The sequence below is a fragment of the Histomonas meleagridis genome (genome assembly GCF_020186115.1).
Source record: "Histomonas meleagridis strain 2922-C6/04-10x chromosome Unknown contig_59, whole genome shotgun sequence".
NCBI lineage: Eukaryota > Parabasalia > Tritrichomonadida > Dientamoebidae > Histomonas > Histomonas meleagridis.
In genome coordinates this window covers 1-264,657 of record NW_027150901.1, presented here as the reverse complement: position 1 = coordinate 264,657, position 264,657 = coordinate 1, and the positions used below count along the sequence as shown (strand labels likewise).

The window sequence follows — 264,657 nt, the reverse complement described above, 5'->3', positions numbered from 1 at the left end:
TATGCTGAAATGAAAATATATTCTTAGGCCAGTTATATTTTAACAATAATTTCATAATTTCGAAAAAAATTCGAAATTTTGTATTAGAACTTGTGTCTTAACTAATATTTGCAAAGTTAGAAAAATTAAGTCTAAACCTACGTCATGTTATTACCCCCGTGTCAGCAGATTTATCACTTTTCCGGCAATTTTTGAAACTTCAACTTTAAGAATGAAAATTTCGTGATATCTGCAATTGTTATTAAGGTAATTCCTTATTTAATATAAATTTCATTGGTTGCATCATCGTTTAGAAACGAAATAAATCATTTTCCATTTTAAAAAAGTCACATGCAAAAACAAATGATTTGGGCTTAAGAGAAGCTAATGATTACTTACCGAGTGTAATCTCATTACGTCATTCTCAATATGAAGTAAACAAAATCCGAAAATAAATTTTCTTCGAACGAATTTTTATTAACAAACTCAAATCGTTAAACATTTTTGACTCATTTAAATAATTCATTCTGTATTTAATATATATATCAAAGTAAATCGTCGTCAATTTCATTTTGTTCACTCTCTAATTTCTCATTTGTACTCACAGCTTTTTTCCTTCTTACCAAAACAATTGTTACTGTGACCGCCACAGCAATTACCACTACAACAACAACGACAATCACCACAGGGATCACCCAATCGTTTGATTCGTCTTCCGCATTATCTAAATCAAACGAAGCAGTGAACATATTCGAATTCGAATAAGTGTTCGATTGCGAATATGTATTTGATTGTGAATAAGTATTTGATTGTGAATATGTGTTCGATTGCGTAAATGTATTCGTTTGCGTAAATGTTTGCGTTATAACTTGTTGGCATTCCCCTATAGTATCTTTGGAGACATTTAAGTTTCCAAATTTTATGCTTTTGTATGCAGTTGTTACCATAACAGAATCTGCAACGATTCCATTAAAAGAGTTTTCATATATTAATGGTTCAGTTTCTCCATAAAATGAAATGCATTTAAGTGACGAACATTTTCCGAATGCATTTATTCCAATTGTTTGTACACTTTTACCGATAATAATTGTTTCCAAATTATCACAACTTTGAAATGAATAATTTCCAATATTAATTGTTGTTGACGGAATTGTTATATTATTTAAGTTGGAACAATAAAAAAATGCACTTACGCCAATATCTATTAAATTTTCATTTAATTCAACAGACATTAAATTTTGACAGTAACTAAATGTTTCCTCTAAAATATAATTAATTTTATTTGGTAATTTAATTTTTGATATTTTCTCACAATTTTCAAATGCTGAATCACCAATATATATTATATTATCACTTAAATATACATCTAATAATTCTTCACATCTACGAAATGATGATGATCCAATATAAGTTAATTTATCTGTTAATGTTATATTTATGATCGAAGTACAACCATAAAATCCTTCGTTTTCTATAATGGAAATATTATCACTTAAAAATGATATTAACTTTGAACATCCATAAAATGCTCTATCTCCAATTAAATATACTGAATCAGAATTAGTTATATTAACCAATTTTTTACATGAATAAAATGCATATGAATAAATTATTGTAACATTTAATGTGAAATTAACTGTTTCGATTGAAGGGTGATAATAAAATGAATTATCACCAATAGCAATTACTGTAGAAGGAACATCAAAAGTTTTTTCTATTTTACCATATGGATATATACATAAAATTGTTAAATTTTTACTATAAACAATTCCATCATCATTATAATTAGAATAATATAAATTATCTTTTGATATATTAATAATATTTAAATTAGAACAATAATAAAACGCATTTGCATCAATCGATATTATTGTATCAGGTATCGAAACATTAGTTAAACTTCGGCAATTACCAAATGAATACATTGGAATTGTGTTTAAACCATTTCCGAAATCAATAATTTCCAATTTATTGCATGTATAAAATGAATTTTGTCCAATTGATTTAATTGCGTTTGGAAATGTTATACTTATAAATCCACATGAATGGAAGGCATATGTTCCGATAATTTCAAGACTGTTACCGAAATCAATTGATATCAAATTGGAACAAGATTGAAATGCATATTCGCAAATAGTTTTCATGGAATTCTTTAAAGTTATATTTATCAAATTATAACATTCCGAAAATGCATTTATTCCAATTGTTTGAAGATTTTCAGATAAATTAATTTCTTTTAATTGACACTTACTAAATGTATAATCTGAAGTACTAATAATAGTCGAAGGAAATTCATATGTTGTTAATGGATAATTTTTTGGATATATAATAATGGATGTGATATTCTTATTATATAAAATGCCATCATCATTTAAGTTGGAAAAATATTTATTCTCTTTGGAAACATTAATATATACTAATGGCGTAGATGAAAATGGATTCATACCAATGTTTTCAATGGATTCCTGTATCGTGAAATTTGTGATTTTTTCTAAATATGAAAATGAAAAATTCCCGATCGATTTCAAATTCGTTCCAAGGACAATGTGCTCAAGATTGGAGCAATACTGAAAACAATAATCGCCAATTATTAAAAGTGAATCGGGTAGTGTCAGATTTTGTAATGATTTACAAGAGCCAAATGCTTGTTCACCAATTGATTCAATTTTACTCCCAAAATGAATTTGTGTCAATGATGAACATTGATAAAATCCATTTTTTTCAATTCGAATGACTGATTCTGACAGAGTAAGATTCGTTGCGAGATCACATGATTCAAACGCTGATTCGTGTATTACCTCTATACCTTCGCTTATAGTAATTGTTAATAAGCCAGTAGAATAAAATGACTCTTCGCCAATATATGTAAGGGATTTTGGAAATATAATATTTTTCAACGCAGAACATAATGAAAATGCACTTTCGTTTATCGTTCTTACATTTTTCCCTAGTGAAACATTTTCTAATGAAAAACAGACATAGAATGATCTATTCCCAATTGAAATGATTGAATCACCGATTGTGGCGGAGATTATATCCCATGTGTAAAATGAATTCGAAGGAATTGAATCTATATCACCATTTATGATAACATGTTCTGCTGAAGAGCGGTATTCTTGTGAAAATTCATTTGAGTTTGTGATTGTAAGTGTTTTGGTTACATCGTCATATACTTGAAATGCTTGAATGCACAAAGTAATAAAAAAAAACATCGATGTTCCACTCATGAAGTCGAACTGAATAACCTCAAAATGTCATGATAATTGAACACAATTGGCAGTTTACAACTCCCATTTTTTAAGTACTTTATATTGACACAATTAATAATGAATTAAATTTTTACTCAAATTTGAGACGCGTAAAATGACAAAAAGTGAAGAACGATTAAATTTATATCAAAAAGTCGTGATGTAACGATTGATACTCTGAGTATAAACTATTGAAAATTGAATAAGAGGATTGCACATAAAATACACACCATCCTGGAATAAATTTTAAGGATTTCCCACCACTAAAATAAAACTCATTTTAATCAAAATTAAGGCGCTTAATTGAGCCCAATACCAAAAAATTGGGGTACGGATATCACGAAATTTGCGTAACGAGTTTAATATATATTATGAAAAGTATATACATTTACTCAACATTAAAATTTAGAAAGTCTACAACGATTAAAATTTTATAATGATGCAAAAGTTTGGTATTATAACGCATTTTTTATTTTTTTTAGGTGTTTCTTTGTGATAATGCGGTTTTTGAATTGACTTTTTGTGAGCAAATATTTGAAATCGAAAAATGAAAACATCCAAAAAATAGACGAATGAATTCACTCAAATATATGTGCATAGGGTTCCATCTATATGTTTATTAATATTTTCTAGTTATATGCAAATACCATTGTGGAATTTGTTGCTTTCACTTCTTTGTAAAAAACATCGATATTAGTACACATCAGAATAAAATGACTTTTTCAATATTTCGTTTTCAAAAATGCCAAAAAACCTCTTTACCAAGGTATTGCTTAAGCAAACGTTTATTTTTCGTGATAGATTTTCCTCATTCAATATTGTGAGCATATTAATCTGTTGCAATAGTCAAATTCAACTTTTTGAAGCAAATGACCAAAACCATCGTTTCATGGGCCGATAGTTGAACCGTTGTAAAATAGCTTTTAGAATGCATTTATTTTTCTCTTTATTTGATATATTAAGATTATTATTGAATGCTTAGATGAGAAATATCATATTGATTATAATCTGATGATATTTTATAATTAATAACTTCGTAATCCTGGAATTGACCCATTTTTGTATTGAATACGTTACTTCGACTCTTTTGAAGACCTCACTTCAATGAAATTTGGGAAACAGCTTCGTTTTGTTGCTGTTAAGCAATGGTATGACAGATACATTCCATATAAAGATTTAAAAAAGATGATTAAACAATTTATCTCCTTAATTGAAGAAACAACTGATATCTCACCTACCGATGTTGAAAATCTTAAAAATACATGCAATGAAAAGTTCATTTCAGCTCTTCGAGAAAGCATAAGCCAAATCGCTACATTTTATTCACAACAATATGAAGAAATTGAGAAATCTATTGATGAAATTCGTGCTGATTTAGATGATCAACTTGAAAGTGATGAAAGGTCAGAAGAAGCTGAAAAATCATTTCATAAGAGAATTTATGGTGAAATGCTTACAGTTTATGAATTACGTACTTTTTTAGAAGTCAACAAAACTGGTGGAGAAAAGATCGTGAAGAAGTTTGCACGGCTTTTAAGCCAACCAGAATTCCGAGAAGAATATTTATCCATTGAAAATGAAATATTTGGATCACTTTCTGATATTTCAATTTTAATTTCACAACTCGAAGATTTATTTGTCACAATGAAACGACGTGTATCTCCCAATACTGACCATTCTTCACGTTCTGATATTGTTGTACAACTTCATTCACAAGTTGAAAATGCTCTTCTTTGGAAACAATCCACAGTACTATCTAAATTTGAAGCCATGACGTTTCGTCATAATGAACTTTTATTAGCTCCCGCAAGTATCAAAGCGATTCCATTAGTTATTTCACTCGCGGTATTATTAGCCTTTCAATTTTTTCAATTCACTCTGAAATTTGAGATGTCTGCACAACGTTGTTTAGGGATTGTATTTTTTGCCGCAATATTATGGGCAACAGGTGCAGTTCCTTTATGGCTAACATCGTTAAGTATACCATTTTTAGGTGTAGTTTGTGGCGTTTTACCTGATTCTTGGGAAACTGTTGGGAAAGTAATTCATCAATCAACAATGTCATCCACTGTTTTTCTTACAATTGGTGGCTTCACTATAGCGGCAGGTTTACGTGAGACTGAATTAGATAAACGAATTGCGATGATTATCTTACAAAAAGCTTCATGTAACAAACGCTTATTTTTATTAGTTTTGATAATACTTAATGCCTTTATTGCTATGTGGATTTCGAACATTACAAGTACAATGATAGTTGTAGCCTTAGTTGTTCCAACACTTAAACAAATACCACGAAATTCTGAATATATCAAAGCGATGTTATTTGCAATTGCAGTTGGTGGAAACTTAGGAGGAATGATGACGCCATTATCATCACCACAAAACGCAGTTACAGTTGAAGCAGTAGCACAAGCAGCGACAGCAAATGACTTAGATGTTTCTGTTGACTTTGTTGAATTCTTTGCTACTGCATTACCATATGCAATTGTTTGTTGTCTCATTGCATGGGTAATGTTACAAATAAAATATAAAATGGATATTGATCAAGTTCCACCAGTACCAAATTCGAAGACAGAGTTTGGTTGGATGCAATGGTTTGTTGGCATTATATCATTAGGAACAATAGCTATATGGATATCATTACCATTTGGTGGTAACAAAGCATTTTCCGATTATGGTGTTGTTGGATTAATACCCGTTCTAATGTTTTATGGAATCGGAATATTAAATCCATCGAAAATCACTGAGTTACCATGGAACATCATATTTATGTTAATGGGAGGTAACGCATTATGTAAAATAGTTACAGATTCAGGGCTAATGGAAGTCGCGAAGAATTTACTCGAAAGTTTATTGGGAGGAACAAGTTTATGGGTGTCGATACTTATTGTGAACGCTTGCGTACTCGTGATAGATATATTATTAACACATACTGTGTCATCAATGATCACTTTGCCTTTGGTTTGTACTTTCGCTGCGAATTCAGGTCATTTGGCACTGTACGCAATGTGCGCATGTATGACAACTACAGCATCGCAGGTGCTGCCGGTGTCGTCTTTCCCAAACATTTGCACTGTTTCGTTGCAGGATGATACGGGTAAAAACTATTTGACATCAAAGGAAATGATAATTTGGGGAATAATTGTAACAATCGCATGTTTGATCGCGTGTGTGAGTGTGTACTATGGAATTGGACTCGCTTATGGAATGTAAATAAATAGAAAATTCCAATTAACTTATTATGTTTTGTAAATTTTATGCCTTTTATTTATATGTTTCTGGTGAATATAATTGTTCAATTATCAATGATAAGTTAAAGATAGATCATTAAGCTTTAATAGCTAATGACATCCAATCAAAACCAACAAAAAGTAGTGATGAATTTTCACTTACAAAGTTTGCAGAATGTCTCACATAAGTTACAGATCTCCAACTTCCATCATTTCATTGTTCACATGCATTTACTGGATCTTATTCAAAAGATATTGACAAAAAGTCAAATTTCCCGTTTTGAAGGTCAGCCAGTTATATACAAAAAACATTTTTGCAACTGCTCAAAAATTATAAGTGATATAACTATTTAAAGCCTTACCATAAAGCAGTTACAAAAAATTCAATACTTTTCCCTGTTGCCAAAAACATGTGCATCTGTGGGAAGAGAACTACCCAAGATAAAAAAATTCGTATATTTAGTTTATTTAATTCAAATCATATTAGAGGCTTTTAGGAAAAACTTTTTATTTTGGAAAAGGTAAGGAATTTTACCATCAATGTAAAATAATTTGAAAGAAAAATTCGATCACAAAAGTTATATTTTTATTATTTATTTTTTGCAATTATTTACCCTAAATCTTTGTGTATATTTCTCCTTTATCAAGAATGAGCTTTTTATAACATAAAATATTAAACACTCAAATTTTTATTATCAAACAATCATATCTAAAAAACGTATTAATAATTATTAGAATGAAGCAATTAATCGCCACTTTTGCATAAACATTAATTTGTTGCTTTACACAATTTTGGCATGAGAAAATCAGGGAAATAATAATGTACTGTTTCATCCTTAACTGCAAATATCCGTTTGGCTCTCTCTATGATTTTGTTGATTCCATCAGCGTGATGATGTAAGAAAACTATTTCATTTAAAGGCCCATGAAACTTTCCGCAATGGTTTAGATTTGCTGGATATTCTGTTTTTGGACATGGACTTAAGTCATGGAAATCATTTTTATCGATTCTTTCTAAGTCATCTTTAGTGAATGGATGACCCAAAAATTTAAATGACGTTGCATTTACGATTGTAATACCCAACTTAAATATGAATTCGTCATGACAAATGTCTTCTGCGCTTTTACATGTATGAATAACATGTTCATACATCGGAAGCATTAACTCTACTGCTCTTCGTGAGTAAAGATACCCAACGCCACCTTGAAGAAATCCTGGTGAATATGATTTCTTGATACAACAGCCAAGGATTACTGGTTGGTTAATTGGATCATATTTTGCTTCTAATGATTCATAGTATGCCTCTAAAAGATCTAAATTAACTGCATTATCATCAGTGCCGCGATGAAGCCATCGATAATTTGTCTCATGATAATAATAGGAAAGGCCAAAATACGTTTTCCGGAAAATGTCAATGCTCTTTGGTGAATATTCACCATATGTTTGGACATTGGCAACAACTTTTGAATAGAAGTCGGGGACTTTTAGGTTTAAAACATCTTCTTTGTTGACTTGCTCTGTCTTGTTGACGTTTTTCCATTCGAGATATATTGCTTTATATCCAGGCATTTGATTTAATTCATTAACAAAATAACGTGACATATTTACAGGCCTTATACTATTTGGCATTGTTATGATAAGAAATAGCATCTTTGATCCTTTGGTACTAAAGATTTTAATTCTAATTTTTTGAGATACATTATCGATTTTTTGAAATGCGACGAAAAATATAAGTGCAAAAGCAACTAATGGCACAAATTTAAAAATGCTGTATCCGTTTGTTTCATATGCTTCCATTTTTGCAGAGCCCAGAAATGGCTAAACGCTAATACGATCAAAATCAACTCAAACAATTGTGAAGTAAATATTATTGTTCTGGGTCATTGAAAATTGAATTGGTTGTGATCCATGGTTTGTGTGCAGTCAATTTCTTTCAATTATTTTTGTTTTCTGAAGAAATGACTTTTGGGAAAACAACTTTAGCTTCAAGACTAGAAAATAAAACCAGGAAAATGCTACTGATAGTATATAAAAATTTTATGAAATTTTCGAAAGAAACTGCTACTAATCACTGATGAAAAACAATACAAAAAATAATATCTATTCTCGTTTACGATTTTGTTATTACAAATTTAAAGCTGAAACGATAATCATACTTCGAAAGGAAATCAATGCATCAAAAAAAGAAGAAATCATTATGTAAAAATAAAAAAAGATTTTATAATTTTCAAGGAAACTTAGATGCATATAAATGTAAAAAATTCTCCAATCCTAATTAGCTTAGTTAAATTTGGATTTTTCTTTTTTTCTAATATATGCTTTTGAAAAATGTTAAGTAAGAATAATTTTTGTAAATTGGCAATTACATTAAATCATTTTGGTATTTTAATAATTTAAAGTTGTAATTTTTAATTCGTGGAAAGAACAAGATATAAGGTGTTTTGCTTGAAGGAGCTTCTAGGTAAAATAACGCCAATCAATTGAAAAATTTCTCAATTTTCTGAAAAACGGCAATGAAAAAGCCCGTAGAAAAACTTCAGAATTGAGCAAAAAGCAACCGATGCAGCCCAAGTGAAGAGAAAAACTGACGCTTTAAACAAAAAATTCAAATTTCTCTGGATATTTTCCATAAAATTCTAAATAAAATATGAAAATAAGAATACATTGGAAGTTAATTTAAAATATTATGTATCATAAAAATATATCAATTTATTTTAATTGTTATTCTATTTTTTAATATGGCTTGAACATTGTTCCATGTAAAGTTTTGTATCTTAAACAGTATTCTATGCATGATTATTATTTTGTATCAAGCATTTTTATTTTAAGAAATACTCCTCCTGTAATTCTTATTATTTTATTTCGAATTCGAAGAATATCTTGTAATTGGTTGTATAATTAAAATAAAGAAATTCAGTTTCAATATATGATAATGAGTTATTGGTATATAATTAAAATGATTTTAGTAAAATTATTTTATTTATTATGTTGTTGATAATGAAATTGTAAGAAAAAGATAAAACTGAATCATGTGGAAGTGATTGAAATTTTACACTATGTAAAGAAATTTCTTAAAACAAAAGCATTGATATTTATTGAAAGATATATGTTTTAATCATATAAGAAATCATTCTGAATCACTTTCCTTATTCTGTGTTCTAAACGAACTAACATCAAAGTCATTCGCAAGTGATCTCCTTGGAACTTTCTTTAGAATGGACTCATCAACTTCGCAATCGACATTAACTGATTTAACTTTTGAAAAAATCCGATCAATTGATTTTCTTCTCTGTGGACTTCTCTTGAAACCAGTTCTCTTTGTGTCCTTCATTTCAAGAGCAACCAATGATTTTGCTGTTGGATCTGTTTCGCCAATGTTTAAATCAAGCATTTGAACTTTAACATTGCTATTAGGATCATCATTTTCATCATCACTTTCAGAGTGGAAATTACGTATCTGTTTGATATCGTTATCAGCTAAAGATCTTCGAGGTATATTTGATAACTTGGATTTTTCAACATTATTGATATGAACATCATCAAATTTTTCAAAAATTTTATCAATCGATTTCCTTCTTTTGTTTCGCTTCTTGAACCCAATTTTATGTGTGTCTTGCATTTCAAGAGCTACTAAAGAATTTGTCATGGGATTTTGTTCTCCTATTTTTAAATCTAACATTTTTACAGATTTGCTATCTTTTTCTTCTTCTTCATCGCTTTCATTACCATTTCTAAATGATGTAAGATCAAGATCATTTGCAAGAGATCTACGAGGTAGACCACGTAATATACTTCTATCAACTTCTGAAACATCACATTTGTCAATTTTACTAAAAATTTTATCTATTGATTTACGCTTTTGGTTTCTTCTACGGAAACCAATCTTTTGAGTATCTTGCATTTCCATTGATACAAGTGAATTTGTTGTTGGGTCCTTTTCTCCTATATTTAAAGACATTACTCGAACGGGGCTTTTTTCATTTACTTTAGGAATATTTTTATCTTTAGGGCTTTCCATTTGTAAAAATGTTAAACGTAAAATGATCTGTTTTTGGGATACCCTAATTTTATTTTGAGCTACTGTAAAATTAACGTTTCTCATGCAAAATGACACTTTTTGCCGCACTCAATAATCGTTCTTAAGATGTTCCCAATTATCTTCCTTATTTTTTTATTAAAAAAAGAGTATGCTGTTGAGTACTTTGTTACAGAAGATGGCCTCTTTGAATATTGTTATCATGATTCTCCAGATTATGTTAATCTCACCAAAATTCGTAAAGATTCAGAAGATTTAACACTTCCATCAACAATTCAACACTCAAACAAAGAATACCCTGTTACCTATCTAGTTCTTCATGGAAGTCATTCTGGAACATTAAATGGTTCTCTTACTATTCCAGACACTGTAACTTATATTGGTGATGAATATTTTATGTTTCAAGAAATCAGCTCTATTGAATTCGGCAGCAGTGTAAAGTCAATTGGGATTTCTTGTTTTTCATCATGTAAAAAACTTACAGATGTTGTCTTTCCTTCTTCATTAGAAACGATCGGCGACTATTGCTTTCTTTCATCAGGCGTTACTTCTGTATCATTTCCTTATGATTCGGAGCTAAAAATAATCGGATCAACAGCATTTAAGTTTCTACAAATTACAGAAATTTCGTTTCCTTCTTCATTAATAGAAATTGGTGATCATTGTTTTTCTAATACCGCCCTCACTTTCATTGATTTTGGATATGATTCGAAACTTAAAACCATTCAACAATATGCATTTGAGAGCACACAACTTTCAGGTCAAATAGAATTTCCTGAATCGCTTGAAGTAATTGGCGCAAGTGCTTTTCAAAATACCAAAATAACTTCAATCGATTTCCATGATTTATCAAATTTAACAACAATTGAAAGCGATGCATTTCTTGGAACAAGTTTACGTGGCGAAATTTATTTCCCTCCTAAAATCTCTTTGATAGGCAATAATTGTTTCCAAGGAACAAAAATTACAGCGATTTATTTTCAATCGACGTTATTATATGAAGAAACAAATCAACTTTCTATAGGCGAATATGCATTTGAAGGAACTTCTTTAAAGAACGAAATTAATTTCCCAAATAATTTAACTTATATTGGCCAATATTGTTTTGCAAATACAAACATCACTAATATTGAATTTTATTTAGATTCTTCAGTAACACTTTGTACAAAATGTTTTTATCAATGTAAAAACCTTATAATGAATTTCGATAAAATAAATGCGCGAGTAATACAAAGTGAAGCATTTTCTGGTTGTTCAAGTTTGAAAAGTATTGTTATATATGAGAATGAAGAAATTGAATTTCATTCATTTTATCAATGTTCATCATTAGAAGAAATTACAATTTATCAAAATGAAAATGGTAATGTTAAAACAGAAGCAATTTCTAATTGTAATGCTCTTGAAGTATTAATAATTAAAACGCCAAAAATAGAAAACAATTTTATATATAATTGTAATAATTTAACAACATTTGATTTTTATGGAATTAATAAAGAAATTTATATATCATTACGAAATTTACCACAACTTGTAGAAGTTATTTTTAATGATGGAATTTATACATTTGAAGATTCATTTGTAGATTTTAATTCATTAAAAATTGTCAATTTCTATAATTCAAATATCACTTTTAAAGGATATTCATTTAATAATTGTCCATCACTTAATTCTATAACAAATGATAAAAATTCGTATATCATTAATATTCAATCATATGCATTTTATAAATGTCCTTTATTAGAGTTTGAATGCACGAATGTTTTATCAATGGAATCACATTCATTTTTAGAATCATGTGATCAAAGTTTTACATTTACGTCACCAATTATACCTTCATATTCTATTAAAGGATCAACATCATTAAAATATATTCGAATTAGTTCAACTGTAACAAAAATCAGTTCTCATTTTATTGAAAAATGTCCTGAATTTAATTCATTAGAATTTCTTGATCCAGAATTAAAAGGAAATAAATTAATTATCGAAGATGAAGCATTTTGGAAGATGGATACATTTGAAATAACATCGCGATTACCAGAACGACTTATAACCATTGGAAATGAATCATTTTCAGGTTGTAGTAAAATGACAGGTTCATTATTTATGCCATCAGAACTTATATCAATTGGCTCTAATGCATTTGCAGGTTGTACTGGGCTAAATGGGATTTTAGATTTTTCGAATAGTAATAAGTTAGAAATTATTTCATCATATGCATTTTTAGGATGTACATCATTATGTGGTACATTATCATTACCTGATTCACTTAAAGAAATTGGCGCATATGCATTTACGAAATGTGATTTTGCAGGTCCATTAATTATACCAGATAATGTTATTATTATTAATCAATATGCATTTGCATTATGTTCATCATTTACAGGCTCATTAATTATCGGTAGTAATGTTGAATATATTGGCGCTTATGCGTTTTCTGAATGTAATGGATTTAATGGACAACTTGAAATCACCACAAAAGTCCTTAAAGAAATAGGAAATAATGCATTCTTTAGTTGTACTTCATTAAAAGGTACATTAAACTTACCAAACACATTAGTTTCCATTGGGAATTTTGCATTTTTCGAATGTAAAGGCTTGGAAAATAAATTAGTGTTACCACAATCATTAGTATATATTGGTAATTCAGCATTTGCTTATTGCACAGGTTTTACGCAAGTTTTAGAATTCCCTAAAAACATTTCATATATTGGAAGAAATGCATTTTTACAATGTAAAGGATTTACTAAAATATATTTCGATAAAACATCTGCTAAAAGTGAAACTATAACAATTGGTGATAAAGCATTCGGTAACTTAAAAATAAAATGTTTATCAAATGTTCCACCAACTTGTAAAGGGAATACAACTGATGATAATCGATGTTATGATTCGACTGGTTTTGGTTTCGTTCAAGAAAGTAGTTCAATTCTTGCCGAAAGTTGTGAACTATCGACAGCAGTCGAAATGATTATTACACTTGCAACTGCTATAGCTGGTTCAGGTGTTTTAGGTATTGTCGGATCATTTGTTAAGGAATGGTTCGATAACATTTATAGCGTTGCAAAACGTATTACTGCGATATTCGAAACTGTTATTCAAGAATCTATTGAAGTATTTAAGAAGAATAAAGACGCAAATGAAACCATCGAAATTACAATCACTGAAATTAAAAATTATCTTTCGGCGGAAACGGAAAACCCGCAATTTAACTTGAGCTGCGCAAAACTTAAAGGTTTACTCGAGGCGGCATTTGTTAAGGAATGGCCTTCTGTGCCTTATAACATTAAAACAAATGTAATAAATAATAGTTTTAATGATATTGACTTCGACGCACTCATGTTAAGACATAAGAGAGAAAGAAAAGAGAAAAGATGCGCGTGCTTGAAAAGATTATTTTCGAGAAAAAGAAAAGATGATATGATGCTGTCAAGCGAAAGTGGTGCCAGCGAAATGAACTTGCCGCTCATTTGAATGGCGATTGTTTGCATGCTTTATATAAACACATCTTAACAAACATTATGCATTAATTCTTGAAAATAATTAAAAGATTAAATGATGTTTCGTAAATATTGCAATAAAAATCCAATGAAATTAAATCCTGCATATATTTAGATGAGAGTATAATTTTCTTTATTTTAATTAATGCAGTTTAAAAATATCTTCAAACATTAACAAAAGACGATGATTTTTTTCTGTGGAATAACAGTTTCCTGATTTTTGAATTTATCTATCGGTTGTCCCAATTTACCTTTCTAAAATATCATATTAAATAAAATAAAATAAAAGTTTTGAATTATTTATTTTACAAATTTATATATATTTGATTCATAATAAAATATATGATTAATCATCTTCGCAATTTGCCTTCATATATCTAAATATTTCCACAACCTTTGGATTAGAGAAACCATACATTGAAGGCCCTGACACTGTTGTATGCTTTCTTTTTGGAAGTCCCAATTTACCTCTTACTGCTTGAACTTCTTGAATTAATTGTTCCCATACGCCCGATGATGTAAAGCTCACAAATTCCACTTTCGGTTCTGACAGGTGTTTGACGATAAAGGTAAATTTACCCTTATCGTTAATGGCTGTTGATGCTTCATACCAAGACTTCTCAGAAGGATCTTTAATGGAAAAGTATAATCTTCTACAAATATAACCAACAGGATATTGAGAAGATTTAGATATGAAAGTACCAAAGTCTTGGATATAAAAACTATTACCGAAATATAATGGTGTAGCAGGTAATTCAGAGATTTCAATCTCACCTTGACTTTGACTTGAATCATTATCTAGCATGAACTTAAGTTGCTTATGTAATTTAGTTTGAACAAATTGCATCAACATTAATGCCCTTGATATCCTAGCTTTTTCATTATAAATAAACATAAAGTCACCAGGGTTCTTGGGCTTTTGTGAATGGAGTCTTTCATTTTCTGCTTCAACTGCTTTTTGGAAATCATCAATTAAATTTTCTGGAATACGTTGTCTAAATGGTCGATCAGGATCAAATAACCAAACAGATGTTAACAGGATCCCATAATCATTAATAGCTACAAGTAATGCAGCGTCATAATTTGGTCCCCACCACTTAGGTCCTATATCCCAAACTCGAATACTTTTCAGTATTTCAACTTCGTCTGGTGTTGTGTGGTTAACGAAAAATCGGATTCGTTCTAAATCACTATTGTTTCTTCTAAATCTTGATATCCAAACTTTGTTACCATAAGAGCCTAAGCGATCAACCACTGAATCTTCTTCTTTTTGTGATAAAGTTTTCTTATAAAATGAATATAATAATTCACAATTATCTTTAAATGTATTATATTCTATACAAGTCAAACCAGAAAGTTCTTGAATCTTTTGGAAATCAGTTTCTTCTTCTTCTGGATTTTCTTCTTGTTCTTGTTCATCATTATTAGGTTGTTGATTTTCAATAATAGGTTTCTGTTGTTCAACATTTTCTCCATCAGTTTGACCATTATTTTCATCACCTTGATCAACATCTTCAACTATTTTAAATTGTTGTTCTATAAAAAGACTTGGTCTTTTACATATTTTAGGATACCCCAAATACGTTAATGTATTAAAAAGTGACATAAATTCATCGTTTGTCATTGTCATTCTATTAAACAAATTTAAATGTTTTTCTTTCCATTCTTTCGGTCTCATGAAAGTTGTTGGTAATGTTTTTGTATCGAAATCCAACAATTCATTTTGAAAAGATTCCACTAAAGAATATGCAATTTTCGCCACAGCTTTATCCGAAAGATTTCTAGGCATTCTATCAAGTTCAATATTTTGTAAAACTTTTGAAATTTTTCCAATTCCATTTAAGTTAATACCATATAAAATTGCATAATCGATCATAGGATCCAAAGAAGTCCCCATTGGCCAACCATATAAATCATTTTGTATATAACCTAAAACAGGTTTTAAGTTATAAAAGAATATAATTCGATTAATTAAAGTATCACATTTTTCATTAAATTCACTCATTGGTGAAGACAACTTCTTTTCAGCGTTTTCTATTTCTTCACTTGTAAAATCTAATGAATCGACATTTAATATTTTTAATATTAATGCCTCTTGTTCAGGAGTTAAATTTTCTTTTTGTACTATCTTTAAAATGAACATTTTCTCAAAGTTATTACCACTATATCCATGATGCATTAACTTTAGATATATAGCTCGTGGAGTTGGTTGATTATATGTACTAATTTTCCTTTTATGTTTCTTTTCGATAATTTCATCATCAGAATAATCTGAGAATTTCATTTTTTGTTGTTTACATCTTCTTTCAGGTAATAATTCTTCTGAAGAAAAACGTAATTGTGGTAAAGCTTTTGACCAAAAATCTTTTGCGTTTAAATCTAATTCATCATTTTCAGCATTAAAAGTTGCCTTATTAAATATCGAATCACCAGTAATCTCATTATGTATCAAAGATTTTGATCTTCTTTCTAATATTTGATCGATATCTTCTGAACAAAAGTTATCTATTTCTGTTTCATCTTCATTAGCTAAATCATATACACCTCTTCGAAGTAATTTCTCAACTTCTTGCGCAGCTAAAGGCTTTTGACTTGAACTAATATCTCCTCCATCAAGTAATGCATGATCTAAACCTAATTTCTTTGACGCCCTATCTAACATTTCTAATTCATATGTACCTCTAGTAACTAAACGATAAACTTTAACTTTTGATTTTTGACCAATTCGATGACATCTTGATTCAGCTTGTAAATCATTTTGAGGGTTCCAATCACTATCATAAATGATTACAGTATCAGCAGCAGTTAAATTAATACCCATACCACCTGCTTTGGTACATAACAAAAAGATAAATGCATCTGGATCATTAGCAAATCGATCTATTGCTAATTGTCGTTCATTCTCTGGTACTGATCCATCAATTCTTTCATGTTTATAACCAATTAAATCAAGATAATCTTCTAATATATCTAATACTTTTACCATTTGTGAAAATATTAATACTTTATGATTACCTTCTCTTAACTTTGGTAATAATTTATGTATTAATATTAATTTACCACTTGAATCAACTATAGAATGTAATAGAACTTCATAATCATTAATCGGTTTGTTCATCTTTTTGGCTGTTTCTTCTTCAATATGTTCTTCCGCTCCTTTTAATAAAAATGGATGATTACATACTTTCCTTAATTGCATCATTAAGTTTAATAATGATGGTAATGCACCACCTGTAATTTGTTGTAATAATGTTGATGCATTTTCATGTAAAAATGCTCGATAATAAGTCTTTTGTGTTCGTGTTAATTCGACTTCAATTATAGTTTCTTCTTTAGCTGCAATAGTTTTATCGACATCTGATTTCTTTCTTCGTAATAAAAACTTTTTGATTAAATCTTGTAATTGATGTAACTTTTCATTATCCATTTTCCCAAACTTCTCTAAAAACATTGGTAAGTTATTAAAGATATTCGGATGTAAAAAATGTAATAATGACCATAACTCTTCGACATTATTTTGTATAGGTGTACCTGTTAATAATGTACAATGTTCAAATTTGATCTGTTCTAACATTCGATAACATTTCCCATTATGATTCTTTAATCGATGTCCTTCATCTAAGACTAAATATCTCCATTCAATACAATTAAAGACTTCATAATCACTCATTAATGTTTCATAATTCGTTATTAATACATCAAATCTAACTCGCGTTGGATCAACATTTCCATTGGCATCATAAACATTAATCTCATATCGTTTGATGATTTCTTTGGAAGTTGGTGACCCATGAAATATAACACAATTAAGTGTAGACCAGGACTCAAATTCTTTCTTCCAATGTGGTAAAGTGGATAATGGAGCAATAACTAAAAAGGGACCGTTAATTCCGTGGTTACGTGAAATGTCAGTTAAAGCCGATACAACTTGGACGGTTTTCCCTAATCCCATTTCATCGGCGAGGATGGAGTTACATGAATTATACCAACAATATCGTAGCCAGTTAAACCCATTGACTTGATAATCTCGTAATGTGTTTCCGTTCTTATCAGAAATTGTACTTTCGATTGGAACAAAACTTTGGGGATTAACATGTCGTGGATTAGAACCAATTTTGGTCGGGTTGAAATGTTGTTGGCGCTGATGAAAGGAATCAATAGCTGACTTATCTGGAATGTCACTTTCAAGTTCCCAAGTGCATTGATCATATGGCATAGTGTTCCATTTGGTAAGGTATCGGTCCTCGGATTGTTCAATGATGCGATCAACTTGAAACCAATTGGCATTTATTTCATCATTAAATGTGACGAGTGAGGGAATGGAAAGCGAGTTATTAAGAGTGCCGTTGTTGGATTTTTTGAGAAATTTCTTGAGAGAGGCTTCACCGTTCTCCAAGTTGACTAATTCACTTCGTGGTACCCATGAACAATGAATGTAACTTTTCCCAAGCCACTTAACATAATATTGAGGATCATCTGACTCAGATGTTTCTTCTTTGACACCAATAACCTTTTCAACATAAAAATGATTTTCAAAATCCATCAATGCTTGTTTTTCAAACATAAATAACTTTTGGCTTGCGCTTTCCTTTTGATTGCCCTCATTTGAACCTGTTGAATCTTCTCTTTCGCTCGAATCAGTTGTATCATCAAAAGAGTAATCAAAAATTTCATCATCAGAGGAATTAAATCTGTGTTTTCCCCGACTCTTCCTAGGGATATGAGTTGGAATATTTGCTGACATTTATTTTTTCCTTTTGAGACAGCCAGCCCTGTTCCCGTAGAAACCGCCTTTTTAAGAGGAAAATGATCACATTTATTTTTCCGTTATCAATTTCCAAAAAATCAGCCTCAATGAAAATTAAAAAATACATTTTCACACAAATTCATTGATGTTTAGAAGGTAATGTTTTGATTCAAAAGTTTTTTGTTTAATAAATAAAAAATTCTTAAAAATAACTTATGCCTCTAAAAATAAAGATGAAAAATGTATTGGGTAACAATTTTTTCGAACGTCTTTGAGCAAGTACGTGATAAAATGGGTTAACCGCCATGAACTTTTTAACTGAGCCTTGACACAACAAGACATATTTTCTTCATAAAATAAAGCTATATGTTATTTGGGTACCTTATCCATCTTTTGGATGCATAGAACGTGGATTTAGTTTGCTCAGATCAATTCTTGAAAAGAAATACGTATGGCAACTTGCTCAGAAAATGCAAAAAAGTATAATGGAATAAAAAATCATTTTGTTGACAAATATTAAAAAATACTTATATGATTGATTATTTTGAGTCAAAAAATAAAACAGGAAATTGTGATATGAAAAAGCAGGTACCTGCTGCAATAAACCGATACGATAAGGCACTTTCAAAAGTGAGCCCTAAGATCAGGTAGCCCTATTTTCTACGGTTTCAAAATACCTTTAAATATTGTTGTATATATAACAATGAAATGCCTCGAAAAATCTTAAGAATTCCAAGTTTGCGCAATTTGAATAGCCATTCAATTTTCAATGGAAAATGGTGACGTTTTGATCCCTTTCTTTTTTGAATGAAAAAAATATTTTAGGTTTTGAGAATTTTTTTGTCATTTTGCTCCGATTAGAATTAAATAAAGTTCAATGTCAAAATTTTATTGACAAATTGACAATCTTGTAGTCAATTTGCCAGAAGAATTTTGAATTTCACATTCATTTATTGAAGTTCCGAGCGGAACCCGTGGGTGACTGCAGCACCGTGAGCATCTTCAATAAATGAATAAAAAAGATGATCAAGAAGAAGAAGAAAAAGGAAGAAGACGAAGAAGCAAAAGAAGAAGGAAAAGTCGAAAGATGAAGAAAAAGAAAGAAGAAAACAAGAAGGAAAAGATGGGAAAGACAGAAGAAGAAGGAAAAGAGAGAAGAAAACAAGAAGGGAAGACGGGAAAGACGGAAGAAGAAAATAGGAAAACCAGAAGGAAAAGAGGGAAAAGACGGTAAAAGAAAAGGAAAAGCGGGAAGATGAAGAAAAAAGAAGAAAACAAGAAGGGAAAGGTGGAAGAAGAAGAAAACGAAGGAAAAGAGAGAAGAAAAAAAGAAGGGAAAGATGGAAGAAGAAGAAAAAGAAGGAAAAGAGAGAAGAAAAAAGAAGGAAAAGAGAGAAGAAAAAAAGAAGGGAAAGATGGAAGAAGAAGAAAACGAAGGAAAAGAGAGAAGAAAAAAGGAAGAAGAAAAAGCGAGAAGAAAAAGCAAGGAAAATAAGGGAAAGATGGCAGAAGAAAAAGAAAAACATGAAGATGAAGAAAAAAAAGAAGAAAACAAGAAGGAAAAGATGGGAAAGATAGAAGAAAAAGAAAAACAAAAGAAAAGAAGAAAACAAGAAGGAAAAGAAGGAAGAAGAAAGAAGAAGAAGGAAACAATAAGGAAAAGATGGGAAAGATGGGAAAGAGAGAAGAAAAAAAATGAGAAAACAAGAACAAAAAGACGGAAGAAGAAAAAGAAAACAAGAAGGAAAAGATGGAAGAAGAAAGAAGAAGAAAGAAGAAGAAAACAATAAGGAAAAGATGGCAAAGAGAGAAGAAGGAAAAGAAAGAAGGAAACAAGAAGGACAAGATGGAAAAATAAAGAAGGAAACAAAAAGGAAAAGACAGAAAAAGATGGGAAAGAAAGAAGAAGAAGAAAAATGAATCAATAAAAGCCAAAAAATGAATTTCTTTTTTCAATAAACAAATTCAGGAAAATTTTATGCGTAATTTGAATAATAAATATTAAATTTATTTAATTTCATATTTTCGTATTTTTGATTCAAATATAAATTTAAATTTGTGATATTAGAAAAAGTTTACTTGGAAATTATGTTTCTGACCGAAGAACAAATTCGAATAATATGCAAAAAAAAGCAGGAAGATTCGAAAGCCATTTGGGAAACAATAAAAAATCGGCTAGAATGGCATTCACCAGTATTTAAGCATTTTGAAATTAAAGATATAAAGAATGCCTATCTATATGCTACCGCAAAACTGGTCCAAGAGCCGATTGATTTCTGGATACAAAATGAAGACATACATAATATAAATATGAATTGTTATTATTATCGCCATAAAGGACCAGGACAATCAATTAAATATGGCAAATGGACACCAGAAGAAGAAAAATTATTTATAAAATTAATTAACAAAGCTATTGGGGATAAAAGTTTGAGTGATGATGGATCATGGGGCATATTTTTTATTCGAGTTCCATACAGAGTTGGTTATCAATGTTATAACAAATACAATGTATTCTCTTTAGAAAGAATTTAGTACCAAAATTGTCAGAAAGAACAGATATAATGGTGTCGCATGAATTCAGGCGTGCCTTTTTAAAAGCACCAAGAAGAAGTAATCTCAAAAAAAATACAAAAAAAAAAATCGAAAATGGTGAGGGTATTTCAATTAGATAATGTCAAAAAATTCTACACGATTGCTATTATGATCCACATGTAATGACAAAAAGGGCTGCTGAACTTATAGCTATAAGAGATGGAATTCAAATGTATAACAATGATGGACATAAAACCAATGAATTTTTGGATTTATATAATTATACTTTTGATCTCGCTAATAATGAGCCACAACTCTTATCGGAAGAGGTAGATATGCCAAATTTTATTGCATCAAGGCACTTTGTAGAAGAATTTATGAAAAGAAACAATTTCTCCTTGAGGAAACCACATGTTTCTCGGAGAGGACAATTAAAGGTAGAAGAAGTTGATCATTTTTTGAAGACGCTTAGTGATGCAATAGAACAATATGGTTCAGATAATGTATTCAACATGGATGATACATCAGTTAGGATTGCATATTATCCTGACAAGATCATTGGAGTTGTTGGTTCTGATTCAGTTCATGTTGATACGAATCTAAATTCAAAAGAAAATTTCACTGCTATCATGACATGTACGAGAAACAAGCTATATCCACCAATAATATATGCAAAAGGCAAGACAGAGAAATGTACTAAGAAGTTTAAGCTCAAAGAAAATAACATCATTGAACACTATGTTTGGCGTTCTGATTATGGATGGACTGATGAAGATGTTATGAAGAGATATCTTTACTCTCTCCATGAAATTCATCCTTGTGTTCTTGTTCTAGATTCATTTAGAGCACATATCACAGGAAACGTACTCCAATTGCTCGGGATTTGGGAATCACTATTATCCAAGTTCCAGCAAATGGAACAGGAAAATATCAACCCCTCGATAGGCGAATATTTGGGATCGTAAAATCAAGGTTAAGAAAAGATCTCGGGAAAAGAAATAATGAATGTGCGAAAAATAGGTGGTCTGTAGCATTAAAATGTCTACTCATTGCATGGAATTCAATTACCAAAGAAGCGCTTGAATCTGCATGGTCAATTCCTGGTTTACTCGAAGAGAATCCTGTTGTTCCACGTGATGATAACGAATTTGAGTATCTGATATAAGAAGAAAACTAATCACCAAAAATTAAAGAGTAAATTGTGTAGAATATGTATCCCAAAAACAATATAAAATTCCATCAGATAAGTAAAAAAATCTTTTTTTTATATGCTCAATTTTTGATAATTTCTAGCAAAATAGAGAATGAATAATATCATTTTAATCTGCACAAATAGGGATTATTTCGGTATAATTGAATTAATCATATCTTGTACCATATTGAGAAAACGATTCTTAAAAATTAAAAAAAATTGATGAATAAATTAAAATTCAAATTTTTATTATAAAATTCATTCCTACATATTTTTTTTGACAAAATATTATCTCAACACTTGCTGATGTAGGTCTGAAAGATATAATTTTTTTTGCTAGAGCGTATAAGACAGGCATTTAATCTTTTTGTGATTCCCACCACTGAACAATATCCACTACATTCTCATTGTTTGATGCGATCATTTTATCAGTTACATTTTGATATCTGGTATCGATAATTTGACCCCTTCTCACGAATTGGTTATTACTATTATTTACCTTACTGAATGCTTCAGGATATTTTACGAATAAATAGTTCATAAATTTAAATTAAGATTTTTAAAATGATTTAGTAAATCTTCCTCAGGAAATAAAATTTGCTGAAAATTAAGAACTTAATTCAATAAAACACCAATCAATAAATTATACAGACAATTATGTTTTTGGTATTTTAAGATTTTATCAAAATAAGTCCTTTTTTGAATATTTCTGCTGCTATTTCGAACCCATGTAGAACTGGGAGAACTCAAGTATCGCGAAAAATATTTTTACTCGTTTTGAACAAATTAATATCATATTATGTCGATAATATATTCATCGATTAAAATGAAATTCAAAAAAAAGTTTCCCCAATATAACAATATTATTATTGATGAAATAAAGTATACACGAATTTAAAAACATTATTGTAATTAATTTTTTTTTTATTCATATATTTCTTCATTAGGCTTTTAAAATATCACATATTTTATTTCGGATTTTTCATTGAATATAGTAGTCGTTTTCATAGTTTCGCAAATGCTCTGCATAAGTTGATTCATAATAGCTGAATATTTTATTACTTTCGCCATATTAAAATCAAATTTTTCATGGAGAAATTAAAAAAAATTGTCAACAATATTTTTTTTCATCGTTTTAATATATTCGATGTACTGATTATGATAAATTGAACTTCGATTAAAATTGTTTGATTCCCAATTGCAATTGCTAAATGAAATGGGGAAAATGATAAAGGTTATTTGGAATTGATATCTAAAATTTCGGGTTAAATATTTTCATCATATAATGCAATTTTTGTTTCAAATATTGTATATTCAATGACAATGCATTGTTTTGCTTTTTTAATTTCAGAATTTTGTTTTTTAGACGCTGTATTTCAAGATTTGCAAGTTTTATTTCGTTCGTGATAAATATACTCAAAATAAACGGTTATTGGCAAAAAGCTATGATATAGTAAAGCTCAGTTCATAACCCTCAGGACAAACTTTTTCTAATTTAACTCAAAAGCATTCAAAAGTGTTTCAACCTTCCTGCATAAGAATTGAATGTTATTCAACGGTTCAGATGAGAATTTTTGTTTCAAATCATTAGCTTGTTCGATGGTCGAAACTTAAGTTTTATTGTTAAATATGAAATGGTTTTGGCATCTGTGCCATTTTTAACAGTTTTTGAGGTACAATTTAATATGTACTTCATTTGAATTGGTTTTCACTAATAGATAAAAATATTAAATGGATTCTTCTACAAATCGTTCAATTCCTATCTTATCTTCAATTTTTTGTAAAATGTAATTGTTTCCATCTTCGATGGATTTCTTGTATAATGAAATAAGGTTTTTTTTTCCGTTGAGGCTTTCGCCTTTCATAATTATACAAGATTTGAATCTCGCATCGAAAGAATTAATCAGCAAATTAATAGTACTAATTGCAATATTGTCCCAAACTTCAGATGCAGCAAGATAGAGGCCTTCTGCATTGTTAATTTTTTGGGTTTGTAGCCTGGATTTAGAGATCGCTCAACAGATCTCAATGTGATTGAGATCTGGTGAAGATGATGGCCATTTTGAGTCATCTGCAAGTAAGGTAGCCCTTCCATATAAAAAGAGTTTTGTAGTCTTTGCTTTGTGCGGGCTGGCCCCGTCCTGCTGGAATATGTAACCTTTTGGACCAAATCTGTCATTGAGTTTTTCAAAGATTTGGTTTTCTGCCAGCGATTTTTGATACTTTTCAGCATTTAAATTTCCATCAATTTTCACTAATTTTTTCTCAAAATTCTTGCCGATACAGGCTCAAACCATAATTTTAATGGGGTACCCCTATTTATCATAAAACTGCTCATCAAAATCGAGTAAAGGATGAACACGAACTTTTTTTCTAGAGGGTTCTATCTGAAATAATCGATTCATCGAAAAAAACTCAAGGTAATAAGTAGTAGAAAGTCAGAGGGATCTCTCGAGCGAAACTGATTCAATATTGTTTTTGCTTGTCTGATAGTTTTTCTTTTGATTGCTGATATTTTGTCCTGAAACCAAGAGAATTGGCAATTCTACTAACAGTAGATTCAGACATTTAAAAATCATATGTGTATATTTGTAATATGAGGGCTTTTAATGATATTCATCATGAGAACAAGTTGATATCTGAATTGAGATAATGTATCATATTAAAATTGAGTTAATCCCCATTTTTCATTATTCGTAAAATTCTTGATACTGATGATTTTGAAACATTTGATATATTTGCATTTTCCCATGTTGATAAGCCAGCACCAGCATTGAATGCTACTTGTTATTGTTTTTGCAGATTTATTTTATTATTATTTCGCATTAGAATGATATTCAAACATTGCACTATAATACAAAATATATACATAATATAAGAGATTACATAAATCATTCAATTTTTTTTTTTTTTTTTTTTGCTTAATTTCGAATATTCAAATCTTATTCAAATTATCAGAATACCGGATATAAATTTCAGTATGAATAAAGCTATTTTAAGGAATGTTATATTAATAGCTCGTATTCAATTATTTTAGCTATTCATTGAGATAAAGCAACACAAACAATAAACGTTCTCGGTATTCAATTTGGTTAACCAGTACTATCCATGTTCAATTAAGATATCACAATTATCAAAATAAATTGTAGCTATGTTGGATATTGCCCAAAAAATTGTTTCTGGGTCATCTCTTTCAAGATTCAACATCATACTCTTAACTCCAATGAAGAATTCACTGAATGCATCAATAATACGCAAGTCACTTATCGATAGAAATGGAACATTTTATTAATAAAACTTTTCTTATTTTTCGCTCAATATTTCTGATAATTTTCAATAATTTCACGACTTCAATGGCTTCAGAGAATAAATCTGATGAAGAGTTCCTATCGTCTATACATACATTCAAAATATGGTTACAACAAGGAAAAATATTGATACCTTTACATGTCCCTATAACATTGCTTCCGCAATAACTACATTGAAATGAAATTTTTTTTATATATTGTAATAGTTTATTGTGTCCGTAACATAATGAGATATAACATCTTTTGTCCTTTGAATGACATTGGGAACGATCAAATTCAATAAAAACATTGCATCACATGATGAAGCTGTAATGGCTAGAAAATTATGTTGAAATTTGAATCATTCATCAAAATATATTGTTAAATACTGATATTCCGTGAAAATTTTCTTGATTGAAATCTTTTGCACAACCGAGAAAATTACTGTGAGCACACAAACAGTGGATATTGTAAAAAAATTCTATATCATGTGCCTGCTGGTCATTCCGTTCCAGTTCCCCTCGATAGTGTTCGTGCACACGCCATCTTTGCTCTTGAACTCAACGGAGTGATTCACTGTTTGATGGCTCAGGTTCATGTTATGATACACGTTAAGTTCCTGCATAGCAATCGGATATGCTTTCCAGCAATCGCTATAGATGATAGATCCTGGCTCAATAATAAACTCATGTATAATGCTTTTGATTGTATCCTTGTCTCTGCTCGTCACTGTTGTTGCAAAGATTCTTTTTTCAGCTGTTCTTTCAACAGTTTCTACTACCCAAACACCTTCCACGTGATGACCTTTGAAGTACTTTCTTTTTCCAAATTTTGATTCATCGATTTCCACAATAACTCCTTCACCTCCTATTTTTTGGGTGTTGATTAACGATCATTTGTTTAACAAGCTCATCCAAGCGCATCACCAGTTCAGTGATTGTGTGTTCTGAATGGTGCAACATTTGAACCATATTTTGAGTACTTGTTTTGAGTAACCAAAAATATGCTATCTTCAGTATTTATTTTACTTCTAAGTGACAATTTTCGAAAATACGAAAGTACCTTTTTTAACGCTATATCTTGTATTGCATCCTTTTTGTGTGCACCTTTTAATTAGATAATTTGGAAAACCAAATGATCCACACTTTGGACATGGCTTGTTGAGATCTATGACACCAATTAGGGACAGGTATTGAAGGGCGATTTCTTCATTTTGAGTTATTGCTTGAATCTCATCAAGAGATGGAAAACCCTCTATCATTTTGAATAGTGAAGTTAACGTTAAAAACTATAAATTTTTCGAATATTTTATACTAAAACTTGTTTTATGCGAGCGCAGTATGAACCCTTGATTGATTGCTTTACTTTTGTTGTAGAGATTTCCAAATTATTGTAAATCGATTTTCTGTAAATTACATCAAAAGCAAATAAATTTGTAAGATCTAGATTGTCAACCAGACTTAAATATTGGTTGTTAAATAAAATAAATTTTATAATCTGTTTTTGTGTTGCTAAATTACATTATCTAATTTTTTGTGTTTTCTGAGACAATGATCAAATATAGTGCTATAGTCTGTACACAGATATTTCGTACAGATTTCGCAAAATGAAATTATCCGAACATTGTCTTTGTAAAGTTTATATATTTCGTTATTTTTTTCAAATACTACTGCGTGATCAATACCTCTTTCATCTGGTAATTGTAATTCTCCCACGATCATTGTACTATTCATCGTGGTAAAGTAAATTGATATTGTGCACATTGAATTAATGCGAAGCGTTTTTACTTGCCTTTCAAAAAAATTATTTTCAATTCACATTCACATTCAATTTTTTATATAACATTTTTATTCTGAACACTTTTTGAATATAACATTTTCAAAATATTTTATGATCCAACTTTTTCAAATATTTGGTTGAATACGGTTTTGAAATATAAAAAGAAACCAATTTTTGTAAGATTATTCAAAAAGTAACATCACAAAACTCGAGATTTTTATTAATTGGTTATTCAAAATTTTGAAACATATTTCAATTTAGCTTTATGCAAATTGTAAACCTTGGGTTTTTGTTTGTCAATTGAATAAGAAACCTTGGCCCAGGTCCCTTTGTCACTTTTGATCATCTTGGCCAAGGTACCCCATCAGGGGCCTGGGCCATTGGACCGTGGTCCCTCATTAATGACCTGGGCCAAGGTACCTAGGCCACAGTGCCAAGATTTGTTGTCACTTTTGGGCCATTGGCCCAGTTGCTTCCAACCCTAGACATAAATTAACGACATATTATAAAATTTTTGAGTTTTTTGCGACCATTTAGAATTTTTTTGCGACTGTTTTGATTTTTTTCGTAACCGTCTCGAAAATGCTGTATTAAAATTAAAGATTTTATGTCGAATTTGCCCTTTTTACACAATTGAAAATAAAATTATTTCAAACATTTTATTAAACAACAAAACAAGATCAACAATTATGTATTCTTTGTTATATAATCTTCAGCTTCATCTTTTGTGACCATTTTAACTTTACTCTGTGAATGTTCAGGAATTACTGCGAAGAACTTATCACTTATCAACATCAAATCTCTTCTATGAGTTGCATAAACGAACTGCACAGCATTTTCTTTATTTAATTCGATGTTTGACATATTATCAATGAAGTTTGCCAATTTAATTCGATGTTCTTCATCTAAATCGGAATCAATTTCATCGAAGAAATAAAACGGACTCGGATCCATTTGTTGTATTGCAAATAACAAAGAAATTGCAACAATTGTTCTTTCTCCTCCGCTCATTTCTTCCAAATTTTTTCCGTCGACTTCAATTCCAATACCAACAATAGTTGTCGATTCTTCTTCATCATTATAAAAATTGTCATCAAGTTTTTGTTTCTTTAATATAATATTTGCATTTTTGCCTTCAAGAATTTGATAAATCTTAGAGAAGTTTTCTGATACTTTATTAATCGATTCAAGAATAGCATTTTCTTTTTGTTGATCAAGTTTAGCGATTAATGAAGTAATTGATTCTTCACCATCGATAATTTCTTTTTGTCGATCATGTAATTCTTTACGTTTATTGTTAAATTGATGAAATTGATCATAAGCCTTTTTATTAACATGTCGATAACTTTGTAATTCTGTGTTAATGTTATCCATTTCTTCCATTAGTTGTGTATATGATTTATTTTTATATTCATTAGCTTCTTCTTCAGGATATGGTAATATTGAAGATATTTTTTGTATGATATTATCTTTTTTCTCTTGATTAAGTGATAATTGTTTATTAAAATCTTGAATAATTTTTTGTTCTGTTGATATCTTTTTACGTGTTGAATTTTCTAATTTTTTAATATGCTCAAAATCTTTTTCAAGATTTTGTAGTTCTTGTTGAAGAAGATTTAATGTTTCTTCTGATTCATTTGATTGTTGTGTATTAATTTCATCTTCGTTTTCTATTGATTGAAGTTCTTGAATTGTTTCTTCAATTTGATTTTTTAATTTAAATGAATCAAGTTCTTCTTTATCTTTCGTAAGTTTCTTGATTTGTGGAATAATATTATCATTAATTTCACATTTAATTTGTTGTGTTTGAAGCATTTTCATTGTATATTCAATTGATATGTTTGAAATTCTTTCTCGAATTTCTTTAATTTCATCTTCGCTTAAATTGTTTTCATTTTCTTTTTCAAGAATTAAATTTTCTTTTTGACGTAATGAAAAAAGCATTTTCTCTTTTGAATTTAACATTTCGTTTTCATTTTGTAACTGATTATTTAATTTAGAAATTTTGTTTTGAATATTATTAATTTCATTTTGTATTGATTTTATTTTACTTTCAATCTTAAATTGATCGGAACTTTTTTGCGTAATTATTTTATTTATTTCTGATTGATTATTTTCTATTTCTTCGATTTCTTCATTAGTTTTTCTTAATGTTTCATCTAATTCATTTAATTCTAATTTATAATGTTCGATTTTTCTTTTTGATTTACAAATAGATCGATTTAAAGGTATATAACCACCTATTAAAGGTCCACTTGAATATATTAAATCGCCTACAAGTGTAACACAATTAATATTATTTGTTGTTGATATATCTGATGCAACATTAATTGTAGAACAAAGTGCATAAGATCCAAATAAATAATCAATAACTGGAATATACTTCTCTTCACATCTAATTTCTTCACATAAAGAACAATATTGTTCTGTCCTTTCTATTTCTTTACGATTTGATCTTAATTTGTTTAATGCGATAATACTAATTCGTCCATCAGAATATCTAATTAAATGTTCTAATATATCACTTGCTTCGATATCATCTTCAACTATAAGATAAAAAAGTTTTCCTTTAGCAACTGCATCAATTGATAAATCAAGAGATTCATCAAATTCTAATATATCTATTACTTGTGGTGGTGGTTGTTCATTTCTTTCTTGATAATATTTTCGAATATATTGCATAGCTTTTGAGACTGATGAACTCATTAAATGCTCATAATCTTGTTGCGCTTTGAATGTTTTGCTTGAATATCCTCTTTGTTGAATTTTGATTTGATTATCTAATTTCCAAAGTTCTTTTTTTCGGTTCATTGAATTTATTCTATCGTTCTGTAAACTTTTCAATTCTTCTTTGATAATTTGATATTGTTCTTTTTGTTGATTTTGCTGTTCTTCTAAATCAGAGACTTGTTGATTTAAATTATCTAATTCATATTCATATTCGCTTACATGAGATCTTGATAATTCTTTTTCAATGTTTTGAATTTGTTGATGTACTTCATCAATTGCATTTGACTTTGATGGAATTAAAGCTTCAAGCTTCATTTTTTCTGTTAACAAATTATCACATTCTTGTGTATATTCATTGTATATATTTTCTTTTCTTTGTTTTTTTGAATTTAATTTTTCTAATTGATTAGAAACTTTTGAAAAATTTTGATCTGAATCTTGCTTTTTCTTTGTTAAAGTTTCCATTTTAAACTGCATGCGCGTTTTCCTTTTAATTAATTTCTCTTTTTTGTGTTCGCGTTGATTTTGTTCCAATAAAATTTGTTTTTGAATTTCTTTTTTTTCATTAATATTTTGCTCAATTTCTGTTCTTTGGTTTGATATGTTTTCAAGTTCTTCTCTGAGTTTATCAATAACAGAATTTTCTTGTGTGATTTGATTTTCGATGTTTAAAATGGTTTTATCGGTATTTGATCGATCTATATCATAGACACAGTATTCTAAAGCTTTACGTTTTCGATCAAGTTGGTTATAACTCCGAAGTTCTTCGGCTTCTTCTTGAAGTTGATCAAGTCTTTCTTCAATTTCGGTGATCGATTGTTGGATTTTCTCTTTTCTAATACTGGCTTCGCCCATCATTTTGATGGATTCTTCACGTTGTTCATCATAAAAACGGATCCCAGTAACATCATATAATAATTGAAGACGAGCATCTTCTTTCATTTCTGATATTGCTTTAACTGCGCCTTGCTTGATAATAAAGAGACCTGATTTTAATGAGATTCGAGCAATTTCAAATAAATTTACCATATCTTGTCTAGTAATATGTTTCTTATTAACAAAAAGCTCATCTTTTTTATGCCCAATAGACCTTCTAATTGAGACTTCATCACTTTCAATTTGGAATCTTCTTGACGTATTATCAAATGTAAGTTCAACGAATCCTGTTAAACTTCCTGTGTGTAAAAGGGTCCCTCTGTCGTGAGGTTGAATATGCGCAAAATCTTCAAGAAGAACAAATTCGATTGCATTGAAGAAAGTTGATTTTCCACTACCATTTAATCCAAAAATACAGTTTTTTTGACAAGAAAAATCCCCAAATACTACAGTATCACCAAATGCTTTGAAGCCAGAAATCGTAACTCTCTTCAGATACATAATTATATTAAGCGCCAAAAATTATAAACGTCTGCTTATTCATTTTTGCTTAAAAAAAACTAAATGAATCAGAAATATTAATGTTTTTTTTTACTAAACTATCTCTATATTGGATGTAATTGTATCCACATATTTTAGGGAATAAATAGTTTAAATTTGAAGCTCTGAGGAATAAAAAGATTGTTTTGAATTAATAAACGGTCATGACCGTTTACGTATCGATAAAATTTTTATTTTTCATTTGGTTAATAGCTTAATTTTTATCGAATACTTGTAAAAATCATATAATTATTTTAAAAATTAATATAATTTTGAAAAATTATTTTTAAAATATTGTTAAAATGATTTTTTATTTAACTTTTCCTCCATGTTTTGTAATTATGTCAATAAGTTCTTGATTATTAAGTTCATATGCAATTAGAAGAGCATTAAAAAATAGTTCGAATAAATTTCTAATATTATTTTGAAATAGTTAATTATCAAAATAAATTTTAAATAAAGATATCAAATGTCTTTGATATTGACATCGATTCCTTCTTGTTCAAGAAGTAATTTTACAATTTCAATATGTTCTGTTTGACAAGCATACATAAGTGCAGTTCTAAACAAATCAAATAATTTCCATGTGTTATTTTAGAATTCCAAAAATATAAAATAAACAGGAAATCAAATGTATAAATACCCTGAAAGTTGATATCAACTCCTTCTTGTTGAAGAAGTAATTTAACTATTTCTATGTTACCTGATCCCGAAGCTGAAATAATTGCCATTCCAAATATTTTGATTTAATATAATACAATAATATGAAACATAAAATTATATAAATAAATTCTAAACAATTAAATTAAAAACCTTTCCAACATTCTTCAATTCCCTTTTTTTCAAGAAGTAATTTGACTATTTCTATATCACCTCCTGAAGATGCTGCTGTAAGTGCTGATTTTTATATTATGTTTAAATTACAAACATAAGTTTTAAATATAAAATCATCAAAGCAAAACATCACATTATATTAATAATCATTGGTGTCAAATATTTGAATATCTTTTCTAGCTAAAAGTAATTTAACGATTTCAATATTACCTTTCTTACAAGCCATCATTAATATTGCTGTAAAAAAAATATTGAAATACTATCAAATTTTTTAAATAAACACAAAACTAAAAATATAATCATCATAAGCGTTAACATTGATTAAATCTTGTTCAAGAAGAATTTTAACAACTCAATAAATTATTAGATGTTTCGAATCCCTATCGGCATGACCACAAAAGTTTTCACAAAAACCGAAAAACCGCGACATGACAACGATAAATAAAATTGTGAAAAAATATCCATATCGTTCAAGACAACAAAATTTGTATTCAAAGCCTTAATTCTTCTGATAGTGGTTTACTTAGCAAATTTTTACTTAATAACAGTAACAATTTTTTATCTATCGAAATAGCCTGAAATCTTTAATTTCCAACTTTGATCTTTTACATATTTATTTACTGAAAACTGAAAACATTATCTTCATACATCTATATCACTTTTTCTATTGTCTAAACATTTTCTCACAATTTCCCTTATCGTTTTTCGCCGATCAAAATGTCGCGGTTTTTTATCCGAACTGATATAAACCGTTGCAACGAATTCTTTCCGGTAACTGTGTGGGGCCTTTTGAATGGAATCAATACGTTTTGAAATTTTGTCCGAGTTTTTGAATGGGAACTGTCATTTTGACAAAATGCTGTTTTTGCTTATCAGTACTTGCTTATCAATAACTACTATCACATGGGATGAGCTCGAAAACAGAACTCCTCAAGAAGTTTGCTCAAAATATAATACTCTCCACGTACGAACAGCTACAACTTGTCATATTCCAAGTGAAGATGAATGTGGTGTAGGAACCCAAACAGAGGAAGATAAAAAAGACGCACTTAATTACATGAACTTCTACCGTTATGCATGTGGTCTTGGAGAATTAGTTCAATCGACAGATGCAGAAGTCATCCAAGAACAAATGGAAGCATGCACAATTATGGAGGCTAATGACCTGTTTAGTCATTATCTTGATGATACAAGTCTTGCCTGCTGGACTTCTGGTGGTCAAAGCGGAGCTCGAAATTCAAATATTTTTTGGTCTAGTGGAGCTGCCTGTGGTTCAAGATCCATCGACTCTTACATGGATGACTCAGATGTTGAAAGTTGCGGACACAGAAGATGGCTTTTGCTTCCAACCTTAAGCCAACTTGCGCAAGGTGTAAATGGCCATTACTCCGCAACAAGAGTTATGAGCTTTGATAGGACAGGAACGTCATCACCCAAGTTCATTGCTTATCCTCCACCAGGCGCATTTCCAGTTAATTTGATTCCAAATGTTTGGACTTTCAGTAGACAGTGGGACCCAAGCTCTACCACAGCGCACAACATGCCATCAGATTCTCAGGTTTCTCTGACATATGATGATCAAACTATAACTTGCACCATTGAAATAGATACAGAAAACACAGCAATGTACTCAGGTGCCGTCAAATTCCAACCTGCTACAAAGCCAACTGCTGGACAAACAGTCAAAGTTGTTATTACAAGTGTTTCGCTTGACACTGAATGGAGGTACAGCTTTGTGGCTTCCGACTGTAGTTCAATAGTAATTGAACCATCAACAGAAGAAGTCGAATCGTCAACCCAAGCAGAATCATCAACAGTAGCTGAAACATCAACAGAAGAAGTAGAATCATCAACAGAAGAAGTAGAATCATCAACAGAAGAAGTAGAATCATCAACACAAGTTGAATCCTCAACTGAAGAAGTTGAATCATCAACAGTAGCTGAAACATCGACAGAAGAAGTAGAGTCATCAACACAAGTTGAATCATCAACAGAAGAAGTTGAATCATCAACTGAAGAAGTAGAATCATCAACAGTAGCTGAAACATCAACTGAAGAAGCTGAGTCATCCAGTGAAGTTGTTGAAACATCAACTGAAGAAGTAGAATCATCCACACAAGTCGAATCGTCAACCGAAGTTGTTGAATCATCCAGTGAAGTTGTTGAAACATCAACTGAAGAAGCTGAGTCATCCAGTGAAGAAGTAGAATCATCCACACAAGTTGAAACATCAACTGAAGAAGCTGAGTCATCCAGTGAAGAAGTAGAGTCATCCACACAAGTTGAATCATCAACAGAAGAATACGAATCATCCACAGTCATTGAGCCAACTCCAGTCGAGTCATCCAGCGAAGCAGTTGAATCGTCGACACAAGTTGAACCATCGACTGAAGTTATTGAGACGCCCACGGAAGAAGAGACAACATCTCAAACGGAGCCCTCTAGTGAGATTGTTGAGCCGACGTCAACACCAGAGCCCACACCTTCTCCTCAGCCCACCCCCGTATCTGACGAACATTTAGATATATATTACCGATCTGCACAAGGGAATGAAAGTGATTCCACAACAGTTTATCTCAGCACATTCCAAAACTTCACATTATCATCATATCCAACAGTTAAATCAGTGACAGTACACATTGGCGCGCATATGACATCGAATGATTATCTTAAACTCGAAGGACTTCGTAATGCTACTGACATAACATATGTTTCACTTACAACAACCAGATACGACTGTTACATTGATATTAATTCTCTTATAACAACAACAACAAATATCAAGAAACTTAAATTCGATACAGTTAATGTTAATTTAATTAATTATGAAACAATTACTACAACAACGAAACTTAACATCGAATCATTACATCTCATTGAGTCAACAATTGCAAACTATGAACAATTCAAACACTTAGACATGACACAACTTAAAGAAATCGAATATTCGAATTATGAAATGTTATTACGATTTGAAGAATTAAATCAACAAACGATTAGTAACATTACATTTACTGATGAAATCACAGAAGTCATTTTAACTAATAACAACATTTCCTTTATAACAAAAGGACAACAAAGTTCAGAATCAATAACAAAACAACGTGAACAAATACATATTAAATCAAAGACATCATTTACATTAGATATATCTAATATTAATCAAATCGATACCATATTACAACTTGAACTTGTTTCAAAAGATCAAAGAATATCAATACCAGCGAATCCAATGCCTGAGAATTTACCTATTGAAATCATTGTCAATGAAAATGGGTTAAGTCTAGACATACCAAACACTAATATTATACCATTTAACATCACTGGACATGGACAAATCTCATTACTTGATTCATTTATATCTCATACATTTACAAAACAAATCAGTGCATTTGGTGATATTTCATTTAGACTTCATGATGGAATTAAAGATGTTAAAATCAATCAATTAAACATGAACGATGTCTCGTCAGTATCTTTAGCTGATCCAATATTATTATCAGATACCGAAACCCAAAACATCGAAATTACTGAACTTAATATTCCAACAAATGTAATTGCGACAATCTCTGATTCGATCATAAAAACAATGAATATGAATAATGGTTATGTTATCCTTAAGAACTCAATTACATTTAATGACAAAATTACTATCGAATATGGTAACAATGAAAATGATTACACACAAAGTTTAATGCAGTTAAATGACGTTTCTTCATTTAATTATAATGCAACAGAATTCGTAATGAGTCGAAAAGGAGAAAATTTGCCCGATAACATATTGATAATGGCCGCTTCTTCTTCTTCAGCATTTACTATCGATAAGTGTAATGATGTTAAGGCAACAATGAGAGATGATGACGGAGAACTAAATATGTTCAACAGATATTCATTCGAATGCAAACAAGAAAATGATCAAATTTCGTTGAACGCAAAGAAGAACATCGGATATTTGTACATAGCAGTGATACCGGCAGCAGCGGTGCTCGTAATCATTATCATTGTAATTATTGTCGTCGTCGCTGTGAAGAAGAAGAACAAGGCAAAGCCGTCATCGAAAGACAATTCAAATGATAACGTCGCAAAGGATTTGTTCTATCTCTAATTAATTAATTAATAAATATACCATTCAATCGCTGTAATTTGTGGAAAAGTAATCGATTTTAGGTGACAATCGAAGTGGAAATAGAAGTTTAAGATATTTCGAATCTCACGTCCACAGCGCCTAATTTGCATGTAATGTATATCACAGAATTAGCACATGCGGATCTTATGGGCAAAGTTAAAATGAAGTTTTCTATATTTGGAAGGCGAGCTTTTGATTTTTCATCTGCAAATGATACCGTTCACAATTTCGCAAACCGAAACATTGCACTCAAATTATAATGATAGAATTCGCCAACGTGTGGGTAAGTGATTCGTGCGATACATTTCTTCATTGGCTAAATTTAACAAAGTGCAACACGTTGTAATGTTTTATGATTTTGATCTCGAAATTATGAAACGAAAAAGATTTGGATAAATGAAATAAAAATAATTTTTACACAAATACAGAAGGATTTAAAGTTTCTCGGGAATGCCTATCTCTATTTTCTCTGGAAGAGAGTTGAAGATCTTTTTGATGACTTTCTTAATACGGTTAAAAGCAATAAGAAAGATTGGTCCTAAATGTGAGAAATTACTGTCAATGGTAAATTTGAGGGTTGGAGGTTCCTCAAATCTGATAAATGTCTTCTCACCATGGTTTAATTCGATTTTTAATGATATTTGGAATGAAGATAGAAGAGCTCGACAGCGTATATTTAATGGCGCGTCTGTGAAAAAGGTTCCCATGTGCCTTGCAACAATTGTCTGTTTTGGTAAAACACTGCAAGAGTTTGCATTTATGTCAAGTGAAACTTCAAGTTCGGCATTTCCTTCATATCTAAAAACAAGTGATAAAATCTGTTCGTTATAGTGTAATGATGTAATTTTTGATATGGCAATGTGTGGAGGTTGATCACCTAAAAATAATTTGTTAAATTTTATTTTTGATTTTAGCATTGGGTTAACACCTTCTGGTATGGACTCAACAATTTCCTGAAGCTTCTCCATTATAATTGGTGTAAGTGCAACCCAATCAATTTGGAGCGACATACAAAATCTTTCTGACCAAGTAACAATTCAATGCATTACAAAAACGTTAATAGGCAAAAATTAAAATTTAAACAATTGCCAAATACAACTATGAAAGTAACATTTATTCCAATCACGCTATCAAATAGTAAGTATCATGCGTCATTAGTAGTTAACATATTGAATTAAGTATCAATTTGATCTTACATTCAAAGTATATTAGATATAAATCTCTTTACAAAATAAAATCCTGGCATTACACATGACAAAAAAAACAAATGAATTTTAATTAAAATGTATTTTAAGTGTCTTTCTGCAATATTTTATAACGGTCGCTATTGTACGTTTTGTTTTCTAAATGGAGAAAAAAAATAAAACTGTAGAAGAACTTTTTGGATATTTAGATTCTGTCGAATCCACTCTAGAAAAAGAGAGTAAAATTCCTGATCTTTCTCAAGCAGAATTATTACATAGCCAAGTTAAATCAAAAATTACATCATTAGAACAAACAATTGCTAAAACAAAACAGGATGAAAATGCATTACGTGCTGAATACCAAACGTATATTGAACAATCTCAAAAAGAAAAAAATAAAATAAAATCTCTATATATCCATAAATTATCAGTACAAAAACAAAAATATGAAGAAGTTCTCAAGCGCCATCAATCAATGGTTGATCAGTTAATTCAAGAAAAAGAAACATTAGCACAAGAATGCACCAAAATGCAAAAACGAATAAAGATATCTCGTGAAGAATCAGCTCGAAGAGAAAAAGAACTTCAAGATTCCACTGCTCGTCAAATTGCACAACAACGTGAAAATGCCATTGCGCAAGAAAAAGCTCGGCAAGCAAAAATTCTTGAGCAAAAGATTAAAGAAATCAAAGAAAATACAATTCGAGGTCTTGAGCCCGAAATCCAAAATCTTATTGACAAGCATAAACGCGAGCTTGAACAAATCAAATCCGAATATGACTTCTCACTTCAGACAGCGCGTTCTGAATACCAACAAAATTTGGAACATGAAAAAGAACGAATTTTACAACAGTTCCAAACCGAAAAACAGATTGAAATCGAAGCCGTCGAAAACCGTTACCAACGGCAGCTTGAACGTGAACGAAAAATTCATCAAGAAGAATATGAAGAAATCACACAAAAAATCAAAAACATTGAAAAAGAGAAATTTAACATTACACAAAGTAAAAATAATGAAAATGAAATTCTTTTAAAAGAATCATCTGAACGATATCAATCTGAAATTAATAAACTTAAAATAAAACATCAAAAAGAAATTGATGAATATGAAAAACGTATTAAAGAAACAATTGAAGAAACAAGAAAAGAAACGCTTGGGACTTTTAAATTTAAAGAAGAAGAAATGCGAAAATCGATTGAGAACGAACTTAAAGAAAAGAACAAAAAGAAATTGGAAATTGTAATACAAAAACTTGAAGAAGATATTAATACTGAAAAGAAAAACATTGTTAATGAATATGAAACTAAAATAAAACATTTACAAATATCATTAAACAAAATGAAAATTTCGAAAGATAACGAAAACAAAAAATTCGAAATGAAAATAAAAGAATTACAAAAAGAAATCGAAGATGAGAAACATTTAAATGAACAATTAAAAGAAGAAAACAGAAAAATATTAAAAGACTCAGAAAGATATTTAAGTTTAAAGGAAGAAAAAGAAAAAGAAATCGAAGAAAAAGAAAACGAAATGAAAAAAATACAAAAAAATTATAAAGAAAAAGAAAATAATATTAAAAACACATTAAATGAAGAAATAAAACAAAATGAAAAGCAAATAAAAAATATAATGGATGAAAAAAGAAAACAAAAAGAAGAATTCGAATTGCAAATCGAAAATTTGAAGAATTCGCATCAAAATGAAATAGAAAATATATCAAAGAAAGTTAAGGATTTGATCGAAAGTAAAGAACAAACAATAAAAGTGTTAAATGAGAAATTGTTGATTGCTCAAAATAGACTTATTGAAATAGATAAAATATTTAATAATCAGAAAAAAACAATAATCGAAAAAAAGAGACAAAAATAACTATGAAATGTTGAATTAAATAAATGTTTTGTGTTTTTGGTAGTAATTTTTTTATGAAAATGTTTTCGTGAGATTATCAAATTTTTAAAATGTATTTAATGAAAACATAACAAATAATAATAAACAATAATTTTTCTGATTGACTTTTTTTATGTAAATATCATACGTTAAAATGTTTTTTATGAGAAATATCAATACGATTTCAAAACTTAGAACAAAAAGAGTATTCATTATTCGAAAATTGTTTTGTATTGTTAAAAAGCATAATACCCAATAAACTTTTCTCAGAAAAAACACTATAATTATGTGTTTTAAGAGGCAAAAAACCATAAAATTTTGAAGAAACATACTTGATGCAAAAGCTAATTTTTGAAATAAAATAATATAATATTATATTATGCCAATATTGGCTGTTTAGAGAAAACTTTTTATGATATGACAAAATTGACATGTTATTTGAAAATCAAAAAAAGTTTAAAAAATAGTTCTAATGGAAATATTTGAAATACAGTCACAAGAATCTAATAACATATCGAAAGCGTATTGGTTTAATGAAAAAAAAGGTATATTTACGTTTTTGCGAGTCAATCAACGAATGATCTCCAAACGGTTATTTCATGAAAATGATGGAAAGTGACAATTTGTGAATCTCTATCGGCATGACCAAAAGGGTGGCCCGAACTTTCAAACATTTGAAATGTGATGTGAAAATAACTCTCAAATTTTCATGTTTTACAACACATTTGAATTGTAAAAGGTGTTTTTTTCATTAAAATCGAAGCAGTTTATTGAATTAATTCTGAGCAAACGATAAAATTCATATCGTTATTTGTTCAGATCACTTTGATTCATGACGAATTACGCCCAAGAATCACTTAAGCTTCATCAAAAGCTCAGAGGCAAGCTTGAAATAGTTTGTCGTGCCCCAGTTACAAACAAAGAAGAATTATCACTTGCTTATACACCAGGTGTTGCCCAACCATGTCTTGAAATCCAAAAGAATGTCGATCTTTCTTATGAATTAACACGTAGGTGGAATACAGTTGCCGTTGTTACAGACGGTACAGCTGTTCTTGGCTTAGGTGATATCGGACCAGAAGCAGGAATGCCAGTTATGGAAGGAAAATGCGTTCTTTTCAAGTCCTTTGGTGACGTTGACGCTATTCCACTTTGCATCCGTTCCAAGAATGTCGATGATATTTGCCGCACCGTTGAATTATTAGCTGGTTCCTTCGGTGGTATCAACCTCGAAGATATCAGTGCTCCACGTTGCTTCGAAATTGAACGTCGTCTTAAGCAAACTTGCGACATTCCAATCTATCATGATGACCAACATGGTACAGCAGTTGTTACACTTGCTGCTCTTACAAACGCCCTTCGTATCGTCGGCAAGAAGATCGAAGATATCAAAGTTGTCACATCTGGAGCTGGTGCAGCAGGTATTGCTATCATCAAACTTTTGATTGCTCGTGGTCTTAATCCAAAGAACGTCATCATGACCGACCGTATGGGTGCTATCTATGAAGGCCGTGAAGGTCTTAACCCAGAGAAGGAAGAAATCGCCAAGATCACAAACTCCGGAAAACTTTCTGGTTCTCTTGCCGATGTCCTTAAGGGCGCTGATGTCTTCATTGGTGTTTCTGCTCCAAAGACAGTCACTAAGGAAATGGTTAAGTCAATGGCACCAAATGCAGTTCTCTTCCCAATGGCTAACCCAACACCAGAAATCATGCCAAACGAAGCCCTTGAAGCTGGAGCTGCTGTTGTTGGCACAGGACGTTCTGATTTCCCCAACCAAATCAACAACGTTCTTGCATTCCCAGCCATCTTCCGTGGCGCACTCGATGTTCGTGCTAAGGATATCAATGATGAAATGAACATTGCTGCTGCTAATGCAATTGCTGACCTTGTTTCCCCAGAAGAACTCAACAAGGATTACATCTTACCTAAGCCATTCGACCCACGTGTTAAGGATGCTGTCAGCAAGGCCGTCGCTGAAGCAGCACGCAAGTCTGGCGTTGCTAGGATTTAAATAATGCTAAAGAGTACAACTTTTTGAATTGTTTACATTTTTTCGATTGAAATTGTGATTCATAACGATAGAGTTGAATTCAATGGGAAATCATCGTATTCATATTCAAAAACTGGAGCGTTTGGAAGCATTGGCAGTGCAAATAAAAACAGCACAAATGCAAATGTGTTGTTGCTAAATTTTATAGTTAGTGTTAAAATTTCAAATGTGAAAATAATAAAAGTTTTATTTGTGCGAAGAGAAGATTAGCATAAAAGCAGGTTACCCACGTGCTTAACGCATGTAAGGATAAATTCAATAATCATTCCAACAAAAATTACAATTCCAATGATGGTAATCACCATGCCTTTTGAAGCAGTTGGTGTTGCGATTGAGAAAACGCCCAAATATGCCTGTGGAATCTCACTGTTGTTTGCTTTGATAAATGATGATTTATGGAAAACAGCATTATGCGTTTTCTTTTCTAATGGAATCTTTATGCCAATGTCAAAGTATGTAAAGCTGCCTTCGATTTCCAGTTTCGCTTCTTCTTCTTTGCATTTGTTACCAATTCCTGAGATGTTTGTTATTAAAGATGAAGAAGGACATAATACTTTATAATCATCAAAACTAGAATGTATTTTTGATAAGTCAAAACCCAGTTCATCAAAGTCTTTAAAGTTAATTGTTAGATTTTTTTTGTCAGTATTAAAAGCATTTGAATAACGGTGTTGAACTAGGTCGCCTTCAAGAATGTTCAATGTAATATTATATCCAAGCATATTATGGATAATTCTAAATGAATAAGAAAGATCATCTTTAACATTTGATATATCCAAAACAAAGTTTTCTATAGAAGAAAGTGATTGATTTGTTTCATTAGTAACAATATATGTATTATTATCTTCGAGAGAAGGTGTGAAAGGAATTGCAATCAAATGTTTAATGCTTTGATCAGTAAATTCATCATTAGACCAATAAACAGCACCAACTATTATAAGAATTGCGGAAACAAGACTTACTACAATGATTTGCACGCATATAGGATCCAACCTCATGTTGTTCCAAGAAGAAGGATTTACTTCAAATTTGAAAGCAACCTTCTTTTTTCGGTTTGGTTCAAATTGCTTAAATGTAACTTTTTGAACTCATTTACGGTGATTTTTTTTTGTTGTGTTGTGAAAAAGTGGTGCTTTTTAATTCAATTTTTTTGACTGTACGCTGAATTTGAACAGAAATTTCTGGGAATAGTTGTGCAAATTTTAGTCATTTGAGCTTGAATGTTCAAACTTTCTTATATTTATAAGAACTGGCTCTGCAGAACAGTTTGTTAAAAATACGAATACTTTTACACGATATATTTTTATAAGGAATGTCAATTTATTATGTATTAAAATACCAATGATCACAGTATCTTCTTGAAAAATTGATTGAATATATTTTAATTGATCATTGTAAGTGAGAATAAAAAAATTTTAATAATATATTAAAATCTAAAAAGAAATTCAAAAATGAATTTAAGAAGGAGTTAATCCAAATGAAATTAAAAAAATAATTAGAAATGATGAAATAGATAACTTCAAAAAAATATAATCATAAACAAATTTTGATTTTCGCAAAATTATTGAACCATCACTTTATGAAAGATGTTCATTTATTAATAAAAACAATGTAATATTAAATGATAATGCATCATTTTTTGGTTCAATGAATTGTTTAAAATATTTTCTTACATATGGTTCTAATGATGAAAATTCAGATAAATATACAGTTGAAAGTGGAAATGAAGAAATCATTCATTTGTGTGTGAGCAAAATCATTCATCATTTAAATACATATGAAGCAGGTATTAAATTCTATCGAAATGATATCTTTAATTCCCTTTTGAAAATAACATTGAACATCTTGATTATTTAGAATGGGAATGTATTAAGAATTCTAATTATGAAATTTTATCATATTTAATTGAAAAAGGTATGAAAATCGTTAGTTTGATATTGCAGTAAAAAATAAATCTTTTTCTTATTAAATATATTCCTCAACACAGTGAAATTCCAAAATATCTTTTATGAGAATCCTTTTATTCAAAAAATACTGAACTTGTAAATTGGAACAAAAAGGAGATGATATTTTAATGACGCATACATAAATTTGTTTTATTTGAAATTTTTTTAAATATTTTTTGATTTCAAAATAACATTTGGAATTTATTTAAATTGTATTAATATTTATTCATTTTATTTAAAACAGCACTTCACTATCTAGCATTCACTGATATAATTAAATTACTTCTATAACATAGATGAGATAATATTGATACAACATAATTATTTTTGATTTCAAAATATGTTTGGAAAATATTTAAATTATTTTGAAATGCACTTATTTCGGCAAACAAAAAAGATTATACAGAAATTGTTAAATTACTTAATATCCTACACTATAACTGAAATATTCATAATATTTAATGCCAAACTGTTTTTTATCTTCATTTTCATTCCTTTTTTAAGAAATGCTTAATAAATATGAACAACATAATCTTTATGATGAGAATGATAATATATGCTTAAAAGAAGAACACCCTTTAAATACAAACTTTCTATATTTTAGACAGATTTTGGAATTATAATGATTGAATAATTTTAACACCTCCAAAATCATATTTTTCTATTTTATTTATTATATTTGGAAGATGAATTATTGCAAAATTATTAAAATATTTTAATTTGAATGTCTTTACATGAATAGTATTTATAGTTCTCGAAATACTGTAGAAATGATAAACTTTTCTACAAATAAAATGATAAAGGACATCAATTGGCTGATCTTTTTTCATTAAAAATTAGTTTTTTTTCTCTGTCTTCTAATTTGGTTTACAAATGTAATGTGCTATTTTCTTAGTTTTCTATATTAAAAAAAAGAAAATGTATTTAAAGATTAATTTTTAAGAGATATATTCAAGAAAATATTACAATCATATGTTTAAAGTAAAAAATTATTAATAGTTGTTTTATAATAAGATGATTGATCATTATATCAAATACAAAATTATGATTTTGGAAAATAACTAGAAGAGCCTCTCCGTAACAAAGAAATAATATTATATCAGAAAAAAAACTTAAAAAAGAAAGTATAATTATTTGATTATTTAGTGTATACATGCACCTTTGTTATCACTTGTTCCAACAGACTTTCCACAATTGCATGAATGAAATCCGGTTGATGATGGAAGAATTATTTTGAATGTTGAACTGAATTTATTGGATGTAAAATCGAGGACTCCACCACGAATGAAAAAGAGTGTTTTGTCACTGATGATTACAGAAGCACCATGATTTTCGAATACATGGTCACCTTTTTTTGGCTTTGATTCAAAGTCAAAATCATATTGAAATCCAGCACAACCACCTTCTTTGAGGCCTATTCTCAGATAACGGTTCTCAAAATCACCCATAAGAAGATTCTTTACTTGTTTTGCAGCAGCTTCGGTAATATCGAAAGCTTTTGATGCCCTTCTAAAGAACGAGCTAAGCATTTATATGCATCCAAACAGACATAGTCAAAAAGAGCTGTACGGATTGCAATCAGAATTACCGTTTACGAGGGGAATTTTCAATACTTAAAATTTTAGTAAACAATTTTAAATAGGTCGGAACCAAAATAACTCAATCATCTTGTCTTTGCATTACTTTATTGTAAAATGTGAAGTTTTTTTTGATTAATCTTTAAGGTGAATATCTACAAAAAGAAATTAATTTCTTTTTAGCATACGTATGTTATGGTTTCATATGAAATTATAACAATTTCTCGAAAACTTTTTTTACAAACAAAAACAAATATTTATTTATTCAAACAAAACAAAACCGCAACAAAAAGAGATAGAACCACTAGGAAGAAGCTGTTATTTGGGAACAACAAATAAATAATTCCAAAATAAAGAGGAAACAAAAACATAACAAATGGATTCTTAGCAGAAGAAATAGTTAAAATTAAGCTAAACGCAAAATGTATCATTCTTATGTACATTGGATTAATCACGAAACATGCAGCCGATATCAACAATAACATTTGGAATTTATTCCTTAAAATCATTTTTATCCAATTTTTCGCATAAATTCGCTTATTTTTATTCTTATTCCCATCAAATGTTATTGGAATCGATCTTTTAAATACAGTTTTTTGATTTAAATCATTTAAATCATTATTCCTTGCTTTATCCGAAGATAAAAGATGTTCAATGCCTAAAGATTTGATATAACTTTTCACAATTTGGTTATTCAATAACTCATTAATCGAAATCCTTTGCGAAGGATTTTTTCTTAACATAAGTTTCATTAGATCATAAACCTCATGTGGTGATTTGTTTATAGGTATCTTACAATTCTCAATCAAATCATTAATCGATGAAAAAGATCTCAAAAGTTGTTCACCATTTCTTTCTTTAAATGGATTAACACCATAGAATAAAGTACAAAATATAACACCAAGTGACCATATGTCACTTTGGAATGAATGATGATGGATATATCGTCCATCAGAAGATTGCTCAAGAAGTTCAGGAGCCATCGTCTCTATCGTGCCGGTTGCGCCGGTTCTTTCTGAGGGATAACCGTTTTGATTTGATGCTTCTGTTGAAGTTCCAAAATCTGAAAGAACAAAGCGATATGGCAATGGATTATTACCATCTTCTTTGAATACAAGAATATTGGAAAGCTTGAGGTCACGATGAATGACTCCAAATTGATGCAAATGTTGCAAAGCAAGTGCAATATTAAGAAATATTTGCCACCGAGCATGGTATGGGAGATTAGGTGTTTTCTGTAAATAACTTTCAAGATTTCCGATTTTAGAATATTCCATAAGAATAAATAAGCATGGAACTTTGGGACCAATTATGGCAGGTTGCCAGTTCTCAACCCAACAATGATAATAAGAAAGTATGAGTGGATGAGATGGTGTAGATAAACGAGAAAGAAATTTGACTTCGGATAATGCTCTTCTAAGACGTGAAAATTCACCAAAAGGAACAACTTTAACAGCATAATCGGCAAGAACAATTCCTGCAAGTTGATGACGTACATGATATACTGAGCTAAATCCGCCACTTCCAATCTTTTCCCGAAATGGAAAAAATTTATCGAAATAACCATCTAATAAAAAATCATTTAATGATGAATATGCATCATTTAACCGAAGGAACATTTCTTCAAGAATATCAAAATAATGTGATGATGCCCATAAACTTGAATTTGAAACTGAATATTGAGGAACTAAGGCTCTAACCCTATGTAAACTTGGGTTATAAAGGATTACGGTTTGATCTTCGGCTCTGAATACAACGTTCCAATTTTGCTGGGCGAATGGAACTATTTCATTCATAAATACATTAACGGTTTTTCGAAATAGAAAAACATTTTTTTCATGAAATGGGCAAAACAGCTCTAGTTAGCTGGAATGATTAAATTAATAGCACCAAGAACTGTAATTAAATAATTTTTCAAAAGAACAAATCAAAAAAAAAAAAATGATGAATGAAAAACAGTTTATTGATTTGAGAAAAACATAGAGAGAAGAATTGGATCCATTTGTTGAATTTCATCTGGGTCTAGGAGTGCATCAGGATAAAAAGGTGGTTCATCTTCTTTTGGAGTTTGTGTTAAATCCTTTTTCATCCAACTTGGAACAGACTTGTAAAGTTCTTCAATGATTTTCAAACACTCATCATCGCTGACTCCAAGAGCCCGTTTGATTGGTGGCATTGCATTTTGTATAAACGATTCGTATCTTTTATCTTCACTATGTGTTTTTTCGTTTTCTGGTGAACGTACAGGGCTTTGCTGTGAATTAAATATTGTTCCGCCGATGTTCTGACCAAAGAACATATGTTGTCACTTTTATTATAGATGACATGCCATCTGAAAAATTTTTACCGCATTCGATCATATGAACTCATTTTAAAGCAACATTTGAAACTTGCAAGTTCTCCAGAGGTTTCTATTGAGGAAAATAAGCCAAAAGTAAATATATATGTTTTGTCTAGAATTAATAATTATTCTTAAAGAATGAATTCATCACGAGAAAAACACAAAATAATATTATACTCAAGCATAAGTTCATTTAGATATAAAAAAATACTAAGAAGAATCACATGTAATTCTTGCCAAATGCAAACTTTTTTTGAAATTCATTCAATTTTGAATGAGAATTTTGCTGACTAAAAAGTGTGAGGTAAAATGATCGGTTTTATGTTCAATTTTTACGGGTTCTGGCAAATTGACTAAATCAGTGATGTGAAAAAGTGGAACAGCGATATTTCAATCGACGATCAATAATTTCTGTTCAATTTTCCAATAAAAGTTTTGTCACTTCATTTCTAATATGTTAGGTTGGAAATCAGGTGAAACAACACCAGAATGGGCAAAGAAGAAGTGGGATATCTCTAGTGCTGTTAAGTCTAATGGTACATATGAAATCACTTTCAGATATACACATGGAAAGCATAGACTCGATATGAAGGATGTAAAAGTTACATGCGATGGTAAGAGTCAAGGAAAGGATAAACATGAAGGAACAACTGGTGCACATCACACTAACAACGTTTACAGGATTACTGTTGATAAATACAAAGCACCGGTCATGTTAAAAGCTAAAGTAAGAAGTGATGGTGGCAATGACTCAAACGGAAACATTTTAATACGTAAGGTTTAAGTAAACAAATCTTACCAACATTTTCACTAATATGTAAATGTGATATTTTTACATTACAAAAAAATTCTGCAAATAAATAATCAAATAAAAATACTCAATTAAATATATATCTTCCAAAAAAGTAATATCAAAAAGATCTATAGAACTCTTGAATTCATTGGAAACTCTTATATTCAATCTCAAAGAAAAAAATGTTGAATCATCAGTTCAAGCAACAATTAATTGATTTATAGATCGCTTACAATTTACATTTAACCTTTTTATGTATAAGTTTTTGTATTCATTCTATGTTTCTCATATAAATTTCTATCTTTGAATACTTAATTACTTTGAATACAAATGAAGAAAATTGATTTAGTTCATGTTTTTATGAGACATTTTAATAAATTAATATACTGAAGAATGCTTTAATTCAACACATAAAATGTATGCAAATGAAAAAAAAAATTGATAATTTAATGTTAAACTAGTGGTTTAATCCAGTGAATTTTATATGTTTGTATTTATATTTAGGCCAAACATTTTTTTATCATATAAAATATATATGTTCCATTCAATCTTTTTTAATTCATAATATGAATTTTATATTACAAGAAAAGATATGAGTTTCTTTATTATAATATATTTTAATTTTATGTCAGGGATCATTAATAAGAATAATTGTGATTTGTGTTTAAAAATCTAGAATGAATGAATCATGAGTGGTTCCCATTCAACATTTTCCAAGAAATTTATTTATAATTATAATAGTCGTATTAACAAAGTCGATTTTTTCTAATTCAATATGAGTACTCTAGTTCCAAGCTCAGGTTCACATGATCAAATACTTAAATTTTTTTTAAATCTTTCCTAATGTAATTCGAGATAATATAATTTTATTTTATATATATGAATTTGATCATAATCATTATCACACCGACCTAGTGCATCTTTCTTTAAAAATCGATCTTCATCCCCCCAAATATCCCAATAAATGATATACTCATTTACAATCATTAATGAGATTTATATATTTTTACTCAACTTTCTCCGAATTATATCACATTTTTAATTTCATTTAACACACAACCAAAGTAAATACAAAAACAAAAAAATATTTTCCAATGAAATTTTTCTTTTAATTATTTCTTTTTATTTTTTTGCTGTTCGACAGTAAATGAAATGATATATTCCCCTTCGTGTTTTGGCGGTTCCTCACAAATGTTCCATTCTCCCGTAATACCATTAACTTTCGCGGCCATCTCAAACGCGCCCAAAGCGCAGCCAATATTTAAGTATCTTTCATCGTATTCGCTTGTGCAATAAAAATGTATCTTTGATTTGTCAACTAATATTCTCCAGTTTTGGGCATTCCCATATGAAGGAGAGCGTCTAACAGCTTCAAATAATGGAATGAATTCTTGAGTTTTGTTTGGATCTTCAACAAATTTGGAGATCGGAATTCTATAGCTATCCGAATTAAACCATGATAAAAACTTTCGTAATATGTTTGGATCCTTATTTTCAACACCAAAAGCTAGTGCAAGTGGAACTTGAAATTCCATGGTATGTATTTCTTTTCCAAATTTCATTAATTTTTCTTGGTCAAGATTGGAACAAAAGCATGTGGAAATATTTTTTTTGGATAAATCAATTGATAGACAATACATTTTATATCCAAGATCAATTATGGTATGATTGAGTTTTTCTTTATCGTTTGAAACAAAATGTGATCCAATTACCCATCCTTTTTCATTGGTGAATAGAAAGTTTCCTATTCCTTTTTCATGGAAATTTAATCTTGGAGTATTTCCAAATGGACCTGGTTGTGCATCCCAATATTTAATTATGTTTTGGATTTTATTCCATTCATTCTCTAACATTTCCCTATTCACAAAACAATGAGTACTCTTTCTGTTTAGAAGAGGTTCCATTTTTCTTTTTTTTTGTTCTGAGCTTTACTAACAGTTACCAGGGCGCCCCAAAATAAGATGAGGAACAAAAGCCTTTGGATACAAATTAATTTGAGACCTATTTAAAAGCTTTTCAAGTAAAAACAACACAGGGAAATCACTTCAATGAATTCTTTAAAAAATCAAAAAGTAAATTTATTTTATTACTAATCTTATCAGATATATTTTTTAAATCACGACCTCAAAAAGGTCATAATAGCCTTAATGTCTCGAGAATTTTCTAATAAAACAAAGATCAATAATATCTTATTTTTTCAAAAAGAATTTAAATAATTTAAAATAATCAAAAACATAAAAAATTTATTTCTAAAACAAGTTACAATATTACCATTGAATGAGTTTTGCCAGTAATGAAGAAAGGGGTCCCAACTTGAAAATATCCCATCTTTCGAAGAAAGCCAAACTCACAATGGATACGCACAGAAGGAAAGCTGGACTAAATATCAAGAACAAGAACAGCACAACGAACAAGAAGAACACAATTTCCAATGTCTCATGCGAGTTACCCCAAAACAGTCTTCTATCCAAAACTGCATGAAACATATTACTTGCTGCAACGAATTTCTTAACAGGCGAAGTCGCATTATTGTCTATGATCCTTTCGGAAGGTTTTGGCAACTTCCCGACAATAATTTGAAGCCCGTATTGGAATATCATTGCAATAATTATCACACAAACTAATGTTCCAAACGAAATAAATTGGAATACAATGGAGACAATGCCAACAAAAAGAGCAAAAAACACAAAAAATAAAGTGGGAGACGTCTCAACAAAATCTGAAAAAAAGTTAAATGGATTCAATGACTCTTGAACAGTTTCACGCATTATGCGCATTTGAAGTTCTTTCGTACGACGTGTGGACACTTGGAGATTTTGAATGTCAATGGGCGGAAGGTTTGGAAAAGCTTCATAAAATTCTGATAATGAATCAAACGATAAAATTTGTTGGCGAAGAACAAGTGAAAAAGCATCACATTTCTCTTGACCAAGTTCACTAGCAGCACATATTTGTGAAAGTAATGAAACTAACGTGGCACGATGACTTTCTTCTATTAAATAAAGATGTAAAGATTGCCCTTCTTCTTCACATAGTAAATCTAATACGGGTGAATCATTGCATATGCTTTGGGAAAATCTGATGATTTGTGAAAGTTTGATAGATTTGAGGCCATTTTCTTGAGCAGGTAAATCAAATAAAATACGAAAATTAGTAAGATAAAGAATTCCTGGCTCAAACTTAATTAAAGGCCCTTGCTGTTGTACTGCATGTACTGAATCGTCCTTAAGAATAATAAATTCCCCATTTTCCAGTTCTTCAGCCATTAAAAATGATTAATTCTCGAATTAGGGCACCCCAACATTTTTTGTTTTTATTTTCTTGTGTGAAACCAAACTCATTTAATAAATGCATTAATATAAATAATATAAAATAATATCCTCCATATAGAGTGATCACCTTTTAAGGAAGCTTCTTCTTATAAAAATTAAATCAGATTAATATTTAATTTTAAATAAAGAATAAATTTTTTTGATCAAATTTTTAATTTTCAGAATGGAAAGGATGTTAGACAACTTTAAAAAGAAATTCGATAAAGTGAAAATTTATTGAAATCAACTTTTATGCCAACCCGAGCAAAGCTGAAACACGCTTAAATACTGTGTCATCTTCGGGCTTGTATGGGTGATCCTTACTTGGGATTTCTAAAATTGATGGGAGTGGTTTGTCATATCTTTCGATTAATGGACGAATATCATTTGCAATGTGTTGATTAATAAGAAGAATAGCAACATCATCACGCTCAGTGAAAGTATTGAAAGCCTTTTCTATTTCTTCAAGTTGTGTTTTCGGACGAACGACTAAGAAATTTGATGTTCCATCTTGTTCCATTTGACCAATGCCTGTAAGAAGGAATCCTGTTACTGTATCTTCATCACCAATAATGGCAATATAATAGCCTGTTTCATTTGGGTGAATATGTCTGAAACTCATTTGTAAAATGTGTATTCGAACAAAGTCTGAGAAATTTGATCATCAAATTAACGGTCTCAAAACAAAATGACATTTTGTAAAAGTTCAGAAAAAAAAAAGTCAGAAATAATGAAAGGAAAAGAACAGTTTTTTGCTTTTAAAGAAGAATTACTTAATTACATAGACACAATTGTTGTTAAGTGGCCAACCCTTCCGCTTTCTAATCATTTTCATGAACTTGTTAACTATACAACAGATGGAGGTAAATGTATTAGAGGGCTTTTAAGCGTTTATGGTTTCTTAGAAGCAACAGGAATCGATCCAAATTCAGAAGAAGCAAAGCCAGCTTATGCACTTGGATGGGTACAAGAAATTCTTCAAGCATCTTTCCTTGTTGCTGACGATTTGATGGATCAATCACCTCTCAGACGTGGCAAGCCCAGCTGGTATACAAAAGACAACAATGGGTATACTGCTGTTTCAGATTCATATTTTCTTGAAAATGTTATTTATGTAATTATTGAACATTACCTTACTGGTTTTAAGCCAGATACAATTCGTTCTATCAAATCACTTCTTCATGAAACCACAATATTAACTTCGATTGGACAATTTATTGATAACAAGGCAAAAGAACCTACACTCGATAATTGGCTTCTCACTGTCACCAACAAAACATCATACTATACCATATGGCAGCCATTTGTTTCTGGGTTATGTCTTTCAGAGAAGATTCCAAAAGATGTATGGAATTCAGATCAGCTCAAAAAGCTTCTCATAAAGGCAGGGTGCCTTTTCCAATGCCAAGATGATTATCTCGATCTCTATGGTGATTATTCCAAACTTGGAAAAGTTGGGACTGATATTCAAGATGGAAAATGTACTTGGTTACTTGCAAAAGCAATGGAACTTGCTAATGAAGAACAGCGTGAAACACTTCGCTCGAGTATAGGTCATAATGAAAAGGAGAAAATAGATAAGGTACGTGAAATCTATGAAAAGTTAAACGTTGGAAATATTTGCCTCGAACATCAAAAAGTCGAATTTGATGAATTGAGAACTTCGTTCGAAGCTATCGGCACATCAATTCCAAATGGTTTGGTCGGTTACCTACTTTCACTGCTGGACAATAGAAAGATTTAATATGTCAATAAGCTATCGTTATAAAGCAAAACATTATGAATAAAAAGATTGAATATATATTAAAAAATAAATATGTGATTAAATCATGATAAATTTATTTGAAACTTGATGTTAAGCTTTATTAACATTTAACTTGATTTAACCCCTATATTACTAACAAATGATAAATTTCATCTATAACTTGATATAACATGTAGTTCATGATTTTAGCAAGAAATCATTTTCGATAAAAATTTCAAAATGATAAAGTCAAAGTAACCAATTTGAGCATTCTGATCATAAGATTGAAAAAACAGCATTGAATATAAATTTATCTAAGGTGCCGCTGGTGATCACCTTATAGGGTGCACCAATCAATTGTATCAATAATGATCACCACATACTTTTTCTAAATGTGTCAAATTACTTTTTGAGAAGTTCCTTCTGAAAGTTTGGCAAAAAACTCGTTATTTTGGTAATTGAGGGGTCTGTTTGATTTCATCAAACGCAGATAATAAATCTCACATGGGAACATGCTGCTCATCTAATTCAAAGGTGAGAACACCAATTGAGAAAGCTGAAGTTGATGAAGTAAATTTTGTAACTCATGACGCAATTACATCCGAATTCTCAATAGCAAATGAACAAGTTTTCACATCAATTAATTCTACTAGCTCAGGAGGAATTGCAGCGGTACCATCATTTTTCAACCCAGAAATTAAACCAACAATTTTTGAATACGAGTTTGTTCGTCATATTGGACATGGAGCTACAAGTGATGTCTTTCTTGTCAAAAATACTGAAACAGGAGAAAATTTTGCTGCCAAAGTTTATGATCGTGGCTTTTTGTTTAGAACATCAATTGGTGATACTGAACAACCTATACAGAAACTCCTGCGAGAAGCGCAAATTATGTCATCAATTCAAGATAAGAATTGTTTGTCTTTAATCGAAATTCTTGAAGATGATGTCACAAATTCAATAACATTAATTATTCCGTTTGCTGATGCTGGTTCTTTATCAAAATATTCATATAAAGCAGATCCTCTTGATGAAGAAACAGCAAAAGATGTTTTCCATCAGATTGCTTCAGGTATTCATTGTATTCATTCGATGAATATAATTCATCGAGACCTTAAACCAGATAACATTCTTAAGTTCTCTGATGGTCGTGTGGTCATTGCTGACTTTTCGGTGTCTATTGTCCTTGAAGATGAAAATGAGCTTCTTGAAGATACAGATGGAACGCCAGCTTTCTACTCTCCAGAAGAGTGCCTTGGGATTCCTTATCTTGGAAAGCCTGCAGATATTTGGGCTTTTGGCATGATAATGTATGTTATGATATATGGGAAATTACCATTTTTCGACTTTGACGATGAAAACATTTTTTTCTCGCAATTTTTCGAAATATCACAGAGAATAATCAACGATGAGTTCGTATACCCACAGACAATCCCTATCTCATCTGAGCTGAAAGATCTATTAACACATATACTTGAAAAAGACCCAAAGAAAAGATACACAATCGAACAGATTTTGAATCACGAATGGTTTAAAGATGTTAATACATAGAAATAGACGCCAACAAATAGAATATAAACTGTATTTTAATGTGAAATTTAATTTTTTTTGAATGAAAAGCGGATAACGCGTTGTAAAAAACGATAAAAGAATTTAAATTCAAAAAGCGAATTTAACACCGATTTTTTCAGTGGAACCGTTGTATTTTTGAGCAAATTATTACAATAACCGTTATCCCAAAAATATTTTTCGTAAAGTTTTGGCGAACGTTTAAATAAAAATTATTAAATTATTTACAAAAAGTGATGTTATTCTATTGATTTTAATCGTACAATTATGTTAGTTTAACGGATTCTATCCCAACAAAACGATGGTACAAATTGTTAATTTCATTTCTCCTTGATTCCATTTGTGAAAAGAAAGGAGAGCTTGGGTTAATGATTTTGCCAAGAAGTGATTCATCTTTTTGTTGGGTTCTAAATTTAAGAGATTGATAAGCTTTGTCAAATATTTTTCTGAGATTAATAGCTTGAAGAGCATTTTCACCAAGAAAGTTTCCTGGAGCTTGAGGATCTTCAACACATAATGTAAATGGTGATTCCCAATTCATTAGAAATCTGTTGACTTTACTGAAAGTACGTCCCCCTTCACGTGTCGAGAAACCAGTTGTAACATAATTAAATGTTCTTCCAAATATTTCAAAAAAATTTAGTATAACATTTCCGCAATTCCATTGATCCTTTTCATTTGTAGATTGAATAGAAAATATAACCATTTGCACAAGTGTATTTGTGCTTATTCCACCTGTATAAGGCTCATCCAAATGATACATGCAAATGTAATATTTGAGAACCATTAATGTTGGAACTAATGTTGGATATTTTGTAAAATAACTTCTCGTCCTCTTAATGTTAAGGACTCCATTTTCATTATTCACAGAAATATCGATTTTGAATTTAAATTGTTTTTCTACCCCTTTTATAATGGGGCACCTCGCTGGAATAACCTCCGATTCTATGAAAAAGTTGCAAGACGATAAATAATTATTCAATTCTTCCAGAATATAACCGTAATTTGGTGCGTTGTGAACAGAAATGTCGATGTCTCCATCTGGAAGGTTTGTAAAAGTAGCGCTTGAGCCAATCGATAAAACTTTTGCATCTGGCCACAGACTAGATATTAACATTCTGAGCTTATAGGCTACTAATAATCTTGCATGTTTTTCCTGTGGTGTGGGTGAAATCCAATTTGCAAAATCATGTATCTCAGTATGAAGTTTTAAAATAAAATCATCATGATGAGTTTCTTTGTTTTGGATCCAAGGATAAGTTTTTTGAGAGGCTGATTGTTGGAAAGCTCCTTGACTTGGAACTTTTCCCCATCCACCAATCATTAATGCCAAAATGAATTCAATAAAAAAAAATCATGTCAAATACTCAAACCTCACCTTTTAAAGAAAAGATCTTCATGAACTAAATTTAGATCAATCATTTTGCTAATTAGATGAAATTAATATAAACAGAACTTTTGTTATTTCGTGATGCAAAAGCTAAATAAATTAATTTACTTATATTAATATTAAATGAATGAGGGAAATTTGTGTCAAATAATTTTAGCGTTTGTTGTTATTGATGAATTAAGATTTTCTTCAGTTCTTAATTTAATTAAATATTATATGTTCAAGCGAAAGAAGTGATTCCAGAGAAACATTTTCACTTTCCTTTTCTAAATAATTTGTTGCAGTTGTTGTTTGATCTTGTGTGATATCATTATCCATAATTTTTTGGGTTTTAAAAAAAAGCAAGATGTTGGGGTACCCCCAGATGACCGTTAAAAACAACTTTACGAAAAAGTGCACAAGCTTTTGCAATACAAATTAATTTATTTCATTAATATTATTCCATATTATTCCACAACAACCAAATGAATTAGTTCATATTATTAAAATTGTAACTCAATTTATTTAAAACATTAAAATGAAACAAAAAAATCGCAAAAAACAAACAAGTTTATACATTTTGTGTTGCCAGGAAATAATTTTGTTGCAGCATTAATTTCCAAGATTGATAAATAGCGCCATCCTCATCAGCCAAAAACCCGGAAGTCGAACTCACCGTTGGCAAGTTATAGCAGTGATATTCACCCGTCTGTGCCAACTGAAATCGAAAGCAGTTGTGAAATGTCATCGAAAAATAACTTGTCAACGATGGCGTATTAAACATAAAAAAATCGGGTCGTATCTCATTTAGAACTGTTTGGTACTGGAACAACTTAATCACGGCATGCTCAAATGGGCCAAAGCGAGCTAAAAAAACCGCAAAGTCAAAAATGTCAATTACATTCGGAAGTTTTGGTGAGAGGACTTGGGGAAATAATGATTTGCTAGGGTAAAAGCCGAGCTTCTCAAAGCGCCCAACCAATGCTTTTTGGAAGTCATTGAGTTCGACTGCAAATATAAGTTTGGGACCAACTAATGATTCCCAAACTTGAACAACTTCCTTCTTAAAAAGATTAATGGAAGGCTGATCCATCATAAATAGTTGGAGTTGTTCAAGAAGTGGAAGATAAACTGCAGATGTTAAAAGATTTTTCAAAGCAAGTGGCTTGCAACGACTATTGCGAATACGTTCGAAGTCTTGCGGACAAGAGGTCTTAGAAAATCCATTGTTTTCCCAATATGTGATATCTCCCGTTCGAGAACGTGTTGGATGAAATCCTAATGTTTTTAAATTGACATTAAGAGTATTAATTTTGATTTCGAGAACTTCGCAGAGTTTACTCTTTTTGATAAAAAATTCAGTGTCTGTTATCCAGCCACATCCACAAAGTTCTCCACGTTTTTGATTTTTATCTGACCAATTTAATAAAGTCCAAAGCTTATGAGGAAACCGAGATGATTCGTTCCGATTTGATCTTGTTCGTATGTATTTTAGAACGCTTTCTGGTATTGTTTCGTTTTGATTCATTTCCACCATTGCAAAACGGGCGAAACTATTCGAATAACCGTCAGAATACGGTTATCAATTCAAAAAAATACGTTTTTTGATTGCAAAAACGAAAAATTTCGTTCGCCAAATTCGAATGCATCCCTTATATCATCTACGTAGATTCTTCCATCCACGCCATTAATTTTGAAATTTTTGAGTCAACACCTTTATTTCTTTCTTATGTTTCAACATCAATTTTCTAATTTCGCCCTTACTAAACTCCTTTGCATCAATCGCTTGCTGTGTCAACTCACTAACTTTATTATTTAATTCTTCAATTACTAAGCATCTTTCATTTAGCTCATTTTGAAGATCTTCATTTTGCTTTTTCACTTCTTCCAACTTATTTTGTAACATTTTCCTCACTTTGTTGATTTCGCTTTGCTTCTGTTGTTCGGCATTTTTGATTTTCGTCTTCACAAACTCTAGATCTACCATTAAACCGTTTTCTTCGATTTGTTTCTTCATTTTGAAGCAATCTTTGCGCGCAACGTTTACACTCTTTTCGAGTTGTTGTGATCGCATAAATAACGAAACGTTTTCTTTTTGAAGTTTTTCGGATTCTTCGATAAGTGAAAGAAGTTTTGCATTGAGTTCTTTTTCAGTAGTTTCGAGCGCTGTTATTTGAATTTGATAGTGATTAATTTTGTTTTTGGCTTCGCGCTCTAATTGAGTTTTGAAAATTTGGACATTTTCTATGCTTTTGTGTTGTGGTAATGATTTGACTTTTTCACGAATGTCTTTAAGACGTTGTTGTGAATCAATAAGCAATGAACCAAGTTCAGATATGTTTTTTTCTTCGTCAAGTTTTTGTTGTTGTAGTTGCGAAAGTTGAATATTTGTATCAATATTAATTTCTTCTTGTGAATCATCTGATAAAAGTGAGGCCTGTTGAAGCTCCTTGATCTTGTTTTCTTGTAATGCAATTTTTTCATTCAATAATTTAATTTGATGATCAAATTGTGCTTTTTGTTTTTCATTCCGTGCTTGCTTCTCTTTTAATTCTTGTTCAAGCTTTGCAATGTTTTGACTTTGTTCTGATTCTAGTGCTGAAAGGATTTGTTTTAATTGTTGATTTTCAATTAATGCAGATTCATATTCATCAACAGGTGGATTAACATTATCCAACTTTGTGGATTTTGAACTTGTCATTTCTTTCTTTTCTTTGAGCTTTGGACGAAAAAATAACGTTGGCTTTGGATGATATTCTTCTTCTTCTTCGTTCATATTTTTTCGTGCATAAACGATACACTTTTTCGATGTTGTCTTCAATTGAAAAAATTCTATGACTTTTATAATTATTTGTGTGTAGAAACCGTTAGTTTGTTTTCAATTTAACCCAAAAAAACTGTTTTCAAGTTCTGTTTATTTGCAGCACTTTTTCTTGCCTTTGCCTCCTGTATCATCTTTAAGATTAACACCACCATTTGGTTTGCCGTCATTTATAACATTGCCTTTGTTCTGTAATAAATTGTTGATGGCCATTTGGAACATTCTATCAACACCAGAGCCTGTGGATGCACTGGTTTCGGCATAAAGTGCACCGTTTTCAGCAGCCATTGAGCTCGCACTTTGGAATTCAATGACTCTTTTATCTTCAAGATCCGTCTTGTTTCCGCACACAAGAATAACTATATTTTCTTCAACATTAGTTTTGAGTTCTCTGATCCAGTAACTGACTGAGTCAAAGCTTTCTGCTTTTGTAACATCAAAAACTATGATTGCAATCAAAGCACTTCGGTAATACATTGGTGCTAATCCACGGTAAACTTCTTGTCCAGCTGTATCCCAAATTAAAAGTTCAAGTTGTTGGTCGTTGATTGTTACATCTTTTGTTACGAAAGCAGCACCGATTGTTGGGTTGACATTTTCGGGAGCAGAACCAGAAACATATTGGGTTACAATACTTGTTTTTCCAACACCTGAATCCCCAAGGAGGACCAATTTAACAGCGTTCCCTTCGATGCTCATCTTGAATAATTAATTCAATTTTAAAACAAACCTCAAAATTGTTTAAAAAAAGTTGTCCATTATTTAAAAAGTGGCGAATACGTTTACGGCATTGCAACCCAAAAACGAATACTTTCAATTCCTTATTCAACAAATGAAATTATAAATCTACACATATAAATAACCTCAATTTTGATGTTTTGTGTAACAAATATTTTTCTGATGATAAATAAAGATCCTATTTCATTACAAATTTAAATTTGAACAAAACGCCAAGATAATTTTTTTTAGTATATAAAACTTGTAAACTTTGGCCATGTAAAAAACAAAGAAAAAGAAATAAATTTACGCAACTTAGCAAAGAGTTAAAACCGAAAATTATCGTTTGTCAATTTTTTAACGGTTTTGTTTCTTTTATGCAAATTATTTTCCCTCTTCAATAACCAAAAATAAATATTGCACTTGAAGTCTAAAGCTATATTCTGTACTTTTTACTTTAAGCATTTTTTAAGCCTTAATCCACCACAAAAGAAAGATATTAAAATGTATGCAACAACTATCAACAACACTATTTTGATTATTACTGACTTTATACGTGCACATCTCATTTTGTTTTTTAGGTTGTTTGCCTGGTTCATGAAATCTTCACTAGTAGCCAATAAGTCTTCTGTATGCGTCGACAAATGCTGAAGATCATCCCCACGCTCTAAAGCCATATGTAACGAATCTGTAATGATTTTTTGTGTATGATCTAAATCTTTTTTGATTTTTTCTGTCTTAGATATTGTCTCTGTTGCTTGGATAATTGATTTTTCAAATATTTCTCTAGCTTGATTTGTCAAAGAGTGTGGGCCAGCTGTATTTCCCTTATCTCCAATAATAAGATTCCACTTATTTGATAGTATTTCAAGGTATTTAAGTGGTATTTGGCGATTGACTTCTGCTGGTGAAACACAAATAAAAGATAAAGAAGCACCTTTATAAAATGAAAAAATGAAATGGTTCATTCTCCTTTGTTCATTTCGAACAAATGGAGATTCGAGTAACTTCTGAATATCTCGCTCAAAATCAGATCCATCTGTTGAGTGAGTTGCTAATATTATACCGCCTCTTGCGACTGCTGTATACGAAATCAATTCCATTTTTGGTTGCCGATATGAAATTTCTTAACTTTACATTTATTTTGAATAGATATTTGGTCAGTGATTTGATTTACTTCTCATTAAAAGTGATATTATGTCTCTATGTTTTGGCACAAATTCAAGAGAAGATTATATAACACAAATATAGTTATAAGCAAAATTCTCTCCTACGATTTCTTTTAGTCCTAATATTCTCAAATATATACTAACTCCTTCGATCTTCAGATTGAGTTTATTATTATTTTCATTAAAAATGTTTTTTGGTTGATTTTTCTTATTTTTTATTGTTAGCAAATAAAAAGTGACAATAATTTAATTGGGTTGTTTCTTCAAATGTTGCAAAGAACGGGGCGGCCCAAAACGTTACAAATTTTTCGAATTTTTTGAATAACTTTTTGCAAGCAGACACCTATTTTTCAGAATTTGATATAAGAACTTTAATAGCAGTAGTTGAACTTAATGTATTTCTTATCAAATTCCTAAAATTTTCAAAAAATTGAAATCACTAAAAATATCAAATTTGAATCTGTTCAAAGTAAGACAATATGTGGTTCGTTTCATTTTTTTATATCTGAAAACTATAAAAATATAGATATAGTTCAAATACTATTAGAGAAAAAGAGAATGATATTAATGAAAAAGATTGTTATTCCTTTAAAACAGTAAATTGAATACAGTTTGTGAATTTTATATTAAAATGCAAGCCTTAGTTATCAGTTATTACTAAAAAAAAATTGTAAATTCTTTACATTTTTTGGTTTAGCTTTGGTTATAAAAAAGTGCATGAATAAACTTTTCAATTTTTGATGTTCATTCAATTTCAAGATGAAGTTCACACTTGCATCACACTGCAATGGATATGCTTACAGCTCTACAAGCAGCCCACGCACCGCTTACTCTTGATGAACTGCAAGAGTACTGTGGTCCAATGTTCTCAAATGATCGCCTTGAAACATTAATTCGAACAGGGGAGATCAAAGAAATTCCAAATCTTCCAAACGTTTATTGGTTTGTACCAGATTCAATGAAAAAGAAGACTACAACAAGGAAATGTCAATCTCCATTAAAGGAAAATGAACGAAAAACTTTAATTCAACAAGTTCTAGATCTTCGAATAAAAATCAATAGTCTCTCCAAAGAAGTTGATTCATTAATGCTTCGAAAAGATGAATTTCCTACACAAAAGCAACTTAATGATCACATGAATCGATTACATAAATACAATGAAACTAAAGACATTGGACAGTTAATACTTGGTCACCTAGCTGAAATGGAACATAAAAAGATACAAGAACTTCATGAAGAATATAATCTGACAAATGATGATTAATTAATTTTTTGACATAAATCTAAAGCACATTTTTAAATAAAAATCATTTTATATATCATAAAAATCGGTTTTTTGTTTAATGTGTAATAATATACATGTAAAGGAATCTGTATTAAAAATGATTCCAGAACAATATAAACATTCATTATTAAAGACATTATTTGCTGAAAAATGTTTTGTATATGAACAAGGAAATGAGAAAAAGATTTCTGGATATGTATTTGTTAATCATTCAGGAATATTGTTTTTAAGAAGCGGATATTTATCTAATGGTTTATCACATCTCATTTTTATATCCATTTTTGATATTAAAGAAATACAATATCATTCTCCTAAAAAAAGGGTAATTTTTTATGGGGATAAACAATGTATAATTTCATGTAAACATGCGAATGATATTGTGATTTGTTTGCTTACATCTCATTTAGATGTATATGATAATTGTCTTACACAATTTAAACTTACAACATTCCCAAATAAATTTAAAGTAAAAAAGTCTCAAGAAAATTTTATTTATAAAATTTCTACAAGATATTTAAGCCTTTGTTGTAGATTTCGAATATCTAGAAATAGATCATTATTAAATTTATTTAAAAATGTTGATATCAATAATAGCGATTATATTCAGCTTGATAAAGAACATATACCTCCTTCAAGAACCACTTGTTTATTATTTCCAATTGTTAGTATTCATTCTTTAAGAAAAATTATTTTTAATGAATTTTTGCCTGCATATGTATGTTTTTTTATAAGAAAGCTACTTGAAAAACAAAATATGATACAAACCATTGTTTTCAAAAATTATTTCATTCTTTATCCTCAACAATTTGAATTTGAAACTTTAAATATTTCAAGACCAATTAACCTTATTTTTATAGATTGTAAATTTCCTGATAATTTATTTATAAAATTTTTTGAGCATTTTGAATCATTTTCAGGTGAAATTCAAAGATTATCATTTATATCTATGGATTTTACATTAAAAACATGTACATCTTTTATTAATTCTTTACTTTATTATCGGTGCTTTAGAACACTTGAAATGCTTGAATTTGATAGTGTTAAATTTGAAAAAGATTGCGAAATTGTTTTTAGAAATGGTATGAATTTAGTGAAGAAACATTGTAGATTTCTTCAAGTTTATTCTATATCAAATTGGTTATCTCCTTTTAATATTCATGGGAGTTCAAATAATCCTAACTTCTATGAACTTAGGTTAATTAATTCAGGAATTGATGAAATCATTAAGAATTCATTAAAGATTCCTGAATCTTTAAGAGTAATAAATTTATCTAAATGTAAATTTAATTATTTGATATTTAGAAAACTTTTAAAACTTTTATCTGAACATACAACACCAACATCATTAATACTTTCTGATATTATTATAGAAGAAGATCAATGGTTAATGGTTTTTCAAGAAATGAAGAATTTTGATCCAATAAAATGCATTAGAGAACTTGATTGGAGTGGAAATAAATTTATTTCATCATTTTCACATGATTTTGTTTCTATTTTTGGAAACTCACTTCGATTTTTTTCACTTGACAGAATATTTAATCCATATAATGCTAATGATTTAAAACAATTAGTTGAAAATATTCCAAAAGGACAAATTTGGAGTCTATCTTTAAAAGGAGATAATGTTCATAATTTTTCTGGAAATTTTGATATATTAATGGAAATAATTAGCATTATTGGATCATTAACAGTACTAAATTTAAATGGACAAAGAATGATTGAAAAAGATATTAATGATCTTTTACGTTTTCTTTATAGGAATAGTACTATTTGTTTATTTTCATGTGATGATACAAAAATCGAAGACAAAGAAACATTTTTTTCTTTATATAGTAATATTATGAAAATAAAAATAGGAATGATAATTCAACCAGAAATAGATTTGGATAGACTTTTTAGTAATGATTTTTCTAAACATGGTGAAAATGATTACATTGGAATTATGGAAAAAATAAAAAATTTAAAAACATTAATTCCACAAAATATCTGTAGTATGTTTATTACTCAAAGGAATTTAAAAGATGATTTTGATATAGATCAATTAATATGTTTTGCAAATAATTACCCTTGTGCATTTGTATCATTTGAAGAAATAAACAAAAATTATCGTATAAGTTATCCTTCGCTTCAATCATTACTTGTACCAAATCCATCATTATATTATACATTAGGCGAGTTACAAAATAGCATTTTACAACCACCAAATTATGATTTTATATCCAAAAATAACACTCAGAAAACATCTATTGTTGCAACTGATATTAATATTGAAAATAATTACAACATTCAATTTGAAGAAATTGATACAACTCCTGAAATGAAGGAAGTTTTAGCATTAGTACTTGATACAATTGAAACATTTTATACAGATGATAGTGAAACTGAATGGAAAGAAGAAGAGGAAAAATTTGAAGAAAGTAATTCATATGATGAATATTAAACCAACCATAAAGAGTGTAGTTGAATAAAAATCAAGATATTTGATAGTCAAGATGTTGAATAATTAATTATTCTCAAAAAGTCACAACGATATAATCAAAAAGTAAAAACCGAAACATTAAAAAGCGATCAGAAAAAAGAAAAGACAAATTACAACTTCATTAAAAATATTTTACACACTAAAATTTATTTGCCAATTTATAACATTTTGAATTATTTATTAACATTCAAGTTGAAGTTTTGCAATATCCATTCGAAGTTTTGTCATGAGTGCTTTGAGTGTTCTAATTTGTGAATCGAGCTTGTGAGGAGGCACCGCTGGCCTCAGTGACATGTTCTCTTGTATAATTTGCATAAGTTTCTGTTTTGTAAAATCAGGCGGTTTAACACCACAAATTAATTGTATCAAACGATGCTCTTCACTTTCAAGACTCTGTAGCTCGAGCAACGACAACTCGAGTTCTTGCTTTTCCCTTTTTTCTGTTTTTAAAAGTAATTCAATTTCTGCTTGTATTTTATTTTCAAGAATACTTAATTTCTGTGCTGTTAAATTAGTGAGTTTATTAATTCTCATTCTTTCGTATTTAATATCATAAAGACTTGTTGATAAATTTTGCTTTTCTGTGATAAAGTCTTGTTTTAATTTTCTGGTTTCGATATCAAATTGCTTTAACTTTAATTTGATTTTTTCATTTGCTTCCATAGCAGCGTCACGTGTGTCCCTGGCATCTTGTGCAAGTTTATCTGTTTCGTCTTTTTGGATTAAAAATTCTTTCTCAACTTCCCTAAGCTTATTTTCGTGCGAGCGAATCTCATTTTTAACAGCCTTTATTTCGCGTTTGAGTTGCTGTACTGTTTTTGTTTTTTCTTGTTTGCTCATGAGATAAGTATAAAAGTGCTTGTTAACGTACTCCAGATTTTGGATCAAACTTTTGCATAAACTTATGAAAAATTTTTTGATGTAAAATATAAATCATTTCATCTTTGTGTGCAGTTATTGACAAATCACAGTCTTGAAATTACATAAGTTGAACTGGTTTAGTGGGTAGAATAGGATGTGATACACGATGCTTAATGTAAACCACTTTTTATTTAAATCCCTAATTTATTAATTGCTTTGACAACGCTTGAATATTTATTATAAATTTTCTTAAAAAAGCTTGTTAATATAATATTTTCAATATTTTTATATCTTAAATTATAAATTTAAAGTTATTCTTCAGCGTGCCTAAAACATTTTGTAAAATACTGAATTTGATTTTATCGTTTGGCACTTTTAATGACGGTAATTCAGTATAATATTTTGGCGTTTGACAGCGGCTTGAGTCGTTTTTGTATTCTGGTGTATTCAATTTTTTGTATTAATGATAGCGTTGTTTTTGATATTTGAATCTGTTTTAATCGTTAAATTTGGGGCCACTAAATCTCATGTCCACGCAAGTTTTGGAAAACTTGCAAATGAATCAACAGCACATGCTTATTCAGGACATTATTGCACGTAACCCAGATGCATGTATTACACTGTTTTACAACTTGCCAGAGATTACAAAAAATTATACATCTTCCAATAGAATACAACTTATTGGTTTTCTTTTGCAATGTTGTGATTTCGGCGACATATTTTCGACAAGGGTTCTCCTTAGAAATCTAAATTGTCTTGTTTTCAAAGGAGTCGATGAATTAGTATTAACATCTTTTCTAATTCTCTTAAGAAAAATAATGCAAGAAGGCGGGAGTTCAATAGCAAAAGAAATTATGGAATTTAGTGATTCTTTTTTGGAAATGTGTAGCGATAAATTTATTCAAACAAAGTTCTTTCCATATTTCTCTCTACTTTTTGATAGTGAATGTGAAGATTCTCTTTCGATCATTTTACCATTCACTATAAAACTTGCACCAAAGCTTTCAGCCAAAAATCTTGATTTTCTTATACAACATTATATACAATTATACAACACAAAAGTCATCATTCTAAAAATTTCTATCATAGATTCATTCTCTGGCATTGTTGATTACAGTGAAAACAAACAAGAATTATTTAACAAAATTATTGTTCCATCTGTCACTGACAAAGATGCACGTATCCGAACACATTCTTTGTTAGTAGCGTCCAATTACCCACAACTTATTAGTGATCCACGACCTTTCCTTGCAATGTCAAAAGATTCATCATGGAAAGTTCGTTTTGCTTTTCTTCAAAATATTGGACCGTTCATTACTTCTTTTCCCGAATTTATTCCATGTTTTCTCTCATTTTTGAAGGATAATATGGGTTTTATTCGCGCAATGTCATTTGAAAAGGCAAATGAGATTTTACCTGAAATTTCTCCAAAAGACGAAATGTTTATTCGCTTAGTTGAGAGTGCTCTTAAACAACAAAATGACATTATAATTGTTTCAGCACTTAGTTTATTGCCAAAATTATTCGAAAGTGGAGCTGCTGATCCGAGCAAATTTGTACGTTTTATTCAAGTTCTTAAGTCCAAAGATCAAAGTTCTGTCATTGATGCTTGCTTAAGTTGTCTTGTTCCATATGTAAATAATCTGCTCACTAAGAACGACATAAATGTAATTGTTAAGTGGATTAATAACAAGTTCAAGACGAACAATTGGAGAAATATAGGAACTGCGATTGAGATTATCGAGAAATTCCTTGAATATCAAAACTTACATCAAGTTGTATTACAATTTGTTGATAAAATTGCCGGGAAGTTATCAGATCCATGTCTTCACACACGATGTTTATCATCGTCAGCAATTTTAGCAATGTCGAAAACTTTTGGCTGCAACTTCATCAATGAAAAAGTTTTCCCTCAATTGAAATCTATCGTCGACCGGGGTGCCCCGTTGGACATCAAAGAGAACGTTTATCACATCTATTCAGAGTTATCGGATGATATTCCGCAAAATAAAAAAATTCTGGAAGAAGAAATGCACAAAATTAATCGTGAAATGATAGTTCATGGTTCATAAATTGTTATGTTTATATATATCTAATTTTTTTTTACATAAATAATAGAAGATCTTCTTCTCGGAATTTGGTTTGATACGTAGAAGGAGGTGTTGAAAACGCGTCTTCAAACTGTCCTTCTTTCATTTGTTCTTGTGGAAATTGATTTTGATTATCATTAAGAATTTGAAGCGCTGCTAATCCTGAATCAGGATCTTTAGAAGGGGTTTGGTCAGGAGGAGTCGGAAGAATGGTAGGAACGACTGATGGAAATTTGATATTATCTGGGATGAGTGGGAAATCGGAATTAATATCAGCCGTGACAATTTCGCTTTGTACCACAGGCTGTGAGTTTTCTTTTCTTTCTGGAACTTCTGGTAATGTGATTAATGGTTGATAATTTGCTAAGACTGGAGCTTGCATTTCAATCTGAGCTTGTGAATTTTCGCGTGATAGTGGCTGTGCTGAGTGAAGGTTAGTTGTATTTTCGCATAGTAAAGCCTTTTCTGTTTGGATACTTATTTCATGTAATAATTGCTTATATCCATTATAAAGTGGTTGGTAAATCGCTGCTTTGTTTTGAGTGAATTTGTTAATTGATGAAATGAATTGTTGATGAAAACTTTGATATTTTTCTTCAAGAGAGCGAACAGCTTCTTGATGTTTTTGAACATTTTTCTTTTTTTCTTCTGCATGCGCTAAGGCTTCTTGTTCTTTTTTGAGTAATATTCGAAACTTTTTCCTTTTATCTTTTAATGACTTAAAATCTTTAAAAATAATTTTAATTTCATTTAAAGGTGATGAAATACAATTTGGTAGTTCGGTGTCCATATGCATTTCTGGTACTGGCTGACTTATATTTGGCTGTAAGATGGTCATAAAATAAACCTTTGCTGTTTTTTCAGCGTCTACTGATGCTTTCAACCTTTCAAATACCTTATTTATTGCATGTGATAATTTTTGAAATTGAGATTTTGATTCTTTGTATCGATCATAAGCCGAAATAAATTCAGGGTCTTCGTTTTTACGGTTTTTCTCTACGAAAAGATTAGCTTCTACCTTAGCTATCTGGAGAGACATAGTCTTTCTCAAGGATTCCATCGAACTATGAATGATTCTAAAATTATATAATGCACGAAACGGTGATCATTCAATTTTCTGAGGGCTAAATCTCGCTTTTTCCCACCGTTATTCAATATTTGAATTGAGGCTTTATTCTAATTGATGAAAAATTTGGGTCAAACATCTCACCGAAATAATGATATAATAATTCTGATTTTTCATAAAATAATAATTAAAGATATATTTAAATTCATATAGTATTTATTCAATGATATATTAAAATGTAATGAACAAAGGTGTCGATTAGAGAAGTTTTTGATCATTTCATATATTTTAATATATATTCAATATCATAAGCGAATAAAAATACAATGCAGCTCTAAAAAAATAAAAATAATCAAGAAAATTTTATAGTCAAATTAATCAAAATTTCAATTAAATTTTAATTGAAGAATTAATCAAAATTTTAATTAAATTTTAATTGAAGAATTAATCATAAGCGATATGCATTTACATAAACTAAATAAAGAGATTTATTGGTAATAAATTATTATTCAGAATATCAATGCATTTTTTCTAATAATTTCCGTTGATTTGTAATGTTTCCACCTAAAAAAGAAAAATGCACACACAATTTTTTATAAAATATTATAACTTTAGTATAATAAAGTAAAAACCACAACAATGCTTCCAAATTGGATCAAACAAATGAATTTTAACAGCCACTCATGTTGCTATGTTTTTCTTTTCATGATTTTCTAGATCTAGCTCATCCATGTATTTGATTATTTAAATCGCGAAATATTAATGTAATTGTTCAAAAACAAATTAGGATCTTATCAACCATAAACGGTCGTATAGAATCAAAAAAAAAAAAAAAAAAAAAAATTATTTTTTTCATTTCCCACTGAATTAAATGTCAAGAATTTAAAATAAATTATCTTGCATATCGTAATATATAAAGCTAACGTGTTTATATTTTATTATTTTTTTATGATCATTTTTGATAATTTCAAAATGCTTTTTTTTTAAATTAGAATTATAAACAGAAGTTCAAAATCAAGGCATTACTTAATATTTTCAAACATTCTTTTTGTACAAATTCGCAACCCATGACTTGGTGCAAGAAATTTTCTAAAAAACAAAGCTTTACCTCGCAAAAGTTCTCATCACAAAAATTCAATTTTTGAATTAAAGCCATTTTGACACTTTTCATAGCGGGCATGTCTTCGATTTTTGCCTTTTTCTCCAACTTTGGAAAATCAACATTCAGACCTATCAAACATGTTTCTCCCAACCACCGTGCATTCAACGCATTCGAAACTTTGAAAGCAACTCTTGGATCTGAAAATCTTGAAGCTTCTGTCAAATGTCCGCCAGGAAGAGATGTAAATGATTGGCTTTCAATGAATACACTCGAATTTTATAATGAGCTTAACCTTTTTTATTCAATTGTTGAGGATAAATGCACGACTGAATCATGTCCACATATGTCAGCAGGTAATTACCAATATTATTGGGAAGACAGTGCTCAATATAAGAAGCCAACTGATCTTCCAGCACATAAATATATGGAATTACTTGTTGATTGGATAACTCAATTGCTTAACAATCCAGATATATTCCCTGATGACCCAATCATACCATATCCACCAGATTTTTTGAAAATTGTTTCAAAAATCTTTAGAAGAATGTTTCGTATTTACGCCCATATTTATTTCCATCACAAAGATTCACTAAAGAAAATTGGCGGAATGGGACACCTGAACACCTCTTTCCGTCACTTTATTGCGTTTGTGAAGCAATACAATTTGATGGATCCAAAAGAATTCGCTCCTCTTCAACCAATCATTGATCAATTCTAAAAGCACTGCTCTTTATTATTTTTTTGATTCAATTTTTGTAAAAATAACATTTTTGTTTCAACCAAATGATTCCAAGAATCCTTTTAATGCAAAATTTATCAATTCTTTCAATCAAATAATTTATCAATAATAAAAGTAAATAAGCTGCTATAGAAAATTTAAAAGAAATATTTTTCATTCAACATGAAAAGATAATTTCTTCCATTCTAATCTTATGGAAACGTTTCCATAAAATCCAGCTTGAAACTTTTTTATAGGTTATTTGTTCGTATGAAATAAAAAAGTGGCATATGATAAAGCCCATCTATTTGATTCTTTTTTCCTAAACGTGATGAAGTACAATACAACTGAAAACGTAAATAAGACGCTGTCAACCAAATAAACGGTCGTTTCAAATCAGAAAATCAATTTTTGTCATTTTCAACTGAACTAAATTTAAAAAATATAAATAAATAAGTATACACATTCTATTCAATAAAATTATCTTAACCAAATTTTGTTATCTTGTTTTTATATGAAATTGAATATCTTTTGATTTTTAAAAAAATAATGCATTTTTACCGTAATATCTCTAAATTTCCAATTTTTTTCTTTAATTAATTTATCATTTACTTTTAGTGTTTATGATTTGGATAAATTGGATTTACTGTAATAATTATATAGTAGAAGAAACATAAAATTTTCTAAATAACACAAAAGTTTGTATTTATTAAATTAATAAACAAATTAAAATATTTTGTTCTTAAAATATGTTTATTTATATCTGACTGATAAATTTTTCTTCTTTGAATTCATCTGCAAATGGATCTTCTTCAATATTTGAATTATTAATACCAACTGAAAATGTATTATCTATTTCATTAATTTTATTATTATTTTCATCTGAAATATTCATTTCTTCTTCATTTTGTTTCCGCTTCTTATTTTGATATTTAATCATAAATATTATAATTATCATTATAAATACAATAACTATTACAATTACAACAACAATTATAATGATAATTAATGTATTATTATCATCAGTGTTTATTATTACATCTTCGATATAAGAAATATAAAAGAAATTCGAATAATAAGTAAAATATTCCGGATAATATATAATTGTATAATTATAATATATGAAATCGACATAAATATATTTAGTTTCAGATTCAATGAAAGTAACTGAATATGATTTTATGAACGTATAATAATTTGATAAAGTTTTTATAAACGATAAAGAATAAGTTAAAGTAATAGTATTAACAAAAGTAAAATTCATCGAAAATGTATTAACATAAGTATTTGAATCAAAATTATTTTTTGATTTCGTAAATGTATTTGAATTAGCAAATGTATTTATGTTAGTAAATGTATTTGAGTTAGTGAATGTATCACTTTGTGTCAATGTGAATGTGCGTGTTGGCGGGAGACATTCGTCAAGTGTTGTTCCCTTAGTAATTTCCATATTTCCAAATGTTTCATTTTGATATGTTTCTATTGTCATAACTAATGTCGCATTTATATTAACAAATGCATCATTTTGGATTTTTGGTGAAATTTCTCCATTAAAATAAATACATTGAAGTGATGTACAATTAACAAATGCACATGAATTAATTTATTGAACATTTTCATCAATAAAAATTCTTTCTAAATTATTACAACTTGCAAAAGAATAATTCATAATAGAAATGACTGATTTAGGAATTGTAAATGTTTTACTTTTCATATTCGGATAACTAATAATATATGTAATTTCTTTATTATATAAAACGCCATCATTTTCATAATTCGAATATCCAATATTTTCTTCTGAAACATTAATAAATTGAAGATTTGTACATTCTAAAAATGCATTCCCAATTAAAGTAACTGAACTTGGTATATAAATATTCACAAGGTTTGTACATCCTCTGAATGCATCAGCGTCAATATTTCGTACGCCTTCATATAATGTTATCGTTTCAAGTCCTGTACATTTATAAAATGCATTACCACCAATGCTATTGCAACGGATTGTAATGTTATTTAATGAAATACATTCTGCAAATGCACCACCTCCAATTCCACCCATTAATTTATCTGGAAATTGGACATATTTTAATTGTTTACATGATGCAAATGCTCTACTACCGATATTTTCAACTGTTTCTCCAATTATTACTGTTGTTAATAAAGGCCATTCTCTGAATGCATTACTTTCAATCTCGCCAACATCAATAATTATAACACGTTCTGTATCATTCATATAATCTTTTGAATAATCAATGAAATCAGATATTGTGAGTGTTTTTGTCTCTTCTTCATATGATTGCTTTGTATTAACAAAAAATATAATCAATAAAATCAGAATAACTTCGTTTTTTTGATGAATGCTTTTCTGATTAAAATATATTTTGGAAAAGAAAGTAAAAACAAAAAATATAAATACGTACAAAGTTATATTTGAATATATAGAAGGAATTATAGCATTAAATATCTTTGGTAGATACTTAAGAATATTATTGCTGCAATTCATTGATAAATTACATTGAAAACTTTCATTAAAATGATAAATATTATACAGGATATGAAAGATTGCAGTTATTTTGGAATAAAAATACGAAATTATTAAATTTGAAGAAACGAAATGCTTAAAACCTATTCTATTGTTATTTAGGAAATTGTTGAGTGAAACGCATTGCAGTAAATGATTTATGTTGTTTGCTGTTTGAATTTTTTGTAAATATATTTTACTCTTTATGAGTTCTCTCTTGTTACTTGGCATGTAATGAATGCTTTTGTTATGCACATGCTTGTTCATTGTTTTATTTTCAGTGAGAGAATAAAAATAATATTTATATGAAATAAAAAAATGTTTGCTGAAATTTATGAGGAGGATGAAAGTGCCAATGTGAATTAATGTAATCATTAATTGAGAATGTCCTTCATATTTCATCGATTTGGGATATGCGTTTCCAATATAAATCTGGTTTGGTTGTAACGAAAAACCTATAATTTTTCATTAGAAATGTGTGTAACAACTGTTTTTCGATGTGACATGTAAGTTTTCATCAAAATTATTTTGGATGCCAAGGCACACACATGAAGCATTAGGTGACATGAAAAGATCTCATTTACTTGCTCACAAGTGAGGACTTGACATTTGAATGGGATTTAAGGGAAAACAACCAACTTTTTATGAAAATAAAGTTTAAATTGAATGTTCATCCAACTTTTGTGTGTCCGAGTCAAAATTGTGTACTTTTAGAATTATTCAAAAAGTGACCGTAAAAGAATTTCTGTCAACATTTCGAGTGAAACACACAAAAATCAACGTGAAGTATCGAAATCATGCCGAAAAATCAAAATAGATTTGAAACAGCTGTAATTATCGAAATAAAAATATGATTAGTAGATAAAAACTTCCATCAAAATTTCTATAATCTCAAAAAACAGATTTTATTGATTTTTTTTCACAATAAATTAGAATTAAATTCAGACGATTTTTTAGATTGTATTTTAATTTTCTTCAGATGAAATATGTTATCAGAGATACATTATGTGTTATCACGATTGCTATTTCTTGGTTTGATACAATTTTACCGAAAAAATTTTTTTTGAACTTTTCGCCTCAACTTTAGGTACAAATGATTTATTATTTTGAAAGAACCATTATTAACCGCAATAATTAAATTTTAAAATTGTTTTTCTAATTGCTTACAGTTAAATTTTCTTGTTTGAAAGTTCCAAAAACTCTTTTCATTGACTTTTTCTTGTTTTAAAATTCGATCAAAGTATCTCTCTTTTTTCATGTCTTCTTTGATACTTTGATTCAGAGCAATAATTCCACCTACTAAGCCTTTACCACTGTAAGTACGCATTGTTGGTACTATTGCCCAATCACCATTACATCTAAATATGGAAAACATCCAAACACAAGAATGGAGCCCTTTTTTCCTTCCAGTGAAACCCATTAATTCCAAATCATCTTTTGCATCATAAACTCTAAAGAATGCGCCCAATTTCGTATTAAATTTCTTGTTTGTATTTTCCGAAACTCCGAATGATAAACAAAATACTTCTGGAGGCAATTGATTAAGTTTGATAATAGAATATCTCTCTACCAAATTCATTATACCTTCCATTTTCATCAATAGCAAGTTTTACTGCATCATTGAGCATCGATGGCTTTTGTGGATAAATAAAATCGATGTGATATCATATGCAATAAATCCTAAATCAAATTGGAAACCACCCGTAGTTAATAATTGATGTTCTGCAAAAATATGTATTGTATCAGGTAATGGTCGTTGGAAATATTTAAGTGCAACTTGAATTGGAAATGGATCGTCAACGTTTAAATTAATACGATGAAATATTTTTTCATCCGTTACATTTTCATTAACAACTAAAGACTTAACACTTAATAAATAATTATGCATATTCTTGTTTGGAACTGAATTTAATGAAATACATCTATCAAGTGAAAAATGATTAAGAGAATTATTTGGTTTAATGTTAATTTTAACATAATCTTTGTTATCTGAATATCGAATAACTCGTGGACAATTAATTAAATCACTACCTTTAAATTCAAATAATTGTTGGAAATGAAGAATTGGCGGCTTCTTATTTTCTTTGTTAAGTCCAATGCATGTTAATTTAACTTTTCCTGTATAATTAAGATTCATTAAGATTAACGGAACATAAAATAAATGTTCAGATGTAGGATAATGTCTTTCCAGTTCGAATGGATTTAAAGTAAGTATTTGGGTACAGCCAGAATCAGTTAATGCCCACGGATATATATAAACTTTACATCCGCGATCATCACCATTTTCAATTTTGGGAAGCAATCTCCAAAATACTTATTTAATTGCCTTGTACAAGTCACAATTATGTTTAACGTTAAATTTTTGGCTGCCCACTGACAAAAATGCCAATGAACTGATGCTCAAAAATTGAGTCCAACTTTTCGAATGGTATTTCTGTTAAAAACGATCAAAAGTAGTACTACACAAATTTGTGTAAATTGCCCACATTCAATTGATGAATGAAAATGAAGTTATTCTTGAAAGTTTAAAAGAAACGATTAAGGGGTTGAAAAAACAAGTTAAATGGTTTGGGCTTGATGCAGAAATCAAAAAAGAATCAGATGAGTTTAATTATAATTATCGAAAACTTATTGTCAATCAACAAATTTCGGCATATATAACAGTTAGTTTTTTTCTCGGTAAGGAGGTATTTCCATATTCAAATATATTAAAAATTTATTCAGATCCAAAAAATGTAACAAATTTTTCTCATAATGATCCTTCACTAAAAGAAACCATTCAACATAAATTATTTGGAGGAAGCAAGTCTCAATTTGTGAAAAATATATGTCGTCGTTTCCCATATCTAACAACTGATTTTATTTTGTTTGCGCATGTCACGTTTCCAGCTTTTTGCTGTTACTATACTCTCCCTGAGACAATTAATTTTGCAACATCTATCATTGTGACGTTGATTGTGAAAGTCGAACCGAAAGTTTCATGCCACATCATTAGCTCGTTTTATGAATCATATCCAATGTTTTTAACCTCTTTATTTGAAAAATTTGATGAACTAACATTTGAGTCTGGCTTAACCCCCAATACGACAAAAGAATTCGAAAAAGTTTTCGACAACTTTGTTGCATCCATCAAATATGCTTGTAGATTTCTTACTCAGCATCATTTTATACTTGCTAATAATTGTTACAATCATGAAAAAAAAGAACTTTTTCCTCTTACATTTATTAACACACTAATTATTCCACAGCTAAAGATTCGGAATTATGATTATTCATTAATTAAATTTCTAAATGATTTAGCGACCAATAAAAAAAAGTTTATTCATTACAAATCTTTTTGCAATGCTTTTACATCACATGTCTATGCTCAAATGCCCTTGCTTTCAATTTATGGTAGTTTTTCTTACTCAGATATTGCTACCAAAGATGGTTATAGGATCTTAAACCATATACCATTTTATGCAACAGGTAATGAAATATTAAGTTTATATAAACTAATAAATTTACATAATTTAGACTACAAGAGTTTTAATAATTATTGCAAAGATTTTCAAGAGCAAAATAAAACAGAAAAAATATTTTTAATTGATTTATATTTTACTAATAATGAATTGTTTAAAAAAGGATGTGATGAAATCATTGAAAGTCGAGAAAAAATTATTATTCTTGAACCGATTGAAAAAGATTATCTGATTGAAAAAAATGAAAATTTTTTACGCGTATATCTGAAATTCATTCATTTATGTGAAGAGAATAAATATGAACCATTTGATGCATTTATGCGATTTTTAAATAATATTAATATTAATTCAAATAATATGGAAAAAGTTCCAATTATATATAAAAAAGAGTTTCATATTTATGCATTAAAATGTATGGCTAATGAATATAATGATAAAGTTAAACGATATGAAATATTATTATCAATTATCGCATGTAAAAAATCATTAAAAAATTTAGTTGATTCAACAAATCAAAATTTATTTGAAATCTTTCGTTATATTGCAAATAAATGTAAAGAAAGTTCATATCGAGAAATAAAATTTTGGAATTTTATATCATCACAAAGTATAATAGCAGACACCAAATTTTATAAACAATTTTCGAATAAGGTTTTAATAAATTATAATGAAATATCAATACATTTAAAAGAAAAACATCAAAAATATTTACAAAACATTATGACTTACATATTACAATCAAATTTAATAACAGTAATAACGAAAATACCGAAAATTATTAATATTATCGAAAACGCATTTTCTTGTATAAAGAATCAAGATGAAAAAGACGCGTTAATATTTGGTACAATAATATCATTAACAAATAATTATAAAGAAGAATTTATAAAATATTTTTGTTATTGTTTTGGAAATTTCGATATGGCAATAATCAATTCGGTAAATTTTCCTTGTTTCATTCGAAATAAATGGTTAACAATATATAAATTATTTAATAAATTTGTGTTTGATTCTAATCATGATTTAAAAAAATTGTTTTATCAAAAAATGTTTCATCAATCAATTATAAAAATTTATATAATTGGTGATGAAAATATTGGAAAGAATTCAATGATTTATCGATTTTTTTATAAACAATTTCGTTACGTTGTTCCACAAATCATTTATTATAAATTACAAAAAATTTTTGACGACAAATTACATAATATTTATTTGATCCCAATTAACGATGAACCAAAAGATATTCGAAAACTTTTTTATCCAAATATTGATGTCTTTGTTTTGTGCTTTTCTGTGGCGAATAGATTGTCTTTTTATAATGCAAAAGATATTTGGTATAATGAAATTAAATCATATTTAAGTAATGGAAATTTACTTTTAATAGGTACAAATGCTGATTTCAGAAAAACTAAAAAGTATAATTGTGTTTCTTTCGAAGAAGTTCGAAATTTAGCTGATGAAATAAATGCCGATTATATGGAATGTTCGGCTAAAGAAGGTGAAGGTATAAAAGAGTTATTCGATTTGGCTATGAAAAAAGGTTACCAAAAAAATTTGATGAAAAATGGAAGTGGGTGTTTGGTTTCTTAATAAATATGTTTTAATATAAAAATTCGTTTTTCTTATTCTGCATTGAATTTGGCTACAGCTTTACCACCTTCTGATACGGCATGTTTGGCAAGATCTCCGGGAAGAACAAGTCGAACTGCTGTTTGGATTTCGCGCGATCCAAGTGTGTTACGATCATTCATATCAACAAGGCGGGCACCTTCGCGTGCAATACGTTCGAAAATATCAGTGACAAAGTTGTTCATTACTAACATAGCTTTGTTGGAAATTCCAATATCTGGATGAACTTGTTTCAAAACTTTGAAAATGTAAGATGAGAAAGATTCATTCCTCTTCTTATGACGTTGCTTCTTTTCCTTTTCAGTTTCTGCTGGTGCTTCACCTTCAACAGCTGGTTTCTTTTCTGTTGGTGTCTTAGAGGCAGGTTTCTTAGTTGACATTTAAAAAAAATGTTAATATTATGGCGAAAAAATTGAATGAATTATATTGATTGCCATTTTAGGACCTTGCATTTTGAATATATAAATTTGAATATATTTTAATGTCATTTAACTCCCATTAATTTATAACGAAAAAATTGTGAAAACTTCACTCAAATTAATTGCCGTTTTAAATCATTAAAATTTTAATAAATAATTTTGATAATATACCGGGTAATTTTGATGTCGTTTTACACCAAAATTTTTTGAATATATGAATTGAGGTATATATTTGTTTGAACAATAAAATCATTTTTTTTATATGCCAGCTAAGAAAGGTGTTAAGAAAACAGCCACAAAGACAGCAGTTGATGGAGAACGTGCTCATCCAAAGACAAGATCAAGTCGTGCAGGACTTCAATTTCCAGTTGGTCGTCTTCATCGTTTCCTTCGTGAAGGTCGTTATGGAGATCGTGTTGGTGCAGGTGCTCCAGTATTCATGGCTGCAGTTCTTGAATATCTTACAGTCGAAGTTCTTGAACTTGCAGGAAATGCAGCTCGTGATAACAAGAAGACAAGAATCTCACCACGTCATATTATGCTTGCTATTCGTAATGATGAAGAATTGAACCAACTTCTTTCGAATATTACAATTGCATCTGCAGGTGTTGTTCCACATATTCACAAGGTTCTTCTTGGTCAAACAAAGAAGAAGGAAGAGTAATTTATCTTTTTTGACATAAGTTTATTATTAAATACTAAAATTTCCGAATTTTTTATTTCATTTTATATTGTTAATAAAGTAATTTCACTTCAAATGTCATTCAACAATTTCTTTCCTAAATAAGTTTCTCTTCTTTTTTGCATTGGCATTATTTTTCATATACACATGGTTACTATTAGTAATGCCAATGATTTGTGGGTGGTGCGATCCAGATAAAAAAGGAATCTGCTCTTATTTTCTATATCCAATAAGAACCTTGGTCTTCTCAGAATTCGTATTTATAGAAATAGTTGGTGCAGCTATGGTTGTTGGCGGGTTAAAAGCCATGCTATAGAATTAATCAAGACAGATTAAATGTTTTTATTCATATTAATAAACCTTTCCCTTTTACAAAAACGGGCCCCTGGTTGTTTGTGCTCATTTTTTGTTTTAATCATATCTTCAAATTCAAAATCTAGATCTGGAAAATCAAACTTTGTTATGCAATAACACTCAGATCAGATTTTTATTCTTAAACATAATTACAAATGAAATTTCTTCAAAATCAAAAACATGAAAATTTTTATTCAGCTTTTGGTTTTTGGAATATTTCTTTGTTCGTTCTTTTGATTGCTTTGCAACCAAGTGAATTTGCCATAATCAGTTGAACCTCAGCTGCTCTTTCTTGTGGCGTTTTCTTTGAACCTTTGAAGTCTATTGGATCTAATATATTGATGTTGAGGGTCATAAATGGGATCGAAAAGTATTGATATAAGTATGTTAAAATACTATCTTCCAACCAAGAAACAGTTGCCATGTCCTCTCTTATCAAGTACTGGTTGTACCTCATTGTAACTGGCTGTATAACGGTGTCATTCACGAATGCTCCTGTTCTGAATCCCATTATGCAATCTCCATTGGTAACTTTGCCTTCTGGGAAAACTTGAAGTGGAGGTGACTCTGGATCATTCTGAGTGTTAATAATTTTTTCCGTTGTGTTACATTTGACTGATCGATCAACATATATGAATCCATAAACATCTCCAAACTTCCTTAAAAGCCAAACGCTTCTCAAAGATTCCATTAATACAAAGCATAAAGGATGGATGGAACATATCATGGGCGCATCAAAAAGTGATAAATGATTTGTTATTAAAGATCGTGTTCTGGGATCGATTTTACCATTGATATTGACTTTGACCACACCTGCAAAGAACATTGCAATGCGTTGAAATGGGTGTGCTGTCTTAAAGACAAAATTCCTGAATTTTTGTTTTGAATCAAAGAATCTTTCTGTATGTGAAAGTAGAGCTGTGAATAAAAAGTAAAGGACAGTGAATAGAACTGTCAAAACCAATCTAATAGGCCCTAAAAATAAGACAAAAGTGATCGCACGATATATCTTTGAAAAAGTATTAGGTTTTTTTGGTTGGAAGATTTCATGGAATTCTTCATCACTAACATCAGCTAATTCTTTCTGATTGTGGTATTCTGGCTTATTTACAGGGCATGGCACATAAAGTGGCATCAGAAAATTGATATGTACCGCTCAAATGGTATGTAAACTATAGAAATGTTCAGAAATTTCTTCGTTAACCGTTAATCACCGGAAAGAAATCAGTACAAAACCGTAGTTTTTACAAAGTTATGTGATATGACTTAACGTATTTTTCGTAAACAAAAACTTTTTCATCAAATCAAAATAAACTAAATTTTTTTATTATTGATAAAAACAATATAATTTAAATTTATTATAACCATCGAAATTTGTTTTATTTGTTCTCAGAACATGAGATTTAACAAAATGTTAAAGTTGTCTCTGAACAATGAAAAATAATAAAATGATAAATTTTTATTATTATAAAACATTTGAAAATTATAACCATTGATCATTATCATTGCTTGCTAAGTTTTGAACATTTTCATCAATGTGAATATATTTTTCATTCATATTTTGTTCTGTTTTATTTGATGTTGTTGATTTTGTTTTTTCTTTCATTTGTTTATTACGAATTAAAAATATAACAATTCCAATGATAATTAATGCAATTGCTACTGCTGAACAAACAATTGCTATTAATGCGCCTTTTGAAATTTGTTCTTTCCCATTAATTTCATCTGAATTATTATATGTATAAAAATTTGTTGTTATATAAAAACTATAATAAGAAGAAAATAATATCATCGAATAATCATAGATAATAAATTCTGTCTTAATGAAAATTATACTTGCGCCAATGTGTGACGTTATATATGAAACTTCAATTGACCTTTGATAAGCACTTAATGACATCGAATAAGAAATCGAAAAAATCAAAGTATTCGTAATGGATACATCTGCAGTATATGTATCTGATTGCACAAATACATTACTCTGTACGAATGTATTTGATTGTTTGAATGTATTTGATTGTGTAAATGTATTTGATTGTGTAAATGTATTTGATTGTGTAAATGTATTTGATTGTGTAAATGTATTTGATTGACTAAATGTATTACTCTGTGAATACGTATTTGATTGTGAGAATGTGTTTGTTGGATCGGGTGTTTTCTCAAGATAAAAATGAGATGTTTCACTCATTTTACCTGAAATGTCAATAGCTACTGCATGAATATATACATCTTCATTGATAATATCTTCAATAATTCCAGTCGTCGTTTTGCTAAATTCACTTTCCATATCGATTGTAATTTCTGTGCTTTGATTATTATCAATGATATAATAATATTCTTTGATTCCTGTTGGATATTCAAGTGATACTATATCTGATGTAAATTTTTCATCACCATTATATGTTTGTCCTTCAACGCGATATAAATAAATATCTTTCGGATCTTCGGATGAAAGTTGAACTGTTCTTTCACTTATGTCTGGTTGTGTAATGGTCGGTTTAGTTGGTGCTGTTCGATCTTCAAATGAATAATCATATGAATATTGATTTGATGTTCGTTGATATAAATAATAAATAGTATTCGCTAAAACTTTTCGTTCATCTTCTGTCGAAGAAGCATCACTATGACCCATTTGAATCATTGCTGTGTTTCGATATGTTGTCAAATAATAATGCGGATTTCCATATCGAATATCAGAATAACCCGAAAGGCTCCATGCATAGTTTTCTACTTCTTCAAAACTTCCAACATCAAAGTTATCTGGTACATCACCTTCTTTGGTTGTGCCTAATTCCAGCCATACATCACCAAATGCTGCATTATCACATGTATGTGTTAGTAGAATAGTTAAAAGATTTGATTGATAAATTGTATGTGGAAATTGTGTCAAGAGTCCCCTCTTTAGAACTAAAACTTCTTGTGACCAATGACCCCAATGTTGATCAATGGTACCATCAGAACATTTTGGAAGCCATTGACATTGTCGTGTTCCAAGCTTAATTCCAAACATATCCGCAATTCGACCAAGTCCTACTTCATTCCCAAATTCAGATCCTATGACATCATGTCCAATAAGAACTCCATAGCCAAGATTAATATATTCCTTAACACGTTCAACTGCTTCATCACTGAGATATTCACGTCCGTTAGCATCCCATGTGCCAAAAACTATTACATCATAATTACGCATCTCGTCTAACAAGATTTTTTCAAAATCTGCTGTTGTTTTCGGTGTAACTTTAATAATTTGTTCTTTTGTATAAGGATTAAGACCATATGCATCAAAAGAAAAATGTCCTTCATAATCGTAATAACCACCTTCCATCCAAACTTTTAAAGAAGCTGACCTCTCTGTTGTAAGAGTAGAACCATCTTTAAAATAGAATGTTACTCGAGGAATAGTAATTCCAGCACTTCCAACAGGATAAACATTAAGAACTTTAACCTCTTGTGTTGTGTTATAATCAAATGAACTTACAGGAAGCCAATTAATTCCATTGTCAATAGATGAATATACTGTATAATATACATTTTGAGTTTGATGGAAACCAGTCCAGTTTAATATTGCCCGAGATCCATCATAACTCACACGAAGTTGAATTTTGTTATCGATATTTTCTGAATGAGCAATTTGTATAATGAAGAACAACACTTGAACCATGAATCTTTAAAATTTCCGTTTGAATAAAACGTAAATTGTTGTGAGCAATAAGAAATGAAAATTTAACTTTTGGTATAGAAAATGAATTAGAAACGGAGGTTTATTTCAATTATTTTTTGCCCACACATTTGTGCGAAAAATTCAGTTTGTTTGTATTGAAACTCAGAACGACCAAATAGTTATTGAAATCAAAGGGAAAAATTGCCAGTATTCTCTTGCCGATAGGATAAAAACGTGAAGTACAGCGCTTATGTTTTCACTATAAAATCAAATAGTTGATGCTTTGTACTTTGGTAAAATTATGATAAAATCTGGATAGAATCAAAAAGAAATATAATAAATAATATAAAAATTTTTAAAAATTTGAAATTTTAGAACAAAAATAAAGAAATTATCAATGTTACATTGACGACATTTTTTATTCACAAATGAATCTAAAAAATATGCAATATTTGAAATTCATCATTTTCTTTAACATTGAGAAGTCTATATTTGTACGCCAAAGGATGATAATAGAATAATAATATAATGAAATTTCATTATGATCAACTCCTTTTTTAATTAATTGTTAATGAAGTTCCCAATCATTCTTTCAAAGTTTTTTAAATGTTCTTGGAAAAATAATCTTCCAAAGGAATAAATGTATTATTCCATAAAAAATATATCTTATTATCTGTAAAATAGTGAGCAAAATAAAGTATATTCTTGTATGCAATTGTCGACAATGTAGAAAAATTTCCCAATTAAAATGATTTTAATTGCTAATATTTCAATATTGAACTTTTACAAAATATATCAGCACTTTAATTTTGTAACTACAATAAAATAATCAACATTCTTTGGGAATGGATTCACCACATTTTAAATTCCATATTCATTCATGTCTTTTTAATATTAAAGAAATGGCAATTGTAATTTTAAATGTATAATTATATAATTAAAACATATAATTTCTTTTCAATTTATTACAAACCTGATGTAATAAAAATTTCAATATCTGTATCTTATTTAATGTCAACATTAAAGATATAAATTAATTACTTAGTCGTAAATTATTTACCCTCATTTTAATCATGAATATGCATTTCAGGGCACCCCTTTTGATAACGTTTATTATTCGTTTTGTGATTTGTTGATGTGGCTTTCTCCAAAGCAATTGTCACTTCCAAGGACAAAATCAGATTTCTATCTAACCAGTTGCAATGGAGAAAAATCATTTGTCAAACCAGGAAAAGTTTTAATATATTCAAATAATCAATGGTCAAATATGAAGTCAACCAATTTTTTAAATCACAAAATATCTCGTGTAATTCCATCTATTAATGGAGGGACATCCATTCACATACCAAAAATGACCAATCTTTTAGCTGTTCATCAAAATCAGAAAAATTCACTTGTTATTACATTTCCTCTTCCACTTAAAATTAATGCTGGTAAAGATTCATCTAGTTCCATGACGAATTGTGTTATTCCTACAGGTGAATCATTAAATTTTTCCATAAATCATAATCAAGTTGGTGATCTACCATATGTTTTTGGCTTTGATAATCGACGTTCATCCGACCTACCAAGTCGTATTAAAGGCATAGCAGTTAGTGAAGGTGGTAATTGCATTGCTTTATCAATCGATAATCAATTTTGGGTTTGGCAACAATATCCAGAAGAAGTTAAAGGCGTAGGTTATTGGATTGATCTTACTGACAACAAACGATTTGGGACCAACATTGAATCAAATCATCCAATAACACAAGTTGGTCAAACGTCACATGGATTTATGAAGCCACGTCAAACGTTTACTCTCCATCCAGTTTTATCACCAAATTTACCGCAAAACTCAGCAATATCATATCAAGATTTATGTTTATTTGATAATCCTGATGAAGGCTGTGGAGTTGTTTGTTTGACTGCATTACTTCCACCATGTAAACCCTTTGATACATTATACTTATTTGTTTCTATTTGTACACTTAATGGTACTGCACAAAATTTTCAACGAGCTGATACAAAATTATCAGTAATTGAAGGGTCAGGATCACCATGTATTTGGTGGTCTAGAGATTGTCGATTAGCAGTAATTGCAGTTTCACAAACATTATTAATAGTCACAAGATTCTTAAGAGTTGTCTCAAAAATTCCATTAAAAGAAATTTTCCCAGGAAATTCACCAATCGTTTCAAGTATTGCATGGTCATGTAGCGGGCACTTTTTTGTTGTGACTTCACTCGATGGGAGAATTAGTGCTGTTACAAGATCTGGTATTTCCATGCGTCATGCGTTATGTTCATTAACAGCATTTCAACCAGGGAAAGAAAACATAATAATGGTCTGTGCTGATTCAGTAGATCCTGGATTATTTATAATATATTCTAAAGATAAATTTCGGGAACTTAAAATTGATGTTGAAAAAGTTCCACAAACGATTGAAAATTTAATGTCATTACATTTTCCACAAGGTTCAGTCGAACCAATGTGGACAGAAACATTAAATTCTATTACTGAAAATGGGTATTTACCACCGATTAAATTAGCCAAATTAATATACATTACTGATTTATTTCGAATATTTCCATATCAATCACCATTACGATCATATTTATTTGAAGTTTTTAATACAGCTGTCAGTGAATTATTAAATTCACATGAAGATTTATTAGCATTTTTATTTTGTCGATGTATCTTACGTCTTACAGATATAAATGTAACATCATATGAAGTCATACAAAAACGACTTTCGATCTCGACTAATCCAAGAGATCAAATTCTATATAAAATATTTACTGATGAATTAATGAAGAAAGATTATATACCAACGAAAACTACAAACAACACCAAAAATATATTTATGTATAATCCTACTGAAGAAGATATTGAAGAACAACTTGAATTAAAGAAACCACATCATGGAAAGAACATTGATATCTTTATGTTAACGAAAGCAATCAAAAAAATTTTATATAAAAATAAAATCGATCCAATAATATATGATATAAATATAGATATAACATTAATCATAGAGTTATTAATGTTATATGGGAAATTTGATTTAACATTAGAATTATTAAAACATTCATCAATAGCTTTAACACCATTACAATTATATACTCGAATTATATCGGAACATTCGGAAAACTTAAAATTAATTTTAATGGCAATGTATAAATTCATTAATTATTCACCAGAAGAATCTGATGAAATTCGATCGGTTTGTTTACAAGCGATAATTAATATATTAAAACAACGAATCATTGATTCAATTCCTACAACGAAAAATCCAAAAATGAAATTACTTTCAACATTAATAAACATTGAAGAAACATTAGAATTAATACCACCGAAATCATTAAAAGAATTTAATGATTTTGTCATTATCTTAGGTATTGGCTTTGTTATATCTACATATGAATATTGTAGATTCGTAATGACAAATAAAATTAATCAAATTCCAAAACAAATTCGGAATCAAATCATTGAACTTTTCCGAATTGTATGGTTTATTCGGTGGCGATACATTGCTATATATAATACTATTAAAACAGGTAAATCAAATGATGCTACATTACGATTATTATCATTTCCGGAGTTTATTAATATTAAAAATGCAGTTCATCAAATTAAAATGACTGGAGAATCAAACTTTTCATCAGATGTTTATAATTTATATGTAAATGGTTCAAAGAAATTCCAAAATGATCCATTGTTTAATGATTTTATCTCCGAATGTTCAACGAAAATCACAAAACGAACTTTAACTAAAATAGAAACAGAATCATTAAACTTAATTAGTAATAACATTGAAAAAGAATTTCCGAATTCGAATATATTATTGGCAACAATTGTATCAAATATGGTGCCGTGGCTCAGATGCGGATTAATTAGAGCGTATTTAGGGTTCAAATGTGATGAAGTTGTACCAAACGAATTAATCGATTTCGAAGATTTCAATTTGCCAAATGATATAAATCCAAAAATGGAATTAAAAACAACTGTCGATGTGCACATTAGTGATGGAATCGAAGAAGAAGAAGAAATTCATGAAGAAGAAGTCAAAGAAAATGTTTCTTTACCTTTAATTGAAGAAGAAGAAAAATCTGATTCTGGAGAATATATACCTGAGCCTGAACCTGAACCGGAACCAATACGAATTAAAAAGCCAAAAGTTAAACAAAAACAAAAGAAAATTAAACAAAAGCCAAAACTTAAGAAAATTAAACATAAACAAATACCTGAACCGAAGCAAACACCGTTAAGACTAATCACGATTGATAAAGGGCCACCCCATTATCGGCAATATGTACCACCCCCACCGCAATACTCTCAATTTCCACAGTTTACACAACAACGTCAAACCCAGAATAACTTCCCTTGGGATTTCGCAGGGTACCCCACGGGGCACCCCACAGAGCAACGTACAAAAACTGTTGATGTGCCAACTCAAGCGAAAGTTTCTCCAGAATCAAAGAACGTAAGACCAACAGTCATTATAACTTCGAGAAGTAGAAAGGCAGAACAAAGTATTGATATTTCAAGTGATTCTTCAGAACTTTCATCATTACATTTGACTGAACCAAGACGGCGAGAAATAAGATGCGTTGATCCTTTCCCAACAGATGAACAATTACATGTTAGAGTGGAGAAGTTATTAGATGAGGCTAAATCACAAAAAGATCCAAGTAAGCTTCCACCACCACCAAAGTTCGTAAGACCTTCAATGAAAGCAACGCCAATTCAAAGAGCGCCAGAAAGTGAAAGAGAAGTTAAGAAGAAACGGGTGGAGGTAAAAGAAGTCGAAAAGAGAAAATTGCCAAAAGAAGATCCAAAAAGAAATGAGCAATGGAAACCAAAAGTACATAATGTGAATGGCACACGGGTATTAGGTGTAAGAGAGATAAGCGAAAAAGAATTTAGGCCAAAAAAAGAGCCTAAATTGCAATTGAAGGAAATCCAAAAATAATTTTTATTGTTAAAAATTGTAAATATTTCATAATATTTTGGCTTCTGACAAGCTCAGATTTTTCCAGAAAATTTTAGTAATGTCGAGAATTTGATATCAAATAATGTGAAATCGACTAAAATTAGAATTTTTTTGGATAAACAAAATACCCTTTAAGAACCTTTTTGTGAAAATGCATTTTATAAATAGGAAATAAACATCTTCTTTTTAACCACAAGTGATAGACAAAATTTTTATGATGATGTATCATTTTGAAAAAAACATGTGATATATTAATTCGTGAATTTTATGCATAAAATACCCTGAATTTTGAAAAGTCACCATCTTTCTTCGATCCTCTATCTGAGGAAATGGCAGATATTTCTTCATCGTGGTTATTACCTATACGATTCAACGTGGGCTTTTCAGTATTTCTTAAATAGGCAAAACACCATTTGGTTATGAAACTAATATTGGGATAAATCATGGTAGTTTTGGGCATGGGTGATTTTGTGTTGTATACAACACCATTTCTTAAGAAACCATGGGATTTTTTGTGTAATTTTTGGAATTGTCTATTTTTATCATCTTCTGCAACTACGCTTATAAGTCGACCGGGTTTGATGCTTCCAATTTTCGTTAAAAAAAGCAAAAAGAGAATCATTTTTTTGTCAAATGACAAAATTTTTCGGTTTTTATTTAACGTTCGCATTCCTAACCGACGCTTAGCGGTTTGGCCGGCCTTTTGTAAATGGGAAAATCCAAGGCATGCGGTCGTCAGGCAGCTCGCAAGCTCCGTGTCGCACACAGAAACAATCTCTGGGCAAGCAAGAAATATAGGAAGAGGCAAAGCACAACAATCTATAAGACACCATTAGAAGGTGTTGCTATGGCTTCAGGTATCGTTACACAAAAGGTAGCTGTTGAAGCTAAGCAACCAAACTCAGCTATCCGTAAAGCAGTTCGTGTTCAGCTTAAGAAGAATAGCAAAGTCATCACAGCATTTGTACCACGTGATGGTTCCCTTCGTTTAATCGATGATAACGACCGTGTTCTTGTTGCTGGTCTTGGTCGTTCCAATCGTTCAGTTGGTGATCTTCCAGGAGTTCGTTTCCAAGTTATCAAAGTTGCCGGTTTCTCACTTCTTGCCCTTTGGCTCGGAAAGAAGGAAAAGCCAAGGAGCTAAGATCTGAATAATAAATTTCTGAAGGCCAATCAATTTTTTAATGAATAATGATTAACGATTTTTTTTGAATGTTGATTCCTCCACTTCTGTAAAACGATTCTTGATTTGATATTCCAAAACTTTTACTTCGACACATGTTTTTGGAGCTCGAACATTGCAAAACGATAGTTGAGGTGCCCCAAAAGAACTATTGTAGCGGTTTTAATCAATTTTGAAAGAGAGGTGATCACTTCACTTTTAGATGCTTTCAACAAGCTTCTCACGCAAGTTCAATATCCTCGAATACCAATCCAAGGAAATCTGCAAGAAGTTCGATGTCTCTGCCGGTATTAACCAAGTTGCCTTCACACCAGATGAAGCCGCAGAAGCATTCAAGAAGATTGGTCTTCCAGCAGTTGTCGTAAAGGCTCAAGTTTATGCTGGTGGTCGTGGCAAAGGCACATGGGTTGAAGATGGCTTCAAGTCAGGTGTTCATTTCGTCAAATCAGCCGAAGAAGCTAAACAAGTTGCCTCCAAAATGATCGGCAGACATCTTCGCACAAAGCAAACAACAAAAGAAGGTGCTCTCTGTAAGTGTGTCATGCTTTCTGACCCAGTTGAAATCAAGCGTGAATTATATTTCGCAATCCTTCTTGACCGTGCTTCACAAGCCCCAGTTGTCATCGCCTCAACACAAGGTGGTGTTGAAATCGAAGAAGTTGCCAAGAAACAACCAAATGCAATCTTCAAGGAAGTTCTTGATGGTGTTGATGGCATCACAGAAGACGTTGCTAAGCGCCTTGCAAAGAAGCTCGGCCTCCAAGGTGCTGCATATCAAAGTGGTGTTGAAGAAATGCAAAAACTTTGGAAATTATTTGTCGGTTCAGATGCCACACAAGTCGAAGTTAACCCACTTGCCGAAACAGTTGACGGCCGTATCATCACAGTTGACTCCAAATTCAACTTTGATGATTCCGCCCATTATCGTCAAAAGGAAATCTTCAGCTATCGCGACCTTAAACAAGTTAACCCAATGGAACTCCGTGCGGAGAAGTATGGCCTCAACTATGTCCAACTTGATGGTGATATCGCATGTCTTGTTAATGGCGCTGGTCTCGCAATGGCTACAATGGACGTCATCAAACTATCCGGAGGCGATCCAGCCAACTTCCTCGACCTCGGTGGCGCTGCTTCCGAAAAGGCGGTCACTGAAGGATTCCTTATCATCAGCTCGAACCCAAAGGTGAAGGCAATTCTCGTCAACATCTTCGGTGGCATTGTTAAGTGCGACATGATCGCGAAGGGCGTCATCGCTGCTGTGAAGAAGGTCGGACTCAAGATTCCACTCGTTGTGAGACTCGAAGGCACAAACGTTGAACTTGGCAAGAAGTTGCTTAGGGAATCAGGCCTCCCAATCATCCCCGCTAGCAACCTTACAGAGGCTGGCGAAAAGGCTGTTCACGCTGCTCGTAGTCACTAAACTTTAAATGATCTCCAAATAACATCACTAACATTAACATCAATTCTTTGATTTTTTCTGTGTGACTTCCGAAGAAATTGTTTTATAAAATGATGAAAAATGGATCGGACATGTGATGTGAAATGATGTTTGATGATTTGTTGTTAAAGGCGAATTTAACTATTTACTATTGGAAGTTGAGGTTTGTTTTACATAAGAGAAAAAGGTAAAATCTGCAGATTAATTTAATTCAAATATTGTTATAAAATATTAAATAAAATATTGAAATGTTATCTTCTAATTAACATCAATTTTTTCTGATTCAAGAAGTTATTTAAATGTGTCTGTGTGACAACATGAGGATGAATTCATAGGTAATGCTTTATATAATTCAACCCGAATATTATTTTGACATAGCTAAATTGCTTCTAGAACAAAAATTGATATTCATGCGAAAGATAAAATATATATAAAATAATTTTTTCCGAAAGCCTTTGTTTTCCTTTAGTTAATTTTTTGTATCAATATTTCCGAAAACAAATTAATTCTCCGAGAAATTTAAAAAAGAAAAAGCAATGAAACGGTTTTAACTTTATTTAAATTACTGGTTTCTTGTGAAATGATTATTTTCCAAACGTCGAGAAGGAATTTCCGAACAGACCATATCATTTACAAAATCACTACCTACTCACGAAAAAGTCTATTAAATAAAGTACAATCTCTATTTATTGATTATCTTTAGCATTGATATCAATTCTTTCTTTTTCAAGAAGCAATTTAACTATTTCTGTGTAACCATTTTCAAACGCATATGTGAATGCTGTTTTATGTTATTCTAATAATTTCCAAATATTATTGTAAAGTATTATATTAATTAAATAAATATCAAATATAACAAATAATTATTTTTCGCATTCATATCAATTCCTTTTTGTTCAAGAAGTAATTCTACTATTTTTATGTAACAATTTGAAACAGCATACATTAACGCGGACCAAAATAATTTGAATAATTTCCAATTATTGTTTTAAAATCCAAAATCATTGAGATAAACTACAAATTTAATAAATTAATGTTTTGGACATTAATGTCAATATCTTTTTGCTCAAGAAGTAACTTAACTATCTCCACATAACCATTTGAAGCTGCATACATCAGTGCTGTCCAAAATAATTCAAATAATTTCCAATATTTTCGTTAAAATTATGGAATATTTAAATAAATATATAATAAAATGAATATATGTCTTTTACATTAACATTAATTCCTTTTTGCGCAAGAAATAATTTTACGATATCTAAATGACCTTCTTCAGATGCCCAAATAAGAGCTGTTTGAAATAATTTATGAAAATTTTAATAAATATTTTCGAATATCAAAAAATAAAAACAAAAATTAATATTAAAGATTCAATATTTTTGGCATTAATATTAATTTCTTCTTGTTCAAGAAGTAATTTAACGATTTCAGTATCGCCTAAAATAGATGCATAAATAAGTGCTGTATTAAATCTTTTGAAGAATTTCCAAATATTATTATGAAACATAAAACTAATAAAACAAATACAAAATAAAATATGTTAATATCTTTAGCATTAATATCGATTCTTTTTTGGTTTAAAAGTAATTTAAATATTTCGTTTTGACCATTAACAGTTGCTAAAATAAGTGCAGTTTCATATATATTCAACAAATTCCAATTGTTATTAATATATATTAAATTATCGAAATAAATTTTAAATAAAATCATTAAATAGTTTTATCAGTGATATCAATATCTTGTTCGATAAGGAATTTAACTATTTCTATAATCCCTTTTTCTATTTCGAACATAAATGCCGTTTTAAACATTTAATATAATTTCCAAATATTATATTGAATTACAAAATTATTATGACAAATATTAAATAAAATTAATGAATAGATTTAACATTAATATCAATTCCTTCTTGTTCAAGAAGTAATTTAACGATTTCTGTTTGACCTTCTGAAGATGCTAATATAAGTGCTGTTTCAAATGATTTAAATAATTTCCAAATATTATTTTGAAATATTAAATTATTAAAATAAATATTATCTTTAGCATTAATATCAATTCCTTTTTGTTCAAGAAGTAAATTAACAATTTCTATATGACCTTTTACAGATGCTTTAATAAGTGCTGTTTTAAATATTTTAAATAATTTCCAAATATTATTTTGAAATCCAAAATTATTAAAACAAAAACTATCTTTAGCATTAATATCAATTCCTTCGTATTCAAGAAGTAATTTAACGATTTCTGTATGTCTATTTACAGTTGCATACATAAGTGGTGTCCATAATAATTTAAATAATTTCCAAATATTTTTTTGAATTCCAAAATTCTTAAAATAAACATCAAATAAAACAAATATTAATATCAAATCCGCCTTTTTTAAGAAGTAATTCCGCTACGTCAGTTTCACCCCATGTAGATGCAAGAATAAGAGATTGAAATATTTTGTTATATTTCTAAAATTTGTTTAAAAATATCAAATCCTTTATTTAAATCAATTCCTTTTTGCTCAAGAAGTAATATTACTATTTCACTATGACGATTATAAATTGCATACATAAGTGCAGTCCAAAATAATTTAAATAATTTTTATATACTATTTTAAAATATAAAATTATTAAAATAAATTCCAAATAAAAAAGATTTATATCTTTAGCATTAATATCAATTCCTTCTTGTTCAAGAAGTAATTTAACAATTTCTGTATTACCATTTTCAGATGCTCCAATAAGTGCTGTTTGAAATAATTGAAATAATTTCCAAATATTATTTTGAAATTTCAAATTATTAAAACAAATATAATTATCCTTTACATTAATATCAATTCCTTCTTGTTCAAGAAGTAATTTAACGATTTCTAAGTTGCCACATTTAGATGCAGTTATAAGTGCTGTCTCAAATACATTTAATAAAAATCAAAAATTATTTTGAATTCCAAAATTATTAAAATAAATATTAAATAAAATAAACAAACATCATTTATATCTATTACTTTTAATTCTAATATATATTTAACAAGTTCAATATTGTCTGATTGTGCTGAAATAATTAATATATTCTTTGGAATTTTGTTGTTTTGTAGGAAATATTTAACAAGATATAAATCGCCAATTTTAGCAGAAGTATTAATTATATTTCTATTGATCTTCATTCCTTCTTTTATTAAATATGAAAAAATTTCATAATTATTATATAAAACACATTCATTTCCTAATTCTTTCAATCTATCAATTTTCTTTATTTTATTCTCATAAAAATATTTAAAGATATCATTTCGATGAAATTCAATTGCTGTTTCATATGCATCTTCAAATGTTGAATGATTTTGTTCACACAAATGAATGATTTCTTCATTTCCTCCTGCAACTGCATATTCACCTGTGTTTTCTACTTTTGCACCATTCATAAGTAAATATTTAAAACATTTAATTGAAGAAAAAAATGCTGCATAATCAATTAATGTAACATTTTCTTCATTAATAAATGAACATCTTTCATAAAGTGATGGTGCAATTCTTTGATTAAAATCAAAATTTGTTTGTGATGATATTTCTTGAAGTTTTTCAATTTCATCATTTCGAATTATTTTCGCAATTTCATTTGGATTATGTCCTTCTTTAATTAATTTTTTATGAACTTCCCAATCATTCTTTGAAAGTTCTTCATAATTTTCAATGATTTGTTTTCGATAGAGATTATTTACATAATTTTTATATGTATTTATATCTTTTTTTGACATGTATTGAACAAAGTATGGTTCTTTTTTTATCTTAATAATTCTCCAGAGACGACTTATATCAATCAGATTTTGTTCGACCATAATTTCAAGAAGATAATGTGATTCTTTTATGTTATTTTTAAGAAGAGTATGAATAAAATATTCAAATATTTTGGGTTCGTTTTTTTCGTATTTTTCAATTTCTTTCATTAAATTTAAATATATATCAAATTTATTCATTTGTAAAACAACTGCTAAAAATATAAAATAACTAATAACTATATTAAAAGATATTGAACAATTATCATCAAAACTGTCAATTATTATTTTTGCTGCTTGTCTAATATTGTCTTTGTCTAAATCAAAAATTATTTTCTGGATTTTTTGCTCTAATTCCAAAATATTTTGATTTTTCATTATATGCCACTTTAATAATAAAACTCACAAATATTTTTCGGTTGATTAGTGAAGATCAAATGGGGTGCCCCATAATGGGACTTATATAAGTCATCGATAGTTAGTCTATACATTAATTCATTCTGTCTGAACCTTCTCTCATTCCAATATACAAATAAAATGCATATAAACTTAATTGAAGTGAAATTGAATTTAAGACATGTAACTATTTGGATGGTCAAAAGTAAATTCTGATTTCACTAAATCTATTTATTAATGTCTATCGTTTCCGAATTCTTATTGGGGCTCAATATCGAAAATTTACTATGCTCAGTCACTAAGCCTTAGTGGCTTGCTATAGTATAACTATTTTTCAATCATTAATGAGGGAAACAAAATTTCCCACAGACAATACATAAACCACTTTAAAGTGGTTTCAGAAAGGTTTCCCAAACACTTCAGTTTTTGAATATAAATCCGATGATTTTTCATTCATTCGGTTCTATCGTTTGGAAGCTATACCAAAAGCAAAGGAAAGAAGCCACAAATAAAATGATCACATCATAAAAAAATTCAAATTCATATTAAATTATAATCACAAATTTATGATCTCTTTTTAAATTTGAAAATTCCAATTTTATATATGAAAACATGAGTTCAAAATGATCGAGAAAAAAATGTAATTCTTTTTAAACAATAATATCTAAATTTATACTTTAAAAAAAATGTTCATTCTTTTTTAGGTATTGAAGGATCTATTGGAATTTGATTTGGTGGTACTTGTTCTTCAGATGCTTTTGAGGCAATGCCTTCAGTTGAAATGTCTTTTCCTTTTTGTTCCATCATTGTTCTTTGAATTAAAAGTTCAAGTTCCGTAGCAGGTGTTTCATCTGGGACGTACGCTGCGTAGTATAGAGAATGAACTTTCTTTTTTCTACTCTTCTTTTCTGCATCCATCTTCTATGTTTTCTATTTAATCGCAATAAAAAAGTCGAGAAGGTTATAACGGTCGTCATAAACGGTCGCATCCTGTTAAAAGCCCACAGAAAATTACACCCTTTTTTGTACGTTAATCCAAAATAACGTATTTTCTGATCATTTTTCTTCAATATCTCTAAATTACGAAATCATCCAAATGTGATGTTTCTTCCTTTCATGTTATTTAAAAAGTTAATGTAATTGGTTGGTGTTTCATAGCATTCGTCATTTTTGGGTGATGGATTTGTAAGTCCTAAACTTTAGTATCTAATTCGTGATTTATTTTGTCTGAAATGCTTAACAGAGCATAAGAATCAAAATGGTTATCATTTCTGTGCATTCGACGAATGCTTCCATGAGATACATTATTAATGTTTGGGTGGATGGTTCTTCATTTAAATGAATAAACATCTTTTAATATTATTATAAAATAACGTTTTAATAATATTAATCCTATATATTAAACTCGACTTGCGATTTTCACCCATCGTAGGATGACCTACCATCTTGATATTATGGATATATAACATATATACATAGTTACATCTATGATTAATAAAAAACTAAGAATAATATCATAATTAGCACGAGATAAATTTATTCTTTCATTCCATAAGGTGACAAAAATCTACTTTTGCATGGTTTATGTTGAACGATAGAGGTAACGATAAGTGACGATAGGAGCGAATTTGAATGACGGTAAATATTATTAAAATTTTACTATTTCCTCGAAAAGATACGTTATTAATTTACATCACATTAATTACAATTGTAATTTGTCAGCATCATTATGATTTGTAAACAGCCAAATTAAATGATTCTTGGTTTGTTTAAATATAATAATAATATTGATATTTTTTCATAGAATCGTTATTTGTTATTTATTCCGAAAATTTATATGAAATCTTGATTTTTCTGAATTTATGAATTTTTTGAAAAAATGAATGATGTGATAATTCTCGTAATACCTTAATGATGTACTTATTTAACCTGATTAATAATTTATTATCAATTATATAGTTTCTGTGTAAGTACACATTCTTGAAATATCTTATTACGAACGATACATTTTTTCTGATGATAACGATTATTAATTTCTCTATTTTTCCGAATATGATTCAATACCACGGTTTTGAGAACGATACGAGCTGATTGAGTGATTTTTATACGTCCACTCATTCAAATTTGACTTCGAACCGCTTGAACATGTAGAATGATATCAATAACTTAAAATCGAATTATAATTGTATATGGCGTTATTCATACGATCTTGATATTATGGATATATAATATATAAATACATAGTTGCATCTTTGATTAATAAAAAACTAAGAATATCTTAATCTATTAAGGAATTAGAAATTCAGAAATTATTTGGGCAATGATGAAATATCATTTATTTTATTTAATTATATAAAATCTTGATATTAAATTCTTTTCAAACCTATCTGAAATATTAATAAACTCAAAAAATTTCAAATACATTGATGGCATATTCATGTAATTGTCGTATATAAGTTATTTTTGATATGTGAATGCACATTCGGGCATATATTGGTACAAACGATACAAAACTTTCTAACGATAACTTTTTTGAATAGAATAACAATTTTTTATCATTGAATTTTTTCAACAGCACTTTTTCCCCCTTCGCATAATAATTTAAAATCAGTTAAAAAATTATCAGTCATCCTGTGTATTAATTTTCTCCCGATACTTATATTATGGGACAAAATCCTCCTTTTATTGTCTTTTTTCTTTTCAACTGATTGAATGGTTTTTGTTCGTTCTTCGATTCAAATTTGACTACGAATAGATAGTTAACCAATGGCGAGGTAATTCATGAATAGTAAATTTACTCTGATTTTTTTTTTTTTTTTTTTGACCTAGGATATGTTTTTTGCTGATAGCAAAAAACCATAATTTGAATCTTATTTTATGCTATTCATTTCAAATTTTGTAGAATTAATTATTTTATTTTTAATTCATGTCTTTAATTTAGATTTCAAATATATTAGAATCGGCAATTTATATATGGCAACAGGTATTATTTGTAGTTCATGATATATATAATGATCAATTTTACATATTATCCTAGAATAAATCAATATCTCCTCATTGACGATTTCGTTATCGGAAAGGATATAAGATAATTGTGTGATTTTTATTCGTACTACTATTAAAATTTGACTATAACCCCTTTGTTCTTGAACAATATGAAAAAATTGAAGATTGACTTTCTTTTTATAACCTGGGATTTGATTTTTGCATTTGGCAAAAATCAGATCCAAAATATGATATATTATTTGCTTTGCTTATAATCTTTTTTTATTAAATATTTATTAAATTATACCAAGTTTTTTATAAAGAGCTTTCATATATGTATTTTTCATTATCTTTTTATTTCTACTTGAATTGTTATAAACAACCTCAAGTACTATTGTACTTCGGATACTTGTATATATATAAATATTTTTCACCACTCAGAACGTTAACAGCATATAAGGTCAATATAATGTACTAAGTATAAATATACACATTAAATAAGGAATATAAAAATAAGATTTATCATTTATTATGTAGATATTGAAATTCGATTTTTCATATGATAGAACATAATACGAATTTATAATGTATTGTACGTACACTACTACGTAGTATTTATACTATATATAATAGTAATAATATATATAATAGTAATAATATATAATAGTAATAATATATATAATAGTAATAATATATTATTTCTGATTATAATATTAGCATATATCATACCAAAAGTTTATAAAAAATTAATTTAATTTATTTCAATTTACTGATAAAAAATATAATTCACACTCCTATTAATTCATTATTTGATATTGTTCACACATTATAATAGTAGTATGATATTGTTTACACTACTATTTCAAAAAATATAATAAAATCAGAAATGTAGATTTTGATATTTGCTTATGTGATAATTATATTATGAATTTTTTATTTTGCTATATAATTTAACTTATACCAAAGTGATAATATTATATCTTATATCTAATTGCATATAGTTAATCTTACAATTTATGAATATACACACTGACACACAAAGACCCACTCGATGAATATTCATCAACTTATATTTGTTTTTTATAAAAATTACTATTTATTTGACAACAAAATTGTTAATCTTGTTTTTTTTCTAATTTCAGAACAAATTTTGATCATGTGATATCACATATGCTATATATTTCATAAATAATATATAAAAAATTAAAAAAAATACTTATTAAACGATTAATACATATTTTTAATCAAATTTTCATCATATCCTATTTCATCTGTATTAATAGACAATTTTTTGCTGCATTTATATTAATATTCGAAATATATATTCGATTTTGTTCACACAAACAAAGTTCACGTGATTATGATTGATACGATAATAAAATTCTTTCAATATTAGATACGCAAGATGATTTATGTAATCGAATTTTTTTATTCAATTTTGATCGATGCAAAACGACAATTATTGCATTCAATTTTTTTAATTTAATTTTATATGATACAAAACGGCACTTATTTTATTCAATTTTATTAATTTAATTTCACTTGGCGTAAAGAGTCACTTATCGAAAAAAAAATAAAGAATTTGAAAGCATAAACTAGACAATAATTTAATGGAAACGACCGTTATGCCCTGGAACTAAGTTAATCCAAATTTCTTTTTATAAACCGTTTATTGACAACAAGTATCACTTCACCTCATGATTTCAAACATAAAACACTTCTTTTCAAATCTTTTCTACGGGACTCCAAGCGAACCTACACAGGTTCTTTCTATTGCCATGCTTTCAAATCTTTGCGATGAATCAAGTAATATTCTTGTTTCACCATATTCAACTTATGCAATCCTTTTAATGGTTGCTTCAATTCTAAATAATCCAACACGAAAACAAATTTCCGATGTTCTCAGAATGCCATCTGATACTACTCCAAAAGATATCCTCACCAATCTTCGAAATCTCATTTCACAAGTTGAACAAAAAACAAATAATGCAGTTATTCGTGGCGCAAATACACTTTGGCCAAACAAGAACAAAGAATTTGACGCAGAATTTTTCAAACCATTAATTGAATTTCTTGGAATTGAAATTAATCCAATCGAATTTAATCAAGAAGGCATTAGCTTAATAAATCAAAAGGTTGCAGAAGTCACCAATGGTCTTATTCAAAATCTTATTCAAGCAGATGAAGTTGAACCTAATTCTGATATCATTCTTACCAATGCCATCTATTTCAAAGCCGAATGGCAGAATAAGTTTGATCCAGAAGGGACTTCGGATTACCCATTTAATCTATTCGAAGGAACCAAAACAACATCTTTCATGAAAGATCAATTCACCATCCCATATTTCGAAGATGATGATTGCCAAGTGATTTCTTTGCCATATGTAAACGATTGTTCTTTATTAATCTTTCTTCCTAAGAATAAAGATCTTCAATCATTTCGATCTCTCAAAAGTTTACTTGGCACCAAAAAGTTCGAAGAATATGTCCAAAACCTTAACGAAGTCAAGATTAATGTAGTAATTCCCAAGTTTAAATGCCTTTGGGAGTCACAACACCTGCGCGAAATGCTCGAAGCGATTGGAATTCGTTTGCTTTTCGATCTGCAAAAGCCAAAGATTTCACGCGTAGTGCACAAAGCTTTTCTTGAAGTATATGAAGAAGGAACTACGGCAGCAGCTGCAACAGGGATAGAGACTCTTGGATTGCCAGAAATAATCGAAAAGTTCTTCGTAGCAGACCATCCATTTATATATGAATTGGTTCACAAAAATAAAACTGTTTTGTTTGCAGGAGAATTCGTTTCACCTGAATAAATTAATGAAAATTCATTTCAGTTATTTTTGTTTTTGTTTATATATCGAATTTTATTATTATTTGTTAAGCTTAATAAATTAATAAATGATTTAAGATTAAACAATTTTATAAAATAATAAAAAAGAATGAATTTAAATATTTTTATTCTGGAAAAATTATAAATATCATTGTTTTCTATGGATAATAAGGAAGAGAATAATTAAGGCTTTTTACAATTATCTAATTTGTATGAGAAAAAGAAATTTTCTGATGTTCATTTCGTTTTTTAAAAATCATAAGAAAACAAATATATAGTATTGTAAATTGCCTTGATTTTTTATTATGAAAAATAATAATAAATAAAAAAAAACATTTATTGAAAGGTTTGTGTGCTTAATTATCTGTTGTTTTTTAATTCATTTATTTTTTTCTTGAGTTTTAATTTCTTTCTTTCAATTATTTTTGCTTCCTGTTCCATCGCGCTAATTTCTTTTTTCATTGCTTTTATCACTGATAAAGAAAATGAGATTTCATCATATACAGCCCTGGAAAATTGATCTTCTTCTAATGAATCTGTTATTTTATTTCCATGATGTACTTCAACACTTTTATCATATTGCTTTTCTAATTCAACAGATTCTCGAAACATCTGATCAATAGAATTCATTAAAATTGGGTTGCCATGAGTTTCCACAAGATACTGAAACCCTAATGTTTGATCTATAAAGTCTTAACCTTATACATTTTTAAAAAAATGCGTTGCCCGGGAATCGAACCCGGATCACAAGCTTGGAAGGCTAGCATGATAACCACTACACTAGCAACGCTTTCATTTTTTTATTTATAATAAATTTATATTTTAAATATATTAAAAATGATATTTTCATATCCTTTTTTAGATGGTATAGCATCCATTTGTGAAATAATGATATTTAATTTAAATAGCTTTATTTACAAGGTTCATTTTCATTTAAATTTTTAAAACTTATTCGGAAATTGATTGAAGTTCTTCCAAAACAGCTGTTAAAGAATCTTTAAAATTGAAATTACTAAAAGCTTCAAGCTTTTGATATTTTTTGAGAAACTTAGTTTCAAAATCATCACAAATTCCTAAAACAAGCGGATCTCCTGAAGTTCTAGCAATTGCAAATATTCTAGTCATATCTTCCTTCCAATCTAGAAGTTTGTTGTATTTTTTTTTAGAAATTTTTTCTCGTACTCCTTGAAAAGTATTTAAGCCGCCATTTCTTGGATCTGAAATCACGAATGAAGTTGGTCTAATAATAAGGTCATCCATTACTTCTATAGATAAAACTCTTATAGAAGGAGTCCATGCACCATTTTCAAGTCTTGATTGTTTATTTTTCATTATTTTTAGCTACTTTAGAATTATATGATTTACAAAAAGTGCTTCATATTAATTATTTTCGTCGAAGTTTACAATATTTTTCCAAAAATAAATTTGAGAATATTAAAAAATTATTCAAATAAATTTATTAATTTAAATGAAAAAAATATTTTACATTTTTACATTCGATATTTGATTATTAAAATATATACTCTTATAGCTTAATCACTGGCTAAATTTTATATTTGCTCTTTGTCAACAATATATCTAATCAGTTTGTTTATACAAGCAATTAATGATTCAAATGAATATCCAACGAATACAATTCTCAAATATAGTTACGGCTGCTAACAATAAACAATTTTGCATAATTATTAACTTTCCAATAAACTATTCAAATTTTGAGTACAAAAAGACAACGACAAATTTCAACCAGTTGACACTTTTTGGTTCAAATGTTTCTCTTTTTTTCTCTTTTCTTAAGGTGGTGGCTCAATAATACAGGGGAATATGCAGGTATTCCAGGCGAAGATATTAATTATCCCAGTCCGACTAGTACTCTTTATCGAAATGGAACTGGTATTGTAATCAATGTTATTGCAAACGGAGCGAACTATTATCACCATGTATATCAAGGGCGTGCAATTGAAGACGAATTTTTAGAAACTTACAATAATTTAGTTGAACTTATTCCAAAATTTCCCGAGAATGATACTCTTGGGCAAAGAACCCTTAGTTTAGCAGCTGGTAGCTATGATTACTGTGATTCAGATGGTGTAGCTCCAGGTGCCAAAGTTGCATCATATAACTTCTATAATGTTCAAGGACGAAATGTTTCACTTGAGTATACTTTATGTCATCATGTTGAAAATTGGCACATCGGTGTTATTCAATATATTTATTCCCATTGTGAAGGGCGTGTTTGCAAATACATACCGACAAATGAAATTCCATCGGATTATGCTGATGAATGTCTTTATAATCCAGAAGATGGACTTTCATCCAATCAAAAATTCTTTGTAGTCCCAGCGGGTACCATTACCACTGATGTTTTCTTCACACCGCCCACAAGATGGCCGATGGTCTTTTCCATATCAGCTGTTAACAATCGTGGCGATCCACTTAATCGTGGAGCCGAAGGTGCTGGCCTCTTTATGTCATGTCCCGGAGCACGAAATAGTGATGATTCACCAATAGCCCCAATATATACTGCACATCCTCGAAGTGAAACAGCTTGTTTTAACACCACATTTTATGATACCTATGCATCGGCGTCCATTTTTGCAGGTGGACTTGCATGTATCTTAGAACGTAAGCCTGAGATCTCCGTTACTGACATGATGTACATCACTGCGATGACTGCATGCAAAGTAAATCCTGGCTCTACGTTATGGCGGACCAATTCTTTTGGACTTCATCATAATCGTCGTACAGGATTTGGACGATTAGATTTAAGTGAAGCACTTAAAGCGATTGACACCTTAGAATCACTTAACTATTCATTTGGAAAACCATTTTATATCTATGAGACAACCAAAAACATTAACATAAACATACAATTAAAAGAAGAGCCAGTCAACATAACAATACCAATTAATATTACCGATGTTAAAGATCCACGAATTTTAAGCTTTGTCTTAAACTTAAACATGAAAGACTTAGGCTTTGGAAGTTTAATTGTATCAATGTATAGTCCTAATGATAATTATCAAACTGAATATCAATTAAAGATATTAACAGAATGGTCAGACTTAAATGTCGATATAACACATTTAGAGTTACCAAGTTATCAATTCTTGGGCGAAAAAGCGAATGGCGAATGGATTGTAATGTTCCCTAAGATCGATAGTGGCGCACGTGGTTTATTAGTTAATGCATACTTAAAAGTATTTTATAGTGATGGGACACCAGACCCTTCAATCATAAGTCAAAAAGAAGGTTCTGATCCTTACCAAGCAATTGTTAATCCAGATGATCCATTTCATTTTAATGAGACTCAACTTGTTATGCATGCATGTGAAAACTTCACCACTGGAATCACTGTGAAAAGTAATTACACTAAAAAATGTCCAATAACATTATACATATCCGATCGAGAAACAAGACTTTCACATCGAGTTAAAGTTCCTGGATATGCTAATAAGTATAATACATCTTTAACTATACCATTTGTTCCGAGTGTCTTTTTGAATGATTCTAAGTTAAGTTTAATTGTCGAATCATTACCATGTAATTTACAACAACGAATTAATGTTACATATATTAATGATGAACCTAAGAATCGAATGTGGCTAAAGGATTATGAAGATAATATGATACCAAGTAACGAATCGATTTTAACATTACGATGGATAATTCATATGAATGATGTAATCGACGATGGATATTCGACATCAGTATGTATTAGTATTATATCATTGTCTTCAAATAAGGTAATTAGAAGAGTATTCGATCGAAACATTGGTGAGGCAACTTTCTCAATAGAAGAAGCGGGAAAGCCGCCGTCGAATATGCAGTTCAAACTTGAAATTTCGCCGTCTTCAAGTCACGTGGGAAAGACTTTCGACCCAATGTACATCATAGTGGGTGTGAGAGAGGAAAAAGGACCTTACGAACCTTACAAATCGCCGTACACCGTGTTCGTTCATTTCGCAATATATTTCTTGTTCGCTGTAATGATATTGTCTGTGGTCATTCCGTTGTTTAGAATACTGAAAAAGAAAAGAAACGAAGAAGAAGAGAAACTGATTGAGGGGTCACATGTTTAATGAAATATGTAAAACTAACAAAAGCTAAAAATAAACAGTGTCGTATTAAGTGTTGTTTAAGCAATTAAAATAAGCAGTTCCAAATGAATAAAGAACATCACGAAATTTTAAAAACAGGAAAAAAATTTAATTGACTTGTGACTAAGCGCATTATGAATTTGGTTTAAAAACAATTACACATCAAATGAATAAAGAACATTATGAAATTGGTTAAAAACAGTTCATTTAATTTACTTTTTGCGAAAGTGCATTATGAAATTGGTTAAAAACAGTATCACATCAAATGACTTGTTACAAAGCACATTCTTAAATTGGTTAAAAACAATTTTGTTTTGGGTTTTGCTTTGTTTTTGATCGTAAACTATGAACAATCGTTTTCAATTCAATTAGTAGAGATTTTTTTTGAATGCATTAACCAATTAAGAATTGAATTTTGGGCTGCTCCAATTTTTTAACGTCAAAAGGCGGTTTGAGAAGTTTGACTTTTTGAAAATTGAATTGCATAGAAAATTCTGTTCTTTTTTTTATTGGCTTAAGAAATGGGCTCTGACACATCATGCACAATCTCAAATGAAGACCCTTTACCAGGAGAGTCTCCTATAATTAGAGCTCCTCAAACAAATAATTATGCACCAGAAAATTTCATGTCAAGATTTCCTGATCTTCCTCAAGTTGGTACAATATTCGATCTTTTCGAATATACAAAATCAATTGCGCCAGACAATTATTTGTATGGAATGCGTGTTTTTGAAAATAATCAATGGCAAGATAGATGGAAACCATATACTCGTACAGATATAGCAGAAATGCGAGACAGCATTGGGTCATTCCTAATCCAAAACGGTGCAAAGATGGGCGATTGTATTGGTATTCTTAGTTATAATCGAATTGAGTGGATCACAGTTCAACATGCATGTTATGCATATGGTTTTGTCACAGTTCCAATATATGACACATTTGGCTGGGAAAATATCAAATATATTATTGATCATGCTCATATCAAAATCATATTTGTTATTTCTACAAAATATAACGACTTAGTTAAGGTTCTTGGTGATCTTCCTTTTGTCACAAATGTTGTTATTATTGATGCAGAAGAATCACCATCACCAAATACTATTCAATCACCATTTCCAAATATCACAATAACCAAATATCGAGATGCCCTTTCTACCACAGAACGATTTCCAAAGCGACCACCAACACCTGATTCACCAGCCACAATTATGTACACTAGTGGCACCACGGGGTACCCCAAAGGGTGTATTCTTACACACACAAATCTTATGTCCACAGCTTCATGTTTTTATACCTTTGTATATCCATTTAAATCGGATGATCGACTTTTATCATATTTACCACTTGCGCATGTTTATGAATCTGTTATTCATATTGTTGGAATCAAATGTCTTGGTTACATTGGCTTTTATTCCGGAAGTATTAAGCGTTTAATTGATGAAGTCAAATTGTTTAAGCCCACAGTATTTATAGGTGTTTCACGTGTATTTGAGCGAGTTATGGATGGACTCCAACTTCAAATCTCCAAAAAGCCATTTTTAATTCGAAGTTTATTTAACACTGCGTTTTATATCAAATCATTTATCACGAACAAACTTCGATTTCAACATGTTCCAATTCTAGACAAAGCATTTACACAAGTTCGTGATGCAATGGGTGGCGAAATCCAACTTTTAATATGTGGAGGCTCTGCACTATCGACAGACACGCAAAATTATCTTAAAATTGCATTTAATGTTTCGTTCATTCAAGGCTATGGACTCACCGAAACTACAGCAGGTACAATGGTACAAAAGAGCACTGATGTACAAAATGGTAATGTTGGCGTATTACTTAAATGTACTGAAGCGAAACTTCGCGATGTACCCGAATTAAACTTTTATTCGAAGGATTTACAAGGCGAATTATTATTACGTGGAACATCGATCTTTAAAGGGTATTATAAAGATGAAGAATCAACGAAAAACGCATTTGCAGATGGAGGGTGGTTTAAGACAGGAGATATATTCCAATTAACGCCAACAAGACAATTCCAAATGATTGGAAGGTGTAAAGAATTAGTTAAATTGTCACAAGGAGAATATGTATCACTTGGTAAGTTACGCGCAATTTATTCAACTGCTCAATATGTAAGCCAAATATATATTCACGCAGGAATGCAAAGTCGATTTTTGGTGGCAATTGTAGTGGTGGATAATGATAACATGAAAAATGTAACAAAGGAAAAAATGTTGCAAATATTGGACGAAAAAGCAAAAGAAAATAATTTAAATGGTTTCGAAAAAATTAGAAACGTTTACTTGACAAATGAGGAATTTACAACTGAAAATGGATTACAAACACCTTCGCTTAAGTTATGCGACTTTAAGATCGCAAAGAAATATGAAAAGGAAATAGAGAAAATGGAAGAAGAAATAAAATCACTTTAATGTGTATTAAAATTCAATAAGAATATAATTCATAAATTTAAAACATTTTTATTGATTATGAAATTTATTTGTATCAAAGTGTTATTTAATATATGAAGTTAAATAAAAAATATTATTTTAAACTTTTTTTTTAAAAAATGTGATATATTTTTTTCAATAATCATTTGAAAGGTTATCATTGGCACAAATTATTGACTATAGACTGCAGTGAAAACTTGTAGACCGACACCTTCTTATAACCAACGCATATACTGTAGCATTATTCATAGAAAACATATATAGCAATATATATATATATATATTCAACAATTTTTTTTCTTAATTTTTGCAGTTTACATATTTTAACCAACTCACATTTTTGTAACTGAACATATGTTAAAATTTCTATTTGCTAACAAACTATATAAAAATTTATGATTTATCTTAAAATTTTGTTGTTGGTCTACAGGTTTTTCGCGTGAAAGTTTATATACATTTCTTTTACTATTTTGTTAATGCTTAATTTGGTATTAAGTTATCTTCAAGCATCATATCACTAGTTACTTGTGGATAGTACTGTGATCCTTGATATGCTGGTTCTTCATCGAAATAAGGATTAGTTGTTCATTGGATCTGTTGGAATAGTTACAGCAGAAGCACCATTTGACCTTCGTTTATTGGCTATTTCAGTGGATTCTTCAGATGGATCAGGACAGCAGCAACATCCACATTCTTCACTCGTACATCTAAAGTATAGTGTCTGCAACAGGATGGCTTTCCACAACAAAGGAAATTGCCTGATAAATAACACCAAGATTTTGAAAAACAATAAAATATTCCCAAGCAAAACAACACCATATTACCTTCAATACATGGGCATGGAAGAAACCTATTTGAATTTGGACAAACACAGTGAATATTTGAATTGAACAATTTGGAAACAATGAGAAGAGGAAAGAAAAAGATCATCCAAGGTGTTAAGCATAAGATGAAGAATATCATAAAAAAAATTCGGGTATGTAAAGGCATATCATTGGGTTCATTAGTCAAATTCCGTACTCTTTTTAATGAAATTATAAAGTTTAATATAAAGTAATGAACTTAACGAGAGGAAAATCATCAAATTATCTCAATTTGACAATTCAACTGAGAACAAAATGATCATTTATATAGCAAAACAATATGCGCAATGTCACAAACTTATACACAATAATTTTTTCGATTTTGAATTTTAATCAAAATTTAAAAAAAAAATATAAAGATATGTTTATCTCTACATATTTTATCATTGTAACCATTTTAACCCTGAAAAAATGCATTAATTTTGATTTTCTTTTTTGAAATTTCTAATTTCAGAATTCGATATAAAACAAATATGTTACATTCTAAGCTAGCTCATTTTATTTAAACATAAATATTATGCAAAAATATGTTTACATAATTCCATCTTTATTATTCTTTTTTTTTTAAACTACTTTTACAGTGCCGGCCACAAAAATTTGACCACTGGATGCCAAAAATTGTCCACTTTTAACTGTTGGGAAAATATTAAATGTCATATTAGTCCAACAAAAATTAAGTGCAAAAAATCAATGTATTTTTCGTTATTGAGGGACCCCCTTGCTGAGCCTAGTTGCAAAAAGTCTGTATATAAAAATTACAAGAAATTTTTTTTAGTAAATAAAATTCTAATGTAATAAAATATGATATAAAATATAAATTTCAGCATTATTAATGACTTATTTGAGATTCAATGTGATTAGATATCGATCATAAAAATTGGAAAGAAAGAGAGGAACAAGCAAAAAATTAATTAGAAGTAAGACAAAAGTAGATTTTCAAGCAATATTTAGAGGTTATACATAATATATAATAAATTAACTGTTTTAATTTTTGTGGCCGGCACTTTATTAACACTTTTTTTTACACTAAAAAAGCGGCTTGGTCAAATCGATTTTTGAATAATTTATACATCCGTCAACCTCTATCAAAATTTTTTATACCTCACAAATCGAACATGTAACTCTCTCAAAAAGCTGCGGATCTTGACACTGGCAGCCAATTAACTTCACAAATTGATAGGTGTCAGGATCTTATGGTTCTATTGAAATCCAGAAATACACTGGCACTTTTTTATATAACCAAATCTTACCAGGCTCCAAGTTATGGACCAAATAATTCCTGGTAAAACAACAATCAAAAATTATACCTTCCTAATGCCACTAAATGATAATTCTAATACAACAAAATGGGTTGCACAAAATAAATTTTTTCAAAATAAAGTTTTAATCACAATAATACCAAAATCATTCGACACAGAAAACGCGCAAAGTCAGTTTATTCATGAAATATCAGACGCTCTACTTCTGGGCCATCCTTTTATTTCTGATCTTTATGAATGTATTGAATATGGTAATAACTATTATTTAGTTGAAGAATACTCTGAAAATGGAACCCTTTATGATTATGTTAACAATAATGGGCGTCTATTAGAAGAAGAATCTGGTCAATATTTTTCTGAAATTATCCAAACACTTGAATATTTTCAACAAAAAAATTATAACTATCATTATGTCCTTAATCCTCAAAGTATTTATCTTGATCAAAACAAGCACATTCGAATTTCAAATTATAATCTTTTTATTAATTCCATTAAATCCGCTCCCTATGCGGCCCCTGAGATGATTAAGCATAATTCCAGAACTAGCGCTTCTGATATTTGGTGTTGTGGAATAATTCTATATTTTTTAGTATCGGGAAAATTACCATTTTTTGATGAAAACACACAACGATTACTTCAAAAGATTGTTTATACCGAAGTACAATATCCACCTTTTTTATCAACGCCCTTAACTGATCTTTTAAAGAAATTATTATTAAAAGATCCCGAAAAAAGACCAAATCTATCCAGCATCCGAGAACATGCATGGTTTTCACAAAGTGAATATGCTATTCTTGAAGATTTTAAACTCAAATTTGATTCTGTTTATAACACAATTAATGACAAAGAAATCATCGATCAAATTTCTAACGCCGGAATTAACATTACTGGTGTGACTAATCCATTTGATAAATGTGATACTGCAATATTTTATCGACAACTTGCGAGACAAAAAATCAAAGAAATGATGAAAGAGCTAAAGGACAAACTTATGACGTGTCGAAAGCCACAGCCAAGAAGAAGACTTTTGTTTTCGATGCCCAATGGCGAAGTTAAGGCACAAGAAAGAGAAAGCCTACCTCAATGGCGGATGGTTGAGCGCCAAACAATTCCAACATCTCAATCAGCTACACAAATGGATGTTCGATCATTAATGAAAGTGAAGACATTAAGTCGTCCAAATCCAAATTTAGTACCTCGAAGGATGTCTCGTCCAGTAGCAGTCAGGAAACCCATAATTGGGTCAGAGGTTAGTTTACAAAGTCAAGAAATGTAATTACTAAAATATTATCTTTAAATTTTCATTTCGAAACGATAAAACTTTCTGAACTTTATATGACGCTGAAAGATTTTATACTGTTAAATGAAAGTGGTTATTGGGGCACCCCAACGAAGATTTAAGTAAAGTATAGAAAGTTTGATGTTATTTTTGATTTATTGAATTGATTGCTTCACTAATTCAAGGATCACAGATGAAACTTGCTTGTTGTACATCTTAATTCCTACTGTACATCTTGCATTCTCTTCAAAGACTATATATACAATCAATATTTCACCCTTAATAGTTTTACCAGAGAAGTAAGCACAGTTTTCTTTCTTAGCAATAAAGAACAATCTATTTTGTTGCATCTTATGCTTAGCTACATCAATAGAATCAATTCTAGCACCTTGTACAACATCATTGATTTCACTATCATCACTAATACCTTGCCAAGTAGACATAAATTGTTCTCTTGTAAGTTTACCACCTTGATCAGCAGGAACAAGGATTAAGTTCAAATTAGCAGGTGCTTCGAAGAATATTGGATTTTCTCTATTAACTAATACAGCGATTTGTATATTAGGTGAAGGTTGAGCACCTTCTAAATGTTGTTCACTGAATACAACGGGGATATTCACTGTCAAAGTTTTCTGTGGATTTACAGAAGGAGGTAATGTAAATTCACCAGGAGCAAATCCGAATATATTCTTATTGAATGCAATCTTCTTCATTTCAAGTGGTGTTTCACTATAATTTGTGAATCGTAATACAAATGAATTTTGATCACCAACACGTAATAACATACCACGGACTTCTACACCATAAGCATTATTAGCTTCAACCAAAACAGGTAATGACATTTGATCAAATGAAGTTTCACCTTGTCTAAGACCACCTTCTTCATCATCGACTTTATCACCAAGATCAATAGATATGAAACGAGTATTTTGTACGAATTCAGATGGTAATTTGTTATATAATATAGCTAAAGTACCAATTTGAGGTACAAGTTGTTTAACAAGTTGAGGATCAATAGAATATAATTCTATATTTAGTTTCGGTGGGTTTTCTCTATTAGTTAATATAATATCAGCTGCATCATCAGGTGCTTCAGATACTAACCAAAGGTACATAAATGCTCGATCACGTACATCAGGATTATCAATTTGATTAGTTGCCATATTAATAATACGTCTTAACATATCATCACCATCTTCAGATACTAAATAATACTTAACAACAGCAGTAAGTATAGCTAATTGTACATCTGGTGTTTCCTCACAAAAGTTATCAATGAATAATGCATCTAATAATTCACCAGCATTACCTATATCTTCTGCATATTCTCCTAAGATCCAGACCATAGCTGCACGTGCTCGATGATCATCAATTGTATCTGATAACGCATTATTAATGTTCTCAATAATTCCTTCATATTTACCTGGATAACTTCGAAAGATATCAACTGCTACAACAATACATTCATGAACAATGTAATGAAGTTTCGTTGATTGTTTGGTACTCATATCAATTAATGCGACAAGTTTATCAACACAACTATTAGCTGCTGATTCAAATTGTACTGCGATACGTCCAATAGCTCGAATACTTTTACGGACAAATTCAGTATCTGTTTGTTGTGCATAACTAAATAGTTCTTCAAGAACTTTACCAATGTTTTGGGTGGTACATAATGTTAATATGACGTCAAGTTTTGCTAATTTCATATATAATGGGTCATCATATTTACAAAAGAAAATCGATACTTCACTCGATAACATTCGCTTATAGTTCTGTAACAAAATCAATATCGATTTAACAGAGATGTATTGGATTGGTGCACTGTTGTTAAGTAATGTAACTAATGGTAATACGACTTTAGATAATGTATCTCGAACTTTAGCTTGGTCATCAATGAATGTATTCATTTGTAGACAGCATTTAATTGCCGATAAAACAACAGCTGCATTAACATGTGATAATCGAGATGAGACACGAGCGATAATTCCACGCGCATCTGATGCATCTTGTGGTTTGTATGTCGATACAAAGTCTAAAATCTCAACTTGTGACCATTCTGTAGCTTGATCAATTGCTGCTAATAAGTTATTGACTGTTGTCGATGTTGGGATAAATAATGGTTCTGAACGTGACTCATTAATCTCTGTAAGTGCTGACACTGCATTAGCTGCAACGTTTGGATTTGAATCTTCGACCAGATTTTTAAGGATTGGACTAAGTTTGAACCTGTCGATATATGATGGCTTTGTTTGGTGTAAGTTAAGAATCGCAAACGCTGACGCCTTACGAACATATGGGTCTTCGGATGATGCACCGCGTAATATTATTGGTAATAACTTTTCAACTGTTTCATCGTTCGCAAGTTTTCCTGCATGACGAACCGCAATACCACGAATTAATGGGTCGTTCTTTTCATAATCGAGAAGAATTCCTTGGACAACAGTATTCGTCATATTTGGTGCCTTCTCAAGATATGTTTCGTTTAAAATACCAACGTAACGTCGAGATTTGATGTATCCGCCAAGGGAATATTCGGTGATATGGTGGATCGAGGGATATACGGATGAGCAATCGACTGATTGGGAATTGAGTGAAACAATACGGCCGAGTGCATCAATTCGCTCGAGTGCATCGCCGGTATGGAGGCGTGCTGCAAGTTCTTGGACTTCTCCGGGCTGACCTTCCATTCCAAATGCCACTTTTGATATCAGAGCAGTTTGACACAATTTTTCAATCAATTGATTCACTTCAATTGGGGCACCCCAACATCAAAAACGACACTTTTATTTAATTTCATTCTCTATAGCAAACAATTATTGTTTATCTATTAATGAGTTCAGTGTCAAAAGAACATTAAGTGTAGGAATTTAAAATGATAGTTTGGGCAGATTCATTTCAAAGTGAATCAAATAACAAAATCAGTAATTGCATTCATATGACGTGTTTTAACAAATCAAATCAAAACTTCAAAGACACAACAACAAACAGACTATAATACTTAAACGTTCTCTCACATCAAATCGAAAGAATACGATTATTTTAAATACAAAAGTACTTTTTCGATACTTTACTGAATTCTTTATCTAAGAATTCCAGCTGTTTGCAACTTCATGAAAGCTTCTCTTACCTTAGGATCTTGCATATACTTCTGGGCAGCCATCGGGTTACTTTGTATTTCCTGCAAAATTTGTTGCATGCCAGGATCCTGTAATATTTTCTGTATTTCTGGATCGGCCATAGATCTTCTAATTTGTTCCTCATCTGGTGCAGTATATCTATTCTTAGCGATTTGTATGTTAATACTTTGTAATCCATCGATAGCTTCTGCGTTATTTGGATCAACCTTAAGTGCCTCGTTATATGCATCACGTGCTTTGTTATAATCTTTCATGACGTAATGGCAATAAGCCTTACGTGTGTATGCCTTTGCAAACTTTGGATCAATTTCAATGGCGCGTTCACAATCTTTAATTGCCATTGGCATTTCACCAAGTTTGGAATATGCCGCAGCACGGTTGGAGTATAATGCTGGATTACGTGGCGCGCGCTTAATAGCTTCGCTGTAGCGTTCAATTGCTTCTGGGAATTGGCCTTTGCGGAAGAAATCATTACCTTCATTCTTAGCCTTTTCTGCGAGTTCTGGGTTTTCATACTCGGCTGCCTTACGCTTAGCCAACAAATCTTCAAGACGCTTCTTTTCACGACGAACTTGTGGATCTTGTTTTTCTAATAATGATGAGTTCAATGCCTCGATACCTTGTTCAAGATTACCAAGAGCGACGTAGTTAGTTGAAATCTTTTGGTACGCACGAGCAATGTGTTCGTAAGGAGCTGTATTTTCACGGCCGATCTTAATAGCCTCATTACAAAGGTCAATAGCTTCTTGGTATTTCTTTTGGCGGGAAAGGACGGAAGCCTTGTTCGTGTAATATAGGACATTCGTTGGGTCAATCTTAATAGCTGCATCATAATGGGCTAATGCCTCTTCATAATTGCCCTTCTTGAACTCGGCGTTTCCGAGGTTCTTCTCTTCCTCTGCTTCTTGCTTAGGCTCTTTTGTTGGCTTTGGCGGCTCCTCGTAAACTTTTGGCTTTTCTGCAGGCTTAGGAGGTTCTGGCGGTTCCTCTGAATCGTGCGCAGCTTGCTGGCTCTTCATGAACGGCTCGAGGAGCGCCTGGAGGACCTGCATGAGGCGTGGGTCGTTTTGGTACTTTGAGGCATTCTGTGGGTTTGCTTTGAGGTCGTTGATCATTTGGACGAATGAGGGATCATTAAACATTGGGGCGATCTTTGGATTCATTCGAAGCATCTCAAGCATTTGCGGGGAGAAGAGTTGGTCCATTCCAAAGCCGCCTTGTGGGCCTTGGCTTTCTTGATTCTTTTGCTGTTGGACATATGCAAGGTCTTCCTTAATTGCTTGGCTTGCGGGGTCTAATTCAGACGCCTTTTGATACGCTTCAATAGCTCCGTCCCAATCTTCAAGACCTTGAAGAGCTGCGCCTAAACGTGTATATCCACGAACCCAATCTGGCTTAAGAGAGATAACTTTTCGTGCATCAGCGGCTGCTTGTTGATACTTTTTGGCAGCGCAGTAAGCGCCACTTCTGTTTGAATAAAGAGTATAATTATCTGTGTCCATATCAATGGCATCAGTGTACAGGGAAATCGCTTTTGTGTATTCCTTCTTTTGGAATGCTGCATTTCCTTGCGCTTTCAATTCATCTACTGCAGACATTATTGAAAATAAATTAAGTGGCCGGCTATTTATAACTTAAAACCGAATTTCGGATTGAATTATTCGATGGGATTCAGGGGCACCCGGAAAATTTGTATCATTTTCATTGGCAAAAAAGTGAAATGAATGAAAACGATTATATCGCACACAATTTTTTGAAGAAAAATTTAATGTTTTAGAACAAGCAAAAAAAATATTTATATAGCAAAGAATTAACTAAAGCCAAAAAATGGCTTTAGCAAAACATTCTTTTTATTAACAGTTGTGATAAAAATAAATATGTATTTCATAATTAGAAAATAATGACATCAAATTGCTTTGGTATAACTTCTTCAATTAAATAAATTATTTTCTAATGATTCTGAGCTTAATTTCTTTTCATGTCCTCTTCCATAAGTTATATGGAATTACTTTAAGTGAGTCTCCAAAGTGTTCATATGCATTTATATTGATTTCAGTGGTTTATATCAGTAAACTATTGAATTATATTTTAATTCCGTTTTCAGATAACATTTGAAGAATTTGATGTTCTTCATGTTCTTGTTGTTCCAAAATTGTTTTCCATTTAGTATCATTTAAACTTTTCATAGTTTCCTCTCTATTTTTTTCGATTTGTTTTTGGTTTTCTAATTCCGCAAAAATTTTATCTTTTTGTTCATTTGTAATTTTTGTAGTTATACGCATTTCTCTAAAAGTTTTTGGCTCAGTATCGAACCAAAGTACGATATCAAAGTCATCTTTCGATGGAATTTGTTCAGATGCATTTTCGATAACTTTATTAAATGATAAATTCGACATTAACTCATAAATTGAATTCGATTCGTTTTCTTTATCTATTACAAACATCCTTGGCTCGTGGCCATTGTTTATAATTGTTTCAAGTTCTTCTTTATCAACATTTGTAATTAGTTCTAAACGCTCTACGAAATCTCCATCTTTAAAGTGTTGAATAATTTCTTTTTTGGAACAAAGATGTTTTCCAAGTGACCAATTTAAATCCTCGTTTAAATAATACACATATTTTCTCGAATCGACAATAGCTATATCGCCAGACAACACATCGATCATTGTGAATGCGCTTTTTAATTGATCGAAAGTTATTAATAAATTTCCAATTTCTTCAATGAATTCAATTACACAATTATTTTTTAATTCGAATTTACAATTATGATTATTATTAATAGTTACATTTATATCGAATGTTTTTATTATCATTTTATCATCACATATTTGTACATCAGGAATATCATCATATGAATATGTTTTAGTGCTTTGATTATATTTAGTTCCATCAGGAAATAGAATTATTGTTTCATCATTATCTTTAATTATTGTGAATCCATCGGATCGTTTAATTACTTTTCTCGATGTAAAATATGTTTTATATGTTTCGATATTTAATTTGTTTTCTTTATTTATTATCCATTTGTCTTCTTTTTTATTAAACATATTTCCATTTCGATCAATTAAATTCCATTCATTATTAACATATTGTTGAATTGTACCATTCGGTGAATATATTATAGGATTAGGACAATATTTTATTAATGTCCCATCATTAAGAATTATACGTTTTATCTCATTTTTAACACCATTTATTATTATTCGATTATTATTCACATCAAATTCAACTTGTGATTTACTTGTTGATAAAACAAATTTATCATGATCAAGTGAATGGTTATAAAAGAAATCAAGGTCTCTTCCTAATACACCACGAACTTGAAGCTTTGTTTCAATATTTTCCTCATTTTCTTTAGTCAAATAAATTGACTGTGAAATGTGATATGAAAAACGCAAAAATGAAGAAAATGAAACATCAAATGAAAGAGAAGAAATAATTCCATCTTGAATTTGAATTGGATAAGTATCAACTCTAAGACCACATTCACAATAATATCTCGTGATTGAATTAGATGAAAATTCATCTTCAATTTCTTTATATAAATTAATTTTTCCAGTTTGAGTTTGTTTATTATTGTTTTCTTTTATTAAAGGAAAATCATTTTTTTGTTTTGTTAACCATTTCCCAAAACTTTCGAATATCGGAAGTTTAAATTTTTCTATTTTATTCGAAATTGGTAAATTTTCAGGAATATCATTATAAAACGCAATTAAAATTTTTCCGGCAAATTCTTTCCATTTGAAATGATCATAAGAATAAATTAAAGGAGTCATTAAGTTAGAAACAAGATTAAAAGGGATAAATTCTTTATGTCTTCTTTCATTAATATTATAACCAATTAAATCATTAAAATTTTTTAGTATTAATGTGTCTAAAATCATTTGGAAAGGAATTTGTGTTCGATATGAAACGTCTCTAATTGTAAATAAAATCGGATCTTTAAAATTAGGAACAAATGAAATAATTTGCGCTAAAATTGATGGAAGTGGATAAAATTTATATAATTCTAAATGATGTTGGAAATTAACATTTGGTGATTGTAATGAATTTTTTAAAAAATTTGAAAAATCTCTTAATAAAATCGATTGAAACGCAGATTTTAATGAATTGTTTTTACTTAATAAATCAGTGGTAGATGAAAACAACGGATTAATTTTTGCTGATGGCTTGTCACTGATTAATTGTGGAATTGGTACTGATGGAATCGGATATTGCGGTATTTGGATAAAACGATAATCAGCAAAAAAATGTTGATATGAAATATATGAATTATAAATTGACGAAACTGATGAAATAAGAGTTGAATATGTTTCTTCGTTAATTTGTGCGAATTTAAGTGATGGAATATATTTAGAAATTGAAGAAACCCATTCAGGAGATGTTGTTGCCAATCGTTTTTCAGTGTCCGTGTTTGAAATATCAATCTGGATACAACATATTGCTGGAGTAGCTGAATCACATAGTAATTTAAATTGCGATGTGGTACGTGGATAATCATAAATGTAAACAAATATTGGGAAATTGCTATCTATGTCAATTTGTGATGTGGATAATTCAACAGGTGATGCTTTAGATGCTCGTTTTGATGTAAGTTTCTTTGTTGAAGAAATTTTGGTTGGTTTCCGAAGTTGATGATTAATCCAATTACTTAAAATTGTGGAAATTAAATCTGCTGGAAAAGTTGCTGGATCTGAGGGCACTGATTTTATTTGGAAAATTTTGGTTTTAAATGCTAAATCAATTGCATTTTTGATATTACATATCATATGATTTTGTGGTAAATAGTTTTTAGATTGCGTGATAAATTGTTTGATTGCGGCATCTGATCCAAATAATATGTTGATCGAGATGCGGCTCATTCCTTCAAAAAAACGTATTTGATTTTGAGGTGCCCTAAAATGGAAGAAGATAAAATACAACCTAAATAAAATAAAAACGCATGATTTAACACTTAATCAGAATTAGTTTTTTTAGACCCTCACTTTTATTGCTAGATATATTTTTAAAATTATTAATATTGCAATTTTTTACAAATGCAATAAAACTAGAGTAAAACGCACAAACCAAGAGATGCTTCAGCATCTAATTCATTTTGTTCCCATCGTTCTTTTGCAATTAAACAAAAATCAGATAATGGAATTGGTGGGTCAAAACTTTTGTTGTTTATTTGCTTTCGTAGCTTCTTTCTTAGGCTTTCAATTTCCTCCTCAGATCGTGGGTCTGGTTCGTCAATTGGAAAAGGTTCTGCATATGATAAGATTGGAACATCAGCAATAAATGGACAATACTCTCCGAGCATAAGCAATCTAGGGTCTATGTTAGAAGAAGATGACGATGATGAAGTTGATGAAATTTCTTCATTTTCTGTAGACATTGTTCTAATGTAAATTTGACAAGCTTTGTTTGGTATTTCAGGGCACCTCGGTTTGTGTGTCGGTTCATTTTGAAAGCTTCAATAAACAAGAACTGTCACTTTTTCACTCTCAAAAAATTTACAAATGAGGATCTTTGCGTCAGAATGATTGTTTTCTCTTTCTTATTATTTTTTTTAGTTTAAATGACATAAGACATATATTCTAATCGTTGCTACTGTTTATTTTTGGTTTCTCAGAAGATCTTCTGTGTAATCTTTACAAACGAACAATGTCTTTAGCGTTTTGGGGCGGTGCAAAATCCGATGATTGTGAGTACCTTAGGTGCAATTTAGTTGGTTCTGCAAAAAGACTAAAGTCCTTTCTGCAGAACCAACATATTTTTTTCGCACATGGAAGGCGGCTCCTCCTGCGTAGATAAAATCGGAGAAGAATTTGCACCCCACATGATTTTTTTCACTAGGTCTGTCTGACATAGAAAAACCCCAAGATTTTTTCCACTACGAATTAACGCTTCGTTCTTTAAAAAAATGGAGAAAATTGAATTAATTTGTGTGAGGAGTATTCAAATACACTCAAAATAAATGGTTAAACTCCTTCAAAAAGAGAAAAACCTCCATCAGTTTTTATGGAACCTGCTGAAATAAAATACCAAGCTCTTTTAGATATTGAAAGAATTATATTTAGTATTGATCAAGAAAACCTTGAAAATTCTGTTCAATCAACATTCCAAATTTTATCTTCTACCTGTTTCCCTAAATCAATTCATTTTATGATTGCAAGATATTTATATTCAGCTTTTTTATCACGACATTTAGAAGTTACTTTAATGATCGATTATTTACTACAAGTTGATGGGAAAAACAAAATAACACCATCAATACTTGATCTATTTATTGATAACAACTCTGAATTAAATTCAGAAGAATCGCATTTTATTCTTGAAAAAATGGTTGAACGAAATTTAGTCAAATCAAATACTGTAATATATATTAAAACGAATTATTTTGCACATTACCAAAAAGACAATAAATATTTATACAATGATCGATTTTGGAATACTTTTTCTCAAAATTATGAAGAACTCAAAAAGAATGATTGGAAACTTCACAAGAAATTAATTAAAGAAGGAGTTAATCCAAATGAAATATCGAAAATCATTCGAAATGATGAAATAGAAAAACTTCAAGAAATATCATCACAAACAAATTTTAATTATAATCAAACAATCGCACCATCACTTTATGAGAGATATTCATTTATTAATCAAAACGATGTTACATTAATTGATTATGCAGCATTTTTTTCTTCTATTAAATGTTTTAAATATTTACTTATGAATGGAGCAAAAGTAGAAAACACAGGTAAATATGCAGTTGCAGGAGGAAATGAAGAAATTATTCATTTATGTGAGCAAAATCATTCATCATTTAAAGATGCATATGAAGCAGCAATCGAATATCATCAAAATCATGTTTTTCGTTATCTTTATAATAAAAATTATGGTATAAAGGATTTAGTAAAATTAGGAATGATGTGTATCAAATATGATAATTATATAGTATTTTCATTTTTAGAAGAAAAAGGGCTGGAAATTGATGAGCATTTGGTAGAAATGTCTATACAAAAAGGAAATGCGTTTATTCTGAAAATCTTCGAAGAAACTCATCAAATTCCAAATTATTTTTTACCAAATTTTATAACGAATGGAAATAAAGAAATAGTTAAATTACTTATTAAACAAGAAAGAATTGATGTTAATGCTAAAGATATTTATTTATTTTATTTGAAATTTATTTTTAGATTTTAAAACTTTAAAAGAATATTTGGAATTTATTCGAATTAATTGATACAGCACTTATAAAAGTATCTACAGGAAATAATATAAAACTTGTAAGTTAACTTACTACTTGAACAGAAAGGGATTGATATTAATGCTAAAGATATTTATTTATTGAATTTAAAATTTATTTTATTAATTTTTTATTTCAAAATAATATATGGAATTTATTCGATTTAATTGATACAGCACTTCTATGGGCAGTTCAATTTAAAAATATAAAAATTGTTCAAATACTTCTTAAACAAAAAGGAATTGATATTAATATTAAAGATATTTATTAGTGTTATTTAATATTTCTTTATTTTATTTGTGATTTGTGTTGGTAATTTTTTATTTCAACAAAATATATGGAAATTATTTAAATTATTTATAACAGCACTTATCAATGCATCTGAATTTGGTGAAACAGAAATAGTAAAATTACTTCTTGAACATGAAGGAATTGATGTTAATGAAAAAAATATTTATTTGCTTTATTGAAAATTTATTTAAATAATTTGCTAATTCAAAATAATATTTGGAATTTATTTAAAATATTTAAAACAGCGCTTATGCTTGCATTTGAAAAAGGTTATATAGAAATCGTTAAATTACTTCTAGAACAAAAAAGAATTGATATCAATGCCAAAGATATTAATTTATTTTATTTAGATTTTGTTTTTATAATATTGGATTTCAAAATAACACTTGGAAATCATTTAAATTATTTGATACAGCACTCATGATGGCAACTGGAAAATGTGATAGAGAAATAGTTAAATTACTTTTGCAGAAAAAGGATATTGATATTAATGCTAAAGATAGTTTTTGTTTTAATAATTTGCTATTTCAAAATAATAATTGGAGATTATTCAAATTATTTAGAACTGCATTTATTACTGTATCTCAATATGGTAATACAGAAACAGTTAAATTACTTCTTGAACAAAAAGGAATTGATATCAATGCTAAAGATATTTATTTGTTTTATTTAGTTTTTATTTTAATAATTTGATATTTCAAAATGACATTTGGTAAATATTAACAATATTTAAAACAGCGCTTATGTTTACAGCTGAAAAAGGTTATACAAAAATAGTTAAATGGCTTCTTGTACAAGAAAAAATTAATATTAATACCAAAGATATTTATTTGTTTTGTTTAATTTTTATTTTAATATTTTAATACTTTAAAATAATATATGGAAATTATTTAAATTATTTGAAACAGCACTTATGAAAGCTTCTAAAAAAGGCCATACTGAAATACTTCAGTTACTTCAATCCTTCAAATCAGCAGAAGGACAGTGTTATATTGAATAAAAATAATATTTGTTCCTGTGCTTATTTATATTGCATTATATTGATTGCAATTTTGGTAATAAAGTTTATCATAGTTAATAGTGATATATGATTTCAACAAGTCACAAATTTGATGAATGATAAAAAATGAAATTTTCATATAGCGTTATGTATGAAAAATTTTTTTCATAAATTCAATTTCTTTTATAGCTTGTCCTTGAACCCACAAGAAAACTTCTGCTCTAAAAGAAAAGTGACATTTTGAAGGTACCCTAGAGAATACTAGTATTTTAATGGGAAACCCCAAAATCTGGTCCATGCAGAATAAAAGAGATTTAAACAATAATGAACAGCAAAATAAAAATTCTCAAAAGAGAATTAAAAAGCTAAAACAACAATACCGTAATTTAAACAAAGTGAAAAAAAATTAAACATTTTTTCTTCTATATGAATTAAAAAAAAAGATTTAAAACAAGAATAAGAAACATCAAAAAACCTTGATAATTCTGTTCATTCAACATTCCAAATTTTATCTTCCTCCTGATTATCAAAAAGTGCGTGTAAAGGAAGATCTTCAAACATGGAAGGCGTCTACTCCTGTGATGATAAAATCGGAACATGACTTGTCATTTTTTTCACGAGATCTGTCTGAAGGTATTTAACATATGAAAAATAAACGTATTTAATGGAAAATCAAAAACTTCATTTTTTCTCAGAAGTTAATAAATGCAGTGATTGCAAACTCTACAAAACATTAGAAAAAGACATTGATCTTTTAAAAGCATTATTTGGTCCAATTGACAAATATTCTTTTAAAGAGATTGAAGAAAAATTTATTTCACAATTAGAACAACATAAGTCTTCACCTTTTTATATGCGTTATTCTATCAACTTGCTTGGTTATTTTGTCAGCATTCGACCAAAACGTCTTGATATTGTTCCAAAATTATTTTCTTGTATTCTTTCAACGAATCCAGAACGTGTCCAAGAAATCTATTATCATACGAAACGAATTTTCAAAGGAACTCTTTACAACATTGTTCTCTCCACATTTCCAGAATCAATTATTAAATTCGATCCTCAACCAACCCCCAAAGGAATTCAATCAGTTACACTATATCCAACAGGGACATTATTTTCGCTCCTCAAAGACGATGATGTTGAAGGATTTATTCAGTATCTCGCCGTCACCCCAACATTTGATATTCAGAAACCTATTCAACCACTCACAAAAGCATCTGCATCATGGGAGCTATTTCATAAGCGCTTTATTTTCCCACTTGACATTTGTTGTTTCTTTGGTTCCTCTCAATGTTTTCAATATTTACTCAAAAAAGGATGTAAACCAACTTCTCAAACATGCCATTATGCAATTGCTGGAGGAAGCCAAGAAATTCTTGAAATTCTTCTTCAAGAAGGGCATAACTTTGAAGATTGTCTTGAAACTAGTATTCAATATCATCGATATTCCATTAGTGATTTGTTAATTCGGAAATATCACTGTGAACCAGTTCCAATTGCGCAATGTCTTAAATATTTCCATTTTGAGTCCTTTCTCTTTTATTTAATTAATGGCGCTTTTCTCGACCAAGAAGAAGAAGAAATTACGCCTTTACATTCTGCTTGTCACATTGGCCGTCTTGATATAGTTAAATATCTTCTTGAAGAAAGAAATGTCTTTTTAGAGCCAAGAGATAAAATGGGACTTCCTCCAATTGATTTTGCATGTTATAATGATAATATCGAAATCATTAAATACTTAATTGAAGAACATAATACAATGAAAGAATATAAAAGAGATTTGTTACCTTGGGCTTCCGATTTTGGTTATCTTTCTTTAGTGAAGTATTTAATCGAAAAAGAAAATGTAAATAAAGAAACAAAAAATTGGAAAAATGAAACTTCGTTGCATTTGGCAGCTAAAAAAAATCATCTCGAAATTGTAATTTATTTGATCGAAAAAGAAAACGTTGAGAAAAATGTAAAAGATAAAAATGGTTTTACGCCTTTGCATTGGGCTTGTAAAAAAGGAAATTTCGAAATTGTGAAATATTTGATCGAAAAAGCAAACGTGGATAAAAATGTAAAAAATAATAATAATCAAACTCCGTTTCAATTGGCAGAACAATTTCATCATGAAGAAATTGTGAATTATATGAAGAGTCAAAATATTGATTAAAAAAATAACATTTTAAATATGTTTTTATTGAATTATATCGCTCTTATGCTTGTGCATTTCAAAACGAACAAAGTAATATTGTTCAATTACTTATTAAACAAGAAGGAATTGAAAGTTATACTTAAATAATTATGTGTTTTATATTTGCGCTTATTTATGAATCTGAAAAAGGCTATACAGAAATCTTTAAATTACTTATTAAAATTAAAGATATTCATTTATTATGAATAATATTTATTTATATAATATCATATTTTAAAATATCATTTGGAGATAATTTGAAATATTTAATACAGCGCTTATGTATACATCATTAAAAGGTAATACAGAGATAGTTAAAATGCGACTTGAAAAAGAAGTAATTAATATTAATGAAAAATTCATTTAATTATGTTAATTAAGGTTCATATAAGTAATTTTATGATTCTAAATAATATTTGGAAATTATTTAAAATATTCACTACAGCACTTCTAAGGGCAGTTGATGCTAGGAATATAAAAATAGTTCAATTATTGCTTGAACAAGAAGGAATTGATATAAATACTAAAAGTATTTATTTGTTTTGCACAATATTTGATTTAATAATTCAGGATTTTAATATAATATTTGGAAATTTTTTAAATTATTTGAAACAGCACTTATAAATACGTCTGAATTTGGTAAAACAGAAATTGCTGAATTACTCCTGAAGCAAATAGGAATTGATGTTAATATCAAAGGTATTTATTTGTTTTATATCGGTTTTATTATAATAATTTAATACTTTAATCTAATATTCGGAAGTTATTTAAATTATTTAAAACAGGTGCATTTTATATTAATGCTAAAAATATTTATTTGTTTTATTTAAAAATTTTTTTAATAATTTTCTATTTCAAAATAATATTTGGAAATTATTTAAATATTTTAAGACAGCACTTACGTATGCGTCTGAAAATGGCCATGCAGAAATCGTTAAATTACTTCTCGAACAAAAAGGAATTGATATTAATGCTAAAGATATTTATTTGTTTTATATAATATTTATTTTAATATTTTAATATTATAAAATAATATTCGAAAATTATGAAAATTATTTTATACAGCACTTATGTATGCATCTCAAAATGGTCATACAGAAATAGTTAAAATACTTTTTATGCAAAAAGAAATTAATATTAATATCAAAGATAGTTATATGTTTTATTTAATTTTTGTTTTAATAATTTGATATTTTAAAATAATATTTGGAAACTATTCAATATATTATATACAGTACTTATGCGGGAATCTGAAAGAGGTCACATAGAAACAGTTAAATTACTTCTTGAACAAAAAGGAATTGATATTAATGCAAAAAATATTTATTTATTTGTTTTAAAACTTATTTTAATTTTTTGAAATATCAAAATAAAGTTTGGAAATTATTAAAAATATTTAAAACAGCACTTATGTTTGCTATTATAAATCAGATAATGGAATTGATGAGGCAAAACTTTATTGTTTGTTAGTTGATGAAATTTCTTCATTTTCTGTAGACATTGTTCTAATTCAACGTTGAATTAATTGTCTAATTCTCTGAAGCGTGTGTTCTAACAAGAATTTAAGATAAACTTCATTTTTTGGAGGCGTGCAATTGCAAAAAAATTTTGATATTTTGATAAAATATTTTTCTAACTGAGAATAATGCGTTTTTTCCATGTACTTTTCTTCATAGTTTCAAGGCTATTTCAGTATGTTGCAGAGCGCGTAGAACGAAAATTATTCAAATCAAATAACTTATTTTATGCATTATAAAAAAGACAACAAAGATCTATTTATGGAATACTTTTTTTCGAAATTATCGAGGAGTATGAAAGAATGATTCGGAACTTCACACGGAATCAATTACAGAAGGACATAATCCAAAATCATTCTGTCATTATGATCCATATTTAACTAAAGAAAGGCGAATAACGTTCTGAAATTCAATTTCTTTAAAAAGTATTTTTTTTTATTTATTTATTCATTTCATCATTTGCTTAAACATTGCGAAAATTGTCATAACACATCAATTAATCGGCAGCATCATTTGAGTATTTTTGAGTGTTATATCGAACACCAGTTTTATAGCCTGGTCAGCGTTTTCTATGTAACCATTTGCGTCCTTCAAAAATTCCTCAAATTTTATGTTTTCGCAGAAGTTCCAAATGAGCGACGCACCGTAAAATGTATAAATCACTGTTTCCGAGTCGTTCAACTTGAGCAACGTGTTATGGAATATCTTCAATAGTTCGTCGGCTTTATTAATTTCGACGAATTTGTTGACGAATTCCGTAAACACTTTTCGACTAATACATTCGCCGAATTTTTCCATCACAATCGAAAACAATCTTTTGATGAACGGAAGGTTTTGTTCGTAATAACTTAATGAGTTTGTCCAACTCTTAATACAAAACGAAATCATCGAAATCTTCTGCGGCAAGATTTGCCTGTTAATGATCTCGACAAATGTTTGCTCAATCCAATCGAGTTCTTCGGAGAAGAAACAAATGCACATGAAGCCTAAAAGCGAGATTTGTTCATTAGGTAATCCACAAACTATGTATAACGACTCCAAAAAATCTTTCGTAGGTTCAATTCGCGAGTTCGAGTTCTCTAAAAATGATAATAACGGTAAAAGATATGAAGCTGTTGGCTGGAATGTTCGGAGTAATGATTCCTGCAAATGTAATGACGTGCAGCCTTGTTTAGACAGACGCAGCTGAAGAAGACGGAGCTGATTCGATGGTTCTGTCTTAAGGATTTCGTCAATGACTGACTCAAAGTGTTCCTTGTTGTTGACCGCGAAATCAACCATAAAAGAACTCTTGAAGGATTGCTCGTTGTCATTAAATAAGTCTAAGAGAGTTGTAGGAAGGGTCGGAATATGACTTAGAAAATTAAGACATGCAATTTGGTCGGTTATTGTTGAATTACGATAAATGCTGACAAAACCTGTTAAGACTTCTTCACAAGAAAATAACTTAACAGAGGTGGTTTCAAACGATGGAAGATCAAGAAGAGTGTTAATTACTTGATGGAATAAGGGAATATAAGGTGACGACTTTTTGCTCTTTTTGCCTTTCTTTTGGATGGAGGAATAAACTGTGTTGGCCATGGAAAGAATTTTGGATACGGTTTCAATGAGAAGTTGATGGCATTGTGGTGAATAAAAACATAAATAAAAGAAGACACGATATAGTTCTGGTATGTGTTTGGATGGCTTCTTTTGTTGCTCAAACTCCTTGGGTAGTAAAGCAACAAGATTTGCAATAGCAGGAGAACCTATTGAAGCATGATTAATGAGATGGAAACACAAAAGATTAAATATTTTTGTGTGATCCTTAAGCTCGCGACGGAATAATTCAACTAATGGTCCAATAGCTTGAGAAGAAATTGGATAATAACATAGATTTTTTAATGCATGTCTTATTTTCTTTAATGGAGAACTTGGAGATAATGAATTGATGATAATTGGGAGTGAATCAATAGTGTTTTTACTTTCTGTGAGTGAGTTGTTGATTATTCTGTTCATATTGACAATTTTTGTCTTGTTTCTATTCAATGACTTTTTGAAAGAGGGCTTAACGGTTGAACCAAACTGTTGCAAGAAAACAATTTCTTTTTGCAACAACTTAAATCACACAAGCATTTTGGTCAAAATAAGATAATCAACGAAACGAAAAAATGATTTTTCGTATTCTAATTTAAATAAAAAGAAAATGATTTAATCATGAATTCATGAGAAAAAAATTTTTATACACTCAAAGAGAATCCTCTGGGATATGGGAGTCAATAAAGTCCATAACATTTTGGATTTCAATTTCTCCATTATATGTGTATTTCTCATTTTTGTAGAGAAGAACAACACAATGAGGAGAATCACAAAAAGCTTTAGATTCTTCAGGATATTCCTTTGGGCTGAGAGATCTAAATGGAATATCAAATTGATTTTCAACTTTTCTAAACACGCTATGATTATAAAATTGTGTTTTTGGATCGTCTAGAACTGTAAACACGTATCCTTCTTCTTTGAGATCATTTATTTCCTTCGGGTTTGTAAACATAAGTGTATGTGGCTTGGTATAAGGTAAAATTGATGTCATTTGTTTAACCCAACGAGCAAATGAAACAACTTCGGCTTCGCCACCAAAAGCAGACCCTGATCTTTGATGAGGAGCGAAATATTGAAAATTTGGAGTTGATGTTCCATCAAATGCTGAACAAAGACTTCTCCAGCGATCACAATTTATTGTAGCAAAAACAATATCTTTGATTGGATAATATATTCTAACAAGTTCGTTCCATTCTGGTTGAGCCTTCAAACAAAATTTACATCCTTCAGAGAAAAAATGGACAAAAACATGTTTCTCTTTTCCAATTATATCAAATACATTTTCTTTATTGATTTCAACTGAATAAGGATGGCTAAATGCTTTTATAATGCTAACAAAAGCAACAAATATCATCTGAATAAATTTCGGTTAACCGATTGATCAATTTACAAAACCGCTTTTTGAGGGCAGCGGTTTGGATTTTTAGGGCACCCTTATTTACATCACTGGGTGCAAGTTCACAAAAGAGAAATTTAAAAGACAGAAATAACACTTGAAGACATAATCTTCAATTTAAAAGAAAAACATTTCAACAAAAATAATATAAACATTTTTGATATTTTTATGTTTCTTTTAAATGATTTTTTCCCAAATGATAATTTGCAAATGATTTAGTGCTTCATAATAATATTTGAAAATATATAAAAAATTAACTTCAATAAATTTTTGCTTATGATAATATAATAACACGAAATATATTTCATTTATTATATAAAACTTAATTACTTTGCTTGAACACTAAAGTATTCGAAGACTGGCCATAAAACGCCACGAATTCTTTCTGGTCCTTTCCTACTATGCAAATTTCCTTATCTCTTGCACCGTAAGCCATTTCTATTTCTATTGGCGATGTCTTCATCATGAAAACGGTACCATTTACCGAGCACAAGTACAAATTGCATTCATTCCAACACCATAAGTACCCATTTTCTTCATCGAATTCGCAACCATTAATTATTTCGTTGAACTCCATCACATTAATTGTCATATTTCTTACGAAATCCCAAACCACAACTTTTTTATTTATTGACGTTGCACATAAATAATCGATTTCATTTATAGCACTTATTGGCTGTAAGTTTGTGATGAAACAATTAATGAATGTTATATCGAAAGGTTTCTTTTTCCTATATAACACTCGATACACAGAAGAAACACCGAAATCATAATCGATAACAATATAATTACCATTTAATGATGAATTTAATGAATGTGCGAATAGAAATGAATAATTTTCATTTATGATTGGTTTCCCACCTGAATGAATCCTTAACACAGTTGAATTAGTTAAAATTTCCGATTTAAATTGACATATGAATGTGATTAACTTTTTGTTTTTCTTATAAATTTTCGATTTTTCTTTTTTGTAGTTTTGATTTAAAGGGATTTTCTTACCTAAAAATAAGTTCTTAAAAGATGTTGAAATCCAACGATTTAAATTATTGTTAATTCGTTCGATTTCATCACGATTTTCGACAATCGCTTGATGAGATTCGATACCTTTAAACACTTCAGGTATAGAGAAATGAGCGAAAGTGAACGATAATAAGAATTCTTCATTACATATATTAAATGGATAAATTGGTTTAAAGTTTAACATTGTTTCTGTGTATAATGTCGGAAATATTATACCTTGTTCATCATTAATTAAATTAGATGAATATCTTCCATCCAAGAAATTGATCTTTAATAAAAATGTATACGATGATATATTACCATTTAACCATTCTTGTAAAACATTTTGTAAGTTTAAATCGTCAAATAAAAACGAAGTTTTCGGTGAATAGAAAACAGGTTTTTTGTTTTTAAAATAAATCGATATATTATTTGTTATGTTTAATAAAGAAAACTCAGCAGAATATTTCGGTATTATATGAAATATATTATTATGTGTTGTTGAGTATATTATATTTTGTATTTTATATTTCAGTAATGGATGTCCACAAAAAAATGAATATTTTCCATATTCTTTTAAATATAATGACTTAAGGAAATTATTAAATTCATTTTTATTATCTTTAGTTATATCATTTAATATTAATTGTTCATTATTCTCTTCAATCATGGCTAATATTAATATATAAATTTTACTATTAAATATGAATAAAACAGAATCAAATTCTTGTGAATAACGTGAAAATTTTATGTTTATAATTTTCTTTAATACTTTTTGCTTTTGATATAACTTTAAAAATGAAAATAACATTATCATTCCTGAATTAGAAATGATAGAGTTATAAAACGAAGGATTAACATATTTAACATTTGGTAAAGAAATATTATTTTTTATTTTTATCTTTTTATAAGGTAATAAACTTATAAATTTAGTGATATCATCATTAAGTTTAATATTACTTATAATATTCGGGGCTAAAATTCGCGGTGGTATTAAAGGAAATGTTATTGGACTTAAAGATATTTCTTGATTTGATGAATATTTTTTATAATTCGATAAAATGTTTGATAATTCATTCGAAAATATATTCGATGAAAGTTTTTCACATTTACGAATCGATTCAGTGATAATGAAATCGATAAAGAAACATAATAATTGGTTAATATCTTGTTCATTTTCATAATAATATATTTTTTTAAATATTGTATTCTTAATATGTGAAATTGATGTTTGGATATAACTATTAAAGTCATTAATATTCATTGGATTAAATGTGAAATAATTCGGTAATTTTATAGAGAAATTATTATATAATGGAATTATTAATGTATTTAATGTATTAACAAAATCATCATCAATTTCCATTGTACTTAAATAAAATTGTTCTTGTCCATTTTTCATATATTGTGAAATTAAATCGAAAATTTCTTGTGCTTTTTCATCTTTAATTTCTTTTATAGCGAAATTAACAAATGATTTTTGTGAGATATAATTATTATATAATATCCCAAACAAATAAGAAGCGTTTGGTGATAATGATATTAAATGTGGATATAATAATATAAACAAATATAAAGTAAAACCTTTTTTCTTATTTAATTTAATGTCACTTAATATATGTATAGAACGACCTAAAATTGATAATGAATTAATATCAATACTTTGTAATAAATTTCCAAATAATACTCGAATTGAACGTGAAATTGATTTCATATTATATTGCGCTAAAACTTGTTCCGAGAAATTAAATAATGGAACAATTAAAGTTTTTGGTATTTTCGATATTTTTAAGATTGTAATCATTGAACCGATTATACATATTATGGAATCGGGTTTAATATTCTTTAAGTTAATAATTAAAGATTCTAATAAATCGGGTAAAATTCGAATGTTTAATTGGAAGATAATTTCTTCATTAGAAAATGGATAAAAAAATATTAATGAATTTATCATATTATATAATACATTTGGTGATTGATTAATATTATTCATTATAAATGATAAAACAAATTGATGATAATTTAATTTAAATAATAAATTGATTTTATCTTCAACATTTACATTAGTAAAACTTTGATTTAATTGTAAATTACATTTTAAGAAACAACATTGTATTTGTTTCTTAATTTCATTCAGTGGTTTAACTTCAATGTTTTCATTATTCTTTGTCGATTTCATATATAACTTATAATTTATGTTTAAATCTTTACAAAATAATTTACATAAACGATTATAACTATAAATTTTTTCTTTTTCTTGATAATTAATTATATCGTTTTCATTAGAAAAATCAATTTCATTTAACGCTAATATTAATGGACAATAAATGATCGATGCATTTATAGCATTAATTGGAGAAATAGTTAAAAACGAACTTACTTTAAATAGTTCCGAAAAAATACAAAATCCATCTAAAACAAATGATTCTAAAAATGATAAAATTTTATTTTGTTGATTCGTAGAATAAGAATAAGAAATTGTTATAGCACCACATAATACTAATGATAATGCAGGAACTATAGCATTTTCATATGATATTATTGAGTTTAGAAATAAATTTAATAATGTATCATTCGAATCAAAATTATCGGACATTGTTAATAATGAAAATATTCCAATCCAAATTGAAGTTTCATTAATAACTTGATCAATTTGTAATGGAATTTCATATTCAAATGTCGGACAATTTAATTTTAAGTTAAACAAAATCTTTAATAATATACAAATCTCAGCTGAAGTACCAAAAGTAAATATATTATTAATTACTTCTTGACTAAAATATTCCGGTTTAAGTAATTCATTATGTTTTTCAAATGATTTTAATAAAGAAGTCTTTTGTGCAGATGTAAAATAATGTATTGGATTCGTATGATCACTTTGATTTCGAATCGAAAATATAAACATTAAAATGAAATTAATTTTTTTGGTCATTTCAAACCTTAATAATAACCCAACAATAAAATCAAAGAATTTCTCAGTCGGATAACTTTTTGGATAAACAGTTGATATTAATACAATTAAAAAGATACAAGTTTTCCTTATAAAGAACTTATTAGCTAAATCAATCGTTGTGATATTCTTTGATATTAAATCTAATATCATTCGAACACATTCAGGTAAAAGTTTTATCCAAAATTCGATATCATGTACAAACAAAAACATTTTATTTATTATTTCTTTTTTCGGCAATTTTTGAAGAATAAAAGTAAAAATTATTTTGAAATGTTGTGGATTTAATTTAGAACATTGATATTTTATAACGTAAACGAAATAATTCCAAAAATTTTGTACTTTAAACTTTTTAATTTCTAAATAATGTAAAGAAATTGTTATTAAATTTGTTAAAATCTCTGAATCATTTGTCTTTAAAAACAACTTAAAAAATTTCGATAAAAAAGAAGGAATTCCTAAATAATATAAAAATCCTTGATAAGGCACTAATGTAACATTTCTTCCAAGGACAAATTCTTTAAGATGTGGACCCAACAAAATCGAATTTTTATTTTTATTTATATCGCCAGGTCCATTTTTATTTATTATATTAATGATTTTATTTAATGATTTGATTTGATTTGGAAAGTATTGTATATTTAATGATAAAAACCATGGCGAATTAATATGTTCTGTTTTATTACCGAAAATTGTTGTTTTTGTAATTTTGTTTTCATTTGTAAACAACAATTTTTGATCATCAATTAATATATTAAATTGTTCTCCTTTATAATTTATTATATTCATTGAGATAAATATTAAATGCCATTTTTCGACATTAAAATTATTTAAAGTTTTTTGATGTTTTTTCCATTTTATTAATAAATTATTATTTTCTAAATCAATTGTAATTTTTCCTGCTTGAAATATATGTAAAACATTTTCGAAATTCGATGAACATTTAAACCAAAAATAAATCGCATGATAACTCAAATTAATTTCTATGAAAGAACTTGTTTTATTAGGGAAAAACTCGAAAACAGGAAAATAATCGGAATTTATATCAATGTATTTCGATACATATAAAGGATTCTTTACCATTGTTAAAGCAGATTCTAATGACAAATAACGATTCGCAATTTTAGTTAAATCTAAAGGCGTTTTGTTTAATTTCTGATATAAAGGTATCGCATATTTACCAATATTTAAGAAATCGAATTGTGAACGAGTATTAATTTCGAGATTTAAAAAAGGTATTAACACTGGTAAGCCATAAGGCTCTTTTTTCTCTTTATCATTAAATATTTGTAAATAATATTGTTGATCCAAATGAAATAAACGATGATTAATATCCAACTTTAATAACATTTCATTTAATTTCTTATTAAATCCATTAGAAGCTAATACATTAATAAAGTTAATTAAGTCTTGATCAGTAAATTTCGGATTTTCAAAGAGTTTTTCGATAAGAAATAATCCGTCGATATTAATAATTAATGTAATTAAATTCTGTTCTTCTAAAACTAATGATAAAAAAGATGCAAATAATTCGCTTGAATAAGATTCAGGTAATTTCTTAAAGAACATAATGAATTGTGCTTCTTCGGGATTAATACTTAACATTTTAATAAGTAATTCAACAAATAAATTTATCGGTAATATATAATTCGATGATGACATTATCTTCGATATTAAAATCGATTTATGATATGGCGTTTTATCATATAATAATACTAATAAATCTCTAAATGAATTAAAATTGGTTAATATTGTTCCAAGTTCTTCAGAAGTATTATCAACTAAATAATAATTAATTAATGTATTTAATGAGTCTTCATCTGTTGATAAAATGTTATCTGATAACATCTTTTGTAATATAGGATTAATAGACCCTAAATCAAGCTTCAAATAATTAATGAGCTTGATAAAGATAGAAGTCGAAGATTCGAAGTTACAATTAACTAAGCCTTCAAATAATTTGATGAACTTTTGCTTAAAATCTTCGGTTTGAATATGTGGGAAAGAAATTAACTCAGAAAATCGAAAATACCGATTCATCTTTTTGATGTTTATCATGTCGTCGTTAATTAAATTGATAATAATATCAAATATATAATTATATACTGATTTTGGAGAATATGAATTATTAAGTTGTAATGATAAAAATTGTGACACAGGCTGATTGGGAATACATGGATCCTTATAATCATGACTTTTCATAAGTCTATGAAAGATTATTTGGAAATCAGATGTATCAGTAAAAATCGATTGAAATATGGTAAAAATGCCATTGATCTTAACTAGATCGCTTAGGATTGGATAATAAAATGAAAATTTTTGGATATAAATGGTGAGGAAATTTAGAACATTAAATATGGATTGCTTAGATAATTGATTTTGTTTGATAAAATCGTGAAGCTGAGTAACAATGTTGGAGGCATTTTGGACATCCTTTTCATTTTTGAATTGAAGTGTATCAAATGAATTATTAAACATGGTAATATATTCTTGAAACTTAGTGTCTGTAAACACCGTTGTGATGAAATCAAAGATGCCATCTCCAAGTACAAAATTGATTAAGAATTTTGGTAAATTGATTAATTGGGAAAAAAGTTCATCTGCTTTGGGCTTTAGATCTGAGTTGAGCGTATTAGATAAAAGGGACTTGAAAAACTTATAAAAACTTGGGGTAATAGGTAAACATTCATGCAAAGATGAAAATATTTTTAATGAATAATAAATCTCTTTTAGTAGAAGAAGATCACCCAAGTAATGTTCGTATTGTTCAAACAGAGTTTCGCTTAAAGCCCAACTTGCAGTTTTATAATCTTGATTATTTGGATCATCTTCAATTTTTTTTGCAAATATCTGAATAAATTGAAACAATGTTGAGTTATCGAGAGATGGAATTTTGTTTTCCTCTATTATTTTGGTGAAAATTGGGTTGAAAAAAGAATCATCTCCATATTCGTTCATTCTTTCCACCACTTTGAAAAAGTTGTATCGTCGTTTTGAATTGTCGCTGTAATAATAAACAAAAATTACAAAGGGCGCACTTTTGAAATCGATGTAAAGCATTTGAAAAACATAATTCAATAAATAACGGTTGTTATCGCTAACAAATATCTTCCAAGAAACAGTATTAGCAAAAATTAACAAAATGGTATCCTCATTAAAAAAGCAAGATCTGTGATTTACAAATGATTGACATTTTTTGGTATGAGAATATGATCTAATAAAATAAGATGCATCTTATTCACATTGATTTCCATTTAGGTTTGTCGTTTTTAACATAATCACATAATCATATTTAAGCTAGAAGAAACTGGAAAAGAAATTAAAAAGTCAAAACTTTATAAATTTTAAATAATTATTAGATAAGTTTTTAACAAGTGAACACGGAAACATTGTAAAATTTTGAAGGTTTTTTATGATAGCCAAATCCAAGATTTATATTATCATTCACCTGAAGTCACTGTCCATTTGCAACTATTGATGATATTCATTCATATCAGTATTTGAATTCCTCTTTTAATATTTGGCCACACATCCTGATTAGAAATAAAAATAAGAGCACACATGCACCAAGCTCGAACATGCACTCTATTTGTTAAGTAATCCAATAAATCACAAAATGTCTAAAAATATTTTTTATTGTTTTCAGAAAAACAAACTGTGAACATTATAGTTCATTTGTTACAGTATACTTTAAAAGTTAATTACCCTCAAACAAGTTGTAAACAGACTAGTTCATCAAAAATGACTTTTCTCCTTCTCTTTTTTATCAAATGATTTCGATACCTCATTTCCACAATCTCATCGATCATTCCAAAATAAGTTTTCATTGTTATTCATCAACAAAATAACATTCAGTGAATTTATTAAAAATGTTTAAATTTATGTTCAATACAATATGGAGAAATTTAGTTTTGTTTGTGGTTAGGTTTCTTGCTTTTACTTTTTTATCTAAAAGCTGGTTTAAGAATAAAAATAATAAATTGATATCAATGTAATTCCAATTGTTTTATTTTTTTGTTAATATAATGCAAGAATTTAAAACAGAAACAAAAACACTCACAATAGCTAACTCAATTGAATTTACATATCGTTATCTGAACATGTTATAAAACAATGAATTCATCCACTTTTTGTAAACTAAAAGTGAGTTGTGTGTTTTCCTCAAAAAAATTATAAACCGTCAATAGGACTGAATTACCAAAATGGAAAAAAAGCTTGAAGAACTCAGAAACATAGAAGATTCAACAATAAAATGGGCATACGGCCCTGCTTTCCAAAATTTTGATAAGGTTCTTACTCAACAAGTGATACAATTAATTTATACTTCTCGTTATTCTGCATTTTTCCATTTAGCAATTTCTCCAAATCGTGAATTAACTGACAAACAAGTGAAATCTATCGAAGAATGTGATCCAAAGGGGGAGTGCCCTCCTCTCTTTCAACATGTGCCAAGTACATTAATCCAAGTTATTACAAATTCGTTATTTAACTTTTTTCTCAATGGCGACCTTATAATCGATAAATTTTGGGAGTATTTTAAAGATAAATCTTGCAATGCCACCATTTTTTCAATGTTAACATTTCCATCAATATTCTTCTTCTTTCAAACATCCGAATTCAATACCTTTGGCTATAATTTCCTTTACCACGCAATAGAAAGGACCAAAGTTGAACAAAATCCAAACTTTTCGGATTTTATTTTATCCCTTATTGAATCCTATTTTGATAACTTTCCACGTTTTATTAGCAAATTTTGGGACTCATTTGAGAGTAACATAGATGTTGAAAACAAACCATTTTATAATTCTTTTATTTTAGCGTTAAAATCAGCTTTTTGCCTTCTTACCAAAAATCATCGTGATATTCTGATACACTTACATGACACCTCCGAACCTCTTTTCCGAAGATTTCTTTTTGAAATCTATTTCCCACTTCGAACTAAATGTCATTATTCATACGACAACAAAAATCCGAAATTTTCGGAGCTGCTGTCACTTTTCGACTTTTGTGCGCGAAATGGCGGTTCGATTCACACCCAGACGATAAAGAACGTTATTTTCGAATCCGACACTTTTCTGATTGTCAACTTAAGTTATTATTCAGATATCAAACTCCCTGTTATTTATTCTATATTTTCTGGAGTAGAAATCCAAATGTTATTTGATTTATATAAGACATGTGGTATAATTAAGATGCAAAAAACATTACCGTCAATGGTCTTAAAAGAAGATGTTGTTACATCTCTTGAACCTGGATATATCCAATATTCTCATCATAAATTCTTTAAAGGGCCTTATGAAACATTTGAGAATTTAATCTATCGAAAATGTGAAGCTAAAAATTATGAAAAGGATGAAGTTAACAATCGCGTATGGGTCCAAATCGAAAAGCTTTCGATAGATGTTGGCCAAGGAGTTGCTGAATTGCTCCTCACGCCAAAAGATATCTACACGAAGCGAATCATCGATAACTCTGACATTGCCAAAACGGAGAATTTCATTGATTTTGCGCTTGTGAAAACTCATCACAAAAAGCAAAAAATAGAGCAAAATTTCGAAGATTTCCTTAAAGCTAAATGGGTTTTTAATGAGTTAGCTTTAATACAACATGATTTTATTATCGGTTCAAGTATATATATGCAAGAATATGTAATCAACAAATTTGTTTATAGTGCACGAAAAACATCGTTCATGGAAGAAACAATTACTTTACCGAAGAAATTGATGTCTCCATCGATTGAATTCATTTCGAATATTTTTGATTATCATTTTAATGAACCAAATGATGGAAAAGTATTAACAGTTGTAAAGTCCATATTTAAGAACCCATGCCAAATATTCCAAAAAGAATCATATTTATCATTTTTGTATTTGATATTTGTTATGAATCATTTGTATATTCGAAATGAAGAAATCGAAAATTTTGTTTTCAACTATAATACCATCGAATGTTATGTACATTAATGAATATGATTCTCAATTATTAGACTTAATCATTAAAAGATCCAAAAAACGATTCGCAACGTTAAAAGGTAAAATGTTAGGAAATTGTTTCTTCAAAATGAACGAAATATTATGCGATGTATTAAATACTATTAAATATTACTTCGGAGAAAATGATATTAATAAGTTTGTTTATTGTTCAATGAAAGTTATAGTGTTATCTGGTGTTCCGAAAGTCATCGAATGCATTTTGTTTTATGGTAATTTAAATGTTTATCCGAAAATTATGAGTCAAATGTCGATGCTTTACGCTACTAATTGGAATGCGCCATTACAAGGGCTGTCGAGCATATTGAACAAGCAAACAAAGAAGAAAACGTTGCCACAAATCTTAGCTGAAATTGAATAATTTGAACTGTTGTAATTATGCGGATTTATTCAAAATTGATTATTTTTTTAGAAAAGATTGAGTAAAATAAAAGAAATTTATTTTTGCAATGCTATTTGTGCATCAAAACAAACGATGTGACGTTTCTGTGGCATAAAATATTGAATGAAAATATTCGACATTTTATTTTTCATAAAACAGATCAAAAATGTTCCGAGAAGCTGTGATAAAGATATACATTACTTTTGGAATTGTAATTCCCGAAAAATAATAAAAGTGAAATTCATTTTTTGTGCGCATAATCAGCCGGTTATATGTTTCAACACAATTATTTTTCACCGGAAAAAAAGACTTTTTTTAAAGAAATGACAGGGTTTTTCCAGGACTAGTGCAATTTATCTTAAACAAAAAAAATTTTCAACTAAAAATTTATATATCAGAAATTGCATACATCCAGATGCATTGGTTTATATTAAAATAATCATTAAAAGGTTTTGACCTAAAAATAAGTGAATACGTTAATTTTTTGAATGAAATAAAGCACTCAAAAATTAAGCGTATTAAAAAAATATGAATTTCTAAAAAACTTGTTTTGAATGTTATAATTTTCCAAATGGACTATATGTTAAATTGTTGATATATTGAAAATATAAAATATCATTACCAAGTAATTGGTAATTTTTTGAAATATTACCAAATTTTTGTTTTTGCATAATAGGCAATATTACAAGAAATATTGATTTGAGCATGTGATATATGTAATTGGGTAATACTTTTTATATATGCTTTTCTTTAAGATACTTAGTATTTATCGAAATTTTTTTGTTTTTTGTCCATTTTTTGATATCATATTTCATAGCATATTTGGTCGGACCGCTCCTCCAAACTCACAAAATGGATGTGGAAACATTGATATTCATTTGTGGGATTTATCTCGCTGTAATGATGTTTTTTGTTTATGTTATGATATGCGGTAATAACAAGTTCCATCGAAATGGAATTATTGGTTCGATTTATAGATTTATATCAATCAAAGTCCCTTTTTATTTTAGGAGTTTGACGTTAAAAATTTGTCCAAAACTTGCAAAAAGAAATGAAGATGAAGATATAGATAATAGTTGCATGGGCCCACATGGTAAATGTAGATATTTTGTCGCAATATTTTTTTACACTATTTACATGATTTTTTCAATAACTTACTTCTCCCAAACATTTCCTAACTTAAAATATGTTTATCCTAATTCCTACAAAATAAGAGAATTTTTCTCATTTTTTGTTTTACCATGGCCATGGGTAATTTTTGTAGCTCTTCAATTTCTTGATCCAGGAGAAATCACCAACGAGAATGTTCAGTCATATCTTCAAGTATATCCTTATGATAATGTTATATACAAACCATCACTCTGCAGAACACTCAAAATCCCAGTTGTTCCTCGTTCCCGTTATTGCCAATATACTAACAAACGTATTGCGTATGTTTTATATGGAAATTAATTATCTCATGATAATTATTTTCACATTTTTTTAAAACACTAACACACAGGAAGTATGACCATTATTGTCCATGGGTTCTTGCTACAATTGGTGAACGTACACATCGATTTTTCTTACTATTTTTAATCTTTGATATAATAGCAGCAAGTTATCTTGCATTTCACTCATACAAACAGATGGCTTGGCGCATAGATAAGCTTAGTCCACGCATTCGTTGGGATCCAGATTTAAAAATGCGAAATTTCTTCATCTGCGTTGCAGTTATTATGCGAACAGATCTCTTCACTGCTGCTAACTTTGTCATTTTAAGCGTTATCGTTGTGGTTCTTACTTTCTTTGTCGGTCAAGTATGCTATTTTATATCTATCAATGTTACACAAATCGAAATTGATAAGTATGAAGCTGTGAAAGAATACAGAGCTAAAATAGGAAACAAGGAGCCAGTACGAAACTTTTATTCCAAAGGATTTATTGGCAACTGGAAAAGTTTCTGGTTCCCCCCAAAAATCGTTAAGCATCAGCCGATGGAGTATTCAATCGAAGGCGATAACATTGTGGGAAAGCCGATGAAAACCGCAGATGAAAACAGAAAAAGTTTGCCAAGGAACAAAAGGAGCAAAAAATAAATAAATTTTTTTGAATATCTTATTTATTCGTCTGTATTGCACTGTGATACATTACTTAAGATTCTGTAGTTATTGAATGTTGTTCAATATTCATCACATGATTTAATGATTTTGGAAATCATCGTTAAAATTTACTTTTATGAACTTCATTTTGAAGCTTAAAAGCAAAATAAAGAATAAAGAAATTAAATCATATAATAGAACACATGAAAATAAATTTAAAAAAAATTAATTATCAATTTTTGAAGTCAATTTAATTGATTTACAAAACGATTAAAAAGTCATGCCTTTATCTTTAGCTTTATTCTAAATAATATAAATAATAGTATTCCGCGGTTAACCGAGAAATAGAAAAAATTGATATCAATACTCATTCTATTGGAACAACTTCTGGTTGATTCCAATTTTCATTTCCCATTGTTTCCCAGTCTAACTTTACATTTCCGTTGTCAATCTTTTTGATCGACTTTTGTAATAATTTTGTCAAATGGTCAAAGTTGGGAGTGTCCGCATACCCAAGGGATTTAATGTGTGAGTAAACCCTTTGGAGTTCAAATGGAAGATTTTTGCATAATGTCCATCGAGAAATCTTTTTCTTCATCTTCCCAACTAATTCGTGGTTACCTGCGCCCGTCCATGGGAGACGTCCTTTAAGCATCTCAATGAGAGAGTAGAACCAAGACATTAAGTCATCTCGTGGAGATAACCGTTTTGATGAGTGTGCATTGATAGATGCATAACGATCTGTACCAACAAATCCAACACCTTTTCTGGGTTCTCTGATTTTGCCATTATGTCTGTTAATGTATTCTTGTGATAATCCAAAATCAATAAGAACAACAAAAGGTTGGGCGTTTGGATTGATGAGAAAGTTTGATGGCTTGATGTCGCAATGAATATAACCAGCTTTATGTAGCTCTTGAATTGGTTTGAGCATTTCAATTGCTAAAATAATGCCTGTTTTCAATGAAAATTTATGCTCTGGCATTTGATGTCGTAAATCGCAAACGGATGGGCCGTATATAGACATAGTTAAAAATCTGTAATCTTCGAAAATTCCATCGTCAATTAATTGAGGGAAGTATGGATTGCCTTTAAGGGCGTACATTGTTCTGATTTCATTAACAAGTCCTTCCTTCTCTGCATTTAACGACTCGACTTTCAATGCATATTTTTCATTATTATTATTATCAATTACAGAATAAATAGCGCCATAACCACCTGCACCAACAAGACCTTGGATTGTGAAGTGTGAAACCTTTTTACCTTGACTGAAGGATGGGAGGTTTCTTTGTTCGACGCTCATTTTTTTAGGATTTTGACCAGCGTTAACTAAAAACGATCTAACCGCTGGCATACAACCAAGCTCAGTTTTTGAATTAACAATTTGTTTACCCTCTGAAATTTCAATTGGGATGTAAAAAGGAACTGGCCAGTTCACATGTATTCAAAAAGTTGTTTTACGACCATACAATGGTTCAATTTTTTATGGTGTCGTAAATTTTTGTGTTGGTTTACGACCATATGCTGGTGGCAACGAGTTTACAGCATTTTCCAACAGAATATTATATAAAATTTTATGTAAACATTTTTCGGATGTGAACGCATTGAAAAATTATTGTAATAGTTCTTTTGATTTAAAGCAAAATAAAGAAACAAAAAGATAAGTAAACTGAAACAATTGTGAACGTATGGCACTTTTTAAAATTGAAAGGTATGAACAATTTGCAAATTATCGGAAAGGACATGCTCGGATCGATTTTTCTTATAATTTCTAATTATTTTAGTAAATTATAATATACATAAATAGTTATATTCTTTAATAGCATATATTAGTTTATAAATTAATTTTCGATATAGGTATTTCTGTTTTATTTTAGAAAAAATCAGTATATTTTAATCGTATCCACATAAAGTATTGAAATAAAAACACTACAATTATATTTTTAACGGTCCACTAGGTTGTCTGATTTGTGACGGTTATTGGTTAATTCAATGTTCAGTTCAGGAAATTATAAGCATTCTTCAGCTTATTATGATTTTGATTTTATTTTGGTATATAAGTTGCAATGTCTATTTTGAGTTCAGTTCATAGGTATTGAGATATTTGCATAAAATTTAGATAAGATTAATCAATTTAAAAAAAAAAATTCAGAGAAAGTAGACTCGGATTTTCAACATTGAATATTACCATCTAAAACTTACCTTAAACAAACACACTTAAAATATAGATTTATGTAATGTATCATTTTATTTCAATTCTTGAAAAGGCATGGAAAAAAATGAATTTTCATTATTTTAACGTGCAGTTTTTGACCGTTTATTTATCCGAGCACGTCCTATAGGAAGGTATTTTAAGTGCATTTTCCCAATAATGCATGTGTTATGTATCAATATAAATTATATGTGCCCATGAGTAATCACTATTTTCATACATCTGATAATGAATAATAGTTATAAACAGAGTATCACATCTTTTTGGCACAAAACATGAGCTAAAAACCGTCAAGCCTTTGTATACAAACTTTTCTGGTCTTCAAAATGTTTTACAAAAAATTGTATCCAACACACCTTTTGGAATAACCATAGAGAGTGACTCCCACGAAATCTAATCTGATATTTGTGTAAACAATGTTACTCATATAACTTATAGCGGGTCACTGTTTTTAAACAAAATAATGAAATATCAAAAAATATTGATATCATTGTGTGCAATCTTTATTATAATTATCAGTATTAAAAAAAAAATAATAATAAACTCAATTTTCCATATGGTTAAATTCAATTCTTTTTAATTTCATTTATTAATAATAATAATATTCATTATCTTCTTCTTTTTCATTGTCTTCTTGAAATGTTTCAGGAATATCCATATTCGTATCAATTCCTTCTTGTCCTAGAAGTAAATAAATAATTTCTTTATTTCCATTTTCAGCTGCTAATATAAGTGCTGTTTTATTTTATTCAAATAAAATCCAAATTTAATTATGAAATATCGAATCAATAAAATTAATTTTAAATAAAACTAACAAATTCCTCTCTCATTAATATCAAATCCTTTGTGTTCAAGAAAAACTTTAACAACTTCTGTTTTCCCATAATAAGCAGCAAACATAAAAGCTGTATAAAATAACATGAATAATTCCCAATAATTATTTTGAAACATTAAATCACTAAAACAAACTTCATAAAAAATATATAAATAGATTTAGCATTTATATTAATTCCTTTAAATTCAAGAAGATATTTAACGATTTTTGCATATCCATTTGAAGATGCGCACATAAGTGCTGTCCAAAATAATTCAAATAATTATTTTGTACAAATTTGAAACATTAAATTAATCAAATAAATATCAAATATTGTTAAAATACACCAGCATTTACATCAATTCCTTCTTGTTCAAGAAGTAATTTTACTACTTTTGTTCGACCATTTTCAGTTGCAACCATAAGTGGTGTTTTAAATAATTTAAATTATTTTCAAATATTATTTTGAAATATAAAATCACAAAATTCAAATTCAAATAAAATTAATAAATATCAGGAGAATTAATATCAATTTCTTTATATCCAAGAAGAAATTTGATGATTTCTACATCTCCATTGAAAACCGCACTAAAAAATACTGACCAAAATCATTTAAACAAACTCCATTTTTTATTGATAAATACCAAATTTTTAAAATAAACATATTATTTAATGAATAAATATCTTTATCATTTATATCAGCTCCTTTTTGTGCTAGAAGTATTTTAACTGTTTCAATATTACCATTATGAGCGGAAAATATAAGCGCTGTACTAAACAATATAAACAATTTCCAAATATTATTATGAAACCGATAATATCAAAAACAAACATTAAATACGTAAATTAAATGCTTCGAGCAAAAATATCAATTCCTTCTTGTTCAAGAAGTATTTTAACTATTTCTGCATGACCTTCATAAGATGCTTTCATAAGTGCTGTATCAAATAATTTAAATAATTTCCAAATATTATTTTGAAATTAATTATTCAAGAAATAAATATAATTTCTTATATTTATATCGAGTTCCTTTTTTTCGAGAAGTAATTTTACTATTTCTTTATTACCTATTTCAGATGCAATCAAAAGTGCTGAATCATATATAATGAAGAATTTCCAAATAATATTTTAGAATTTTAAATAATTTATATAATTTTTATTTTTAAAATTAACATCTATACCTTTTCGTTCAAGAATCAATTTAACAATTTCTACATTTTCCTTTTTAATTGCACTAATGAGTGGTGTAAAAAGAAATATAAATACTCACCAAATATTATATTTTAATCCAAAATAACTTAAATAAATATCGAAAATTATAAAAAAATATCTTCACAATTAATATTTATATTCTTATGTTTAAGAAGTATTTTAACAATTTCAATATCACCTTTTTCAATTGCATATATAAGAGGCATACTATATTATTTATATAAACTGAAAACATGATTTTAAAATATTAATACATAAAAATAAACAGGATACAAAATAAATTAACACCTTTCCCATTTATATTAGTTTTTAAATAAACGAAATTAACAAGATCAGAGTTTCCAGATTCAATTGCATAATGTAATAAAAATTTTGGAGGGTTTTTTCCTATAAGTAAATATTTTAGTAGAAATATATTTCCAATTTTTGCAGATTCGTATATAATTGCATCATTTATTTCCATTCCATTTTCTAATAAAAATGATAAAATTTCATAGTTATGATATGAAACACATACTTTTCCTAATTCATCTAAACTATTGATTTCAATAATTTCATTTTCATAAAGATAATGGAAAAGATTATTTCGATGATATTCAATTGCAGCTTCATATGAACCTTCAAATGATGAATGATTTTGTTCACACAAATGAGTGATTTCTTCATTTCCACCTGCAACAGCGTATTTACCTGCATTTTCTATATTAGCACCATTCATAAGTAAATATTTAAAACATTTAACTGATGAAAAAAATGCTGCATAATCAATTAATGTAACATTTTCTTTATTAATAAATGAACATCTTTCATAAAGCGATGGTTCAATTGTTTGATTAAAATCAAAATTTGTCTGTGATGATATTTCTTGAAGTTTTTCGATTTCATCATTTCGAATTATTTGAGCAATTTCATTTGGATTATGTCCTTCTTTAATTAATTTTTTATGAACTTCCCAATCATTCTTTTTTAATATTTCTAAATTACTATTAAAATATTCCCAAAATATTTTTATATATTTGTCATCAAAATCATCCATATCATATTCCATATTTTTTGTTTCTTCTGTATTATAATTTACAAAATATAGAGATTTTTTATTTGAAATAATTTTAGATTCAATTATTTTTTGTTCAATCATTTCAAAAAGAAGATAATTTGATTCAAATGTTTTAAGATTATTAAGAAACTTTGCAAAAGTATAAATTATTTTTCTTTGATTTTCTTGCTCATTGGATTGTATTTCTTTAAGAAAGCATAAATAAATATCAAAATTCTTCTTTTGGGATAGAAAAGACATATAAATTAGTTGACTAATAACAAAACTAAGGGAATATGAACACCGATTGAATAAACCAATTATTGATTGTACAGACTCAGGAATATTTTTTTCATTTAAGTTACGAATAATTTGATTGAGTGATTGTAATTTTGTGAGAAATGTTCTGTTTAATGCATTATTATTTCTTCCCATTTAATGGCCTTTATAACGGTGATAAACTACTGAATTGCCTCTGCATTTTGGTCAGAGTCAATTTTCACTTACTGTGCTTGGTTTATTCTGTCATTTTCTAAATGACTTCACCTTCCATCAATCGGAAGGTGCTTAATAAAATAAAATGAAAATTTAAAGTAATAACTTTCATTTATTTGATTTCTTTAATATGCTGAATACTGTGATGATAAAAAATATTTGAAAATCATTGAAATTTTATCGAATGATTTGAGATGAATGAAAATGAAATGTTCAAATTGAAGTTAAGTCACATTCAGTTCCGTTATTAATTCGTCAAGTACAGTAGTTAAGCAGCAGTTACACCTAATGATATCATTAATAGCATATGTCCTCTATTTGGCAGCTGAACAATGTCAATGACATTGCACGTGAATGTATCTCACAAAACAAAATAGAATTGGCTCAAGCTATAATAGGAAGAATCCACAGAACTTATATTTAATTTTTTCCCGGCGTGTTGTTAATATTGATGTTATCAAATTAAAATTATTTTATATCACATCTATTCAAATATTTTTGAGTGTTTGCTTAAACAATTTCCATAAAGAATAGCATATGGTCAAAATTAAATGGCATTTATTTCTTCTAAACCATATTCTGTCAAAAGATTTTTTAATAAAAAATTATCTTGAATAAATCAAACAAAAAAAAATATTTTATTAATTTTATCAATTTGCTTGACAAATTCTTCTTTCAAAAATTAGTTCTCTGAAAAAATAAAAATTACAACATGCGTTTTATTGGCAAATATGTTTTTTGAAAAATTATTTTTTCTTTTTGTACCAAATTATTTCTTAATTCATTTGATATATACAACCATTTGGTGATACTTAGTATTGTGGTCAAAAAATCATTACTTAAAACATATTTTCTTTATTTATTAACACCGACAAGTGAGTTTTCTTTATCTTCTTCAAAGATTTCAAGTGCTTTTTCAATCGTATTGATAACGTCATTCATCGCCATATGTTCATAATCCATTTCGATAACTTTCGTAAGGAATTTCACATAAGGTTCATTTTGATCAATAACAATTTTCGTTGGGACTTCTCCTGTTTCATTATCTGCGATTTCTAATTCAATCGCTTTTTTCTTTCGCTCGTTTGATAACTGAAGCTGGAAATCCTGCATGTTCTGCTGCTTCGATACCAAATGACTTAGAGAATGGGCCTGGGCGTAATTGGTATAACATTACAATACCATTGTTATTAGTCGCATCCATATGACAATTAAATACATTCGGAAGTTCATTCGATAAATTACATAATTCATGAAAATGTGTCGCAAATAATGTAAATGATCCGATGTCTCGCGCTATTCGTTTAGAAATAGACCACGCAAGGCCAAAACCATCGCTGCTGCTCGTGCTACGCCCAAGTTCATCAACAAGAATTAATGACGTAGGCTTAGCATTCTGTAAAATAGATGACATTTCTGTCATCTCAACTGCAAATGTAGACATATGAACCGAATCCCATGCTCCAACACGCGCATGAATAGATGTAATAATAGGGATGATGGCTTTGTGACATGGAACAAATGATCCAATATGTGATAAAAAACATACAAATTCCAACTGTTTTCATTAACGTAGATTTCCCTGCTGAGTTTGGTACAAAAAAAAAAAAAAATGATGAATTTCCTCGTTCCATTCGAATAGTATTAGGAATAAAATTAAAACAATGTTTCTCAATAAGAGGATGACGCGCTTCTTCTAATGAAATAAGATTAGACGTTTTATCAAATTCAGGACAAACATAATTATTAGAAATAGATACTTTCGATAATGATATAAAAACATCAATCGTCGAAAAGATATCATTTAATATTTGAAATATCGGGGAAAATTCTTTTAATGTGCAAATTAATTCTTCAATAATTTCTTTTTGTTTGTTATCATATTCATTCTCATATTCAAAATATTCTTCAATAATTCGCTTAAGTTGATATGACGTAAAACGAACACCATCTTTCCGCGTTTCTAAAATCTCAAAAATCTTCATGATTACGAATGTTTCGTTCTAAATTACGTGAAATTCGAAAATAAAATGTTTTCATATTATTACTTCGTTCAAGTTTAACTTTATCTTCTTCAATATTAATTTCATCGGATACATTTCGTCGAAGTTCTTCCATTTCATTTTGTTTATCTTCCATTAATTGTGACGTGTTACCTAACGTTTCATCAAAATTAGGTTTAATCCGATAAATATGTTGTGGAATCTTATCAAAATCAATCGTTTCTTCAATAAGTCGTTGAACTTTATTAAGTTCTTCTTCAATATTTTTATATTCATTAACAAAATTTTCAATCATTTCATTATCATTCGTTGTTTCTTCAAATATTTTCAAATCTTTAGATACAAGAACAATATCATATAAACGAACACAATCTTGTAATGTACTTTTGTTCTTTACAAATTTACGAATTAATCGTGAAATATCTGGAAGTTGTTTCATATGATTACTAATTTTAAGACTAACTTCTTGATGATTATTAAAATATTCGATAATTCGTTGTCGTTTCTCAATTTCTGTGATGTTTAATAATGGCTGTTGTAAATATTGATGAAGTAAACGCGAACCCATCGGCGTAACACACTCATTAAGTAATTGGTAAAGTGACGTAGGCAAACTATTCTTTTTATATGAATTATTCTCTGGAAAAATATTTAACGCATTAGTTGACGAATAATCTAATGTTAAAAATTCATCTAATGAAAACGTTTGATGAACAAATTCATTTAAATTAATATGTAAATTATTAACTAACGCTTTCATACTTTTACTATTCGGAAATTTATCAATTTCAACATTTTTAACACTTGAAACTTCTTTATATGGAATTTCAAACTTTTCACTAATAACTTTCATATTAATTAATATTTCAGGTGGAATAGAATAAAATAAAATTTCACTCGGCATCGTTTGTGTAATTAAACTTTCAAAATGGTTTAAACTTGAATTATCATAAAATTCAGTGGTTGAAATTGTAAATAATGTAGGATCACAACATGATGCATCAAATAAATATTCTTCATTCCGAAAATTACAAGAAATTGATAACAAAAGTGAAGTGGTGGAAAGATCTAAATCACTATTCATCAAATCAATAACTTGCGAAATATCACCTGGTGACGCTTCAACGACTTTATTCCATTCATTACTTTCAAACTCGTACAACTCAACTGACGTTCGGTTGTAAAGTAAAAGATCTCGTAATAATGAAACATATAACGTTTCTGAAATACTAATATAATGTCCTGTTTTATTTTTGTGTTTCTTTAAGTGAACCAATCGACCTTAAATATTTTTGTGCGATAACTTCTGCGTCTTCTTCAATCGCGTAATAACTACCTCCTTTCTTATAAAAACGAATAGTTCGAGGTTGTTCCTTTGGAAGTTTTTTTAATTCTTGAATATCAATCATTTTTTATATATAAAAGTTTTCTTTATTAAGAAGGGAATTAACGTCGCGGGCTTATATTATAAACGTGCACCAAATGCCGCCATATCGCGCCACATCACACAAAGAATACAAATGGGAATTATATAACTCTCCCATGTTTCAAACGTTATGAGGAAGTGTAATAAATCCATTTCCCCAAGTTCTTTTAATACAACGGAAAAGAAGAAAAATTGTCGTATCAACAAAAATCAAAATAATTTCGAGGAAAATACAAACATCTATAATTAAGATCATAAATAAAGGTTGCAGCTTATAAAGTAACATAATCAAACAAAACGTGTGTGATAGTAAAGGACAATGTATTCAAGTTGAATTTATTGACTAATAAAACAATAAAAGTTTATCTATACTTCTGTTGAAACATGGATTGGTGATTTGTCAATGTGCTTTTGGAGACGAGAAACAATACTTTTGAGTCGTTTCTCCCATTCTTCTTCAAGAGAAGAGGATTTTTCTTTGTACTGTTTGTCAACCCAATTCCTTAAGTCCAGTGCAATATAACCGATTAAAGAATCTTTGTTATTGAATAATACTGCATTATCACAAATCAGATAAAGATCATCAATAAAATCCTTTACCACATTTTAACCGGGCGGTTTCATATTTACGGTTTCTATCAAAGCATATTCTGTCACATAAATTCCATTGAAATCCAAAACAATTCATAGACATCGTTCTCATAAACCGAAATAAACACAAAAACTTTAAATATTTTTACATGTTAACGTCATTTCACATCAAATAGAAATTCTGATTAACTTTATTAATAATTCAGCATGAAATACAAAAGTGTTTTACCTCTGTTTCGTCAGTAGCGATAATGTTTAATTTATTTTCCTGACTATTAAAATTCATTTCGATTGCATAACAATTATCATCAATTTGTATCTCGTTAATTTTCTTCGAGTCATCCCATATCCGTACTTTCCCGTCGTTGCACCCGACAAATAACAAGCGACGATAATCGTTCGTCTGTAAGATCGATGTTATGCAATTTCCTGTTTCGAGGAGCTTCTTCACCTCGAAGTCTTTTCCAGGCTCATGCACACGTTCCCACATTCGAACTTTCCCGTCCTCCGAACCAGAGAAGAAGAAGTTGTCCAAGAACGGGAATATGTTACTAATACGTTCTGTGTGTCCGATAAGTTTCGATGTGCATTTTCCATTACTTACGTTGTATATGTTAATTTCGCCTTGCTTCGTGCCAATGATTATTCGATCGTTCACAACGTTCATACACGAGATGTCTTCTTGTAGGACAATTCGCTTCTTGGCGGGTCGTCCTTTCGTGAAATCGATTTCTTTCTTTTCTAATGTCATGATAAAGTTCGAATAAGTATTTTCGTCTAATAATACTCTTTCGTTTTGTATGTATTCGGGGAATTTATCAAATAAAAAGATGGTGGATGAGATTAATACGATGATAAACTTGTCGTTAAAACATAAAAACGATTCTTCAATGACTGTGGGTGAGATAAAACATGTGTCAACACAACGAAGGGCTTCATTCTCAATGGTGAAGCATCGAATTCGAACATCGCCTTGTAAATATATTCGTCGCGCTAAGTTGTCATATTTGATCGACGTGACTTTGTTGAAGAATCCTGTGGGATATTCCCTGCAGCGATATGAAATAACATACCGTGCATCACTGAGATTACAATAACTGTATATAAGCGACCCGTCAGAATCAAATGTCCCCGTTTCGAAATCTCCTTCGATTGGAATTTCACTAACTTGGGAATTTATACGTTGGATAGGCATGGCGCGGGATTGGACAACAGGAGGAGATGGCGGTGGTGGAGGTGATGGTAATGGAATTTCAGGAGAATTTAAGTTGGATAGAATACTACTAGACTTTGGAGAAGCCCTAGAGATACCCGAAATATCACTACTTGACGATGAACAAACACCGTTTTCTAGGCCACCCACAGGACGAACTGTGTTCATATGGATAAGACGATACCCTTGATTATGAGTTATGCCTAGACTTGGAAAACGACTGTTCCCCAATGCATTAATATCGATCCCAATCGGTGGTGGACGTATAACAAAGCCGTGTTGAAAATTTGTCAAAAAACTATCTCCCATTTTAGCAACCTTCACAGTTCTCCTTTTATATGTTATACTATTGAAACGTTCTTGAACATGCTTTTTTGTCCAATAATTATCGTCTATTTGTTTTAGTTTGGTTAAACAGTTATCAACAATACTATCACGGCTACTTGAGTAGTTGTCATGTTCATCATATTGAGCATAAAACTCCTGTATTATATCTTTTTCCGCTTGGGAATCGTTATGTCTGTTCTTGGCCTGTGTCATCGGGGATCCCCTTCGAAGATATTTTGACATTTTTGCCATTTAATTTTAAAATTTTATCCTGACAAAAATTCAGTAAAAATTTTAATAAATCCAATGTTTCTTAGAAACCTATCAGAAATTTGACAAAATCACCTTTAGGATGATTCAGCTTCAAAACAATCGACATCAGCCAACAACAGAGGAAAACGAAATTATTAGCAAATATTACCCACTTTATCATGCAAACCCAAGCTATTCAAGCGGAAGAATGTGTATTGTTGATCAATGTCTTGAAGAGCTTCAAAAAATTGACAGTGAATATTGGACAAAAAAGCGTGTCCAAGGTCGGTTTAATAATGAAACCCACAAAGACAAAGATAAAAACAGAAAAATAGCAAAATTAAGTAATATTCTTAAGTTCAGTAATAGTTTTCAACCCGGATTTGTTGCAAGCAACTTACCAATGGTCACAATCGGCAAATCTAACAACTTGCTACAAACATTGACATATAAAAATAATTCACATCAAGGTTATCCAGTTATGCCTGGCATTCTATATCACAAAATTTTTCCTCAACAAATGATTGAGGGTATCAATAATCGTGAAAGTCCCATTCCATTACCTCAAGTAAATTATCAACGTTCATCATCACCACCTCCACCTCCACCACAACATCAATATCAACCTATGTCTGTTCCACTTAGAAACCTACCAATTAAAAAGCGGAACCCTCAAGTTAACGAAATTCCAATTTACGATAATTTCGAAGTTGGCACATTTGATCCTGATGGTTCACTAATATGTAGTTATTTAAATCTTTCTGATTCACGATATGTTATATCGTATAAATATAAAGAATATCCCACAGGTTTCTTCAACAAAGTCACATCGATCAAATATGACAGCTTAGCAAAACGAATATATTTACAAGGCGATGTCCGAATTCGTGCGTTCGCATGTGTTGGAATGGGACAACTTGAGTGTGTTGATACATGTTTTATATCTCCACTTGTGGTGGAAGAATCTTTTTTATGCTTTAATGACAAATTTATTATCGTTTCAATATCATCGAATGTGTTTCTGTTCGAGAAAAATTTCATTGATTCAGTCGATAAAGGAATATTAAAAGATAAAAATTATATAAATTATATAATGACACTTGATAAAGAGCAAATCGATTTTACTAAAGGAAGACCAGCAAAGAGGCGAATTGTTCTTCAAGAAGAGATTTCATGTATGGATGTTGTTAATGATCGATTAATTGTTGGCACAAATCAAGGAGAAATTAATGTATATAACTTAAATGGAAAATGTACTTCAAAAGTTTATGGACACACAGAACGTATTAGTAACATATTCCCGTTCTTGGACAACTTCTTCTTCTCTGGTTCGGAGGACGGGAAAGTTCGAATGTGGGAACGTGTGCATGAGCCTGGAAAAGACTTCGAGGTGAAGAAGCTCCTCGAAACAGGAAATTGCATAACATCGATCTTACAGACGAACGATTATCGTCGCTTGTTATTTGTCGGGTGCAACGACGGGAAAGTACGGATATGGGATGACTCGAAGAAAATTAACGAGATACAAATTGATGATAATTGTTATGCAATCGAAATGAATTTTAATAGTCAAGAAAATAAATTAAACATGATTGTGGTGCCTGAAAAAACAGATGAAAACGATGCACAGGAGGCAAAATTTATTAGCATTGCTATTTAACAAGTAAATGTATGAAGGAATGCTAATTCCGGATCGGAAAAATCTTTTTTGAAAAAGTTACGGTTTGGTTTGAGCTCATGTTGTTTGGAATCAGAAACGATGATGGACGTCAGAATAAAACCGAAATGGCAAAATTTAGTGTCCCGGTTAAAATGCGCGTTTATAAATGCACTTTTGGTGTACGTTTATAATATAAGCCCGCGACGTTAATTCCCTTCTTAATAAAGAAAACTTTTATATATAAAAAATGATTGATATTCAAGAATTAAAAAAACTTCCAAAGGAACAACCTCGAACTATTCGTTTTTATAAGAAAGGAGGTAGTTATTACGCGATTGAAGAAGACGCAGAAGTTATCGCACAAAAGTATTTAAGGTCGATTGGTTCACTTAAAGAAACACAAAATAAAACAGGACATTATATTAGTATTTCAGAAACGTTATATGTTTCATTATTACGAGATCTTTTACTTTACAACCGAACGTCAGTTGAGTTGTACGAGTTTGAAAGTAATGAATGGAATAAAGTCGTTGAAGCGTCACCAGGTGATATTTCGCAAGTTATTGATTTGATGAATAGTGATTTAGATCTTTCCACCACTTCACTTTTGTTATCAATTTCTTGTAATTTTTCGGAATGAAGAATATTTATTTGATGCATCATGTTGTGATCCTACATTATTTACAATTTCAACCACTGAATTTTTATGATAATTCAAGTTTAAACCATTTTGAAAGTTTAATTACACAAACGATGCCGAGTGAAATTTTTATTTTATTCTATTCCACCTGAAATATTAATTAATATGAAAGTTATTAGTGAAAAGTTTGAAATTCCATATAAAGAAGTTTCAAGTGTTAAAAATGTTGAAATTGATAAATTTCCGAATAGTAAAAGTATGAAAGCGTTAGTTAATAATTTACATATTAATTTAAATGAATTTGTTCATCAAACGTTTTCATTAGATGAATTTTTAACATTAGATTATTCGTCAACTAATGCGTTAAATATTTTTCCAGAGAATAATTCATATAAAAAGAATAGTTTGCCTACGTCACTTTACCAATTACTTAATGAGTGTGTTACGCCGATGGGTTCGCGTTTACTTCATCAATATTTACAACAGCCATTATTAAACATCACAGAAATTGAGAAACGACAACGAATTATCGAATATTTTAATAATCATCAAGAAGTTAGTCTTAAAATTAGTAATCATATGAAACAACTTCCAGATATTTCACGATTAATTCGTAAATTTGTAAAGAACAAAAGTACATTACAAGATTGTGTTCGTTTATATGATATTGTTCTTGTATCTAAAGATTTGAAAATATTTGAAGAAACAACGAATGATAATGAAATGATTGAAAATTTTGTTAATGAATATAAAAAATATTGAAGAAGAACTTAATAAAGTTCAACGACTTATTGAAGAAACGATTGATTTTTGATAAGATTCCACAACATATTTATCGGATTAAACCTAATTTTGATGAAACGTTAGGTAACACGTCACAATTAATGGAAGATAAACAAAATGAAATGGAAGAACTTCGACGAAATGTATCCGATGAAATTAATATTGAAGAAGATAAAGTTAAACTTGAACGAAGTAATAATATGAAAACATTTTATTTTCGAATTTCACGTAATTTAGAACGAAACATTCGTAATCATGAAGATTTTGAGATTTTAGAAACGCGGAAAGATGGTGTTCGTTTTACGTCATATCAACTTAAGCGAATTATTGAAGAATATTTTGAATATGAGAATGAATATGATAACAAACAAAAAGAAATTATTGAAGAATTAATTTGCACATTAAAAGAATTTTCCCCGATATTTCAAATATTAAATGATATCTTTTCGACGATTGATGTTTTTATATCATTATCGAAAGTATCTATTTCTAATAATTATGTTTGTCCTGAATTTGATAAAACGTCTAATCTTATTTCATTAGAAGAAGCGCGTCATCCTCTTATTGAGAAACATTGTTTTAATTTTATTCCTAATACTATTCGAATGGAACGAGGAAATTCATCATTTTTAATTATTAGTGGACCAAACTCAGCAGGGAAATCTACGTTAATGAAAACAGTTGGAATTTGTATATTTTTATCACATATTGGATCATTTGTTCCATGTCACAAAGCCATCATCCCTATTATTACATCTATTCATGCGCGTGTTGGAGCATGGGATTCGGTTCATATGTCTACATTTGCAGTTGAGATGACAGAAATGTCATCTATTTTACAGAATGCTAAGCCTACGTCATTAATTCTTGTTGATGAACTTAGGGCGTAGCACGAGCAGCAGCGATGGTTTTGGCCTTGCGTGGTCTATTTCTAAACGAATAGCGCGAGACATCGGATCATTTACATTATTTGCGACACATTTTCATGAATTATGTAATTTATCGAATGAACTTCCGAATGTATTTAATTGTCATATGGATGCGACTAATAACAATGGTATTGTAATGTTATACCAATTACGCCCAGGCCCATTCTCTAAGTCATTTGGTATCGAAGCAGCAGAACATGCAGGATTTCCAGCTTCAGTTATCAAACGAGCGAAAGAAAAAGCGATTGAATTAGAAATCGCAGATAATGAAACAGGAGAAGTCCCAACGAAAATTGTTATTGATCAAAATGAACCTTATGTGAAATTCCTTACGAAAGTTATCGAAATGGATTATGAACATATGGCGATGAATGACGTTATCAATACGATTGAAAAAGCACTTGAAATCTTTGAAGAAGATAAAGAAAACTCACTTGTCGGTGTTAATAAATAAAGAAAATATGTTTTAAGTAATGATTTTAAATAGCAAAATGAATAAATTTTCCTATGATATTATAATGATAAAATAAGTTTTTTATAAATTAATTAAAGTTGATTGGGCGCAATAGTGGAGAAGACTCTCGATACAAATTTGTGCAATTAATGCTTAAATTACCATGATTTTCATATTTTTTGAGCTATACTAAACAAAGGTACCATACGTGAATTAACAATGATAGAATTGGCAATAATTTTCAATATAAATGAGTTTTTCCATTTTAATCAATTTGTGCATGTACATTCATCATATGTATTTGATGATGTAACTGATATTTTTTTCACATTATCTGATTTTTGTTCAATTACTAATTTTTTGTTTTTAGAATTGTTTGTGTTTTTTCACTCATAACTTCATGAAGTTTAAATTTTCTCAATAGCAAGTGTTGTAATATTCATTTTTTCTGAACTAATTTTTAACAACATCATTGAAAATGAACACATTTGTCAAATAAATTTTTTGATTTGAATCCATCTTTAAGAAATATTTTCTTTTTTTTATTATTTTCTAGAAGAATCTTCTGCCAGAGAGTGGCCGTCAGGAAATAAATGCCATCTAATTTTGACCTTCGGCAAATATTTCCGGAAGAAGACAAGACCAAACAAACACAAAATAAAACAATGCTCAACGTAACTTCATTTAAACTCATTAAGCTCCTCGAGCGTTTATTCATTTTGATGAATTTTTACATCTTTTCACAATAAATATGAAAAAAAATATAATTTAAAATATCCAAATTTACCAAAACTACACCGACCGCATATTAATCCTTAATTTGGCGGCTCAACTTCTCTTGATAATGCATCCAGCTCATCGCTATCAATTTTGACAAGTCCTTCAATCAAGTCCTGAGCCTGATCTATTGGCAAGAAGCAGTATCTCTCCTTCTGGAACTTCTCAATACTCTGGATGTAGGTGAAAATTTCAAGTGCTCTTCGAACATTAATCTGCTGATTATTTGACATCGCCGAAACACCTGCTGTATATGTCGCAAGTTGTGACAAGATACATGTTAGTGCAGGCAAAACAGGCGATTTTGGATTCTTTGCGAGTGCATTGTTCGATATATCGATAGGTACCTTAAAGTTATCACTAAAGTTCAACAACTTTTTAACAGCATCATTGAGCCATTGAACTTTCTTCTTGTCAACAACCGCCATTGTTTTCTTCAGACGGAATAATGGCGGATTGTTAAATGCTGAAAGAACCCACATACAACAAAGATAGTTATGCATCTTATAAAGCTTCTTAGCTACCTTAATAAAGTATGATATAATTCCAACTCGATCAAAACCTTGTGGAGGTTTCAAGACGTTGATGGTAAACCAACTAACCGCTACATCGTACTTTTTGGTAATCTTCACAATATTGGGTGATCGGTGCTGTCGGCGTGGGTCATCCCAAGAACCGTCGAGGAACTCACTCCTTTTGATGCTGTAGAATGGGCGCGACGTCCACATTGTGAGCTGCCGAGCAAGTTCGACGGGTGGTAATGATGTGAGCGTGAATTCTTCAGTCCAAAGGGTGTGACGAACTCCAAGTTCAACTTTCGGAGCACGTGATTCATCAATATAATCATCTGGGCTTCGAGGTTGATCTAAGTCGCGTAATCGTTCGCATAGGTTGGGGAACCGTGGTCGAATTTCTTTGTCAACAAATGTGCGAATTGCTGATAATACGGAATCTTCCATTTCACGACCACTTTCGCGTAACCAACGATGTAAGAAATCAAACGTAAGTTCGACTGAACGTCTTTGATCATCCCAATTTGGTTCTGCAAATGCGATTTTGAATCTTTCACAAAGCTTAGAAAAGAGAATTCCTGCTTTGGTGAATGATGAATATGTGAGACATACTGCTGAAATAAGGTCTGGCGTTTTGTATTGACTGTTTGTTGTACATATCCAAATTAATTGATTGAGAGTTGCCGACTTTAGAACTCCATCAACAACAGTAATGAACTGTGGGTCGTTTGGTGTTTCTGATTTCAAATCCTTTCCGTTATCTTGAATTACTGGCGCACCACCAATAACACGAGAAATCTCTTCAAGAAGCTGCTTACGATCAGGATCATTTGGAGCTGTTCCGTCCATTGTTAATTCCCAGAATCGTTCTGCATGTTGTATTCCACGTTGTATAAGAAGGACAATTTGAGAGTGATCAAGAGATGTGGGTATATTTAAAGGACAATCCCATTCTGAATGAAGAGAGGATTGTGATTCAACAAGTCCGAGTGTACGTAAATGTTGAGATATTAACGAAAGAACAACATTATGATTAACAAGACGATCATCTGGAAGATACAGACGTCCGAATTCAACGGCACGTTCTAACGGTAAAACTCTTTCTCTAAATTGTTTGATTTCTGGATTTAATTGGAGAAGTTGTGCCATCCATTGAGAGCGATCAACGTCAACTTTGCTGAAATAATTTTCGCGAACCATGTCATACTCAGGGGAAATAGGAAGACATGGACGTTGGATTTGTGGTTGAGTTGGCTTTTCTTGAGTATCCAAAAAGGCTTTGGCATGGGGTGTTAAGGATTTTGATTGTAGTGTTGTTGTATCAAGAGAGTTTGAAGTTGTGTGAGTTGGAGCTGACATCGGACGTCAATTCTTAAATAAACGGTCGTAGACAAAGTTTTGTGAGTAATAATGCGGTTAAAAAGTTTCCAATAAATGCACAAAGAATGAAAAAAAAAATTCACTGCAAAAATTCATGAAAAAACAACGTATATTTTTAGATATGATCATTCTTAAAATTTCTTATTTGGAATCGCTGCGAATAATAAGAAGCAGGGGGTGGGCAATATAACAAAATTAAAAATGATAATATCTTTGGATTATGCCAATATATTTTAATAATACATAAAATTTAAAATGAAATACTTGCATATATTAATGTAAATAGATTTAAAAAGTATTTATCGAAGAATTTATGAAATAATGAAAAATCGATAAAGAGTTTAACAAAAATAACTAGGCATTTTAAAGTAATAGCAAGATAGATTAAAATCATGCAACGCAATTCATAATAATTTTTACATTGCATAAAAAAAATCAAAAAATTAGAAAAAATCACACCTTAATTTGTCACTTCACCTTATTTTGAAACAAAAATTTCTCATTCTTAACAATTTAAATTATGCTAAAACATATGTATTTATGAAAAAAATATCACTTATATTAATATATAAAAAATAAAATCACATCGCCATTCGATATATAAAGATTCGTTTGAATTAACATTGAAATGTTTGATTTTTTCACATATTTTCACTTTTTCTCCAAATATTGAATAAAAACCAAGAAAAAATTTTTGATATTTACATTGGAGACCTTGAAGGGTTTTATTGTTCGAAAGGATTTTCGAAAATTTTAGAAAAAAGAGAAAAATTGATCGAGATCTCAAAATTCAGTAGTCGAAATTGCCTAAAAATTTATAATTAAACTCAACACCCAAAGTTGCCCATACGTTTTGATTTTCAATGAAAAGCTATTGAGGAATTTAGAGTTGATATTAAAAAATGTTTTAAAATCTTGATGGTTTCGTCCAATTAACTACCAAATATTCATTACATCCATTGAGTAAAAAGATAAATCTTGTCATGCAGTATCTTACAAAAAATCCTTTACTTAGTGATTACCATGAAAGAAGAAAGAAAGTCAAATAAACCGATTTAAAGCTATTCAAACTTCAAATAAACTATTTAAAATTTTTTTTTCCATATTCAACTTTCTGGTGTATAACGACTGTGAGAACGTTGCATAATATGTGAACGAATTTTGCCATTGCGAAGTTACAAAATGGAAATATATTAAAACAGATCCAAATTTTTCGAATATAACAAATATTATCAAACACAGGAAGAAAGCAGCTACATAATATGCAATGCAATTTATAAGATTGAAAGATACTTTTACTACTATTTTTTCAGAACCCCATGATGTATATTAGAGTATGAAGATAGAGACATTTCTTTAATATTCGCAAAGTTTGAATACAATTACCCCACACTGAGACATTAGAAATACTCTTTTTATATTGATCATTTCTATTTGGAGAAATAATATATAAAACATTTGACTTTAATATAGTATGCTATTGTATTAATAAAAATATTTTGTTAAATATCTTGAATAGTTCAAAATCATTGCAATATTTTTTTTCATTGCAAGCATTTAAACCCATTCAATTGTAATAAAGTATAGAAAAACAAATATAAAATCGACTCAATTTTTTCAATAAAAACCTTCCACAAATAACGTTTATACGCCAATATGGGCTGTGCACACTCACAAGAAACACCGGTACAAGCCGCAAAGCCCCATCGTACAATTAAACCTAAGGCACCCATATTGCTATTCTATTTACCAGGTTCCGTCAAAGAAGCCATGATTCGTTGCATTGCAAATGAATTAAATCCAAAAGATGAAGAAACAGATGAAGGAGCAATCAACGTACGCTTTGTTGATGCTGCGAATCAACGAAGCTCTCGTCGCTATTGGACTAAAGAAATCACAAGCAAAAAAGATACTGCCACATTTATTTATCTAGCCGATGCAAGAAGTCACAGTACTCTTTTGCTTACTGTGAAGACCCTTTATTGGTTTTTAAGGAATGCAGCTCGCAAGTCCAAATTTCAGATAGTTGTTCTATACACAAAAATTGAACAGATTGAAGAATTTAAGAGTTACATGTCATTTCCGATCGACATCATCCCACTTTGCGAAACAGATCCACAAACAATTGAGAATTTCACCAAAGTTCTTCTTGAAATCGAAAAGAATTTCTTTGACTCAAAGTGGGCAACGAAAACTATATCGAAAACAAAGTTGCACACCACTTAGGAGGCAAAGGATGTTTCGTTTGCAATTGAAATTTATTATTGTTTTTTTTGTGTACTATTTTTGTGGACATGTTCCAATAAAAAAGAATTTGTTTTTTTTTGCTTTTTTATCTTAAATGCGCTGTAATAAAGTAAGTAAAACTTAAACTTTGAAAATAGTGAAATTAGATAACAAATAAATTCATTTTGTTCCTGATAATCATATGAATGATACTTATGACTACCGAAATGTGTAATTAGGTATTTAAATGCAACATCTCAATATTGATTTTTTTTTCATTCCTAGATGAAATATCGTTTAATTCAAGCTTAAAACATGCAAAAATTTTGAAAGCTTTAGGAAGATATTTAGAGGCTTGAAGACTTTGATCTTTGATTTACCTTTTTTAATTCATAATAAAAATCATAATATCTTGATCAATTTGAATAAAAAATGAATTTTTTTATAGTATTTATTTTCGAATCGAATAACTAGTTAGAATATATGCAAAATAATGATGTTGATGAATAATAATGAAATTGAAATTGATCTTTAAATTTAATTAGAATGAATTTTATTTATGGAAATCATTGTATTATACACTTCTTCATGAAGTTTTTGATTCCATGTTAAAACCATTATATATTTTGGATAGACAATAAATTCACGTCAATTTTTGAATATTCAACATGTACAGTTAGGGATTTAAACGTGTCCCATGAATTAAAGTTGTCCCATACGTTTACACTTAGATGTCAGAAATTTTAGAAACAAAGATAAATATCTCATTTATTTATTGGTTTTAATTATTTATATTTATAAAAATAATTTAAATTATTCTTTGAAGTATAAATATTCATTTGAACTATGATATCTCATATAGAAAAGTAAAAAAGTGCAATTTAATTTTTATTGCAAAAGTTGATTTATTTCATCTTCATCTTCATATTTTGGAGTTTCGTTGCTAATTAAAGTACAACCAGGTGGAAGGTATTCAGAATTCACGATGCCGAATTTTTGTTGTTTTTTCTTTTTGACTTCATCGATTTTTATATTAAAATTCCAAAGTTCATTAAATCCCGGATTTGAAACCAGCTCTTTGGCAACAAATTCGACAACTCTCTTACCAGCAACAGTTTTAGTACTTATTTCTGTCCTTCTGAAAGCCCCACGAATGTTAAATGATGTTGTGGTCTGCTCGTATGCCTTTAATATGACAATAATTGCATTTTCTACCATTTTTTGGCTTTCTCCATCTTCAACAGTATTTTTGATTTTTTTAAAAACGCCAAATAAAGACAAATCAAGGGCTTGGAAAATGTTTGTGGTATGGGAAGTAAAACATAAAACAATTAATTTATTTTCTCTCAAAACTTCTAGAATGTCAACGTTACAATGCGCACCAAATGAATCCATATAATAAAATTGCTTTATACTTCTCAACTTCATATATTTCTCTTACACTTTTGACATATGGAATCAATACATCATTAATATATTTATTAAATAACACAGAATTAACGTAAGGTGGATTTCGAATACGAATCATTACATATTCATCTTGTCGTAAATAGTTTTTTCATAAATAATCACTATATAAGTGTTTGGTTATTAACATTAGAGTAAGAGCATCACCTGCTGCTTAAACACATGTAAGGAGTGTCATATGCGTTACTTTTCTTGTTGAAGAATGATGAACATTGTTTGAGTTAATTTTAGCATCAACAAAAACTTTCTTCGGTTTTCGATCTTCCCAAGATGAAGTTCCTACTTCATCTGAATTAAAAACTAATTCTGTTAACCTTCCATTCACATGTTTATGCATGTTTTGGAAGTAATCTCTTAAATGTCCTCTAGGAACTGTCATTTATGTGTCTTCTTGAGGAAGTGATCTACATTTTTTAATTTTATCTATATTTCTAAGATAAAATTGATTTATCCATCCTTTTGTTAAAGATAAATCAAATTTTTCATTGATAAAAGATAATAACTGCCTTTGGGTCATTGCATGACCTTCATTAGATGATGAATCAATAATTGCTTGAACAATTATTTCTTCTTTATCTTCATCTAATGCTCTATGTCGACCTAAAGGTTTTGAATCTTGTGGGCCGTTTGAGATACTTCTAGATACAGTTTTACGGCACATATTATAGACGAATGCTAGTTGATTAAAAGTGAAAGTAACATCATCTAATTCAGATGCATATTTGTAAAGAAAACAAAGCTGATGATTTTAATATTCTAAGTTCATAAAGTCTTAATTCCTAAATAATGATCGAGTAAATCTTTGAGTTATACCAATACTATCTAATTTTTGTTTAATTTAATCTAGTGGCATTGCTGGTGCTAATGTTGACATTGAGAAAAATGAGGTTTTATTAATAATTATTTATAAACGTATTTTAACGTATGGGACCACTTTGATTCCTGGGACACGTTTAAATCCCTAACTGTAGTTCTATCGGTTGCTTTCATAGGAACGTTTTGCCAAACGAAGAAACTTTTTGTGAGTAAAACGATTCGAATTTTCAGCTTTTTGAATGGGTTATTTTTCGGGCTTCTGAATATTGAATTGCGTAAACAATTTTGACTCATTGAAAATTTTCACAGACAAAATCTAGAAATAGAGGTTTATTTTTATCCGATCACTCGAAGGAAAAATGGAAATCATTACTAAAGAAGCTCACTGGGTCAAAAATATCGTTCTCATAAGCGGGTTCTAATCTAAGTTGATGATCATCAAAATCATGAAATCCGCTTTGAAGATGGAGTGATGTGAAATCTGTGTCTGACTGTAGCGTATCGATCGAATACTCGTTCGGCGCGCTTTGAGGGGAGTTTTGTTGTGGGAGTTGTATGAGAAATGTGAAATTGTCTTTCTCTATCTGTGGGTTTTGGACAGCATTAACACTGCTTGGTACGAAAGGCTGTGGGTTTTGTTGCTGTCTGTTTGCATTTGCAATAAGTATATAGCGAGCTCGTGAAAGATGTGAAAATAAATCTTGTCGACGTGAAAGCTCACGAGAAACGCAGCGGCGAGTAATCCGCTTCGTCTCGCAGACTGTGGATAAGCATAAATACCAGTGAAGTTCTTCAACTGAGGCACCATTTGGAAAAGATTCAAATGCAAATACAAGAGCAAGGCTAATGCTGTCGAAATTCTTACGTGGCGGGCGTGGCTGCCCTGTAAACCAATAAGTCCCATCCTCAGCACATGTGTAATCTGCTGTATGTTCTGTCAAAAATCTCTCGAATAATTGTAAGTTTGCCCCTGAAAGCTCAGTCGTTTCCACAAATTGAGCAAGAGTCATGGGCCCATTTGTTGTTAGCATCTGCTCCAGTGATGATGATATTGAATTATTACTGACAAATAATGGATTATTTGGCCGAATTGCCCATAAACATGCACGTGGAGCACCTGCTCTAACAAACAAATCTGAAGATGAGAGTGTACTGGAAACACGACGGCGAGCAATTGAGGAACAAGGGACAAGTTGCTTTTTGAGAATAATGAATAAGTTTGAATTATTTAAAACTTCGCAAATTCTGTCCAAACTGAGGAGGGAGGTTTGCTCGTGTCGGAATACGTAAATGATTGCATCGCTTATTGTTTCAAATGTCTCGTTTTGTGGTGCAATCATCGTATGATGTGAGAGTAAAACTTTGAAAAATATGTATTCAAAGTGGCGGTATAAAGCTATCAAAAGTTATCTTCTGAAAAAAAGCTTACCTGTTTTTGATTGATTTTTTCAGGGCGATGTAAAACATCATAAGAAACTTTTACCTGCTTACACAAATGTAGAAAAAAAATAATTTACTATTAAACGCACATATTGAGAAAATCGTTATGCAAAGTGTTCCTTTATGCTCATATAGTATAAATTTATATGTATCTTTCCCTTAGCCCCACCAAAAAAATAAACGTTATAGGGGCACCCCATATAACATCACTTTTACGGTTATTATGGCGGGGTTTTGACATTTTCTGGAATTATTCACTCATCATTAAAAGATATGATCTCTATTGATATATCTACAAACAGAAGAATTTCGGAAATGTTTTCTAATCTTATGCGATTAATAAATAAATGAATAAAAGAAACTTTCAAAATTATATGATAATTTTATGAATAACATAACGCAATTTTGCGTTAGCTTTGAAGTGATCGGTTCTAACTGTGAAAAGTCATTTTAATTTACTAAGTTAGTTGTCGTGAGTGTACGCAATGTGTCAGATTATCATCCCAAATTTCATGTGTTAACGGTCGCCCTTAATTCCAAAATGGAAAATATATTTTTAAAAAATCTTTGAGTCCCATCCTCGTAGCAAAACAGCATTAGAATAAACCCCTTTCGCTTTATGACGTATGTTTCTTTAAAAGTAAAATATTACAATGTATTTTGTGAATTTGATGATTTTCATAAGTTTGTGTGCTGATGTTATGATATTTTCCTTTTTATTGTCTTCTTTATACACTTGTAATTCGGGTTGGTTTTGTTCATCTGTAAAACACATTTCATTACTTATCGAAAGCCAAGTAGCAAGATTCTGAATTAGAATTTTCTTTTGCACCTTTTTCACGAAGTAAATTTTATATTATGTTATAACCTTTTTGTTGTGCGATTTGAATTGCTGTATCATAATATTAAAACATATTTCAAATTATTAAAACATATTCCAAATTATTCATGTGAATATATATTGTATTAACATCAATTCCTTTGTCTAAAAGTAATTTTACTATTTCTATATTATTATTTTTAACTGCTATATAAGATGCTGTTTCAAATTATTAAAACATATTCCAAATTATTCAAACATATTTCAAATTATTAAAACATATCCAAAATTATTAAAACATATTCCAAATTTTTTTGTGAAAAGGGGTCACAAATTCATAAAATGAACTACGCCCCGGTAAAAATACGTTATTTACGATAGCGGACGATAGACATTTTATGGTAAAAATGATCGCTCGAAACAATATCAAAAATTTATAATTTAAAATTATACGGACACTTTTTGAGCGAAGCTCAAAAAGTGTAGGTATAATTGAATTCTCAGAAAACTTTTTGATAATAATTTTGTGTAACAACTTTTTCAATAGACCAGTGGTCCATGAGCTGTTGCAAGAGAAAATCCGTACGACTTCACCTTTCCCCACTTTTTGATAGACCACATAGAAATGTTATATGAGTTCATACAAAAAGCTGTATTGAATGGTTTATAATTCCCGCTTTTTCATAATCACAATTAATATATTATATGAGATTTATCAATATCACTTTTTCATAAGATATTTATTTAATGTTCAGGAAACTTATTGATCCATGCGATGGAATTGATTTAGATGCATTCCGCAGGTCAATTGAAGAGAATGGAGTTGAGGCAACCATGAAGATATTCTTTGTTGGGAGAGAGAGACTCAGAGCCATATGCCAACAAGCCAATATCCCAATTCCAGGAAGAGGAAGACCTGCGAACAATGCAAGTCAAGAAACGATCAGCTACATCCAAGGATACAAGAGCGACTACCATGGTGCCGGATATCAGCGAGTTGCTGGAGTTGCCAAACGGAAGGGATTTTCAGCCACTGAATGGAATGTTCGAAAGTTTTTCGGAGAGCAGAACCTATTTAACTACCACAAGCCACCGAAGAAACCTAATGAGCACAATAGCCTCTTTGTTGTTCGTTATGCTGGGCAACTATGGCATGCTGATATCCACTATGTTAGAATTGATGATAATCAATTCTATCTCCTTGGCTTCATCGATGATCGTACACGCTTTCTACTGCACTATGAAGTTCTCGCAAGCAAGGATTCGAAACTCTGTAGCGAGGCACTCGAGAGAGCTTTGAACAAGGTGCAGTTTCGACCAAAGATGCTCGCCATTGACAATGGTGGAGAGTTTGTTGGAAATCCTTTCCAAATTGTTCTAAGTGCAAATGGGATAGAAGAATTCCGTACTCACCCTTATACTCCCCAGCAGAATGGGAAGATAGAAAGATTTTGGTCTACGATCGAGAGAGCTAGAGGTCCATTATTTAAGTGGAGTCTCGAGAAGATCCAAGAAACGATCAATGAGTACAATACCTATTGGAATCATCGAAGCCTGAAGAAGCTAACTGGTCAAAACATGACTCCCCTTGAAGCATGGAACACCATGGTGAAGTACACAGGTCAAGATGATGCCATAATTGAGTCGGTTTAATAAATCGCATCTCAATCCACCCTATTTTTAATGAGAACGTTTATTTTGGCCTGGTACTGATATGACTTGGAATTGCTTAATTTCCAGGTTCCCGATAGGCTGGTCAAATTTGAATTCCAATGTGCATCTATATGTAATAATATTCTCTTGCATATAGACGACGGACCGATACAACTTTTTGATAGTACTCTCAAAAAGTTGTATCGGTGTTTTATTATAAACCATTCAATACAGCTTTTTGTATGAACTCATATAACATTTCTATGTGGTCTATCAAAAAGTGGGGAAAGGTGAAGTCGTACGGATTTTCTCTTACCACACAGTGGTCCATGAGCTACCACATGGATCTTAATAGTTTAGTTCAAGCTAATGTATCTGTTGAACAACAAAGGATTGCTGAAAACACACAAAGAACATATAATTCTTTGTTGCGTTCATATGAAAATACAATGAATCAAATTCCTAATGCACCCGAATCATATCCCATTACTGAGAATAAATTACGTGCTTTTTTGGAATTCTATAGAAGTCAACACCCTCAAACAACCTATTCCTACCTTAAATCATTCGTCTCAGCTGTTGTATCTTATTTAAGATAAAATAACTTAGATGATTTTACGAAAACATATAATTTTATGTCGTACATGCTTGGCTTGAAAAGAATAATAAAGGGGGATACATCTCCAAATGCGAAAAAGTATGTCACAATACAACTTATGATAAGACTTGCAAAAAGTACTAATCAAAATGTAAAAAATGAAATAGAACTTATGACAATAGAAGATTTGTGCATTTATGGTTTTTTACGAATTTCTGAGGCGTGCAGATTAATGTGGAAAGAAATAACATATGATCAGGACGGACGTTTGGTATTACTCATTCCTTATTCTAGAACAGATCAAACAGGGAGGAGAGTAAATGTGTACATTTGGCGTTCAAACACAATATATTCCCCTTTTCTATGGTTACCAAAATGGAAAGAATTAAGTTATATAAATGAAGAATCGAATGTCTTTACATTATGTGATAGAACAGTTAGGAGAAAGTTTAAATTGCAACTTAAAAAAATTGGAGTGAATCCAGAGAGTTATTCAACACATTCTTTTCGTAAAGGGGCCGCTCATGAAGCATCATTGGCTGGAATTGCTGATTGCAAAATTAAAGCCCAAGGAAGATGGATTTCTTCATGCTATCAGCGTTATACTTCTATCCAAATGGTTGAGGCTGGAGATGCAATTACAGTAAAAATTTAATTAAAACTCAATTTAAATTTGTCCATATAATTTTTTATATGAGATTGAAAAAGTTGTTACACAAAATTATTATTAAAAAGTTTTCTGAGAATTAAATTTTGTGACCATTTACATATATGTAAAGTATTCATATATTTTACATAAACATTCACTTTTGACGATAGATATACGATATGACAGAAATGTCACCGTTAACTTATGAAATTAGTATTAAATCTGACACTTTGGACTTAAGGCTTATGAGTGGCTGGGGGGTGATATTATGCAATTACATAAAAAATTCCTTGAAAATTTAAATTTTGCTGAAGTTCTGATTCTGATATATTAATGTCCATATCTAACAGGTTAGCAGTGATATTATGCAGTTAAATAAAAAAAACAACTTATCTCATGAGAAAAATCTTATTCGACGAGTAAATTTAAGTTTTACCGATTTTTTTTACTCAATTAAGCAAATGTTTAAATATGATTAATGAATTTTTCTTCTTTAAAATCATCAGCATATGGGTCTTCATCAATATTATTCATTGATGTTCCCAATGCAAATGTATTTTCTTTTTCATTTTGATTTTCTTCGAAACTTTTTGCTTCTTGTTCATTACTTATTTGCTTTTTATTGTGAATTCGCACCAAAACTATGATAAGTATTGCAATTATTACAATTACGACAAATACAACACAAACACTTATAATTATTATTGTATTTTTATTATCATCTTTAATATTTTCATTTTGATATATAATTGTAAAGAAATTACTATAATATATGTAATAAGTCGAATATACAATAACAGTATATTTGTAATAAATAAATTCACTCAAAACATATGTTAATACAGAATTAAAAATAGAAACAGAAAATGAATTCGAATACGTCGAATTATAAATACTTATTGTTTGCGTAATAGATAATGATTGTGTTAATGTGATTGTATTCGTTAATGTTATACTATTCGAATATGAAAAAGTAAATGAATTCGAAACAACAAATGAAATTTCACATGACTTCGTTAGTGGATTAGATTTAGTATATGCATTTGACTTAGTTAATGTATTAGACTTGGTAAATGTGTTTGAGTATGTGTTCGATTGTGTGAACGATTGCGTTGGTGGGAGACATTCATCAATGACTGTTCCTTTACTTGCATTTATACCGCACAATGTTTGGCCGCTATATGAATCGATTGTCATGACACTTCTGATTAAATATTTTGTTCATTAAAATTTATTTTCTTCGAAACTAAGTTAGATGAAAACAATAAAGTTGTGAATTTTTGAATAAGGCGATAAGGAGTTTACAATATAATTGAAAAAGTGCGATTTAATAACATTATGATTGTTGTTTGTTCTATTTCGTGTCTCTTTTCACAAGCGAATCCAAGAAAATGTCAATCATTCCCTTATGAAATCTGTTAACATTTTTCATGAAAGCGTTTGAAACTGACGAATTCAGGAACTCAATTATTATTTCCTCCGTTTTCGTCTTTAATTTTCCATTTTTTCTAACAATGAAAACTCGAACCCTTTTGTTTGGCTTATTGTTCTTATATGAAACATAGATACTCGAGAGATTGAATTGGTTTTCGCCATAAGTTATTGATGCTGGTGTTAATGTAACTTTTTTACCTTCTGAAGAAGTTTCATATTCTTCTCTTTCGGCCCCTTGAAGATCATTTAAACAAAACTTTGGAAATGATTTCTTCATTTTGTTACATAAATAGATTTGAATTTCATATAATTGTTGTATCGCTTGATATTCTTTTGTAACTGAAGTGACCTTGTCGTTGTTAGAGGCTCGTTCTAAATGATATTTTAGATCATGGCGCTGTCGTTGAAGTGGTTGCAAAAGAGATTGGATGACTGATTCTGTTGGCATTTCACGAATTGATTGAATTAACTCGTCGTTGATGACAAAAACAGTTGGGTTTATCTGAGGCTGAAGTAAAGATATGATTTGAAGTGAGAGTGAAATGGATTCAATTGAAGATATTTTTTGATTTAAAACAATTACAATCTCTTCGAAGAAGCTAGCTGGTGGCACAGGTGCTGATTTGTTAGAGAACTTTATTATTTCACCATCTGAGCTAATTAAACCGAGTTTAATTGCAAGATCATACAAAATTAAATGGTTTTGCAAGCTATATAAAAGTAACGCAAGTGTTAGTGGTTGAGTAATTGGGAAAGAATGGATTCGTTTGGAAACAGCTTTGATTACAATGGATCTTGCTTTGCCATTAGCCAAAAAAGAAACAGCTCGAGCGAAGACCGTTAATTCGGCTATTTGCAACTTTTTCTTTATTTTACACAGAATGAACTGCCCCAATTCTTCGGGTGCAACATCTAAAAGGTCATTAATGAAGTCAAGAGTATCATCGTTCATGTTTTCGAATAATTTGCCAATGAAAACAAACGATTTGTTTTCTGTTAGTAGAGCTTGAGTAGATGGATTCTTAAATAAACAAAAATTTAATAAAATATAACGTGCTGCAGAAACGGAAACAGAATTCTCATCACTTAAAAACTGTAGCGAATGAGAAAATAAAGGGCATTCCCCATCTTTGTCAAAAAGAAGTTTTGGATCAACAAGATTCATCTTCATTGAAATTCCTTTAAAAACTGTAGAAAGAGCTTGACGCACTTCGGTGGAATTTAAGTCAAATGCATTGGTGCTATTAGAAATCAACTGATTTGTAAAATCATCTAAAAATAAAATGGAAAATTCTTCTTTTGAATTGCTTGTTTGGTTTAAGAAGTCCCAAAAATGCAAAATTTTAAGTTGATATTTGCCATCAATTGACTTTTTGGAAATAGATTCGATTGCTTTAAATAAATTAGAATCAAATAACATTTTTAATTTGTTTAGAAAAGAATCGGAAGAACTGGCTAAAACGCTTGGAATGGCATCAATTGTTTTGATTAGCTCCTCCATTAAATCATTTGAAAGGTCTTGACTCTGAATTTTGTCACATATTTCTTTTAATTCTGCAATTTGATCCATTCCGCAAAAGTGGCAAAAAATACAATATTGTATTGAAACCGTTAAAAGAAACAACACATTGAAATAAACGGTTTTGTAATGTGTACGTTAATTCAGTTACTCATGAGCAAGACAAACAAAAAAACTAGACCTAAATCACTAAAAGAAGCTGAAGAATTGCATGCTCAAGCAATGAAAGAAGGGGATTTCGCAGCCGCTGAGAAGTACAACAAATTAATACAGGATTTTAAGAATTATGAAGAAGAAATCAATCTTGGTCATATTGTAGATGATTATTTAAATGGTAATCAAAACCTAGCCAATAGATATAATAGTCGTGTCCAAAGTAAGCAAAATAAAAATGAGAAAACATTAAATTTCATCAGGCAAAGATATCAAAAAATATTCAACAAATTAAAAAAAAGGCAAGAAATAGAAATAGAAAACTTGGCTAAGCAATGGCAAGATGCTCATTCCTCTATTATTACAGAAACACAGAATAGTTTTGATAATGTAATGAGAACAGCTCAAATTGTTGCATCCCAAGGAAAATACCGTAAAGCAATTACCATTCGTGACAAAGCAATGCAAGAGCAAAGTGAATTTAGTAATACCCTTAAAATCAAATCTGACAATTACTATGAAAACAGAATGAAAAATATGATTTCACGCCACCAAGCTGAGATTGATGAACTGTTACAAAGAATGAACTCTGAGTTAAATGAGGTAGATATTAAAAGAAGAATATCTGAAGAAGAAGCTTTTATTTCATTCAATTCTACTAATGCTTCTCATGTTGTTGGGATCACGCATAAGTTTAAACCTGAACGTAACATGCCAAAATCACTTCAAATGCAAACAGTGCATCCAATAGAACCTTTGTGATCTTTCTAAATTTTGTTTGTTATTAATTAAAACAATGATCTTAAAATATTTTTTATGAAATATTTTTCAATCCAAATTTGGATCAAAATCATAATTATATCTATAAATAGAGCAAGTCTGTTTCAAAATTTTCCACAAAGTAAAAGATAAAGTATATTCGACCGTTTATTTTTCACTGCAAAAAGTGTCTATTTAAATGAGCGTTGACTTTGAACAAATATGCAATAAACTCAAAGAAATTGCTCGTGGTTCAGGTCAAATCCTTATGAAGTATTTTGAATCTGACCAACTCCACGAAAATACAAAAGCCACATCTGCAGATATTGTTACAGATGCAGATCTCGAAAGCGATAAGTTCATTCGTGAACAATTTGCCAAAAATTTCCCAACTTTTGGTGTCATTACAGAAGAAGGTAGTTCTGTTCAACCAGCTCATCCTGGTCCTGATGAAATTTGGTTATGTGCTGATCCATTAGATGGAACCACAAACTTCTCTTGTAACTTACCAATCTTCTCAGTTAGTATTGCAGCCCTTGATTGTAACTTCCAACCTCTTGTAGGAGTTGTCTATGATCCAAATCGTGATGAAATGTTTTCTGCCATCAAAGGCAAAGGCTCTTTCCTTGAATCTCCAAAAGGTAAAAAGCAACTCCATGCCAGGTGTAACACTGAGCTTATCAAATGTCTTCTTGTCACAGGTTTCAATCCAGGTCATGTTCATTCATCAGATAACAACCTCAAAGAAATCGCTCAGATTCTTCCTAAAATCAGATGCTTAAGGCGTCTTGGCAGTGCCTGTCTTGATTTCTGCTACGTTGCCGCTGCCCGATTAGATGGATATTGGGAACTCGGACCTCACATATGGGATGTTGCAGCCGGATGGCTTGTTGCAACGGAGGCCGGATGCCTCGTCACCCACTATGATGGAAAAGGATTCACGCGCGAGTCATTGCAGCAGCCAATTCTTTCACTTGTTTGTGCAACGCCTGCAATCCACAAACAGATACTAGAAAATATCCAAATTGCACGCGCTGCAATAGGAACTAATGATAAGTAAACTTTCCAAAGAATTTTAAAAATATTTTTGTAACTTATGAATTTCGTGTTTAAGAATGTTAATGATTCAGATACTATCGAAATTCAAAATAAAAACAATTATTATCAGCTATTAAAGAAGGGATCTTATTGCATTATAGTAATTTTGTACAAGAAATTATCTTTTTTGAGAAATGAAATAATTTAATTGAATCGAAAAAAAGAACAAAAAACTTATTTAACCAATAAGTCAATTTGAACAAATATATGTATAAGAAGATTTTAACAAAATAAAGTAAATTAATTTGAATCATTTTGATGAATTAATATATTTCATTTTATAAAAAATATGATTTTTAGCCAATATATTTCACTGAAGGAAATAATATGTTTATTAAAGAAGATTTGAGAATATATGAAATATATGATTTATACATAGATATCAAAATTTTACAACACGCCATTTTAATTTTAATATTTTATTTTTATTTGTCTGCCTCTGGAGGCGGTAATCTTTTTATGATTTTAGCAGGAACTCCAGCTACTATGCAGTTTGGCGGAACATCTTTAACAACAACAGCTCCAGCCGCAACGACGCTGTTATCACCAATTGTTACTCCAGGACATATTGTAGCACTTCCTCCAATCCAACAATTCTCACCGATTGTGATAGGCTTAGCATATTCTCTCCCGGAATTTCTTGTTTTGGCATCAGTTGGGTGAGTTGCAGTGTAAACTCCAACATTGGGTGCAAACATTGTATTATTACCAATTGTAATTGGACATACATCAAGAAGGATACAGTTGTAATTAAAGTAAACATTACCTTTGGGCTTGATATTTATACCATAGTCACAATAAAATGGTGGTTCAATATATAAATCTGGATAGTCTTTTCCAAATAATTTTGCCATTGCTTTCTTTCTTCCACCCATATCATTAACACTTGACTTATTGAATTCTTCAATGTTTTGGCGACATTGTTTCCTGAGGAATAAGAGTTCTGGATCAGATGGATTATACATTTCACCAGCAAGCATCTTTTCTTTCTCTGTTTTTAACTGGCTTGCATTTGGAGTCATTGCAAATCCTCTAAAAAGTCCTCCAGAGCAACGTGATGCAATGGATAACATTAAATGTGAAGTCAACTCAACAAGGGCATAACGTACGCCAAGCTCGGGGTGGTCCGACCAAACAAAGAACCACTTGTATCGTACCAGCTTTTTGATACCAATTTCTATTACTAACGGTTAAATTCAAGCTCTTTGATCTGTTGTTTATTTATGACACACATATACAATACATGTATTCAATAATTATTAAACTTTTCATTCAATTTTTTTGGTGAAAATTCGGTTTTTACATCGATGGTCAATTCAATGAAATTGGCTTTGAAATCGTGCTCAGCCAGTATACTGGGGAATATTTCATGACATTCTCTGTGTTTTGAACAAAAGAAAGATATGAACAATGTTCATTGAACTGAACATTAGGAAGAAATTCAAAAACAAAATTATGTTAAATATAATGAAGAAGAAAAATTAAATAAAAAGAATCAGAGATTAAAAATAAAGCTCGCTGATTTAGCTGATTTCTTTCTTTCTAGCTAAAGAAAAAGAAAATTTACTAAATGATACTGATATTTTGAAGAAACAATTAACAGATATTCAAACTAAAATAACATATGAAAACAAGCAAAAAGATTTTATTAAAGAAGAAAACAATGATTTAAAGAACAAGTTTAATCAATGAACTACAAAACGAAATATTTAATAAAGAACAAAAACTGAAAGCATTTATAATGAGCGCGACAAAAATGTTGTGTTAAATTGAAACTAAAGCATATGAATTTATTAAGCAAAAAAGTTCATAACGAAAATGTTTATAAACAATAAATCATTTTTGAACAAATTTTGTTTTTTCGAAAAAATATCGAATCAAAGAAATTTATTACATAAATATGAAAACATATATAAAAAAAATTTCGAATGTTTTAAATATAAAATCATTCGGAGATATAATTTCAGCGATATAATATATGCAAATAGAAAATATGGAATTAAATAATTTTTTCTTATGCAATGAAAATATTATCAAATAATGTGCAAAAAGAAATTACAAATTTAGTAAAGATTTTGGAAGAAGACAGCAAAATGCTCATAAATATACTCAATGATAATGAAAATGATATACAAAGCAGAAGTGGCACATATTATTCCACAACTCTTTAAGTATGTGTGTTTTTTGTTTTAATAAATTGTATTTTACTTTTTATTATGTTTTCATTATAATTATGAATGAAATTATCATAATAATTACTTGATCGTAAATTCAAAAAGATTTACATTATGATGTATCTTGTTTTAATTCAAATAAATTTCAGAATTAAAAAGCATTTTATTTGTTGGTTTTAAGAGAGTGCAATAAAATATAAAGCATCACTTATATTTTGTATGTAATCTTTTTTGAGTAGATCTCTTCGCTCAGATATCTAAGATCAATCAATAAATTTAGTGATAAGAAAAAAATCCCAACTCCTGAAAATGAATTGGATTCTGTTTCTGGTTCCATATCACCATAATAATAAATACATTTCAAATTTGCACGATCTCCAAATGCATAGCTTTCGATTTTGTTGACATTTTCATAATGAAAACTGTTACTAAATGAGTACACCATAGAATGCTCTTTCACATATTGTTTCAATTGTTGTTGGAATTCTAAATGTTTCAATGTTTTTTCCAATTGGATAAATATTAATTGTCGTTAAATTTTTGTTATAAAGAATTCCATCTTTATTATAATTGGAATAAAATTCATTTTCAATTGATACATAAATATTTTGAAGATTGTTACAATAACTGAAAACTTTTGTACCTATATATTGAACTGATTTAGGAATATTAAAATATACAAAATTACATCCATTAAATGCAAAGTCATAAATTTCTATAATAGTATCAGGAATTGTAATATTTGATAATGAAGAACAACCATTAAATAATATAATTAACATTTTCACAAATAAAAATTCTTTCTAAATTAATACAACTTGCAAAAGTATTATTCATAATAAAAGTGACTGAATTAGGAATTGCAAATGTTTTACTTTTCCCATTCGGATAACTAATAATTTGTGTAATTTCTTTATCATATAAAACGCCATCATTTTGATAATTCGAATATTCAATATTTTCTTCTGAAACATTAATAAATTGAAGATTTGTACATTCTAAAAATGGATTTCCAATCGAATAAACAGAACTTGGTATATAAATAATCATAAGGTTTGTACATCCTCTGAATGAATCAGATCCAATATTTCGTACGCCTACATCTAAAGTTATTGTTACAAGTCCTGTACATTTCAAAAATGCATTACCACCAATGTTATTACAACGAATTGTAATATTAATTAATGAAATATATTCATAAAAACCATCTCCAATTCCACTCATTAATTTTTCTAGAAATTGTATATATTCTAATTTACATTATGCGAATGCTCCACTATTTATATTTTCAACTGACTCTCCAATTATTACTGATGTTAAAAAAGGTCAATTACTGAATGCATTACTTTCAATCTCTCCAACATTATTAATTAATGGTAAAATAAATTTATTAAAATTAATAGAAAAAATATCAAGTATCTTGAGTCTCACATATGTCTTGAATTTGAGCTTCTGCTTTTTATTCTGAAGCCAAAAAAAGTATTTTGAAATTTTGGAGATTGTTCATAAAAGAGTAATATAATAAAACTTATACATATTAATTTATTGATTATGATATATAAGATAATTTATTTTAATTTCATGAAATTTAATTCAGTGGAAAATGAAAAAATGAATTTTTTGATTTAAAATGACCGTTTCTTTGGCTAATTCTTTATTTCGATTTCTATCAAAGAATTTTCAATTTATTTCCTTTCAGAAACATTGAACTAATTCGTTCAATTCACAAAAAAACTATATGGTGAAGCCATAATTCTGTTTTTTATGGGATGATAGGTCGCCGATACTTTTGAACTCAATTATGCGATCGGCCACGGCATCTCCGACCAATTAGCACACAATTTTGATAGGAGTTAATTCAGAAAAAAATTCAATAGTATCAATTCACTTTGCAAAATGGTTAAAGTTGCCATTAATGGTTTCGGTCGTATTGGACGTCTTGTTTTCCGTGCATGCCGTCTTCTCTATCCAAACGAAGTTCAAGTTGTTGCCATCCATGATCTTTGTGACATGAAGACCAACGTTCATCTTCTCAAATATGATACAGCCCACAGAAAGTTCCCAGAAGAAATCAAGATCACTGGTGATGATACATTCCAAGTTGGTGAAGGCGAAAACGCATGGACCGTCAAGAATCTTGGTGGTCGTCTTAACCCATCCCAACTCCCATGGAAGGAATTAGGTGTTGATGTTGTTCTCGAATCCACCGGTATCTTCCGTACAAAGGCTGTCGTTGAAGATGGCAAGGTTACAAAGGATGGCTATGATGGTCACATCATCGCTGGTGCCAAGAAGGTTGTTCTTTCTGTTCCATCCCAAGACCAAATCGAATGCACACTTGTTCTCGGTGTTAATGATGAAGATCTCAAACCAGAAACAAAATGCATCTCAAACGCCTCATGCACAACCAACTGCCTTGCCCCAGTTGCTAAGACAATCAACGACGCCTTCGGCATCAAGAACGGTTTCATGACCACAGTCCACTCATACACAAATGATCAAGTCGTTACCGATGTTATGCACAAGGATCTCCGCCGTGCTCGTGCTGCCTGCATGAACATCATCCCAACATCCACTGGTGCTGCCATCGCCCTCCCACGTGTTGTCAAAGCACTCCCACCAAAGTCCATGGACGGTCTCTCACTCCGTGTCCCAACAATCACTGGCTCACTCGTCGATGTCACAATGAATGTTAAGAAGGAAGTCACAAAGGAAGAAGTTAACGAAGTTCTTAAGAAGGCTTGCGAATCTGAACAACTTAAGGGAATCATGAAGTTCTCAATGGAACCACTCGTTTCATCCGATATCATTGATGACCCACACTCATCAATCGTTGATGGTCTTTCAACCATGGTCCTTCCAAACCCAGATGGTGGTTCACTCGTCAAGGTCCTCTCATGGTACGATAACGAATGGATGTACAGCTGCCGCTGCGCTGATATCTTCCACCGCCTTGGAAAGTTCTAAAGAATTTACAGCAATAATTTTTGGTTTTATTTCATATCACTTTTCATCATTTCAACCAATTAAGCTCTCAAAACTGGGAATTGTAAACTTATCAAATGTTTTGTGTATTTAACGGTCTCTGTTTTCATTAAACGTTTTCTTTGCGCTGAATGATTTCGGTCTTTTTCGGGTTAACAATTTATGGAGTACTCGAAAGACCATTTTTTTTCTCATCACCAACCAAATGGCATTTAACATATTTTAAAAAGCCAAATTGCACAACATGTTTTCCTTATACTTTTCCTTTTGAAAGAGTATCTTTATTATTTAGAGATGAGCCGAATATTTCTTTTTACTCTATAGATTGCAATAAGTATACATGGTTTTGTCATTCTCATTCTGCATATGGTGTACCTCAAGTTGTTCTTTGTGATGAAAGATGCGATAAACATTATAGGTTTACTGACTATCCTTCAGCTAAATCACTTAGTTTATTTATTACAAAGCATACAAACATTCCTTCTCCAATTAACTTTTCCAATGTTACACAAATGAGCTTATCCTCTGTTATTGAATCATCTGATCTTGGTAAGTGTGTTGTTATTTCTATTGCCAATAGTACACGTTTACCTCCCTTTACAGAATTAATATTTGATCTTTTATCCACAGACTCCAACATCATTCCAACATATCTTAACAAGTCTGACACGTCCACCCTTATCCAAATGTACACAATTCAAGTATTTCCATCACTTCTTCTTGTTAATCAATTTGCATCACGAGTAATCACATATCGAAATTTTACTGCGGCGAACATCACAAACTTCATTTCTTTGTTCTGTAATAACTTACGTAATGAAATGCTTGTTAAATTCACCGAAGAATTAATTTTCGGAAAAGAATTAACTTCAATTCCAAAATGTTTCGATAACGTTACAGAAGTGAAACAACAAATCGAATTTGCAAGAAGTAATTTCATAAAAGATGATGAAACATTAAAGAACATAATGAAAAGTTTAGAAGCGCATGGAAATTCATTGTCAGCAGGCGGAACATTAAGAAGAATTAAACAACGAATTGTCATATTGCAAGGAATAATGAGTATAAATGAGGGCAAAAGAAAAAGTATATATAGTGAAACTAATGAAAATTTATAATATTTTGTATTTGCAAATATGATTTTTATTTTATTTTTATTACAAATCTTTCATAATTTAAATTTTATGGGAAAGAAAACTATTGTTATGTTGAGTTTTTCCATTCTTTAATTGATAAAATATTGGTTTTATTAGCTAGTAATATATGCCATGTAAATTCCATGACTCTTCCACAATAATAACCAGGCGGCCTTTCCAGATGTGTATGACTTTTACTCCAACTGACTAGATTGTTACGGATTTTAATATATTCTTCTTTTGGTCGGCTTTGAATAAGTTCTGATTTGAAAAATATAGCACTACAACATGGAAAGATATTATTCACACTAACATTTACATGTGGCATAGTAGTACCATTATAAACAGCTTCATATGCAGGTACATACCATGATTCACCTCGATTCGGTTGATAAGGATCTGGCCCATGGTTCCAATGATCATGCCAAATACCGCCATATTTTGTTTCTTCAAAGTAAGGAGTACCAATTAAATCGTTAATTTGATCCCAAAAGTTTCGTGAGTAATGCCATGAATAATCATGTGCATGTGAAAATATAATAATATCTGCTGGAGGATTATCATAAGCTTTAATCAGAAAGTCAATATATGGAACTCCTTCATAGCAATCATGATAATGTTCTGATGTACAAGAGGCTTTGTAAAGTGGCCATTTGGATTTGAAATAAGACCATGGATGTTTATTTACTTCACAAGAATGATAAACAATTAGAACATGGTTTCGTTTTGAATTTAATTTTATATGTAGATCCGACTGTCCCCCTTGAAAAGGAAATAACCTTGTGTAAATAATATTAAAGGAAATAAGAATAAAAAGCAATATATAAATCTTGATTTTAGCAGTGCTAATCAACATTGGAAAAACTAACGGTCATTTTTGCTTTTGGGTGATAGTAAGGGATTCAAACAATTCAAATTCATGGTTTTCGATTGCAATTTATTTCGTCTAATATTGAATAAAAATAAATTATTCATTGGCAACTGTTTGGATACAGTTTAAATTGAATTTATTAAAGAAATAGAAAACGTAGATTTTGAATATGAAGTTGAAAGATCACAGTAAATCTATTTTATTAGCAAATTGGATTTTTATTACTGATTAGTCCTTGGCAAGTCATTTTAAATATTAAAAAGCGATTTCTATTAATATATGCATTATTTCCTTATTGGATATACTTCCACTTTATCGTGAAGCTTTACTTAATTAAAGCTTAAATCATGGGTACATTTATTTACCTATTTCTAATACATTATAAACATAATTTTATTAAATATTATCTTAAAGCTTCTAATCAATTGCAAATTTTCACATTTACATTTAAAATTTAATGAAACCAAAAATTATACTCAACTAATTTAAGCATTAATATTGGCTACTACTCAAATTTCTGCTAACGGATATCCTAATAGAAAATCAAGCATTTCCATGGATCTTTATAATACTCACATAATAATATCATAATTGTATACATTACGTGAAAAGTATCATAACTTCTTTGGAACAACATTTCAAAAATTAATTTTTGATTTACATAATATTTAATCTGATTCGAAACTTGATTTCTTCGATAAGAAACTTTCTAAGAATTTCTTTGCATTTCTATAATATTCTTCAGTGACACCTAACGCAGAATTAATGCAAATTGATCGCGAATTTTTTGGATTTATTCCTTCGAACGGGTTATCTCTTCCTTTGTAATAAAAGAAACGCGAATTATCGTATAAAGCGCTTCCTTCCAATTCCACGTATTTACATAAATCTCTATACGCTACACATGTTTGCATTACCGCGTGTTGATACTGAAAATCGGGGAAAATACGAAAATGCTTCTTCAACGTGTCGTTAATTTCGTAAGTAAACAATTGGTTCATCTTACGCGACAATGTCAATGTCGAAGCAAACATAGTATGCGGCACTTCGCCTCTCGGTGGCGCTCTCGTCTTATTACTACATGCGCTAACTGTGTAATGGATCGAAGCCCAAAACTCTTCGCCGTCACCGTCATTAATATTTGAACGTCTGTAAATATTATACTGTCGATGCACATTGTACCAATTGTTCTTTTTCGCATAGATAATTGGAAGATGTGTTTCCTTATCGAAGAATTCCCATTTCGTTGTTGGCCTTGAAAAGAAGAAGTCGTCGTTCAAATATATGAAGTACTCAGACAATCCGGGAACATTTATAAGGCCGTGTTCGATTACATATGCACTGTATGCAGGTAATGCAAACTTCGGAAGGATTTGCGTGTGATCAATGTATGTAATCTTCGGATGATTCCGTTTCACAAATGGAATCGTTTGGTTATCAGTGACAATGAATATGTGATGCACCCACGGCGCAAATAATTCGACGCTTCGAAGTGAGTAACGAATCTCTTCGATGTTAATGTAACGCGCTTTGTCTAATTTCGCACTGGACTTGATTCCGAATTGTTCTTCCGCTTTCTTCTTTCTTGCTTGCCAAACTGGATCATCGCCATCAACATATGTATAGACAATGTCTACATCAATGTCATTGGGATCTTTAGGTTCGGGCGTTGGCGTAGGTTCTGTTTGTGGCTTGTAATCTAAATTTAAAGAGTCACTCTTTGGTGAATGAATGATCAAATCTGATGATGTCGCTTGGAATTGGACTGTTGGCTCCTTATGAAATGTAAGAATATAAATGTAACAAGCGAAAATGAAAATGAAGAAATAATTTGGTTTGGAACGACGAACCATTAAAACGGAACTTGAGCAATCAGTTGGACAAAGTTAGTCAATTTGTAGCTGTGACAAATTGGTTCAAATGGAAACTGGAAAGTGGTTCAAATATCTACAAGAGAAATATTATTTAATTTTCGATTTTTAAAGGTGAAAATATACTCACACATTGATGATATTGATGATAAACACTTTTTAAGGGTTATAAAAAGAAATTATTTTGGTGATCGAAATTCATTATCAATATATTTCAAATTACTCGACGTTTTGACGATCCTTATCTATAGCAAATAACGCACAGTGTTGTTGTTATCCATTTAATTCAATTTTACCGAATTTTTTTAACACATTTCTCAATTGAAAATTTTTAATTCTCTTATTCTTTTTATATTATGATATTATGACTACAAGAGACATTACAATAAGATGTAATAATTCATCTCATATTATTTTTGTGTCTCTGAAATTAATCAAAATTTTTGGTCATAATTTTAAATCCACCATAATATATGTTGAAGCATCCTTAGTTCTTGTGTGTTATTAAGTCAAGGAGAGAAAATCCACTGACTTGTCACTAAAACCAAAGCCAAAACCAATTCCAACCATTATAAAAACCGTCTGCCCAAATTTTAACGGTTTCCATCAAGTAAAGAAAATTTGAATACAATTTTGATGCAAATTGTTCGCGCACACTTTTCAAGTAAGCTATCAATTTTTATATTCAATTTGTTATCAATTAATTTTTGAAAATTTAATATATATAAATTAATATTATAATATTTAATCTGATTCGAAACTTGATTTCTTCGATAAGAAACTTTCTAAGAATTTCTTTGCATTTTTATAATATTCTTCAGTGACACCTAACGCAGAATTAATGCAAATTGATCGCGAATTTTTTGGATTTATTCCTTCGAACGGGTTATCTCTTCCTTTGTAATAAAAGAAACGCGAATTATCGTATAAAGCGCTTCCTTCCAATTCCACGTATTTACATAAATCTCTATACGCTACACATGTTTGCATTACCGGCGGCTGGAATTGGAAGTCGGGGAAACTTCTGAAGTGTTTCTTTAGTGTTTGATTGATTTCATTGTTGAATAATTCATTCATCTTCCTGACTAAAGGTAAAGACAACGCAATCATTGTATGCGGCACTTCTCCTTTTGGTGGGACACCTGTTTTATTTGTGCAAGCGCTAACTGTGTAATGTAACGAAGCCCAATATTCATCGCCGTCTTTATCATTTATATTCGAATGTTTAAATACATTATACTGTCGATGCACGTTGTACCAATTGTTCTTCTTCGCATAGATAATTGGAAGATGTGTTTCCTTATCGAAGAATTCCCATTTCGTTGTTGGCCGTGAAAAGAAGAAGTCGTCGTTCAGATATATGAAATGTTCGGATAGATTCGGAATGTTTAATATTCCGTGTTCAATTGCATTTGAACTATACGTTGGCAATGCAAACTTCGGAAGAATTTGCGTGTGATCAATGTATGTAATCTTCGGATGATTCCGTTTCACAAATGGAATCGTTTGGTTATCAGTAACAATGAATATGTGATGTACCCACGGCGCAAATAATTCGACGCTTCGAAGCGAGTAACGAATCTCTTCGATGTTAATGTAACGCGCTTTGTCTAATTTCTCGTTTGTGTTCTTTCCGCATTGTATTTCAGTTCGTTTCTTCTTCGCTTTCCAAACTGGATCATCGCCATCAACATATGTATAGACAATGTCCACATTAATGTCATCGGGATTTCGTGGCGTTGGCGTTGGAAGTGGCGAAATTGGAGAAGAATCTGTTGTTGATGAAGAATTTTTTGGATGATCATTGATCAGTTGTGATGATGTTGCTTGGAACTGTACTGTTGGCTCCTTGTTAAACGTAAGAATACAAACGTAACAAGCGAAGATGAAAATGAAGAAATAATTTGGTTTGGAACGTCGCGACATTAATTGGAACCTCGAAATAAGTTGGGCAAAGTTAGTCAATTAATAAATAGTTTACATTTTTTTTGTGATAAAAGTGCTGTTTGAAGTTACATAAAATGTTTTTCTGTCTCTAACCAAAATATATCCATTCAAACAATTTTATGATAAATGTTTGGCAATATATTCATTTAACTAAAACTTTTGTAATAAATTTAAGAAAAATTAAAAATATATTTTTGGTAATCAGCTATAAAACAAATTTCTGAAGAAGATTCTTTATGAAAATAAATAAAATTATTTTTCATCTTGAGAAAAAGTTTGGATATCTTTCTTTTCATATATTAAAATAAGAAAGAACTTCACGAATGCCCATGATTATTGATGGAACTTTATAAATTGTAAAATAAAAGTTTTGTCATCTCATATCTTTTCCAATGTGTATCATTTAAAGTTTTAGGGATAATTATCAGATGTTCAGAAGGATCAATTTTTAATTTATATTTAAATATTTGATTAGATATTTTTTTCATGCCACTCCAATCCTGAACAATACCATGATCAATTGGAGAATTTCTCACATAATGCTTATGCTTAATTAAGATAATTATCAGTACAAATATATGCTCTATTATTGAAAATAGGGATATAATCGATATTAAAAATAAAATTTAAAAAGATGTATTCATATTATGTATAAAATGTACAAAGAGTAACAATATATAGTTGAATTTCAGAAAAATTTTTTTTTCCGTTTAATTTTTTTTCCTTCTCAAAAACAAATAGTTTACATCTCATCGCTTATTTTTTTTTTAAATGAACGAACTACAAATGCTAACGAGCTTGGAATCCACGATTTATGGGTTGAATGAAGAAAATTTTGAAACTTCCGCTCAATCTATCATAAATCTATTTGATTCTAGTTTACCACTTACTTTTGATATTCTTCTTTGTAAATTAATTTATATAACGTTTGTAATAAGAAAGTCAGATCCAAATTTATATATAAAGTTTATTTGTTACATTGATAAACAAATACAAAATGACATAACAATTATAGAAGTTTTTGCAAACTATTTATGCAACATATTTTCCCAAGAATCATATTGTTTATATGAACAAATGATTGAACAAGGATTAGTTCAGTATGAGTTTGATTTCAATGGTTATCAAAGGTTATCATACTATTTTGCACATCATCTTACTATTGAAGAAACATTTAAAATCTCACAAGTTATACCTCTTCCATTTCAATATCAATTTTTGGCTAACATCAATGAGTTATCAAAAGATAATTGGAAACTTCATAAACAATTAATAAAAGAAGGAGTCAACACAAATGAAATTGCCAAAATAATACGAAATGATGAAATCGAAAAATTTCAAAACATATCAACACAAGCGAAATTTAATTTTAATCAAACAATTGAACCATCACTTTATGAAAGATGTGACTTTATTAATCATGAAAATGTTACATTAATTGATTATGCAGCATTTTTCGGATCAATACAATGTTTCAAATATTTATTAATAAATGGTGCAAATATTGCAGATACATTAAAATATGCAATTGTCGGAGGAAATATAGAAATTATTCATTTGTGTGAAAATAATAAAGCTTCATATAAAAAAGCCTATAAAACAGCAATTAAGTTTCGTAAAAATAATATTTTTCATTATTTTTATGATAAAAAAATTCATGATCTAGAGGATATAATACAAAGCGATGATGTCTCAAATAAAAATGAAATGTTGGATGAAATGCTGAAAAAAATTTGTATCAAATATAATAATTATGAAATTTTTTCATTTTTAATGCAAAATAAAAACATTAATGTGAATATATTAAAAGAAATTGCATACTTAGGAAATACATATCTTTTAAAATATTTCATTGAGAATAAAAAAATGTATAAAAATTTATTATTTAAAGCTATTGAATCTGGAAATATTGAAACAATAAAATTCATTCTTCAAATAGAAGAAGTTGATATTAATGAAAGAGATGCTGTTTTAACTGATTTTATAAATTTGGAATTTATTATATTTATAATATACACCACTTATGAAAGCTATCCAAATACATTTTATTGAATGTGTTGCATTACTTCTTGAACAAAAAGACATTGATGTTAATGCAAAAAATGTTTTAACTATTTGTTTGATATTATTTAAGAAAACTTAAAATTTTATATCAAAACTCGGTAATTATTTTTAAAGTTTCTAACAGCATTAATGTTAGCATTTAAAGATAAGAATATTGAATGTGTTTCATTACTTCTTGAACAAAAAAATATTGATGTTAATGCAAAAGACTTTTGTTCACTTTATATAATGTATATATTAATAACTTGAAATTTAATTAAATAATTTGGATTTTGTTGATATAATTTCAAACACTACTATGGATGGCAGAAGAATCACATGACAATAAACTTGTTAAATTTCTTCTCAATCAAAAAAATATTGATATAAATGCAAAAGATATTTTATTATTTTGTTTGATATTTATTTTGTCTATAAAAATTTTATAATAATAATATGATATTTATAATAATAATATGGAATTTATATAAATTGTTTTGGGCTCCATTAACAATTGCTGTAATAAATCAAAACTTTTATGGTATTAAATTACTTCTTGAACAAAAAGGAATTGATATTAATACAAGAGATAAAGAATTTTCATAAAATTTTGCTTTATATAATCATTTGTGAATTCTTCTCAAATTGTTTAGAACACCTCTTATTTTAGCATCAGAATGTGGTCATATTGACATTGCTAAATTACTACTTGAACAAGAAGGTATTGATATAAATGCAAAAGATGTTTATTTGTTTTATTTAAATTTTATTTTAATAATAATTTGTTATAATATATTATTCATGATTTGTTTATAAAACTTCATACTGCCCTTTCAACAGCTATTGAAAAAGAACCTGAAATTGCGAAATTACTGCTTAAGCACGAAGGAATTGATATTAATGCTAAAGAGATTAATATATTTTATTTGGAACATATATTTCATAATTATATTTGGAATTTATTTAAATAATTTTGGACTCCATTAATTGCTGCATCTCAATTTGGTCACACAGATATTGTTAGATTACTTCTTGATCAAGAAGGAATTGATATTAATGCTAAAGATATTTATTTGTTTTATTTAATGATTATTTTAATAATTTGATATTTCAAAATAATATTTAAAAATTATTTAAATTATTTGATACAGCACTTATGTATGCATCTGATAAAGGTCATACAGAAATAGTTAAATTACTTCTTGAACAAAAAGGAATTGATATTAATGCTGAAAATAATATTTATTTTAATAATTTTTTATTTCTAAATAATATTTGGAAATTATTTAAATTATTTAGAACAGCACTTATGTATGCATCGATGTGTGACCACAGAGAAATAGTTCATTTACTTCTTGAACTAAAAGGAATTGATATTAATACTAAAGATATTTTATTATTTTATTTAAAATTTGTTTTAATAATTTGATATTTCAATCTAATATTTGGAGTTTATTTATATTATTTAATACAGCACTTATGTGGGCAGCTAGAAATAATAAAATTGAAACAGTTAAATTACTTATTGAACAAGAAGGAATTGATATTAATGCTAGTGATAATTATTTATATTGTTTAAAATTTATTTTAATAATTTGATATTTCTAAATAATATTTGGAAATTATATAAAACATTTCAAACAGCACTTATGATTGCAACCTCTAAAAATTATGATGAATTAATTCAATTACTTCAAAATTATCAAAAAAACATTTAAACGTAACTCAATTAAACTTGAAATAAAAATAGCACACTCATGCAGAATTTTGTTATACAGGCAACCATTACAAATTTGACGCTGTTTTGCACGTCCTTGCTGGGTTCTCTTACAAATTTTAATTTAAATAAATATTTATCCCTACATTATATTGTGGAGTATTTGTTTATTTCATATGGTTCAAAATCATTTTTGTGACAAGAAATTCATATTTTGAAAAATATCCTAACTTTTTGAATGGTTAACAATGTAAAATAGTGAAAATCAAAAAGTAAGTTGTGGGCAAAATGTTCTGTTTCTGCCAATACGAATTCGTATTCACAAAATTTTGAGATGTTTATCCACAATTTAATCCATACAAATATTTTACGCTCGATCATTTCCAGCTGGAAAATTAAAAATTGATTTGAATCAACTGTATACATTATAATAAAAATCTGATTTGTATACAATAACTTCTATTAAATTTTCTCGAACCTCCAAAGACAGATTTTTGAATGGAATATGTTTTTATAGATACACTAGGTGTTGTCATGATTATTGTTAATTAGTTTGAAATCAATTTTACCTTGAAAAAATTGTTTAAACTTTTTACTTCAACTTTGAATACAAATGAATTTTTACCTTGAAAGAATCATAATTAACAGCACTAATACTTATTAATGATTGGCAACCTTATGCTTTTACGTCTGCTTCGATATCCATTGCAAAAATGTTCATTTTTTGAAATTAACGTACATTTTCGACCGTTTATTTATCCAAGCATGTCCTGTAAAATCCATGAGCAATTATAAGAAAGGTTCTTTAGGGCCTGTTTCTCTTCAAGGGATTATTGACGAATCGAGTGACCAAGATGAGATAAAAATTCGTCCCGAAGAAGAAAATCAAGAAGAAGATATATTAAGTAATTTTAATTTCCAAATATATCCTAATTTAGATCTTGATTCTAAAATTGAGCTTCTATATGATTTAAATCATTTAATTAAAGAGCAAAAATTAAATCATATTATTCCACCTGATTTTATTATTGCTTTAGTTTCTGACCCTATTTCATTAGATATCCAACTTTGTTCTGAGATATTCCAAGTTTTAGGTTATTTTACAGCATCAGTAAATAATATTCCTGAACTTGAATCGATAATAATAGCGCAAATAATTCCGTATTATTTATCATATCTTACGACACAAGAAATTGTTCATCAACCACCATTTATTCAAATCATATTTAAGCAATTAGACAATCTTATTCAAGCGTTTCCTAAATGTGTTGAATTTCTATTTAATGTCGACCAATCAATTATAGATATTTCTATTTCAATTTTTTTAGGAATTGGCAATAATTTATTACCAGTTATTGATAAAAACCAAAAAATTATAATAAATCTTCAAGATGCAAATCATTTTTTCTTGTCAACGTTACCATTTTTACAGAAAATATTTCAAAATCTTCCCAAATCAAATAATTCGTTTCCAATTATCCAATTTCTTTATCGATGTATATTCCATTATATCAATATATTTAAATTGAGTGAAACTAAAAAACATTTAAAAACAGAAAAACGAATTATTTTATTATTAACAAAATCATTAAATTCGTTTTGTAATGAAAACATTGAATTTTTATCCGAATTTATACTTTCGGATGAATTCGATCCATTCGTTTTCATGAGAGTTCGAGAATGCACAAAAAAAACTGTTGTTACATTACTTGAAATGCTTTATTCTTTGTTAAAATTCGATTTCGATTCGCATTACGAAAAATTTTTTGACGCTGGACTTACAGATCTAATAATGTATTACATAAATAACTCTATCGGAGATGTTAAATCGTTTAAATTGGATCCAAATGTGTTGGAAATCGTTCTTTTGGTTCTACAAAATGAGAAATCGGAAAATTTCCATAAAATGATTGTCGAAGTATTGAAATTTCATTTAAGTGAATCGGTAGAAAACGAAGTAATAATTTCGTCAGCTTTCGTTCAGATAATTCTGCACTTTTCTGAGATGGATTCATCTGATTTGTTCGTAAGAATTATCGATGAATTTGAACTTTTGCCAATTTTAATCGAATTGTTAGATATCATAAGCGACGAAATTTGTGATTATTTGAGAGCTATTGCTATAATAATCACATTCGCTCAAATGAATGGAAAATTTGTGGAATTAAAAAATCAATTAAATTTCGTCGAACCTAATGATATTATAAATGATTCAATCCTTGAAAAAATACCACCGGATCAAGATTGTTCTGCTGAAATTAAAACAATTGTTGATTTCATTTCAGAAGAAATCGAATCGAACATGGGACATGTGATATGAAACTTATAGCAAAATATGAAAAATGGAAGAAGCTCATGAAATCATTATGAATATTTCAAATCATACAAAACCAAATATGACATTTTCTCATGCTTTCCAATTAGTTTATCATTTATCAATTGTTACTCCAAATGAAGATTTCATTAATCATTTTTGTGAAATTATTTCAGGTTGTCTGACTTATATTATAACAAGAAATATACAAGATCAATCGACGGATATAATAAGTAAATATTCCAATGTTTGGAATGATTTTGTTTTCTTTCGAGATTGTTTTGTAAATTTATTTAAAATATCAGAAAGAATTACAAATTTCTCGTTTGTAGATTATATTAATACAAAATTTTGTGAAATTTCCCAAGAATCCATTAGCTTTATTTTCATTACAAGACAATTTGCATCAGAATTTGATCTTTATCATAATGATGAAATAACCCAAAATCCACAGTACCTAAACCTACAAAGCTTATCTCGTTTAATTTTATTTGTTTTTCCCGACAAAACCAGTGGATTTTTCAATTTACTTTCCATCAATTGTCTTCAATATACCGACATTTTCATCCAAAAGAGCTCAAATCTTACTGCGCCTGATATTCTTACTGCCTCACTTACCTATTTTCACAACGAAATTAATTATTTCAATTTTTTATTTCCAGAAACATTTACCCAAAATCTTATCCAAAACATATATAATCGCTATACCACAACGGATCTTTTTAAGTCATGTCTTTCATATTCATCCAATTATTGTGAAATGCGCGATCATCAATCGCTGTCACTTTTGTACGAATTAATTACAATTTGCGAACCAACAAATGAAACATTAAATATATTAATACAATCCATTTCTACGCAACTGTTTAAAGAAGATATTGCGTTACCAACTTTTGGCGAAACCATAAAATTTTATAACAAATTAATTCAGAATTCATTTAACGATAACAAATACTTACGAATTAACATACAACGAATAATTTCACAATACATTAATAAAGATTCACGTTCCATCTTAAAGAGCTTAATAAGTTATATCAATAAACAAGCGCGAAATGATGGAAACATCAAAAACGCGAAGCCGATTCTTAAATATCTTTCGTATCGAACGGAATTCGAATTATTACATTTACGTAATATGATTCGACGACTTATACCATTAACAAGTAAACAAATCGAGATCGAAAAATACATTTCGAAACAAATCAATGAAACGTCATCGAATTTTGAGCTTAAAGATATTAACACGTTATTATATGATGCGAATTTATCATTAGATTTCCATATTAATAACACATTGTTTATACGTTCTTCGTTATGGCCTTTTTATGAGACTTTTCCTAAGTGTATAAATTTGATATTTGTGACGAATAATATTGTGACGAAATATAAGAAATTGTTTTCGAATCGAATTTTATCATTTCCAATTCAACATTGGGTTATTTATATGAATTTTGTGAGTAAAAATATAAAAATTCAAGTAAATGGTATACAAGCTGAAATACTTTTGAAATATAATAAAAAAAATTTCGTTGTTGAAAATGACTTTGAACCAAATATTTCGTCTGAAATGATATTAATTGGTTTAATGAGTTTGAGTACTAAGAAAATTCCAATTCTAATAAAAGATAATGAAAAATTTGTTTTGAATAATGAGTTTAAAGTGAATAATAAAAATGTAATTGTAAAATTACCACAAAAAGGTTTCATTAAAAGTAATAATATTAATAAAAAATTAAATAATATGAAAAATGATGCTATAGATTCAACTATAGCAAGAATAATGAAATTAAAGAAATTATGTAACTTAAATGAATTGGAGGGTTTGGTTAATGAGCAATTGGTTAATAGATACGCGTTGGATCATAACGAATTCATGGGAAGATTAAATGATATGGAAAGAAGAGGCTTCGTCGAATTAAGAAATGATAAAAAAGTGTTATATATACCTTAATGAGTAAAAATATTATGTTTGTAAATATGTATTAATTATTTTCATTTATATTTTATTTATGATAGTAACACAAATGAATGTGATTAAATAAAATAATTAATCTTTAAAAATGAATTAATATGGCGATGATAAAAGATCAAGATGAATGGTAAACATTTTTATCAATTAAACAAGAGCCATTCATATGAAAAATTATTTTGTTGACATTAATCATTTTTCTTTAAATATCCGCCTACAATTGTAGTAACAAATATTTAAAACATTTTAATGAGCCAAAATATGCAGAATAATCAATTAATGTAACACCATATTTATTAATAACAAATGTACATCGTTCATATAATGATTTTGGTATTTTTTGGTATTTTAATCAAAGTTTGGTTGTGTTGTTTTTGAAGTTATTCGATGTCATCATTTCGAATGATTTTCGCAATTTCATTCGAACGCCTTCTTTACCATATCTCTTATGTAATTCCCAATCATTCTTTGGTAGTTCTTTATAATTAACATTTTAAAGATCGGAACAATATCTCAAGTATCAAATTTGATCAAATTTAACTTTAATAAACTTCAAAAGAAAATCAACAAATTTCATTTTGTTGTGATTCATCAAAACATTTTGGTGAAGAAATCAAATTTTACTATGAGTTTTGTCATCCAATTCACTTAGAACGAATTTGAGTATATTACTTCGAGGTCTTCCTTTGATTTGATGATTCCTCTTTCGCCAAACGGCTTCCTTCCCATCATGTCCCAAGTGTACTCCACCATATCCTTCACAGCTTGCTCCGGATGTGCTTCGTGTGTGTATTCGCTGATTGTCAACTTCAATTTGAGCATGCGAGCAAATTCTTGCATTTTATCAATTGAGTATTTGGCCTTGTCATCGACGGTGCCATAACCTTTGTATTCCCATACGCGGTCCGCCATTTGTGCAAGCTTGAATTTCTTGACATCGAAGAATCGTTTCCAAACATTTGCAAGAATTGGTACAAGTGACTGGCCATGATCCATTCCATACTTTGCAGTAAGGATCATTGAGCTTCGGTGTGTTCCCCAGCAAGAGATTGTGCCTGTTTGAAGAAGAGTATTAAGAGCCATTGATGATGTTTGCATAGCTGTTGCACGGAAGTTCAAATCACTTGGATGTTCAAGTAATTTTGGTGCTAATTCAATGATTGTTTTGGCAACACCTTCACTCATTCGATCTTGCATAGGTGCAAAATGACCGGTAATGTACTCTTCCATGACATGGCAATAAGAATCAAAGAGGCCGTTGCATGTCTGACGTTCTGGAACAGTAAGAGTATAGCGTGGGTCTAAAACAGAAAGCTATGAGTTAGTTCATGGATAAACGGTCGTTCGGTATAACCGTCCGACCAAGTAACATACTTTGAAAAAGTTGTGCGGATTTGCGCCTGCAACTTTTTCGCCTGTGCTGCGGCGAGATATTACAAAGCGCTCATTCCACTCAGAACCAGTTGCGGCAAGAGTGCAAACAGAAATCATTGGTATGGTCTTCCCGATAAGTTCTGGATGACGAAGAATGCTCCATGGTTCAACAGAAGAAGGAAGATTAACAGCAGAAGAAATAAATTTCGTAGCGTCCATAGCAGAGCCACCACCTACAGTAAGAAGAAGATCAACTGGATTCTTCCTGATATCTGAAATTAATTCACAAATGGTGGAGTAGTCTGGATTGGCTTCAATTTTTTCACTCCAAGTATACTTGGCACCAATTTCAGAAAGAACTCTGTCGACATCGGATTTAGCTCCGCTTTTATATATGTGCTTTTGATTATCAGCAATACATAAAATTTTTGTGCCTTTTTTGACATATTCCTTAACTGTTTCAATAGCACCAACACCAAATGCGATGTGGGTATCGTTCATCCAGTGATATGGAACAAGAGACGACATCGAGTCAAGTGCTATTAAACGTCCTCGAACCGTTCGGGCATCCCATTTTCTGCAGGGAACTGACAATTATGTTTCTTCAAATTAATTTTAAGAAGCATGATGCTGCGGAACATAAATAAGCGCTTTAATGGAAAGTTGAAAAAATTATGGAAAACAAGTTTCTTTTGAATTCTTATGAAAATTAATAATTTGAAAAATTTTAAGAACTTTGATATTTGCTGTACATAGTGGAAGGAATTTTATTTTGTTCATGGAGTTTCTATGTAATACAGAACAATAAGTTATGCGATTACAAATATATTTTTGCCAAAATGGATACCTCATCATTTTCCGAAAATTGTATCAAATAACCGCTTTTTCACAAAATTATGACAAGAATGTGACATATCGGTATGTATCGTTCAGTTGTTGAGAGATGCCGAGAGGAAAATCTGGAATATAATCATTAAATATCTGTTGGCACTCAAAGGTTCTTCGAGAAAACAATTTTTTTACATATGTCAGACAAATATCTCAATTTTTAATTTTCTGTTGAGATATCGAATATTGCTCATTATTTATACAACAATAAAAAAAATCAAATTAACATGTCATTGATAATTGTGTCATTAAATTATATTTATACATAAAAAATCATAGTCAGAAAATAAGATAAGAGTAAGGAAAAATCTATTTAATTTTTTCAAATTCAGAAATGAAACACACCAGTTCATATAATTTTATGATATGTATTTAATTGTAATCACAATGGAGTGTATAACTTTGTGAAAATTACTATTAATATTGAGCAAAATGAAAACAAAAAATGCTCGTTAAAAATACGTTAAAAAATCGGCTGTGAGCAAATAAAAAGTGCGTTTACCCACAAACGGTTTCTCAGAAAAACTTATTATACCAAATTTTGATTCGATGAATCGCCCAGAGCTAAAATCAATTTGTATCACAGCTAAAAGTGGTATTGTAATATTTTCAGCTGATTTTGAAGGCGGTTCTCGTAATCTACGATCATTTGGAGGTCTTATAACAGCAATGAATGATCTATCAAGTAGATCTGTAGGAGCCCCTGTTTCTTACATGGTTATGTCAACAATAGCTATTACGATTGTGCAATCAGAAGAAACGGGGATTAAAGTTTTTATTTTTCATGATGCAACATTTTACAGATCTTTGGCACATTGTATTGCTACACAAATTTTACGAGCTTTCCTTGAACGCTTTAATCCAGAAACATTAAACTTGACTGATTCATCTAATTTTAGAAGATTTAATTCAGGATTAGGTCCCGCAATTAGATCTGCATCAAATATTATCCTTCTTAACTTAATCGACAAACTTAGAGGAGCCATTCAATTCGCTGTTATTTTCAGTGATGGCGATGCTATTTACACTTATCCATCAAATGCAGATTCAATTTCCGTTGCTGCAAATTTGCAACAACTTCAATTTGCGCTTCAAGAAGTTGCTAATTTAACACAAGATGTGCCATATGAACTTGTTATTGAAGGCGGACATATATTTTCACATATTGTTCTTTTTGGTGCAACCACAGTAGTTCTCCAAATTCGAGCACAATCACATTCTCCAAGTGTTATTTCACAGGTTAAAGACACGTTGGCAATGCTTAACCTTTGCTTCCAAACAGCAGAAGGTTTAATGGCGTGAAGCATTTTTGCAAATTCAAAAAACGAGTGAAATCACTTACGAAAAGTGCCACACCAAAGAGACGTTCTGATCTTTGCAAATCTTCGAAGAAGCCAAATAGAGAAATGTATGTCAAGATTAGCTTTCTGTGTATAATAGATTTCTAAAAAAATGATGGTGTTAGAAACAATTTTTATAAAAAGCGATTGTATCATTATTATTAACAATAATTTTTTTTAATTTTATGTTCAAAGAATAATAAATGCAAGCAAATAATCTGTATAAAAAGAATTTTGCTAAAAAAAGATTGAGAAATGATCAAATTTTTTCCAGTTTAAAAAATGAAAGAGACCGTTAATGTATGCAAAATGTTCAACAAAAGAAATTGGACATTAGAATTAAAAGATAAGGAACCTGCATATCTACCAGTTCCGAATGGGTGCACTTGCGTTATAACTGGAATTCATTGTGCTGATATAACACTTAAAAAGGTTATTTTGGAAGGAATTATTCAGACTATCAGAATTGATAAATTAGGGGAAGAAAGTGATACAGCTCAGACAGAAGTAAGATCAACTGTTATAGCTTCTTTGTTTCCACAGCAAAATCCAAGTGTTTCTGTGACAATTCCATTTTCACAATTTAATATTCCAACTGTTCGGGCAAGTGGAGGACCTTTGACTCTAACAGGTATTTACTATGCGAGCTCTGATATAAATGAACTTGATGATTAAAAATTTTGTGCGCAAATCTAAAAGAGGATATTTATATGCAAAGCTAAATATTACATATATAAAAAGATATGCTAATGAGGGGTTTTTTAATGTTTCATACGCCTTGGTTTTAGTAGAACAATCGTTGTTTCATATGACTAATTTTTTTCTAATTCAAAAAAAAAATTATTTTTAATTTTTACTAAATAAGGTTAATGTTTGTGTGCCATTTTTTACTTTTACAATAGCTCCTGAGCCCGAAGACATATTAATTTAAATTTCATTAATTAAAAAATTTTTAAAATAAATATAAGTTTAATCACTATTTCAAAGAAAGAATAAATTCATGTATTGGAGAAAAGAAGGATTTTGATACTGATCAGAATAAAGAAATCTTTTGTTTCATCCTTATTTTGTAAACCCAATTGGATTTTCTTTTTTGAATAGTTTATTATTTCGAACGTACGTTTATCAAAAAATGAAACATAATGACACGAAAAGCGTGGAATCATTTAATTTAGGAAATGAGTTATGTGATCCAAGCTTAAGATATGGCGGTGAAATTGTTTTTAATAACGAAATTCCAGTTGAATTTCGTTCAGATCAGACAAAGTCATCAGAAGTAATCATTCTAAGGTTTAAAATTATTGAAATCAAAGAGAAGGATCACCTTTCTCTTATGGCTATTGAGGTTACTTCAGAAATAGATATATTTTTCTTATTTGAATTATCTATTAATAGCAAAGATTTTGATAAATTCAAAAAGGAACAAAAGATGAACACTGAATTTGATGAATTTCCTCAAGTTTTAATTGAAATATTGACTGAATTTGCAAAACAAACAGGCATATTCGATATCAACTTTACACTCAAAAGCGATACAGGAATATTAAATGTTCAACAGATATTAAAATTTAAGACAGTTGATATATTTTCATTGGGATTTGTCCAAGCGCCTGATGATTATGTTAGAGATCAGGTTCAATTTCGATATAATAAAATGCGAATGGAAGCTAACACAGCAAAGACAGAGCTTAGTAACTTGTATTCCATGTTAAAGATCAAAAATCCTGGCGCCATTAAACAAATGAGACATCAGCGGTCATTCAAATAAGCTCATTTTTTATTTCAATAAATTCATGTAATGATAATTTTATAAAATATATTTAATGTTTAATCCTCAATATCAATTGTCTTATTATTTTTGACTTTGAAAAAGAATTGCATACTCAATTGATTTTTATAAACATGATAAAACCAGATTTCTTCATATTTAATATTTTCAATGTTAAAAAAAGAAAATTACAAATAGAAATCAAAATCTTTTTGAATAGTTATGTATTTCATATTATTTTTATTAACTATGCAAAATGTGATATTAAAAATGTATATATATGTGTGTTTATTTCAAAATAATAGCTTTAAAACGAATTCTAATGAAGCTAGTATAATCTCATGCTTCAAAGTCATCAACCCAGAACACTCCAGGCCATGCAAGAAACGTTGTTTTCCTTTGTATGGGGATCAATTTTTGCCACCAGTGATTCCCAAATGTCCATAAATACTTAGTCAAACTGAGTTTACTATGGCTTAAATTTTCAAAGAAAATTCCAAGACCAAAAGCAATAAGAACAATAGAAATTGCACCACTATACACTGTTATGATAAGACCAATTATAACTGATGGATTTCCCTTTTTTTCTTTATTTAATTTACTGAATGAGATTAATCCAACAATAGTTGTAATTGCTGAAAATATCCCACCATAAATAAAACTGAGTGTGAATGATTTTAGGTTTTTGTCAGCAACACAGTTTCCAATAACTCCACAATGATGATCAAATCTGAGATGACAAGAATTGCAAATATCGCAATGCTCTGCATTTGGAGGCTGAGGGAGACCACACTTATGACAGATTGGAAGTCCTCTTAGAGGAATAGGTATATTTCCTTTTTGGATTTCTTGGAGATATCCTCGGTCCTTAAGATCATCAGAAGTACGTCCTGGATCTGCAGTTGCTGAATATATCCAACACCAAATCCACATTATAAAGAAGAAAGCTGTAATACACCATAAAGTGTTGATGAAAAATTTGTTATCTTCACTTTTAAAAGAAGGAATTGAAACAATGAGGCTACTGTAAGCAAAGCCAAGACCAATAGCTATGACAATAGAATTTGTAATAATAGATAAAATACAATCTCCTCTGTTCATCAGGCTTCCCTTCTTTTGGAAAATGAACCCAAAATCAACACAAATATTACAAATGACTATAGTGATATCTAGTCTATAATGGTTCTCTGTTTTTCCACTACAAATTTTTTTTTTGAAATTGATTATTTGGTGATTAACATTTTTTAACTAATCACCCAATATATATTCTTTTTTAATAAAGCTAAAAGAAAATGCATCAAGTAAAAAATAAAACAAAAAAGAATTTACTTCGTGATGCAAATTCATTATACGACTATATTTTCATACCCACGAAAAATCAACCAGAGACTTCTGTGTAGATTTGGGTAAAAAATGAATTAAAAAAATTATAAAAAAAATTCACTTTTTAATCCTAATTCAAATTCATTCATAAAGTTTAATTATTCACTTATTACGACGACAACCGCACAATAAACTATTTGCTTTTCTTCACATAAGTCCGGTTAAGGGAATTATAATAGTTTTAAATGATACTAAATATTTTATACTATTTTTATTAAAGTGATAGCTGTATCAACAAGAGCATCCAGATTCATTTTTTGATTGGAGTTCTTTTGGGTTTTCGACAATATCGTCTTGCGTGATTTCAAGTTCTGCAATTTTTGCAAAAACTTCATTGATCCCTTCACCTGTTTTAGCTGATGTTTCGGCATGAATCACAGCTCCGATTTGTTCTGCAAATTCTTTACCTTGTTGAGTGGAAATACATCTTTGATCTTCGAGATCAATTTTATTTCCAATTATAACAAGTTTTGAATGTTGAGGTGTCTTATCGTTTATCTCAGCAGCCCATTCTTCAAGTCCTACAAGACTCTCTCGAGATGTTACATCATAAACAAGAACAGCAACAGCTGCTGATCGATAGTACATTGGCGCGAGAGACCTGAACTTCTCTTGTCCTGCAGTATCCCATAGTTGAAGACGTACAGTTTCATTTGGTGTTTGGATTATTTTTGCCATAAAAGCAGCGCCAATTGTAGCAGGTGTATTTTTATCAAATGTTCCATGAACAAGCCTGTTTAGTATGCAACTTTTCCCAACTTTTGCATCTCCTACAAGGACAACCTTTAAAGAAATCATGAATTAAAAACCGTTGATCACATACCAGAGAACGTTACAAGAACGACTAAAAATAACGTTCCTTTTGGCCCACCCCAAAGTGACATTGAAAAGTTTTATCGTTATACTGAAAACACTGCAGAATTTTCTGAAGATAAATATGTCGAAAGCTCTCAAAAATTGATTTCATCGTCAAACGGTTTCTTCTTACACAATTTTTAACGTATTCCTGAATTTCATTTTATAAATGATTTCTTCTGTTATGAGATCATTTGCAAAATTTTATACTCCAACTCATGAATGGATCGATATTGTTGGACGTGTAGGTACTGTTGGTATTACATCATATGCTGTACATCATCTTGGCGACGTGAATTTTGTAGAACCCCAAATTGGAAAAGAAGTTAAGGCAGGTGATGAATTGTGCGACATAGAATCTACTAAAGCTACATCTCCAATATTTGCACCATTACCTGGCAAAATCATTGAAGCCAATAAAGCTGTTCAAAATGACCCATCATTAGTTAATAAATCTCCTGAAAAAGAAGGCTGGATTCTTAAGCTTGGCCTTGATAGTGACGATACTTCCAAACTCATGAATGAAGCCGAATATAATAATTTTTTAAAGTCTAAAAGTTAAAATTAATTTTGTTCTGGCTAGACGTTAAAATTCTTATTACAAGTAATTACAAAATATGTTTATCAAAAACGAATGATCAATTTCACCAAAATATGAATATCATTTTTGAGAGCTTCCTACTCCCCTATTCATTAGCTAAATAAAATTTTTATATGCGCTAATTATTTTGTATAAGAAGGGCTAATTGGTATTTAGAAATCTTTGTCATTTCAATAATTGTTATTTATTTACTCGAAATCCAACTTTTAAGATATTCTAAGCGGCATGCCAGACAAAATACATTAGAGATCTACGTTTGAATAAAATCATGATATTATCAGCAGTAATAAAATGGGACAAAAGTGAAGCGATAAATCCGATAGAAATTCAATCAAAATATGGTACCGTTAATCAAAATATTTCAAAAAGCAGTGTCACTTTTTAATTAAATGAAATCTGCGGAAGAAATTCTTTCGCCATTTGTTTTCTCTCTCGTAAAAAGCGCAGATTTTAAGGTTGGAGAGAAGATAGAAGAAAACATATTTGAGGTTACCCATATTCCATCAAATATCAAATGTATAATGAAAAAATTTCCACAAGATGCATCAAATGCAGATATTACCAAGTTACAATTTATCCATGAAGTAGTGACATTATCCAAAACTAGAAATTATTTTATTTCAAACTTTTTTGGTTATGATGATAGCATACCTTATGCAGTTTTCACAAAATATGTATCAAAAACAACACTCTTAGACGTTATAAAGCATAAAGAAGGAGCACCATCATTATCACCAACTGATAAAACAAAGATTGCAATCGCAATAGCAAATGCTATGTTGTCTTTGCATAAACAAAACATAATGTATGGAAACCTAACGCTTGAAAATATTTATTTAGATGATGAACTTCTTCCAAAACTTTGTAATTTCGAAAATGTCAGTTTTGTTAATCATGATTTATCATATGATGTATATCTTTTCGGCTTAATTCTTCTCTCTCTTCTCACAGATGAAGTTCATACCGAACCAGTTTCGCCTTCATATGATATTCCAGAAGGTCTTCGAGATTTAATTCTTTATTGCTGGAAAAAAGATCCATACAACCAATCATCGTTTTCAAGTGTTTATGAAATTCTTCATAACAAAGACTCTTATTTCGAAGGTACTGATGAAAATTCAATTTCCACATTTTTATTATTACTTGATTCCAACGATAACAAATTCAAGGTTGTACATTTTAATCATTCCACATATGATAGTTCTAGCAATGAGATTCCAGCTTCATATATCCGAATTTTGGGAAATTCTAATCATAAGTTATTTTTGGAAGTATATCAAATGGTAATTCAAAAAATCACTCCAAAGACATCTCTTCAATTCTTCCAAGCTATAAAGCCTTGCTTTTCTCATGCTACAATGCCCACAATCATGGCGACGGTTTTGACAGAAATTTCACAGCTATTTAAACGGTCACTCGATTATGTTCCTTCGTTTGTTGATTCTGATTTATTAAGCCAATTTTCCTTTACTGATACTCAGTATTTAGAATCTATCTATGTAATATTACTTAGTGTTGCTAAGTCACATCCTGATAAAATTCCGCCTTCACTTATTTCGAACTTATTACCAATATCAACAATGCATATGCAAAAAGTCATATCTCTTTTCTCTCAAATTGCACATCAAGCCAAAGACAATATCAATTGTGCACGAGTTATTGAACCATTTGTAAATTCATATGAACTCATATTATCCACAGATTATGCAGCCACCTACAACAATATCTTAGCTAACCTCCTTCTTTATTGTCCAGAGTTCAAGTTTCGGTATCTTAGCAAGTGTCTCACAATCTTTAATAGAGGCCTTCAATCCCAAAATCCAAGCACAATCTGTAGTTCCTACACAGCTCTTACAGGCCATATCAACACTCCTGACGACATTGACATTGATTTAGTATCACGTCATTTATCGAATCCCAAAACACAGTTAAATGCATCCCAAATGCTTCTAAAAATGACAGAAGTTCCCACGTCCAAGCAACTTATAGACTCATTAGTCGACAACTGCAAAACCATTCGTTATTCTCCGTTGATTCTTTTCAAGATTGCCAAAACCAATTCGGGGTCCAAATATTTGATCAAAACTATGGACTATTGGCTTGATTCCAAGTTCAGTCTCGGCGATAGTTTGATATTATTTATGGTATTATTTTCCAAACATGAAAATCGATCGCAAATTTCACATGTTTCGACATTACCAACTTTCTTAATAAAGTTAATCGAAAACGGCGATGTAACGATACTAAAAACAATCGGAACAATCATAAGAAGAATATCACTTAAGCCCGAAATGGTGACGAAACTTTGCGATAATAATATCATCGAAAAGTTTTTTGGATTTGCGTTTGCGAATAACGATTGGCAACTTTTGAATGTCGGAATATTAATGACTGAATCATTGGTACGTGTGACGTATTCCGATAAATATTTGTTGTTAATCCCGACATTCGGTAAACTATTAAATGGGCCGTCGCAAACGGCAATGATGACATTGTCGATTATAACAATTTTGTCGTATTATAACAAAACGCACAAAATGTTGTTGGACAATGGGGTGCCCCAAGCGATTGGGAAAATGAGAATTCCAATGATATTCGAAAGGTATAGAAATATAATATTCCAAAATTTAAGGAATTCTAAAACTATTGCGTAAAATCTCGTTAAGTATTTTTTTTTTTTTTTTTTTGTGTGTGTGTGTGTGTGTGTGTGATGAGTACTCAATGAGTTATGTCGATTTGTTGTGTACCAAATAATATGATATTGATATCATTAATTTATAAAAAAATTTTAGAAATATAATTAATATCACTTAAAAAAGTTAAAAGTTTCATTTTTGGCGATGGGTAAATTGGTATAATTCAAAAATTTTTATTTAACAGTTGAACGCAGATTCATACACAAATGCAATGAGAATTGTAATGAGGCAAGCGAGTATTGGATCCATATGACGGAGTGTACACTGCATTTTCTGTTTCTGGTTCGATGCTTATTTCACTTTCTGCTTGAGTAATAATTTCACTTTCGCTTCGAATTTCGATTATAGTTGTACTTGCTGTTTCAGTTAAATTACTAATAGCAGTTTGTGATTCGGTGATGATTTCAGTTTCATCACCATCATCACTTCCTTCACTTGCTTCTGTGATATGGAATATTTTGTCATCACTAAGTGTATAATTAATGTTTGCTGGAATTCCTGTGACATCAATGAACTTTCTATTAAGATCTGATGCAAGAAGTGTTAAATTGGAGTTTCGAATGTTATTCCATTCTCCTGTGAAAGTAAATCCTATTGTTGCATTACGATCATACTTATTTTTTTCATTAAAAAAATACATCAAAAGTTTTATTAAATAATTCTGATTGAAACATATCATTCGGTTCATCAAAATATATTTTAATTGATCTTGGTTCTGTAACTCCTTCCGGAAGAACCATATTAATAATCATTGGTGAATATACATAAGGAGAAATCATAAGTCAAATGTCTTTTGTAAGCGTATATGTTGAATCAAACACTAGAAACAGCACTACAAAAGAATAGAAACATTTTAAATTATAAAAATCACATAACTTTTAAAAATAGGAAATTTTTATTCAAACAAAATGAGACAAGTTCTATTCGTCTCATATTAATTGATTTTATTTTATTTTATTTAAGTCCTATAATTAGTTTTAAATTTTGGTTTAATATTTCTTCACTAATTTGTTGAATATTTTCGAGTTCTGTCTCAAGATTTTCATTTTCAAATTCTTCTTCAATCCTTTCAAATGTTTTCGTGACTGAAAATGGTTTTCGTGTTAATTTAACAACAAGTTGATTGATGAAATCAGAATAATCGTCTGGAAATTCATTCGTGTCGTCAATAATCTCTGTAATCGTATCAATGATTAGTTGAACATTTTCATGATGATCTGAAAATTTTGTCGTTTTATCTTTGAAGTTTGAAAATAAAAATTCTTTCACATTATGTCTTGCATTATTACAAAGAGTTTCATAAATTGATTTTGGTAAATAACTTTCAATGAAAGATTTTAAATTAAATGAATTTGTAAAATAATTTTCTTCACTTGATAAAAATCCTTCTGAATAATCATCAAGAAAATTGTACCGAAATTGTTCTGTCTCTTCTTCTGTTTCATTTTCTGATGAAATTGAAAGATTTTGTTCAAGTTTGAGAAAATCTGAAATTGTAGACGATATAAAAGAATCTTCTGTTTGAATATTATCAATATCTACTTTATCATCATAATTCTTTTTAGCAAGTTTATCTATTCCTTTCAAAAGACAAAACTCTTGGAACTTTTCTTCTAAAACTTTATTATTCGTTCGCCAATTATTTTCATTATGCTTCGCTTTTAATTTCGTTTTGTGATGGTTAGTTTTAGTTTTAGCTTCATTGATTTGTTTCTTCTTTTTTGTGTTAACAATTTTCTTATTTCTTTTTTGATTGTGATTTTCTTGAATATGATTTTTTTGTTGAACACCATCTGGACCTCTATTTAAAATTTTAATAAAATAACCTGTATAATTACCTCGTTTTGGAATTCGTAACAATGAAAAATATCGGCCGTTTACTATTTTTATTTTGAAACAAAAAGTGACAACGCAATTTTTGTAATTCATTCAACATAAATCATTCAATTCAAAGAAAAATAAATTTTAATGTTTAATGTTAGTAATATATCATTAAAATAAGGAAAATTTCATCGTGATCGAAAAAATATATTGAACAATAACTTATCTATAACGAACAATAAAAATATTTAATAAGTCATTTTATTATATTTTGGTTAACAAAATTTTACATTTTATAACAACATTTTCTGTAGTTTTGCCAACTTTGCCTTCGATCTTTGGTACGACATCTGTAAGAACTCAACGATTTGTTGATTCTGCAACATATTCTTCAAGAATTGTTTCACGTTTTGCAACATATTTTCATTTACATTTCTTCTCTTTAAGTTTGCCTCATTCATCAGCAACACTTCAGCGAAACCTTTTGCAGCTCTTTTCACTGTTTCCAAAGATATTCCCTTAAAGTTCTGCAAAATTTTCGTAGCGTTTTGCAGCATTGATACAGTTTCTTCCTCATCGACAGGAGGTATTTCCGACAACGCAGCCATTAGGATGGATTCATCTAATTGTACACCATTAGAAAACATGGTTAAGAACAAAGAAGCAATGTTCGATATCAAAAGTTGATAACCAGTTTTTTGGTTTTTTGCATTTTCATACCATTTCCAAATGATACCAACGAATTGTATTATTTCATTTATAAACGAAGGTTGCTTTTGTATTAATATGTTAAACAAATAACATATGTTTTGTTGTAAACTTGGATCAACAGCTATTGAGATCAAATTTGGAATTAAGACTAAAAGTTGTTGAATTAATTCATTTGATACTGTTCCATAAAGGATAGCATCAGAATATGCGCCAATGAATGCATATATCGATGGTTCATTTGGTATATTGATTATACTTAACATGAATTTACATATATCATTAATATATGGTGAATTAGTTTTGACAAGTTGTGTTATTAAATATGCAATATTAGTCATTAAGATCATATCACATTCACCTGATAATGGTGGTGAGTTCATGAACTTAAATGACCCATTAATAAATGCATTTAATAACAAATATGTTTTTTCATTAAAGCACGTAACGTTCTCGGGGTGGGCGTGTTTTAAAAGGTTTACAATCGGTTTTATCGCATCACAAATGATTCGACTATTATCAGTATCATTACATAAATCTATTAAAGTTAAGAACAATTGTTTTGAGTCTTCCGGCCCTAATAATTGTGTAATCGAATTTGTAGCTTTAATCCCTATTTCTATTAATTCAGGTTCTTCATTACTTAATATGTCACAAACTAAAGGTTGAATTTCTTTTGCAAGTTCTCCATTTTTTGTATATTTTGTAATGAAACTTAAAGTTGAAATTGATTGTATTCTAATTCTTTCCAAAATATTTTCATCATTTGCTATTATTAATAATTGTTGAATATATTTATTGAATCCTTCGAATATATTTTCTTGTAAAACTTTATATATATAACCAATATATATCATACAATCTATGATTGAATCTTCATTTTTATCTTGGTAATTACATAAGAAATGATCCAATATTGGTATAGTATAAGGTATTAAATCATTAGATAACGATTCAGAAAATGTAATTAACGTAGAAACTATAATTAAAAATGAAGTTGATATATCAATGTATTGAGGATTAGTAAATATCGGTTGAATATATTCAAGAATTAAATCGACTTCTTCATCTCCAAAATCTGATGTCTTCTCTATAGCTGTTGCAATATAATCTATGAATCCTGGATTCTCTTCAATCGAAACTTGATCCTTAATACCCCATATAGCTTGGAAAAATCCTGGAATTTGTGTATCGATTAAACCGCATAAACAATGCATCGCATTATTAGCTTCTAATCGTGTCTCTTGGTTTTGTGATATTAATAATGGTATTATACGTGGTAAGAATTCTAATGCAAAGACATCAATTGAATGGAATGATTCATCAAACTTATTTAATGCGGTACATACGGCTGCACTTATTAAATCATTGTTCTCATTTAATGCTGTAGAAAACGTGGAAATTAAAAAGTTTAAATCTTTATATGCAGCTTCTGGTGCTGCTGCTAATATTATTCCTAACATAAATATTGCAACTACATGATATTGGAAATCTGGTTGCATTAAAAATGCTATAGAACGTTCTTTGATCATTTGATATATTGTTAATTTCGGTAATTTCTCTAATGACAATTCAATGATATTGACAAATTCATTTGGTAACGTTTGTTCTTCAAAAACTTGTTGTGATGACAATTGAAATATAAGATCTAAATATTGTGAATACATATTAGTGTCAAACTTTTCGAGACAACTATTCATAGCTTCAATTGGAGTGAAACGTGTGGAAACTGATAGCGTCGAATTTTGTGCTATTATTAACATGTTTTGATATAATTGTGATAAGATCTCATCTGAAAAATAGTTACCTGAAATAGGCTCACTAAGTTCGGTCCATACACTGGAGATGATTCCTTCATTAGGAAATATGGTGGCAGATATGGCTAAAATTAATTGGACATGTTGGGAAAGATCTTTTTGTAACTCTATCGCAGTGGGATATATTATAAGGGTAATATGGACAGAAGAAATCAATACATTGGCGTCTTGGACTTGTAACCCTTGTAATGAGATTTGTAATAAATTATCAATGTTACTAGAAATTAATTCAGGAGTAAATTTATAAATAATTTCGGAAAGAAGATTAATGGATGGAATTGCAGTGTTCTCATTCATGTTATTATAAATGCTTTGAATAATTAACGGGCATTCAGTTATGTCAGATGATTTAATAATTCGAGATAAAACACCAAGAATAAGAATTTGCGTGTTGGGGTCTGCAGTATTGAAATAACTTGTTAGAATGTTTTTTTGAACATTAATTTTATCATCATCACTTAATGAAGCATAATGATTTTCAACGCATCTACCAAGCAAAACAATAGCAAGATTTTTTACAGAAGGATTTTCTGACATTTGATATGTATTTAAAAAAATAATAATGCTGACTGGATTTTCAATTAATGGTGTTAACTTTATTGTGACATCTTGAGCTTCATTTGAATTTTGGGTTAGTCTTAAAAGCAACTGCTCAACGATCTCTTCCTGCATGACCAATGATTTAAAAGTGCCAATGTATCAAATAAACTATAGAAATTATCTGTATCGTCCATTTTTTTCTGGTTTTGGAACTTTGTTTTCATTTATTTTAACTAATCAAATCAATTTTTATAACTTAATATAGCAAAAATCGATTATTAAGTTAATTACTTATAAAAAAAACAGTATTAAATGTTGAATGCAAATTTATGAAAAAATTATATTTTTAGTTAATGTTCATAATATCGAAGCATTTTTATATGGTTTGTACATTTCATATAATTTTTTGATGCTTTTATTAAAATATCATTTAGAGAAACATAGGAAAATTGAAAATGTTTTTTTTGATTTTTACGAACGTTTATTATATGGAAACCCTTAATGACAAATCTCACAGATCTATTCGATAAAGAAACGCTTGAAGAAGCATACGCAGTTTCTGATTTACAGAATTGGCTATTTGGCTTGAATGAAAATAATTTTGAGTTTGTTAAAAAATCTTTAATATCATCAATTTTTATCACTTCAAAAGAGAGGATTATTCAACTCGCAAGTCACATAATTTTCACAGTATCATATCGCTATATGTCAATTTCGCTATATGCTCGTTTAACTCGTGAATTATATGCCCTAAAAAGTCCAAGTAATTCCTTGGAATATTTAAAAACTGCTTTTTTCCCAATAATTGTTCCTCGCCGGATTGATTCTCGGACATTATTTTTTTTATATTTTTGTATGGATGGAAATTTATTTTCTAAATACGATATAGTTTTACTTATTAAACAAAGTCTTGCAAGAGAACCTGATAAGATTTCGGATATCGCCACACTTTTTTGTTTTTTTGCACCTGAAGTTGAAGAACTTGATCACCAACTTTTCACGACATTTCTTCAACATATAACAATTGAAGCCACAGAACAATTTGCAGCGCAATATATTAAACAATTTGCATCTGAATATTCATTACTTTCTAACGATAATTGGTATATTCATAAACAACGCCGTGAAGATATGAAAAGCGGAAATTTTATTATTGATTTTTTATTTACTGATTCGGTCGAAGAGTTTCAAAAATATATTTCACATGATCCAAATTTTGATTTAAATCAAATGATTGGCGAATCCATTTTTTCACCACCACATATGTTTATGAAGACATTAATTGAGTTTGCAGCACGTTGTGGTTCTATAAAATGTTTTAAATATTTACTTTTAGTCGGTGCAAATCTTCGCGGCGTTGTTGAGAGTGCAATTATTGGAGGAAATAATGAAATTATACGCATATTAAATCGGAATGGAAATGATTTTTCAAGTGCTATAAATGTCGCTGCGAAAGTCCATCGAAATGATATCTTTAAATGGCTTTTAAACATTGGTCATCCGATTGAAGATCCTACGAATCATCGAAACGTCGTTTTTAGTGCTGTTGAATCATGTAACATACATTTAATACTTTTTTTATTAGAAAAAGGAGTAAATTTTAACATTAGAAATATGAATATTTGATTTTTATATTTGGAGTTTGTTTAATACTTTCGAAACACCTTTTTCTGCTTCTATAACTTTCCCTTCAGATGGTTTTAAACTTCTTTCTAAATACCCAAATTTTGAGATATTTAACGAAAACATTTCGCCAATTTCATATGCTATTTGTAGACGTATTCCTGATACTGTAAGATATTTCATAAAAGAAGGTTTAATCGATTCTTTGGTGGAAAAAGAAAATTTGTTACATCAAGCTGCATATTTCGGTGATTATGAAATAATGTCAATGATTCTAAGTTGTAAAAATATTGATATCAACGCAAAGAATAATGCTGTTTGTTTTGTTGTTTGAATGTTTTTTAGGGTTTTTTCAATCGGCTTTGGAAATAGCATTGTTAGAAGGACATTACCAAATAATGAAATTGTTACTGAAGCAGAAAGATATAGATTTGAGCGTTTTGGACGAGAAATTAAATCTGGAAGCGTACCAAAGAAATATTAATACTTATAACTTGATTTTTGATCAAGAAATTAGAAAGGAATAGTAATTTGTTTTGTTGCTTGGAACAAAGGAATATTAACTTGTTTGAATAAATGTTATTTTAAATTAATATTGTTTGGATATGTGAATGATAATCACGAAATTTTCTATGAATATAAAAACAGCATAGATAATGATCGATATTTTCGATGTTCGTTATCAAATTGATATATCAGAACCATTAGAAATATGTGTAAAGAATTAAATTGATATTTCATTTCTATGAAAAAAAGTCAAGTAGGCGGAAAGAAAAATTGGCTGATATAAAACCTGTAAATATAAATATAAAACTTATTATTCAATATTTCTGTTTTTGAAACGATTATATAACATTTCTTCACATGTTCGAAAAAATCAGTGTCTTGGAAAAGATAGCACAACTAATTCTTTGGAAACAGAAATATGTTTGGATTGCTCTCCAAGTTAACTTAAAAATATATTTATAATGTCACTGAAAAAAATTTAATCATTTCAGTTGTGCAAACTATGAATTTATTTGAAGAAGATTTTCCTTGTATATTTAATTGTTTATTTGTTGTTTTAATTTATTCAGCATTTTCATCTCAAAGAGAATCAATTGAAATCACAAGAAGCATATTATATCATCGAAAAAAATAATTGAACAAATTTATTTAATGTAAGTAATTAATTAAAGAAGAACATAATCTAAATGAAAATAATTTGAAATGATGAAATAGAAGACCTTCAAGAAATATCATCACAAGAAGATTTTAATTTTAATCAAATAATTAAACCATCACTTTATGAAAGATGTTTCATTAATTGAATATGCAGCATTTTTTTCTGCATTTAATTGTTTTAAATGTTTAAAAATGAATAATGCACATATAATTAATACAGGTAAATATGAAAAAAAGAAAATTTTTCAACCAAATTTTAATAATAAAAATAACAATTATAATCCGAACTTCTCCAGCTTCGATATCACATGTCTAGCGTAGCTACCATCCAAGTTATCATAATTATCATACACAACTTCACAGATTTCATTTTTCTGACTTTCACTTCCATATTCAATAATTCTTTGTATTACATAATTTCCGAATTGATCATTAATCAATCTCAGGATTCTATCCTCATTAAAGTGTTGTTCGTCACCAATTATTTCTTCAAATATTGCGTGTTGACCGTTTCTCGTGGCCGCTCTGATGCACTTTTCGATTACGTTTGATGCGAATTTATGTATTGAAAATTCGTAAAAGTGACCTTTGAAAGAGTTAATTAACGATGTGACGTGTTCGCGTTTGCCAGCCTCGAGGATGTTCTGGACAACGTAGTTCCCATACTGGTTCATCGCTAACATAACAGGACATGTTAAAACATCTTGGACAAATGATTCAAGTTGTTCAATGGGACATTTGTCAAATAATTTTTGGACGACACGACACCCACAATTGTCAACGACAAGATCTAATAGACGTGGTTTAGTACATTCAATGATCTCGGGAATACGATTGGGAAGTGATTCAATAAATCGTTGGACAATGTGATTCCCATTTTGGGAAAAACAAAGTGGAATTAATGAGGGTTTAAGTGTGTTGAAAATCATACCAATGTTAGCAGTAGAGGTATACTCAATGAATTTTTGAAGTACTCGACAACCATTTTGATGATCAATTATTGTTTGAATATGACGTAAAAAGAAATTTAGCATATGCTTCTGTTGTTCTTCTGTTATATGTTCACATAGCTTTTGGATTACAAAGTTTCCAGAAGCATCATAAATTAACTGATTTAAATGTGGATACAAACTATTAAATATAAGAGTTCGCTCACTAGGAGTGCCTTCATCAATATGGCTCTGAACAATTCTGCTTCCTTGTCGATCTTGCGACATAAAAACATATTCCATTGATGCTTGAACCATTTGTATCTGTGTATCTCCCATTGGAATAGCTTTATCAAGAATTTGACAGATGATAGAAGGAGATAGTTTTTCACCGGTAATAGCTTCCCAAAGATCAGAAGTTATTAGATGAACCTTTTTGGTATCTGGTGAATATGAAGGAGAAAATGAATAATGAATTTGTGAACTTGGCATGCAATATCCTGTTGAAACACTTCGTTGGAGAGAATGAGAAATGGCTTCATTTGATAGAGTCCGGTTCATAATTGTGCAATGTAGCCTCTTTGAATACGTTAAAAGTGCTTGACCAGATATATTTTCAATATTGAAAATATAACGAATTACATGAGGTATTCAATTTCCAGAAACGACGTTTATTGTAAACCAAACAAAGTAATGCTTATTTCAAAAGTGCATAATAAAAAATAAACATATAAAAAAGTCAAATCAATGTAAATATTTTGTAAGAGTTTCTACGCTATTTGACAAGAATGAGGAAACTCCTGATGAAGCTTGGAATGAAAACAAAAAATACATGTGAAACTTCATAGTTTTATGCATTAATAATTCAACAATAAAAAATTTGATTGCGATAATTATATGGAACATTTTAATTTATATTTACAAATGGAAATATTTTCAACAGTAATAAAATATTTATATTCTTTTATTATATATATATATATACAGACAAAATTATTTCATTGACTCACATCAAAGCCAATTGTCCTTCTCTTCTTTCACCTCATTAATGACTGCATTCGACACATTTTCTTCTTTAGTTTCATATAAACGATCATCTGATGTAACATTTTCGAAAATCGAATTTTTTTCAATTTCTTTTTTGCCTTTATGAATTTTAATGAGCAGAACAACAATTCCGATAATAATTAATATGAAGGCAACAACGCCACAAATTATTCCAATTAAAACTTTCGTATCTATTCCATCTGATTTTATGAAATTACTATTCTCAATCGTAATGAAAACAAAGAAATTGGAATAATATGTATACAATGTCGAATATTTGATTACGGAATACTCATAAAAAATGGAATCTGTGATAATAAATGTTTGAGATAAATGCATTGATGACTGAATGAATGTCTTTGTCATCGATGAATAATACATAGTTAATGATTCGGTTACAAAATGAGAGTACATTAAACTAAATGAATGAGACACAACTACATCGAATTGAAATGACTCTGTAAATGTATTTGAATTAGAAAAAGGATTCGATTTAGAAAATGTGTTAGTTTGCGGTGGAAGTTCCATGAAGTAATGCGATGTTTCGCTAAGTCTTTCTAAATTATCACGCACTGCAACATGTACATATATTTTATCACCGATGTTTCCAATAACGAAATTTTCCCGACATTCTTCTTTAGTGTATTCTGTTGTTTCATTAATTATTGTCAATTCATTGCTATCGATTATATAATAATAACATTTTGGATATACTGTAAAGTTAAATTCAGTTTCATCTGATTCATAAGTTTCGTTTTTATTATCATTTTCTTTCCCAATTACTTTATATTTAATTATTTTGGTTTCATTTGCTGCGTTTACTTCAATTCCATTTATGTCTTTTCTTTCAGTAATATTTAACTTCAACATCGGCATAACGACAGAATTATCATAAGCATATTGAAGTTTTGTTTTTTGGTATAAATAACAAATTGTATTCACCAAAAGTTGTCTTTCAAATAATGTTATATTACCTAATGTATGGCCTGTTTGGGTCATCGCTGTATTATTATATGTTGTTAAATAATATTTCCAATTTCCATGTCTTTCCTCATTGTAACCATCAAGTTTCATTGTAAAATTTGCGATTTCAGTATAATTTCCAGGATATTCTTTTTCTGGTACATCTAATTCTCCTAATTCCATCCATACATCTCCGAACGCTGCATTCGAACATGTGTGCGTAAGATTAATCGAATAGTTTCCATCGGGAATTTTGTATGGATAACTATTTAATAACCCGCGCGTAGCAACATGGAAGTCTTTGCTCCAATACATCCATCGTTGAGATAGTGTTCCATTTGAACAATGATTTTCTTTAAAACATTCCTCTGTTCCTAATACGATACCAAATTTAGATGCAATTCTTCCATAACCAAAAGAATTGCCAAAGTAATACCCAACAGAGTCATGCCCTAAGAGAACTCCATAGCCTTCATCAATGTACGATGAAAGACGATCAACTGTATCATTACTTGGAAGAGATTGATAGCCGCCATTGCTATCCATAAATCCAATGACTATGACATCATAGTTTTTCATTTCATCGAATTCCATATCTTCAAATTCATTCGATGAAATTGGTTTAACGGTTATGAATTTATCATTATCTTTTCCCACTAAATTATCAAATGAAAAAATTTCTGTTTTAGTTTCATAACTACCTCCTTCGAGCCAAACTTGGAGTGCTGAAGAAACTGTTCGATTTTCAATATTGTTACCATAATAAAAAGTTACATTAATATTCGTACTCGATGGATAAACATTAAGTACACTGATTTTTGTGTTATTGTCAAATAAACTGATTGGTTTCCATATGGAATCTTCATTTTGAGAGTATACAGTATAATCTAATTGATTAGATGAATTGCTTGTCCAATTGAGTAAAACGCGATTGTTTTCATAATTGACATAAAGTTTGATTGTATTGGATTTGACAAAATAAATATAGAACATCAACACGATACAAAATGATTGAAATAATTTCTGAGGTGTCGGCCCTGATGCTAAGTTATGCAAGAAAATGTTGGTTGAGGCTAATTTGGAAGTCGACATTTTTGCAAAAATGTAATTTTACAACCATTCAATCCATTAACAACGACGATAAGTATTCAAATTGTTACTTTTCGCTGACTAAAATTGAATATCTTAACGATAGATTTCAACCCAACTGATGCTTTTGAACTCAAAATCCACATAAACCATTGAATTAAGTATCAAAAAAATATTTTTATATAAAAATGATCAAACCATATTTTTACATATAAAATATGTAATTATATGTTATTGTATAGCACAAAAACTCTTTATAAAGGAAACCTTTGTAAAACTGACTAAATGTTAACATAATTGAATTTCAAATGTTCTAATAAAATTTGGCTGTCTCTGATTAGTGTTCAATTGTTTTTAAAGCTAAGTCATATTAATAAGTATTAATTCGTAATTCACACCTACATGATTAGATAAGATATTAATCGTATGCCTCTCAATTTTCAATGATATAATCGGTTAGCTATTTGACACAAGGGCACCCCATAACGGAACCTTTTTGTTACGGTTTTGACGGCCTTATCTTAGATGGCCTCTCCAGAATTAGCTGTTGTTTATGCAGCCCTCATTCTTAATGATGATGGAATTGAAATCACAGCAGACAAGATCAACAAGATCATAAGTGCTGCTGGCGTTAAACTTGAATCATACTGGGTTGATCTTTTTGCTGAATATTTCAAGAACCACGATATCACTGAACTCGTTAAGGGCACAGCTCTTGGTGGTGCTGCTCCAGCTGCTGGCGCTTCAACAGGTGCTGCTGAAGAAAAGAAAGAAGAAGAGAAGAAGAAGGAAGAAGAAGAAGTCGTTGAAATGATGGGTGGATTTGATGATCTCTTTGACTAAATGGATAAATAAATTGCTTCTTCAGTTTCCTCCATACTTCTTTTTTTCATTTTATTTCTCCCATAAAGAGTTTTGACAAGCTCTGTTTTCTTAATGTAAAACAGCCAAAATATAAAAGTGACAAATATAAACGTTCACAATTCTCTTTTCACAAAAAAATGTGTTTTTATGCTGATAGTAACTACAGAGGAACGTAAAATTATGACACAATTCATCTAGCTTACAACATTTATAATCATTGGATATTGTTTAACTCTTTTATTTCTAATTAAAAAATTTACTTACAAAAATGCTTCTAACCGGAAATACCTTTTAGCCTGTAAGAGAAACAATGGAATGAACCCCTTGATGCGTTTCTTCAACAGATGCATTGCTTTTTAAGTCAACCATTATTCCATTGCTTTTGAACAATTTCTCCAAATTTTCATCAAGCGATGACTTATTAAGCATTTGATCATCAAGATCAAAAAGATGTTCTGCCTCCAAAAACATTTTTTCTTGTTTGTTCCTAAGTTCATCTATGCACATATCAAAATCGATATCTTCTTCGTTTTCATTATCTGTAAGTGATTTACTTTCTTCGTGAAAAATGATTTCCTCATTTTCAATATGATATTGTTCCATGAGTTCTTGGAGTCTTTCTTGTGTTGGACATGGATATTCAAGTACCCATCCCTTGTCTATGAGTTTCCTAATTGTACCATGCGGATATGTTTGACTTTTTTTCTTGAGTGATTCCGTTATTATTGTATTATTAATAGAAACCAAATTTGGGCATACTAAAAGAATAGCTAATTTATAATTTGATGATTTTGAAATTGGAGTGTTTTTAAGACTTATTTTTGATGCATTTGATACCGATGAAAAATTTAAAAGTGATGATATTTGTGAATTATCTGCAATAAAAGTGTGAATGCTTGGAAGAAGCGGAAGTCCTTCAATTGAAGAAATGTATGTCCCTCTGATATCAAGAATTTTTAAGATTGATAAACAATGTATTTGTGCAAGATCTAATAATTTAAATTCTTTTTCATTAGCTAAAGATAGTCTACCGGTTTTTTTAAGAGTAGGTAATCTTTTTTTAATGATTGATGTTGTTTTCTTTTCCATTAAAAAGATTTTAAAAACAATTGTTTGATATACGTTTAATTTTTTAACATTTCTTAGGTTTACAGAATCGAGAAATCAAGGTTAATGTCTGTTGTAAATCTTTTAGTAAGTGCATCTGATCCAAATAATCAAGGTTATGTAGAAGCATTAAGGATTGTTAATGAATTTTTAATTAATTATGATCCGAATTTTTTTGAAGCAAATTTATTAATTTTGGAGTCAACAGAAAATATTCCAAAAAACATAATATTCATTGCATTCACAATTATTCGTAAATATTTAGAAGCTTCAATTAATAATAAGAATAATGGGTTTTTACCAGAAGCTGCAATTTTAAGAATAATCCAAATTTCAATGAAATACTTTGAATCCACGCACGAAGCTACACGGAAACAAGCCACGTATATTTTTTCTATTGCTATTTCTACAATGTATCTTAAAGTATTAACAGAGTTTAATTTTGTTCATAAATTCATTGAAATGTTACAAGGGAATTGTTCTATTCAACTCATTCTTTCTATATCATATTGTCTCACAGAAATATTTAAGAAATTTGAAATTGAAATTGAATCACAAAAAAATTTATTCCACTCAGTAATACAAAAATGGCCTACGTTCAACAACGACGTTTCCTTGATTGACTCAACACTTCTACTTTTTGCACAACTTGATATGCCGCAAATCACAAATATTCTTGAATTCTTTAATCAAATATTTCCACTTTATCAAGTTGTAGAACTTAAGAAAACGATTTTAGATTTTGTTAATTCGTTATCTCGAAGTTGCCCAACTTTTTTTTGTCAAATTGGAGTACGAGTTCTTGAAGTTGTAAACCAAGATCTACATAATCCAAATCTTTCTTCTGATATATATAATTCTATTTCTCTTTTTCTGGCTGAACGAATTGAATCTGAGCCACCACAAATTCAAGAATACATTTGTGCCAATTTTTTGCCACTTTTCGTGTCAATCGCTGAAAATATAACAACATCCGAAGTTTCATTTGCGGAAGAGTGGGAACCATACCATTCATTTTTGCAATGTATAAAGGAATTATATCAAACTCAACCACAACTTACATCTAATTTTATTCTGCCATATATCGGAAATAATATTCGAAATGTCAACCCTAATTGTCGTGAAGTTTCATATAAACTTCTCCTTGTTATATTTAATGTTAATCCGAACAACCAAGCATTAATTAGTCCTGCAACTAAAGAATGGCTACTTCAAGGAATGCAAGATGTAAGCCCACGCGTTCGATATTACTCAATTGAAAACGCTGGATATTATTTATATCAAACTAATTATGCTGAATATGAACAGTTTATGCTTATTTTATTCCATTTATATCCTGATGTAGAACCAATTTTAGATTTAACATTTACCTTATTAAATCAAATATCATTAGCCGAATGTTTCCATCATGAGAAAGAATTATTTCAACATCTTTGTCAAATCATAATTTCAGGTCCATCATCATTTATCATTCAAAGGGTTATCCAATGTTTTTCATTTGGTAAAGCTCATGTTGATATGGTTGAACCAATTTTTGAATTTATGATTACCTTATTTAAATATTCGTTACAAAATTTTGAACAAAATATAAGCATTATTAGCTCAATATGTAAACTATTGGCGCTAATAATCCGCGATTCGAACGCTCCAAACATTAAAAATTATTTTCAAATGTTATATGAAATGTGCTTTTTTGTATATAATAAGTCACCAACTGGCTCTGAGTTATCAGTCATATGTTATTACTCGATACGTTTTCCAGATTTAGTTATACAAAATCTGCAACTTTTAGTTAATTCATTATTTACATTATTTGATAATTTTGAAATAATAGATGTCAAAACTATAATTAATGCATCTGCTTCTCTGATATTACAAACTGATCTTCCGATAGAATTTAAACCATTTTTATTGCAAAAAATTATTGCACTTTTATCAAAACAATTACAACCTGATATATATCAAACGATTTTCGAAACGCTCGAATACTCAATGAAAGTCATTGATTTTAGACCATTTTTAAATCAAATTATTGTTTTAGTTCATAATTTGATACAAAGCGTTTTCAATACGTTACAGGAAATTGACACCGAAATCTGTTTGATGTTGTCACAAATGGCAAACTTTATCGCCTGTTTACTCGGGAAATTCCCTCACAAGTTAACGTTCGCCTTAGCCAATTCATTCCTAATGAACGTTATGGAATTCGATTTCATTTATTCGAGTATTTCGGGTTCGGTACATGTTCTGTTTGGTGAAATTAAAAAAGTATTCCCGGCACAGCTAAAATGTATTTTAATGAAAAACAGCGAAATTTCACAACACTATAGACTTTTACTCGAAAAAGAAAATAATTGTAAAAAAACTGATCAATAAAAAATTTGTTTTAAAACAAAATATTTCTATGTGGAAATGATCATGGAATAAATTAGTGGCAATTAATCTTTCTGTTATTGATGTTTTTTTGATAGAGAAATATATCTGTTTGGCGTTTTTATAAATTCCATACATATTTTCGAATAATATATAAGAGAAGAAATGGAAATATATTGCAAAACGTGAAACATTTCATGACGAAGGCAAAGTTGGCAAAACTACAGAAAATGTTGTTATAAAATGTAAAATTTTGTTAACCAAAATATAATAAAATGACTTATTAAATATTTTTATTGTTCGTTATAGATAAGTTATTGTTCAATATATTTTTTCGATCACGATGAAATTTTCCTTATTTTAATGATATATTACTAACATTAAACATTAAAATTTATTTTTCTTTGAATTGAATGATTTATGTTGAATGAATTACAAAAATTGCGTTGTCACTTTTTGTTGAAAAATAAAAAGAGTAAACGGCCGATATTTTTCATTGTTACGAATTCCAAAACGAGGTAATTATACAGGTTATTTTATTAAAATTTTAAATAGAGGTCCAGATGGTGTTCAACAAAAAAAATCATATTCAAGAAAAATCACAATCAAAAAAAGAAATAAGAAAATTGTTAACACAAAAAGAAGAAACAAATCAATGAAGCTAAAACTAAAACTAACCATCACAAAACGAAATTAAAAGCGAAGCATAATGAAAATAATTGGCGAACGAATAATAAAGTTTTAGAAGAAAAGTTCCAAGAGTTTTGTCTTTCGAAAGGAATAGATAAACTTGCTAAAAAGAATTATGATGATAAAGTAGATATTGATAATATTCAAACAGAAGATTCTTTTATATCGTCTACAATTTCAGATTTTCTCAAACTTGAACAAAATCTTTCAATTTCATCAGAAAATGAAACAGAAGAAGAGACAGAACAATTTCGGTACAATTTTCTTGATGATTATTCAGAAGGATTTTTATCAAGTGAAGAAAATTATTTTACAAATTCATTTAATTTAAAATCTTTCATTGAAAGTTATTTACCAAAATCAATTTATGAAACTCTTTGTAATAATGCAAGACATAATGTGAAAGAATTTTTATTTTCAAACTTCAAAGATAAAACGACAAAATTTTCAGATCATCATGAAAATGTTCAACTAATCATTGATACGATTACAGAGATTATTGACGACACGAATGAATTTCCAGACGATTATTCTGATTTCATCAATCAACTTGTTGTTAAATTAACACGAAAACCATTTTCAGTCACGAAAACATTTGAAAGGATTGAAGAAGAATTTGAAAAATGAAAATCTTGAAACAGAACACAAAAATATTCAACAAATTAGTGAAGAAATATTAAACCAAAATTTAAAACTAATTATAGGACTTAAATAAAATAAAATAAAATCAATTAATATGAGACGAATAGAACTTGTCTCATTTTGTTTGAATAAAAATTTCCTATTTTTAAAAGTTATGTGATTTTTATAATTTAAAATGTTTCTATTCTTTTGTAGTGCTGTTTCTAGTATTTCATTCAAATACATTTTCTATGGATATGAAAACGGAACTTCTGAATCATATGCAGATATTTATAAAGAAATGGCTAAAAAATATCCAGATGATGCTCATTATCAAAAATTATGTAAAGATGCAATTGAAGCAGTTTCTGGTGTTGTTGATGAATTTATTCCTGATAGTAAAAAAGATGTTTTACTTTCTGATCTTTCAAAGAACTTTTCACAAATATTAATTGATTTTAATAATAGTGTTTCTATTGATATAAGTAATGTTGATGATAAAATCATTCAACTTATGTCTGCTGAAACAATAGAAATAAAATCTAAAACAAAGAATGTATCAAAGTCAATTCCATTTGTTTATGTTAGAGCAAAAACAAATTTCGCTGATAATATTAAATTTCATACATTAGCAGTTGATTGCATAAATCCTGAATGTAACACTGAATTAAGTGGTGAAGTTACAGCAAATAATCTTATTATTTCGAATGTTTCAATCTTACAACGTCCACAATCACATTCTGAAAACAAAATATTTTTAGAAAAATATCTTAAAACTATTCACTTTTATGAAAATAATGTTACAATTGATTCAACATATACGCTTACAAAAGACATTTCAATTATGATTTCTCCTTATATATATGTATCATCAATTATTTACATGGTTCTTCCAGAAGGAGTTACAGAACCAAGATCAATCAAAATATATTTTGATGAACCGAATGATTTGTTTCAATCAGAATTATATAATGGAACTTTTAATTTATATTTCTACAATCATAACAAATATGATCGTAATACAACAATAGGATTTGAATTCATAGGAAAATGGGAAAATGTTCGAAACTTCAATTTAACACTTCTTGCATCAGATCTTAATCGAAATTTCATTAATATCACAGGGATCCCGAAAAACATTAATTATACACTTAGTGATGACAAAATATTCCATATCACAGAATCAAGTGAAGGAGGTGATGATGGAGGTAAAACTTCGCATGGGTCCAAGTCGCGCACCTTCTGTTTCGCCCTCATCACATTTCTCATTGCTGCTGCGCTGACCGTTTAGATAAAAATTATCTATTTAATTTTTCAAAAGTTCATATGATTTTTATTGTAATTGATATTTCACCAAATCTGCGTAAATTCCATTCTTCGCGAGTAGTTCTTTATGTGTACCTGTTTCGATAACTCTGCCATCCTTAAACACAAAGATACGATCAGAGTTAATAACAGTAGCCAATCTATGCGCAACCATTATAGCTGTCTTTCCGTGGCGGATCTTTTCGAGCGACTGTTGCACCAATTGTTCTGACTCAGTATCCAAAGCTGCTGTTGCCTCATCCAACAAAAGGATTGGCGCGTCCATTAAGATAGCTCTTGAGATACAAATTCTTTGCTTCTGACCGCCAGATAATGAAGTCTGTTGTACTGTTTGGTGATAGTTATGTGGCTGTTCCATGATGAAGCTATGCGCGTTACCAAGTTTAGCTGCCTTTTGCATTTCTTCATTTGTAGCGTCAGGACGTGCAAATTTAATGTTATCTTCGATACTCATTGAGTATAAAACAGGACCTTGTGGAACAACAGCAATTTGACTTCTTAAGAAATGTGGTGATAATTCAGTGATGTTAACGCCATCGATTAATATTTCACCACTTTCGACTTCATAAAATCGTTGTAATAATTGTAACGTTGTCGATTTCCCACAGCCTGATTCACCAACAAGTGCAACATTTTCACCAGCATTAACTTTAAAGCTTAAATGTTGGACAGCATATTGATCATTACTTTCATACTTAAACGAAACATCGCGGAATTCAATGGTGCCTTCAATGGTTTTGTTGCCATGAATCGAATCAGCGCCTTCATCGTTATCGACTTGAGGCTTCCTGGTGACAATGTCGAGGATTTTTGATGCGGAAATTCGAGCCTTATCAAAGTCATCGATAGAACTTAAAGCTGTCGAAACACCCATTGTTCCTAACATCATTGACATCATTAAGATCATGATATCACCCGGTTGTACACCTAAATATGGCTCAGCAACAATCATCCATGAAACATAATAAATTAAAACTGCAATCATTAACCAGACAAATAATGTGATAAGTCCATCCTTAATACCATGGGCTAATGATGTCTTCTTATATACACCGTAAACACTATCAAGACTTTGAGAATAAAGTTCAAATTCATGTAACTCGCAATCAAAAGATTTGACTGTACGAATTTGGGTAATAACTTCTTCGGCTTTGGTGGAACAGGCGGTCGAGGAATCATTGTATTCAATCCAAAGCTTATCAATACATTTGGAACCAACGATAAATGTAATGGCACATAATGGAATAACTACACAACAGACTAACGTAACACGCCATACGGTGCAAAAGGCTAAGATAATACCGGCAATGGATTGGGCTGCTGATTGAATAACTTGAGAGAATTTATCAACATAAGTTTCACGAATTAAAACAACATCTTCAGCAATACGTCCGACAAGAACACCAGTGGGTACTTTATCGAAATAAGGAATATCTTGTTTTACAAGATTTTCGAACATTCTTAATCTTAAATCTGCGAAGTAAGCAGTACCTGCAATAATTCTAGCTGTCATTGAAAGAATTTGAATAACTGTCATAATAGCAATAATAACAATCATTTCTATACATAAATTTGTAATAAAATCAAGATCAATTCCTGCGTCACCTGTAACTGTAGTCATAGAGTTCATCATATCACCCATAACTACGTTCATAAGCAATGGAGAAGCACCATGAAGTACACTTAAGATAATTGAAATAACAAATAAGACTTTGTGCTTCATAAGTCCGATACATTTTCCAAATTCTCCACCCTTCAGTTCATAATCTCCATCATTAGAACCTTGGGTTGCAAAGACACGTTGCATTGGAGGCATCTTTTATTTTATGATCAACCAATTAAGTCTTTTGAATATTCAATGCACAAATGGTCCCTTTCAATTTCTATTGAAAAGGTTGAGCGACCAACCCCTCCTAGTTGTATTTTCTGAGGAGTTATCGTTATTCAAACAACAATGCGATCAAGTTTACACGACATCACCGAAAAAGTACCCTACACAATTATTTAATAAAGAAAAATAAGCGGTAATGATTTTGACCGGAAAATTATTAATTTTTTCTTTGGAAAGGTAATGATAATTTCTTGATTTGGAGCAAATTAAACTTAATTATAATTTAATTTTGATAAATGTAACACAGTTAATAATTGGCTTGTATTGGAATTATGTGAGCTTTTATAAATTTTGATGCTATTTATGGAATATTAAATTTTGGAAAAACGATTAATTAAATGTTTGCTTTCGAAATTTTAATATAAAATAGGTCAATAATTAAGTTTCTAAAGGTAGTGCGTTTTTTTAGTAAACATTTGAGTAATTATACTTTTATTTTATGGGGTTTATGAAAGATTTTATTTTGTTTTAATGTTAATACCTATTTAGCAATGGGATATCATAAAGTCAATTATAGCAAGTGTATTTAATTAGAAAAAAGTTTTCAAAAACATTCATAAAGCACAATAAATAAAGTCAAAAATGGAAACAAGCATAGTCAAAATAGGTAACAGACATAGTCAAAATAAGGAGAATTTCTATTTTTGAGGCTTTAATTTTGTTTTTTTATTAGTCTGGAAAAAATTCTCGAACTTCTACTGACTTTTGAGTGGGAAATGATTAACAGTAAATATTTTTTTGTTGTATTGATGTTTAAAAATTCATGATTTGAACATTTTAAAATTAAACAGAAAAATTTGATCATGTTTGTTGTTTTAGTTTTCAACATGTATAATGTGAATAACTCACATATATATTTTCACCAGAAATTCCAAAACATTTGCAACAAATCGCTGGAGCAAATCTTCTTTTCAATTGTGAACTAATTTTTCATAGGATTATTATTTTATGACGAAATTTTCTTTTTCAAAAAATTATTTTTCCAATCATTCAAAAATTTGACTGACTCTGTCAACAAACTTTCTGGGTTGGAAAAAAAGGTGAAAATCATTCTTCCATTAATGGTTAAAATTCAGTATACACAATCAGCAAAATTATAAATAAATATACAAGATTTGATATTTAATACAAGTCACTTGTTGTCATGTTCATTAAAATTTAATAAATTTTTAATTGTTTTTTAAAAAGATAAAAGAAATCCTCTTGATTAGCTTATTTGTTCCCAGGATATAGGCTATATGTATGAGAAACATTTTCTATCATTGACTGAACTCTAGCCACCGATTATGGCCAATTTTTACTATTCGCTAAGAACACATGTGTGAATGGGGATTAATTCCAAATATTATAGCATCCAATGATCAACCTTAATTATTATCACAAAATTTTTAATTAAAGAATTGTAACAATAATATGACCCTCAAAAAAATGAGTTCAATAATTTAGCACTGTTTCAAATAGGTAATATAAGCTTTAGAATATTCAAGAATGATATCATTATAATTGAATATGGTACAACAAGCTCCCCCCCCCCCGAAAACTGCCGGCGATAGAGCTTTTTGAACGCTTGTGGGTTCAAAAAGCTCTATCGCGGACTTCGGTTCATTTGCCTATCGTATGACCTTTTTTTATAAAATAAGGACAATCATTAACACCATTGTTATTACATATATCTATGGCATAACACCAAACTCATGTAATTTTGTAAGTGCTACAATTGATGCTATTGAATGTATAATTATCAGAAACAAATTTGCATAAAATGTTAACCTTGAAGATCTTGGGCAATTTTGTTTAATATGTTTTAATGATGCTGATTCTAATCAGATCCGAAGTATTTCATTGTGCGTTGCAATTTTCAAAAACATTTATTTCTAGACGAAATTTGTTGAGTCTTCCCAAGTTGTAATATGATTACAAGTAAAGTGATAATTGTACCAAAACTGGTGATTGAAGAATAAAAACAAAGAATTATATCAATTTATGAGTTTGAAAAAGTCATTGAGGAAAATCACATTTCAAGTAAAAATTCTTTAATATGATTTTTATTTGTATATGATAATTATAGATATATGTAGAAAAAGCAAATCATCAATTTCATATCCACAATATATTTGATTCAATTACAGAATCGGACACGAAAACCTGTCCATCCACCCGAAATATAGTGTAAAACGAATGTTTTTATTTTCAAGAAATTTTAATAATTCTAATATAGTTAGTGAAAACTCATGGTTTTAATTTTAATAAATACAAGTATTACCGAAGTACAATAGTACTTAAATTATTTTTTAAATATTTCAAAATTATAAGAAATATATAATTTCCATATGAAATTTTATATAAAAGCTTTAGTGTAATAATTTGTACAACTTATTTTAATATTTTTTTAATTTTTAATCTCTAAATTAAATGATATTGTTTTTATGAATAGTAAGAATTTACAAAATTTAACAATTAGACTTGGACAATTGTCACTTTTCTTGTTTAATAGAAATGCCTAAAAATCTGAACATGAATATCTTTAAAATGGCCACCAAGATTTTATCCTCATAAGTAAAAAAGATGATTTTTTTCAGTTAATTATTAATTTAAATATAAAGATATGTTTAATTACTAAAAGAAATTCGAAAATATTTCATTTTTCATATAACATTTCAGATGGTTCAATGATTGGAGATTTCGATCCAAATTCTCCTCCACATACACAACAACCACAAACTTTAAACGACCCCATGTTCGGACAAAATGATATATCAACTCATGCACAAGATTTGGTCAATTTTTTTCTAAAAATTCAGCAGAATCCAAAAGATAATACACCTATTTCCAGGGGTGCATGGACACAACAAGAGGATGAAAAGTTAGTTTCAGCCGTTTCTCAACTCGGCCCAAAAAAATGGACAGATATTGCAAAGTTTGTTCCAACCAGAACATCAAAGCAATGCCGTGAACGGTGGGAAAATAGGCTTAAACCAGGAATTCGTCGTGACTTATTTGAGCCATGGGAAGACCAAGTAATAATACAATCTCAAAAAGAAATTGGGAATAGATGGTCTCTAATAGCAAAGAAACTTCCTGGTCGTAGTTCAAGTGCCGTGAAAAACAGATGGTATTCTGGTTTACGAAATCAAATTTCCAATCAAAACGGATTAGAATTAAACACCGTAATTAACCAAACATCATTCAGTAGCGATCTTCATAACATTGATGGCCCGAGCGATCTATAGGATTTGCAGAGATAGAAGGATTATTTATTTGATATCAAAATTAATAAATGATTAATGAAGTTATATTCCTTTACTCTGAGAAGTCATCGCCCTTTCCTTGCTTCTTTGCAGCGTCCTTAGCCCTCATTCTTCTCTTACGGCCGGCCTTTTCTGTTGTCATAACAGAATTGTCAGCATAACGAATATTACGTTCTGATTCTTTCCAAACAAGGAACTGTGGTTGGTTAACGAGTTGGTTTTCAACTGCAATGTGACGATGGTTGATGAGTGTACGTGCATGATGAATTGATTTAGCAAGAGCTGCTTTGTGTACTTGAGTTTGAAGACGGCGATCAAGGAGATCATTTGGTGTGAGTGAAAGTACATAATCGAGCTTTTGTTTTGTTTCATCAAGAACACCAAGGCGTGTCAAACGACGAAGGAGAGCGGCACCTTCAAAGATACGCTTTGTGTCGTTTTCTGGAAGCATGAGAAGGTTACGTGCAGCTTTTCGGATTTTAGCAAGAGTATAATTTACTCTCCAAAGTTCACGTTTGTTCTTAAGACCGTACTCACCGACAACCTTAAGTTCGCGGTGAATACGTTCTTTTTCGTATGGACGCATTGGCTTCTTGAATGTACGACCGAAGTTATGACTCGTCATGTCGACTAAGGTCAGCCATAACCTCCATCATCACAGAAAGCCAGCGGTTATTCGCACGTTTGTCTATTTCTCCAAATGAACAATTTGAAGATTTTTAAGTTTGTATGAAATTTCATATGTTTTGATTCCAACGTGAAATCTTCATATCAAATCTAACCTCCTCAATATAAACTGATATTTAAAGATGTTTACAATCCCTTTTGAATTTTTAATTTCAGAAAAACTAACAAAGATAGACATAAAATGTATTTTAATTTTTAACAATAAAATAAACAAATACAAAATCTATTTTTTATATCAAGTATTATCAGGGAAAATATTTAGCTTGTCCATTACGAACAACCATAACATTTGGAATGGTATACAAAGTATTGTTGTCCAAAATATCATAGTTGAAGCTAAACCAGGACTTAAATCGAACTCAGATTCCAAAATAAAACTCACAGAAGCCGAAGGTAAACAAGAAATGATTATACATTGTCTTGATAGCCGATTAGATACATGGAATGCAAGACAATATAAACCAATTAAAATAGGAAAAACTATATGTCTACATAATGCACATATTATAAAATGTATCCAATTACATGATATCAAAGAATGTTGTGACAAAAAGCCGCCAACACAAAATAAACATAAAGCTAAAACACAACTTTGTAATAAAGTGAACGCTTTGTCTAAAAATGGACATGCTTTGAACCGACAAGCGGCATAGACAAATCCAATAATTATTCCTATAATTAATGGATTGGTGATGAGTCGCTTTAAAATATGGAGAATTACCATCGGCGAGAATTTCTCTTCGGGCTCGCCTGTTAAACGATGTTCTTGATTTGCTTTTCGGATTTTATAGATATTATATAAAAGAAGAAAAATGGTGATGCAAATCGGATCATTGCTAAGCGCCAATACAGATATCATGAAATTTTCATTTTCTGGCCATATTGCATTGAAGATTGGAAAACCAACAATTAAATAATTGACATAAACAGTTGGAAGAATTGTCGAAAGGTAGACCCTAAATCTATCTTTAAATGGGAGAAAGAAAATTATTGCTATAAGAACATGTAGTGTAACATTTGCACATGTTCCAACAACAAAAGGCATGATACTCATGTGAGCTAAGTCTTTCTGCCATAAGGATTTCGCCATAAGTGGCAAAAAACACATTTTTCCCAAGTAATGATTGAGAACACTGATGGATTCAATTGGAAATAATTTGAGTTTGCAAGTAACAAATCCAACAGCAATAGTCAAGATGATAGATCCACCTATTTGAATAACATTTCCATAGTCAACCATTTTTTTTGATTGCTATATGTATGGAAGTTGTTTCAGAACTTACAAGTGCCGTTGTCATTTTTTTATAACGCACACAAAAATGTGAAAACGCATCTCAAAATAGTAGTACGCCGATATTTGTCAGATTGCAATGAGGCCTCATCACCATTTTTACAGACGATGGACTGGTGAAAAAATCGATAGTATCGGTTTCACTTTTTGAACATGATTCTATTTAAAACCGATAGGGAAGTGCTGCTTATTTTTTACAACCAATTTGCAGTTTTCTCTTTCAATTAAATACTTCCTTATGCAATGAGAAGGAACTCAAGCAACAACTTAGCTATCTCCATTCACTATAATTTTATCACATTGACTCAAAAATGTGAAAATTTCGAAAATTCATACTTAAGGGGAAACCATCAATAAAGTCAATTTTCCATTGAATTAACTATTTTTTCTCAAAGAGTTATAAAAATTAGTGAAATGTTTCGCAAAGATGCAAGTTCATAGATTAATTCGTTTAAGGTTCCGTTATCAATCTATTTTATGAGTTTAACATGCAATTATAAGTTCTTTTTCTTCCTGTTCCGTTTCATTTTGTGTTTGTTCCAAACCATTGTTATGTGATCACATTGATTTTGGAAGGTGAAAGTCCCATAGCGATGAAGGCGGCCATTGTATACAAGTCTTATGCAACTTTGAATTGGTAACAATCTCTCGACTCTCACATATCAAATTTATAAACGATGAGCAAGCGCTTGCTAATGCCTTCTGGAATTTCGATTTCTTCTTCAATGCTAAGTTTTACGCAATTTTCGACCATTATTAATTATCTGAGCACTTCCTCCTTTATTGCTATTTCATGTCAAAATATGAAACATCCACACAATTGATTTAGAGAAACGCTTGCGTTATTGGGAACTGCATTTTTTTAAGGAAGTCCAGCATGTTGAAATTGCGGATGTCGACTTTTTGATATCCACAAAGAAGTTTGCATTTTGCAGTAATTTACTTACATCCAGAAGTAATTGACGTGAATTTTTTGTAATTCAATCAAATTTCTTTTTATTTAGATACCATAATTATAACAATAAACATTTTTATTTATGTTTAATATAAATGAAAAGCGAGTATGTTCTGAAAATGTTGAAAAATTTTGCTAAGAAAATAAAAAATTAGCATTTCATAAGTAAAAAATAAAATTTCAATTTGATGTCTAAATATATAGATTTAAATAACACTTTAATGAATAATTAGGAAAAGAAAAACACTCTTATATTTTTTGCTAAAAATGAATTTTCCATTTTGTATTATTAAAAAAATTAAAACGAAATATAATAAATACTATATGGCTTACATGAATCATGCTGGAATATAGTATGTGAATATTTTATCGAAGAAAGAATGGAATTGGTGAACGTTACCATCCAAACCAACTAAAAAACAAAAAAATTAACACGTACAGTAAAACTCTAACAGCTTTATTTTTGTTTTCCTTATTAACTATAGCTGCTATACAATTTTACAGATTTATTCATTCTCCTTTGGAATCATACTTAGATTTTTTTGACGATTTCACGCAAAATCAAAACAATAAATTAAACTATTCGCGAAGTCAAAAAATAGAAATATCTTTTGATATTTTCTTTTACAGAATTCCATGTACATTCATTTCAATCGAAAATTTTGATTTTACTGGAACAAAAGATGAAACATTAAAATCATGGATCAAGACTGAGCGATTTGATGAAGAAAAATCGCCAATTTTTGGGAATGTTTATAACAAGTTGAGCAAAATATCATACAAATGTGGCCCATGTTATCTGGATAAAAATAAATGTTGTGACACTTGCACTGATGTTGTGAATGATTTCAAGTTATATGAGAAACCAATTCCACCAATTCTTTCAATTCAGCAATGTTTCCAAAACAATAGCGAACAAATTCGATTAATGATCAATGAATCATGTCGTATGCATGGAACTGTCTCAGTTCTTAAAGAAAAAGGAAATCTTGTCTTTTCCATCGGTGATGAATATAGTCACATCAAAGAAAGATACCAAGAACTCGGAATCAATATATCAAACTTCAACTTCTCACACAAAATTAATTCGTTTGCATTTGGCCAACCCAGTTATGGAGTTACAGGTTCCTTAAATGGACACAAAGAAACGCAAACATCAAATTGTGCATTGAAAACAATCTACTTTTTGAATGTCGTTCAAATTTTGCCCGAACACAAAAAATTCAGTTACTCATCACAAATTATGAAAAGCTGTAAAAAAGAAAACAAACATTTCCCATCAATACAGTTTAGATATGATATATCGCCAATTTCTTTGTTTTATCAACGAAGTAAAACTTTAAGAATGTTTTTAGCTGAACTTTGTTCGGTTTTAGGCGGTGCTTTTGGGGTTTTTTGTTTTATTGAATGGATTTTATTTAGTTTAGAGGATGAAAATAAATATAATTTGGATAAAATTGAATGAATTAAACGTGTATATCCATAAATCTTTCATATGAAAACATTTTTATTTTTATATTTTTCTAAAATAATCAAATTTAAATCTTATTTTTTTGCAGATTATTTATTTTTCTTATATTTAAATTTTCTTATTTATTTGGTATTTTTCTAAAACATTATTAAATGAATCAAATGCATCTTCAAGTGTATCTTGCATAAGTCTAAATTCATGTTGAGATTGAACCATTTCGCCATGAATTTCCAGTGCTTTCTTTATTATTGGAATAAAATCACTAAATATAATTTTAAGTTTTGAAACATATTTTTGATATGTTGGATCTTTAGAAACTTTGGTATTAGTTAAAAACACTTCAGCAACTTTACATGGACCAACATTAACTTGTGCAAGTAATGTACCATGTAATAATTGTTGTATCTTTAAGGCATCTCCTTGTTCGATTGCCTTTTCAAAAGAAGATAATTGTTCACGAAGTTGTCTATATGAAACTCTTATTGGGATAAATTCTTTAACTTCGAGTTTTTCAATCTTTTGGATTTTAGATACATATGGCATTGGATATTTTACAGTTAAAATAGTTCTTCTAATCCATTGTTCATCAACTTCACCTTGGACCTTTTTGGAATCTTTTAAAAATGGAGAATCGAAAAAAAACTTTGAAATGAAATTGCTTCTTTCAAATTGTGATCTTCTTGTTTTCATTTCATCTTTTGTTAAATATGGTTCAATATATGTAACTTGAATGTATCCCTTATTTTTAGAAAGCTTTGATTTATTTACTTCCCCTTTTTCTTTAATAAGTTCAATTGGAATATTAGGGAATGCCTTTTGATTCTTTTCAATTAATTCATTAGAAAGATCATAAAGATGTGTTAAATTTTTTTCATGATATATAAATGTTTGACCATCTAGCATTTTCCCAAAGATCGAACCATAAAATGTTACTTTAAAGTAACATCCAAACATTATTTCTCCAATTTCTTTAATATCAATATCATTTATTGATTTTAATAATTTTAAAAATCTAAATAAATTCGAAAATCTACGTTTTATTTCATATAATGGCCAAATTATATCTATCAATAACTTTGCAGTTTCATATTGCCTTGTAGAAATACATTTTTTAGTAATATCGTATAGCATTGCATTTAATGATCTAATATTAAAATATTTACTATCACAATATCCATTTAATCTTAAACATTCATTCGAATCATGAAGAGCAAATTGAGAGTAGGAACATATTTGATCAAATGCATGAGCTGCATGCTTCAAACCAAAAACAGGAGGAATCTTTTTTTGTAGAGTTAAATACTCTATAATAATTGCTAATTGTAATAAACGAGTTTGAATACATTCAGCATCATATCCATTTTCTTTTTGCTGATTTGATAACTTTTCCAATTCTTCTAATGTTGAATCTGGTGATGATCTAATTATTTCAATCTTTTTTAATCTTAACATATTTATAGTATCTATATCTAAGTTTTCTTGTTCTAGTTGAAACTCAATATTTCCAAGTAAACGAATTTTATTTATTATTTCTTCAAATGATACATCTTCAACAGAATTTTTTGCTTTATTTGATGGCTTTAATTTAATACCAAACAATTCATCTCTTGTCAAACTTGAAAGAGATCTAAAAATTAAAGGATACAAACGCTTTAATCCATTCGAAACTTTATATTCTGCAGCCATAATCATCAAAAAGAAATCAGCGATAAACGATGAAATTTTACTTTGTTTAAATAAACATGTAAAAAGAGATGGAGGTGAAGGATTACAATTATCCAAAAAGAATATAATATCTTTTGTTGCTAACTCAGTTAAAATTATTAAAAATCGATTATATAAATCTATTGCAATGTTTTGATATTGAGAAATAAGGCAATAAATAATAGAAATAATTCTTTCAAAACATTTTTTATCATTCATCATAAATTTTATGATTTTTAATATTGAAACTTGAATTGAATATGAGATTTCTTTCTTGTAAGTTAAATGAAGGCTTGAAGTTGTAGCTAAAGAACTTATTTTTGTGGAATAAATCAAAGTGAAAATTGATTGTGTAAATTGTTCATGATTAATTTTACTCCACCACCATGCTGATTCTTTGTTATATTCAAGATTTTCCAATAGATATACAAGAAACAATTGATCTGCTTGAACTTCATTTTGTGACTCATTTCTTGGTAAAGGTATAAAATAACAAATACTTTCACAAAGTTCTAATGCTATTTCATGTTGAATTTCTTTAGGATATAATGATATTATCTCTAATAACAACGAAAATACAAAATTTGATCCATAATGATCAAAAATTATTAATTTGCATATTAAAAATTTCATTTGTGGCATTTTCTTCAATGCACAATAAAATAACTTTGGTTTAAGAACTTCAATCAAGAATTTTGGAAGATAATTTGAATTTTCTGATAAAAGTAAATTTGTTTGAACAATTAATGCATAAATAGCTTGACAACAAAAACCAGAATCAAAAAGAGCATTAATAAAATTCGAAAATTTTACAATTGTTTCTGTTGGATCTAATTCTTGACAAGTAACTTTTGAAAATACGAAAATGAACTTAGAAAAAATTGATGAGAATGAACTATCATTATTCATTTTTAATGATTTAATAATCAAAAGAAATAAAAATTCCAAAATTTTTTGTTCTGGTCGAACTAAATTATTAGCTTTTAAATCCATATATTCTGTCCATCCTATCATTATAAGCCGATGATATTCGCCAGGATTTTTTAAAGCAAAATTAGAAGCATAAATTATAAAATGTTTTATATCAACGAAATCTTTACAACATTCAAACAAAAATACTAATCCAGAAATTGTACTTTTTTGATCTGTATATAAACATTCAATTAATAAATCAAGGATAATATATAAAGATTTAACAATATAATAACTCGATATTTTGGGTATTAAATTAATTTCTGTTCCTTTAGATTCAATAAATTTTACAAAAAATTCATCAGATGAAAATAAAGTTGAATCATATCTAATATCAACAGTTATGCAATTAGATTGATCTAATCTTAAATTTTTAATTTTACTTAAATCAATTTCTTTTGCATATATAATTGGAGCTTGATATTCTCCCATTTCGATAAGTATTCCATTTGTAGTTAATGGAATATATGACCATCCAATTAATTTACGATCTTTAGTTGTAATATGTTTTATAGGAAATTTATAAAATTCTACTATAAAATAGAAATCACTATCCATTATATAAGGTAAACTAAAAACAAATACTTCATCAAATCCTCTTTGATCTAAATGACATTTTGTAATTCCATATATGTCTTTTCCTAGAAAGTTTTGTGAATAATACAAATTTAATGGTTGATCTGTTTTTGAATCTCTTAATGATACTTGTGCATAAATATTTTTAATTTTTATTCCAAAAGGAGGTCTAAAAGAAGCATAATGTAAATAAAACTGAACTTTGTGTGCAAAATGCAGATTGGCATCGATTTCCATTGATGGAAATGATAATAAATTAATAATTCGATAATTTTTAGATATTAAGTCTTCAATATGTTGAACATAACGCGTTTCTATTTTAAAAGTGAGAGAAATCTTAAATTTAGGTTTAAGTTTTTCTTTTTTTACGTTTTCAATTAATGTTTTTACATTATGACTTGTAATGTATTGATCAATTGCATAAAAATTATTAAAAGTTATTACCTCATTAAGGATTAAATCGAAAAGATCAATAAATGTCCATGCAAAAGGAGTAAAAATATCAGTATTTTTTGGCCATGATTGAGAAAATGCTTTTTGTGCATGATCTGACTTACCATTTAAATAATATTTAGTAAGACTTTCAGATCCATTAGCTGTAAGAATATGTGAAAGAATTATAATTAGATAACTAGAGTCATTCATCTCAGGAAGTTCAAATGAAGCTTTTTGATTGAGATTTATAGGAATTTTTTGTTTCTGATAAAAATTAAGATTACTTTCTGGGAAAAATGTCCATTCCTCAGAAATCCATGATTTATCACTAAGAATTATAGCACTAATTTGAATTGGCGTTATGAAAGGGTGTGGCGTTTGAATATTTTGGTATGAAATAGAAACATATTGTACTTCTTTTAGTGGTGGTGCTTTAATAGATTCCATTTGATGTCTTACTAAAACATCTTTTTTAGATAAAAAATAACTTGAAATAGCATGTGAAATTATTTTATCATTTATATCAAATTTTTTTACAATGCTTTCATTTAAAAATATTAAATTTCTTTCAGGAAGATAATTTTCTCTTGAGTTGATTTGAAAATTTGGAATTTCTAAGTATTGGCAGTTCTCTGAAAAAAATTTAACAAATATATTATTTGAAAATTTAGGTTGTGAGCTTTTCTTTAAAGCCATCTGACTTAAATATGGGTTTTCTACTTCAATAACATCCTTAATAAATTTTGCCCATGAACATGATGTAAGTGACTTATTATTTCTTACCCAATCTTCTATTTCATAATTAATACTTTCTATTTCTTTATCACGAATATTAGGAGGGTTTATAAATGCTTCTTCTTTTGGTCCTTCTTCTGTAATGTTAATATTTTTAAGTTTTTTCATAATCCTTTCCTTTGTTTCTTTATCATTTTTAAAAGATAAAGAATCATTTTCCATTTTCCCTTAAGATATTTGCAATAAATTATCAAAAGTGGTTGTTTTGATTACTTTTGGAATTAAATTTTGTTTTTGTCTATTTTTTTATGGTATCCATGTTTTTTTATAAATGTGTTTTATAATTATATTCACTAACATTATTTCAACCATAAATAGAAGTAAAACAATTTTCATTTATTTGTAAAACAATTTTCATTTATTTGTAAAAATAATTTTCATTTATTTGTAAAAACAATTTTCATTTATTTGTAAAACAATTTTCATTTATTTGTAAAAACAATTTTCATTTATTTGTAAAATAATTTTCATTTATTTGTAAAATAATTTTCATTTATTTGTAAAAATAATTTTCATTTATTTGTAAAACAATTTTCATTTATTTGTAAAAACAAGAAAAAAAAAATGCAGAAAACTATAAAATACATTTAATTGTTTCATTAAATATAGAGTTTTTATCTAATGGATTTTTATTAAAATCATTGACCGCACAAACAATTCAAGCCTATTTGTTCATGTCGCTTTTCATTTTACACATTTGCTCCACCAAAAATCTAAACATTTGCGACACGCACATCTGTTCCAAGAACTCTTTAGATCCGCTATCGAAATAACACAAGAAAAGTTCTTCCACAAAATTCGATGTAACTTGCGCTTTAGACAAGTTCGAAACAATCGATTTTTCCACATTATTAATAATCGTTTGCATTATATCATTCAGTCTATTCAAAATCTCACTCACGTTCTCAGGTTTCCAATTCTTTTTTAAAAAAGGAAGTAACTCATCAATAAGTTTCATTTTTTCGATCTTTTCGACAGATGTAATATTCCGTTTCTTAAGATCAACATAAACATGGCCGGAATATACTTCATGCAATGGCTCAACCATACCAATCATTAGTGGTGATGGCGAATCAAGCATATCTTTAAGTTTGTCAGGCAATATGGATATAAATCCGGAAACCCAACGCATGGGTTTAAGCGCAAAAATGAGCGCGAGAAGAAAGTTGGTGACGTTTGCCATGTCATCATGATAGACTATAATCGTTCTTTCAAGACATACAGCTTTAAATATTTTCAGAAATAAATCAGGTGAAATAAGTTGTATAGCCATAGATAATGAGTTCCATGCAAGTGGTAAATAAGATCCACCATTAAGTGATGGTCGTTGCCAAGTAAATAGTGGAAATGGTTCAATGTCAAAAGAAACATCTCGACCAGGTACTGGTGGGATTATGTTGAGGATGCGCCCAAAAACAACAGTGATCTTTCTACGCTGTGATTGAGGCCAATCCTGAAAGAGGAAACTGGTTTCGCCATTAGAGACCGTTTGATTGGAGACCGTTTGCAGATTACTGTTGAATTTGATGTTGGATTCTTGATAAATGTTCATCCTGCCAATGTGTTCACTTTGGAGAATCCACTTTGCAAACATTTGGAATAGTTCATCGAAAGGAAATTTGGTTCGGATACATATGAAGATTTTGGTAGTATATAATGTATTATTTTTGAAGGAATCAAATACTTGTTTTTTAGTGAGATTATGAGCAAAAGTTGGAAACGTAAATGTAGAAGCTTCGTAACCTGAACAAAATGCATATGGAGCCGAATCATTGCTGGGAAAATAAAATGTAAAAAAATCAAACTTGATTTTGTTGGGGTCTTGGAAAATATGAGAAAGAACGAGGTCTGGTCTTGAAAAAACTTTCTTATGTATTTCAGTTTTCCCATTCGGAAAACAGAAATCAGCTAACATTTTATCATCGTTTGTGGGATTACTACTGGAACAATAAAGAAGCTTTGGAGTACGGTCATCTTCCCATGGATGTGAACCAACAATAATGATTGATTCAATTATCCTTTCGATTGATTCTGCATGGCTTTCATAAAGAGAGAGGGCATCATCTGATGGCATTGAACCAGAAGGGAATTCATAAAATCTTTTTGCAAACTTTTCAGCTAGTTGAGAAGAAAAACCATGTTTCATTTTTCTATCGTCTAAAAATTCGCTCAAATTTCGGAAATATTTTGAGTGATTATAAAAATGTCAATTACTTTATTTGAAATTTTTTAAAAATTGATACAAATGAAAATGTGGCAACTATCGCTACAAATTTTTTCAATCTATTTTTCCGGTTTGATTCAACATATTCTGAATTAACTCCACAATTCAATGGCTGCAATTTGTATCTTCTGAATCCAAATAAGATAAATAAACGAGAAGAAACACATTAAAAATCATTAAAGAAAACATTTTTGAGAGAAACAAATAAAAAGAGTGAGAATTAATCAGCTGAAATTTTTAAATCATTTCGCAGCATCCATCCTTTTGCTGTTTAGTTGAGGCTGTGTTAACAGTTGGTGGATGAAGAACAATTTTGATTGCTGATTCAAATACCTCTTTAAGATGGTATTGCTTCAAGGCAGAACATTCGACATAATCATATGCACCAATCTTGGCTTTCATTTCTTCTCCTGTTGAAGTAGAGATTGGTTCCATTCCTTTGGATTTAAGTTCTTCTGCATGTTCTTCAAATTCATCTCTAAGATCGCATTTCATACCAACTAAGATGTAAGGCGTAGTTGGGCAGTGTTCTTTAACTTCTGGAACCCACATGTTTTGAACGTTTTCAAGAGATGTTGGGGAAACAAGAGAGAAACAAAGGATGAAAACGTCTGTTTGTGGGTATGAAAGTGGACGAAGCTTCTTGTAATCTTCCTGACCGGCTGTATCCCACAATTGAAGGTTAATAGCTTGATCTTCGACCATAACATTAGCACTGTAGTTATCGAAAACTGTTGGGATATATTCACCTGGGAAAGCATTGGTAGTGTAAGAAATAAGGAGGCAGGTCTTACCTACGGCTCCATCACCAACAACAACACACTTTATATGCTTCATGAAAATGAATACTAAAAATATTCAACCGCATTTTTCCAGTCAATCTAATCAAAAAGCGATTTTTTAACCAAGTTTTGTGAGAAATAAACTGCACTTTTGTCATCGTTGTTGAAGTTTTTGAGGGCCAGCACAATCAACGGGTAAAGCCTTTACCGCCGTATGAACACCAAAAATTTTTTAACCTACACTTACTTTAAAGCACCCTTTTATTGTTTTTAACCTTGCTTCTAATAATTTTTTTAATCTAGTCATAATTATTTTCATAAAATTGATAATTTTGCCTTTTCTTATTTAATTGAGAACTGGATAAAATTATTTAAGGTGTACACCTTCTCCATTTAAAGTCGAAATTATAAGCAAAATAATCAATTTTAAAATATTTTTTTTTCCACAAACAAACTTCAACAAAATAACGAATGGAAGCGAAAAAGTTAATCATTAAAGTTGATTTGCTTTTTTTTTTTTGATTTCAATTAAATGAATTGCTCATAAGTTCCAAAAAGAAAACATAGTTAACAAAAAGAACTTCATATAAGACTGTTAACGAGTTTAATCAATGCTCGACGAATTCTGGGAATCCAATGCGATCAAGATGGAGAACTAAACGAAGTTGGCCTCCAGTCTTGTTGCCTGAAGCAGGGTTCATTTTGTACCATTTATCAAGGACTTTTCCGGGAGTTAATCCAGAAACAGGAATATCGATGGTTGAAATGAGATCATCACTTGAAACATTATCTTTATCATACATCTTTACGTTCAACACATCGCTCATTGAAGAAGAAATAGGAAGTGTGAAAATTTCGTTCCAAATTGGCATTACGGTATTATCTTTTACAGTTGTTTGCCATTTTTGGTTGCTTGTTGACAATGTGAGAACGCAATATGGATCACTCTTACCAACGATGTCCATATTTGGAACTTGGGCTGCTTCAACAACTCGTATGTGGAGCTGCATTGTATGTGATGATTAAAAGAATTTTTTTTCAAAAAGTTTAATAAAACAAGTCAAAAGCGCCTGTAAAATCCCTCAGAAATAGCGGTTAAACCGTTTAACTGATAAGGAAGGATTTGTTCTCCATCATAGATTAGTTTAATTTTTATTCTTCTAGTATTTATGCTTATAGGAAGTCACAAAAAAATGTTAAGCGCATTTTTTTTTGTGAATTATCTTATTTTCATTCATCAATCTTAGCTGATAGTGTCACTTTTGTGACATTGAAAAAGTACTTTCAATGCACGGGGTACCCCAAATTTGCATCGTGATATATTGTCACTTTTGTATTATCAAATCCAAACTAATAAAAAGATTTTTTCATGGCGCAAAGAAAAAATGAATTTCTTCGAATCGTAAGAAATGCAGGGAAATGTTGCCAAGAAGTAAGTTCTAAATGGGTATTGTCTACATCTAGCGAGTTAGGGGTTTTTGATGGTTGTTTATTTGGAACACCAAATACTCAAATCCCAGGTACAATGTTTAGTTTTTGTATAGCTATTCGCGAAGCTACATTGGATGAGCCACCATTTATCAGGTTTAAATCTCGTATTGTTCATCCATTTATTTTTCCAGAATTAGATTATTCGCTTTTTTGTTTTCCATATCCAGCAGACTATAACCAAAGGATAACTAGCAGGACCAGTATGCATGAAATATTGGAAAAACTTCATCAATGTTTCTTTTTATATGATAGGAGCATCCAAAGTTTATTTATCTACGAATTTAAATCAGATACATTCCCAAATGACACTGCTGCCCACGCATTTCGAGAATTGTTTAAATGTGGTGAAAACTCTTATTCTCTCCAGAAAGCATTTCCAAATTCAGCATCGTGCAAGTTTTGGAATCGCATTCAAAACAAAAGCGATGGCTTTCCTGGGTTAACAGGAGAAGAGGAAGATGAAGATAATTTGTAATATAGATGTTTATTAATAAAGTTTGCTCGTTGTTTGGACTTTTTATATTTAATGAATTAGAAACTTGTTGAGCAATCACTGAGTTTCAAAAGGAACTGACGATTAATGTTTGTATCGATTTTTACTATGCATTAAATAATAAATATTCTGAAATTACCATTGTTGTACTCTACATTGTTTTGATTTTTGTTAAATTTTTTATTTACTGGGGTTTTTAAGTATTATATATTAGGTATTTAATAATTTCCGTGCATGCTTTTTAAGTATTATTCATTTGGATCTTAATATAAAACAAAGAAGAAAACACTTAATGGAAAAAATAGATTAACAATATCTATATTACCTGAAGAAGTGCTGTTTGAATCAATTTAAGCAATTTTGAAATATTATTTTTTAATCAGAAAAAAAAATTTGAAATAAATATTAAATAAAACAAGATAATATTTTTGGCACTGATGTCAATCTCTTCTTGTTCAAGAAGTGATTTAACATTTTCTATGTAACCTTTCAAAGATGCTGTTTTGAATATTTTGAACAAAGTCCAAATATTATTTTGAAATATTATGTTATGAAAAAAAAAAATATCTTTAGAATTAATATCAATTCCTTTTTGTTCAAGAAGTAATTTAAGTGCTTCAGAATGATTATAAAAAGATGATATCATAATAATGTTTCAAATATTATTTGGAATTTTTAAAGATTTAAATTTTTTTATCAAGAGTGTAAATATTCATCTTCAAGAATTAATTTAATAAATTCAAAATTTTATATTAAGTTGGATTTAATATCTTTTCTGAACTTATTAACATGGAAACATTTAACTAAAATTAAATTACTAATCACTAATGATTCATTAACTCTCATTCCTCTATTTTTAATCAAAGATAATAACAATTCATATTACAAGAAGAAATACATTTACTTATTAAGCCGAAAATTTTATTTTCATATATATAATAAAAAATATCATTTCGCTGAAAATCAATTAAAATTTCAAGTGATTCTGAGATAGATGAATGATGTTGTTCACTCCATTTCATATCACAAGTGAAAAATGACATTTTTGGCGGTTTTTGTCTGGCGAAAATAAACGATTAAACCGAAGTTTCTATTCACAAAGAGACTCGTAAAAAAGCATTCCAAATGAATGAAAATATAATTCTTGCTGCTTTGGATCAAATGGGTAGCAAGCAAGAAGCTGCTTTACTTATAAGCAATGCAGTACAAGAAAATCCGATTTTATTTCTCCAAATCACTTCTCGAATCATTTTACAAGAAGACCCACCAGAGACATTGGTCAAAAACTCTGTTACTGTGATGGGAAGAATTTTGGGCCAAAATTCACAAATTTTCATTTCATTAAATGATGAAGATAAAACATTCCTTAAGCAAGCATGTCTCCGAGCTTTAATGTATGCAGATGAAGGGATTCGTTCTGGAGGCGCATATTGTATTTTTAAAATTATGTTAATTTATCATTTAAATGATGCTTCAACATCCCAAAAGTATCTATATGAATTACTCAGCCATCTATTTGAAATAGCTAGCTCAGACAAATATGGGAATTTTGGTGGTATTGGTGCAGTTGAAGCTATATGTAATTTTATTCAAAGCAAAGATTTCAAGGCCACAAGAATCAAACGCAAAAACGATATAAATATATTTGGCGTATGTCTTAAATTCCTTTCCCAAGACTATCCACCCTTATTTAAAACGAAAGCATCCAAAACACTTTGCTATGCCATTAAAAGATTTCCAAACGTATTAAGCAACAAAGAGATCTCACAACAAACATTTCAAATCATCTTAGCCAATGTACCAATTGATGATAATGATCTTCATCAAGCTTTACTTCGTTCCCTTAGCTACTATATGATTTATACATATGGCACTCTTGAAGTTCCTTTATATGAGATCATTTTCCAAAACACAATTAACGATATTCGATCTCCAAATTTACAACGTGTTTTACATGTTATTTCTTTATGGAAAAAATTTGCTGACTTTGAACTTACTGCTAAAGGCGAGGGGAGTTTTTTAGGAATAACAGCAAAAGTTGCAAGTACAATTGATCCAATTTTAATAGAAAAACTTTCAACCGCTAATATCGAATCATTTCTTGACCAAACACAGTGGTTTGAATCTAGAGCGGCTTATGATTGTTTAAATAGCTTTGCTAAAGTTGCTCCTGAAATTGTTTTTACTCATACACAAGAGTTTTATTTTAATGTTCAAAATTCGGCGAATGCTTCAATTGAAAACAAATTTGCTGCTATTTGCGCAGCGCAAGTTTTGGTTAAGATTGAATCGGAACCAACATTAGCATTCATTTCACAAACTATGCCATCGATTTTAAGCTTAACGGCCACCGACAATTACGGTTTACAGGCGGGTGCGTATGCACTTTTGATTACAATAGTGGACTTTTACAGTCAACAATTTGAAAACATTGAATTGATGAGCGCGGTTTTGACATCTATCGGAAATGGAATCGTAAGCCCAAATATAGAACTTTTCCAATTATCATTATCTCTTTTAGACATGTTGCTAAACGTGTTTAGCCCAGAAGATCAAGAATCAGCTATTGGCGTCCAATTTGAAAACATAATGAAAATGTTGAATACAGCAGTTCAAAGAAGAGATGTTATGTCCGATCAAATGGTGGCAGATAAGCTGTTCAAGACAATTTCAAACCTAATTCAAGTACAACCAAGGTCAAATTTGGGCGTAATTTCTAATCTTGCTTTAAGTTATATTCAACAATTTGGTGCATCTTTCCAAACTGAACCTCAAGGATCAATTACAAGATTTTGTTTAAACAAAATATTCTGTGGTATTTCAAAAGTTCTTGATCAAGAATCAGCTTTTGAATTTTGCAAACAAGTAATGCCTTTGTTAATACAATCATGTCACGTTGATAGCAAAAACATTGATGATACATTTTATACAATCTCTAGTATTTTTGAGAGCGTTCGATCAAGTTCAATCGAATATTCAAGTGCACTTTTGCCAATTATCAAAGAGGCTCTTGAATCACACAATCCTACAGTTGTCATCAGTGCATGCTTTCCGCTTATGGATTTCTTCCGATATCTCAAAACTGAAATGGGTAATTTCGTTATTCCATTTCTTGATACCCTCTACCGGATCATTACAGACACAAACAATGCAAGTGTTCTTAGTCATGTAATTTATGCTATATCTGAGGTTCTTTCTGTTCCTAACATTGGCCCAATGCTTGAAAGCGTCAGATGCCAATTAATTGAAACTTTGATAACTGTTATGAAAATGATTCAATTTTTTGAAAAGGCCGATAAAGAGAGCACGTTAACGATTTTCCAAGGAATAATGAACTCATTTAAAAATATTTGTTTCATGTATCGTTACGAAATGCAACAAGAGGAGTACGGTAACTACAAGCCTTCTCCGTTCATTGAGAGGTATCAGATGAGTTTTATAGAATTGATTAATATTGGAGATAAATATAAGTTAGTCAATGAAAATATTCTTCGTTCTTTTTTGGATTACGTTAGTGAATTGATAGATAGCTTTACTGTTTTCTGCAATATGAACGTTTTAATCCATAAGCAACCTTTCAGAAATTATTTACATTTGGCATTGAAATGTACCAACCTAAGAGAAAAGGCGATGAAAACAAGAAATAAGTGGAATAACTCATAGATTTGTAAAAAAATTTCTTTTAAATTTTTGTGAATTTGAAATTTGCCTCTTTGAATTAATAACTATTAAAAAGATTGTAGATTTTGCTAAACAGTGGTAACAATTAAAAGTTTGGAAAATGGTTTAAAATATGAATTTTTTAAATTTAATTTAATCTGTAAAAAATATTCTTACATCTATCAAATAAGATATTAATATAGGAATAATTAAAGAGAATTACTTTCAATTGTATGATGATTTTACTGCAAATGAATTTTTTTATAAGACTCCAAAATTTCCTCGGCGGTTTTTTGGGTTTGGCCGACCTCTGAAATGCCTCTCTTTTCTTCCAAAGAACAAGAACCAAAAAAGATCGAAACTACTATTCACTTGCAAAAGCTTGTATACAACTCACGCCGTAAGCTCAAGGCACAAAATGCTATCAAACAAATTGTGAAAACTGGACAGACATTAATGGGAACAAAAGAAGTTAAAATAGATCAAGAACTTAATAGCCGAGTTTGGTACAGAAGCAGAGCCAATCCACCAGCTCGTGTTCGCGTACTTTTCGAACGCAAAGCAGATGACAACGGCAAAATGATCACAACAGCATCATATGTAGATGTTCCCTCTTTCAAGGGGCTGATCACCGAAAAGAAAGAATAAATGAATAAATGCCTTTAAGTTATTTTTAATTTTGACGAATGATTTGCGCTAAGTAATTACATGTACTTAAAAGCAATTTCAAACGATTTAAAAACAAAAGCGATTGCGTTTGGCACTTGGCGATTTTTCAAAAAAAAAAAAAATAAATAAATTTTGATCATTTTTTTAAGGAAAAAATAACTTGATAAAAAAATGTAGTAAATTGATTTTTAATGAAAAGCAAATTTGTTCCGTGAAATATCTAAAAGATAAAGAATGTATTTAATTTAGGAAAATATTTTTATTGAAAAGTGACAGATTATATTTGGCCGTTTAAAATTAAATTTAATTGTTAAACTTTAATGGACAACGAAAGAACGAACCTTTTAGATGCACTTCAAGAACTTTCAGACATTCTTGAAACAGGTCTTGATCGCGAAACTCTATCAATTTTACTTGAACTCACAGAATCAGGAGTAAATCCAGAAGCCTTAGCTGCGTTGATCAAAGAATTACGCAAGCAAAAGGTAGAACAAGATGATGAAGTTCCAAATTTCTTTACACTCAATTAATGAAATTTTTTAAAAATGTTTTTTTTTACTAATTTCTATTTTTAATAAATATATTTTCCAAAAAATCAAACCCTACACAATTTCGACTTGACTTTATATTTTAAGGTTCATTTTGTTTTTAATCAGATTTTGATAACAAATATTTTAATGATATAAAAAAGGAGCACTACAACAACTGTTGTTTTTAAAAGTATTAAGAAATATCAAAACTACTCATGAAAATGATAGTTTAATAAATATCATGGTAAAAATAATGTTTCAATGACCGAGGAATTTTAAAACCACTTGAAATTGAAATCATCTATAAAATCAAGTGGGAAAAAATCTTCTTCAACATTTTTTGAATCCTCAATTAATCTTCTGAATGCATCTAAATCTATTTCTTCATTTTGATTTTTTTTAACTTCTTCCTTTATCTGTATAGGGGGTTGATGCTCCCCATTTTCTTGGTTCATTTTATTTTTTAAAGCTCTGTTTCGAACGCGCTCCAATTTATTCCATCTATTTTTTATGCTGACGTCTGTTCTGCGATCGAAGAAGTGTTCTAATAATTTCCATTTCCTTCCATATTCTTGAACTTTCTGGAAAAGCAAATCGTCTTCTTCTTTTGTCCAAGGAGACTTATTTAATCTTGGGTCTAGATAATGAAGGTATCTTTCTCTACATTGTCTAACATCTCTGCCTTCCATTTTGGTTGCGACCAAATTCCATTGACTTGTTCCGAACTGTTGTACTAATTCTTTCAATCTTTCGTCTTCTTCTTTCGAAAACCCATTTCGAACAAAAGGCTTTTTCGTATTATTTATGAAATTAAAATAATCATTCTTTATTTCCATTTTGGAAGTGACCTGATAATTAATGGTGATGTAACTTAACCTCTATTTCCCCAGAAAAAATTCTTTTAAACCGCTATCCCGGCCACGAAAAGTATTCACTTTTTATTATATAATTGAAATGTGAAGTGACAGAGGGCCAAATGAATCACATTACAACATGCTTGTTGTAATATGTAAAGTAGTTAAAATGAACATTAAAAACTGTTAAGACATTGAATTCACTTTTCAAACAATTACAATGAAAAATTGAATGGGATGATACGTTTATTCGGAGCTTTTCATTAGTTATATCAATTCTGAAGCAGTTTTCGGAGAAACTCCCTGCCAATTTTGAAATGAAATTGTAAAACCAAAACAATTGATTGAAAAGGTGGCCATGACAGACATTATTTGAATTAAAATAATTGTTAATGTAAACACCTGAAATTTTTTTGTATGCTTGGGAAAGCGGTTATCGATAGAACTGCGAATACCGTTACCTCATCATCGCACACAAACTTTTCACTGTCATATATTGAATATTTTAAATACTTAATGACGAGTTTTGGTTGTAAAATCAATTGCAATTGTGCTGTACGAATTACATTTTTCTCCATATTTTTAGATAAATTCGTGTCATCATTCTTTTTTTCCATCTGCTAATAAATAACAAATAATTTTTTTTAGAATTCATACAGTTTTTTTTTCAACATGATGATATTTATAAACGGTCTTAATCAATGAAAACCGTTTAAGTAAAGCCCCAGCGTTCCTAGAGGTTCTTCCTTCATTAATGGGTGAAAATGAAATGTCTGAAATAAAAAATTGGATATGTAAAACACAGTCTATGGATGCATGGGAAGAAGTTTTTATGCCTATATTATTAGAACAAAATAAAACTTTTGATCAAAATTTTGTTTCACAACAAATACTTTGTCTTGATTCACCACCATCCTCTATATTTACTATGAGTTCAACGAGTATTTCAGAATTTCATATGTTTTTTTCACGTATCTTGCCAAATAATCCCATTTCTGACATTTATTTCAATTCCTTAATAAAGCTAATTTCACTTGCTCCTCAATCACAACGAGACTTTGTTACAAGGTTATTATTTTCAAGAGCTACAAAATCACAAATTCTTGATAAAATTGATTCACTCCCAAATTGTTCGACAACATTTATTTATTTATCAACATTTCTTCCAGATCCACGTACCTTTTTAACAGTTTTCTATAGATTATTTGGATCATTTCATACTTTTTCTTCATATGTATCAAATTTTATTATCCGTGAATTTCGTAAAACTCTTAAGACCAATAAGAGCATATATTCACACTTACAAGAAATGATTACTTTTTCGTTTAAAGATGTTCAAATTTCCGATATATTATTTCAAGCATTAATTGACAACTTCGAATACATCAAACCATTACTCACCAACGAAAAGCTTCATTTTATAGAGGCCAAACTCAAAAGTAATGAAAAGAATTTACCGTTATCATTTTTAAAATTTTTAATATCAACAAAAACGAATTATCATTTTACTAATGAGCAAATATGGTCATATACCATTCGATCCACTAATTATATTTTTTTATATTTAGAACAAAATCAAAAGAATTCCAAACACAAATATGAAACGATTATATCCAATGCCATTTCATTACGTCGATCAACTAAATCATTAGAGATACAAATCAATATCTTTTTAGGGATATTAATTTCGATCTTAAAGAACAAATATTTAATGAATGACTTAAACTTTTCAACGATTGGCAATTGGTTTCTTTCATGTATTGAGATGATGAAGATTACCTTTGGTAATTCGATGCTCAACTTAAGTTTTTTAAGCATCTTTTTATTCCTTTGTAAGATCTCTAATTCATTTGCGTTAAATTTCTCGGAAACAATTGAACTACAAACATTTTTCCCAACTTTTATTAAAGAAGGATCAAATTTCACATTATTAGTAAAGAATTTATTATGGATATTAAATCCAATGGAAAATGAATTCCCACTTTTAGGTATTATATATTTTGATGATTTCTCTATTTTCGAAAACAATGAAATTTCATTTGAGTTTTCGAATAAGATAATTCCATATTATATTTCATATTTAATTAATTTAGGAATTAAAATGAATTTAATAAACTCGAATTTATTTAAAGAATTAATACAAACAGTTACGAAATTAATAAAAAGTTCAAATATTATTTTAAGTAAAGAATTACAAAATGATATTTTTATGAGTTTAATTCCTTTGATAGATGAATATGTTTATCTTAAAGAGTTTATATTCATTTGTTTATCGATTATTCCTTCGTTTGAATCTTTTTATAAATATTATAGTATTATATCAAAAGATATGTCTAAAACAATTTCATTTTTAACATTTTTAGCATCAAATTCATTAATTGTTGATGATTATCTTTTAATAAACAAAAAAACAAAAATTCCATTTAACACATTAATGAATACAACTATAACATTTTGGTTAAAGAATAATTTAAATAAAAAACCTTTAAATATTATAACAATTAATGATAATGATAATAAAATTGATATTAATATTAATAAAAATTCATTATCATTATATATTAATAATCATATTGTTAGTACTATAGAAGAAAATAATTTTATTGAAGATTGGTATTTAATAACATTAAGTTTTACTAAAGATAAATTAATATTTAGTAAAAACTTAAAACAAAATTTAATAAAAACTCATTTCCAATTACCAAATATTGAAATTGGTCAATTAGATAATAACATTTATATACAATCAATTCGAGTATTTAATATCCAAAGTTTTGATTTAAAGAAATATTTTTCATTAGGACCAAATTATAAAGAAAAATGTTATCAAAACTTTTATAACGTTGATATTGAATATATAAATTATTCGAATTTCATTTCTTATTTATATATTCCATTTATTAATGATTATAAAAATGTAAATTTAACTAATTTTGATATTAATAAGTCAATTATTTATTCTTTATCACCTCCATTTATTAATAATAATAATCGAATATTACGAAATAATTTCATTAATAATTTAGAATTAATTGGAGGAATTAATTTAATAATTCATTTATTTGTTGAAGTTATATTAAAATATCCGAATTTACAAATAGCACTTTGTGAATTCTTTAGTATTATTATTAATCGATTTCCTTATGTTCATCAATATTTCTTAAAATATAATGTATATCCATTATTTGAACATATTTCGATTAATGAAGAAGCATTAGTTAAAACATTTATATATAAAGAAAATGATAATTTCTTAATATTAAATGGGTATATAGTTAAATATTGGTTATTAAATGTTTCATCAAGTCAAAACAATTCATTTAATATCTTTAATGAAATCTCATCGAAACTTTCATTAAAAAATAATTTTTATGTTAACTTTAATAAGTTCGTATTAAAACAATTTAATTTCTTTAAAAGTATTATCGAATCATTTTCAACAACATCATTTAAATATAATCCGAAACTTTTAAAGTCTATAGTAGATTTAGCAATTATATTAACAGATGAAACTAATTATATTTCGAATATTAAATTAGTTTTTAAGAATTTAATATATTATCATTTAAACTTTTCGAAGAATATTAATGTTAATATTAATAATGATTTAACTATAGCATTATTTGATTTATTATATCAATTATTAGGGAAATTCCAATATAAATCATTACCACTTGAATTAATGTTACCATCTTTGATTAATATAAATAATTCGATTTATCCGATTTTTATAGATTTATTATTACATCATTTATCAAATGATTATATATATATTTTTAGTATTATAATTACTAAATTAAAAGAAGATGAAAAACTTTGTAATACATTATTTAATGCAGCTTTTAATGCATCAATTACAATTCCTTTTAATATGAATTTAGTTTTAATTCCTTTAATTTATTTAACAAAATTTGCTATGGATAAACCTTTTGTTTCAATTATATGTCAACAAACAATTATAGCTATATCAAATGTCGAAAATAATATTGAACGGAATTCATTAAATTTATTATTTGTTTTAATTACTAATTGTAATATTAATATGTTAATATCAAATAATGATAATATTTTTATAGATTTCATTTCAAGTTTTTTGTTCCAATTATTAAAATTAAAACAATTTAATGATTTTGAAGATTTTTTTGTTTCGATTTTATCAATTAAGAAAATATCTGATATGAACATATCGATTATTATCTTAATATTAATGAATAAAATCACTGAAATATATATTAAAACTAATGAAAATATAATGAAAAAAGAATTTATACAATTTTCACTATTATTTATTAATTATATTTTAAATCATTATAATATAACAAATTATAATTCATTAATTGATTTTGTTAATAATTATTTAGAAAGTATAATAAATTTATTACTTAAAATAGATATAAATCGATTTTATAATACGTTCTTCGAATTAATTTTAACATATCCAAATATATCACAAAAAATTATAACAAAACTTGAAACTACAAAAACATTTAATAGTCGAAAACAATTTCTTGACTCAATAAACAAAATCAAAAATCCAAATTCATCAGTAAAATTACCGAAATATCCATTTCTTACCAAAATTAAATATTATGAACAATTAATCAAAGAAAAAGATTTTAAGGATTCGAAAGGTATATTAACTATATGTTGTAAATCGATTATGTATCAATCGAAATCTAAAAACATCGAAAACAATAAAATTTCAACATCATTAATAATTCAAAGATGGAATTTCATATTTTTAACATTATTTAATCCATTAACACATATTTATGATGATTTACCTAAGAAATATGCATTAAATAAATTAACAACACGTAATGAAATCCGGAAAATATTTTTCCCATTAAATCCTTCAATTGATTCATCTTATTCATCATATTGGGAATTAAAATATAACACGAAATATATTCAACCACGATTAACATTAAATGAAGTTATCCCTAAAATTCATTATATTTCAAAGAATATATTATTTAGTGGCGATGCAATATATTTATGTGGAATCGAGTTAATTCATGGATTAATTATTATATATGAAAATAAAATCCAATTTTATGATCAATCAAATGGCGAATATTTCATTATATTTGAATTTAATCGAATTTCTTCAATATCTTTAAGACAATTCCAATATCAACCACGAGGAATAGCAATCGAAGAAATTAATTCGAATATTTCATTATTTGCATTTTGCTCAAATAATTTAAGAGATAATTTCATTGAAATAATGAAAAAATTTAATATTAAAATTATTAATACTTATAATATCTCCGATTTAACAAAACAATGGATACATGGAAACATAACAAATTTCGAATATCTTTTGGAACTTAACTTTAGAAGTGGTCGAAGTTGGTCCGATTATTCACAGTTCCCTTTCTTACCATGGTTAATATATAGTTATAAATCGGATGAAATATATTTACGTGATTTATCTTACCCAATATTTGCACAATCAAATGAACAAAAGAATTCATGTAACGAATATTATAAAGCTGTTGGTCATCATTTCCCTGGTTATATATCAAATATCGCGTCAACTTTATATTATTTGGTTCGTTGTGAAACTGTTACAACAAGTCATATAAAGTTTAATGATAATAAATTCGATTTAGAAACAAGAAGATTTAACTCATTTATGATAACAACAAAAACTATGTTATCTTCGAATGCTAAAACTGTGTTCGAAATGGTTCCGGAATTCTTTTTCCTTCCTGAAATATTCGAAAATATTAATGAAATTCATAACTTCGATAACTTCGTTTTACCAGATTGGGCTAAAACACCCGAAAAATTCGTAAGAAAATTACGGAAAATTTTGGAGTCACCAAACGTGACCGAGAAATTAAATGAATGGATCGACTTGATTTGGGGTATTTGTAGAAATGGTCAATTAGCTTTGGATAAATTTAACGTGTTCCAAGATTATGTATTAGTGTTTAATCAAGATGAATATCTCGACGATCAATTATTATTCAATGCAAAACTTGGACAAATTCATAACTGTGGTCATGCACCAACTCAATTGTTCAATGACTTTCACCCGAAAAAAGTGCCGGTGAAGCCAAAGAAAATTGTAGGGTTTACAACAAATGTGCCGAAGGCTTATAGAAGAGCTTCTTTCGATTCATTGTTTCATTCAAGTTGTACAGATGATTCATTCTTAGGGTTCGAATCAAAGTTTGTTGATGATTTAGCTGTAGAAAATTCTTTTCAAGAAAGTGATACAATGATGATAGCTCATAAAATTCCAATTGTTTCTTATTGGAAGAGCTTGAAATGTTTAGGAGTAATTGGCGCACATCCTTCCAAAATTACAGCTGTTTATTTCCAACATCAAGTTGGATTTGCTGTTGTTGGTCATCTTGACGGTTACATAACGGTTTTTTCGCTTGATCCGTTTTTGTTCGTTAGGGAGATCAAAACCGCAGAGAACCGAAAAGTGACGCTGCTCAGAATATCAAAAAGTGACTCGACGATAGTTGTCTTTCAAAATAATGATGAAAATGGTACAATCATTTCGAATTATTCAGTGAATGGGAAATTCTTAGGGAAGACTACGTTCAAAGAGAAAGTCTTTGATTGTTGTCTAACGTCAAATCCAATTGGAGTCTGTAATAACATTGCGTTTTTACTTACGAAGAAGAAAATTATGTTAATGAAAGTTCCATCGTTAAAGAAATTAGAGAAAGAATATGATTGTCCTGACCCATATCGGATCAACATCGAAAATAATGAACGAGTTGTCATTAGTACTCGGAAAAGAAAACTGTTTCGATATGAAATTTTAACGGAATAAAAATTTTTTTTATTGTTATTTTATACATATCAAAATCAAAAGTCGTTCGTCGAGTCCGAGTCAAAATCATACGCATCGATCGTTTGCGATGATATACTTCGTTCCCTTTCGTAGTTCGATTCACTCGGAAGATTGACAACTTCAACGACGTCACTTTTTTCGGAGTCATCAGTGAAGTCACTCGAAATGACAACAGACGCGTCAACAACGTCACCAGAAAACGATTCGTTTGTACTGTCAGCATTAGAGTCAACGTCTGTCATCTTGATGGGACTTTCAGTTGATTCATCATTTGCTTGTTTAGGTACTTTAATAGGAGCTTCTTCTTCATTTGTATCGATTTTTTCAATTATTTGTGTTTTAATTTCGCTATTTTCATCATTTAGTGGCTCTTCATCATCTTCAAAGTCATCTGTTTTAATGTCTGTTTCTTCTTCATTAATTTCATTTTTTTCTTCCTTTTGAGTTTTCATGAGGTCATCTGTCTGTTCTTTTTGTTTGTTTTGTTTAATTTCATTTGTTTTATTTCGGATTGTTTCTTTTGATTTTTTGATATTAATTTTCGAAATTATTGGACGCGAAATTTCATTTCCTCCTTTAACTCTCTTCATTAATCCGAATAATTCCATTCCAGAGAGACATAATATGTCCATTCCATCATGTGTTTTACCAATTTGAGTTAGTTTAATAAATCTGCATTCAACTAATTCTTTACATTTAAATAAACATGCTTTAAATTTCATGTTAGTTTCCATTACATTATTCCTAACATCTATTGTTTGCCATTTTTTACCATCCATTGAGCCTTCAAGACGCCATCCCTTCAAGTGCCAGTTTGCGCCCGTTTTAATTGAATACTTTTGAGGAACGATAGAAAATTCAATGAGTTCAATTTGAACAAATTGATTTGGAAGAATGGAACTGAACCAAAACTTATTGTGACGAGGACTAATGATTTTTTGTAGGTTATTTGGGGATGTGACAACTATTGACTTATTTTGACGAATCATTGTCTTGAAAACACCTTCTGGATAATCATCATTGAAAAATTCAATGCTTTCAATGGCCATTGGGGATTCGCCTGAAACAAACTTAAACATAAAATAACGTGGTGATTTTGTTGGAAGATCAATTTGTACTGAGTCAAATGGAGATATTTTATCTTTGGAATTCTCAGAATGAATGATCTCCCAAGAACGTCCATCAAATCCACATAATGTCCACATTTGTCTTCTTACTTTAAATGAGTTTGTAATAACATATTTTGTGATAGATATTGAATCAGCAAGAATAATTTTAAGAAATGGCTTCGGACCTTCAATCATGAAAAGCTGGTGACCACTTGGCGGGTTAACAAAAGAGTAAGGATCGTGTGAAGAAGCAGTAATTTTAATCTTATTATTTACAATTGGATCTCCATGACATAAAACTGCTATTTGAGCAAATGCGCCATAATAGGGAGGTTTTTGCTTAAGCTTTGTTATAGTTGTGTGATCTTTGATAAGAACTTTATCTGATTCTGAAGAATCATTGATTCGCTTTGCAGGTTTTGGAAGTTCTAGTATTTGTGGCTTAGCAATTGTAATATGTTTTTGAAGAAAATTTGTAACAAAAGGTGCTTTCCAACTTTTTGCCAATCTATATAACTCAGGAATTATTTTTTCATTAACACTTACTTGCTTTCCGCTTGCAATATCTAAAAACAATTGAAATGCTTCATCACTTACATTGTCATTAATTTTTAATTTTGTGATTGATTTTTGATTATATTGATCTTTAAACCACCCTGAAACTGAAGAGAGAATGTTAGGGTTCACATGAAACTTTGCACCATCATTATGTGTAATTTCAAACTCACGAGGATGTTCTGTTTGCAAAGTTTAGTGTTTAGCATTCAATACGACGATACCAATTTTTCAGAGTATAAACGTTTGCGATTGATTTATAGTTACGATAAAAACAAATTCAATACCAAAAACTGGTTATACTTTTGGCAAAATGGATTTTAAAATCGTCTTTCTTGGCCCATCAAATGCCGGAAAAACCTCAATTATCGAAAGATTTTGTAGCAATGTGTTTAATTTTGATACACTTTCAACAATTGGAGCACAATTTTTCACAAAATCAATTGAAGTTAATAATGAACTTGTTAATTTATATATATGGGATACAGCTGGTGATGAACGGTTTGAGTCCATGCAAACTTCTTATATCCGTGGTGCTAATGGCCTTGTGTTAGCTTATGATTTAGCAAATCCAAATTATAACAACTTGAAAAAGATGCTTCAATTATTCAGAGATGAAGTAAAAGCAGAGCTTCCTGAAAAGCTGCCGGTTATGGTTTTAGGAAATAAGCTCGATCTCATAACAGATGAAAACGAAAAGCAAACGCTGCTTCAACAAGTTATAGAATTTTGTAACGAAACTGGGTTAACACTTCATGAATTTGTTTCGGCAAAAGATGATATCAACATTAATGAATCATTTGTTAAAATTACCCAACAATTAGTTCAGCAACATCAAACATCGACTGCTCCAACAATAAGACTTAGCCAGGATCAAAGGCAAGTCAGAAAGAAAAATGATTGTTGTTAAATTTCTTGTTTAGGCCAAACATAATCTGCTGCACTTAATAAAGGAAACAATTTATTATTGGAGCAAAAATATCTAAACTTTGATTTGTTAAAAAAATAATTGTTTAAATTTGAATCTTCAATTTATTATCTGGATTGGAATAAATAAAATAAATTTTAGCTTAAAATCAAAACATTTTCTCTTTATTCAGCTTATAAAGTTATTAAGCTTAATTTTGTTAAATTAAATTATCGATTAAAAAAAATTCCAAAAATTGCTAACTTTTGGTAATGTCAACCATAATTTATTTTGCTTTAATAGATTAAAAAATTCATAAAGTTGAAATTCGCCTTTAGTTGGCAAACATACATTTGCGCCATTTTGATCGTTCTCATGTGAAATTTATACGTTTTTTGCCAGCACCATCTTGAATGACCGAATGCGACCCCGAAGAGTCTTACGATGATGATGACGAAGAGGAAGATGAAAGTGTTGGCCAATTTCCTAGCTTTTTAGAGTACTTAAAAGATGGCATGAAATTTCAATTTCTTAATTATCAAATTGATAATGTTATTTTTTCAGGAAATCACAGCACTATTTTTAAAACGAAAGGAAACAAGCCGATTGCGCTCAAGGTATATGATTTAAATGATCCGATAACGTCTGGAATTATTTCTTTAAAATCAGATGGTGAGTTGGACCTTCCAAACAAAATGAAAAATTTATACTATAATCAACATCCATTCATACTTCCCATCATTGAAATCACTAAATGTTATCGATCCAATTCGATTGTCGTTGCACTTCCATATGCCGAATATGGAACACTTGAAAATTATTTGGCAGACAACAAAACTTCAGAAAAATTTGTCATAAATTGTTTCTATCAAATTCCAAGTGCTATCGGTTATTTGCATTCAAATGATGTATCGTCCATAAATTTAAATCCTCGTAATATTCTTGTCTTTAATGAAGATTTAATTAATATTTATAACATCCAAAAAGAAAGTGATGAACTTTCCTCTCTATTTTATATTGCTCCAGAAATTCTTAATAATGATAAATCAGATACAAAATCATCAGATGTTTGGTCATATGGTCTTATAATGTATTATATTCTTTATCATGATCTTCCATTTTCAATTCTTAAGTCCAAAACCAAAGATGAAATTATATCATCAATAACTAATAATGAATTAAAATTTCCTGATTCGACGAACAAGTCCGAATTCATTACATTAATCACTAAATGTCTTCATAAAGATCCAAAATTGCGTCCTACATTTGATATCATCTTGCAAACAAAATGGTTTCCGAACAATACTATTTATAACATTGATGAATCCGAAAACGCTTCAAACAAAAAATATTATTCATTTCGATCATTTATAATGGAAAGTCCAACACCTGACATCTTTAATTATCATTTTACGCGTGAAGAACTTGGATCAGGTGCACGAAGTAGTGTTTGGTTATCGATCAACAAAGAAAACGGGCAAAAATATGCTGCGAAAGTCTATAGCAAGAAAGTCCTAATGAAAGCTTCGCTTGAAGATGACGAGTTACCAATAATGTCAGTGCAACGAGAAATCTCGATTTTAGCGATGCTTGATCATCCGCATATTATAAAGATTGAAGAAGTCATTGAAGATGACATTACTGACTCATTAATAATATTCTTTAAACATGCGAAGATGACATTACAACAATACATTGAACATGATCATAACATCTCCGAAAACGAATTCTTGTTATGTTTTTATCAAATTGGGACCGCAATCCAATATATGCACTCGTTAAATGTAGTGCATAGAGATATAAAACCTGATAACATATTGGTGATGGATGAAAATAATTTCGCAATAAGCGATTTCTCTATATCACTGAACTTGAATAAGGAAGAAGATAGAAAAAGAGTAGAAATAACTTTGACATCGCCTGCGTTTTTGTCATTGGAAGAAGCAAATGGCGTCGATGACTTCGACCCAAAAACAGCCGATGTTTGGGCATTCGGAATAACAATGTTCTATTGCATGTACGGATTCTTCCCGTTTAATTTGGATAAAGGAAGAAGTGATACATTGGCATCGACAATCGCTAGAGTTACTAATTTGCTTCAATCTGAAGAATTGGTAATTCCCGACAAAAAGAAATATTCCGATTGCTTCGTGGATTTGATTAAAAAGATTTTGGAAAAGGATCCGAAGAAAAGACCAAATATAAACGAAGTGTTAAATCATAAATGGTTCGAATCGGTACGTAATGAATAAAAAATGTTTTAATTATTTGTAATCGTTACGTTAACAAAAATTTAAATTTGAACTCTTTGATAACATTTAGAAATGAACCAATTTAAAGAAATATTTTGATAATACTAATAAAGTTATAATTTCCTAAAATGTAGCCATAATTTTTCTTGTTGCTTGTTTCTTTAAATGATCAAAAAAGCATTGGAAATCTATATTTAGTGAATGATTAAATTAAATAGTACGATAGATTTACACTCACACAATTTTTCTTGGTTTTGTTTGAAATTTACAGTTAAAATTGAGTTATTTATTTTTCCGGTTGTGATGTCAATTCAAAACCGCTATATTTGGCCACTCTATGTCTCAAGAAAAAACGCCTGCTCAAAAGACTCAAGAATATCTTGATAAATATAAAATAAGAGAAGTTATCCAAGAAGCTGTCAACGAACTTATCGAAACAAAGCCTGACGATGTTCCAGGAGTTCTTGCATCACTCATGAAACGTCGTGCTTTACCACCTGTTGTTGATCATCTTGTTGGACGTCAAGTTCTTGATTCTCGTGGTAACCCAACTGTTGAAGTTGATGTTTATGCAAATTATCTTGGTGAAGTTGTATTTGCAGGACGTTCATCTGCTCCAAGTGGCGCCTCTACTGGCTCCAATGAAGCACGCGAACTCCGTGATACAAATTCCAAGCTTTACTTTGGTAAAGGTACTGTTACGGCAGCATCAAATGTAACAAATATCATTTCACCAGCTCTTAAATCACTTAGCCTTTCGTCACTTGGCGACCTTGATCGTGCAATTTGTCGTTTGGCAGGATCTGAATTAAAGGAAAAGATTGGTGGAAATGCTACAACTGCATCTTCATTTGCACTTGCTACAGCAGCTGCAAACCTTAACGATGAACAGCTTTTCCTCTATCTTGCACGTCAATACCATCGCGAACTTCCTGAGAAATATCGTTTACCAACACCATTTTGCAATATTCTTAATGGCGGTAAACATGCAGGTGGCAAACTCAAGATCCAAGAATTCATGATCTCACCACGTGAAGACTTACCATTCCCAGAGCAATTACGTATTGTCACCGAAATATATCAAAAATTAGGTGTCATACTTTCCAGCGAAAAAGGTGTTTCAGCAAAGAACTTAGGCGATGAAGGAGGTTATGCCCCACCATTAGACACACCTGAAGAAGCGTTGTCATATATCGAACGTGCGATTACTGAATCAGGTTACAAACCTGGTGAAGATGTCTTTTTGGGCTTAGACGCCGCAGCATCTGAGTTTTATGACGAAGAGACGAAGTTATATGAAGTTGAAGTTGGCGTTAAGAAGACTGGCGACGAAATGATACAATACTGGAAAGATATGTTAGAACGACATCCATCCATCATCTCCATTGAGGATGGCTTACACGAGAAGGACTACAAGACATGGATTAAGATGAACAAAGAAATTGGCAAAAAGTGCCAACTTGTTGGCGATGATTTATACACAACAAATCCAAAGACTATCCAAAGAGGTCTTAAGGAGAAGTGGTGTAATGCATTGTTACTTAAGGTTAACCAAATCGGTACTATCACTGAGGCTATGAGAGCCGCGAGAATGGTGTTGGACGAGGGGCAAAAGGTTATGGTGTCGCATAGGTCTGGCGAAACTTGCAACTCACTCATCTCAGATTTGGCTGTAGCTATCGGAGCACAATATATAAAGACTGGATCGTTGGCACGTGGAGAGAGAATACAAAAGTACACAAGGCTTTTGCAGATCTATGAGTACTTGAAGGAAAATGAAATGCTCGATGAGTAAATAAATGAGCAAATGATTTTATGCGTTTTATGAAAGTGATCTGAGAGTAAATTGTAAATCGCATTTTAATATGTTTTAATATTTATGAAAGCAAACTTAACTTGCGTAATTCTTTTTATTAGTGCATATATAAATAATTATAGTAATTTGGTACCTTTCAACATCTCTAACTTGTCTTTATTAATAGATACTTTTGGTACTTGAATATGAATATTTTTCAAGGATCTTTATAAATGGCTTAATAAAGTTACAATCATGTATACAATGAATATTCTTCGATGAGCATGACCGTAAATACACTTTTTGAGTTTTTTACAGATTTTTTTGACTATTCATAGTCTAATACTATTATCTCTAATCCCATTTTTTATCTATTGGAAGGAAATATTTAATTTCGAACTTTTACCCTATATCCTAAGAAGGAATTAATATTAATGCTAGCAATTCGCGAGTTCTATCGTAAAAATTTGAATACATTATATCGATTTAGAAAATCTTCAGTGTCAAGTTGAAACCCCAAAAGATTCTATTTTCCAAGTCTCTACACAGGGATTATTATAGGCACAAAGAATTATGTAGTAAGATTTTTGAATATTTTCCCAACAAAACCAGAGGAACAATTCTTCGATTATCAAAACAGTATAACATTCCTGAATCTGAGGATGGTACCACAATTGGGAAATGGATAAGGAATGGATACAATATGTTGGGTCGAATGATGCTAGTTTTTCCCAATTCTACAGGGATAATGAAAACCCAACCCAACCCAATGGGTGAAGCTTCACCAAAATTTTACTGTTTGAATAAATTCACTTTTTATTTTAATTTTTGTATCAACCGTAATAACCTAAAAGCGGTTTAACCGGTACTATCTCACAACCGTGGGAAATTTGAATACTACCTTATCAAAAAGTGAAGGCCCCATTCAATCATTATGGAGAATTTGAATTAGATGTAATTTGCATTCAAAAATTGGCTTTTAATGTGTTTTCTGCAAAAATATTTTAATTCAATTTCATTTTGAATAATTTACAATTTTCGTCATGTTTTTGAATAAAAATTAGATTTGGCAAAGATGGTGTGGAATGAATGTTGTAATATTTCATTTTCTGCTATTTGATTTCTATTGTTTTATGTTAATTTTCATCTATATGTGCTTATTTTCACTAACTGTATACGTTCTCACTTATATGTGTTCATTTCATTGTCTTATGTTCATTCTCACTTATATGTGCTAATTCTCATTTATTCTTATTAATTTTTTATTATATATGTTTATTCTCACTTATATGTGCTTATTCTCACCTATATGTGTTTCTTTTCATTATTTTATGTACCAACATTTGCTCAAATCATTCAAATATAATTTGGCAAATATATAATTTGAACGACTTACATTTGATATAGATAATACATAGTGAACATGGGGTTTAGTTAAAGATGAATTCAAACTTATTCTAATTTCAGAAATGGAACTCATATGATTAATTATATTCAAAAAGTTTACAAATCAATGTTTACATTATTATTTTAATGAGCAATTGATTTAATTATTCCCATCCAACCTCCACATAACATCGTATATTTTTTTCTTTTTATGTTTATTGCTCTGATCATCGTAAATATTAAATTTCATAAAATTTTAAACTAATAAAACATAAGTAATATGTAGAACATGACAATTCATAAAAATTTATATGCGAAGCAATTGATATTATTGATCAATTTATAAAATATTAATTAGATCAAAAATGAATTTTAATGTAACATTGATATAAAATTTGTGTTGTAATACAGAGACGATTAAATATATCACAATATTATAATTCTTGATCGTAATTTAATTTAATATATAATAATTATTTTTTTTAATTCATCTTAATTAATGCAATGTATAATGTATTCAATGTCGATTATCTGCTATTTGATGATATCTGTTTCAGCATTTTTGCCAGATTTTATTTTTGTTCAAAAATCATGGCAAAAATTGTAAATTATTCAAAATGAAATCGAATCAAAATATTTCTTCAGTCAACGAATTGAGAGCCAATTTTTGAATGCGAATTACACCTTATCAAAATTCTTCATTATGATTGAATGGGGCCTCCACTTTTTGGATACTACCCATTCAAATTTCCCACGGTTGTAGGACAGTACCGTTTAACCTGTATCGGACATGATTTTCTGAATAAAACCACCTTGGGTGACGATAGCCAAACATGAGAGCGGTTTTATTCATATCGTACATAATTTTTCGAATATAACCGTTTTGGGCAATGATACGGGCAACTTGGGTAACGATATGGGCTAATTGAGTGATTTTTAATCGTATTATCATTCAAATTTGAATACAGCCGTTTGGGTAACGATATGGGCAACGATACGGGCTAATTGAATTATATTGAAATTTACCATATTACCACCAAACGAATTACTTGTGCACTCAACTTATTATACTAATCGATCCCATCAAAACGAATGACATATGACAGTCATACCAAAATTAGTATGTTTAATTCGATAATGGCATCGAAAAATTATCAAATTTAATCATTTCATCATTATAAATTTTGGATTTTACATATCAAAAATTTATAAGCCAACCCATAATTTCAAAATTACATTATTACTCGAAATTATAGTTATCAAAATTAAAAAAATCAAAAAAAAAAAAAAAAATTCAAAATATCCTAATATATAATATATTCAAACATTATAGAACAATGTTTTTAAATTATACATATTCAGTGTTATATACTAATATTATTTTCAAACTTTTTATTGAGGAAATATTTGTCAGGTACCATTAACGTTTTATGACACATCACATTTTTTTTTT

The 264,657-nt window shown here is 29.5% G+C and overlaps 86 protein-coding genes across 86 annotated transcripts; 39 read left to right on the top strand and 47 right to left on the bottom strand.

Annotated features, from left to right (window-relative positions):
* Window positions 1-4,331: 4,331 nt before the first annotated feature.
* Window positions 4,332-6,440, top strand: GO595_007830 (Sodium:sulfate symporter transmembrane region family protein; the record flags this gene model as incomplete). Its single annotated transcript, XM_067921337.1, has 1 exon — window positions 4,332-6,440. One exon carries the CDS (start codon window positions 4,332-4,334, stop codon window positions 6,438-6,440), a length of 2,109 nt encoding a protein of 702 aa, XP_067772060.1.
* A 786-nt stretch (window positions 6,441-7,226) lies between these two features.
* GO595_007829 (uncharacterized protein) lies at window positions 7,227-8,060 on the bottom strand (the record flags this gene model as incomplete). Its single annotated transcript, XM_067921335.1, has 1 exon — window positions 7,227-8,060. The coding sequence occupies one exon, from the start codon at window positions 8,058-8,060 to the stop codon at window positions 7,227-7,229; it is 834 nt and encodes a 277-aa protein (XP_067772059.1).
* A 1,525-nt stretch (window positions 8,061-9,585) lies between these two features.
* Window positions 9,586-10,416, bottom strand: GO595_007828 (uncharacterized protein; the record flags this gene model as incomplete). Its single annotated transcript, XM_067921334.1, has 1 exon — window positions 9,586-10,416. The coding sequence occupies one exon, from the start codon at window positions 10,414-10,416 to the stop codon at window positions 9,586-9,588; it is 831 nt and encodes a 276-aa protein (XP_067772058.1).
* Window positions 10,417-12,498: 2,082 nt separating this feature from the next.
* On the top strand, window positions 12,499-13,965 carry GO595_007827 (leucine-rich repeat protein; the record flags this gene model as incomplete). Its single annotated transcript, XM_067921333.1, has 1 exon — window positions 12,499-13,965. The coding sequence occupies one exon, from the start codon at window positions 12,499-12,501 to the stop codon at window positions 13,963-13,965; it is 1,467 nt and encodes a 488-aa protein (XP_067772057.1).
* Window positions 13,966-14,337: 372 nt separating this feature from the next.
* On the bottom strand, window positions 14,338-18,735 carry GO595_007826 (SNF2 family N-terminal domain containing protein; the record flags this gene model as incomplete). The annotated part of the gene is made up of 1 exon (XM_067921332.1): window positions 14,338-18,735. The coding sequence occupies one exon, from the start codon at window positions 18,733-18,735 to the stop codon at window positions 14,338-14,340; it is 4,398 nt and encodes a 1,465-aa protein (XP_067772056.1).
* A 2,915-nt stretch (window positions 18,736-21,650) lies between these two features.
* On the top strand, window positions 21,651-22,238 carry GO595_007825 (DDE superfamily endonuclease containing protein; the record flags this gene model as incomplete). The annotated part of the gene is made up of 1 exon (XM_067921331.1): window positions 21,651-22,238. The coding sequence occupies one exon, from the start codon at window positions 21,651-21,653 to the stop codon at window positions 22,236-22,238; it is 588 nt and encodes a 195-aa protein (XP_067772055.1).
* Window positions 22,239-28,218: 5,980 nt separating this feature from the next.
* On the bottom strand, window positions 28,219-31,638 carry GO595_007824 (structural maintenance of chromosomes protein 3; the record flags this gene model as incomplete). The annotated part of the gene is made up of 1 exon (XM_067921330.1): window positions 28,219-31,638. The coding sequence occupies one exon, from the start codon at window positions 31,636-31,638 to the stop codon at window positions 28,219-28,221; it is 3,420 nt and encodes a 1,139-aa protein (XP_067772054.1).
* A 1,729-nt stretch (window positions 31,639-33,367) lies between these two features.
* On the top strand, window positions 33,368-36,616 carry GO595_007823 (facilitator of iron transport 1-like; the record flags this gene model as incomplete). Its single annotated transcript, XM_067921329.1, has 1 exon — window positions 33,368-36,616. One exon carries the CDS (start codon window positions 33,368-33,370, stop codon window positions 36,614-36,616), a length of 3,249 nt encoding a protein of 1,082 aa, XP_067772053.1.
* A 455-nt stretch (window positions 36,617-37,071) lies between these two features.
* Window positions 37,072-37,647, bottom strand: GO595_007822 (uncharacterized protein; the record flags this gene model as incomplete). Its single annotated transcript, XM_067921328.1, has 1 exon — window positions 37,072-37,647. One exon carries the CDS (start codon window positions 37,645-37,647, stop codon window positions 37,072-37,074), a length of 576 nt encoding a protein of 191 aa, XP_067772052.1.
* A 2,894-nt stretch (window positions 37,648-40,541) lies between these two features.
* On the top strand, window positions 40,542-41,723 carry GO595_007821 (NAD-dependent malic enzyme; the record flags this gene model as incomplete). Its single annotated transcript, XM_067921327.1, has 1 exon — window positions 40,542-41,723. One exon carries the CDS (start codon window positions 40,542-40,544, stop codon window positions 41,721-41,723), a length of 1,182 nt encoding a protein of 393 aa, XP_067772051.1.
* Window positions 41,724-44,850: 3,127 nt separating this feature from the next.
* On the bottom strand, window positions 44,851-47,081 carry GO595_007820 (AGC family protein kinase; the record flags this gene model as incomplete). Its single annotated transcript, XM_067921326.1, has 2 exons — window positions 44,851-45,214; window positions 46,195-47,081. 2 exons carry the CDS (start codon window positions 47,079-47,081, stop codon window positions 44,851-44,853), a joined length of 1,251 nt encoding a protein of 416 aa, XP_067772050.1.
* A 164-nt stretch (window positions 47,082-47,245) lies between these two features.
* Window positions 47,246-47,584, bottom strand: GO595_007819 (uncharacterized protein; the record flags this gene model as incomplete). The annotated part of the gene is made up of 1 exon (XM_067921324.1): window positions 47,246-47,584. The coding sequence occupies one exon, from the start codon at window positions 47,582-47,584 to the stop codon at window positions 47,246-47,248; it is 339 nt and encodes a 112-aa protein (XP_067772049.1).
* Window positions 47,585-48,080: 496 nt separating this feature from the next.
* On the top strand, window positions 48,081-48,410 carry GO595_007818 (family 20 glycosylhydrolase; the record flags this gene model as incomplete). Its single annotated transcript, XM_067921323.1, has 1 exon — window positions 48,081-48,410. One exon carries the CDS (start codon window positions 48,081-48,083, stop codon window positions 48,408-48,410), a length of 330 nt encoding a protein of 109 aa, XP_067772048.1.
* A 2,276-nt stretch (window positions 48,411-50,686) lies between these two features.
* On the bottom strand, window positions 50,687-51,685 carry GO595_007817 (uncharacterized protein; the record flags this gene model as incomplete). Its single annotated transcript, XM_067921322.1, has 1 exon — window positions 50,687-51,685. The coding sequence occupies one exon, from the start codon at window positions 51,683-51,685 to the stop codon at window positions 50,687-50,689; it is 999 nt and encodes a 332-aa protein (XP_067772047.1).
* A 295-nt stretch (window positions 51,686-51,980) lies between these two features.
* GO595_007816 (vacuolar ATP synthase) lies at window positions 51,981-52,352 on the bottom strand (the record flags this gene model as incomplete). The annotated part of the gene is made up of 1 exon (XM_067921321.1): window positions 51,981-52,352. The coding sequence occupies one exon, from the start codon at window positions 52,350-52,352 to the stop codon at window positions 51,981-51,983; it is 372 nt and encodes a 123-aa protein (XP_067772046.1).
* A 108-nt stretch (window positions 52,353-52,460) lies between these two features.
* On the top strand, window positions 52,461-53,474 carry GO595_007815 (Farnesyl pyrophosphate synthase; the record flags this gene model as incomplete). Its single annotated transcript, XM_067921320.1, has 1 exon — window positions 52,461-53,474. The coding sequence occupies one exon, from the start codon at window positions 52,461-52,463 to the stop codon at window positions 53,472-53,474; it is 1,014 nt and encodes a 337-aa protein (XP_067772045.1).
* A 504-nt stretch (window positions 53,475-53,978) lies between these two features.
* Window positions 53,979-55,025, top strand: GO595_007814 (CAMK family protein kinase; the record flags this gene model as incomplete). Its single annotated transcript, XM_067921319.1, has 1 exon — window positions 53,979-55,025. One exon carries the CDS (start codon window positions 53,979-53,981, stop codon window positions 55,023-55,025), a length of 1,047 nt encoding a protein of 348 aa, XP_067772044.1.
* A 1,958-nt stretch (window positions 55,026-56,983) lies between these two features.
* GO595_007813 (39 kDa initiator binding protein) lies at window positions 56,984-57,940 on the bottom strand (the record flags this gene model as incomplete). The annotated part of the gene is made up of 1 exon (XM_067921318.1): window positions 56,984-57,940. The coding sequence occupies one exon, from the start codon at window positions 57,938-57,940 to the stop codon at window positions 56,984-56,986; it is 957 nt and encodes a 318-aa protein (XP_067772043.1).
* A 159-nt stretch (window positions 57,941-58,099) lies between these two features.
* Window positions 58,100-59,188, bottom strand: GO595_007812 (uncharacterized protein; the record flags this gene model as incomplete). Its single annotated transcript, XM_067921317.1, has 1 exon — window positions 58,100-59,188. The coding sequence occupies one exon, from the start codon at window positions 59,186-59,188 to the stop codon at window positions 58,100-58,102; it is 1,089 nt and encodes a 362-aa protein (XP_067772042.1).
* A 138-nt stretch (window positions 59,189-59,326) lies between these two features.
* On the bottom strand, window positions 59,327-59,932 carry GO595_007811 (small GTP-binding protein; the record flags this gene model as incomplete). Its single annotated transcript, XM_067921316.1, has 1 exon — window positions 59,327-59,932. The coding sequence occupies one exon, from the start codon at window positions 59,930-59,932 to the stop codon at window positions 59,327-59,329; it is 606 nt and encodes a 201-aa protein (XP_067772041.1).
* A 470-nt stretch (window positions 59,933-60,402) lies between these two features.
* Window positions 60,403-61,053, bottom strand: GO595_007810 (Vesicle-associated membrane protein; the record flags this gene model as incomplete). The annotated part of the gene is made up of 1 exon (XM_067921315.1): window positions 60,403-61,053. One exon carries the CDS (start codon window positions 61,051-61,053, stop codon window positions 60,403-60,405), a length of 651 nt encoding a protein of 216 aa, XP_067772040.1.
* Window positions 61,054-61,906: 853 nt separating this feature from the next.
* Window positions 61,907-62,383, top strand: GO595_007809 (DNA repair protein SWI5-like; the record flags this gene model as incomplete). The annotated part of the gene is made up of 1 exon (XM_067921313.1): window positions 61,907-62,383. One exon carries the CDS (start codon window positions 61,907-61,909, stop codon window positions 62,381-62,383), a length of 477 nt encoding a protein of 158 aa, XP_067772039.1.
* A 2,680-nt stretch (window positions 62,384-65,063) lies between these two features.
* GO595_007808 (uncharacterized protein) lies at window positions 65,064-65,723 on the bottom strand (the record flags this gene model as incomplete). The annotated part of the gene is made up of 1 exon (XM_067921312.1): window positions 65,064-65,723. The coding sequence occupies one exon, from the start codon at window positions 65,721-65,723 to the stop codon at window positions 65,064-65,066; it is 660 nt and encodes a 219-aa protein (XP_067772038.1).
* A 548-nt stretch (window positions 65,724-66,271) lies between these two features.
* Window positions 66,272-67,816, top strand: GO595_007807 (uncharacterized protein; the record flags this gene model as incomplete). Its single annotated transcript, XM_067921311.1, has 1 exon — window positions 66,272-67,816. One exon carries the CDS (start codon window positions 66,272-66,274, stop codon window positions 67,814-67,816), a length of 1,545 nt encoding a protein of 514 aa, XP_067772037.1.
* Window positions 67,817-67,847: 31 nt separating this feature from the next.
* On the bottom strand, window positions 67,848-68,894 carry GO595_007806 (uncharacterized protein; the record flags this gene model as incomplete). The annotated part of the gene is made up of 1 exon (XM_067921310.1): window positions 67,848-68,894. One exon carries the CDS (start codon window positions 68,892-68,894, stop codon window positions 67,848-67,850), a length of 1,047 nt encoding a protein of 348 aa, XP_067772036.1.
* A 1,184-nt stretch (window positions 68,895-70,078) lies between these two features.
* GO595_007805 (MOB kinase activator-like 1A) lies at window positions 70,079-70,720 on the top strand (the record flags this gene model as incomplete). Its single annotated transcript, XM_067921309.1, has 1 exon — window positions 70,079-70,720. One exon carries the CDS (start codon window positions 70,079-70,081, stop codon window positions 70,718-70,720), a length of 642 nt encoding a protein of 213 aa, XP_067772035.1.
* Window positions 70,721-78,324: 7,604 nt separating this feature from the next.
* GO595_007804 (Histone H2B) lies at window positions 78,325-78,711 on the bottom strand (the record flags this gene model as incomplete). Its single annotated transcript, XM_067921308.1, has 1 exon — window positions 78,325-78,711. The coding sequence occupies one exon, from the start codon at window positions 78,709-78,711 to the stop codon at window positions 78,325-78,327; it is 387 nt and encodes a 128-aa protein (XP_067772034.1).
* Window positions 78,712-79,012: 301 nt separating this feature from the next.
* GO595_007803 (Histone H2A) lies at window positions 79,013-79,414 on the top strand (the record flags this gene model as incomplete). Its single annotated transcript, XM_067921307.1, has 1 exon — window positions 79,013-79,414. One exon carries the CDS (start codon window positions 79,013-79,015, stop codon window positions 79,412-79,414), a length of 402 nt encoding a protein of 133 aa, XP_067772033.1.
* A 562-nt stretch (window positions 79,415-79,976) lies between these two features.
* On the bottom strand, window positions 79,977-83,447 carry GO595_007802 (Acyltransferase family protein; the record flags this gene model as incomplete). Its single annotated transcript, XM_067921306.1, has 2 exons — window positions 79,977-80,850; window positions 81,904-83,447. 2 exons carry the CDS (start codon window positions 83,445-83,447, stop codon window positions 79,977-79,979), a joined length of 2,418 nt encoding a protein of 805 aa, XP_067772032.1.
* A 1,351-nt stretch (window positions 83,448-84,798) lies between these two features.
* Window positions 84,799-88,398, top strand: GO595_007801 (uncharacterized protein; the record flags this gene model as incomplete). The annotated part of the gene is made up of 2 exons (XM_067921305.1): window positions 84,799-85,952; window positions 87,309-88,398. The coding sequence occupies 2 exons, from the start codon at window positions 84,799-84,801 to the stop codon at window positions 88,396-88,398; spliced, it is 2,244 nt and encodes a 747-aa protein (XP_067772031.1).
* A 730-nt stretch (window positions 88,399-89,128) lies between these two features.
* GO595_007800 (40S ribosomal protein S23) lies at window positions 89,129-89,563 on the top strand (the record flags this gene model as incomplete). Its single annotated transcript, XM_067921304.1, has 1 exon — window positions 89,129-89,563. The coding sequence occupies one exon, from the start codon at window positions 89,129-89,131 to the stop codon at window positions 89,561-89,563; it is 435 nt and encodes a 144-aa protein (XP_067772030.1).
* A 241-nt stretch (window positions 89,564-89,804) lies between these two features.
* Window positions 89,805-91,022, top strand: GO595_007799 (succinate-CoA ligase; the record flags this gene model as incomplete). The annotated part of the gene is made up of 1 exon (XM_067921302.1): window positions 89,805-91,022. The coding sequence occupies one exon, from the start codon at window positions 89,805-89,807 to the stop codon at window positions 91,020-91,022; it is 1,218 nt and encodes a 405-aa protein (XP_067772029.1).
* Window positions 91,023-95,880: 4,858 nt separating this feature from the next.
* On the bottom strand, window positions 95,881-96,108 carry GO595_007798 (uncharacterized protein; the record flags this gene model as incomplete). Its single annotated transcript, XM_067921301.1, has 1 exon — window positions 95,881-96,108. One exon carries the CDS (start codon window positions 96,106-96,108, stop codon window positions 95,881-95,883), a length of 228 nt encoding a protein of 75 aa, XP_067772028.1.
* A 3,764-nt stretch (window positions 96,109-99,872) lies between these two features.
* GO595_007797 (leukocyte elastase inhibitor-like) lies at window positions 99,873-100,991 on the top strand (the record flags this gene model as incomplete). Its single annotated transcript, XM_067921300.1, has 1 exon — window positions 99,873-100,991. The coding sequence occupies one exon, from the start codon at window positions 99,873-99,875 to the stop codon at window positions 100,989-100,991; it is 1,119 nt and encodes a 372-aa protein (XP_067772027.1).
* A 1,783-nt stretch (window positions 100,992-102,774) lies between these two features.
* GO595_007796 (Clan SB, family S8, subtilisin-like serine peptidase) lies at window positions 102,775-105,087 on the top strand (the record flags this gene model as incomplete). The annotated part of the gene is made up of 1 exon (XM_067921299.1): window positions 102,775-105,087. The coding sequence occupies one exon, from the start codon at window positions 102,775-102,777 to the stop codon at window positions 105,085-105,087; it is 2,313 nt and encodes a 770-aa protein (XP_067772026.1).
* Window positions 105,088-105,626: 539 nt separating this feature from the next.
* On the top strand, window positions 105,627-107,534 carry GO595_007795 (AMP-binding enzyme family protein; the record flags this gene model as incomplete). Its single annotated transcript, XM_067921298.1, has 1 exon — window positions 105,627-107,534. The coding sequence occupies one exon, from the start codon at window positions 105,627-105,629 to the stop codon at window positions 107,532-107,534; it is 1,908 nt and encodes a 635-aa protein (XP_067772025.1).
* A 2,660-nt stretch (window positions 107,535-110,194) lies between these two features.
* GO595_007794 (CAMK family protein kinase) lies at window positions 110,195-110,950 on the top strand (the record flags this gene model as incomplete). The annotated part of the gene is made up of 1 exon (XM_067921297.1): window positions 110,195-110,950. The coding sequence occupies one exon, from the start codon at window positions 110,195-110,197 to the stop codon at window positions 110,948-110,950; it is 756 nt and encodes a 251-aa protein (XP_067772024.1).
* Window positions 110,951-111,108: 158 nt separating this feature from the next.
* Window positions 111,109-113,643, bottom strand: GO595_007793 (Adaptin N terminal region family protein; the record flags this gene model as incomplete). The annotated part of the gene is made up of 1 exon (XM_067921296.1): window positions 111,109-113,643. The coding sequence occupies one exon, from the start codon at window positions 113,641-113,643 to the stop codon at window positions 111,109-111,111; it is 2,535 nt and encodes an 844-aa protein (XP_067772023.1).
* A 392-nt stretch (window positions 113,644-114,035) lies between these two features.
* Window positions 114,036-115,691, bottom strand: GO595_007792 (TPR Domain containing protein; the record flags this gene model as incomplete). The annotated part of the gene is made up of 1 exon (XM_067921295.1): window positions 114,036-115,691. The coding sequence occupies one exon, from the start codon at window positions 115,689-115,691 to the stop codon at window positions 114,036-114,038; it is 1,656 nt and encodes a 551-aa protein (XP_067772022.1).
* A 3,449-nt stretch (window positions 115,692-119,140) lies between these two features.
* On the bottom strand, window positions 119,141-119,470 carry GO595_007791 (uncharacterized protein; the record flags this gene model as incomplete). Its single annotated transcript, XM_067921294.1, has 1 exon — window positions 119,141-119,470. The coding sequence occupies one exon, from the start codon at window positions 119,468-119,470 to the stop codon at window positions 119,141-119,143; it is 330 nt and encodes a 109-aa protein (XP_067772021.1).
* Window positions 119,471-126,800: 7,330 nt separating this feature from the next.
* Window positions 126,801-128,306, bottom strand: GO595_007790 (uncharacterized protein; the record flags this gene model as incomplete). The annotated part of the gene is made up of 1 exon (XM_067921293.1): window positions 126,801-128,306. One exon carries the CDS (start codon window positions 128,304-128,306, stop codon window positions 126,801-126,803), a length of 1,506 nt encoding a protein of 501 aa, XP_067772020.1.
* Window positions 128,307-128,535: 229 nt separating this feature from the next.
* Window positions 128,536-129,240, bottom strand: GO595_007789 (putative protein disulfide isomerase; the record flags this gene model as incomplete). Its single annotated transcript, XM_067921290.1, has 1 exon — window positions 128,536-129,240. The coding sequence occupies one exon, from the start codon at window positions 129,238-129,240 to the stop codon at window positions 128,536-128,538; it is 705 nt and encodes a 234-aa protein (XP_067772019.1).
* An 11,991-nt stretch (window positions 129,241-141,231) lies between these two features.
* On the top strand, window positions 141,232-141,681 carry GO595_007788 (DHHC zinc finger domain containing protein; the record flags this gene model as incomplete). The annotated part of the gene is made up of 1 exon (XM_067921289.1): window positions 141,232-141,681. One exon carries the CDS (start codon window positions 141,232-141,234, stop codon window positions 141,679-141,681), a length of 450 nt encoding a protein of 149 aa, XP_067772018.1.
* Window positions 141,682-142,051: 370 nt separating this feature from the next.
* Window positions 142,052-143,038, bottom strand: GO595_007787 (CK1 family protein kinase; the record flags this gene model as incomplete). Its single annotated transcript, XM_067921288.1, has 1 exon — window positions 142,052-143,038. The coding sequence occupies one exon, from the start codon at window positions 143,036-143,038 to the stop codon at window positions 142,052-142,054; it is 987 nt and encodes a 328-aa protein (XP_067772017.1).
* Window positions 143,039-148,513: 5,475 nt separating this feature from the next.
* GO595_007786 (MSH2) lies at window positions 148,514-148,897 on the bottom strand (the record flags this gene model as incomplete). Its single annotated transcript, XM_067921287.1, has 1 exon — window positions 148,514-148,897. One exon carries the CDS (start codon window positions 148,895-148,897, stop codon window positions 148,514-148,516), a length of 384 nt encoding a protein of 127 aa, XP_067772016.1.
* A 2,778-nt stretch (window positions 148,898-151,675) lies between these two features.
* On the bottom strand, window positions 151,676-152,854 carry GO595_007785 (protein JINGUBANG-like; the record flags this gene model as incomplete). Its single annotated transcript, XM_067921286.1, has 1 exon — window positions 151,676-152,854. The coding sequence occupies one exon, from the start codon at window positions 152,852-152,854 to the stop codon at window positions 151,676-151,678; it is 1,179 nt and encodes a 392-aa protein (XP_067772015.1).
* A 511-nt stretch (window positions 152,855-153,365) lies between these two features.
* Window positions 153,366-154,925, top strand: GO595_007784 (protein JINGUBANG-like; the record flags this gene model as incomplete). Its single annotated transcript, XM_067921285.1, has 1 exon — window positions 153,366-154,925. The coding sequence occupies one exon, from the start codon at window positions 153,366-153,368 to the stop codon at window positions 154,923-154,925; it is 1,560 nt and encodes a 519-aa protein (XP_067772014.1).
* A 2,458-nt stretch (window positions 154,926-157,383) lies between these two features.
* On the top strand, window positions 157,384-157,731 carry GO595_007783 (DNA mismatch repair protein MutS; the record flags this gene model as incomplete). Its single annotated transcript, XM_067921284.1, has 1 exon — window positions 157,384-157,731. One exon carries the CDS (start codon window positions 157,384-157,386, stop codon window positions 157,729-157,731), a length of 348 nt encoding a protein of 115 aa, XP_067772013.1.
* An 815-nt stretch (window positions 157,732-158,546) lies between these two features.
* GO595_007782 (RasGEF domain containing protein) lies at window positions 158,547-160,379 on the bottom strand (the record flags this gene model as incomplete). The annotated part of the gene is made up of 1 exon (XM_067921283.1): window positions 158,547-160,379. The coding sequence occupies one exon, from the start codon at window positions 160,377-160,379 to the stop codon at window positions 158,547-158,549; it is 1,833 nt and encodes a 610-aa protein (XP_067772012.1).
* Window positions 160,380-162,056: 1,677 nt separating this feature from the next.
* On the top strand, window positions 162,057-162,626 carry GO595_007781 (uncharacterized protein; the record flags this gene model as incomplete). The annotated part of the gene is made up of 1 exon (XM_067921282.1): window positions 162,057-162,626. The coding sequence occupies one exon, from the start codon at window positions 162,057-162,059 to the stop codon at window positions 162,624-162,626; it is 570 nt and encodes a 189-aa protein (XP_067772011.1).
* A 2,627-nt stretch (window positions 162,627-165,253) lies between these two features.
* GO595_007780 (uncharacterized protein) lies at window positions 165,254-166,249 on the bottom strand (the record flags this gene model as incomplete). Its single annotated transcript, XM_067921281.1, has 1 exon — window positions 165,254-166,249. The coding sequence occupies one exon, from the start codon at window positions 166,247-166,249 to the stop codon at window positions 165,254-165,256; it is 996 nt and encodes a 331-aa protein (XP_067772010.1).
* A 1,667-nt stretch (window positions 166,250-167,916) lies between these two features.
* On the top strand, window positions 167,917-168,822 carry GO595_007779 (IS3 family transposase; the record flags this gene model as incomplete). Its single annotated transcript, XM_067921279.1, has 1 exon — window positions 167,917-168,822. The coding sequence occupies one exon, from the start codon at window positions 167,917-167,919 to the stop codon at window positions 168,820-168,822; it is 906 nt and encodes a 301-aa protein (XP_067772009.1).
* Window positions 168,823-171,423: 2,601 nt separating this feature from the next.
* GO595_007778 (uncharacterized protein) lies at window positions 171,424-172,674 on the bottom strand (the record flags this gene model as incomplete). The annotated part of the gene is made up of 1 exon (XM_067921278.1): window positions 171,424-172,674. The coding sequence occupies one exon, from the start codon at window positions 172,672-172,674 to the stop codon at window positions 171,424-171,426; it is 1,251 nt and encodes a 416-aa protein (XP_067772008.1).
* Window positions 172,675-173,244: 570 nt separating this feature from the next.
* On the top strand, window positions 173,245-173,937 carry GO595_007777 (uncharacterized protein; the record flags this gene model as incomplete). Its single annotated transcript, XM_067921277.1, has 1 exon — window positions 173,245-173,937. One exon carries the CDS (start codon window positions 173,245-173,247, stop codon window positions 173,935-173,937), a length of 693 nt encoding a protein of 230 aa, XP_067772007.1.
* A 196-nt stretch (window positions 173,938-174,133) lies between these two features.
* Window positions 174,134-174,994, top strand: GO595_007776 (inositol monophosphatase; the record flags this gene model as incomplete). The annotated part of the gene is made up of 1 exon (XM_067921276.1): window positions 174,134-174,994. The coding sequence occupies one exon, from the start codon at window positions 174,134-174,136 to the stop codon at window positions 174,992-174,994; it is 861 nt and encodes a 286-aa protein (XP_067772006.1).
* A 463-nt stretch (window positions 174,995-175,457) lies between these two features.
* Window positions 175,458-176,105, bottom strand: GO595_007775 (maltose O-acetyltransferase; the record flags this gene model as incomplete). Its single annotated transcript, XM_067921275.1, has 1 exon — window positions 175,458-176,105. One exon carries the CDS (start codon window positions 176,103-176,105, stop codon window positions 175,458-175,460), a length of 648 nt encoding a protein of 215 aa, XP_067772005.1.
* Window positions 176,106-179,102: 2,997 nt separating this feature from the next.
* GO595_007774 (glyceraldehyde-3-phosphate dehydrogenase) lies at window positions 179,103-180,173 on the top strand (the record flags this gene model as incomplete). The annotated part of the gene is made up of 1 exon (XM_067921274.1): window positions 179,103-180,173. One exon carries the CDS (start codon window positions 179,103-179,105, stop codon window positions 180,171-180,173), a length of 1,071 nt encoding a protein of 356 aa, XP_067772004.1.
* A 2,693-nt stretch (window positions 180,174-182,866) lies between these two features.
* Window positions 182,867-184,051, bottom strand: GO595_007773 (glycosyltransferase; the record flags this gene model as incomplete). The annotated part of the gene is made up of 1 exon (XM_067921273.1): window positions 182,867-184,051. One exon carries the CDS (start codon window positions 184,049-184,051, stop codon window positions 182,867-182,869), a length of 1,185 nt encoding a protein of 394 aa, XP_067772003.1.
* A 762-nt stretch (window positions 184,052-184,813) lies between these two features.
* GO595_007772 (glycosyltransferase) lies at window positions 184,814-185,995 on the bottom strand (the record flags this gene model as incomplete). The annotated part of the gene is made up of 1 exon (XM_067921272.1): window positions 184,814-185,995. One exon carries the CDS (start codon window positions 185,993-185,995, stop codon window positions 184,814-184,816), a length of 1,182 nt encoding a protein of 393 aa, XP_067772002.1.
* An 8,715-nt stretch (window positions 185,996-194,710) lies between these two features.
* On the bottom strand, window positions 194,711-195,964 carry GO595_007771 (iron-containing alcohol dehydrogenase; the record flags this gene model as incomplete). Its single annotated transcript, XM_067921271.1, has 2 exons — window positions 194,711-195,328; window positions 195,437-195,964. The coding sequence occupies 2 exons, from the start codon at window positions 195,962-195,964 to the stop codon at window positions 194,711-194,713; spliced, it is 1,146 nt and encodes a 381-aa protein (XP_067772001.1).
* A 909-nt stretch (window positions 195,965-196,873) lies between these two features.
* GO595_007770 (uncharacterized protein) lies at window positions 196,874-197,626 on the top strand (the record flags this gene model as incomplete). Its single annotated transcript, XM_067921270.1, has 1 exon — window positions 196,874-197,626. The coding sequence occupies one exon, from the start codon at window positions 196,874-196,876 to the stop codon at window positions 197,624-197,626; it is 753 nt and encodes a 250-aa protein (XP_067772000.1).
* Window positions 197,627-199,771: 2,145 nt separating this feature from the next.
* On the bottom strand, window positions 199,772-200,533 carry GO595_007769 (DHHC zinc finger domain containing protein; the record flags this gene model as incomplete). The annotated part of the gene is made up of 1 exon (XM_067921268.1): window positions 199,772-200,533. The coding sequence occupies one exon, from the start codon at window positions 200,531-200,533 to the stop codon at window positions 199,772-199,774; it is 762 nt and encodes a 253-aa protein (XP_067771999.1).
* Window positions 200,534-201,046: 513 nt separating this feature from the next.
* GO595_007768 (small GTP-binding protein) lies at window positions 201,047-201,613 on the bottom strand (the record flags this gene model as incomplete). The annotated part of the gene is made up of 1 exon (XM_067921267.1): window positions 201,047-201,613. The coding sequence occupies one exon, from the start codon at window positions 201,611-201,613 to the stop codon at window positions 201,047-201,049; it is 567 nt and encodes a 188-aa protein (XP_067771998.1).
* Window positions 201,614-201,839: 226 nt separating this feature from the next.
* On the top strand, window positions 201,840-202,232 carry GO595_007767 (glycine cleavage system protein GcvH; the record flags this gene model as incomplete). Its single annotated transcript, XM_067921266.1, has 1 exon — window positions 201,840-202,232. One exon carries the CDS (start codon window positions 201,840-201,842, stop codon window positions 202,230-202,232), a length of 393 nt encoding a protein of 130 aa, XP_067771997.1.
* A 428-nt stretch (window positions 202,233-202,660) lies between these two features.
* On the top strand, window positions 202,661-204,925 carry GO595_007766 (TKL family protein kinase; the record flags this gene model as incomplete). The annotated part of the gene is made up of 1 exon (XM_067921265.1): window positions 202,661-204,925. The coding sequence occupies one exon, from the start codon at window positions 202,661-202,663 to the stop codon at window positions 204,923-204,925; it is 2,265 nt and encodes a 754-aa protein (XP_067771996.1).
* Window positions 204,926-205,163: 238 nt separating this feature from the next.
* On the bottom strand, window positions 205,164-205,607 carry GO595_007765 (uncharacterized protein; the record flags this gene model as incomplete). Its single annotated transcript, XM_067921264.1, has 1 exon — window positions 205,164-205,607. The coding sequence occupies one exon, from the start codon at window positions 205,605-205,607 to the stop codon at window positions 205,164-205,166; it is 444 nt and encodes a 147-aa protein (XP_067771995.1).
* Window positions 205,608-207,081: 1,474 nt separating this feature from the next.
* On the bottom strand, window positions 207,082-209,610 carry GO595_007764 (uncharacterized protein; the record flags this gene model as incomplete). The annotated part of the gene is made up of 1 exon (XM_067921263.1): window positions 207,082-209,610. The coding sequence occupies one exon, from the start codon at window positions 209,608-209,610 to the stop codon at window positions 207,082-207,084; it is 2,529 nt and encodes an 842-aa protein (XP_067771994.1).
* Window positions 209,611-212,915: 3,305 nt separating this feature from the next.
* Window positions 212,916-214,130, bottom strand: GO595_007763 (Pumilio-family RNA binding repeat containing protein; the record flags this gene model as incomplete). Its single annotated transcript, XM_067921262.1, has 1 exon — window positions 212,916-214,130. The coding sequence occupies one exon, from the start codon at window positions 214,128-214,130 to the stop codon at window positions 212,916-212,918; it is 1,215 nt and encodes a 404-aa protein (XP_067771993.1).
* A 450-nt stretch (window positions 214,131-214,580) lies between these two features.
* Window positions 214,581-216,125, bottom strand: GO595_007762 (bacterial Ig-like domain protein; the record flags this gene model as incomplete). Its single annotated transcript, XM_067921261.1, has 1 exon — window positions 214,581-216,125. The coding sequence occupies one exon, from the start codon at window positions 216,123-216,125 to the stop codon at window positions 214,581-214,583; it is 1,545 nt and encodes a 514-aa protein (XP_067771992.1).
* Window positions 216,126-217,193: 1,068 nt separating this feature from the next.
* GO595_007761 (60S acidic ribosomal protein P1) lies at window positions 217,194-217,511 on the top strand (the record flags this gene model as incomplete). The annotated part of the gene is made up of 1 exon (XM_067921260.1): window positions 217,194-217,511. One exon carries the CDS (start codon window positions 217,194-217,196, stop codon window positions 217,509-217,511), a length of 318 nt encoding a protein of 105 aa, XP_067771991.1.
* Window positions 217,512-217,823: 312 nt separating this feature from the next.
* On the bottom strand, window positions 217,824-218,621 carry GO595_007760 (uncharacterized protein; the record flags this gene model as incomplete). Its single annotated transcript, XM_067921259.1, has 1 exon — window positions 217,824-218,621. One exon carries the CDS (start codon window positions 218,619-218,621, stop codon window positions 217,824-217,826), a length of 798 nt encoding a protein of 265 aa, XP_067771990.1.
* A 3,898-nt stretch (window positions 218,622-222,519) lies between these two features.
* On the top strand, window positions 222,520-223,614 carry GO595_007759 (uncharacterized protein; the record flags this gene model as incomplete). The annotated part of the gene is made up of 1 exon (XM_067921257.1): window positions 222,520-223,614. The coding sequence occupies one exon, from the start codon at window positions 222,520-222,522 to the stop codon at window positions 223,612-223,614; it is 1,095 nt and encodes a 364-aa protein (XP_067771989.1).
* Window positions 223,615-223,656: 42 nt separating this feature from the next.
* On the bottom strand, window positions 223,657-225,465 carry GO595_007758 (ABC transporter family protein; the record flags this gene model as incomplete). Its single annotated transcript, XM_067921256.1, has 1 exon — window positions 223,657-225,465. The coding sequence occupies one exon, from the start codon at window positions 225,463-225,465 to the stop codon at window positions 223,657-223,659; it is 1,809 nt and encodes a 602-aa protein (XP_067771988.1).
* A 2,744-nt stretch (window positions 225,466-228,209) lies between these two features.
* On the top strand, window positions 228,210-228,770 carry GO595_007757 (Myb-like DNA-binding domain containing protein; the record flags this gene model as incomplete). The annotated part of the gene is made up of 1 exon (XM_067921255.1): window positions 228,210-228,770. The coding sequence occupies one exon, from the start codon at window positions 228,210-228,212 to the stop codon at window positions 228,768-228,770; it is 561 nt and encodes a 186-aa protein (XP_067771987.1).
* Window positions 228,771-228,840: 70 nt separating this feature from the next.
* On the bottom strand, window positions 228,841-229,413 carry GO595_007756 (40S ribosomal protein S9-1; the record flags this gene model as incomplete). The annotated part of the gene is made up of 1 exon (XM_067921254.1): window positions 228,841-229,413. One exon carries the CDS (start codon window positions 229,411-229,413, stop codon window positions 228,841-228,843), a length of 573 nt encoding a protein of 190 aa, XP_067771986.1.
* A 3,887-nt stretch (window positions 229,414-233,300) lies between these two features.
* On the bottom strand, window positions 233,301-234,095 carry GO595_007755 (Dedicator of cytokinesis family protein; the record flags this gene model as incomplete). Its single annotated transcript, XM_067921253.1, has 1 exon — window positions 233,301-234,095. One exon carries the CDS (start codon window positions 234,093-234,095, stop codon window positions 233,301-233,303), a length of 795 nt encoding a protein of 264 aa, XP_067771985.1.
* A 4,243-nt stretch (window positions 234,096-238,338) lies between these two features.
* GO595_007754 (putative GTPase activating protein) lies at window positions 238,339-239,820 on the bottom strand (the record flags this gene model as incomplete). The annotated part of the gene is made up of 1 exon (XM_067921252.1): window positions 238,339-239,820. One exon carries the CDS (start codon window positions 239,818-239,820, stop codon window positions 238,339-238,341), a length of 1,482 nt encoding a protein of 493 aa, XP_067771984.1.
* Window positions 239,821-240,135: 315 nt separating this feature from the next.
* Window positions 240,136-240,735, bottom strand: GO595_007753 (Ras-related C3 botulinum toxin substrate 1; the record flags this gene model as incomplete). Its single annotated transcript, XM_067921251.1, has 1 exon — window positions 240,136-240,735. One exon carries the CDS (start codon window positions 240,733-240,735, stop codon window positions 240,136-240,138), a length of 600 nt encoding a protein of 199 aa, XP_067771983.1.
* Window positions 240,736-241,288: 553 nt separating this feature from the next.
* Window positions 241,289-241,690, bottom strand: GO595_007752 (C2 domain containing protein; the record flags this gene model as incomplete). Its single annotated transcript, XM_067921250.1, has 1 exon — window positions 241,289-241,690. The coding sequence occupies one exon, from the start codon at window positions 241,688-241,690 to the stop codon at window positions 241,289-241,291; it is 402 nt and encodes a 133-aa protein (XP_067771982.1).
* Window positions 241,691-243,789: 2,099 nt separating this feature from the next.
* On the top strand, window positions 243,790-246,327 carry GO595_007751 (uncharacterized protein; the record flags this gene model as incomplete). Its single annotated transcript, XM_067921249.1, has 1 exon — window positions 243,790-246,327. The coding sequence occupies one exon, from the start codon at window positions 243,790-243,792 to the stop codon at window positions 246,325-246,327; it is 2,538 nt and encodes an 845-aa protein (XP_067771981.1).
* A 312-nt stretch (window positions 246,328-246,639) lies between these two features.
* GO595_007750 (ribosomal protein L31e) lies at window positions 246,640-246,972 on the top strand (the record flags this gene model as incomplete). The annotated part of the gene is made up of 1 exon (XM_067921248.1): window positions 246,640-246,972. The coding sequence occupies one exon, from the start codon at window positions 246,640-246,642 to the stop codon at window positions 246,970-246,972; it is 333 nt and encodes a 110-aa protein (XP_067771980.1).
* A 341-nt stretch (window positions 246,973-247,313) lies between these two features.
* On the top strand, window positions 247,314-247,523 carry GO595_007749 (mitotic-spindle organizing gamma-tubulin ring associated-domain-containing protein; the record flags this gene model as incomplete). Its single annotated transcript, XM_067921246.1, has 1 exon — window positions 247,314-247,523. The coding sequence occupies one exon, from the start codon at window positions 247,314-247,316 to the stop codon at window positions 247,521-247,523; it is 210 nt and encodes a 69-aa protein (XP_067771979.1).
* Window positions 247,524-255,214: 7,691 nt separating this feature from the next.
* Window positions 255,215-256,504, bottom strand: GO595_007748 (F5/8 type C domain containing protein; the record flags this gene model as incomplete). Its single annotated transcript, XM_067921245.1, has 1 exon — window positions 255,215-256,504. The coding sequence occupies one exon, from the start codon at window positions 256,502-256,504 to the stop codon at window positions 255,215-255,217; it is 1,290 nt and encodes a 429-aa protein (XP_067771978.1).
* A 673-nt stretch (window positions 256,505-257,177) lies between these two features.
* On the top strand, window positions 257,178-257,774 carry GO595_007747 (small GTP-binding protein; the record flags this gene model as incomplete). Its single annotated transcript, XM_067921244.1, has 1 exon — window positions 257,178-257,774. The coding sequence occupies one exon, from the start codon at window positions 257,178-257,180 to the stop codon at window positions 257,772-257,774; it is 597 nt and encodes a 198-aa protein (XP_067771977.1).
* Window positions 257,775-258,184: 410 nt separating this feature from the next.
* Window positions 258,185-260,023, top strand: GO595_007746 (CAMK family protein kinase; the record flags this gene model as incomplete). Its single annotated transcript, XM_067921243.1, has 1 exon — window positions 258,185-260,023. The coding sequence occupies one exon, from the start codon at window positions 258,185-258,187 to the stop codon at window positions 260,021-260,023; it is 1,839 nt and encodes a 612-aa protein (XP_067771976.1).
* Window positions 260,024-260,360: 337 nt separating this feature from the next.
* On the top strand, window positions 260,361-261,818 carry GO595_007745 (enolase family protein; the record flags this gene model as incomplete). Its single annotated transcript, XM_067921242.1, has 1 exon — window positions 260,361-261,818. One exon carries the CDS (start codon window positions 260,361-260,363, stop codon window positions 261,816-261,818), a length of 1,458 nt encoding a protein of 485 aa, XP_067771975.1.
* Between the last annotated feature and the right edge of the window lie 2,839 nt (window positions 261,819-264,657).